The sequence below is a fragment of the Lissotriton vulgaris genome, chromosome 2_1 (assembly GCF_964263255.1).
Source record: "Lissotriton vulgaris chromosome 2_1, aLisVul1.2, whole genome shotgun sequence".
Taxonomy (NCBI): domain Eukaryota; kingdom Metazoa; phylum Chordata; class Amphibia; order Caudata; family Salamandridae; genus Lissotriton; species Lissotriton vulgaris.
The window spans coordinates 706,390,906-706,679,263 of record NC_141687.1 but is presented as its reverse complement, the minus strand read 5'-3'; the positions used below and the strand labels follow the sequence as shown (position 1 = coordinate 706,679,263).

The 288,358-nt window shown below is 46.1% G+C and overlaps 1 protein-coding gene across 2 annotated transcripts; it reads right to left on the bottom strand.

The window, feature by feature from the left end:
* Positions 1–48,619: 48,619 nt before the first annotated feature.
* EIF4G2 (eukaryotic translation initiation factor 4 gamma 2) lies at positions 48,620–189,865 on the bottom strand. Of its 2 annotated transcripts, XM_086955950.1 has the most exons (23): positions 189,636–189,865; positions 186,046–186,110; positions 171,065–171,179; positions 149,671–149,736; positions 146,677–146,838; positions 142,031–142,133; positions 134,169–134,297; positions 134,010–134,076; positions 133,781–133,932; positions 131,719–131,829; positions 121,518–121,601; positions 121,345–121,443; positions 114,020–114,164; positions 111,412–111,572; positions 102,560–102,664; positions 101,144–101,263; positions 100,888–100,992; positions 100,580–100,795; positions 87,343–87,601; positions 85,236–85,440; positions 74,547–74,755; positions 71,383–71,504; positions 48,620–49,433 (listed from the first exon to the last, which is right to left on the bottom strand). In XM_086955950.1, exons 2-23 carry the CDS (start codon positions 186,053–186,055, stop codon positions 49,368–49,370), a joined length of 2,811 nt encoding a protein of 936 aa, XP_086812076.1. In that variant the 5' UTR covers positions 186,056–186,110; positions 189,636–189,865; the 3' UTR covers positions 48,620–49,367. The 2 variants fall into 2 exon arrangements, with proteins under 2 accessions (XP_086812076.1, XP_086812077.1); XM_086955951.1 differs by lacking the exon at positions 149,671–149,736 and having other exon boundaries at positions 189,636–189,844.
* Positions 189,866–288,358: the final 98,493 nt, after the last annotated feature.

The following is a 288,358-nucleotide window of genomic DNA, read 5'->3' as shown; positions in this document are numbered from 1 at the left end:
AGTTACGGCGGGAGCCGGTGAGTGTAACTGGCTCGGAGTCACGCATGTACAAGAGGGAGGGGGGGGTTGGAGTAGATCATACCGGGCAGGCAGAGCACTGAGTGTTGGTAGTCGGGCATACTGTTCCCTCGAATCCCTGCACGTTTATGCACAGTGTTCCTTCACCAAGTCCCTGCACGTGAATGCACATCATTTACCTATCTGACTTAGTCACCTAAAAAAAGGGCAAAATCCTGACAACCCTATCACTGTAGAAAGCTCAGTTCTTGAATCCCACTGGTCAATACAGAGAAAGCACAACGGGTTGGTGATGGGAAGAAAGTCTTAGCACATGGGTACTCACAAACTTTCTCTAAGGGGCCAAATTTACAGTGTAGTTTGTGGCCGAGGGCCACACCGGTGGGGGCGTGGTCAGTGAGAGCGGGGGCGGGGCTAGAGACAAAAAAAAAACTGTGACCATGAGGTTGAACACAGGCCCTGGCAGCGGATGTCTGCGTCCACTGAGCCACCAGACCGAGCATACACACATATCTCTCTCTCTGTCTCCCTCCCTCTCTCTCTTTCTCTTCCTCCCACCCTCTCTCTATTTCTCTACCTCCCTCTCACTCTCTCTCTCCGTCCCTCCCTCTCTCGTCTCCCTCACTCCCTCACTCTCTCTGTCTCCCTCACTCTCTCTGTCTCCCTCACTCTCTCTGTCTCCCGCCCTCCCTCTGTCTCCCTCCCTCCCTGTCTCCCTCCCTCTCTCTGTCTCCCTCCTTCTCTCTGTTTCCTTCCCTCTCTCGGTCTTCCTCCCTCCCTCTGTCTCCCTCCCTCTCTGTCTCCCTCCCTCTCTCTGTCTCCCTCCCTCTCTCTGTCTCCCTCCCTATCTCTGTCTCCCTCCCTCCCTCTCTCTTTCTCTACCTCCCCTCTCTGTCTCCATCCCTCTCTTTCTCTCCATCCCTCTCTTTCTCTCCATCCCTCTCTTTCTCTCCATCCCTCTTTTTCTCCCTTCCTCTCTTTTTCTCTCCCTCTGTCTCCCTCACTCCCTCCCACTTCCTCCCTCCCTCCCTCCCTCCATCTCCCTCTCTCTGTCTCCCTCCCTCTCTCTGTATCCCTCCCTCTCTTGGTCTCCCTCCCTTTCTTTGTCTCCCTCCCTCTCTCCGTCTCCCTTTCTCTCCCTTTCTCTGTCTCCCTCCCTTTCTCTAACTGTCTCCCTCCCTCTCTCTGTCTTCCTCTCTCTCTCCCTCTCACCCTCTTTCTCCCTCCCTCTCTTTGTCTCCCTCCCTCCTTATGCCTCTGCCTCCCTCCCCTCCCCTGTCTCTCCCTCCCCGACTCTTTCCCTCCCTCGCCTTCCCCTGACTCACCCTCTCTCCCTCGCCCTCACCTGACTCTCTCTCTCCCTCCCTCTCCCTCCCCTGACTCTCTTCCTCCCTCCCCTCACACTCCTTCCCTCCCCTCACACTCCTTCCCTCCCCTCACACTCCCTCCCTCTGTCTCTCCCTCCCTCGCCCTCCCCTCACACTCCCTCCCTCTGTCTCTCCCTCCCTCGCCCTCCCCTCACTCTCCCTCCCTCTGTCTCTCCCTCCCTCGCCCTCCCCTGACTCTCACTCTCCCTCTCCCTCACCTTGCCCTGGCTCTCCCTCCCTCCCTCTCCCCTGACTCTCCCTCTCTCTCCCTCCCCTGACTCTCCCTCTCTCTACCTCCCTCCCCTCACTCTCCCTCCCTCTCCTCACACTCCCTCCCTGTCTCTCCCTCTCCCTCCCTCCGTCCGTCTCTCCCTCCCTCGCCCTCCCCTCACTCTCCCTCCCTCTGTCTCTCCCTCCCTCGCCCTCCTCTGACTCTCACTCTCCCTCTCCCTCACCCTGCCCTGGCTCTCCCTCCCTCCCTCTCCCCGACTCTCCCTCTCTCTCCCTCCCCTGACTCTCCCTCTCTCTACCTCCTTTCCCTCACTCTCCCTCCCCTCACACTGCCTCACTCTGTCTCTCCCTCTCTCGCCCTCCCCTGACTCTCACTCTCCCTCTCCCTCACCCTGCCCTGGCTCTCCCTCCCTCCCTCCCTCTCCTGTGACTCTCCCTCTCTCTCTCCCTCCCCTGACTCTCCCTCTCTCTACCTCCCTCACCCCCCTGGCTCTCCCTCTGTCTCCCTTCCCTGACTCTTCCTCTCTCGCCCTCACTCTCCCTTCCTCAACCTCCCCTGACTCTCCCTCCCTCTGTCTCTCCCTCCCTGTCTCACCCTCCCCTGACTCTCCCCCTTCCTCTCTCACTCCCTCCCTCGCCCTCCCCTAACTCTCTCACTCCCTCAACCTCCCCTGACTCTCCCCCTTCCTCTCTCACTCCCTCCCTCGCCCTCCCCTAACTCTCTCACTCCCTCAACCTCCCCTGTCTCTCCCTCCCTCTGTCTCTCCCTCCCTCTGTCTCTCCCTCGCCCTCTCTCTCCATCTCTGTCTCCCTATCTCTGTCTAGGCAAGGTGTATTAATTCTATTAGAAATATCACGAAAAGCAAGAGCTATTTGCTGCACACATCAAACCACCTTCCCCAACCTTCCCAAAATCTGCAGCACATTATTAGTGACTCCCTAATGTAGAGGGTGCACGAGAGCTGGCTGGACCACTGCAGCAGAGATCAGGTGTAATCCGGAGGGCAGAGATTCCAAATAAGGCTGGGCTGATTCAGACTTTCATCCCTTCAGTGTCGATAAAACAAATGCTACTCGAGGCTGCGCAGAGTGATCTCCAAGTGGCTCGGTTCAATCAGTCACGGGGTTTGTCCTGATCACTGTAATTGTCCAACAATCCACCCCCCTCCCCCCCCCCCTCCTCCTCCTCTGTGGCAGCCCGGGATGAGTCAGCTTGCCTGGCGCGCACACAGCCGGAGCACTTCACAGGTCTTTAAAAGACCATTAAATCATTAATGAGGCTTTGTTCTGTTTCACCTCTTCTGAGGCCCCTGCAGCTCCACTCTATGGCTGGAATTTCCCAGCCCCCCTAGAGCAGAGCCTCTCCGAGTCAGGCTGCATCAACCGCTGGTGTTTACTAAAACTCTTGATTTTTTTTTTTTTAAATTGGTACATGTCTGCAAGGTCCGGCGGGCCGCCAAGGAAGGCTTGCCGGGCCGCCGCGGGCCGTACTATGAGTACCCCTGTCTTAGCATAACAAAACCTCATTCTGACGGTTCCCCTATTGTTTCTTTCGTTCTTTTTTGAGCCTCCGGAGAGACCATTCCAGTCCGGAAGAGCAAGCGGGAAAGCAAACATCTTTACCAAACCCTGCTTCCAGCTCATCCCAAGAATCATCAGAGGAAGAGGAAGAACAAACCCTTGACCAACCTGTTCCATCCCATTCTGTTATCAATAAACCCCTTTCTAAACCATTATTGCAGCCTCCACGCCTGTTTATCAAGCCTGCGCTTCCACAGTTACCAAATAGAGGTACTGATGAACAAATCTGATACAGGAAACTGGAAACAGTGTGCCATCTGGGCTTGTATCTTAATATCATCAATCCAGAAACAGCCTATCTATTTAACATGAAAAACTAGTGGCAAGTAAATCACTGGATAACTAGCTGTATTTATTTGCATGCAGCAGACAAGTAGTCAGCACTGAACAGCACAGTAAAAAACAATACCAAACAAGCATTAACAATAAAAATGCAATAGGTCTTGCTTTTCATTAAGTTAAAGCCATTTGTTTTGCTATACAACACCATTAGCAAAGCAAATGGCTTTAACTTAATCAAAGGCGCAATCTATTGCATTTTCAATGCTTGTTCAGTTCTGGCTGGCTGGCTGGAAAGCAGATTTACAGCAATCCACAAAGTCCTCAGTGAAGCTCTTTTTTTCTTTCCAGGTGGCGTCAAGAGCGGCACCACCAAAGTATTCTGATGGTCACAGTGGGGGCAGGCATTGTCCTCACTCAATGAGGTGTGAATCACGGGCTCACAGCAGCAAGCAGGGCCATCAGAGGCAGCCGCTTTCGCGCCAATGCTAAGACTGATGGCCCGTTCAGTGTCACTTTGCAGGCCCCAAGACACAGAGGGGAAGGGGAGGAGGTCAGGCACACTGGAGAGGCCTTCTTCGATGTGCACGGTGCACCACACAGGCTGAAAAATAAAGTTGTACTTTTAAAGAAGGGCTAATCCTGCAGTCCCGGTACGCTTTTTTAAAACAAAGAAGTAGGGGAACAGACTAACAATTTTTAAAAGTAGGGGCACGCTGTGCCCTTCCGATCCCGCTCACTTCTAACACTGGGTATAACTCTTGATGCGTTTCTGTCACGCAGAGTCCTTTTAGAAAACTACTGGCAATGATGACACTGGTCAGGGTTGAGTGAAGAAGGAAGACAATACACACCGAGTGTGGATCTGACAGTGCCATTTTCTTGCCACAGGAAGGGCATTTCCTAAATAAAGCAAGCATTCCGACCAGAAAAAAAGATGGTAAAAGTCAGAAAACCAGTAGAAAATACTTCTAGGAATTAAGAAATGTCGATTTTTTGAAGAAAAACTTGTAAAGAACCAAATTCAGTCAAACAAAACTGAAGAGCTCAAACTCCAGGATCCTCATAGAAGGAGCCGGAAAAAAGAACTGACGTAACTGTCACCTGTAGTGCATGATGGGAGCAGAGGGTCTCCTTGCATGTCTTTCTTAAAGGCAGGGTACCCTAACCCTTGGAAGCCTTAAAGGCAAGGTTTCAGTTTCTCTATTGCTCTGCTATGCAGCCTACAGGCAACTGCCTGCAATTACAAGTTTTTCCTTGTGATAATAAAGGATTGTTGTATGACAACCTTTCAGTGAATCTCCTCTTTTCCTTATGTTTAGGAGGTTTTTTTTTCTTTCAATGCAAACCTATGTAATTTCTGCATTGTTTGCCATGTTGGAAACATTTTAGGCTGCATGTATATGTTTTAATATACAGGACACACAAGTACTAACAAACAGGAATCAAAGAGTTTTACCCCATTAAATGATCTTCGTGAAGTTGATCAGAAATCGTTAAAATTATCAAAATATTCTACAACATCAAGTATCTTGGCTATTAGTAACGTAGATTCCACTGAGAAAATTATATTGCAACACGTGGATCCAGGCAATATGCCAAGCCTTAAACGTACTAACAGGCAGAAGAAACGTGCTAGGAAGGCCAGGGAAAATCAGCAACATCAAGGAAATGTGACTCAAATGGCAAATAGATTCTACCCAATGTTTGCACCAAAGGTCAAGGAGCTAACCGTAATCAAACAGGAGCTTATTATGGATGAACGAAAATGCCCTCTGGTGAATGCCATGCAAAAGGAACAACCATTTACAGAAATTAGAGCTGTGAAAGAGGTTTATGAATCACCCGTCAATCTTACAAAACCTACAACAAAGAGCTTGTCAGTAGGAACGAAGATAGACCTTGATAAATGGACGTAGACCCTCACAATAAAAGGTAACATCGAAGATAGTAATCAGCTCATAACCCTTGCAGACCCACCTGCAATTGGTCAACAGACAGTGCCTGCAGTTGTTGAAGTCAAGAAAGAGGAAAACAATTGGACGTAGCCCCAATCCATAAATCAAATAATAAATGTTATGTACAACATCGAGAAGTAGAATTATATAATGCACCACAATCAAGTTGGGATTCAAACGAACAGATACTAGTCAAATTAAATCCATCCAATAGTATCGGGTTGCAGCAATCATCAGGACTACACCAAATGAATATGGATCAGTCCATACATCATGCACCGCACTTAAGCAATCAGGAGCAAATACAGAATGTAAATGATCATATTCACTCCACAATGCATATCACAAGGTCCTCAGGATTGCTTAAACAGAGGCAATAGTTTGAGCTTAATGGCAGCCATTCCATCATTAAATCACCATAATACAACCGATCTTTTTTCTATTGAGTTAATCAACCAGGGAATAATTAACCAAACTGAACAAACTATCTCCACATGGAAGTCATCAGAGTCAGTCTCATTAATCTTGAAAGTAGAACAGCAGTTTAAGGACTGGGGCGTAATACTCTCCAAACCTCCTAAGAAATGCTACCCTTTACCTCTTATGTGCACCTAATAATCGTGTACATACACAAAGTGTAACCTCAGTTTATTCTATATTAAAAAATGCAAGAAGCGACTCGAGAGGCAATGCAATAGAAACACAAAGGAAAATTGATGTGGCAAATGAAGGCTCTAGAATGGCTAGGCGAAGAGAATGTCATTATAATGACTGCAATTATGAATTCCAGCCAGGTCTAAAACTTCGGTCTTGAAATATTGCAGGAGCAAAGCAAAAAACGTTATCATAACGCGGTACCTAAAGACTGGGAAGGATTAGTTACTTACCTGTAATCCTAGTCCCCTTCCAGGGGTATCCTCATCAAAGTCATAAGCATTAGAAAATTCCCGCCCATGCGCGTGACCCCGGAAACATTACATGTGCCCCACATATATATATATATATACATATATATATATATATATATATATATATATAAATAAACAATTGCTGCATAATAAACACCAGAGCTGAATTATGCTGTAAAGAATTTCCATAAACCATGAACAAACATGCATTATAAACATGAGACAACAACAGTTTTGTTTTAGAACTGTTTTATTGCTCAGAAAGCAGTGGAAATTCTCATGAAACACTGAAAGTATAAAAAGACTGAAAAGCTAACCTGCATCAACATGCAGTAAACTGACACTGTGCCTTTAAGGCACCCATGACCCCCAGCTTCCCATCATGCCTCAGGGGTGACAGTTAGGTCAGTTGTTCTTTGCGGAGACAGAAGAAGAAAACATGAAACATTTAGGTTAACCATATCTCCAACTTAAAATTATCCTTTGTCCGGGGAGGCTGGAGGGTTGCTTATGACTTTGAGGAGGATACCCCTGGAAGAGAACTAGGATTACAGGTAAGTAACTAATCCTTCTCTTCCAGGGGATCCTCGTCAATAGTCATAAGCATTAGAATAGAATAGCAAGCCTCACCTCATCTACCTGCGGGTAAAGGAGTAATGAAAACGGTATATCAATACTAAGCCTAGAACAACTACGTTTGTATAGGCCGCAGGCTACCCAAATAGATTCCTCAAAGAGGCTTGTCCTACTTGAGTATCAGTCCTGGAATCAGATTTGTAGGAGAGTAGGGTCTGCAATCCTATGGTCACCCCAGATTTTTGCTTTTTGCTTCACTGGTTTACGACTTTCCCTGGCTGTGGGCCTGCTAATCAGACTCACAGCATAGCTGTTCTCTCTCTAGATGGGCATCCATGTACTTTAGGTGCATTTACCAATTGGTATTGGGTCACTCTTGTAAGTCCTTATACAGTGTACCATAGGTACCCAGGGCATAAGTGCACCCAAGGCCTACCAGGGGCTGCAGCATGTATTGTGCCACCCCTGGCTGGCCATCTAAACAGACACAACTGGCTGGTAACACAGCTGGGGCAAGGTGGTGTATTCACCCTTTGCTGTAGATATAGTATACCTATATCTAACCCTAAAATGGACACATATACTCCTATAAGTCACTCCTATGGCAGGCCTTAACAATCCTGGAGGCAGAGTGCTTGGAATTATGTGAGATGGTGCTCTAGCATGAGCTGAGCCTGTCTGCAGCTTTCGGAACCAAGTCCTTTAGCTGTTTCCATGATAACGCTATACCATATACTCATAAGTGCATTATAATCCTCGTGGTTGTTGTTAACTTTGGCATAGCATTATCAAAACATGTCGAGTAAGGTGTCATACGAATTGGAGTACTACCCCCTAGCGAGTTCTGGTGATGGGGGTAGCATTCCACCCTTTTAGAGGGACACGACATCTATGTAACTGTGAACCCCGGTTAAAGTTAACTCAAGCCTCAGCATCACAAAATGGATGCTGCCACCACAGACACAAGTCTGTCCTCCTGCTGCTGGGGGTCCTTCCAGCAAGGGAGGCCTGGACAAAGGGTTCCCTGCCATGGGAGGTGCTAGCACCACCCCAGACAGGATTTTGTGTATTGAGGTAGGACAGGCTGAAAGGAATGAGACGGGCCTGGGGCACACAAGGTGTCCCTCTGCATACCCCGGTTCAAACCAGTTGCTGGGGCACTCCAGCCCCAGCGCAAAACCGGACAAAGGATAGGGGGTGTAACCACCCCCATTTACTTCAGAGGCATCCTGAAGAAAGTGCTTTGGGGATTGAGAAGCCCCAGCCCTGAGCAGCTCCTACACAGAAGATCAGCCCTCCAGCATCTACGAGATCTGCGTGGGGCCCTTTTGCTTGATTGCTGCTCAACGCGTTGTCTGGTCACTTGCCGGCTGGCTAGTGACCTCCTAGACGATGATCCACGAAATCTACATCACTGGTCTGGTTGCTTCAGACTGGCCCTTGCTTCCCTGCAAAGGAGAAGCACCCCGGACCCTCCTGGACTGCACCAGACGCCTTTTCCACTCACCGCGTGGGGTGCCTTTGCCAAGGCCTGTTGACGCCGAATCCGGAACCAACACCACCGACAGCAAGAGCCTGCGTGGGACAGCTCGTGCCTCCATGCTGGTCATCGAAGACACCTCCTGGTCCACGTGGCTGCAGAGTCAAGCGTCCGCTCTTCACCTGATCGCGACAACAGCCCTTGGTTCCACTCCAGTCACTGGCTAGTGACTTTGAACATTGTCCCCTCTGCTTTCAGGTCTTCATCTTCCTTGATCCACCCTTGGATCGCTCCGGACATCTTCCTCCTGGTCACCTGCAGCATCTTTCTTCAAGGCTCCATAGACTTCGAAGCGGAAACCCGACACTTTCACACCTATGCACCCGCAGCCCATGGGTGAGGTAACGAGAGCATTTCGGTGCTCAAGGGTAGATTGACTCTCCTAGTGTCCAGGTATCCAGTCGTTTTAGTCCTAACTAGTCGGAACAGTCTTTTACGTACCTTTTCGTAATTTATAGTGTCCATTGACTTTGTCCTCCATCTCGCGTGTGAGTACACACTCTGCACACGCGTCCCGTGGGCCTCCTGCTCCTTACCCAAGGTTGTTTTAAACCCTATTTAATAAAAGTATTTTTTCTACATCACTTGGACTCCTGATTCTGATTACAAAAGCAAGGATTCGGCCTAAGGATATTCACAATTTGATCAAACGCACTCATCACCCCCTTCAAAGATTTATTTGTTATAAAACTCAAGCGGTCCAGAGTTTTTTGAGTGCGTTTTCCCCAATACATGAAACGTGAAAACCGGTATAGACTTGGCATTTCCTGTGGACCACTCCCTTTTCCTAGAAACGCAAGGTTAGGGTAGTGTAGTCCCAGCGATCCTACAGCCTCTGGACATCTTCATTTCCTTTATCGATTTCCTTATACAATTTACGGAGTATATGGTTTGTCGTGCCCCTAGGGCACCATTGTAATTTGTGCAACTTAACGTATTTTTCTTAAGAGTCTTGTCATGTGCTTAGCCCTATAATCTCAAAGAGTTCAGAGGCGTTTTGTTAGTAATAAATATCTTGTTTATTTACTAACAACCTGTGTGGTGCCCTTTCATTTGGTATTCAAGGGGTTATATGTGGTAAAACAGCTGGCTTCACATGCCAAAAGAGTTTATCCTAAGACTGCTTTGTCCATGCTACCATTAGGATAGCTGTTCTATAAGGTTGACTTACAACCAATCACCATAAGGGTTATTTGGACTGATACAAGGTGATCACTAGAACTAGTGAGCATCATATATCAGGCCAACTTCACACAAGATTCAAGACAGTAATGCCTTGTAAAGGTATGAACTGATCTCCAGGTTGCAGCCTTGCAAATCTTAGACATAGGGACATCATGCAAGAAAGCTACTGTGGCCGCTTTCCCCCTAGTAGAGTGTGCTTTAGGTGACAACAGTAATGGCTTGCCCGCCAGCTGATAAGCCAATTTAATACAGGAAACAATCCATCTGGAGATGGATCTTTTGGCAGCTGGCAAGCCTGTTCTCGTTGAACCATAGTTGACAAAGATCTGATCCGTTTTCCTAATACTCTTGGTATTTTCCAAATAAAACTTAAGCGCTCTCTTGAGATCTAAAGAGTGCAGAGACCGCTCAGCAGGGGTCGTAGGGTTTGGAAAAAAGGATGGAAGAGAAATGGACTGATTAATATGAATTACAGAGACCACTTTAGGTAAAAAAGATGGATGTGCTCTTAAGACTTCTCTGTTGTGGTGAAAAACAGTGTAGGGTTCTTTTGTACACAGCGCTTGTATCACACTTACTCTTCACGCTGATGTAATTGCCACCAAGAACTCAACCTTCCAAGAGAGGTGTTGCAACGAGGCCTTGTGGATGGGCTCAAAAGGAGGCCCCATCAACTTGGATAGAACCAGGTTCAACTCCCAAGGAGGAGAAGGATTTCGCACAGGGGGATAGACTTTCTTCAACCCCTGAAGGAAATCCTTGACCACTGGAACTTGAAAGAAAGAAGTTTGGCTTGGTGATTTAATATACACTACACTGGCTGACAGATGTACTCTAATGGAAGCATACTTCAACCCAGATGTTGCTAAGGAAAGTAGGTATGGTACAACAACCTCCTCCTGCCTCGTAGTAGGGTCAAGATGACGCTCCCTGCACCACATATAAAACCTCTTCCACTTGAACGCATAAGACGCTCTTGTGGAAGGCCTCTTAGCTTCTCTTAAAATGTGAATACATCCAGGAGGTAGCCTCAGATGTCTGTACTGCAGGACTTCAGGAGCCATGCTGTCAGGTTCAGTGACGGAAGGTTGGGATGCAGAATCCTCCCGTTCATCTTGCTCAACAGGTCTGGCCTGCAAGGCAGCAGTTTGTGTGGACACGCAGACAGATGAAGAAGGTCCGGGTACCACCACTGCCGTGGCCAGTCCGGAGCGATTAGAATCCTTTCCATGTTCAACGTGAGGAGCTTGGAAACCACCTTTGGGATCAGCGATGGGGGAGAAAATGCGTAAGCAAATGTCTCTGACCAATCCATCAAGCGAGCATTCCCCTGCGTCCCTGGCAGGTGGAATCTGGACGCGAAGGCATGACATTTTTTGTTTTCGTCGTCTGCAAACAAGTCTATAGTTGGATGACCCCAACAACGAAAACGTTTGTCTACTACCTTGTCGTTTAGCACCCAGTCTGGCTGATCTTCGAAGAGCCTGCTGAGTGAGTCTACGTTGATGTTTAACTCGCCTGGAAGGTGCACTGCTACCACTGAGATTCCGAGCGAGAAGCCAGTGCCAGATCGCCTGTGACTCCAGGGAGAGAGGGCGTGACCGTGCGCCTCCTTTGTTCAAATAGAACATGGTGGTTTTATTGTCTGTCTGAACCAGGACTGAGGTGGTCTTGATCGCTGGAAGAAAAGCTTTGAGAGCAAGATGCACCGCTCTGAGCTCCAGCATGTTGATATGGTAGGTCTGCTCTTGCGCCGACCATCGGCCTTGAATCTGAAGGCACCCCATGTGTGCCCCCCAGCCTTGTAGAGAAGCGTCTGTCACTAGTGACTGCGTTGGGAGAGGTTGGTGAAAAGGTACTCCCACCAGAACATTCTGCGGTAGAGTCCACCATTTGATGGAAGTCTTCGCTACTTGGGGTAGACTGATCTGGTCCTCCCAACGTCCTGTCGCTTGGTCCCATTGGTCCTCCAGGGCCTGCTGTAAAGGCCGCATTCTCAACCTGCCGTTCGGTATGATGCAGGACGCCATGGAACCTAGCAGGGAGGCAACCTGTCGGACTGTTGGGTTTCGAGACTCTAGCAGAACTCTGTATTTCTGTCGCATAGAAAAAACTCTCCTCCGCAGGAAACGCTTTTCCCAATTTTGTGTCCTGAACGGAGCCTAGGTAGTGGATGAACTGTGTTGGCCATTGGACTGGTTTCTCCATGTTGACGTGGAGCCCGAGCTTGTGCAACTGGTGCAGGTAAAGCTGGAAATCGTTTGCTACCTGTACAGGAGATGGACCTGTTAGAAGCCAGTCGTCCAGGATACGGATAGATGAAAAGCCCCTTTGTGAAGGAAAGCCGCCACCACTTCCATGCATTTGGTGAAGACTCGTGGTGCGGACTTGAGCCCGAAGGGCAGCACTTTGTACTGGTAATGTTTGTTGCCGATCACAAACCTCAAGTACTTTCGGTGACGCAGTGCAATCAGGATGTGAAAGTATGCATCTTGCAGATCCACCAAACATCCAATCCCAGACTTGCAGATGTGGACATATTTGGTGAAGAGCTAACATGCAGAACTTTTCCTAGACTATGACCTTGTTTAGAAGACTAAGGTCTAGGATGGGTCTGAACTTGTCCTCCTGATCTTTTTTGGGAACAAGAAAATATCTGGAGTAGACTCCTTTTCCCCTTTGAGAGGGAGGTACTTCTATAGCTCTTTTTTGCAGAAGAATTCTCACCTCTCTCCGGAGCAGGTCCAGCTGGTGGGGAAGAGATTTCTCCGGAGGAATGTTCTTTGGGAACGCACGGAAACGTAGCGTGTATCCATTGCGCAGTATATTCAGCACCCAACAATCTTTTGTGATGCTGACCCACTCTGCCAGATGTTGTGAAGCACTTCCTCCCATTGGAGTGGGCAACGGCGCCAGAGGAAGCCACTGCTCAAGCCTTTCCTCCCCTCGCCGTGTTAGAGGACTGCTGGTGACCTCTACTTCTGCCCGATTTGCCTCCTCGAAATTGGGTCTTGCCTTGACTCTTGTTTTGAGACCACTGAGGGGTTTGAAACCTCTGTTGAGCCCCTTTGCCCTAGTTGGTCTTAAAGCAGCGCTTGAACTCCTTTTTCTTCTCTAGACCGACCACTTTCACAGTGTCCAGCTCAGTCTTCATTCGACTCCTCTCCTAGTCAGCGTGTTCACCGAAGAGAGAGGAACCAGAAAAAGGAAGGTTTAAGATGCGTTGTTGTGCATCGGGCTTGAGGCCTGTCAGGCGCAACCAAGAAGACCTCCTGGCACAAACTCCATGGGAATAAGAATGAGCCGCTAGTACTGCGCCGTCCGCCGCTGTGCTAATTATTTGGTTAGACACTAGGCAGCCTTCTGTCAACGTTTCCTCAAAGTCCTTCTGGTCCTCTTTTGGCAGTTTGGACTTGAACCGATCCATGGAATCCCATAGAGCTCTATCATATCTACCCAATAGGGCGGCCACACTGGAGATCTTCAGAGAAGAGGCAGAATTGCATACTTTGACCCCACAAGTCCTGTGATTTGCTGTCTTTATCTGGTAGAACCGAGGAGGAGGCAGCCACTGCATGTGTCTTCCGAGCCGCTGCTACAATCACTGAGTCTGCTGGAGGGTCAGCTTTTACAAATACTGGGTTGGAGTCAGCTGGCTTGTATTTTTTCTGGATGCGAGCCGGCACCGCCTTAATAGTCGCTGGAGTTGGAAAAATGCCTTTGACAGGTGCCATAATTCCCGGGACCAAGGGTAGTAATGGACGAGAAACAGATTTTTGATGCAGCGTTTCAAAAATCACTGTCGTAGCCACTTGGGGGACAGACATTTCAATGTTCAGTTTCTTAGCCCCTCTCTGCAGGACATCTAGATAAGTGTTGATGTCGTCCACTGGAGAAACTTTGGAGATGGGGCTATCTGCAAGCGTGGGAGAATAATTTCTCTTGGAAGATCGGGTTGAGGAAGAAGAAGACGATGGAGTTCTTCGACTCCTGCGATGATCACCGTGCCTCCTTTCCGGTGATCTTCTTGGATGCTCCTCCCTTCTGAGAGAGCGAGACCTGGCCTGCTCTTCCCTTCTGGGAGAACGAGATCTGGATGGCCTCCTGTAAGAACTGGGACCGCCAGTTCCCCAGGGGGTAGCTTGGCTCGAGCAGGTAGGCAACCAGGGGCTTACGTGTAAAGTAGCTACATAACACTCATCCACTGAGACAAGAAGTGTGCGCAATAATGGAGACCACACCAGTACTTGTGATTGAAAATCAAGGTCTTTTATATAGATTTCAGATCAAGGCAATCAATGCATTAATATTTCATTAGCATTTCATTAAAGTACTTCATCAAAGCATTTCATTAGGCCTTTCGATCAGGTGAGCAAAACATCAAATAACACAGCCTGTCGCACTATACTCTTCGGCAGGCTAAGGGGGTACTTTCATAAACTCTGGGCTAGCATTTCAAGAAGCAGTTATGAACATTTCCTCTTGTAAATACTAACAGTTCAATACCAGAAATCATATCAAAATAGTAATGGAGTAAATCAATAAGTATCATATCAAGCCCATCAGGATTCGTAGAAGCCCGCCCCTGCAAGAAATTCAGTACAGGGAAATATTACCACTTCATCAGCAGGCTTAAAGGTAAATAGGCGTGATCAGTTAATGCAGCATGAGACTGTCATCATGCACCAACAGCCAATGGGGTGGCCGATCTAGTCATCAATTTGGCCTGACAGTTAATTCACGATCAGACTGCTCTCCAGGCATGCACAGTTATTTGGCCCCAGGCACCCCTGATGCTTAAACGAGGTCACACAGTCTCCCGGGGCCAACGGGGCCCAGCGTCAATTTCCCCAGGGGAGGGGCGAACTCGGGGCCTTTCCCGGCCTTCCGCCCTCCTCCGGGGGTTACCTGGTGTTTTCGGCCCTCCGGGGCACTTGCGTCAACTCAAGGAAGGGGGGCGGGGCTTCCGCCCTACGGGGGTCCTCACTCAGCCCGGCGCGGTGCAGGGAGCAGATGCGGGGCACCGGCGCCGGGAACGAGTAAATTCACTCGAGGGGCAAATCGGAGGGGGCTCTCCTGCTTCACGGCCCCCTCCACAACAAGTCCGGGCTTTCTCCGGGGCTCCAGGCACAGCTGCAGCCCGGGTACCAATCAGGGCAGGGGCCGGGGCTGTTACCACCAATCACAAAGCCCGCCTCGAGGGTGCGCCAGCCAGGACCAATGGCTGCGCGGCGCTCGGAGGGGCGGGGCGGAGGAGCTCCCCTGTCACGTGGGGCGGGAGCTGGCTTCAGGCCTGCCACGGCCTGACTGGATTCCGCGCTGACAGGATTTGACTAGGCCCGGGGACAGGGGCTTCCAGTCATGACCCAGCCGGGTCAATGTTCACGGCGGCGGCCTCCTCAGAGCTCCGGAGGCCGGCGCAAGGATGGCGGAGTCTGGGGTCGGGCGCGGCCCACGAGCACACAGCGGCTGCCCTCTCCTGGCGCCAGGGGCCGCCCGGGGGCGCTCTACGGGGATCAGGGCGCCTGGCGATGATCGCGCCTGGGGGTCTCACAGTGCTCCTTAAGAGGCACAGCAGAGAGGCGCTAGAGAGTGCTCGGGCCAGCGCCAGCAGGGTCTCTAACTAGGGCAGATTACAGCGCTACTGAGGGGAGCAAGACAGCGCTAGGTACGCACGATGTGGGGCACTCCCAGCAGCTTAGCAGGGCCCAGGGTAGGCGCGCTAGGCAGGGCAGGCAGTCTATGATCCAGAGCTTTGCAGGGGGGGTCAGAGTACAGCGCTTTCCAGGCGTTTCAGTCAGGAATGCAGGTCGTTCATTCAGGACAGCACTGGGGGCACAGAGGGGAAGACAGCACCAGTACCTGGTTGATCCCCCAGCAGTCTCTGGTCAAAGGCAAGTAGTCTTCTTTGGCGCTTGGATGGTTCTGCGCCCTTAGGTGTTGGTTTCTTGAAGATGGGGTGGGGTGGGGTGGGGGGTCTGAGTTTGAGGCTGGATGAGTTTCCTCAGGTCACTGCTGATGGACCCTGGGATTCCCTACCGCTGGGCCAGATCAGGGGGCTTGTCTAGGATATCTCACTCAACTTAAGAGGCAGCACCTAAATCCTGTCACTCCCAGTAGCATAAGTTCCCGACTAGGCCCTCCCGCCTAAATCTCCTGCGTGGGTTCCCCAGGTCAGTGATGCCCCAACTGAAAAAGTTCCCTCCCTTAGTTATATATGCCCAGGTCAGTTAACTACTCTCTAAGGCGGCAAAAATAGGCTCGCCTTTCTTCTGGAAAGTTCCAGGAGCTTTCCCACTCTACCTATGGACAGGGGATGGCAGGCTGGTATTGAAACAATGTATGGGGTCCCATCCAGCTCCTGGACACTAGGGTGCTACACTAAAAGACCACGCTGCAGTAGCAGGGGCCAGTGGCAGCCATGTTTGAAGTAGAGCACCTGCACCCTAACATGGATTTGCCATGAAAAGGTGCCCGAAGATCTAAGGGCCAACAAAAAGAAGTTGGGAAAAATTAGGCAAGGGCGAAAAAAATAGGGAAAGACCACCCTAGGGCTGACCGGTCTAACACTTCCTCACAGGCGATCTTTCTTCTTGGCGCCTGGGAGGGCTGCGTCTGTCCACTTCTGCCCCCAATCTTTGGAGTGGAGATCTGCGCTCAGGACCGGCATACTCTCGCATCCGCTTGGCAGCCCCTGATTCTTGCCAACGATCCAACGGTTGGTACCATCTAGGAGACAACCTTACCACCTCCGAAGAAGGATCTGTCTGTCGTAAAGGTGATCTATTGACCGGACTTGTGGACCTTGAGGGTGATTTTGAATAGCCAGAAGAAGAGTGGCGCGAAGCAGATTCAGTCACCAAAATCACAGAGTCCCTTGCCGTCGAATCAGCCCTTTCATGAGGCCTCGACGTCGGGTGTTCCGACGTTGAATGCCTCGACGGTGACAACCGTTGGTCTCTCTGCGTCGAACAGCGCTGCACTGCCGACGATGGAACCCTCTCTCGACGTCGAAAACCTCTGGGGCGTCAACGGAGCAAGTAATCTCGGCGTCCAATATCGCGACGGCGAGCGATGCGCGGAATGATGGTCTCTCGACGCCGAACGGCGATGACCAGCCGACGACTGAGCTTCCTCTCAATGACGAACGTATGCGAGGACGGCAGAGGGGTATTGGCCACCCTAGACGCAGACGATCGCCTCCTCGATGCCGATCGACGTCTGGTAGTCAACGGCGGAGGGATCTAGGGCCTCGACGCCGATCTTCGCCCCGTTGACGACGGCGGAGGGGTCTTCGTCCTAGACGCCGATCGGCGCCGAGTTGACGATGGCGGAGAGGTGATGGTCCCCCGACGCCGATCGTCGCCTGGTTGACGACGGCGGAGGAGTAACCGATCGTCGCCCTATTGACGATGGCAGAGGTGTGACCTCCCTCGACGCCGATAGTCGCCTGGTTGACGACAGAGCTGGAATCCTAGACGTCGGCGACGAACCTGATCTTTTTGACGGCGAGCTCGCCGTCGACTGTCGTTTTTTCGATAAATGACCCACCGGTAGCTGTTTCTTCAGCGCCGAGCCAGACGCTGAAGCTGAAGGACGTGAAGACTTGTCCCTTGAAGGTGATCTAGCCCTCTTGGAGCCCTTCTTTCCGGAGATCTTCCTCTAGATGACCTTTGGGCTAGGCCAAAAATGAGATTCCTCTCCCTGTCCTTAAGAGTTCTTTCTGACAGGCGCTCGCAGTGAGGGCAGTCTTTGAGTCAAGATGATCAGGCAAACAAAGTATACAGACATCATGACTGTTTTAGCCTTCTTGTTGCCACAAGAAGGGCAGTTATCAAAGAGTGAAGGCATTTTGAGTGAAAATGCCTAAAAAAAAAACTCAATAAAAGAAAGATACTTACTTGACTTGATGTAAAATGGCAAAGTAAGCCAAAAAAACAGAATAATGAAGGAATTTTCTGACAGAAAGCCAGAAAAGAGTGGAGCTGTGTTACCAGGGTCCTTCCTGACGGAGCCGGAAAGAACAACTGGCCTAACTGTCACCCCTGAGGCATGATGGGAAGCTGGGGGTCATGGGTGCCTTAAAGGCATAGTGTCAGTTTACTGCATGTTGATGCAGGGTAGCTTTTCAGTCTTTTTAGACGGTAGTTTTGCAATGCAGCCTGGGAGCTTCCTATGCTTTCAGTGTTTCATGAGAATTTCCACTGCTTTGAGCATTAAAATAGTTCTAAAACAAAACTGTCTATGTTTATAATGCATGTTTGTTAATGGAAATTATTGACAGCACAATTCAGCTCTCGTGTTTATTAGGCTATATATATATATATTTTCTTTCTGTTAACAACGAGAGAAACTCTGAGGTGGAATATATATATATATATATATATATATATATATATATATATATATATATATATATATATATATGGGGCACATATAGTATAATGTTTTCGGGGTCCCGCGCATGGTGGGGCACATATAATATAATGTTTCCGGGGTCCCACGCATGGGCGGGAATATTCTAATGCTTATGACTATTGATGAGGATTCCCAGGAAGAGAACATTTTGATCTAATTGCCCTTCAAGAAACCTGGCTGATCGCCTCGGTACAGGTAGCAGGTTATACCCTACATCATGTAGAGGCAACAAGATCTCAACGATAGTGCAGGCCAAAGGGTGGCCTAGCCGTTTACATATCTACTGCACTAAACACCGGGTCAGTGCAATTTTCAGCAACAACATCTGACAGGCAGCTGATCAGCATTGGGTTGAGGCAGTGCAATGTAGTAAGTACCATCATTCTTATCAACGTGTATGTACACCCAAGCAATAAGAGGAAAAAGAAACTATTCAGCAAATGAGTTAGGGTAATATCTGAAATAAGGTTCAAGAACCCTACGTGGGAAATAATCATTACAGGTGACCAACTCCAAATTAATATTTACCCCAAATACAGATGTTCATTTAGATGCAGAAAATGAAATCTGGGTTGTGAAAACACAAGCTGCACCATACCTTGGGAGAATCGATCGGCAAGGGCAGAAGCTGGTGACAAACTTGGAACACCTTGGTTTGAGAGTAATTAATGGAAGAACTTGGAGTGATACACCTCCAAACTTTACATACTATGGGGTGAAGGCTCGATCCACTATAGACTTTACAATACTTACCCTGCCACTCCTTGCATTAGTAAAGGATTTTTCCATCAAATATACCGTCAAAAGTGATCATTCACATCAGCGACTTGAATTATTAATTTCCCCACAAAGGCTTATGGAAGCATTGCCATGGGGGGCGTGGCTAAGCGCACACGTGAATGGACGCCTCGGGGTAGAGCTCCGCTCTGAGCTCCCCTTCCCGGTGTAATTATCCGGTCAAACACATCCGAAACCAGCCGAAGACAGACGGCGCAGCAGTGGGACGCCATCCTCCGACCATCTGCCGACTTTGAAGGCGATCGGCGCACGCATGCCGCACCGAGAGCTACGACCCGCCGGAGCCGCCCAAGCTACATCCGGCTCCGGCCCGAGAAATACGCCAGGCCGAGGCTTCGCCACGTGTTGCAGGCCTTACTCTGCGGCCTACCCGTGACTCCCTTGTACGCAGCTGGCGCACTCGTAGCTTGCCTGGGTCACGGCCAGGCGCGAGATCACTGCTGGGAGTGACCCAGTGACAAGCCCCCGCGGCCCCGCCGGCCAGTTGAGAGTCCACCAAGGCCTACCACAGAGACGCAACCAGGTTGGGAACAGACCGCGCGGGGCGGGCCCGGGCCTCCTCCCATTGTCTGACCGAGCTGCAGTGGCGGACTACGACTGATGTCTACTGGGCCCAGAACTCGGACCGGAGCTGGGGCAGGCAGCCCCAATTCAAAGGGCAAAATGGACAAATCGGGGAAAGGCCCAGACTCGGATCAGACGGCGGCAAAACTGGACACCATGTTGGCGGCCATGGAGAGACTAGAGGAGTCCATACAACTGACCCGCACGTCCCTAGCTACAAAGATAGACAGCGTGGCCATAGACTTAACTCATTTGAGGGCGGATCATAAGAAACTGTCGGAGCGGACCACAACCCTAGATGGCGATCTACAAACGCTCAAGCCTCAGGCGGACCAGTCCCACAAACAGATACAGGATCTGCTTAACAGGGTGGAATTTCTCGAGGACAGGGCGGAGGATGCGGAAGGCAGGGCACGGCGGAACAACGTGCGCCTAGTGGGGGTCCCGGAGAAATGGGAAGGACATACCCCTGAGGTGCACATGGAACAGTGGCTGAGAGACCTGTTGCCGGAGGGATCGTTGTCCCCACACTTTGTGATCGAACGGGCGCACAGAGTCCCCACCAAGCCGTTGGCGACTGGGTCCAATCCCAGACCCATGCTGATCCGCATCCTGAACTACCGGGACAGGGACACGATTCTGAGAGAAACACGCAAACTTCATGAGATCCGCATCGACAACGCGACCGTGATGTTCTTCCCGGACTACACGATACAGGTACAACGTCACCGCCATTCATTTCTGGACGTGAAAAAGCGCCTGAGACAGCTGGGGCTGCAGTATTCCCTATTGTTCCCGGCGAAGCTACGAGGGGTGGCGGGAGAACGCACTCACTTCTTCACTGAACCCACGGACGTGGAGGCTTGGTTGGACAGTGGTGTAGACAGTCCCCAGGACCCGTACAGGACCCGCGCCCCGCCGCCAACCTGGGGGTAACAGAAGACGGCGCAGGCCTCGCCAACAGTCACGGCCTGATGCCACGGGCACACCACAAACCTCCCCCCCGGCGGACGCCTCGAGGAAGGAGAAACAGGACGCCCTCCGCCTTGTTATGGAGCTCAGTGGATCCCCTACACGCAGCGAGACTGCAAGCGGCAGTGTGCGAGACCTCCAAAGCGACGATGAAGCCATTTACGGAATATCTGACTCACAAACTTCGGGGAATAGGCCGGATGTCACTCCACAAACTTCGGACTACATTGGCTAGTGTAGCCGTCACCAGCCACGCTGCCGCGGAACTCTGTGTGTAACACTAACGACGGCCCTTGCTCGCTGAAGTGCCTCGCACCGACCACGACACCTGGCGACGAACCATTGCACGGCCCGTGAATGGCTCCACTGGTCGGGGAAGACGACGGACACGTAATGTATGCAGATTGCTATGTAACCTAATGGGGTCCCCTGCCTAGCCGGGCGGTACAGACTGGTATATCACCCCGGGGACTGGGGCGATCCCACTCACGAAAGTACTATAGACTCTTTGTCGAGAGACACTGTGCACATAGCAATTCCACCCCCCTGAAGGTTTAAAACTTTGTTGCTCTCCTAGAGAGTATGGACGGGAGCACGTTTTGCATCTGACCTTTTGGCATTTTGATAGTTCGAGTTGTTAAATGGCTACATGTTCTGTTGGCCGAGTTTCCCCCTCTTCCCCCATTTGTATTACAGTGGTCAACTATTATTTGCCTCAGCAAGCCGGTGGGTGGAGACTGCCGAGTGGTGGATGTGGCCTACATGGGGGTGGTCGGAGGGGCCTAGAAGGGGGAGCTTGCTCTTCAATGTAATGTCTACGGTTAGATTGTGCACGTGGAACGTGCGAGGCATTCACACACCTGCACGCCGCTTTCAAATTCACTCTTACTTGAAGCGCCACCGCGTCCAAATAGCTCTCCTTCAAGAGACACACCTGAGCAGCGCGGAGGTGCTTACACTGAGACGCAGGTGGCGAGGACAACTACACGCCACGGGCTTCTCGTCCTATGCCAGGGGTACACTGTTGTGGGAACGACCGGGCCTGCCCTGGACGACACTGGGGACACATAGACACTGAGGGGCGGTATGTCGCAGTCCATGGCAAACTCGACGGCAACCCGCTGGTCCTGGTCTCGGTGTACGCACCCAACACTGGGTTGGCAGATTTCCTGGCGAAGCTTTCAGATGCTCTGGCCCCCTGGCATGGCGTCCCCTGGGTCCTGGGAGGAGAGTACAATGGCACATTAGACACAGCCCTGGACCGTTCACACCCTCCACCCCCCAACTCATCAGCTCAGCACACTGCGAGCTCGCTCCAGACATGGGCCGCCGAATTGGATATACACGATGCATGGCGCACCCGCAACCCAAACATTCGACACTACTCGTACTACTCGAGCGCACATGCACTGTACGTTAGACTGGACAGGTTCATGGTGTCTAGTGAACTCCTACCACACGTAACTGACGTTTGTTACATGGGCCGCACACACTCTGATCATAAAACAAAACAGGTGATGGAACGAATGTGGATCAATGTCACACATTCATCCCAGTCCAAAGATCTGGGCCCAAATCCATCGTTTTTTTGCACTCCACACCACCCTGGGTTAGACAATGGCGATATGCAAATCAGCTCTGACCCTGTGCCCATTGGGAACAGTTCAGTCCGAACTACAAAAGCCATGTCCTTCCCAGAACGGAATCAAGCATCCGAGGACCGGACCGGTTTCGAGGTAACACCTCTCATCAGCCCGGCTAGCTTGACTCCAGTGGTGTAGAGTGCCTGGGACCCACGTCTGAGCATCCCCAGCGCACTTATGGCGGAATTTGCAAACAAAACAGGTGATGGACCGAATGTGGATCAATGTCACACACTCATCCCAGTCCAAAGATCTGGGACCAAATCCATCGTTTTTTTGCACTCCACACCACCCTGGGTTAGACAATGGCGATATGCAAATCAGCTCCGACCATGTGCCCCATGGGAACAGTTCAGTCCGAACTACAAAAGCCATGTCCTTCCCAGAACGGAATCAAGCATCCGAGGACCGGACCGGTTTCGAGGTAACACATCTCATCAGCCCGGCTAGCTTGACTCCAGTGGTGAGGCCTCCGATTCCGACATGGAGGTTGCAACCCGATGTCCTACTGGACGGTCAGTTCCGGGACTCAATAGCTGCTCAAACAGCGCAATATTTCGAGGAAAACACTGGCACTGCATCGTCGCCCCAGGTAGAATGGGACGCATTCAAGGTGGTCCTCCGGGGATATTGTCTGGGCACACAGGCCCGCTCCCAGCGCCAACTGGAATCAGAACTCACACCTAGAGTCCACCCTGCACCGACTAGAACAATCTGCGACCAATGACGACAGCACTGCCTTACTGGAAGCGCAAGTGAAACACGACAAATTGATAGACCGATTGAAACACATTAATTATGCGGCCCACTCAGCACGCACACACCACAGGGGGGATAAGCCCGGCAAGTTGTTAACTTGGCTAATACAGCGTGAGAAGCGCTCGCCGCCAGTGACTGCAATCCGACTGGCCAATGACCAGGTGATACACACACAGGCACAAATACACGGAGCATTTGTGGCGCACTACAATGACCTATATCAATCTCGCCTACTAGTCACACGGGAGACCATCGATTCCTACCTAGAGGACGTAACACTGCCCACCATAACTGACGACCAACGCGACGACCTAGGTGCCCCGTTGGTAGCTGATGAGTTACGGGAGGCCATCTTCGCCCTCTCCAACGGCAAAGCCCCTGGCCCGGATGGGCTGCCAGCGGAATATTACAAGGCCTACTCTGACATCCTCATCCCAGAACTCCTCAGGGTGTACTCTGCGGCGCTCGATGACTCAGCGCTGCCTCGGTCACTGAACGAGGCGACACTGGTGTCCCTTCCCAAGCCAGACCGTGATGGCATGCTCCTGGGGTCGTACAGGCCGCTGGCGCTGCTCAACACGGATTATAAGATATTCGCGTCAACCTTAGCCAGATGTCTGGCGGCTTCTGTGCCAGCTCTGGTACACGCTGACCAGAATGGTTTTGTGCCCACCAGATGCACCTCCCAGAACATAAGGAGGCTATTCCATGTCCAGGCCTACGCAGTTCTGGAATGGCCACGTTCAGGCTGCCTGGTTCTTGACCTGGAAAAGGCGTTAGACTCAGTCGAATGCCCTACCTACTGGCAGTCCTGCACAAGTTGGATTTAGGTGACGACTTCATAGCATTGGTTGGGTTGTTATATAAACAACCAGAGGTGCGTGTCCGCACAGGCAAACTGATGTCTGATCCCATCAGGATTAGAAGTGTGGCTCAGGGGTTAGAGGCGGCAGACCTGGAAGCTGAGATCGGTCCTGGACCAGGGTTCAATTCCCCGCCTCGGTGGGTCTTGGGCTCAAAAATTCCACGGACTAGATAATTCTCGTTCCGGTGCCTACTCGACTCACGGGTTCACACTCTGCGACTCTGGGCAATAGCTTACTTAATCTCCATTACGGCCCCTCGCGGCGGGATGCCTGGCTTTCACCTTGTGGATACCCTGCTGGGGTTATCTCACAGGGGAATACCAGGACGGGTTCCCAAGGCAAGCGCCTTGATGCCTTTGGGTGATATGTGCGCTATATAAATCGCAACACATTTACATTTACGTGGTACCAGACAGGGCTGCCCATTATCCCCCTGCTGTTCTCGCTAGCGATAGAACCCCTAGCCGAGGTGTTGCGAAACAGAGGCACCCGTTGGGGTATCCCCCTAGCGGACGGACTACACATAGCTTCACTGTACACCGACTTGCTTTTATACGCCAGGGACCTCACATGCATACCGCCGGAACTGACAGAAATCTTCCAGTCCTTTGGCGAGATGTCGGGCCTTAAAGTTAATTGGGCGAAGTCGGGGGTGTACGCATTCGATCAAACTGCCCCAGATACTGAGATAGTGATCCAGGGAGAACGGCTACCGTGGCATCACACCATGTTTAAGTAACTAGGCATATACATCCATAGGACACCCCAGGACATACTAGATGGCAACCTCACACGCGCGATCACATCCATTAGGTCCCAGATTTCCTTCTGGAAGACGCTCCCGCTTAATGTACCCAGCAGGGTGACACTCACGAAGATGATTGTCTTACCCAGGCTCCTGTATTATTTTGCCAATATCCCAACATGCGTCCCAACCCGCACGTTCCGGGATCTGGAAACCATGCTTCGAGATCTGATATGGAATACCGGGAGACCCAGAGTGGCCCTGAAGAAACTCTACACTCCTGTAACTGATGGGGGTCTCGCAGTCCCAAATCTAGAACTCTACTACCTGGCGGCGCAGTGGCAGACGGCCTGGCTAGCGGGCAGGCACTTGCCTGACACGGCCACGGCCGATATGTTGACACACGCCCATATCCACTCCCTCTTCTACCCCTTGGTGTCCACCAGGAGAGCGACCCAGCTACACACAACAGTCGCTGTCAAATGCTACAATAGGAGCCTGAAGCTCACTAAACCCGTTAAACCATACGCCCCAGCCTTGCCACTCCTAGGCACACCCACGGCCTCCACCACCATCTCAGACGCAGCGCTAGAACATTGGTCACGCACGGGTATAGACACTACGGCAGATCTGTATGTCGACGGCGCACTGCTTCCTTTTGCAACACTGGCGGAGGATACCGGCGGGGCAATTCTTGTTGCACGCCTCCATAGTGCTGACCTACTCACGAAAGTGGGGATCAATAGCAGAGGAACCACCCACACACCAACTAATACAACACCTACATGTTATGGGGAACGGCACACATGTGGTACATTGGTTGACATACGCGTTGCTATCGCACACACACCAAAGCCTACAGTCATTGAGAGATAAGTGGGTGACAGACAGGGGACTGGACGGAGAAGGAGTGGGAAATGGTGCTAGCGGGCCCGAAGAACGTTCCACGTAATGCACGATTTAAACTCATACAATTCTACATTCTACACCGCGCGTACCTATCCCCGGACAAAATCAACTCATATTTCCCGGGGGCTACAGCTAGTTGCCCACGATGCACCCTGGAGGGTGCAGATATCCTACACATGATCTGGGGTTGTCCACACCTCCGTACATACTGGCAGGCACTGATACAAACACTGGAACACTGCACGGGCCTGAACATACCACACACGTGGGAGGCATGCATACTGGGTGTTTACAAGAGAACCAAACACAACAAAGTCCCCTCACGTTTCTGGGACCTGGGCCTCATAACAGCTAAACGGTTGATTACGAAACACTGGAAGCGGTCCACCCCCCTCTGACGACGCACTGGCGAGCCTCCCTGGACAACTGGGCGAAAGCCGAAAGCACCATTTTACACAATGAGGAGACTGCGGGTCTGCGGAAATTCCCGATCGCAGACCTATGGGACGCGATGCTGGGCTCCCTGCACAGAGACACCCAGGCGGACCCTACTGCATCACCGACTGCACACTGCGCCATTGCCCCTTCTGGCGGCAGCCCACCCACCCAGCCTACGAGTGTCTCAGTGGCACCCACTGGCGCAGACACACTACAACTGACGCGGGACGAGCCCGCCTGACACCTCATGCACCCTCCGCACCACATGCCGCAGGCTCCCTCCGGACCCCCCCCCCCCCCCCGTTGCTGGGTGAGAACCCATCACCAACACTCCGAGACACCCGAGCGGCGCGCGTGCGGGCCCCAACCCGCGGCCACACACCCAATACAAGTAAAGTTGACGACCACGCTTATACCCTGACCCCCAGCCCTCTAAAATCATTTTTTTTCTTTCTTCTCTCTTTTCTACGTTTGCACCCCTGTTTCGCAATGTTCACTCGTTATTTTTTAATTGTGCAAAATCGTGTACTGTACTTGGCAGATGGGAATGGTCATTCCACGCAATCGTTGAACTGCATGTAACATCGTCCAATTGCGGAATGTGATGCACCTGCAACTATGACAGACATCCTCAGGATGTGATCGAAACCATGATGTACTAATGACATTGTCTTTTATCCTGTGATTTCAATAAAAGATATATTAAAAAAAAAAAAAAAAAGGAAGCATTGCCATCAATCGGAGAAATATCAACAATTAACCTGAAGCGCATAAGAAGGACGACCAATTCCCTCCCCTGATATAGCTATCAAAGCAAAGGAGTTGGTGACAACACACCATCCCAGGGCACACTGGGAAACTTTTCAAAGAAACTTGCTAAAAGATGCTCCTACAAGAAATTGTGGCAAGAAAGCGCAGCAGATGCCTCTTAAATGTATGGGGAATAAAGCTTGGAATACAAGGAAAGAATTGAGAGCATTGGTAAAATCTACAAAGGCAAAAACTGTCTCTAACAGTATCTGGGGAAAAATAAAATCTCTTATAAAAACAGTATAAAAAGGAAATTTGGGAGAACAGAAAGATACAAACAGATAAGTTGCTTTTTAATGCAAAACAGTCAAATGTAAAAGCATTCTGGGAACAGGTCAATTGCCTTGTGAGACCTTAAAAAATACTTCATACTCCTTGCCTCTCAGAGCAGGTTTGGATGCAACATATAATAAGTACCTTTGGGAAGGTAGACACAATGAGAACAGAAGCTACAAACATCCTTAGACATCTGCCAACAAAGGAGGACAACGTAATTTTAGAATTCATGCCAAGGGACACTATCCAATCAAATTTACATAGTCAAACTGTGCTGATTAAATTATCTTATATTGCTGGTAAGACATCGGGAATATTCTAGGATGTAAACGCAACAGCAGACAGCATGATTGAAAACTCCATTTTGCAATTCACAAAAGATTACGTTCTTAAAACAATAAGGGCAGTCAGAATGGATGGTACCCCAGGACCTGATGGCATCCCACAGGCAATCCTCAAATTGGACCCGTATTTTTGGGCTGCACCTATGATGCATTTGTTCAATGAGGTGAGCAGCTCTGGTATTTTACCTGAAAGCTGGAGGGGCACAATAATTAACCATGTACATAAAGGAGGTAATTTGGAAGAGCCAGCAAATTACAGATTGATTGCTCTAATGGACTCAGAAGTTAAATATTATGCCTCTCTAATTCTCAGTGATTTGGTATATTGGTCGGAAACAAATGATATAATCCCCATAAATCAGTCTGGATTTTGTAAGGGTTCGGGCACAATTACAAACATCCTATCCCTAGGCTTAATAGCAGATAAGATCAAACAGCGGAAAAGCCTACATGTATCCTTTGTAGACTTCAAAGCTGCATTCGATCGTGTAGATAGAGGTATTCTATGGAACAAATTGAGGCAGTGGGGGCTTCCAACCCACATCCTCAGAGCCATAATGCAGTTGTAAACAAACACCTGGATGCAAGTTAAATCAGCAGATGGCTCCAGACTTACGAGGAAAATACAAACAGAAAATGGCCTGATACAAGGTTGTGTTTTAGCCCACATCTGTTTAACTTATTTATGGCTGATCTTTCCCCGAAGCGGGACCAGGCAAACTTGCATCCGCCAAGGCTAGGTCTCCTGCAAATAACACATCTATCCTATGCGGACGATATAGTGTTCCTAAGTCATACGAAAGTAGGGCTTCAAAGAGGGATTGACATATTGAACAATTTTGCAAAGGATAACCTATTAGAAATAAACATAGCGAAAACCAAGGTCATGACAATAAGTAATCGCATGCAGGCACGACAACAATTCAAACTAGGCAAAGTGAATTTGGAGGGAGTCCCAAATTATAAATTCCTTGGCCTAAGTATTGATAGCAGATTTAACTTTAAAACACAGTGATTGTTTAATGAAGAAAGGAAATGGATTGATATATGCTTTTTGCTCTATAACGAAGACTTTAAGCGGTCCATCGTTCAAACCATTACTCGCTGTTATAACAAAGCTATTGCCGACTTTAGCCTATGCTACTGAAGTTCGATTCAGAAAAGGGGGTGGTGATGAACAGAGTGTCTGAATTAAGCAGACCAGTCTTACCCAGTCCAAAGATCAGGGCTTGATCCATCACCGTTTTTAGCTCACTGCACCATCCCAGCTCAGAACCTGGCTACATGCAAATTAGTCTGTCCCTGGGCAGTGCATCATGGGAACAGGGCAGAGGAAGTAGCAGTTCTTGAAGGAATGCAAATTAAGGCATATAGAACAGTATTTGCTCTACCGAGAAATTCTTCCCCTGCGCAGATTCGTCTAGAGTTTGGCCTACTGAAGCAACATCTATCAAGAATGTATGCGGCAATAAAACTGGTATAAAATTCGGTCAAGCTGTCAGTCTGCTTAATAGCGCCATTTGGGAAGCTCAAGAGAGTAATCCACGATCACCTTATCACAAATATTTGCAGCTATCAATCAAGTTAACAAAGGTGTCAGTTATGGAACTTGAATTTACCATTCACAACATTTCGGAGAATAATAAACAAAGCAGCAAAAAGACTAGTTAACGGAGGACACATTTATATTTAGTAAGCGCTCCCATGCTTGGATGGTACTGCAATCCTATACGATTTTACAACCAGCGGCTTATTTGGACATAACATTATGTTCATCTAAAATGGAAATTGCTAGCAATACGACTTGGGGCACTACCAACTAATGCTGATCAACCCCCCTGGAAATATAGTGGTCCGCCGTCATATGCATTATGTGGTGCTTTGAAGCCGGACTTTGTGCACCTGGTCTGCATATGTCCCGTTTTAGAACTAAATAGTCTTTTATTGTTAAAAAAATCCTTTTAAAGATAGGGGCATACGCACCTGCAGATCTGCTATATTAAAGTGTCTTGATCCACATGACCAGCAACTTAACTGTAGATTGGTAAAGTTTTTACTCTTATATGAAAAACTTGATTTGACCTAGTATTTTAAATGGTCCTTTACTAAAGAGATGAAACTTGATACATGGCTCAATTATTGTTTTATACAACTGGAACTGGTTTCTGCAGCGGACAACCAGTAAGTGTAATAGGTATATATACTAGTGCTAACACGGTCTTGATACGGTATCATCAAAAGCTGTAAATTTTATTAATGGTAATTATTGGTTTTAATATGTACAGTATATGTTCCCCTGCAGACTGATTAATTTTATTGGAATTTTTATGGTTTTAATTAACTTAAACAATAAAGGTTTTTCTCTCTCTAAGTTTTAATAAATATATATATACACGCCTTAGTTGGTATTGGTGGCTCAATGTCCGTGTCTGGGAGGACCACATCTTAGTCATCCAACAGGTCTGGGCTGCTTTGCTTATCGAGTCGAGTCGATTTGTAATCTACATGTTCATGCTCGGGGCTATCATCACCTCCCTCATAATCCAGAGTTGGTGAGGGTGATCTTGGATGAATTAACAGAGGCTAACTGATAGGTATGGGGCTTGTGGCCTTATTACCAGGTGCCACCTGTGTGGGTAGTGGCCGTGGCACACCCACTCTTGACCCAGTCTTTTGGATGTTTGTTTCTTTTGCATGATTTAGTACTCTGACAAACATGGCCTTTTTACTCTTGAGGGAGTTTGAATGGTCTTTGCCTGCCTCTCTGCCACGTTTGTTGATGTTCGAGGAAGGATTCTGTTTTAGATGTAGGTGGCCGCAAGGTTTTCTCCGGCTAGGAGAACAGTGCTCCTTTGTTAAATAAGGGGAAAGTGGAATGAATATAGAGGGAGTATCTGTGCGCCTCCGCGGTTGGAGCAACGCCACATTACGCTACATAGTGAGTAATACCAGACAGGTACTCATTCAAAAGATAGAACATGATAGACTGGAATATGATAAAGCATGACTTTTAAAAGTACTGCACAGTGTACTGATTTTCAAAAGGTTTTTAAAGTGTTCGAAGCGGTCATCAATAAAAATAATTTTAAAAACAACCACAAGGTGTGGGGAGGGGGATGGCTGAGGCACTACAACATACATCTCCCATTAGATGCTGCAACCCCTTTGACATGAACAATCATTACAGTTTGCACTGGGGTGCTGTCTTCTCAATCAAGTATTTCACCCTATCCAGTATTAAACCTTATCACGGAATGCTCTACCTGCATGAACTGGTGTGGTTGTGCCTCATCCACTGTTCAAGTGCATTTGTGCCCTCATTTATTGTTCTATGGTATTGCGTATACAATGACAGAAAACCAATAGTTAACCTGTCAGTGTAGTTTTGCAGGTTGAAGATCTTTCTGGATTCACTATGCTGTGCATTATTCTGCGGTCTAGTGTTTAGGTCTGCAATCGTAGTCTTTTCTTTCTTTTCCCGTAGCCCTGGTGGGCGTCTACATCCTACCTTCTGGTGTACTTCCTGTGACGTCGGCACGCTTCCTGCGGAAGCTCCCACCTTTGGGCGCCATCTTCGGATTCTTTTTTTTACTGTTTTTGTGTTCTGTTCGCTAATCCATGGAAATGTTTTCAAGTTCTCCCTTAACCTCATTGGTGCTGCTGACGAGCTGAGCTCGTCATGAGGCACAGTGGAGCTGCATTCATGACGAGCGGAGCTAGTCACGGCCGTTGGAACGTTTGCACGCGGGGGTAATTACCCCGCTGTGCTGAACGTTCTAAAATCGGGTGTGGCCGTGACTAGCTCAGCTAGTTATGAGTGCAGCTCCGCTGTGCCTCATGACGAGCTGAGCTCGTCACCAGCACGGCGGCGCCGCGTGCGGCCCCCCTCCATCCCTGCACAGGAGGGGGGGGATGGGAGGAGGGGGTGGGGACACCCCGCAGCGAAGGGGTTAAAGTAAATGATTTTTCTCTGTCTCTTAAAGTGTGTTTGCATTTTAATCCTTGTATTTCCACCTGCTTCTGCATAATCGTTCTGGTGGAGGTGGGTGGGTTCGCTAGTGAATCCAGAAAGATAGTCAAGCTGCAAAACTACACCAACAGGTAAGAAACTATTTGTTTTGCAGCGTGAATCTTTCTGGATTCACTATGCTGTGAATAGCCGTTGTAGCGGTTTGTTACGTTTGTGGCGGCTGAGTGGAAAATGAGCGTTGGTTGTTGAATATATTTTGAAGCATTTTCTGTCCTACTTGTGCTTCTTTGTTCATCTGTATATCCACGCAGTAGTGATTAGTGAACATGTGCACTGAAACCCATTTTGCCGCCAGGCATATGTCTTGAATAGGTGTGAGCCAGGAAGGCTATTGTTGCTCCCTTTTTCCTGGTAGAGTGGTCGTGTGCCCCCTGTTAGTTCTTGACCTGCCTGCGTGTGGCAGAATTGTTTGTGCGATCCATCGTGCAATGGTGCCCTTTGTTACTGGTCTACCCAGGAAACTGCTTGCGAAGGACACAAAGAACGGTTTTGTTATCCTGTGCTCTATGGTTCTTTCCATGTAGTGCAATACTGCCCTTCTAGCGTCCAGAGTGTGCAGTGCCCCCTCTGCGCTTGTGGATGGTTTCTGAAAGAAGCTTGGTATTTGTATTGTCTGGTTCATGTGAAACCTTGACACCACCTTTGGCATAAAGTGTGGGTCAGTTCTCATTACCACCTTATCATTGTGTATTTGAATGTAGGGTTCTTGCAGTGTTCGTGCTTGCAGTACGCCTACCCGGGTAGCGAGGTGATTGCCACTAGAAAGGCTGTCTTCATTGTGAGCATGTGTAGTGATACCTAATGGGTTCAAAGGGTGCCTTCATAAGCTCAGTTAGGACTAAATTAAGGTTCCATGCCGGTGGTGGCATCCTTTTGGGGGGGTGCTAGCCTTTTAGCCCCTTCAAGGAATCTTTTCACTACTTATGATGTAAAGAAGCTCTTTCCGGTCTCTCCCCTTGTGTAGGCTACTACCCTCAATGAGGTGGAACTTAGGTTTGATTTGAGTAGGTGCCATTAATAGGTTAGCACCTCCGATTCCCTTGTCATCTTGTGCAGTTTCTCCTGGATACACCAGTGTGAATCTTTTCCATTTTACCACATAGCACCTCCGTGTGGTAGGCCTTCTTGCCTCTCGTAGTACCCGCAGTGTGCTCTCCGGCAGTTTCAGATGTGCAAACTATGCCTTCAGGAGCCATGCCGTTAGGCAGAGGCTCACTGGCTCTGGGTGGAATACCTCTCCGTTTTGCATGGAGAGTAAGTCCTTTCTTTTCCCGAATTTGTGAGGCAGTCCCTGCGCCATCTCCACTATTTGCGAGAACCACGACTGCCTAGCCCACTCTGGTGCCACCAGAATCAGCGTACTGTTGCTGGTTCTGCATTTACAGAGTACCCCGTGCATCAGTGGTATCGGGGGAAAAGCGTAGGCAGATGTTTTCGACCAGCTTATCCATAGGGCATTCCCTAGTGATTGTGTTCCCCTGGTTGCGAAGTATCAGCATTTTGCATTCTGGTGTGTTGCAAATAGGTCTATTGTCGGAGTCTTCCACTTCTTGAATATCGTTTGTGTCTCTTGTGTATTGAGCTCACACTCATGAGATGCTGATGTCTGTCTGCTGAGCCAGTCTGCCTCCACGTTGTCCTTCCCTGGTAGGTGTATTGCTAGGAGGTCTATTTTGAGTGGGATGGCCCATCTCCATATATCCTGCGCTAGGTTGGATAGTGCGACTGATTGTGTTTCTCCATTTGTTGATTTAGAACATCTTTGTGGTGTTGTCGGTCTGCATCAACACTCTTTGCCCTTACAATTGTTTCTGGATGCTTTTAGGGCGAGGAACACGGTCTTTAGTTCCAGGTAGTGGATGTGCTTGATCGCATCTGTTGGAGTCCACAGGCCCTGCACCTTGAGTTGGTTCATGTGTGCTCCCCATCTATTCTGGGATGAGTCTGTGGTGATGATCACTGTTGGGTTTCGTGGCGTCAAAGGCTTCCCCTCTGTTATGTTCTCCTTGTTCCACCACGCTATCTCCTCTTGCACTGCGTGCGTTACAACCACTAGATCTTCCCAACTCCCTGTAGCTTGTGACCATTGTTGCAGCCTTTCCTGGAATGGTCTCATGTGTAGCCATATATTGGAGACTAGGCGTATGCAGGACGCCATCACCTCCATGATCTTGCTCGCTGTCCTCACTGTCAGAGCTCGCCCCTTCTGGTACGGACGTGTCTCCTTCAGCAGGGCAAGTGTTCCCTGGTCGCTGAGGAACACTGCTCTGTATGGTGTTTATCTGGGCGCCTAGGAAGATCTTCACTTGCTCTGGTTCCATTTCCCCCAGTGCATGGAGAATCCCAGTTCCATTAGCGACCCGTTGTGCATGTTCCGTGCATTGTTTGTAGGAACTTGCTTTTATGAGCCAGTCATCGAGGTAGGGGTATACATGGATCCCTTCCCTCCTTAGGTGCGCTGCCACAGCAGCGAGGCACTTGGTGAAGACCCTTGGTGCGGATTTTAGTCCGAAGGCCAGGGCGGTGAACTGGTAGTGTACTTTATCGATGGCAAATCTCAGTAGATGTTTGTGCTGCCATGGAAATGTGTAGGTAGGCGTCTTTTGGGTCTATGGTGGACATAAAGTCTCTGTCCCTTATCTAAGGGATGACTTCTTGAAGAGATGTCATCTTGAATTTTTGCGTTTATGTATTGGTTCAGGAACCGTAGGTCCAGGATGGGCCTTAACGTTTCCTCCACCTTTGGTACGAGGAAGTAGTTAGAGTAGACCCCCTTGTTTCTTTCTTTGAATGGTACTGTTTCTATTGCCTCCTTGTGGAGGAGTTCTTTTGCTTACTCTACGAGTAGCACTAGGTTCTTTTTCTGAAGGGGTTTTCTTTTTTGGTTTCCTGTTTGGTGGTTTCTTTCCCAATTCTATGCAGTATCCGAACTGTATGATGTTCAGTATCCATTTGTCTTATTTTCTTCCATTCCTGGAAGTGTTTTAGTCTGCCTATCACTGGTGTTACATGTTCGTTGACATTTTGCCCATGTAACCCTTTCTTGGCTTTGTTGTGCCACTCCCATATAGGTGTTGTGGGGGTGGGCACGCTTGGTGGTGCGGAATCACTGAGGTGGGTTGCTGGCCCCTTCTTGTTTGCCCTCATCCATTTGCCCTCCCAAGAAAGGACTGGCCAGAGGTTTGTATTGCCAGGTTTGCTTCTGCTGGCCTTGCTGTGCTTGGTTGTCGCCCTGGTAGCCCTGCTGGGATGTCTGATGCGACTGTCCCGGCTGGTTTCCCCCTCTTCTGTTTGGCCTCCATGTCAGTGTGCCTCTCATTCCTCTGAAATGCAAGGCCCTCATGGTCCTTGCATTTTCATTTTCTTTTTTGAGTTTGGTGAGTTTCTCATCCACTGGTGCTCCAAACAGGGTTTCACCATTGAAGGGGGTGTTCAGTATGTTATTCTGTACTTCCAGCTTGAAGCCTGATCTTCTCAGCCAGGGATGCCTTCTCTGTGGCCCCCTTCATCATGAGCCTGCTGGATGGGTCTCCCGCAACCAGGTCGGACTTTATGCATGAGTTGGCTATATTCTTGCCTTCCTTCAACAGGTGTGTTGCCCTTTTGGTATTGCTCAGGGAGGTGTTTGAGCAGTTGTCCAACCTCGTCCCAATGCTGGTACGTATGCCTGTTGAGTAGGGCATTAGAGTTGGCAATGTGCCAGTGTACTGCTGCATTCCTCTATCTTCCTTCCAGTGAGGTCTATCCTCTTACTCGGTCAGGTGGTGGGACTGAGTTTGTGGGAACATTGGCCCTTTTTCTGGCTGTTGCTGCAATGATGGAGTCAGCTGTGACGGATCCCCGGATGTAGGGAGGATCCTTGGAAGAGTGTATTTTTTCTCTTTCCTGTATGCGACAGACCTACAGCTTGCTGGTTCTTTGAATGCCTCTCACCTGTTCCAGGACATTTGGTAGCGTGGGGAGGAATTGACTCTTAGTTTGAGAGGGGAGCAGGGTCTCTAGGAGGAAGCAGGCTTTTGTTCTTTCTTCCTCCAGTTTCACTCCATAAGCTTTTGTCACGTTCCTGATGACCATGTTGTAGATCAGTTGCAAAGTCATCCTGTGCCCTGGGCACCCCCCAACTTTTTGCTGACTGGAACTGGTGGTAACTGACTGACTGGCCCTGGGCTCTGTTTAACCAGGCCCAGTGCAAAGCTAAAAATGAATACAGTTAAGACACCCAACATACACTAGGGTACACTATGGTATGGTGGGGTGGGGTACCCCTGTAATTGGCATGACCTACCCCATAAGCCCCTAGTATGTAATAGGGCAGGGGATTGAAACTACCTGGAAGTCTCCAGTATCCTGGGGCATGGCCGTTTAGAGGCCAACAGATTTTCTGCACTAGCATGTGTGCAGTGCTGAAGCCTGAGGTCAGTTTAAAAGCATCCCTGGTGGCCAGGACAGCCTTTAAACCTTAAATAGTGCCCAAACTCGACTTTGGGGGTAGGGGCCCTTAAAAATGAAAAACCTACCATGTTTCTGCATATTAGTGACCCTCAGGGTCACCCCTAGGTATCCCAAGGGAGGGGGATCAGTTCTCTATAAGGAGCACCCTTATAAAATGAGTTTTTATATGCCTGGGTAAAGCGATTTCACTCCCCACATTGTATTAAAGAGCTGCTCAAATTCGACTTTAATGCTAGAAGAATTGGGTAAGGATGATCTGCAATATTTCTGCAGATTCAGAACCCCTGAAGTCTACCCTAGTTGCACAGGGGGTGGGGGTCCTGTAGAAACAAATAGTTTACCTGTCGGTGTAGTTTTGCAGCTTGATGATCTTTCTGGATTCACTATGCTGTGCATATTCCGCGGTCTCGTGGTTGGGTCCGGATTCGTAGTCTTTTTTTTTCGTCGGCGTCACCCCTCCTTGGGTGTATTCCCGGTGACGTCGGCATGCTTCCTGCGGAAGCTCCCACCCTTGGGCGCCATCTTCGGTTTCTTTTTTCCGTGTTTCTTTCGTCTCCGAAGTGATGGCAATGTTCTATGTAGGTGAAACTTTTTTTAACCGCTTTGTATATAAAGTCATTTCTGCTTTTTTTTTTTTTTTTTGACCACCTCTTTCCTCTCCAGCCTCATCTTTCTGGCGGAGGTGGGTGGGTTCGCTAGTGAATCCAGAAAGATCATCAAGTTGCAAAACTACACCGACAGGTAAGAAACTATTCGTTTTGCAGCGTGAATCTTTCTGGATTCACTATGCTGTGCATAGATTTTGTAGCGGTTTCTCATTTCTGTGGCGGCTGGGTGGAAGATGAGCTTTGGTTTTTGAATATGTGCTGGAGCACCTTTTGTCCGACTTGTGCTTCTCTGTTCATCTGAACATCCACGCAGTAGTGCTTCGTGAATGTGTGCACCGAAGCCCATGTTGCCACCAGGCATATGTCTTGTATGGGTGTATTAGCCAGGAAGGCTATTGTAGCACCTTTTTTCCTAGTGGAGTGGGCACGTGGCCCCTCTGCTAGTTCTTGCCCTGCCCGTTTGTGGCAGAGTTGGATTGTTTGCGCGATCCATCATGCAATAGTGTTCTTGGTTACAGCCTTTCCCATGAAACTGTTGGCAAATGACACGAAGAACTGCTTTGTCTTCCTGTGTCCCTTGGTCCTCTCGATATAGTGCATGATCGCCCTTCTGGCGTCTAGGGTGTGTAGGGCTCGCTCTGCGCTATTTGTTGGTTTTTGGAAAAAACTCGGTATCTGTATGGACTGGTTCATGTGGAATTTGGACACCACCTTTGGCAAGAAGTGTGGGTCGGTCCTCATCACAACCCTGTCATTGTGTATTTGTATGTATGGTTCCTGCAGCGTTAGCGCTTGAAGCTCGCTTACTCGGCGTAAGGACGTTATTGCAACCAAGAAAGCCGTCTTCATGGTCAGCATTTCTAGTGAGGCCTTGTGGAGTGGTTCAAAGGGTTCCTTCATGAGTTCCGTCAGGACTATGTTCAAGTTCCATGCCGGTGGCGGCACACACTTGGTTGGTGCGATCCTCTTCGCTCCTTCCAGGAATCTCTTCACAACCTGTGACGTGAAGAAACTCCTGCCCATCTCACCTCTGGTGCAAGCGACTATCGCTGCCAAGTGGACTCTTAAGGAGGACGAGCTGAGTTTTTTCTCCAGTAAGTGCGTGAGGTATTTTAGCACTGTGGAGTCCATTTTATTGTGAAGTCTTTCCTTCCTGCACCATATTGTGAATCTCTTCCACTTTGCCACGTAGCACTTCTGTGTGCTGGGCCTTTGTGCCTCCTGAAGAACCCAGAGGGTGCTCTCTGGCAGCCTCAAGTGTGCGAATTCTATGTCCTCAGGAGCCACGCCACTAGGCTCAGGCTCTCTGGCTCTGGGTGCAGTACCTCTCCGTTGTGCATGGAGAGCAGGTCTTTTTCTTCTGCAGAATCTGTGGGGTGCACTCTGTGCCATCTCCATGATCTGCGAGTACCATGTCTGTCTGGCCCACTGTGGTGCGACCAGTATCAGGGTCATGTTGCTCGCTCTGCACTTGCTCAGTACTCTGTGCATCAGTGGTATCGGGGAAAAAGCGTAAGCAAATGTCCCGCACCAATCTATCCATAGGGCATTCCCAAGGGACCCCTTTTCGGGTTGTCTGGATGCGAAGCTTTGGCATGTTGCAAACAGATCCACTGATGGCGTTCCCCACTTGTTGAACAACCACTTCGTCTCCTGAGCATTGAGCTCCCACTCGTGGGATGCCGATGTCTGTCTGCTGAGCCAGTCTGCCTGAATGTTCTCCTTCCCTGGTAGGTGTATGGCCAGTAGGTCTATCCTGAGGGGGATGGCCCATCTCCAGATCTCCTGCGCCAGTGTCGAAAGCATTGTTGACTGTGTTCCACCCTGCTTGTTGATGTAGAACATCGCTGTGGTGTTGTCTGTCTGCAGCAACACCCTGTGCTTGTACAGTCTTGTTTGGAAGGTTTTCAGTGCAAGGAAGATTGTTTTCAATTCTAGGTAATTGATGTGCTTTGTCGCATCTGTTGGTGTCCACAGACCCCTCACTTTGAGCTCCTCCATGCGAGGCCCCATCCCTTCAGGGATGCGTCTGTGGTGATGGTCACTGTTGGTGGTGGGGGTGTTAGAAGGTTTCCCTTTTGTTATGTTCTCCATGGTCCACCATGCCATTTCCTTCTGCACTGCGTGCGTCACAACGACTAGATCCTCCCAACTTCCTGAAGCTTGTGACCATTGTTCCTGGAGCCATTCTTGGATGGGTCTCATGTGAAGTCGTACATTTGGTACCAGGTGGATGCATGATGCCATCATCCAAGATCTTGCTCGCAGTCCTCACTGTCCGAGCTTGTCCCTTCCAGTAGAGGAGAGTTTCCCTCACCAGGGCCCTTGCTCTCTTGTCGCTGGGGAACACCCTGCCCTGTAAGGTGTTGATCTGTGCCCCCAGGAAGATCTTTACTTGTTCCGGCTCCATTGACGATTTTTTCCAATGGATGGAGAACCCCAGGTTTATCAGCGTGCTCGTCATTGTATGTGCGTCTTTCCTACATTTCTGGTACGAGTTTGCTTTCACTAACCAGTCGTCCAGGTAAGGGTATACGTGTATTCCCTCCCTTCGTAGGTGTGCTGCGACTGCAGCGAGGAACTTTGTGAAGACCCTCGGTGCTGATTTTAGGCCGAAGGCGTGTGTTGTGAACTGGTAGTGGCTTTCTCCGACCGTGAACCTGAGCATATGTTTGTGCTTTACGTTCATTGGTATGTGCAGGTAGGCGTCCTTGAGGTCTATCGTGACCATGAAGTCTCCAATCTGCAATTGCGGTAGCACCTCCTGCAGGGAGGTCATTTTGAATTTTTTGTGTTCTTATGAATGTGTTCAGGAACCTGAGGTCCAGAATGGGTCTCATTGTCTCGTCAACCTTTGGCACGAGGAAATACGTTTAGTATATTCCCTGGTTTCTTTCTTTGAAGGGAACCCGTTCTATGGCCTTTTGTAGGAGCTCTTTTGCTTCTTCCTGAAGCCGCTGTAGCTGTTAGTTTGCTAGTGGCTTTCTCTTTGGTCTCCTGCTTGTTGGCCTCCCTTCCAATTCTAACCAGTACCCGAATTGGATGATGTTTAGTATCCATTTGTCTGATGTGATCTCTCTCCATTCCTGGAGTTAGAATCCTAATCTTCCACCCACTGGTGTTATGTGGTGGTAGTTGTCCATTTTGTCCTGACCCCTTTGTACGTGCTGCCCCCCTGGGATCTTTTCTGTGGGCGGGCACACGGATGTCTGAAGTCATTTAGAGGCGGGCTGCTGGCCCCCTTTTATGCTGTCATCGTCCATTTCCTCTCCCTCAAAAGGACTGGCCCCTTGACTGGTACTGCCAGGACTGCTCCTGCTGACTGTTGCGCCTGCGAGTCCGCCTGGTGCGTCTGTTGGAAATCCAGGTATGAAGCACCTGGCTGGTTTCCACCTCTTCCGCCGGGCCTCCGTGACTGGGTGCCCCTCTTGTTGCCTCTGAACTGCAAAGCTCCCATGGATTGTGCGGTTTCATTGTCTTTCTTTAGTTGACTGAGTTGGTCGTCAACTGCTGTGCCGAACAGCGTCTCGCCGTTGAACGGAGTGTTCAAGATGCTGTGTTGCACCTCTGGCTTGAAGCCCGAGATTCTGAGCCATGCGTGTCTTCTTTCCGTGACACCCATCATCATGAGCCTGCTGGAGGTGTCTGCTCCATCTAGGGCCGTCTTGAGGCAACAATTGCCGCTTTCTTCCCGTCTTCCACCAGTTTCTCGGACTGCTGCCTGGCCTCCTGGGGCAGGTCTTTCACCAGTTTTCCTAGCTCCTCCATGATCTGGTACATGTGCCTGTTTATGAGGGCAGCCATGCGCCATTGGGTCACGGCATTCCGTTAGTTCCTTCTGCCCACTAAGTCCATCCTTTTGCTCTCCTTATCAGGAGGTGGTCCAGAAGTAGTGGCCGCTGTTAGCACTCTTCCTTGCTGTGGCCGTGATGGAGTCAGCTGAGACCACGCCTCGAATGTAGGCTGGGTCCTTTGATGAATGCTTGTACTTCTTTTCCGTTCTGAGAGTGACTGCCTTGCATGTTGCGTGCTCCCTGAATGCTTCCATCCCCTGCGCCAAGACGCTGTCGAGCATAGGTAGATATTGGCTCCTTGTTTGCGTGGGGTGTAATGTCTCGAGAAGAAAGTCCGCTTTCTGCTTCTCCTCGTCGAGTTTGAGTTTGAAAGCTGCTGCCGCAGACCTTATCACCGAGTTGTAAGCCCTGATGTCGTCCGGCGGCGATGGCCTCGAGGGGTATGTGTGGACCGCCTCTTCCGGGCTCTCGGTGTAGACATCCAGGTAATCCTCCTCCTGCGGGTCAGAGGTGGCCGACTCGGCGTCCAACCTGCTACCTCTTCCTCCTCATAGCTGTAAGTCTCGTAGGGATTCTCGGCCCCTTCCTGGTCGACCATTTCGGCGCCAGGCTCATGTTCCTCGACATGTTTGTCTTCCTCCTCGACCAGTTATAGCACGGGTGGCTTGGTCTTGTGGGGAATCGTGAAGGCTCTCATCTTGGCGTCGAAATCTTTTTTCAGCTGCAAGAGGTTTTCCATTTCGGCTTCTAGTCGCAGTCTTTTCTTTTCCATCTCGGCCGCGTTGTCCGCGCCCGATTGTTCGGCCCAGCTCTTCGGCGCCTGGCTCGGCTGTGAGATTTTCGGTGCCGAGGACTTGGACGTCGAACTGGGTTTCGGGTCCCTGGACGGCGTCTGGGCTTTAGGGTCTTTCTCCCTCGACGTCGATCGGTCCTTTTCGGGGACGATCTTCGACGACTTCTGCTGTTCAACAGCTCTCGGCGCCAGGGACTCCTCAGAGGATCCGCTGGGCCTGTAGGTAGCCGCGGACGCCAGGTGTCTCTGCGTTGGCGCTTTCGGGGTCTTGCCCTTGTTTTTTCGAAACTCAGTCTCTCGTGTTCTTGGGGAACGACGAGTCTCCTACCTTATCAGATGTCTTCGTGTAATCGGTCTCTACGACCGTGTAAGCTGTCTTCTTCGGCGGCAGCGTTGTCCTCTTCCTCAGAGGACATCCCCAGCTCGTACAGCGATGGCGTCGGGGCTTTTCCTTGGAGGGTGGAGTGCGCTACCCTCTGGCTCTTCCTCACACGAAGGGTCTTCGGGGCGAAGGCGGAGCAGGCGTTGCAGTCCTCGCTTCTGTGGTCTACCGGTAGGCAAAGGTTGCAAACCGGGTGTTGGTCTTTCTGCGCGTACTTGTGGTGGCAGTTAGGGCAGAACTTGAACGGCGTGTTGTCCATCGAGTGTTCAGGCCTCCCTGGCCACGTCGACGATCGTCGAAGTCCTCGATGATTTCTCCTTCCTTTCGCTGGTCAGTGGTCAGCGAAGTCTTCTTTCGATATCTTCTCCAATTTCAATCTTTTCCTAGTACTTTCTCCAAAAATGTCTGGAGCCCAGCGGGAACAATCCAGACCCGACCGCGGAAAAAAGAATCTGAAGATGGCGCCCAAGGGTGGGAGCTTCCGCAGGAAGCATGCCGACGTCACTGGAAATACACCCAAGGAGGGGTGACGCCGACGCCCACCTGGGCGACGAAAAAAAAAAAAACACACAAAGAAAAGACTACGAATCCGGACCCAACCACAGGACCGCGGAATATGCACAGCATAGTGAATCAAGAAAGATTCATGCTGCAAAATTAGGGAAATACTTATTAAATATGGTTTTATAAGCCCTGGTTCTTGAAAGGTGGCCCAGTCATTTCCCCCATTGCAATCCCAATGGCCCATAGGTTAACATGGTAGGAAGTGATCGATTCATAAATAATGATAGGGGAGGACTAGCCGGACTGTGAGAAGTTGGCCTGATATATGATGCTCACTAGTTCTAGTGATCACCTTGTATCAGTCCAAACAACCCTTACGGTGATTGGTTGTAAGTCAACCTTATAGATCAGCTATCCTAATGGTAGCATGGACAAAGCAGTCTTAGGCCAAACTCTTTTGGCATGTAAAGCCAGCTGTTTTACCACATATAACCCCTTGAATACCAAATGAAGACACCACACAGGTAGTTATGAAAAGAAACAAGATATTTATTAACTAACAAACACCTCTGAACTCTTTATGGGATCAGAGGGCTAAGCACATGACAAGACTTAAGAAAAATACGTTAAGTTGTACAAGTTACAAAGTTGCCCTAGGGGCGCAACAAACCATACACTAAGTAAATGGTATAAGGAAGTTGATTAAGGAAATGGAGCTGTCCAGAGGCTGTAGGATCGCTGAGACTACACTATCCTAACTTTAGGTAAGTAATAGGAGGCCCACGGAACGCGTGTGCAGAGTGTGAACTCACACGCGAGATGCGCAACAACGTCTATGGACAGTACAGTTCAAGAAAAAGGTGAGTACTAGATAGGACTAAAACGACTGTGGAACTGGACACTAGGAGAGTCAATCTACCCTTGAGCACCAAAATGCTCTTGTTACCTCACCCACAGGCTGCGGGTGCATAGGTGCGAAGTAGTGTCGGGTTTCTGCGTTGAAGTCTATGGAGCCTGAAAGAAAAGATGCTGCAGGCGGCCAGGAGGAAGATGTCCGGTGCAACCCAAGTGTGGATCGAGGAAGAGAAGGACCTGAAAGCAGAGGGGATAATGTTCAGAGTCACTAGCCAGTGACTCGAGTGGAACCAGGAAGGAACCAGAGGATGTCGTCGCGATCAGGTGAAGAGTGGACGCTTGACTCTGCAGCCACGTGGACCAGGTGGTGACTTTGACGACCAGGATGGAGGCACAAGCTGTCCCACGCAGGCTCTCGCGGTCGGCGGTGTCGGATCCGGAGTCAACAGGCCTGGGCAAAGGCAACCCACGCGATGAGTGGACAAGACGTCTGGTGCAGACCGGAAGGGCCCGGGATGCCTCTCTTTTGGAAGGAAGCAAGGGCCAGTCTGGAGCAACCAGACCAGCAGTGATGTCGTGGATCGTAGTCTAGGAGGCCACTAGCCAGCCGGCAAGTGACCAGACAACGAGTCGAGCAGCAGACAAGCAGAAGGGCCCCACGCTGATCTCGTGGATGCTGGAGGGCTGGTCTTCGGTGCAGGAGCTGCTCGGGCTGGGGCTTCAGTCCCCAAAGCACTTGGTCGAGGTTACCTCAGAAGTTGTGCTGAAAGCGAAGTGTAGTTTCTCCAAGATGGCCGGTCCCACGTGTCTCGTCGCACCCACGGATCTCAGCTGTGACACAGATGTAGAGGTTGGAGAGGTCTGGGAATCCGGGTCTCGTCGGGCTCTGAAGTCTGGATCCTCGAGGGAAGACGACAAAGTGAAGCCGCTGGACGCTGATGGTGCCTGCTTGTGCAGGGTGGACACTCCTTGCCCACAAGGGAGATTTCTTCAGTCTTCTGTGTAGCAAGTCGAAGTCCAGAATTTCTTCTTGTAGACTTTCAGTTCAGGATTATTCTGATTTGGAATGGGACCAGCTCCTACCTTTATCCTGCTAAAGGGGGCTGTACTATCACTAGGTCCCTCCTATGGGTGGGACTAGGAAGGGGGTTGTTACACCCCCTATCCTTTGTCCGGTCATGCGCCAGACCCGGGGCTGGAGTGCCCCAGCAACTGGTTTAAACCGGTATATGCACAGGGCACCTTGTGTGCCCCAGGCATGTCTCATTCCCTTCAGCCCTGTCCAACCTAATACACAAAATCCTGTCTGGGGTGGTGCTAGCACCTCCCAAGCCAGGAAACGCTTTGTCCAAGCCTCCCTCGCTGCAAGGATTCCCAGCAGCAGGAGGTCAGACTTGTGTCTGCGGTGGCAGCATCCATTTTGTGATGCTGAGGCTCGAGTTAATTTTAACCGGGGTTCACAGTTAGGTACATTTCGTGTACCTCTAGAAGGGTGGAATGCTACCCCCATCACCAGAATTGGCAAAGGGGTAGTATTCCAATTCGTATGACACCTTACTCGACATTTTTTGATAATGCTATGCCAAAGTTAGCAATAACCGCGAGGATTATAATGCACTTATGAGTATATGGTATAGCGTTATCATGGAAACAGCTAAAGGACTTGGTTCCGAAAGCTGTAGACAGGCTCAGCTCATGCCAGAGCACAATCTCACATAATTCCAAGCATTCTGCCTCCAGGATTGTTGAGGCCTGCCATAGGAGTGACATATAGGAGTATATGTGTCCATTTTAGGTTTAGATATAGGTATACTATATCTAAAGCAAAGGGTGATTACACCACCTTGCCCCAGCTGATTGATCAGCCAGTTGTGTCAGATTTGGATGGCCAGCCAGGGGTGGCATAATACATGCTGCAGCCCCTGGTAGGCCTTGGGTTCACCTATGCCCTGGGTACCTATGGTACACTGTACAAGGACTTACAAGGGGGACCCAATACCAATTGGTAAATGCTCCTAAAGTACATGGATGTCAATTTAGAGAGAGAACAGCTAGGCTGTGGGTCTGATTAGCAGGCCCACAGCCAGGGAAAGTCGTAAACCAGTGAAGCAAAAAGCAAAAATATGGGGTGACCATAGGATTGCAGACCCTACTCTCCTACACGGACCATTCAAAGACTTCCTAGAATGGTAGTAGTAAATCCAATATTATATTGTTGAATTTCTCATAAAGTGTACATACAAGAAGTTCAGACTTTCTTGTTTGTAAGTCCAAATTTAACCTTTCAGTGGTCTGCCCTGATTGGTCAGAGTTAAGTGGATTAGCCAGGCTGCTGGGAGGGCAGTGTGCTGGTCTATAGGAATGCCAGGCCAGGTGGTGGTGTAAACTATTCTCTTCAAAGGCAGAGGGGAGGCCTGGGTTTTAGTCCACTCTGACAATCTTGACCCAGAGTCAGGGCTAGGCTTAAGGAAGGTGTGTGCAGATGGCAGGGGGAGAGTCCATGGAAATAAGCAATCCCAGGGGGTGCGTTTAGCCAGCTCTTACCTCCATGCTGGAACATCAGCCATTATGGATTTGGAAGAATGATGCACTCTGGGACAAACTAATGCCACACTCTACAGGATGTGGTCATAACTATGAGGAGTTGCCCTGCTCCTATTGGTCAGCAGTGACCTGGTGCTTGACCCAGAGAATTTTGAAAAAGTATCTGAGAGGGGCAGAGCCCTCCAAATCTGCTGCTTGAAACAATGAAGCAAGAAGTGCATTTTGCTGTGCAAGGAACTCTAAGGCCTGACCTCTGGAGACTGCACCAAGTGAAACTGCAGCCCTGTGGATTACCTTACTGCCAAAGGACTCTAGAGTGGAACTCCCTGCAACCTACAGGTTAACAGAGCTCACCTGGACAGCCCCACACATAATTCAAAGCATGGATTACTAGTGGATTTGTAAGGGTTTTGTTAAAGTGGATTGCGGAATTGAAGTTTCACACTTTCAAGGACCCTCTTGGAGATTCCAGAACCTTTGATTGTGTGTTGGATACTTTGGGACCTGCAAGCAGAACACCAGGAAGGTGTTCTAACTGGACCCCGCTTGCTGAAGGCCACTACAGAGGTGAGAATTCTTCAGATTAATTTATAAAGGTGTCCCTGACAGAAACCAACAGCGCCCCTTTAAGTCATTTTGTTTTCTCTAAGCACTAGAAAGTGACTAATCTTTAAAAATTCATATCTCTGGTTCCCTACAGTGGATTTTCGTTTTGGTGTCATTTAAAAGATAACAATATTACCTATTTTTATAATTTGGGTGATGGATTTTTTTTGTGTTGTGTCAATTATTTATTGAAATGGTGTTTTTGAATGCTTTACATACTTGTCTTTGAAGTTAAGCCTGTCTGCTCGCAACCACGTTACCAAAGGTTGAACAAAGAAATAATTTTCTAAGACCTATGCCGATTCATGTGTTAGTGGCAGACCTACATTTGCTCCTACCAATAACCCACTTTCCAACAAGATACCAATGTCATTTGGCGGCGAAGGCCTCGAAGGGTACGCTTCCACAGCCTCTTCCGGGCTTTCCGCATTGAGGTCCTGCCAATCCAGGTCCTGCGCCACCGAGGATGCCGAGTTGAAACTCGTGCGCTGATCTTTAGACTTCCTCGAAATAGTATAGGCCCTCTTCCTCTTGGTGTACTCCTAGTCTTCGACTATGGTCGTCGCCCTCGACGGGATGGTGAACGTAGTCATCTGCTCGTCAAATTCTCTTTTCCTTTGCAGGAGGTTATCCATTGCGGCCTCGAGCCTTCTTTTTTTCCTTTCCATCTCGGCGGCCTGTTCGGCGCAGTGTTTCGGCCGATCTTAGACGTAGATTTCGAAGAAGCCTTGGGGTCCTTTTCCTTCGGCGTAGAGAGCTCTTATACGGGGGCGTGCTTAGACTACCTAGGCTTTGTGTGTTTTCGCCGCCTGGGAGTCCTTTTCGAAGAATCCGCTGGGCTGTTTGTCCCTGGATGTCGATGCGGCTGTCAAAACTTTCGGCACCTGTGCTCCTTTCGAGCACAGACTTTTTCGAGAGTCTGACTCAGGCTTTCGAATGTTGGGGCTTTAGGGGGGTGTCTACATCACCTACCTCTTTTGTAGTTCTCATCGGTCTCTACGACCGTGAAGTCATCTGGTCCCTCAGCGATGTGGTCTCTTCGTCACTGGAAAGGCCCAAGTCCCGAAGCAGAGGTTGGCCTTTTCCTTGCATGCTGTGGTTGGCTATCCTCTGCCTCTAATTCGGAGAGTCTTCGGTGTGAAGACTGAGCAGGTGTTGCAATCCTTGCTTTCGTGGCCGACCGGCAGGCAGAGGTTGCAAACTGGGTGCTGGTCCTTCTGCGTGTACTTGTGGCAATTGCGGCAGAATTTGAACGGGGTCTTGTCCATTCCTGCGCTCAGGGGTGTGCGCATTCTCCGTTGGACATTGAAGTATTCGAAGTTCTTTTTCTTAGGTGTGTCTGCGGTCTTGTTCCTGGATCGATTCTACAAACTTTTTCGGTAGGATTTCAGCTTTCCTTCTTTTCTCCAAAAACTCTGGAACCTCTCGGTGACGATCCAACGGCGGAAAAAAAGAATCTGAAGATGGTGCCCAAAGGTGGGAGCTTCCGCAGGAAGCGTGCAGACGTCACAGGAAGTACACCAGAAGGCGGGACGCCGACACCCACCTGAGCTACGAAAAAAAAAAAGAAGAAAGAAAAGACTACGATTCCGGACCCAACCACTAGACCGCGAAATAATGAACAGCATAGTGAATCCAGAAAGATTCACGCAGCAAAACTATATACAGAAAATTCAGGAAAAAGTACTCATTTGTTGGTCTGGGTTTAGTGATTGAATGGGTCGACAGAGCATTTAGTCGGTTACCATTCTTGCATGTGTTTTGCCTTCAAGTGTGTCCAAGTCGATTGATATTTTGGCACCGCTGCGGGCCTAGTGCCAGCACTAGCCCTCTGCAGGCCTTGCTGCCAGATTGGCATAGAGAATTTGCTAGTCCCTTCTTGGCTCAAGATCGCTCTTTGAGTCAGCCAGAGGGCTTTGGCACAATGTGGTAGGGAGGGGGAGGCCTATGTAAAATCTTCATCTGGGGTGGCACTTCGTGTCTTCATTCTGGGTTCAACCCTGGTACCTGGTAAGATTCGGCTTTGCATAATCTCCTGACTGCACATACGACTGCTCCAAAAATGGATTCATCTGAGGTGACCTAGTGGATGCTGGCAATGGCATACACCCCTCCAACTGGCATCTCAGCTTCACACACTTGCTGTGGCACTCGTCATGGGAGAAGTCCACCTCCGCTGCCATCTTCATACTATATGCTAGGCGTCCATCTAGTCTGCTTCGCAATGTAGTCATGTTTTTGAAAAGATTGCATGCTGTGCAGTACTACTGCTTGTGCTCTGGCTACATGCACAGGTTAGACTTGGTGAGGGGCCAAATACGCCTTTTCAGACACCCACAGAGTGCATCTACTGAATTAACTTGTCTTAAGCTTCTACTACCGGGGACGAACATTCGATGGGTGTAGATTTAGACTATGGGATGTCATGTGCTTTCACTTGATTAGTACACAGTTTCTGCTTTGCTGGAGAAGTGTGTCAGTCTGTCAAACCGCTGGATCCTTTAGACGTCCATAGGCAGCAATTGCGTAGAAACAGAGCTCCGATGCAGTGTGTGAGCCAGATGGTGGAAATAAGAAATTAGCAAAGCAGACGCTGAATGTCGACCGTTAAAAGAAGTCAGAACGTGCAGTGTCCAAACCAAACACTAGATGGCAGGAGTGTGCACAGTATGTGCATCTGAAGCAAACACTACGAATATTATCTTTACAAGTAAAACTTAATTTTACGTGAGCTGCTATAATGAAGACAAACTACAAAGCATAGAGGCAACGACCTAGAACTTGATCTACTGAGTTTGAAAGACTCTGCCAAGACCTTGGCATAGAAAGTTTAAAAGAGCTGTTCAAAAATGGAAAATCTGACAAATCAGGTATCAATGTTTATTGATAGATACAAGTATATAAAATCAGGGCATGAACAGGACTTGATAAATTATACTTAATTTCAATACTATAATAGAGGGTCCAATTAAGCTTCTCACCATTTTGTTTCACACCCACAAAAACCACTTTCAAGGGCATTTATCCATCTCAAAACTGATTTTTTTGTGCAAGTAAACCATAGTTTTTGAAGATTTGTGCACTTGCCCAGGCTCATGGATATTAAAATCTAGCACATAAAGCCCATTACTAGAGGTAGAAATACAGGCAATATACTATTACAGCAACAACCATCGATTACAGTTAAGGAGTTTCTGTAACAACCAAATGGATAATCAAATATTGCAACAACTCAAGTATTACACTGAGCAAAGTGCATTTCTACAGTATTCAGTGTTGCTATTCAGTTTTCAACTTAAAACAGCCTATGCTAACTTGCAGGAAAGAATGTCCTTGCAATAGACTGCCTCAGTTTGAGAACTTTGATGTAATTATTGCATGCTGCTAATACACCGTTACCTAAACATTAAAGATACTCTAAAATATTTGATGGTAGACTATGATTAAGACATTACACTAAAAAAACCATATGCAGAAGAAAATCCTACTGACATGCTTCTGCTTTAAATATTGCGAAAACTTTACAGCGGAATGAATTTTCGCAGTGGTTAGGTCAAATGCAGTTACATCATAGCAACAGTATGTTTGCACAATTTAAGGCTTTGGCTGGTGCTTTAGTCAGCTTCTTCCTCGGATTCTTCTTCTTCAGCAGTTTCCAGCCAGGTTAGCCATTGGTTGACCTGCAAGTAAACAAAGTACAATTACCACAGATGATAAAAACAAAGGCTATAATACACATTTTTTTATTTAAAATTAACAAACGAATGTTGGGTAAAAATAACAGAACACAATATCCTTTACTCAGTCTGTCAACCCTGATTTCAAGTTCACTCCTCATGCTGAGGAGCAGCACATTAGTCACTATGCAATATATACCCGAAAGTTGTAGCAACGGCAAGGTAATATGCCGTGCATAATTCTTCCCTAACGAGCTTGGAATAGATTGTTTTGCTAAAAAGCGGGCTGTCTCCCATAAAGGACTCTGCAAACTTATCATATGGATGCATTTCTCTTCCTACATAAGTGTGCAGAAACTCTTCAGCTGGTAGCAATTTGGAAAACTAAAATGTTCCTTATGTAATAAACTTACACACTAGTGTAGTAAATGTACGTGCTGTACACACCTGTGAAGGATTGACTTTAGAATATTCAATATATATATAACCAAGTGGCTTCAAACCACCATCCACGTTCATTCCATCTATGCCCAAGGATGCCATAGACACTTATGCAGAACTACTAACCAATGGCCTAAAGAAATTACATATCCAGGTTAGTAGACAGAAAAACACCATCAACCCGAGAACTAAACCTTATAATGATCTAATCAAGAAATTACAATCAAATAACACTATCATTATAAACCAATCTGATAAAGGTGGCAACGTGGTACTTTGGAGCAGATCTGAATATATGGATGAAGCATATCACCACCTAAATGACACAGCATGTTACGAACTATGTGATCTGAGAACAGTAAAGAATATCCAAGCAGCATACTGGAAAGAATTAAATGGATGGAAAAGGGATGGCCTTTTAACCAAGGACGAAATGAAATATCTGTATAATGAACATCCTGTTATACCGAACATATATTTCATCCCAAAGGTCCACAAAGGGGTCAGACCGGTACCTGGAAGACCCATAGTATCAGCTATCCATAGCTTGTTTGAAAACACCTCGAAATACATTGATCATTACCTGCAAGACTTTGTGACCACCCTACCAGCATATATCAGGGATAGCACAGATTTTTTAAGAAATTTGGAACAGTGTAAGTGGTCGCCAGATTTCCTGTTGATCACCATGGATATTGCAAGCCTTTACACTAGCATATCACATCAAGATGGACTCAAGGCTTTGAAATATTTTTTAGGAAAGACCAGTTGAACTACATAAACACAATGCAATGCTTTTGTCTATGGTTGAACGATGCCTCAACAACAATATTTTCTTGTTTGATGACAAAATGTTCAAACAATTACGAGGTGTGGCTATGGGGGCATGTTTCTCTCCTACCTACGCGGGGCTCCACGTGGGGTGGTGGGAGGAGCATGTCCTCAGAACACAACACTCTACTATTTGGCAAGAAAATATTGTAAAGTACATGAGGTACATTGATGATATTTTTATCATTTGGAGAGGGAGCAAAGAGGCGGAGAGTTTTGTCAATATTATCAATGTTAATGATTCCAACCTTATTTTTAGTGCTGACATTAGTAACACCAACATCAGTTTTTTAGATGTGCAAGTGAGTATAGTCAAAGGTAATATAACAACAAGCCTGTACAGAAAAAGCACAGCGGGCAATACTATACTGCACGCTCATAGCTTTCACCCGGGTCATACTATCAGATCCATCCCCTATGGGGAGTTCATTAGAATACATAGGACGTGTAGTTCATTAGAACAAAGGGATTTCCACCAAAAGGAAGCTATGATAAGGTTGGAAGCTAGGGGTTACAAGTCCAGTGCCCTCAGAATAGCGATGAATAATGCCAACAAACTTGACAGAACAAGTCTCCTGCAGGCCCCGTCCAATGTTGTGTCAACAACTGAAAACTGTAAAGACACCAGCAATGCTTTAAGATTGATAGCTGGTTTCAGTCGACAGGCCAGTCAGATTTCCAAATTAATCAGAGGTCAGTGGTCGGTTATACTCACTGATCCTATACTGAAAGAGATTATGCCCAAGAAACCTGAAGTGACCTACAGGCGAGCGTACAGCATGAGAAATGCTTTAGTCTCCAGTTCACCCGAAGCAACTAATAAAGATGATTGGTTGTCACCTCGGAAGGGTTTCTTCCGATGTATATCGTGTAGAGCGTGCAAATTTGGCACCAACACAAGATCATACACGACACCATTTGTTAGCAAACCCGTCAATATAAAAGCCCACTATACTTGCAAAACTGAGTTAGCAGTATATGTACTCACGTGCTCGTGTAATCTCAGATACGTTGGTAGCACGAAACTACCTGTGCACCAACGTATCCTACAGCACCGGAGGGCGATAGTGAACTGCGACAAGACCTATCCAGTAGCCCGCCATTTTGATCAATTTCACAATAGAAATCTATCCCATCTGAGCTATTTTGTAATAGATGCGGTTAGAACTAACAAGAAAGGTGGGGACTATGAGAAACAATTAAGACAAATGGAGTCCCTGTACATAGTTCGCCTCAATACCAAGATCCCGGGAGGTTTGAACATGGAGGAAGACCTGAGCACCTTTCTTTGAAATGTGAAAGTTGTTGTACAGTGTAGGTCATCAGGGCTAATCAACATATATATTCCGGCTGCCCCTTGTATATAGCCTTAGATAACTTTTGCTGAACGCTATTTTGTGTATACCATCCTGTTTTCACATGAGGGTACAATTGGTACTTTATGTGTTAACATTTTAATGTAACTGAAACGGTTTAGTTAATTAATCATTTTTTGTTTCCCATACCCATTGATGTCTTCCTGTCTATCTAAGTAGGACATCTCAGCACTCCCTCACCTTTACTAATTTTTCTTAGAACTGTTTAAAGCGGTATGATAATACGTTACTCTTAAGATGTTCAATATTCATTAAGTCGCAGCATTTATCTCCAATCTCAATTCCACGGGTCAAGTGAAATGATTGCAATAATAAGTCTTAATATGTCGAGTATTGCTAAAATGTGATAACCAATGGAATCTCTCTTTTGTCCAAAAATTGTAATAACTATCAACAAGGGTATTAGCAGTATATTGGAAGGAATTGATTTTAAAATTGTGTACATAAATGAAATTACAATAATTGTTTATAACCGTATTTGTACAGATATGTTGCGTATTTGCACAGAAAAAAAACCTTGCGTATTTGCACATATAATATTTGCACAGTTACAGTCTTATGCATTTGCACTTTAGATCAGATATTTCCTTGTAAATATACCCTTGTCTTCAATAGCATTTTTGTGATTCTTATGAATTGTTATCACATTAAGCGCTGAACAGCAAACGACATGTTTTGATTATATATTTGGTTACCATTCCAAAATGGCCGAACTAATTGCAAGGGGCATTAGCACTCAGTCCACATTGTAGTCCTCTGTCTAGGTCACTTGACCTCATGAGATGATTTTGGCGCGAAGAAACAAGTAATGTATTATTTAAATGGATTGTAAACCGCTTACCCGCTGACAGTGAGCAAGGGCGTTCACGCCCGAAACGCGTCTGTTTGGCAGTGTGTTGTGTAGGAAGGTACATCCTGACTATGGTTGCCCCCAACTTTTTGCCCTGTGTTTTAGCTGGTTTTGGACATAGTCGACCTGGGACCCTGCCAATCAGGACCCCAGGCCTACTGCTCTCTCTTTAAAATGGATTCCATGTACCCTAGGTACATTTCCAATTGGTACTGGGCCACCTTATCAGACCCTGTAACTCAGGGCATAGGTGTACCCAGGGCTGCCAGGGGCTGCAGCACGTATTGTGCCACCCCTGGCTGGCCTCCTAAATTTGACACAACTGGCTGCATGACAGCTGGGGCAAAGTCGTGTAATCACCCTTTGCTGTAGGTGTAGTATACCTATACCTAACCCTAAAATGGACACACAGATTCCTATCAGTCACTCCTATGGCAGGCCTTGACAATCCTGAAGGCAGAGTGCTTGGAATCGTGTGAGATGGTGCTCTGGCATGAGCTGAGCCTGTCTGCAGCTTGCGGAATCAAGTCCTAATAGCTGTTTCATGATATCGCATACCATATACTCTTAAGTGCATTATAATCCTCGCGGTTAAATGCTATCTTTGGTATTGCTTTATCAAAACATGTCGAGTAAGGTGTCATACGAATTGGAATACTAACCCCTCGCCAATTCTGGCGACGGGGTTAGCATTCCACCCTTCTAGAGGGACACGACATGTATGTAACTGTGAACCCCGGTTAAAGTTAACTGAAGCCTCAGCTCCACAAAATGGATGCTGCCACCACAGACACGAGTCTGACCCCCTGCAGCTGGGAGTCCTTCCAGCGAGGGGAGCCTGGACAAAGGGTTTCCTGTCAGGGGCGGTGCTAGCACCGTCCCAGACATGGTTTTGTGTATCCTGGGTAGGCAGGGCTTTACAGGAAGGTGACTGCTGAGTGGCACCCCGGTGCTCACTACGCATAGGCCGGTCTGAACCAGTTCCAGGGGCACACCAGCCCCTGGCCTGGGGAAGTCCGGCATGGCTGAGGGGTGTAACCACCCCCCACCTAGTCCCACCCATAGGCAGGACCTAGTCACCGGGTCAGCCCCCTTTTTTAGTATAAAGATAGGAGCGGGCCCCCTGTTAAAATTAGATCATCTTTGGAATCAAGATACCACTTTCTTCGAAAGGACTTCACGATTTCTTCTTCAAGATTCTCCCTTGTGGCTAAGGAGTAGTCACCCTGCATCCGCAGGCACCATCCTAAAGAACACTGCGGTCTGCTGCAAGTCCTTCATCACGAATCCGACGACCCAGCTCGACGAGACCCGGCTTCCCTGGCACCTCTGACCTCTACTCACCTCTACAGCCCAGCTGAGAACCGTGAGTGCGACGAGACCTCAAGGGACCGACGATCGCCAAGACTGCACGACATCTTTACTGCAAGCCCACCGTGTCCTCCACTGGTGAGTGCTTTGGGGTCCGAGAAGCCCCGACCCTGCGCAGCTCCAGCACCCAAGATCAGCCCCCCTGCATCTCCACGATCTGCGTGGGGCCCTTCTGCTGTTTGCTGTGCACCGCGTTGTTTGGCTACTAGCCGGCTGGCTTGTGGCCCTCTGAACGACGCCCAACGACTTCACGACTGCTGGTCTGGTTGCTCCAGGCTGGCCTTTGCTTCCTTCTTCAAGAGAGGCACCCCGGACCCTCCTGGTCCACTCCAGACGCCATTTTAGGTCCACCGCGTGGGCTTGAATTTGCCAAGGCTTTGTTGCCCAATCCTGGGTCCAGCGACGCCGACAGCTTCTATCTTCGTGGGACAGCTCGATCCTCCATCCTGGTCGCCGACAACGCCTCCTGGTCCGTGAGATCTTCGAGTCAAGCGTCACCCACTCACCTAGTCGAGGTGGCTACCATCCGGTGCCCTCCTGGTGCCCACTGACTACTGGCTAGTAGTCTCGAACTTGGTCCCCTCTGCTTTCAGGTGTCATCTATCTTCAAGATCCAGGCTTGGATCCGACTGAACTTTCTTCACTGGTCACCGGCCAGCATCTTTTCTTCCGGCTCCTGGTCCGTCTACGAGGATTCCCGACGTCTTTTCAGACCTATGCAGCTGCAGCCCCTGGGCTAGGTAACTTCGGCATTTCGGTGCCCCAGCATAGCCTCACTATCCAAGGGTCAGAATCTACTTTCGTTTTCTCCCTACCAGGTCGGGTTCGCCCGAGAACACTAACTTTCTAATTCCTAGCTACCATAGACTTTTGTCCCGCATCTCGCGTGAGAGTGCACACACTGCACCCGAGTCCCCTAGGCCTCCTAGACATAATCTAACGATTCCCTAGTCAAGTCCTAGCGATTCCAAAAGCTATTAGTACTGTACTTACCTGCTAGGAATTTCGCATTCCACTTTCAGAGTATATGGTTTTCCGTGCCCCTCGGGCATTTGTATATACTGTGCTAACTTAAGTATTTTTGTAAGAGTTTTGGTTTGTGCTTAGTACCCTGTCCTCATAAAGAGTACAGGGCTGTTGTGATCTTTAAATAAATAACTGTTTATTTTCATAACACTTGTGTGGTGTCCTTTCACTTGGTATTCAAGGGGTATATGTGTGGTAAACAGCTGGCTTAACGCGCCCTCTCGAGTCTTTAGCCTTAGACTGCTCGTATCCACGCTACTAGGATAGCTGGTCTATAAGGTTGACTTACAACCAATCATCAATAAGGGTTGCTGGACTGATACATAGTGTTCACTAGAATAGTGAGCACTGCATATCAGGCCACCTTCTCACATTGGTGAGCAGCGGTTGGGATTTGAGCTTGCTGTTGTTTTACCACACGTATCCTAAGAATATCTTGTTGAAAGATCACATAAGTACTGTTAGGTACACATAACTAAAGCTTAGAATACTCTGAGTTCTACTGAACCAGCTGTTGTAGCTCCTCAAGGCTTAGCACACCTTGGCTGCAACTCTTAGCAAGGGATCAGTAGGTAAACACATAGTGTAGGTAGGTGCATCACTTACACCACACTAGAAACAGTATGTCGGACAAAGGAGGAAACACTGAGGTTCCCCTTGTGTCAGTTGACCCTCCACAGGTCATCCCTTCAAGATATACTGCGCTTAGCTTCCATGAGTTACGACAAGTGTGTACCTCTAGGAAGATTAAGCAGGGGTCTAACCCCACAACTGCCTTTCTGATTGGTCTCTTAGAGACTCATGATGCAGGGAGGGCTGGTAACCCAGACCCTTCTAATTCAGATGGCAACATGCCCTCCTTACAGGGTCCCTTTGATGCCCAGGACCATCCTCTTCAGGAAGCAGATGATGCTGATGATGAGGATGATGATTTGGTATCAGGGGATGAGGCAGAAAAGGAACAGGTAGAAGTCAGCAGACTAACCAGGTCCAACTTAAGCAGACATGAGATGGGCACTAGGGGACCCTTGGGGCCACTCTCAGGTCAGCTTAACATTGGGAATGGACGAGATAGATCTCTGTCAAGAGGCTCTATCAGATCCCTTCATACCAATGGCTCTCAACGTTCCTCTCAAAGGGGAATGACATCTCCCCAGAGGAGAATGTATGAAGCTAAGGAAAAGGCAGCCAATCTGAGGATTGAAAGGGAAGAACTTGCCCTGGCCAAAGAGAGGCTTGCCTTTGCTAGAGAGCAACAATTGAGTGGGACAGTCCCCACTGGTGGCAGCATTGTACCTAGCAATAGGGAAAGGAGTTTTGATACAAAACACCTTGGTAAGATAGTGCCCCCCTTTAAACAAGGGGATGACATCCACAAATGGATTACTGCTTTGGAGAGAGCCTGCACTGTGCAGGGTGTTCCCCAAAGTAAGTGGGCAGCTATCTTGTGGCTCTCCTTTGATGGTAAAGGTAGAGATAAGCTCCTCACCACAAGGGTGGAGGATGCTAACAATTACCAAGTCTTGAAAAATGTACTGGTTGATGGGTTTGGTTTAACCACTGAACAATACAGGATGCTGTTCAGAGACACCCAGAAAACTCAGTCTCAAGATTGGGCTGACTTTGTTGATTGTGCCACTAAGGCTTTTGAAGGCTGGCTACTGGGTAGTAAGGTTACTGATTTTAAAGGATTGTATAATCTAATTATGAGGGAGCAAATCTTAAATAATTGTCAGAACCAGCTATTACATCAGCACCTGGTAGACTCTGAGTTGACCTCTCCACAGGAATTGGGTAAGAGGGCAGACAAATGGGTCAGAACCAGGGTTAGGCCTAAAAACCAGGGTGGTGACCAGAAAAAGGAATCAACCAAGCCTCAAGAGAAGGGTGGGGATAAATCCACAGAGAAGACTTCCCAAGGGCCCCAAAATTCCAACAAGGGTGGTGGGTCCCAGAACACTCCTTCAGAACAGAAGAAACCTTATTGCCATACCTGTAAACAGGTGGGTCATTACAAAAGTGATGCCAGTTGCCCTAAAAATGGTAATAAGGGAAATATACCCCCAGGTAATACTCCTAAACCTCCTGTTACCACTAGTGGTAATCCCCCAGGTGGTGGGAGTGCCCCCAAGAATGTGGTGGGCATTACTTTGGGCAATCAGGAGGACTATGGCTTAGCCAGGTTCCCTGACCACACTCTTGTCTGTGAGACTGGCATGGGGTTTGCCAACTTCACTACTGGACCCCACATTTTGGGCAAGTATAGACAAGAAGTTTTAGTGAATGGTCAGAAAGTTGAGGCATTCAGAGACACAGGGGCCAGCCTCACCATGGTGAGTGACCATCTGGTCCCCTCTGCTCAACTGACCCCTGGTTTTACTTATCAGGTGACAGACATTCATGGAATGAAAAGAAGGCATCCCATGGCAGTAGTCAAGCTCAGCTGGGGTAATGTCACAGGGCCCATGAGAGTGGCAGTGACAGATAATCTACCTGTAGATTGCTTACTGGGGAATGACCTGGAACTCTCAGCATGGGCTGAGGTGGAACAAGAAACACATTCCAGAATGATAGGCCTATCCAGACAGGTTAGTGGGGCAGTAATAGCTACAGCCCCAGTCCAAGCACCATTCCTCCCTGAAAAGGTTGGAAGGGCAGTGGTAGCCACTGCCCAGGCTCAGACAGACTTTTCAGAACAGGATAGGAGGGCTGTGACAGTCACAGCCCAAACACAGACTGAGTGCCCTCCTGGAAAGGTTGGCAAGGTTGAAATGGTCTCAGCCTCTACTCAGACAGATAGTGAGGTTGTGAAGCCTGAAACAATGGATCACTCCACTCAAACAGAGAGCATTGAGGAGGAAGAAGAGTCTTCCCCCTCCCAGACACTAGGTGAGAGCCAGCCTCCTCAGGGAACTGACTCTACCCCTGTTGAAGGAACTGCCCCAGAGGTAGTCAGGCCTAGCCTGGCAGAGCCCCTGATGGCAGGGGACCCTTCCCAGGTGGGACCCAGTCTGGAGCAGGTAACCTGCACCTCTCTACCCTGCCTCAGTCAGCCCAGGGCTGAAGAGATCAGGGAGGCCAGTGGTGGACCCCAAAGGGCCCCCTGTCCAAAAGAACCCCTTAATCAACAGATTAGGATCACTGAAGCTAGTAAACCTAGCCAAGTGAAAATAAGTCAGACTCCTGAGGGATCCCCCTTAAAAATAGTTAGGGAACTCCCACAGCTGGACACTGTTGGGCACAGCCAAACATGGGGGCTAAAAACCCCAGACCTGACCTGTCCCTCCAGTAAGCCAAACAGAGGGACTCAGCCTCCAGCTTTAGGTAGCCAGAGGCTGACCCTGAGAGCTCAGTGCATCTCAGCTAAAGAAAGAAAGGCACACATGATGAATGGTGATGGGAGGAAGTTGAGCCCAAAGGTAGAGGAGCCTCACTTCAGCACTCCATCCCAGCATCAGCCTTCTTCTTTCCCAAGACACACCAGAGACAGAGATTCCCTATGGTGGAGACCCTCAGATACCCTTAGGGTGAGGGGTTGCCTAGTGGACCATGACACAGGGGGAAACCAAGCCAGAGCTGGTACTTCCTTATATGGCCACTTAGGTAATAGAGGCTTACCTGGACAAGGATAGCCTTATCTCCTTTCGTTTGGGGGGGGGTTGTGTAGGAAGGTACATCCTGACTATGGTTGCCCCCAACTTTTTGCCCTGTGTTTTAGCTGGTTTTGGACATAGTCGACCTGGGACCCTGCCAATCAGGACCCCAGGCCTACTGCTCTCTCTTTAAAATGGATTCCATGTACCCTAGGTACATTTCCAATTGGTACTGGGCCACCTTATCAGACCCTGTAACTCAGGGCATAGGTGTACCCAGGGCTGCCAGGGGCTGCAGCACGTATTGTGCCACCCCTGGCTGGCCTCCTAAATTTGACACAACTGGCTGCATGACAGCTGGGGCAAAGTCGTGTAATCACCCTTTGCTGTAGGTGTAGTATACCTATACCTAACCCTAAAATGGACACACAGATTCCTATCAGTCACTCCTATGGCAGGCCTTGACAATCCTGAAGGCAGAGTGCTTGGAATCGTGTGAGATGGTGCTCTGGCATGAGCTGAGCCTGTCTGCAGCTTGCGGAATCAAGTCCTAATAGCTGTTTCATGATATCGCATACCATATACTCTTAAGTGCATTATAATCCTCGCGGTTAAATGCTATCTTTGGTATTGCTTTATCAAAACATGTCGAGTAAGGTGTCATACGAATTGGAATACTAACCCCTCGCCAATTCTGGCGACGGGGTTAGCATTCCACCCTTCTAGAGGGACACGACATGTATGTAACTGTGAACCCCGGTTAAAGTTAACTGAAGCCTCAGCTCCACAAAATGGATGCTGCCACCACAGACACGAGTCTGACCCCCTGCAGCTGGGAGTCCTTCCAGCGAGGGGAGCCTGGACAAAGGGTTTCCTGTCAGGGGCGGTGCTAGCACCGTCCCAGACATGGTTTTGTGTATCCTGGGTAGGCAGGGCTTTACAGGAAGGTGACTGCTGAGTGGCACCCCGGTGCTCACTACGCATAGGCCGGTCTGAACCAGTTCCAGGGGCACACCAGCCCCTGGCCTGGGGAAGTCCGGCATGGCTGAGGGGTGTAACCACCCCCCACCTAGTCCCACCCATAGGCAGGACCTAGTCACCGGGTCAGCCCCCTTTTTTAGTATAAAGATAGGAGCGGGCCCCCTGTTAAAATTAGATCATCTTTGGAATCAAGATACCACTTTCTTCGAAAGGACTTCACGATTTCTTCTTCAAGATTCTCCCTTGTGGCTAAGGAGTAGTCACCCTGCATCCGCAGGCACCATCCTAAAGAACACTGCGGTCTGCTGCAAGTCCTTCATCACGAATCCGACGACCCAGCTCGACGAGACCCGGCTTCCCTGGCACCTCTGACCTCTACTCACCTCTACAGCCCAGCTGAGAACCGTGAGTGCGACGAGACCTCAAGGGACCGACGATCGCCAAGACTGCACGACATCTTTACTGCAAGCCCACCGTGTCCTCCACTGGTGAGTGCTTTGGGGTCCGAGAAGCCCCGACCCTGCGCAGCTCCAGCACCCAAGATCAGCCCCCCTGCATCTCCACGATCTGCGTGGGGCCCTTCTGCTGTTTGCTGTGCACCGCGTTGTTTGGCTACTAGCCGGCTGGCTTGTGGCCCTCTGAACGACGCCCAACGACTTCACGACTGCTGGTCTGGTTGCTCCAGGCTGGCCTTTGCTTCCTTCTTCAAGAGAGGCACCCCGGACCCTCCTGGTCCACTCCAGACGCCATTTTAGGTCCACCGCGTGGGCTTGAATTTGCCAAGGCTTTGTTGCCCAATCCTGGGTCCAGCGACGCCGACAGCTTCTATCTTCGTGGGACAGCTCGATCCTCCATCCTGGTCGCCGACAACGCCTCCTGGTCCGTGAGATCTTCGAGTCAAGCGTCACCCACTCACCTAGTCGAGGTGGCTACCATCCGGTGCCCTCCTGGTGCCCACTGACTACTGGCTAGTAGTCTCGAACTTGGTCCCCTCTGCTTTCAGGTGTCATCTATCTTCAAGATCCAGGCTTGGATCCGACTGAACTTTCTTCACTGGTCACCGGCCAGCATCTTTTCTTCCGGCTCCTGGTCCGTCTACGAGGATTCCCGACGTCTTTTCAGACCTATGCAGCTGCAGCCCCTGGGCTAGGTAACTTCGGCATTTCGGTGCCCCAGCATAGCCTCACTATCCAAGGGTCAGAATCTACTTTCGTTTTCTCCCTACCAGGTCGGGTTCGCCCGAGAACACTAACTTTCTAATTCCTAGCTACCATAGACTTTTGTCCCGCATCTCGCGTGAGAGTGCACACACTGCACCCGAGTCCCCTAGGCCTCCTAGACATAATCTAACGATTCCCTAGTCAAGTCCTAGCGATTCCAAAAGCTATTAGTACTGTACTTACCTGCTAGGAATTTCGCATTCCACTTTCAGAGTATATGGTTTTCCGTGCCCCTCGGGCATTTGTATATACTGTGCTAACTTAAGTATTTTTGTAAGAGTTTTGGTTTGTGCTTAGTACCCTGTCCTCATAAAGAGTACAGGGCTGTTGTGATCTTTAAATAAATAACTGTTTATTTTCATAACACTTGTGTGGTGTCCTTTCACTTGGTATTCAAGGGGTATATGTGTGGTAAACAGCTGGCTTAACGCGCCCTCTCGAGTCTTTAGCCTTAGACTGCTCGTATCCACGCTACTAGGATAGCTGGTCTATAAGGTTGACTTACAACCAATCATCAATAAGGGTTGCTGGACTGATACATAGTGTTCACTAGAATAGTGAGCACTGCATATCAGGCCACCTTCTCACATGTTGCACCTCTGCACTTTAAATGCAATAAAGGAAGAAGAATATCCTAAGTAAGTCTGGCTGTGGATTCATTCACCTGTGTCTGCGCACTGGGTTTTGTGTGAAGGCGTTGCACAAACTTTCCGGTTGGAATAGATATAGATATATATAGCGTGAGGTAAGGAAAATTGGGTATTCGGTATGGTTCAACATCTAATCCTCTAATACTTACAAACCTCTCTAGGACCCTTAGGTTTTGTTAGTCAACCCTGGAGCTCAGCCCTGGGTAGCTATGGCTTAGCAGCAAGGTTTACAAAAAGGAACAAGGGTAATGCATTTGAAGGAATCAGACAGCAATTTATAAAAATACACTATTTAGACATCTTCACTCAACAGCAAACAAGCATTGGCAAGGTCAATGAATGACACCTAGAAACTTTGCCTAAACAGTTTAGATTAGTTGGAATGCTGCCACTTAGTCACCCTAGGCGCCAACTCCAGTAGGGAGCAAGGCAAAGGGAGAGTGGGCTGCAAAGGCCTCAGAAACAGTTACAATAGCAGGTGCAGTATTGAGTCAGTTAGAGGCACTTTTATCCTTTGAATAGCTTTCCTACGGAGTGGTCCTGATGAAAGGGATTAAGGATTCCGAAGATGCTTAAAGAATGCTGTGGATGTGAATGTGATGCATGAAGATTTTGGTCAACTAACTGGACCCAGAAGGCTTTAGCGGTTGCCCCAGTGCTGGGAAAAGGAATTCTCTAGTTCTTCCTCAGGTCCTACGGCATTACCGGTCTCTTTAAAATCTTCTCCAGAGGTCCAGAATGGAACCGGTGTTCTGGCTCTGCAAGTCGCGACTAGCCAGACGGTCGTGGAGCGTTTTCTTCGATCGGAAAGGCTTACAGGCGTCGCAGTCCTGTTCATTGTGCGCCAGAGATTAGCACAAGTTGCACACTGCATGCAAGTCAGTGAGCAGAAACTTCATGCAGCAGAGAGGATAGAATTTGTATAGAGTCTTTCCATTGACCGAGGCGGATCGATGCAGGTAGGCCCGACTGCCTTCCACGAGCTACCCGTTCAAAAAAAGTTTTTGCACTATCACCGAAAGAAGAAGTCACCTAACTTGCAAACATCCGGACACCACACTAGATGGCAGGAATATGCTAAGCATGTGGTCTACAGCTCAAATGCTTCAAAAGAAAAATGCTACTTACCATTATGCATCTTTTTGTGTGTGGGTTTAATGTGCTGGGAAGTAAGATTCCAAACTTCCAAGACTTCTGTAAAGCAATCAGAGCTGTTTGCGTTGACAAACTCCTAGCTATTGTACTCAAAATGGCTCCACTGCAATTACATTGTCTGAATGGGCACTGCAGGAGCATATTCTTGCTGTACCCTGCATTTAGGACTGTAAAGGCCAACTAGAGGGGACTTACCCATACCCTATGCAGTGTTGGGCATGGCGAAGAATTACTGAAAGTTCATAAGTGATCTGGGTAATAACAAGTATCTACTTGCACCTACATAGGTGAACCACTTATGAACTTTCAGTAATTCTTCGAACTTCAGGCCCTTCACATACCAGAGTGCTTAGGGGCGACCCGGAGGAGGGGCTAGCGGTGTGCTGTCCATTGCTGTTTTTTCTACATAAGGGCTCCCATGAGCCTCCAAAGTTGACAAGCTTCTTGATGACGCGCCTACGTGCTGGGCAACGAGGCCAGTGACTGTTACGAGGCTGCCTACTCTTCCACCCCTATTAACTTTCTCTACTGATGAGGGAAGATATCCCGAAACCCGGGCCATGTCCAGGGTCTAGAGATCAGGGTAATAACAAGTATGGAGTAGTTTCTGTCCTGTAACTCCAGTTCTGTAGTAAGGGTATCTCAGTTATAGCCATAATCTAGTGAATAGTCCCGCTCATGTGCGTGGACCCCGGAGCAATCAAAAATAATCTCTTAGAGTGTCGAAAAATGCAGAACTGCACAGACACTTAAGAGAATTAAAGACAGATAATGCAGCCTATAAAACAGGCTACACTGTCCAGTACTTCAACTAGAATTCCACCAGAAAATCCACCAACAGCAAAGCTTGTCCAGATTTCCCTCGCCTCAGCAGCAAAAAAAAAAAAAAACCCCTGGAATGATAGAGAGGAAGACCTTGACAGACAAGCCCATAGGCTGCCATTATGTGGCTCAGAACAGGATACTGTGCCTTTAAGAGAACTTTCCAGAACTTCACAGTATCCCAGAATGCACTGCAGGTCCCTTTTACTTTCAGTTCTTTTTGAAGGCGTAACGCCAGACCTGTAGCATTCCTTACATGAATAGCTCTCTCCACCGGGAAGAGGGCGGGCGCTTATGACTATAACAGAGCTACCCCTACTACAGAACTGGAGTTACAGGCCAGAAACTAGTCCTTCTGTATAGGGGGATCTCTGTGTATAGTCATAATCTAGTGAATAGAATGGCAAGCCCATCCCCACACCAAAGTGGCGGTGGAGAACGAGAATTAACACCACTATTGTGCGAACAGATTTCACAGCGAAGCCTGCCCAACCTGAGCGTCTGCCCGCCCAACCAGAGTGTCTGCCCTGGCATCAGTGTCCAGGCAGTAATGCTTAGCAAAGATATGGACCGACTGCCAAGTGGCCGCCTTGCAGATTTCTGCAATTGGAACATTACCGAGCAAAGCAGTCGTGGCCGCTTTGCCACTGGTGGAATGAGCCTTCGGTTTATCACCCCCCCCCCCCCCCCCCCAAGGTCTTATTAGCTTTTTGGTATCACCGCTGTATGCAGGACACAATCCACCTAGAGATGGACTGCTTAGAGGTAAGCAAGACCCGTCCTGACCGATCCATAACTGATAAACAATTGGTCTGACCTACGAATATCTTTGGTCTTATACAGATACAATTTCAACACCCTCCTAACATCCAGGGAATGTAAAGACCTTTCCGCTGGAGATGAAGGAATCTGAAAAAACGTAGGCAAAGTTATGGTCTGGTTGACATGAAAATCAGAAATAACTTTGGGAAGAAATGTAGGGCGAGTACGCATAACAACCGTAGCAGCATGAAATACAGTATAAGGTTCTTGGCAACACAACGCCTGAATTTCACTTGCCCTGCGGGCCGATGTAATGGCCAAGAGGAACGCCGCCTTCCAGGACAGGTGCTGCCACGAAGCCTTATGAATAGGCTCAAAAGGCTCCTTCATCAATCTGGACAGCACTACATTCAATTCCCATGAAGGCGAAGGAAGCCTGACAGGAGGGAACACTCTTCAAGCCTTCCAAAAAATCTTCGATCACAGGGATCTGGAAGAAGGAAGTCTGTGAAGGGCATTTCCTGTAGGCAGTCAATGCAGCAAGATGAACCTTAATGGAATGAACATTAAGGCCAGACTGTGCCAAATGTAGAAGGTAAGGAAGGATGAAGTCTTCCTTGCACGTCGTCGGGTCATAGTTCTTAGACTGGCACCAGATACAGAAACTCTTCCACTTGTAAGCATAGGAAGTCCTGAGTGGAAGGTCTTAGACTCCTTCAGTATGTCCATGCAATCTTCGGGCAGATTTAGATGGCCATATTGCACTCTCTCAGGAGCCATGCTGCCAAACTCTAAGACGAGAGGTTGGGGAGCAACATCTGTGCCCCCCGAACTTCGTGAGAAGGTCCGGCCTGCACGGCAGCTGAATGTGAGGAAGGAGAAACCGGTGAAGCAGGTCCGTGAACTACCACTGTCTGGGCCATTCCGAGTACCGCCGGAATCAGGGGAATGGGTGGAAAAGCGTACAGAAAGCTGTTCGACCAGTTGATCCATAACGCATTCCCCAGCGTCCCCTGCTGGTAGTACCTGGAGGCGAAGTCTCGGCATTTGCTGTTTTCGGCGGTGGCGAACAGATCTACGTCTGGAGTCCCCCACCTTGCGAAGACTTCTAGTACTTCGTCGTTTGACCCATTAGTGGTTTTCCTGAATCAGTCTGCTCAGTGCTTCCGCCTGAACTTTCTGCACACCTGGCAGATGGGTAGCTGTTATAGTCAGTCCTCTGTCCAGAAGCCAATGCCAGATAGTCTGCGCCTCCTGCGACCGAGTGCGTGATCTCGAGCCCCCCTGCTTGTTGAGGTAATACATCGTGGTGGTATTGTCCGTCTGTACAAGCAGAGAGTTGGTCTGAAAGGACGGAAGAAAGGCCTTCAGTGCCAAGTGAACAGCTCTGAGTTCCAGGAAATTGATGTGATACGTGGCCTCCATCGGTGACCACGTTCCTTGAATCTGTAGGGTCCCGGAGTGCGCCCCCCATCCCAGGAGAGAAGCATCCGTCATGACAGTCTGCGAGGGAATGTCCTTGTGGAAGGGAACCCCTCTGAGGAGATTCTCCGATGAACACCACCACTTCAGAGACTGAAGAGCATGCAGAGACAGTCGTATCTTGTCGTCCCAAGATCCTTTCCTCTGATCCCACTGTTCCACCAAGCACTCCTGCAGCGGTCTCATGTGCAGCCTTGCGTGTGGCGTCAGGAAGATACAAGAGGCCATCGATCCCAGTAGAGAAGACACCGCCCTCACTGTTGTAGATAGAGTGGTCATAAGAGCCTGAGCCTTTGAAAGGAGTGATAATCGTCGCTCTTCCGAAGGAGACACGCTTGCTGACGGCGTATTAATGGAGGCTCCCAAGAACTGTATGCATTTGACCGGAGTCTGGATAGACTTGGACATGTTGATGTGCAACCCAAGCTTGTTCAAGAGAACGCACGTCTTCTGGAAGTGTGCTCGAGCGTACGAGAAGGATGCCTTGATCAACCAATCGCCCAGGTACGGGTAGACAAACACCTTGTTCTTCCTCCGGTGTGCTGCTACCACCGCCATGCACTTCGAGAATGTTCTCGGCGAAGACTTTAGTCCGAATGGGAGTACTGTGTATTGATAATGATTGGCGCCGACTTGGAACCGCAGGAACTTCCTGTGTTTGTGTGCAATGGGCACATGGAAGTACGCATCCTGTAGGTCTATAGCACATAGCCAGTCTCCCTGTTGCAACTGAGGATACATCTGATGCAACAACAGCATGTGAAACTTTTCCCTGCGAATCCATCTGTTTGCCTGTCGCAAGTCCAGAATGGGCCTGAACTAGTTCTTGTCCTTGTTGCGAACCAGGAAGAACCGGGAGTACAGACCTCTTCCTCTCTGAGACAGAGGTACGTCTTCTATCGCCCTTTTCCTTAACAGGTTATCTGCCTCCGCCTGGAGCTCGCGCAGCTGAAACTGCGAGCTGACCGGTGGAATTGCAGGAGGCGGGCTAGTGAACCGAAGACTATCCATTGCAAACAATATTCAGCACCCACTTGACCGGAGTAATTTTTCTCCACTCTGCCAGATAAAATTGAATGCTTCCCCCTACCGGAGTGGGTAACAGATCCGTGGGAAGTAAGCGCTCGGGGCCTAGTCCCGGCCGGGCCTTTGTTCGCTGGTGCAGACTGTTGGCCTCCTCTGCCCTTCGGGCTTACGGAACTGTTGTTGCTGCGACTGTCCCGAAGCGTGGCCGCGTCCTCTGCCCTGCCCACCGAACCGCAGTTGGAACGGGCAGTACAATTTCTTCGCTTCTTTGGGCTTCTCTAGACCCACAGCCGTGAGTGTTTCCACCTCCGCCTTCATGCGGGCCATTTAGTCATCCGCATGTTTCCCCAATAGTCTTTTACTGGTAGAGGCAAGTTTCTCTATGGTAGAAACTGGGCAGGCTGTGTTGTGTGTGGTGTTTGGTGGAATTTCTAGTTGAAGTACTGGACAGTGTAGCCTGTGGATATAGGCTGCATTATTGGTCTTTAAATTCTCTCCTTAAGTGTCTTTGCAATTTTTGCATGATTTGACAACTTAAAAGATTATTTTTGATTGCCGGGGTCCACGCACATGGGCGGGACTATTAACTAGATTATGACTATACACAGAGATCCCCTACTACAGAACTTCTGGTCCAGAGACTATCAATGCAGGCACAGCTGTGCCCGCGCAGCGGGCGCGCCACAGGCAAGCCCGTCTGCGCCGCCGGGACCCCTGCTTCTGCAACTGTAAAGTTGATCAGGTATTCACTGTAAGAGCTAGTTTCCCTTAGTTCTAATTGTCCCTTCTCTTCCTGGGCTTTTAATGAGCCCTCCTTCCATTGTCAACTCTGCCCTTTTCAGCTGCTCTCTTTGGAGAGGGCCTTATGCCTCTCGACATAGGTTTTTGAGCCTGAATTGCCGCTCGCTGGCAAAACATCATGCAGAGGTGTTCGATCTCCTAGTCAAGAGTCTCCAGACGCCCTCTTACGGAGACGTGGCTTACACAAGATTAGGTGGCAGAGTCTTGGCTAGCGCTGCCGCAGGGGTATGCACTTGCGACAATCAGAGAGGGGGGGGGGCAGAGGGGGAGGTATTGCAGTAATTACCAAAGAAGCCTTCTCTCTCAGCCTGTTTAAGGAAATTGCGGGCTGTGAAAGCGCCTTATTTAAAATCGATTGCCCTTTTTTGCAGCATGACGAGGACCTCCTGCTGCAATAAGTGCAAGTGCTCAGCGGACATAGGACGGTGTCTTGGGGGTATGTTGGGTGGAGTGGATGTTAACTCCAGACAATAACCGTGCTGTGTGACCCACCTGTCTGTGGTGATGGATTTCCAGACTGGCCGGAACTGTTGAAGTCTCCCCCCGACCGGTGTTGCGTGGTCAGGGGGCAGTAACAAGGCGTCACTGTTAGTGGCAGAGGATCTGGAGTTGTTGTTTCCACAACCTCTGCCTTTGGCGCTGTTTCCACGATAACCACCTCGACTTTGTTTGGTGTATGTGGTCTGCGTGTTGCCTTTATAGTACTGTGTGGTTTGGGAGAGCTGGCCTCTGGAAACTCCTCTTGTGCTTGAGCGACGAAAAGAACCACCCCATAATTGCTGGGACTGCAGGGCCCCCATGGACTTCGCAGTTTGTGTCCTTTTTGATCTTCTCCAAGGTGGTGTCCACCTCTGGGCCAAATAGATGATCAGGGTTTACTGTGATTAAGAATGGTGGTCTGTATCTCTGGCTTAAATCCCGAGATTCTGGGCCAGGCATGTCGTCTCAGCATGACACTAGTGTTGATAGCTCTGGTCGCGGTGTCAGCCGCGTCCAGTGCACATTTAATAGAAGCATTAGATATCAGCTTCCCCTCTTGGATGAGCATCTCAGCTGCCTCTTTGTATTAGTCTGGCAGGTGCTGCAACAGGGTCTCTAGTGTGTCATAGTGTGCCCTGTCATACCTTGCTAGAAGTGCTTGTGTATTTGAAATGCGCCAGATATTGGCCGCTTGAGCTGCCACCCTTTTCCCCGATGCCTCAAACACCTTAGATTCCTTATCTGGGGGAGGAGCATCACCCGTTGTTTGTGAATTAGCCTTCTTCCGGGCATTAGAAACAACAAGAGAGTCCAAAGGCAACTGTTCCTTGATGTAAGTAGGGTCAGTAGGTGCTGGTTTATACTTCTCAATTCTAGGGTTTATCACACTGGCAGGCTCCTTAAAGATCTCCCCAGCATGTTTCAAGAAGCCCTTCAACATAGGCAGAGTCTTGACAGTTCTCTCTGAGACGGAAAAGGTGTCAAAAAGAAAGTCCACTTCAATCAATCAATCAGTGACACTTATAGAGCGCGCTACATACCCGTAGGGTCTCAAGGCGCTGGATGGGGTCAGCATGGAGCTGGATGTCATGATTTTTAGCCGCCCTTTCAATGAGGGCATTAAACGCTGCCGAATCCTCCGTATGAGACGTTTTCACAGCATACAGTTGAGTGTCTGGGGTAGAGTGAGGATCACCTGGGTCAGCACCAGCTGCCCAGGGTTCGTTGGTATCATCTGGGTCAGTGTAGACAGGATAGCTGTACTCATCACCTTCCCCAGCATCCACGTCTGCATAAGTGGGTGAGACATCATTGCCATGTGGAGAAAGTGGTTCCACAAGCACAGGAGTCGAAGTGGAATCCTTTTTCTTCAAAGGAATTTTATAGGACTCCATTGGCTGTTCTGGGGCAATTTTCCGCTTATGAAGGGACAGCCTGCCCGTTACGGCATCGTTAAAATGTTCTTGATGCGCTTTAGGGAGTCAGTCACCTGCTTGCCGAGTCGACTGAATCCTTCGAGGCACCACTAGGCATGGACTCGTGGGTTGTGCGCTCTTGGCCTCGTCGTGTGACGCGGAGTCTCGAGAACCTTCGGATCACAGAGTCCTTTGTTAGTGTCGACCGTCTTTGGCGCCGATTTACTCAGCTCGACTGCCTTGACCTTAGTCTTGAGCGTGGCAGACTTCGTATCGACGCCTTTGACCTGTTTCTTCGGATCGACAACACCCTTTTGCTTAGTCGGTGCCGACAGGTCCTAGGCCTTCGATCCGACCAACGCAATACGCACTTTCGGTTTCGAGGGGGGCACCAGTGCTTCCACTTGCGTCAAGACCGTTGTCTTCACTTTCGGTTTTCAGGGTGCGGCTCAATAGCAATGTCCGTAGCCGAGAGCGGGGCCGTAGAACCCATTGGAAGATCTTGGGTAAGGCCTAGTGGCGATCCCTCGACCTGAGCCCTTTGAAGCCTTTCGGCCCCAATGTCAGTCTGAGTTAGCTCTTCGCTCGAGCTATCCTCCATGGCCCCAACGGCCCCATCGTCTTCTCCTATCTCGTCGACGACTTCTTCCGCTTCGAGCATTTCAACGTCGTAGTTTTAGACGACCTCCGACGCGGGATTCGACAGGTTCTCACTAACTTCCCGGTCAGCTCCATCATCATCCTCGGCATCAAATATGTTCACAAGCGCCGGTGCAGTCTGCTGGGCCTCCTGGCGTGCAGCGCGACGATGCATAAGAGTCTTCTTGGCTCGAAAATCGAGAACAAGCCATGCAGCTGGCTTCATCATGATCCGGCGACAGACACTTGTTGCACACCGGGTGGACATCGATGTGGGGATACTTTGAGTTGCACACAGGACATCTCTTGAACGGGCTCCGTTCCATGATGATCAGTCGATAAGGTCTGTGGCGTCGACTGGGCCTTCTGCGTCGAAAGCACGCGGCTCTCTGGAATCTGGCTCGGAACCGAGCTGGAAGAATCAGGCACCGAACGCAAGACTATACCGACGAAAAAACTAAAGGCCTTTTGGCCTTAAGTTTATATCGATTCAGACTAGAGTGAACCAATATACATCCGAACCCAATGGCGGAAAAAAACAATGAGGATGGAGTTGCTCATGCGCACTGTAGTCCAGGGGAGGAGCCACCTATCTCGTGATACTTCGAAGACTCTTCCAGGACAACAATGTGCGATCATCCGGAACCAAAACTAGGCGGCGATCTATGCACAGATATGAATTCAGCAGCCCACATGCCTCGAACATATATAAAATTTAAAAGAAAACCCAAAATGAATACTCCAGTGTCAAACAGTAAGTATAGGAGAAGTTTTTAGAATGCAGCCCTAACAAAACCAAGCACTATATAGCAGAATTATGCAAAGCATGGGAATCTAGAAAAGATTTCATTCTGCAAAGCTTTTGTTACTTTAATGATCTTCAAGTTTGTGTCCAGGATGCTTGCAACCGGCATACAGTGCTGCCAACTATTTAGTCCAAATATACAACCTCACCCCAATGAGGCTTCTGGGGTACAAGAAAACGAGGTATGGCTCAACATTTGTAACACAAGTCAGCAAGAATATTGTACCTGGAATAATGCTTTGCCCTTCCCTGGAAACTCTTGGGAAATGTCTTCCTTCCATGCCAAGAATGCTTCTTCTTCGAGGATTTCCATATCATAGAAATGAACAAAAAAGCGTAGTAGCATCCCTGAATAGGAATACACAAATGCAAATCAATAAAGTCAGTGTGAAAAACTAATACAAGCGTTTCTCAGATTTAAACTAATTTCTCTCTATAGTCCCCTTAGTAGTTTAAATAAAATTGCAGACTCAAAAGTATCATACTAAAAATATCTGGTATCTTAACTATCTGGTATAGTTAACTAGTCCAGTCTTTAACAAGCAGAACAGTGTCAGAAATATCAGGTTTGTATTGGAAAAAGCAAGTCACCAATATATAAAGCGGACTCTTAATAGAGAATGCCATGGAGTCTATAACCTTGTATTTTCCAGGGTGGTACTAAATGGTTACTTATCAGAGGGAGTAGTTTTGCAGCTTGAAGAGTTTTCTGGATTGACATGCTGTGCATTATTCCGTCGTTTAGTAACTGGGCCCGGAATCATCTTGTTAGTCCTCTTCCCGCTTTTTTGTTGGGCATATCTACAGCAATTTGGTGCTGTGCACGCCCCACACTTGTCAAGGGTTCACTTGGCAAACAGGTGGTTTTGGTCTTCGACTGGTGTCTAGCCCGAGGCCGTGGCATCTGAATCAGTCTTTAGGTGCAGATATGGCCTGAAGACAGTAGTGGACTAGGAGCCTTGTGTTTGTTAAGAAACAAATGTCTTATGTTGTAGGACAGGGGCTTCCGTACTCGGTCATTTGAGCCATAGTCAAAGTTGGAGTTGCTCTTAATGGAGAACACCTCTTCATCCGACATGGAGGCCCCAGGGAGTTATTCCTCCTCTCAACATTTTAAAGGCAAAAGATGTCGGGAGTGTCTTCTATATTCCTCCAATGCGTTTGTCTTTGATGTGCAAAAAAGTCTCGGAAAGCTTTTTTCAAGAGGAAAGTGACAGGCCTTGCAGTCCTACTCCCTGTGTTCCGGAGACAAACACTGTTAAAGAGCGGACGGAGCTTGATCTTGGGGTATTCGGCGTGGCAGCTCAGTGACATGGAAGTATCCGTTCAATCCCCAGCAGAGCATTCTCTGGTAACCCTGGAGGGGAATCTGAATGTATGCCCTGAAGGGCAAGGAACTTGAGGGATTTGGGTAAAGCTCATCGATTTTACGAGCGAGGACGTTTGCTATACTTCAAAAAGCAAGCTGGAGTACGCAATCTAAAACGCTACGGATGAGGGTGGTGCACAATGTTTAAAGAACAACTTAACAGTCTCAACCCAGACTGCAGGCACACATGTCAAAACCAGATGGCATAAAGAAAACAATTTATCAATGGAGTTGATGCCCATGCACATTATCACCAAGAGGAAGTCAGTACCACTTTCATGCATCCAGACCCAAACCTACAAGGTAGGCATCCGGGATGTAAATTAGAAATGGCATTAAATGGTCGACAAGGTCCAAAAGAAAACTAAAAATTCAAATTCCAGACTGAATAACGCACAGCATAGGACTCCAGAAAATATTTATGCCACTAAAGAGGGTTTCTATACATTTAGACCTGTACCTGGAGGAGAACCGTTGAAGTGACCACATGATAGGCAACAGATGCCTTTTCAGGATACGGTTCCAAAGAGCCACTAATCTTGCTATGCATAATGCGGAGATACAAAGCTTGGCTCCTCGTGACATGTTAATATAGATCTAATGGCTCTTCATCAGTCCCAGTTAATGGACTGAACAAAGTGGAGGAGAGATTTATGGGGAATCGCTGAATACCCACCGTCCCTTTTCTTAGAATGCCCTGTCGTCTTCGGAAATGCTTTCCTCAAGCCTTTTGTGGATACTTGCAAACCCTGTGGTGGTCTAATCATAAAGTGTCCATTGTACGGGTCCATGTAAATAGGTATATCCATCTAGCTGCTATGGTGGGAGCATTTTGCAATCTAACTTTATTCAGTGTTGGTCATCTTTGTTTAAAAGGTGTTTCTCAAGCTAGAGGTGTCTTCTCTCCTCGGTTTGCTTAGTTCGCCCAGAGTTGGCAGGGTATGCCCAGACATGGGCCCCTTGCTCACTTTGCCACTGGATTCAAGCTAGCCTGGCTGAGGGGTGTTTCTCAGGATGCTCGTTTCCGGTCCAGGGAGAACCTGCCTGGTAGTTCAGGCTGGGTTGTTCCCTTGAGGCACAGGGTCAAGACTGATTTGCAAATAGCTGGGTCAAAACTGGGGTGGAGAAGTGAGCTAAATAAAGGACGATGGATTCAACCCAGATCTACGACTGGAGAAGGGAAGGGGGGGGGGGGGGGGGGGGGGAGGGGGATAGGAGGGGGGGGGCTAAGAGTGTCCGAAAAGTTTCAGCACTCCATCCATCATCTCCTTGTGTTTGTTTTTCAATGCCAAATAGCCTCTACAAAAATAACCCATACAGAGGCTTTTTTGGAGGTGGCTTTTCGGAGGTCCTGGGGCCATCAGTCAGGTTCAAATCGCCTGCATGAGGTAGATCGCTGGAGAGAAGGCACCTATAAAATATTCTTCTAAAGTCGGGGCTCTTCTGTGTCTGGCCTTAAATTCTCAAGGAGTCTTTGCCCTGGGTGTGGACTTCAATAGGACAGAAGAACTATTTGTCTAGTCATAACAAATAAATAGGACTCCCCTCCTTGGACCTAAGCAGTTATGAGAAGAGACGTATCTGCACTTCTATGTAGTAAACCCACTCTGTTGTGTTTGCTCCAAACAGTCTTTTTGGAGTGGAAAGCACTATATGCTACGGATACACTAATGTGAGGTTTTAGTAAAGGCAGGCTTCAGATCTGGTGTTGGTCAGTGTACAAAAACTTGCTGCTGTAAGCAGGCACAATTTATATGTAGTACCCTCCATAACCTTCTCAAAAACAAGTCCGAGATCAAGCAGATTTCCGGAGATAGGAATGGGAGCCCAAAATAAAGGGGGGAAATACTAGTATGGATAGTAGGAAACCAAGACGGGAGAGAACAAATTCGTCAAAATAACTACATCAGACAATTAAGGTTAACTTTTCATGTAAACATGCCATCCAGATTACACACCTCTCTGCCTTCCTCCCCAAAAGCAACCAGGTGTGCAGCAGATACCAAGGAATGTCAACATACCTTTTGGAAAGCTTTTGTTGTAGCAGTGCACCTGAAGGGCATAAAGAGCACTGACTTGCAAATCAACATGGTCATGTAAAAACTTTTGCATTACTGGCTTGAAGGAGAGAAGCAATGTTTTTTCTTGATCCAACTGTTCTTTGGAAGGAGCAGCTGAAAGATCACCATCCTCTGGTGAGCATACTTCATTTGATATATACTGTAAAAAGCTGAAAATTTGCATAAGAATTAATTTGAGACTAAACACTGAATTTACATTTTAGAAGATTGCATCTAAGGCATACTTAGCTGTAATATGTTATTTTTAACTTTAGCTGTGCAACACAAAATCAGTTGTCCCTCAGTAGGACATCCTGAGATAGTTTCAATATAGTCCTATATAATGGCATGAAAAATAAAATACTGTAACCTGCTTAAGTGTACACATTAGTTTGCTTTAAAATGTATCAAACTATGACCAGGTGCCCTGTACAGTTACTGTTAGTGCCTGAATGCATCCATGAGTATTTTTCAGTATCTGGATGGAAATGGGCTTCGAAATGGAGACTGACCATTAATTATGCCATGCTGTAAGGTTTCTTGGGATAGAAGAATTAGATTTACCAAGAAGATCCACTTTCAAATCCACTGATCTACTAGTTGTAGTGGGTATTGTACAACTTAGCATTCAGAATTGCTAATATGTATGAAACTACAGAATGCATCATTAAAAAGACCACTTTGCCCCTAGACTTCATTATTTGAGCTAGCTACACCAGATTTGTAGAGCTGGAAGCAAATAGGTTCCTTATGTAACCATTTTTTGTACTCTGAATTTTAGTAGAACCAAGCAGCTGGGCCCTAGACGACTGCAATACCAAGACTGGTCACAGCTATTGGTACATTATATTGCCCACCTCAAATGGCCTGCTGCTAGTAGACCACAGAATTATCACAAGCTACTTTGGATGAGAGGCAACATATAAAGAAACAGAAAAAAGTATAAGCATTTAATGACCCCTTCAAATGTTTTTCATCTTTTATTTTCTGCTATGCACAGTATGCAGATGACGAAACCCGCCAACGCGAGAACTGTTATTTCTGATTAGAGAAAAGAAAAGCTCGAGTAGATGGGGGATTCTCAGAGTTCCACTGCCTGAAAGACTGCCTCCGGACACGGCCCCACGGACACCTTGCGGTTGTTATGGAATTCGGGTTCACTCTGAGAATCCCCCATCTACGAGAGCTTTTTTCTCTAATCAGAAATAACAGTTCTCACCGCCTCTTTACCTACACACCGCAGATTTTTTCATCGCCAATTATTTCTTTGCCCTGAAGAAGCCCTTTTTTGGGTGAAACGCGTTGGCTGGTTTCGTCATCTGCATACTGTGCATAGCAGAAAATAGATGAAAAACATTTGAAAATGTCGAGTCATTAAATGCTTATACTTTTTTTTGTTTCTTTATATGTTGCCTCATCCAAAGTAGCTTGTGATCTTTTGTACTCTATAATGCTGTAAGCTCACATGCTTTGCAACAACCTGCCATCATGTGTTGGGTGCATTCATTGAAAGAGGTTTCTCTTTGAAATAAAAGGACTTGTGATCCCTCCCTAAAACTCTGCACCAGGACAAATACTCAACCTCAGACTTTATATACCCTTTCTGCAAGCTCAAAGGGTGCTCAAAGGTGGGGTGAATTACATTACAACAGTAAATGACAATAAGAGCATTGTGAAAATAGTAATGTAAGCCACCTGAGGCATAGGATCACAACTGGGAGGCAGCAGGGTGCATGTGAATGTACAGTCCTACAGATAGTTAAGTTGAATGCAATTTTTCTGTTTATAAATGTGTAGTTTTAGATCACATACTTTGCATAGACTCGTGGCTTGTAAGTGGACAAAGCATGTTTGGAACAATGCTGTATCTTTTTAATCTAAGTCTGCACAATAATGCTTTGAGAAAGAGGTGTAGACCCTATAGCAGATATACAGATGTTGGCTGGGGTGCATTTCCCTTCTTGAAAGAATGTGCTCCAGGGACAGTATCAAGAGTAGGTTTTGCTCTAACATAGCTGTCTGCTTAAACTGCAGTATCTATCATGCAAGCACCAGACTTGAAACAGTTTTCCTGAGTGGAATTTTGAAAAGGCAACAAAGTAGTATTGTTTGGATAATACATTTAGTAAGTCAATCTGATACATTAGAGATTTTTCACATACAATGTAAATGATGCTATATGACAATGTAAATGATGCTATATGACAAACAGATTGATGCGGGGGGGGGGGCGGAGAACATTTAGTTGGAAAGGCAGTTTTGCAGTCAGGACTACTCACTACTGATGTACCTGCAAGAAATGCCCCTCTGGTGTTAAAGCCTACAATTCACTAACCCTGTGCAAGGAAGCAACCGCTACTAGAAAAAGCTACTTTCCATGAGCGGCACTACATCTGGCTAGAGTACTGGGGTAGTCCAATGAGTAGAGAACTACATTAAAGTACAGCCACATGAACTAATGGGGTGCTTGAAGAACTAACATATAAGGCCTTCCAAAAATGCTGCAAGTTCTGGGATTTTAATAAGGATCTAGTTTGCCTGTTCTGCATGCAAGTAGCTATTGTTGCTAAATGGAGCCCAATCGATGTTTGCTAACCAGATAGACCATTCCTGGAATCGATCCCTATAGAGGTTGTGTATTCCTATTAACCAGTACCACTAAAATTACATGGCAGGAGAGGGTCAAATTATGTGGCAGGGTTGAGTAAATTTTGCATTAAGAAAAGCTAAATTATCCAACATAACGCAAATTGTAATATTACTTCCTTATTCCATCATTTTTAAACTTGAACACTGGGCATTAGTACCAGCTTATCAACATATAGCAATAGGCAACAGAAAGGTGTGCAGTCCAGCTTTGCAAAAGGCCTTCCACTGCACGGCATAGTCATCGGATTTAGTAACTTTCGAACCATTTAAGCTAGAAACAATGTAGTCATCGGATTTAGTAACTTTCGAACCATTTAAGCTAGAAACAATGTTTAAATCTGTATATTCTGCAGCAGGTGATTAATTATAGGGAAAAATTAAAATTATGCGAAAATAGCCACAAACGCATTACACATGGACAGTGGCCCTGCTAATAATGATGTACCACTTTCCATTTTGTGACATAGCAAGCTTGTGCGATAGGTCTGAACGCTTGTGAAATGTTTATAAACTGACCTGGGAGTTGCAGTTAACCAAACTAAGGCATCAGGTGCCACATGCTATATTAAGGTCCTTGAGATTGGGAAGTCTTTAGCTACTCGTGCAGGGATTATATTAGCAAAATTTCCCGCCGAGCATTCAAATGACAATTATCCTTATTTTAGAATTCATTCAAGTATAGTTGAAGTTGAAGATACAAGTCCATTTGCTATCCAATTCCAAATCAGACACCAAAGTCAGACACCAAAGAATCGGATAGCAAATGGACTTGTATCTTCAACTATACTTGAATGAATTGTAAAACAAGGATAATTGTCATTTGAATGCTCGGCGGGAAATTTTGCTAATTTGAACACCCTGAGCCTTTGTTCAGGGAATATTGGGGGAGTGAGGTGACCTTCCCTGTCTTGCTTTGAGCACCTGTTGTGATTTGTGCATCTTTACTTAAGCCAAACTTTTTGCAGTGCGCCCTCTTTACCCTGTTACCTGTCTTCTTGTATTGCAGGGATTATATCTGCTCTGAGGGGTAACATCCTGTGCGGACAAGCAGACATTGCCATTAACATGGCAGTCTCTTCCATGACGGAGCGATAAATATCATGGACATTGGCCTTATTTTCCTCACTAAATAGAAAATAAATTAAAATACCGCTTTATTTGTATAAGTGACATGGCTCTGTTTTGCTTACAAGCCCGCAACTTCGATGGTCAGGGTGACAAATACCAAGGATGCGTACTCCTGATTCCACCTCATGCCTTTTAATTTACCACAAACTCGCTCCTCCTTTATGCAACTCAGAAGTTCTTATTTTCTCCTTTTCTCTGGTTCCTTTTGCGTTTTTCACTCTTGCTCCGAATCAAAGTCCATTGAGGAACAAGAAGTGGCAGTGGGCCCCACTAGCTCAATTTGAGCACTAAATTAGAGCCAGAGGAGGAGAAACATAGGCAAGTATATCAAGTTTGCTCAGCCATAGAGCATAGCTCATGGACTCTAGATGTGGGTACCTGAAGAAAAGCGCAGGCTCTTAATTTTCTGCAGAGGTGAATATACCACATTTTGAAAGCACCAATTAGGTGCTTGCAGATTCAGCTTAACGATGCATTAGTTAAATGTCTTGGTTAACCGCTTCGCAAAGTCAACTTCCATTGATCGATGGTATGCTCAGAGCAGTTCTTGGGGATAGACCATATCAATATAGATTGTGATGATGCTGCCAGCGGAGGAGAGAGCACTTCCTTGCAGTGCTTTAAGGGCACAAGAACAGTTGTGAGAATTAGTGCATAAAACAGTCAACTGCATCAGCACCAAGCTCCAACATTTTCTGTTTTTTCATCCAGGTAACATGAACAGTCCGGTTGAGATGCAATTTCCACTCCACTATTCAGGTGTAGGATAATAGTCACCTGCAGCTGAAGGACAACCTGCCAAATACAAAATTCCTCTTGTTCTATTAGATTCACATGCACCCTCCCACCTCCCTGGCACCTGTAGCTGTTGCAGTTCATTATTTACTTCATGTACGCATGGACATCTCTGTACTACACTTCATTTTCACCCTCTTGTGGGAAATCAGTCTAACAATGAAGTTGATGCCTATGCGCACCAAAAGGAGGAGTCCCCTTACCTCGTAACTGGGAAACTTGCAAACATCAAGACCCAAATCTAGATGGCAGGAGTACGCAAAGCATGTGAATCTACAGCTCTACATGCCAATAACAGATGTTTACTATGTAAATAGCCTAAGCCTTTCAATGGAAAGTCTAGTGTTAGTAGAGCCTAGAGTTCAGCACACTAATAGAACAAAAGGAATTTTGTATTTGGCAGTTGAGCCTTGCAATATGGCTCCTGAGGTCATAGAGTTTAGCTACCTGAACCTGCCCCCTGACTGTATGATTATTATCAAGGAGGCAAGAAGACCTACAACCAGGGCGTGCTATGCGGCAAAATGGAAGCGATTTGTCATTTATTGTTCCAATAATGACAAATCCGCTAGATGCATCAACGCAAAACATATGTTATTTGTTACATCTACACAGATGCAATCTGGCATATAGTTCCATCAGGATACATTTAGCTGCAATGGCAGCTTATCTTCAAAACAGGCAGCACCTTTCCCTTTTCAGAGTGCCAGCCATTAAAGCTTTTATGGAGGGACTCAAAAGAGTAATTCCTCCCAGACACCCGCCTTCACTTGTCTGGAATCTAAACATAGTTCTCACCAGACTGATGGGACCACCTTTTGAACCTCTTCACTCTTGTGAGATACAATTTCTGACATGGAAAGTGGCCTTTCTAGTAGCGATCACATCGCGAAGAGGTTAGTGAGCTTCAAGCCCTAACTATTCAAGAGCCTTTCATACAGATTCATGCTAATAGGGTAGTGCTACGTACCAACCCTAAATTTATGCCTAAGGTGGTATCACAGTTCCACATTAACCAAACAATAGAAGTGCCAGTATTCTTCCCAAATCCAGATTCAGTGGCAGACCGAGCACTGCACACACTAGATGTTAAAAGAGCTCTCCTGTATTACATAGACAGGACAAAAGAATTCAGAAAAACTAAGCAACTGTTTGTCTTCTCTCCACAGCACAAAGGCAACCCCATTGCCAAATCGGGTATAGCCAGATGGATTGTTAAGTGCATACAGATCTGTTATCAAAAGGCTAAACGCACATTAACAGTTCCCCCAAGAGCGCCTTCCACACGTAAGTTAGGGGCATTCATGGCTTTCCTAGGTAACATTCCTCTATAGGATATATGTAGAGCAGCCACATGGTCCACCATACATACATTTACCAAACACTATTGCGTGGATGTACACTCCAAACAGCAAGCTGCTGTAGGACAGGCTGTTCTCAGGACTCTTTTTCAGACTGCTGCAGCTGGCACAGGCAACCACCGCTAAGGAGGAAACTGCTATTTATTCTATGCACAGATATGAATTCAGCAGCCCACATGCCTCGAACGGAATATGCTACTTACCAGTATGCATCTGTTCTTGACATGTAGGGCTGCTGACATTCATATCGCCCGCCCTCCTCCCCGGTGCCTGTCGCAGCTGTAGCACTCAGAATTAATCTCAGGCATGGTCATCACTCACTGTATCATACTCCATCTCTGCCACAATGGCGAAAAACAATCTGAGGATGGAGAGGATGCCCATGCGCACTGTAGTCCAGGGGAGGAGCCACCTATCTTGTGATACTTCGAAGACTCTTCCAGGACAACAATGTGCAATCATCCGGACCCAACACTAGGCGGCGATCTATGCACAGATATGAATTCAGCAGCCCACATGCCTCGAACTAATATTTTTCTTTTTAATAAAGACTTTTATTGACAGGTCGAGGGCACCAGCATGGGAGCCACCTGTGCTCCTAGCTTGGCCTGTTTATATACGGCACAATTCGAAGACATCCACATCTTTAACTCTATGTCTCCATTTTATGAAAACATCAAGAGTGGTCAAGGTATATGGACGACGTTTTTATTTGGACCGGAACCTTGTAAACTCTTAATGAGTTCATACAATGGCTAAACTTAGGAGACACCAATCTCAACTTCACATCTCACTGTGATAGAGAAAGATGTGAATTCCTAGATATGATAAAACATGTCAATAGAGCACTCAATGTAGAACTTTTCACGAAATTAACAGATAGAAATACGATGCTTCATTACATGAGTTACCACCCACCATGTCAGAAGGATAATATTCCGTTTGGTAAATTTTTAAGAAACATGCCAATACCTTGACTCAAAAAATTTTAAATAGAGGATAACCAAAATTCAAGGTTAAACATGCATACAAAAGAGCCAAATATTTCAATAGGGAAAATTTACTTTAAAACAAAACCAGGATACTGCAACTGTACAACCCTTGATTTGTCACCAACTACAGTACAGTCCGCAACAAAATTAAGAATAATAGAAATTGGCACTTGATTACTAATAAAAATAAAGAGAAAATCCCAAAACCAATCATGTCGTTTAGACGAAACCAGACAATTAGAAATAATTTGGTTCACACATATAGAGAAACTAAGGAGAGTACCCAACCATGCATTAATGCTCTGCTACCTGCTGGGACCTTTCATTGTGGTGGTTCAAACTGTGAGAACATTCTTAAAGGCTCATGCATTAACCACAAGGGTGTCTCGCAGAATATTAAGAATTTTATTAACTGCCGGACAAGAAATTTGGTTCATTTAATAAAATGCCCCTGTAACTTCGCTTACATTGGCGAAACCGAGAGAAATTCGCCTCGGAATATATGAACATAAATCAGCCCTCCATAAAGGCTTTAATTATTGGAACTTTGAACAAAGATAGAGGTTGTCCGTTTTGCAAATATATAGCTACTGCTGCAAGATGCAATCAACATGAAGTGTAGGCTAGACCAGCACGCTCTAAGTGCAGAAGGTACAAATATTTTGAATTGAGGCATCTAGTGGATCAATACTGTTGGTGCAATATATAACAAATCTGGTAGTAGCTTTACGAACAGTCACACACTGTGGTAGCAAGTTGAGATGGCCAAACAATGACTTCAGGAGCCAAATCACTAGATTGAGCTCCTTGGTGTTTGGGTGTCTGACTTCTCCATGGTTCTGCATGAGAAGGCTGGAATGGAGATGCAGCTTTTGATGTGGTTCCAAGAGTTAATGGTTAATGGGCCCGAGTGGGAACCACTAATATCCAGGTGAGGGATGTTTGCCTAAGCTTCCGAGCCATAAATTGGAAGCAGAGGGCGAGGTGGGAAAGTTTAGGCAAATATCCCTGACCAATTCATCCCTAGGGCATTGCCTTTGGATAGAGTGTGTTGGAACCTGGAGGCGAAGTTTGGGCATTTTGAGTTGTCCACTGTGGCAAACAGATCCATGTGTGGGAATCCCAATTCTTGAAAGTATGGAAGGAGAACTTGGGGATGAAGTTCACACTTGTGTATTTGTTACCGCGTTCTGCTGAGGAGGTCGGCAAGCAATTCACTTCTGAGATGTGCTCTGCTAGAAGATGGACTATGAATTGCCCAACACCAAAAGGTCTGAAAGAGGTGTGACAGTTACAGAAAATATCCCCCCTCCACCCCCGTTTCTGTACATAGCTGTCATTGTCCATAGGGACTTGGACCCCTTTCCCCATGAGGTGAGACTGAAAAGCTTTCAGTGCTAGATACACAGCTAGAAGCTCTACATAGTTGATGTGAAGAGTTTTGTACTTGTTTTCACATAGACCTTGAATCGTCAAATTGTGAAGATAGGCACCCAACCTGCGAGGTAAGAGTCTGCTGTTAGCACGATCTGTAGAACAGGGTTGATGAAGGGCCGCCCTTTTGATAAGTTGTGTGCTCCAACACTGCAGAGAGCGATGGGTGAGGCTGTCTACCAACACTAGATCTGTTAATTGACCCGGGGACTGATTCCTAGGATGTGCTGAACACTTGTAGAGGACACATGGGTAACCTTGCATGAGGCACTATTGCAATGCAGGATGCAATCCTCCCTAACAATTGCATGAAAGTCCTGACTGATCAGTATTGATTGGTCTGAAACTGTAGTAACAGAGTTTGAATATTTCTAATCTGACTGCATTGGGGAGGCTACAGCTGTGCAGATAGGACTGCATTTGTTAAGGCTGAAGATGAGACTTCTGTGCATTGACTGTGAAACCCAATTGACAGAGCAGGTCTAATACAGTCTGGGTGTATTTTAAACACTTTGGTTTGTGCTGGCTTTGATGAGCTAGTCATCTAGGTATGGGAAGACATGAATCTGTTGCCTTCTGAGATGTGCTGCCTCTACTGCTAGACATTCTATGAACACTCTGGGAGTAGGGGTTACTCCGAACTGGAGTTCGAATTGATAGTGTTTTTTTGCTATCACAAATCTGAAATATTTGCGATGTGCTGGATGAACCGGTATGTCAAGGTAGGAGTCTTTAGTCCAGTGTGGACATAAAATCACCTTCTTGTACCAGTGGAAGCACTTGAAGGGTGCCGACGTGGAAATGTTCTGATAGTATGTACAGATTTAATGTCTGTAGATCCAAAATTTGTCTTACGGAGCTGCCCTTTTTGGGGGAATCTGAGTACACACCCCTCAACCTTGGTACTGTAACGGAACCTATTCTATAGCTCTTTTTGTTGGAAGCTTGTACCTCTTGTTTGAGGAGCAGCAGGTGCGGTTTGTGAGTGAGGTGGAATTTTGGGAGGATTGCTGGTGAGCGCCAGGCAACCATGTCGGATAGTGTCTAGCACCCATTAGTCCGATGTTCTGGATTGCCAAATGGGGAGAAATTGTTTACGTTTTCCCACCCAACAGGTTTTAAATGATCTGGGGAAAGTGTAGGCAAGTAATTGTTTATTGGGGAAAGGGGAGTTATGCGTTGGCTTGCTCTTTCCCCTACCTTTAAAATAGTTTCCTTTGTAGAAGCCTCTAGAGGGAGAGTCGCGTGTTGGATTTATATGAGGAAGTGTTTGGGTCTGTGGATGTAATTTTGGACCCTTCCCTATAAAAGGGGTGGCAAAAGAGCCTCTGCTTGATGGAGACTGAAGTGCTGCCATGAATTTCGCCATGTCTGTCTTCATCTTTTCTAGAGCCTCATCAACTTGGGTTCCGAAAAGATGTTGCTTGTCAAAGGGGGTATTTAAAACCTGAAATCCTAAGCCAGATTGGTCTTAACTTCCCTCGCTTCAGTGTCAGCATCATCCAAAGCACATTAATAGAAGATGCAAGTTTTCCTTCTTGGACTAGGTTCTGGTGCCTTTTTCATGTGCTCTTCTGGAAGGTATTGGAGTAGGCCTTCCATATCGTCCCAATGTGCCCTGTCATACCTAGCTAGGAGGCATAAAATGCTTCAAAATACTAAGATTCGTGGAAAGGCTTTAAGAAGTTATAAGAAAAAGCAATTTTCTAAACATTGACAAAATATGGACAAGCTACGCCACCAAGAAAAGCGCCTTACATGTTGCTCCTATGAATCAAAAATTCTGCTGGGAAAATAAGCACACCAAAAAGACTGAAAAGGTGAACAGTCTTTCCACAGGACTGCGCTTGAGGAGAGAGCCTGTATGAATTACTCTGGAAGGGCAGCTTTTCCTGAGGCTATGCTACCTCATCTGCTAAAAATGTAGTTTGCTTCAACTAGCAGCAGTAAGCTGATGCAGCAAATTGCTTCCTTTAACCGCAGTGCAAATTCTCTCCCAGTGCGGGAGAATTAATGAGTGGGCGGGGCTGCGTCGTCCAACGGACATGCGCAGCACCAGTGAGGTAGTGCTCGTGATGGTCGTTGGCAGACACGAGCACAGAATGGGTTAAACAAAAGAAAAGGCACCTTCAAATTGGTAAACAAAAACGCACAAGGGTTGTAGGACCCTCCCAATTTAAGCCGATCTAAAACGTTTGGATTCTGATTGTGTAGTGATCATGACCAAATTTCACAACCAAAGGTTGCACATTAAATTCTTAACTAGTGAAAGGGTTAACAGAAATGCTCACCTGGTAATCAAAATATTCACAAATCCCTTATCTAAATGAAGTTTTGGTGAAATGTTGTCTTTTATCCATTTGTAGATAACTTGAGGGGATGGATCCAATTCTATTTGCTTCAACAGCTCCTTCTCAAGTTTCATGAGCGGAAACAAGAAACTTAGTCCCTTTCCTTCCAAAATCTCCAGCATACGGTCTTTATTCTGGTCAATTTCTGTGAGGAAAATTCACATTTAGAAATCAAATCAGTATCACTTTCAGAAAGTCAGAATTTGCTTTTTATAAAAAAAAAATATATATATATAAAGACTTGGTAATAAAGACTTAGGGTACTGGGCATCTTAAATAAGATTACATAGCAAATGCAAAAACACTACAAGAAATTATTTATTTGCCTGGATCTCAAGTTCTCCAGCTCTGGCATCTTTCAAACATTCACATACTTGAATCAATCCCCACAAGGCTGAGAATTCGGATGCACTTTGACTGGATATGCCCTGGGTCCCTGCCAATCAGGTTCCCATGGCCTTTGTTCTTTCCCAAAACTACACCCCCAGTTGGCACACCTCTGGGCAAAGGAAGTAGTTTGTAAAGGGTACCATGGGCACTGTGACCAAGGAAGGCCTCTAAGGGCTGCAGCACATTGTGCAACCCTTAGAGCTGTGTTCTTCAATCTGTGGGGTGCGCCACCCTGGGAGAGCGCGACACCATACCAGGGGATGTGACAAGTAAGCAATGGAAGGACTGAAGTAATGAGGCATGTTCTAATGGGGAAGGAAAGCCCTCACAAGCTAACAAATAAAAGGCAAGCAGATTGTGACAAATTCAACCAAAAAGGTAAGTGATGACAGACTACAAGGCCACTGTAAGTTGACAATAGCTCATTTCGCAAGCAGATCACGTGTGCGGTCTGGTAGGTGAACCAATTAAACCACCTGCAAGTAGGAAATGAAAGCACAAGAGAACCACCAAGCAGGCTCACAGATTTAATGTGTTGGCGATGGAGTTATCACCACACCAGTTTGGACTGCAGGTCACAAGACTTTACCTTCACTAAGGACGCCAGCCACAGAGAAAACCAAAGACCCACTGAGGCGTGTGTAGCATAAGGTGTGTGCAAGGCCAAGATATGGTTGTCAGAAGCCTGGCTAAATGCTATATTGTTTGTAATTCCAGTATTAAGCCCCGCCGCCCCCCCCCCCCCCCCATCTCACCTCCTGGTTTTATTGAGATACTTTGCAAAACTGCCTCAGTCGTCTAACACACCTGGTGCACTCCCACCTGCCATGGTTGCCTGTTCCTAGTGACTATCAGGCACTCTACAGAAAGAAGGCCACTCTAAGGTTTCACTTTGCTACATATTTTTAACAAAACCAAAAAATATGAACTCGACTCAAGTCTAAAGACTAGGCTTGTTACTTTAGAGAGCATTTCATTGGTAGGGGCACCCATTTCCTGAAAGTTTAATAACGCTTTAGATTTTTCTTGCCTCAGGATATCCAAGTGAAGACAGTAACGGTTAAGGATTCTGTTCCCGTGGCCCTATTCCAGCAAGAAAAGACCAGAAGTTATACCCTCACCTAGACCAGCGTTTTATTTTCTAAAACTCATCTAGCTTTTCTGTATAATCTACAGGCATTCCCACTCAAACTACATTGCTGGCTTGCCTCGCTGCAAGTGAATCCATAGGGGTCTGAACTTCTAACATGGCGGTTTATAGTATAGTCAATTGTCTGGCTTGTATGGCTGCAAAAAAGGCTGGAGTGACACCTTGTAGCTTAATATTGCACTACTTTGACTTAACTATAGCAATGAGTATTGAAATGAAACTTTACTGCATCAGCTTTTGGAAGCAGAGTTCCAGTTCTGCTGCGTTGTATGCTCGGTCTGCAAGACTACTCAATTTTGCATTCTACTTTGTGCAAGACTGCACAAAGTCTTGCACATTCGCTGGGTCTCACTCTGTCGCATTTTAAGTATGTGGCATTGTGGGATTAGGGCCATCACCACAAGCTTACGGTCTATGACCAGAATCATGTTAATCGAATGTTCATGCGGCAAACACAAAAGTACAAGGTTTATTTGATTTGTGTACAGCAAGATTCACATGCCTTACCTGGCAACATCTTCTGCATGTTAACTTTGCTTTGCTGGAAAAGTTCTGTAAGCCATTCTCGATCTTTCAACTTGGCCAATTGCTGAAGGCAAAGCAAGAAAAGTGGAAAATGGGTGCCACTTTCCAGGGGTTGTGCCAGTTCAGAAATGCTAACAAGCTCAGCTATTATGGCACGAGCTGCAAATTGGGCCAAATAGGATTTCACCAGTGGTATGTCAACCTCCAATTTAGGACACTGTTCCAATACATTAAGGAAAGCCTGTATTAAAATAAAAAAAAAGTTTAAACAGATAAATCCTTCATTTTAATAAAACTTTAAATTACACTACAGAATGAAAGTTTATAATAGTAGCACCCATAGCTTTCCTATAAGGAAAATGTTACTTACCAGTATGCATCTGTTCTTGGCATGTAGAGCTGCACTTTAATACACTATGTATAGATCACCATCTGGTGTTGGGTCCGGATGTTTGCAGTTTGTTATGGTCTTGGAACAATTCTTTGGAAGTCACGAAATAGGAGACTCCTCCTTTGGACAATAGTGCACATGGGCCTCGACTTAATCGTCAGATTGTTTATTCCTTCATCGGGCTCGGAGGTGTTCTACACATTCCAGTCCGGTGTCATTACCGAGCTAACTCTCGCCGCGCAATCCTTCTTCGGTATTGTTTTCGATCGAGTTTCTTTGACGCATATCTCTACAAACTTCTACTTCGGTTCCGGTCGTCAAAGCAGGCCTTCAGGCCAATCTGCACCATCAGGGCTTTTGGCTCATGGAAAGGACTTTAAAAAGTTTCCTTAATGTGGATCCAAGTTTCCACACGCCGATCTTCATGAGGTGTGTTCCAAGACAAACTGCAAACATCTGAGCCCAACACCAGATGGCGATCTATGCATAGTGTGTGATCTGCAGCTCATATGCCTCGAACACAGTTTAAAACAAGGAATACATTCCTAGGCTTAGGAGTGTTACTTCTAATCCCAATTTACCTTGATTGTCAAAAATATAAACAATTCCATAACAGACCTACCTGAACCACTCAGTTATTTTTCATGAATTTGCAGGCTCTGGTGCAGCTTGTGCAAGTTTGCAGGTTTGTACTCACGATTTCAGGGCACAGTTCCTAGTGTTAACGCGAGCACATTGTGGGTCACAAAGCAGCACCAGTCCAATCAGCAGCACAGAGGTAGCCTGGTGTAGATTGCAAAGCAGCGACAGGCGCCTAATGCAAGTAAAGGGTGATCAGTAGCACAAAAAAGCTCTAGGCTCTGACCAGGAGGTTGGACGATGGTGACCAACAGCTGGGTAGGTAAGCTATGGAGCCAAGTCAACCGAACCCGGGAATCCATTTAACTCCTTAAAGTCAGGGGGTTGAGTATGCAGGGATGCCTTTGGGTGTTACTTAATTTCTTTACCAGAGCCAGTCGTGGTAAAGAGAACCCTTTGCGAAGAGACCGCAGGAGTCCTTGTGGATTTCCAGGAGGTCAGCCACCGACTGATTGCTGGAGAGACTTCACTCGACAGGTGAGCCACTCCGACTCGGGCAGTGGGCGTCTGGTGAAGTGGGCAGAAATCGCAGTTCCAGCTGAAACCAGATTCCAGGTAGTTGATTCCTCTGGACAGGGCAGCTGTCCTCAGGAGATCTGGTATTTATTGAAGCTTGGGCTGTCTTCCTCAGGTTCTGGAAGTAGCTCGCCACAGGACAGGAGTCTTTGCAGGTTCTTTAAGCTGGAGACAGGCTGGCGCCAAGTCGGTTGTCTTTGTGCTTTGCTGCATGGTGTCTTAGTCATTCGAAGGTTGCAGGGGAGGTGGGAATCAAGGTTCAGGAGTGCCCCAAAATACTGAATGTAGGCGAGTTAAGTACAGGCAGGTAGTCTCCAATTGGTTACTTTTAGGGTGACTACACCATTAGTATGACCCCCTCCCTTAAGGTAGGGGTATTCTGTAATCCTATTGGCTAAAATCCTTCCAACCAACATGGAATATTTTTTAAGGAGGGGGTCACTCCAGCTAAGGACACCTTATGGGTGGTCCTGGCTAATCGGGGAGACATCTGGCTACTAATTTTCCTGCCTACCTTGCCGTCAAAAGTGGAACTTGGTCAAGGGGGCGGGCATCTCCACTGGCATAAACTCTTCGCCATGAATGCCGTCCCTGCTTGGGGGTGGGTGTGACGCACCTCCAGCCCAAGCAGGATTTGTTCCTGACCCACAAGAGCACCAGGGTTCCCACCTCAGGGAAGGTATACAGAGGGTGTAGACACCCTAAAGGCACCCCATTGGTTACTAACTGCCAGTACCTGTGTCCCTAAATTTAGTATTTAGGGCATCCCTGAGCCTGGATCAAATATGCTACTTACAAGTATGCATCTGTTCTTGGCATGTAGGGCTGCTGACATTCACATCTGTGCATAGATTATATAGCAGTCCCTCCCATTAGCGGCGGCTGCCCGTGCCAGCTGCAGCAGTCTGAAAAAGAGTTTTGAGAACAGCCTGTCCTACAGCTACCTGCTGTCTTGAATGTACACCTACGCAGTAGTGTTTTGTAAATGTATGTGTAGTGGACCATGTGGCTGCTTTACATATCTCTTCTAAAGGAATATTCCCCAGGAAAGCCATGGAGGCTCTTAACTTACGTGTGGAGTGTGCTCTTGGAGGAAATGTTAGTGTGCATTTAGCCTTTGCGTAGCAAATCTGTATACACTTAACTATCCATCTGGCTAATCCTGCTTTGGAAATGGGGTTGCCTTTGTGCTGTGGAGAAAAGGCAACAAACAGTTTTGTTTTTATGAAATCCTCTTGACGTCTAATGTGTGTAGAGAGCTCTGCGACATTTGCTGGATTAGGAAAGAAAACAGGCAGTTCTATGGTTTGGTTCATGTGGAACTGCGAAATCACCTTAGGCATGAATATAGGGTTGGTGCATAGTACAACTCTATTTGCGTGGACCTGTATGAATGGCTCTTGAATGGTTAGTGCCTAGAGTTCACTAACTCTTCTTAGTGAGGTAATGGCTACTAGGAAAGCAACTTTCCAGGTAAGAAATTGAATCTCACAAGAGTGTATATGTTCAAAAGGTGGTCCCATCAGTCTGGTGAGGACCACATTCAGGTTCCATACAGGTGAAGGTGGGTGTCTTTTGAGTCCCTCCAGAAAAGCTTTAATAGCAGGCACTCCGAATAGTGAGAGGTGCTGCCTGTTTTGAAGATAAGCTGCTATTGCGGATATATGTATACGAATGGAACTGTACGCCAGATTATATCTGTATAAGTGCAACAAATAACAATGTTTTGAATAGATGCATCCAGTGGGTTAATTTCATTGTTACAATATATGACAAACCTCTTCCATTTAGCCGCATAACATGCTCTGGTTGTGGGTCTTCTTGCCTCCTTGATGAGGTTCATGAATTCTGGTGGCAAGTTGAGGTAGCCAAATTCTAAGACTTCAGGAGCCAGATCGCCAGGGATCTGGGTGCTGAATTTAGTCATGGCTCTGCGTTAAAAGTCTGGGTGTTAGCCGCAGTCTTAGATGCAGTACCACGGAAAGTTCTACTAGCGTGGTGTACCATGGCTGGCGTGCCCACGTTGGAGCAACCAGGATGAGTGTCATCGAGCGTTGCTTCAGCTTGCTTGCCACCAGCGGTATTAGAGGTGCTGGGGGAAAAGCGTACGCACATCTGCCTGACCAGTTCATCCATATCGCATTGCCTTGTGACTGCGGATGTGGGAACCTGGCGGCGAAGCTCTGGCATTTTGCGTTTTCCCTTGTGGCGAATAGGTCGGTCTCTGGATGACCCCACTGCTGGAAGTACAGTTGGAGTACTGACGGATGTATTTCCCACTCGTGCATCTGGTGGCTGTGTCTGCTGAGCAGCTCCGCCATCTGGTTGTCTTTGCTCGGGAGGTGTTCCGCCAAGAGGAAGATGTTCCTCTGAATGGCCCACTTCCACATGCTCTGAGCCAGATGAGACAACTGTGGCGAGTGTCCCTCCCTGCTTCTGTATGTAGTACATGGCAGTCATGTTATCCGTCCGGATCAACACGACTGTTGCACAAGTGTACTTTGAAAGCCTAGAAGATTGCCATTTATTCCAGAAGGTTGATGTGCGTCTTCTTGTGCTGTCCATAGTCCCTGCACTGTTTAGTGGAGTACATGAGCTCCCCATCCCTGGAGAGAAGCGTCCGTCAGTATGATCTGTGGCACAGGCTCCTGGAACGGTCGGCCCTTGCAAAGGTTTTGTGGGTTCCACCAATGCAGAGAGTTGTATGCCCGACCGCTTACCAACACTAGGTCTTTCAATTGTTCTTGAGCCTGATTCCACTGACTTGCCAAGCACTCCTGAAGCGGACGCATATGTAGTCTCGCGTGCGGGACTATGAAGATGCAGGAGGCCATCATGCCTATCAACTGCATGAACACTTTTGCTGGAAGAGAGTGTTGAGGTCTGAATTTTTGTATCAGCAATTGCATGCTGTTTATCCTCGCTGAATTTGGCTGAGCTTTGGCTGCCAGAGTGTTTGTCGCGCCCAGGTACTGTCGCACGTGGGCGGGTTGAAGATGTGACTTTGAATAATACAGCGAGAATCCCAGATTGTGAAGATGAATGATGTGGGACATGTGGCTGGCACACTGCTGGGCCAGTGTTTGCTTGAACAAGCCAGTCGTCCAGATAAGGGTAGACATGTATGTGCTGTCTCCTTAGGTGTGCTGCTACTGTCGCCAGGCACTTTGTGAACACCCTGGGTGCCGTTGTTACTCCTAAAGGGAGCACTTTGAACTGATAATGTTGATTCTGAATAGTGAACCTGAGATACTGTCTGTGTGATGGGTGTATGGGTATATGGAAATACGCATCTTTTAGATCCAGTGTTGCGAGAAAGTCTCCCTGACTGGGTAACGTTAGAACCTGTTGTAAGGTGAGCATATGAAAATGCTCTGACAGAATGTATCTGTTCAGAGGCCTAGTATAGGTCTGAGAGACCCGTCCTTTTTGGGTATTAAGAAATACAGAGAGTACACCCCTGAGCCTTGTTCTTCTACAGGCACGAGCTCTATGGCTCCTTTTTGCAGCATGCCGACGACCTCCTCCTGCAATAAGTGTAAGTGCTCTGCGGACATAGGACGATGTCTTGGTGGTATGTTGGGTAGAGTGGATGTTAATTCCAGACAATACCCGTACTGGACAATGTCTCTCACCCACCTGTCTGTGGTGATGGATTTCCAGACCGGCAGGAACTGTTGTAGTCTCCCCCCAACAGGTGTTATATGGTCAGGGGGAAGTGACAGGGCGTCACTGTTTGGTATTGGCAGAGGATCTGGAATTGTTGTTTCCTCTGCCCTTGATGTTGTTTCCACGATATCCACCCCTGTTTTTATTGTAGGTGGATTGTGTACCTCCTTTATTGTACTATGCTGTGTGGATTGGCCTCTTGAAGGTCCTCTAGTATTGGAGCGACGAAAGGAGCCACCCCGAAACTGCTGAGACTGCAGAGCCCCCATAGACTTTGCGGTCTGTCTTTTTTAATTTTTTCAAGGGTGGTGTCAATCTCAGGTCCAAATAAGTAGTCCGGGTTAACTGGCTGATTGAGGATAGAAGTTTGTATTTCTGTTTTGAATCCCGAGATTCTTAACCAGGCATGTCTCCTTAACATGACGCTAGTGTTAATGGCCCTGGCTGCAGGGTCAGCTGAGTCTAGCGCGCACTTGATGGAAGCATTGGTGATAAGCTTTCCTTCTTGGATTAGTAGTTCTGCACCCTCCTTGTACTGATCTGGTAGGCGTTTCAACAGTGTCTCAAGGGTATCATAATGGGACCTGTCATATCTGGCTAAAAGCGCCAGATGTTAGCTGCCTGCGCTGCCACCCTTTTTCCTGAAGTTTCCAGTACTTTCGACTCTGTCAGGAGGAGGAGCATCACTTGTAGTCTGGGAGTTTGCTCTCTTACGTGCATTAGAAACAACTAATGAGTCCAATGGCAACTGTCCCCTTATACAAGTAGGGTCCACAGGTGCCGGTCTATATTTCTTTTCAATTCTTGGGTTTAATACCCTGGCGGTTTCCTTAAAAATGTCACCAGCATGCTTAAGGACCCCTTTTAGCATGGGCAGGGTCTTGACTGTTCTTTCTGAAGTGGAAAAGGTGTCGCCCAGAGAGTATTCCTCCACAGGGTCAGCATGTAGTTGCACATCATGGTTACTTGCCGCTCTTTCAATAAGGGCGTTAAAGGCAGTAGGGGATGTTTTCACACTTTATACATGTGTGTCCGGGGCAGACTGCGGATCTTTTGGGTCAGCTGGGTCTGCCCATGGTTGGTTTTGATCGGGATCAGTGTCCACATGATAAGTGACATCCTCATTTGTCATCCCCTGCATCCACATCTGAGTATGTGGGTGAAAAAGTCTGAGGTTCTTGTCCATAGGACTGGAGAGGTTCTACAAGAACTGGCAATTTTGTCGAATCCCTCTTCTTTAAGGGAATCCTATAGGACTCCATGGGTGTTTCTGGTATTATCTTCCTTTTATATATGGACAGTCAGTCTACCAGTTTCCGAGTCGATGAACTGCCTCGACTCCTGTTCTTCAGGCTCCTCTGTAGCCTCCACTTCCATCGACACTATTTTAATGGCTCCGATACCTTTCTTTGGTTCGAACATCTTCAGACGCACTTCAGTGGCAACCCGAATTTGATCGGTGTCGATGCGGTCTGAACGGGCCTTGTTGGGGCCTTCTTCGGCCCGACCGCCGTAGACTTATCTTTGATGCGTTGGAGTGACTCCGACACCTCTTTGGCTATGAATGGGCTCGGCTGCGTTGACTCGACGGGGACCTTGGAGCCAGTCTTTGCCTTGTCCGCAGGCCTTGACCGAGGATCGAACCCTTCTTTTGGTTCGGGCCTTTTGTGTGTGTCGACTCCCTTCGGTGTCTGCTTCGTCGGTTCGACAGCCTTGACTTTGGTCTTCGGTGCCCCAACCTTCGGCTCGATTACCTTTTTGAGCTTCTCGGTATCGACGGCCTTTTTCTGTTTCTTCGGCTCCGAGGGGTTTGAGGCCTTGGAGCAGACCAGAGCCAGCTGCACTTTTGGTTTCGGTTTTGGCAGTGATGGTTTCGATTTCTTTGGATCGACCGATGGCGGTTTTGATACTGATGGCTCTTAATATATGTTCGAAGCCGGGGCTTTATGCGGGGCTGTAGATTGAGTCTATAGATCTCTGGTAAGGCCTTATGGCGATCCCTCGACCTGAGCCTTATTGAGCGCTTAGTCAGCCCCCGTATAGCCGGTTGGGCTTAGCTCCTCGCCTGAGCTATCTTCTACGGCCCCAAGGGCCTCTGTGTAGTCTCCTACCTCCTCGACGACGTTTTAGTCTTCTTCTAATACTTCTTCGTCTTCGGCGCCATACTTTGAGTCATGGCCGGAAACCGGATCAGAGTGTCCTTCCCGATCCTCCAGATCAACGACCTCTTAGTCTTCGGTCCCGAAGATGTTTTCTGGAACAGGCGCTGATCTCTGCGACTCCAATCGAGCCGCGCGTCGAATCCGAAGAGTTTTCTTTGACCTGAACCGGGCACAGGCCATACAGTTGGCTTCGTTGTGATCCGGGGACAGGCACTTGTTGTACATCGGGTGGACATCAATGTGCGGGTATTTTGCATTACAAAGTGGACATTTTTTGAATGGGCTTCTTTCCATCGTAGATCGAAGATCGGGTAGAGTGTGAGAAAAAAAAAAAAAAAAAAAGGCTAATTCTTCGATGTCCTCTCGCAGTAAAGTTATCGGTACCGAACGAAACAATACCGACAGTGTCAAAAGCTTTTTGGCTTTGTAGAAAGTTTTCCTAACTTGAGCTAAGATAGTAACATCCGAACCCAATGGCGGAAAAAAACAATCTGAGGATGGAGAGGATGCCCATGCGCACTGTAGTCCAGGGGAGGAGCCACCTATCTCGTGATACTTCAAAGACTCTTCCAGGACAACAATGTGCAATCATCCGGACCCAACACTAGGCGGCGATCTATGCACAGATATGAATTCAGCAGCCCACAAGCCTCGAACACTCAGATCCCTGGTGACCTAAAGAAGAAAACCAGAAGAGCTGTGCAGCAGTTAAGACGTCCAGACAATTGACTTCGCTCCAGCTCCACTGGCCTGTCTACAACCCTTGAAGAGACCGGCTCTAAAAAGCGACCTGTCGAGCTGGCCCAGGGACCTCCACAACCGTGGGAGGATTGCCTGCCTTCCCTTAAGACGAACTCATGACAGCGGCCTTGTCCACAAACAAACTACAGAGAAGAGCTTCAGTGCCCTGCTTAACAGCCCAACCAGACCTACTTTTGCACCAGACGCCTCTGGCCAGAGTTCAAGTGGTCCACCAGTTCCAAGATGGTTTCCCAGCAGTCCGCAGCTTGAGTCAATTAGAGTGACCTTTCCTGCTCGACACCGCCTGCAGCCTCAACACGAAGGGTTCCCCAACTGGTACCTACTCGGGTTAGACTTCTCAGACGTTCAAAGACACCCCTTCAACCAAGAGCCCCTCTCCGTTAATGTTATTTTGCACTGGATGCCCGATGCTATATTGGCACTCTGCCTCTGTGGCAATGAGGGTGTAGGTTTGGTCCTGCCTTGTGCCCCCGTCCCACAACTCAATGCTGGTCCTAACCCTCAAGATTTACATACTTAACTGCACCTCTAAGCGTGCCTCTAGTCTCCATTGACCAACATTGGGCCCAGTGACCAGATTGGACCTTTGCATTTACCCGACCCTTGCCCAGGGCTGGTTCTATAACCCAAAGACTGGATATGTAAGTTGTGAAATTGCATGTGAAATTACAACATTTTCTTTACTCCATAGGTGAACATTGAACGGTTTGAGAAATGCACCAAGTCCCCACTTGTGCTACTTAAGTAATATTTTTACAATTGGTCTGGGATTAAGTCATTGATTGTGTGGAATCAAATCTTGCCCGACTCTGTACAACAAATGATTAACAGAGCCCTCCGATAAGCCTAACTGCTCGACCACACTACCACTAGAGCATTAGTATTGTATGAATCTGGCTCTGTATATACTAAAGGAAAACAAGGAATCATGTGCACAGAGTCCAGTGGATCCCCAAAGGTTTAGAGGTCAAAGTAAGCAACACCTTAACCCCTTTACTGCTAAGGCATTATTTTTATTGCCATTTACTTTCCATTGAAATCAATGGAAAGTCCATGACGAGTTACCCTTGTCATTAGCGGCGAAGAGGTTAATCACGATTTGTGGTAGTGTGGGCTAGCAGTATGGATTTATCAGAGGGTAGTGTTAAGCATTATTATTGTACACACAAGCAAGAAATTCCAACCACTCAAAGACTGAACTCAGACCATTTTTTTTTTTTTTTAGATCCAAGCAGAAATAAATACAGGTAAGTAAAGTTGGGCTTTTCAAAACAAGTTATGTTAGCCAAAGTAGCTGGGGGGCCTTCAGTTGGTAACTGCTCTCGAACAAGCGAGTGGGTTGTGGCAGCAAAGTTTCTAGGGTTAAGCTCAGGGAAAAGGGTGATTTGAGTTAGCACACAAGGTGCACCCACAGCAGCACAGGCACACCCAAACGCAGGGTGCTAGTTGGCATTGGGTGCCCTGTTTGCAATGGGAGATCTCTGGTAAGAACAGACAGCAGGCCCAAGCAGGGAGGCTTTCTGGAGGCAACCACCGGCTGGAGAGGTAAGTTGAGATGCAAGGGGGTGCCTGGACACAATCGTTCTGGCCACCAAAGGCCAAGGGGTGTCCGGTGCAGGGGTGTCTTTAAGAGTCTGGTCTACTTTCTAGCTCCAGTTGCGGGGAACCTGCGGGTAGAGGATGCAGGAGGCTTGAGGCAAGTCGGAGGATCGTCAAATAATAGCTCAGGTTTGCTGGAGGGACTCTTTGGTGTTGGGCCATTTTAACTCTGGTTGTGGGTATCGGATGCAGACTCGCGGTTTTAGACAGTATTTCTTGAGCAAGTCTAGTGCTCAAGAGAGTCTTTACAGGGAAGGCAGGCATGTTCTCCAGATTCTTGGGGGGTTGCTGACAGTGTTTTTGCTACAGCAGGTCGTGACAGGCTGGTAGGGCTGGGACCAGGGCAGTTTGTATCCTTCCTTCAGCACGGCTCTTCAGTCCTTATCTGATGAGGCACGGTTCGGGGTCGCCCCTAAATACTAAATTTAGTGGCGTTTCAGGTCAAAACCAATAGGTCCCTTCCTTGTGTGGATACAACCCTATGATGCCACCTTCCAGTGGGAGGGGGGGCATAAGCCTCTAGTTGGCTGGGTTCCCCATCTTCAAGATGGCGGTGACTGAAATGTGAGGTGAGCCTCGCCTAGTTTACTTGAGGGGTGGAGTTGAAAAGGTGGGCACATCTCTTCTATCTTTAATTTCCCCAAGGCTTCTCCCTCCTTTATAGATGCTGCCCATCCTGGGGGAGGACGCTTGGCACCTCTACCTAGGATGTGCTTTGTTTCAGGACTTCAAGAGCGGGAGACTCAACCAAGGGATCCAGAAACATGTCTGGTGGTGGCAGCTGGCGAGCAGCCACTCAGCCAAGACACTAGTTGGGTCATTTTTCAGGGGGGGGGGGGGCATCTTTAAAAAGCCCTCAGAGTGCATTTTTCATTAAATCCATCATTGGCATCAATGTGTGTTTAGTGAGCGGAGAAGTTTTACACCAAACTTCCCAGAATTCAGTAGAGCGATTATGGTGCTGTGGAGTTCGTAATGACAAACTCTTGAGGACTTTACCGCACTTATGTCTCAGAATGAACATTAACACTGTAGAGGTACATGGCTCATGCACCTGTACCCTCACCACTGGACTGCAACAAAACACACACTGGCATTGCAGGCTGCGTTTTAAGTTAGAGCCCCTATGGGTAGCACAATAAGCACTAAAGGCCCTTAGAGGACTTCCTTGTAAAAAGATACCCTAGGTACCAAGGGCACTGTGACCAGGGAACTTGCATGTGGCCAGAGTTGCCAACTGGGATTTGCACCAGTACAGTTTAGGGAAAGAACAAAGGTCCTGGGTACCTGGTTGTCAGGAACCCAGGGAACACTCAATGTGCACAAACATTAGGCAAAAGGTGGGGGAGGCAACCATGCAAAAAAGGGGCACTTTCCTACAGCCCATACCTGTGGTATAGTGAGCCTTGCCGTAGGACTGTAAGGCCTGCTTGAGGGGTGACTGGCCTATGCCACAGTCCGTGTTTTGGTGGGCATGGCACACAGGCATGTGTGCCATGTCAACTTGTAGTTTTAGGGTCTCCCCTCGCACACAGAGTGCACTGGCAGTGTGTATGGGTCAGGGGAGGAGTCTGAGGGTGGCCTATTGAATGCTTCTGCCCTTATACTCTCTGGCTAGGCTACGAGGCCCTAGGTACTCCGGTACCTTTTACATGGGACTTCTACATAGGCAGAGGAGTGACAATGTGGGAGCAAAGGTACAGTTTTGGGGAACGAGCACAGTCCCTGTGTACCTGATTAGCAGGAACCCAGGGCACACTTCAAGGAGCATCAAACATCAGGAAAAAAGTGGGGGCAAACATGCAAAAAGTGGCACTTTTCTACAAGTTTCATCTACTTTTAGCCTCTATTCAGAGCCAAAGTCTAGTGGATCCCCAGAAGCTTGACAAACTATACCGAAGTAATGTACTGTGTACACAGCTTCCTACAGATCACCTTTGCCATGAATTGCGGGTCAGTGTGCATGTCAATTTGGTCTTTGTAAACTTTAAAATAGCAAGGCGAGTGCTTGTAATTCACTAACTCTGCGCAGTGATATGGCCACTAAAGTGGCAGGCTTTAGTGTGAGCATCTAATGTAGCCTCGTGTAACGGTTCAAATGATGCCTTCATCTTGTGTTAGCACAATATTTAGATTCCATGTTGGTATCTTTTTTGGCGGTGCAATTCTTTGGTCCTTCTAGGAACCCCTTAATGACTGGTGACGAGAAGAATCTTCAACATGACCTTGTGTACCCCGCTATTAAGGTTTTATCTTTAGTGATATTTTTTAATAATCCATCCTTAAGGCACCGTAGTGAGCATGGTTTCCATTTAGCTAAAATTCTTGAAACCGGTCTTCTTGCTTCTCTTAAGATACCCAATTTTATTTTCAGGTAACTTTTGGTGTCCAAATTTTAAGCTGCTTGGTAATTTGTACATTTTCCCCAGAGCTAGTTCTACAAGTTCTGAGTACCAGGTTAGTCTCTCACCCATATGGTGCACTTCGTATCAGTCATGCTGCGGATTTTGCATTTGTTGATCACCTTGTGAAGTAGTGGTATAGGGAGGGGGTTTGGAGAGTACACAAATCTGCCTAACTAATCAATCCACAGTGCATTCCCAATTGAATGTTGGCAATATTGTCTGGAGACGAAGCATTAACATTTTGCGTTCCAATGTTTTGCACACAGATCTCTGGTGTTTCCCATTTCTGAAGCAAGTTCATGAGTACTGATTTGATTTAGTTTAGTAAGAAAACAGGTTTGTTGCAGTAACCCCCCAGTCAAGATTTTCTGATGCACCTTCAGGGCCAGTATTCTTTCCGTAAACGACTCCTTGCTTCCACAATTGGCTCAACTCCGGCCTACCTGTAAGTCCCTTGTAATGGTTAATTATGGTATCATGGGCATGCTAGCATGGGAAAATATTCAAGGAAAAACTCGTCCAACCTTTGTAGCGAGCTACGGATCCATGTACAAAGACGCGGAAAGAAAGGAACCTGAACAGACTGCGCTTATATGCAGCTCAATCACCAACTCTGGGGTGCCATGAAGTGAACGTGGAGCAGTACGTTGACACCTACCAGTGGAAGAGGGATATGCTGTGGAAATCCTAGATCCAGTCTGAAGTTTAGGGATATTCACAAGATGAGAAATCTACAGTTAGAATTATCTATCAGAAATGCCAGGTATAAATAGCAAACAGACTCACCATGTGCTTTAGAACAAAACAAAAAAAATGAATACCATGACCTTTGTGGAGCCATTTAACTCCCTTAAAGGTTCTTTGAGTCCAGTATGATTCAAATTATTACAGTATCCTAAAAGACAATTAGGGTAACAATTTAAAAATAAAACAAAATACCAATTAAAGTACAATAAAAAAAACTTTTGGCCAGTACTTAACTTTCTTATTTCTAAAGTGTATTACGAAATTTAGAATTTTCAGTTTAAAGATTAACAAAGGCAATGTCTCAAAGATAGAAATGAAAACCGTTTTACCTGCATGAAATTGTCACTAGTGGCTATTCCTTCCTGTCGTAATACACCAATTAAAGAACTAGCTTTCTCTTTATCCTCATCGGATCGGTCCAGTGAATGAAGGATTATTTGACTCAACATGTCTGGAATGAAGTGTTTCGGAGCTCTCATTTCCTTTACACTGTTGAGAACATCATTTGCATTCTCATTTTTTAAGAATGCAGTCACAATAGCATCCTAAAAACATTAAATTAAAAAAAATATAAGTAATTTAAAAACTGAAGGAAACAAAGATGAGCTGAGAAAGCACTTGTATACATACAACTTACAGTCATTTTGACTAGCTCTTCCTTTGATGGGGGAGGTTTTTTGATGCTCTTTGCAGGTTTCTCCTGAATAGGTGGGGGGTTGGTTTTGAGACCAAGCTGAGGAGTCTAAGAAAAGAATTTCATTATAATATTTCACAAATCCAAACCAGTCAAAAATGAATTCTCCAATACTAGATTATGGCTCAAGTTTCTAAACTTCAATTTAGAATGGCTCCGTATTTACTCTTTAAATGATCAATACATTAAAGATTCTTACCTGCCCCAAAGGTGGAGTCTGTGTGCGTGGTGGCTGTGCACTTGGTGGAATCATGGTCAGCTGGGGTTTTGGCACTTGGTTTTTACTTATCAGGAAAGACTGTGCAGGTCGCAGGCTTATCTGTAACCAAGAAAAGTTTAGAAATAGTTTATGGACATCCAGGCACTGAAGACTACTCTACCCATCAGCAACTAAATTTAACCCGGGAACACTAGGATTTAGGTACGAAATTCCCTTTGGGTAAAGCTATGACCAAATTAGTCTGGATAAAGCGGTTTAACAAACTTTCTTCCAGACTGAGGCAAAGAACAAGTATTAGTGTTGCAGGCAACAGATCAAAATCAGGTGTTTTGTTGGAGGGTTTCCGGGGTGGGGGAGATTGGAGCATTTAGCTTTTTGATGCATGCAGAAAAATCATATCAGGAGTAAAACCTGAAACCAGTTTGGTGGATTGCCAGGTTTTTTTTTATATTAAGAGATTTTACTATTGGCGGGGAGGAGGGCAGACATTTAGTCAGCCCTGTGCACCATGCTCAGAGAAAGACTACTTGCACTATTCACAGATCACACAAGGTACTCAGATTAAAGAGGGGCTGGGATGACTAGATATACCATCATAAAGGAAAACTAGTAGGAATACTCTGGTATAGGTTAAAAAGCTTGGGGCCTCAAATATGCTCTACCATATCTGCCAGCCTCATGTGAAGTCAAGAGTACAGCAGAGGCGCCAGGCAAGTGGGGAAGGAGCTTTTATTTTTTCTTGCCCACTCAATAGACATGCCGAGCTAACAGTGCAGCAAAAATGCATGCCATACCTCCATTGAATCCCAAATCTGTAGAGCCCACCAGGGCAATGTAGGGTAGCTGCACCTCCCACCCTCCCCAAAATGTAATAAAAAAATTAAAAAACGACATGTCAGGGCAGCACCACTACAATTTGTAGGCTCTTGTAGCAGATTTTCTGATCCATAGTATGACCTCCCAGGTCAGACTAGTCTAGGTACTCCGTCTGAAGACCCCTACATTTAGGATAGCTTTCCAGAGGGGGGAAAACATCTGTATTCTCATTGCTGAAGTGCTCCTGCCCTGTGCGTCACTTTGCTGAAGCACAGTAAGATTGGTCAGAGATTAAACAAATCAGGACTGCTGCCTTCACTCCATCCACAAGGTTGGCAGGATTTGTGGAAGGGGCCTTAAGCAAAGTCCTGGCAGACTGCCATTTCCACACTGAACAATGAACCTCGCACACAGCAGTAATCTCCTCTGGGGAAAGCAAAAGAACCCTAGTTCAAATTTTCACTACCACCATATGGGCCGAGTGGACAGTATTAACCCTCTATTAGAACGTGTGCTCAATGATGGCCGATCCGAATTACTATAATAAAGTGACAATAAGTCAGTAGCAAATTAAAGTACCTCATCCGCATTTAGCTGTCCCTTCTTGATAAAACGAGGTGGCATATCCTTTGACTGTCCTTGCTGGGATAAAAGCCCCTGATTTTGGAATAGCTGGCTTTGCCCCTGTTTGAAAAGTATCAAATTACACAAAATGAAATTTTAATTTAAGCTTCTGGTTTCGTTCACAGGTCAGGTCATAACTTAATGATTATTCAGCATGGCTTACATGGTTCGCACTAACATAGTTTACCTGTCTGTAGTTCTGCAGCTTGAAGACTGTGGATGATGTGCATTATTCTGTCATCTAGTGGTTGGATCCGGAATTTATTATTTTCTTTTTTATTTTTCTTTGTGTCCCAGGGGGGGCGTCGACATACCACCATTTGGTGTACTTCGTGACATTGAAGTGCATCTGCGGATTCTTTTTTCTGGTCTTGTTCTTATTTCCTCATATTTTCTTAAGTCTTGTTTATTTTTAATTTCTTTCTTCCGGTCATCATCTTGGCGGAGGAGGATGGGTTCGCTAGTGAATCCAGAAAGTCTTCAGGCTGCGAAACTACACAGTCATGTAAGAAACGAAGTTTTGCAGCGTGAATCTTTCTGGATTCACTATTCTGTGCATAACTTCGTAGCGGTTGGTGGAAGAGGAGCACTGGTTACTGAATATGTGTTGCAAGACCTTCTGTCCCACTTGAGCGTCTTTGTTCATTTGGATATCCACACAGTAGTGCTTAGTGAACTACCTTGGGTAATGATTTATCTGGGAGAGACTATTCTAGCCGCAGATTCCTTCGAGTAGTATTATCCCCAGGCATCAGACTGGATCAGGAAACTTTTTTGCCACAGTAAACCTGCGTGCCGGGGGGAAGGGGGCGGCGTGAAATCAGGTGACTTCGCCCAGGCGGCGTTGGCGTACGTGACATTACCGAGGTCACATAAGACCAGCTCCGGCGCGCCTATGTCAGTTTTCTTCTGAGCTCTTTCCCAAACCACAACCCAGAACCACCAGATAAACTATGGGAGCATGGCAACAGTGTACGAAGAGCAGAAAATTTGGAAAGAAACCGTGACTAACACCACAAGAGTAGTGACAACACCGCAGCATCTAAAGGCAGGGAAAGAGCAAGCAGAGCCCTGCGCCGCCACCCTACCAGCATAAGACAGCCTCCCACCCTGTGCCCCAGAGACATGGAAGATGCGTAGAAGTCATGGCACACAAAGTAAACTACCACCCTCAATCTGAGCAAGGAAGGGGACCAGTTCCAAGACAGACAGGGACAACAACCTCCAAGCCACCCCAATGTAGAGGGCAACACCCCCAAGGGACAAGGGCAAAACATGGCCACGTGACCCATATCGGAGGATAGCTAGGAAGGAAAGAAGGGAGGGGAGAGAAGGACAGGTATAGAAGCAAGCGCCCCTAAACCCGGAAGAGCCAGAGTAGAAGGGCACCAAGGCACCGGAGAACCGGAACCCCATCCTCTAAAGAACCAAGGATGAATGAACCGCCCCAGACGGAGCCACCTGTCCAAAACAGGGAAGGCATTCACAGGAGACACCGCCTCCTTACCAGGAGGCGAGTACCGAAGTCCAACCCAAGGGTCCTCGCAGAACAGGAGAGGAAGGGTGGGCCTAGAAGCAATCTGCAGCTAGAATCGTCTCTATCAGATACATCATTACCGAAGGTAAGTAACTCGTACACCTGATCGAGACTACTGCGCTAAGGAATCTGCAGCTAGAAGGATATACTAGCAATACCCCCTGGGAAGGAGGGTCTGTGAAAGGAACCCGCCAGCCAATATAGACCAGGGGCCCCACAGGGGACCAGAGCTGTGGGCCCGCAGGGCAGCGCTGGTCTAGGCAAAAAAGTTGCACCCCCAAGAATCCAGCCAGCGGGACACACTCCGGGTCACGCAGCGCTGGTAGCTGCTGGTGCAGAAGATGCTGAGGCACCGGGTCCCCTGAGGCAGGACGCCTCCAAGCTCCCGTCCAAGAAGAAAGGAGGGAACCTTCAAAGGGAAGTAAGACCTCCCTCCCACCAGAGCCCTGGTGGAGGACCTTAAAGAGGTGGTGCACTGGAAGGTGAACTACCATCTCACCCATGCGCAGGACACCCACAGCCGTGGACACCACGTGAGTGAAGGAGGCACCTGCCTCCATAGGGCCCTGCGGCGGAGAAAGCTTCTCCGGGAGCGACGGCTGCAAACTAAGGTGGCCGTCCCCAAGGCCAAGCGGGACAGGCAGAGGACAGACCTGGAAGCCAGAGGGAGCAGAAGAATGAGGGACTTGCTGCTCTTTAATCAAACACCTTGGTCTCAGGAAGGGCGGGGAAAGGACACCACACGTCGGCCAGTCTCCGGAGAGGAAGACCCCAAAATACATTCTGCCTCCGGGGAAGAGGGAGCGTCCGAAGACGAATCGGCAGTACGATCCCTGCGCGATCTGTAGAGTCAGCCGCCTGAGGCAAAACACCGGAACCATCTGGCATCACTGGACAAGAGTCCACTAAGTCATCCAGCACCATAGACCTGAGTGGAGCTGGAGGCGACCCGCAGGACGACGCCCACCCGACGACGCCGACCCGACCCCCTCCAAGGTAGAGACCTGCGTGGGGAAAAGACACAGCCCAGGGGAATGACATGAAGCCCTCCACGAGCCGTGGCCCAGAAGGAGGCGGAGATCGCTCAGCAATCCATGTGGTAGCGCCAGAGAAGATTCAGCTACCGACTCTCCCTCAGAGGCAGCCGCCTGCGGGAAGGAACGAGGGGGGCTCGGAGAGGGACGAGGGGTCCTCATCCGGCCTCAACCCGAAGCGGGACGAGGAGGAGCCGCCGACCCCTGTGGCTCCACACAGGCCAGCTGCTGCCAGCGCCGTAGCGGTATCACCTCGGCCTTAGACAGGACCACCATGTCAAAGGACAGAGAGGGGCTAAGAGATGTGACCCGAGCCCCGGCGACCTCCTGCAACGCCACAGGGACTCCTGCAGGAGGGTCGCAGTGGCGTGAAGGAGGTGCCCCAGAGAAGCTGCAACCAAACATCACCACATCCTCCAAGTCTGGATCCGAACCAGTCTGCGCCAGAGCAGGCACGGACGACCCCGCGCAAGGCAGGGGATCTGCCAACAGCCCAGAAGGAGGAGGAGACGCCACAAGGCGTGCAGAGCCGCCGCGTATGTCTATTTGGACTCTCAACGCCCCAACACTGGGAAACTGGTTAGACGGCACGCGGGCTGCATCACCTACGGAGAATCCACGCCCCTGGCAGGCCGGAAACCAGCCCCTGGGGACAAACTGCGACACTTATCCATCAAAGAGCAACGCTCACGCGACAACGAAGATGGAGGGCAACGACCACAGCCGTATCTGAAGCAGTCTGCCCGAAGTAGACCGCGGGGAGGACGCCGACCTGCATAGACAAGTTTAATCCGGCGATCCCGCAGCGACTTCGGCTTCAACTGTCGACACTCTGGGGGAGAATCGCTGCGCCGCTGATTGTCTAAACACCACATACAAATGAGGTGAGGGTCGGTAGCCGAGATAAGATGCCTACAAAAAGAGCACGTTTTTAAGCCTGATGGCATTCGCACACTGTTCCACCAAAAAGAAATGGGGGGAAAAAGGGGGTCCCCCAAACAGGCCCACATCCGCACTGCACGCGGAAAAGGAAAAAACTGACGTAGGTCCGCCAGGGCCTTGCTGACGCCACGTACACGGACACCTGGGCGGAGTCACGTGATGTCACCCCGCCCCACGCAGGGTTGCTGGGGCACGAAAAGTTTCCAGATCCAGTCTCACGCCTGGGGATAATTCTACCCAAAGGAATCTGCGGCTAGTAGTCTATCAGATTTGGTGTGTTGGCCAGAAACGCAATTGTGGCTCCTTTCTTCCTGTTGAGTGAGCATGAGCTGCTTCTTGTAACAGTTGCCTTGCTTGTTTGTATCAGTTATTTGTTTGTGCAATCCACCGTGCAATGGTATTTTTGGTAACTGGCCGTCCCAAAAAGACTGCTTGCGAAGGAAACAGTTGGTCTTCTGCACTCTTTGTGCTTGTGGTTTTTTGGAAAAAACTAGGTATTTGGATTGTTTGGTTGATGTGGAAGAGAGTCACCACCTTTGGCATGAAGTGTGGTTCTGTTCATTACAATTCGATCACTGTGTAGCTGCAGGTAAGGCTTTGAGTGTTAGCGTCTAACTTAGTTACTCTTCATAGTGATGTGTTAGCCACTAAGGTAGTCTTTAGCGTGAGCATGTGCAGTGTAGCCTTGTTAATCTGTTCAAATGGTGCCTTAATCCATCGAGTCAGCACTAGGTTGAGGTTCCGTGCTGGCATTCTGTTTGGAGGTGCAATTCTCTGTGCTCCTTCTAGAAATCTTTACACTACTTGGGCCGATTCGTGTACCCTCGGGGCTGTATAGCTTAGTTTACTCTGTAGTAGATGCGGTAAGTATTTTAGTACTGTTGACTCCCTTGTGATTTTCCTTTGCAGTTTCTCTCTAATGCACAATTCTGAGAATTGTTTCCATTTTGCTATGTAGCATTTCCTTGCAGTAGGGCTTCTTGCCTCCCTGAGCACTGCCATTGTGCTAGTCGGTAGTTTGAGGTGTGCAAACTCTAGGTCCTCAGGAGCCATGCCGCCAGGCTGAAGCTCCGACTATGGGTGCAGCACCCTTCCGTTCTGCATGGTTAATAAGTTTCCGTTCTGGGAATCTGTGCGCTGGTTCCTGCGCCATCTCCACTATTTGTGGGAACCAGAACTGTCTGGGCCACTGAGGTGCTATTGGTGTCAGTGACATGTTGCTGATCCTGCATTTGCTGAGTACTCTATCGGTGGTATCGGGGGGAAAAGCGTATGCAAATGTCTTTGACCAACTTATCCATAGCGCACTCCCTTCTGACCGATAGTCAGGTTGTCTGGATGCAAAGTGTTGAGCTTGTTCATGTGCATTTTGGTGGGTTGCAAATAGGTCTATTTGCAGTGTACCCACCTTCCAGAATACTTTCTGCAATTGCTGTTGGTTGATCTCCCATTCGTGGGATGCGGACGTCTGCCTGCTGAGTCTGTCTGCTTCCACATTGTCCTTCCCTGGGAGATGTATTGCTAAGTCTATCCTTAGTGGAATGGCCTATGTCCATATCTCTTGCGCTAGACCTGCTAGTGCGGACTGCATTTCTCCTGGTTTGTTGATGTAGAACATGGTTGTGGTGTTGTCTGTTTGGATCAACACCCTTTTTCAGAACAGCTCCTTCTGAAAGGCTTTAAAGGCTAGGAACACTGTCTTCAGTTCCAGGTAATGGATATGCTTGACCGCATCTTGTTGCGACCATAGGCCCCTCACCTTGAGCTTGTTCATGTGCATGCCCCAACCGAGCTGGGAGGTGTCCGTTGTGATGGTCACTGTGGAGTTGGTTGTGCGAATGGCTTCCCCTGGGATAGGTTCTTTGTTCCACCACGCTATTTCCCGATGCAGTGTGTGTGACAACCACTAGGTCGTCCTAACTCCCAGTTACCTGGGACATTGCTGCTGTATCCATTACTGGAATTGTTGCATGTAGAGTCTAGTATTTCGGACTAGGTGAATGCAGGACGCCATCATTCCCATCAGCTTGCTCAACATCCTCACTGTCAGAACTTGCCCCGTCTGGTAATGAATTGTTTCCGTCAGTATCTCCAATGTTCTCTTCCTGCTGGGGAACACTTTGGCCTGTATAGTGTTTATCTCTGCCCCTAAGAATATATTGATTTGCGCTGGTTCTGTTGAAGATTTTTCCCAATGGATCGAGAAACCCAGTAGTGTCAGCGTTCGGATCACCTGCTGGATGTGTTTGCATTGGCTTTATGAACTTGCATTTACAAGCCAGTCCTAGAGATAGGGGTATACATGTATTCCTTGCAATCGTACGCATGCTGCACACTTAGTGCAATTTCAGGCTGAATGACAGTACTGTGGTCTGGTAGTGGCTTTGGTGGATCACAAACCTTAGTAGGCGTTTGTGGTTGATGGGGATGTGTTAAGAATGCATCCTTTAACTAAATCTATAGTGGTCATGCAATCCTTTTTGTAATTGTGGTATTACCTCTTGTAGGTAAGTCATCTTGAATCTGAGTTTATGAATTAGTTCAGGAACCTTAGATCTAGGTTAGGTCTTAGTGTTTCGTCCACCGTTGGCACCAGGAAGTAAGTTGAGTAAACCCTTTTTCCTTTGGTTCTGTGGCACCACCTCAATTGCCTCCTTGCGGAGCACTTCTTAAGCCTCTAGTCACGAAAACTCCTTTGCAGAGTATTCCTTTCTTCTTGGTTTTCTGTTCGGATGTAGTTTCTCTAGCTATACAGTATCCTTATTGTCTGATGTGACCATCCTCCATTCCTGGATGAAGTCCTTTTTCTGCCCCCTACTGGTGTGTGTTCGAGGTACTGTTTGGCGTTGAACGTTCGGTTGCAGATTAGGTCTCTGCAAACCCAGGTGTTCGTATGGTGGGGGTCTGTTTTCTGGTGAAGTCACTTGGATGAAGGCTGTTGGCCTCCTCTTAGTCTTGGTCCTCGGCCGTTTGCGCGCCCTCAAAATGACTGCCAGTTCGGCTGCAGCTGCCCTTGGTTGTTCACTTGGCAGCCTTGCTGGAACGTCTGGTGCAATGTTGTAGGCACGATGCGTTCCCTACCACCTGGCCTTCTTGTGGGTGTACCCCCTTCTCATTCCTCTCAACTGCAACGCTCCCATGGACTTTGCGGTCTCGTTCTTATTGAACTGCGTTAACTGGTCCTCAACTGGTGCGCCAAAAAGTTGCTCTCCGTTAAAAGGTGTATTCAGGATGTTGCTTTGCACCTCTGGCTTGACCCCAGAAATTGAGCCAAGCGTGTTCTCTCAGTCACTCCTAGCATCATCAGTCTGCTAGATGTTTCTGCAGCATCCAATGCAGATTTTAGGCAAGTGTTAACCATGCTTTTGCCCTCTTCTACCAGGTGAGCTGCTCTTGGTTGGTGATGGTCTGGTAGATGCTTTAGGAGTTGCCCCACTTCTTCCCAGTGTTGGTATGCGTGCCTGTTAATCAGGGCGTTCTAGTTTGCGATGCACCAATGGATTGCTGCATTTCTCTCCATTTTTCTTTGTGAGATCCATCCTCCTACTCCTTGTCGGGAGGTGGTCCGGCATTAGTGGGCACATTGGCCCTCTTCCTAGCCGTTGCTGCCATTATGGAGTCTGCTGGTAATGACCCTTGGATGTATGCAGGGTCTTTAGATGAAGGATTATTCTTCATCTCTGTTCTTGGAGTCCCAGCCTTGCATACTGTTGGCTCCTTACAGGCCTCTCTTCCTTGATCCAGCACACTAAGGAGCATGGGCAGGAATTGGCTCCTAGTTTGATGAGGCAGTAGAATTTCCAGGAGAAAACATGCCTTGGGCTTCCCTTCCATTTTCACTCCATACGCCTGTGAAGCCTTTTGAACAACCATATTGTAGATCCATATGTCGTCTGGCAGCGACGGCCTAGAAGGGTAAGTGTCTAACCCTTCTGGGGTCAGAGATCTTGCCATTCCAAGTCTTGTGCCTCGGACGACAGAGTCCCGGTAGGATTGCTAATTTTGGTCGCCCTCGAAATAGACTTAGTCCTCCTGTTCCTCGACTGGTTCGGATGTTTTCAGCGTCCTAGTCCCTTTTGACTTCGAGAGCAGGATGGCGTATTGGCTCATCTTCTCGAAGTCCCTTTTCCGCTGCAGGATGCTCGCCATTTCGGCCTCGAGCCTCCTGTTCCTCTCCATCTCTGTTTCAAGGGTTGGAGCACCTCTGAGGCAGTAGACTTCTATGTAGGCCCTTCTTTTCTCGGCGCAGAGGTGTCCTTCGAGGGCAACCTTTGACGAACTTGGTTTTTCGAGGGCTTTCGCTGATTGGGAGTCCTTTTCGAAGGATCTACTCTGCTGACTATCCTTGGTTGCTGTTGCCTGCGTAGTGTTTCGGCAGCAATGCTCCCTTTGAGGACTTCGCTAAGAGTGTCGCTCTGGGTTTTAGCTTCACCCTTTAGAGTGTCGCTCAAGTGTTTAGGGTTCAATGACTCCCTTACCTCCTGCAAAGTCTTGTATGGACCTAGACTACAGTGGAGTCCTCCAGTGATGTTGTCCTCCTCGCCCAAGTCACAGAGCGATAGAGGTGACCCCTGCATTTTGTGGTTCGCCCTTCTCTGCCTCTCCCTTACTCCAAGGGTCTTGGGTGTGAATGCCAAGCACGTGTTGCAGTCTTTGCTGCTGTGGTTTAGCAGCAGGCATAGGTTGCAGACTGGATGCTGGTCCTGGGCGTATTTGGGGTGGCAATTTGTGCAAAACTCGAACTGTGTTTTGTTCATCCCAATGCTCAGGGAGCCCCATGTGAATCTTGGTTGAAAACCTCCCTTGTCGTTCCGGTTACCTGTCCTGTAGTCCGGGGTCGCTGAAAATTTGATTTGTCGAATTTATGATTTTCCTTGATTCCTCGTCCAAAACTCGAACTAGTCGGCAACAATCTAGACCCAATGGCAGAAAAAAAGAATCTGAAGATGGCGACCAAAGGTAGGAGCTTCCTGAGGAAGCGTGTCGACGTCACAAAGGACACCAAATGGTGGTATGTAGACGCCCACATGGGACACAAAAACAAAAACAAAAAAACGACTATTACGGACACAACCACTAGATGGCGGAATAATGCACAGCATAGTGAATCCAGAAGGACTCACGCTGCAAAATTACAATATATTAAGGCTCCTAGGACAGGATACAATTACACTGTAATGATCAGCAAGCACCGATTTAATCAGTCATATGGTTTAGTGTTTTACAATTCAAACAACAAAAGTATGCATACATTAAGCGTATTAAGAAACTAACCTAGATAACACTTAATTTACCTGATTTTTCATAAAAGACTTCAGTCCCATTTCTCCAAACTGAGATTGAGCAGGAGGAATATGCCCTCCGTGGCCATTGAAAAGTTGACTTGAACGATGACGTCCCATAGTGGGTGAAAATCTATCTTGAATAACCCCTGGACCAGTACCAATTCCACTACCTAGAATTGTATGAAAGGTAAAAAAAAATGAGAAAGTTAGGTCATGTACAGTGTTATCACAATCTTTTTGGAGTTAACTTATGGGGTACATATCAGCCGCAACATTTCTTTTTTTAAGTGTCTGCCAGACACTATGGCTATACATGTAGGAGGAGGGAGCGTAAAATGCACTCATGACAAAGTTAACTAATGTCAGTGAGCATTACTCAATATAATCAAGCTTACTAACAGCTATGGGTTTTAATATTGTAGAGACTCCCTGTATATCTAGACCAGATAAGGATGTTACATACCCTATAAGCATCTGTACTTGGCATGTAGTGTTGTAGATTCAAATGCTGTGCACAAGTCTGCCTTCTAGTGTTGAGCTCAGATGTTTAAGTGTTTCTTCTAAGAAGTTGTTGGAGTCACAAGGTTGTGCAACTCCTGTTGCTCACAGGCACAGACTCCACTGTTCGACTGCTTTGCCGCAGGTGAGAATAGAGTTGTGGTAAGCATTAGTAATGTGATGTCCATGCAAGTAATGTGAATTAATGTAAATAAACTGACCTACCCAGGCTTCAGGGAGGCCACATGAAAATAGAAAGCACTGCATGTCAAGAACAGACGCTTACAGAGTAAGTAATTCGTTCACAGCCTGTGAGGTAGATACACATGCTGTGCATAGACTGTAAAGCAATCCCTCTCCTGAAGCGGAGGCCAGCATGTGAGGGTTGCAGTTGTTTGAAAGAGTCCGTAGTATCGCTCGCCTGCAAGTCAGCAAGGAGAATATTGCCTAAAAAGGTCATAGAAGCCCCTGTTTCACAAGGAGGAGCTTCAGGGCTAACAGGTGACGTTGGCTTTAGCGTAAAAAGTTTAGATACATTTTACAATATTTAGGAAGCTGGGTTTCTGTTGCAGTAAGCCCCTCCCCAGACTACTGATGCACTTTGACTATGTGCCCTGGGATTTTTTTGTTGCCATATTTATTAGGGTGGGGCAGCTGCCCAATATGGGCATGCCAATGTGCTCCCACTCCCAAAATTCTAGTCCCCCCCCCCCCTTTCTCCCGGGGGGAATATAGGGGCACTTAGCAAAAAAAAGGGTAATTTTTCACTAGGCCTACCCACACAAGTGGGGTACCATTTTTCTCAGACGACTTTGGGGAAAGCAGGGTGGGTGGAATTTTGGGGATCCACAGATTCCAAAACCTTCCACCACAGAAATTAGGAAAAATTGTTTTTGGGGACACATTAAGGTTTGCAAGGGATTATGGGTAACAGAACCTGGTGAGAGCCAGTCAAGTCACCCCATCCTGGATGCCCCTGGGTATCTAGTTTTTGAAATGTATAGGTTTGGTAGGTTTTCCTAGGTGCAGGCAGAGCTAGGGTTGCTAGGGTTCAAAAACTACAGCTAGACAATTGTCCCTTTGCATTGTGAAAATGTGGTGTCCACGTTGCGTTTTGAGCCGTTTCCGGTCGTGGGCACAAGGCCTACTCACACAAGTGAGGTACCATTTTTATTGGGAGACAGTAACAAAATTGTAGAGCAACTGTTATTACCTATTGATCGATGAATTTCTGCCTTCCAAATGTCCCAGAAAAATGGCAAAACTTCAAAACTCCACAAACCCTGGGTACCTTTACAATCTCCATGATGTTGGAAAAAAATAAAAAAGACGCAAATTTGGCGTGGGTATCTTATGTGGTCAAAGAGTTACACGGGCCTAAGTGCAAACTACCCCAAATAGCCATAAAAAGGCTTAGTACAGGAGGGACGGGGGGGGGGGGGGGGGGTTGTCTAGCAGCGAAGGGGTTAAAACATCGTACCACTGATGTAAACAAAATTGCAAAAATGCGCCACTAGTGCTGTATTTTAAAACATCACACCACTGTTTAACCAAAAGAATGCAGCTTTGCTGCTATTGCTACTAAAAGTATATGTGAAACAGGAAAACATGGCACACCCAGCAAAATCTCGTCTGAGTGGGCGAGGAAAAACAGACAGGGAGGGAAAAAAGAAACCTCACTTCCAGTAAGAATGCGAGCGTTTATGATGCATGCCAATAAAATGCATAGGAAAGCATGGTTGGAGCTTCCACCTCACTTCCAAAGAAGCCCGACAGAAAACCAACAACAATAGATCGCTAGTGAACAGCGCATGCGCTGCAACGCTCGGCGAGACCTAAAAAACAAACTGTAATCATCCAATCCAAACACTAGATGGACGTAAGCACAAAATGTGCATCTAGAGCCCATGCCTCGAACAGATAGTTCTCTTCCAGAGCAAGGGTTTACTTAGTTAGGCTTCATGCTACTACCTATCTGCTCAACAACTCAAATTTGCTCCCTCACACTTGTTAGTAATTTGTAATATTTGCCACTACGTCATAACATTCTGCCACAGTTTGACAAATATTAACCATCTTTACTTTGCTACAGCAGAGCAAGAGCCCCTGCAAGCTTTACCTGGCATTTGTCCAAACATATCAGCAAGTCCTCCAAGTGGATCCCTGTCAAGTTTCAACCTTGGTGGCATGAACGGTCCTCCCTCCAGAAAGAAGTCACTTCGCATCCCTTGACTCATAGGAGCAGGAATAAAGACTCCAAGATCCTGAAAACAATAGGTCTTGTGTTTACAAGGCATCAAGAAAGGTAGGAAAAATCTACAAGAGCTCAATTCAAAGAGTAGAAGGCTGGCAAATAAAGGAATAGGAGAATAGACCTGTGGTACAGAGAAAAACAAATCTTAGGCTTTTTTCAGCATTTTTTTTTACCCCAATGCCCAACATTTTAAATCTTGGGATTTAATTATACTAGTCCGTTTATTAGGGAAAATTTAAAGTTTAACATTTTTGCATTTAGGATTGCAGTTCCAAAGCTTTGGTTTATGAAGAAAGGCTTGCGTTTATGCCCACTGGTGTCCTCAAACGCTAAATACAATACATTGGTTACAGAAAGTATGTTCTAATCTGCGTGAATGGCCTTCAAGGGCATCACACTCATCTCACAGAAAAAGATCCAAGCTCTTAATCAAGTAGATGAGTGCACTGAAATCTACCCTCTGAGGACCCCCATCACTCAAATTGCTTTTGAGGGCAGAATTACATCGCATAGAGCTTAAAGCCGAACTGCACAGAGTAAAATTATGTAGTCTATTCCTCAATATGTGCCCCAGCCTCTGTGAGAGATGGGGAGACACTGCATATTGAATGGACCCTACCAGACAGGACTGTGCAACTGCAGCATAGGTATAAGAGGATGTGTCCTCAGAGTCTAGGGATGCAGCCTTCTAGCTGCAAGAACCTGAAATAGGGAAAACATCTTGAACTTCTCCTTGCAAAGATTAAAGGTAAATAAACGCTCAAGGGCTAGGATCAGACAATGGTCATAGTCCTTGCGGGACCATAAGTACACATTGTAGCATCCCAGCAATTCCTTCTCTGGATCAAACTACTACTTTCTGCAGCATGATCTGCTGAAGATGGTCTTCTGAAGGATAGGGCAGATTATCCATCTACAATCTTACAGATCCATTGCTCCGATGATATAGGCTTAAAGGACTGTCCTCCCACAGGCCACTTCTAGAGCATGGGAGTCGAGCAAGCATTCAGGAGTTACTTTTAGCAAACTAGCACCCTCAAAGTTGCTCTGAGGTGAAGCTAAACTCCCAGTGCCACATTCATGCAGTTTGAATACCAACGGCGGCAGGGGCTCATAACGGTCAAGCAAAGAGGTTTGCCACATGAACATCTGGATCCACTGTCAATCTAGGTCACAGGGACACTGGCCCAGCTGTAGGCCCTGACAGTATGTGTTAATGGGCATAAAAGTGCATACAGTAGCCAGTGCTGACCCACTGTGGCACTACAGGACCCAGGTGAGCTAGTTGGGTGCACGATCCACCCAAAGCAGGAGAGGCGCTTATGGTTCCAGAGCAGAGACAATTAGCCCAATTAGCATTTATCTGTGCATGTATGGCACACGTGTGCATGCATGAGTTTTCCTCCCTGGAAGCAAAGCCTGGTTCCAAGGACCATCAAAAGTATTTGCTACCACTCATAATTGGTGTCTGACAATTGTGCCAGTGGCAAAATGGTCACTAATGAAATTTCTTTTTGTATAGTCACCAAGTTAGACGGATGCTGCTAGTTTTGCCACCCATGAACGGAGGCCTGCTAACTAGACCTCAGTATCCGCGCCGAACCCAAAACGTGATTGTATAAACAAAGAAGAACACTGGGTATGAGGCAATAACGACTGCACCTATCAGTAATATGGTTTGAGTGATACCAAAATCAGGGTGCTAGGGACCTGAAGCTCAATACCCTTAAGCTTCCAAGGGAAAATCCCACAGTTTAAAATAAAATACAATAATCCAGCACTCCACCCAAACAAAGGTTATTAATGAGCAAAATATCACAAATTATAATCCATTCAGCAGGTCTCTATATAAATGTTCTTTATCCAAATTCTTCTTGAGAATCACACGGCCGTAGCCAACGTGTTTCGTCCATAAGGACTTCTTCAGGGCGAAAAAAGTATTTGGTATCACAGGGGCGGGGGTTGGCGCGACGGGGGTCCACGCGCGGCGCTAAGGACATGCTCGGTTCGTCATGCATCACGGTGGCCGTGGGCTGATGCCGAGCTAGTCAAGGCCTCGCCCGCTCAATGGAAGGCCCAGCATGAGCTAGTCATCAGCATGCAAGGTGTTAACCTCTTCTCATAGCGTATCATTTCCTTTGTTATGTAGCTACCTATAAAAAATTGCCTATTGGTTTCAAAATTGTCCTCCCTGTTTACTACCAGTCTAGACTTGGTAGACGCTCACAATAATCGTATTCTAACCGATCCTCCAGTCTTTTACTCAAAGTGGCCCGTCGACAGTTCTTTGAAAAGGAGATGCGACGTGAGAATACGGCATCCAGTATATAAAGTGAGATGGGCTAACGCCCAATATACTTTATTGGGAGCGCACATATTTTAAATTCCCAGAATACAGGGAGAAGAATTTTTAGAAAATACTGAGGTTATAAGTGGCCACTTTGAGTAAAAGACCGGAGGATCGGTTAGAATACTATTATTGTGAGCGTCTACCAAGTCTAGAATGCCAGTAAGCAGGGAGGACAATTTTGAAACCGATACGCACTGTTTTATAGGTTGCTACATAACAAAGAAAATTGTACGCTATGAGAAGGTTAAAGGACCAGTCAGTAATACCGAATACTTTAGTTCACCCGGAAGAAGTACTTCTGGGCGAAACACGTTGGCTACGGTTGTGTGATTCTCAAGAAGACTTTGAATAAAGAACATTTATATGAAGACCTGCTGAATGGATTATGATTTCTGTGATATTTTGCTCATTAAGAACCTTTGTTGGAGTGGAGTGCTGGATTATTGTATTTTATTCCTAAACGTGTATGCTACAATGGCTAAACACAATTGGCTTAGGCTAACAAAGCTCCTAGTATATGGTATCCAGGGCATGCAAGTTAGTCACTCCAGGTATTGCAGAACTGGTTTTGCCACCCTTGGTTTGACACAGGGAAACAAATCTTCCAGTCTGCCACTCATACTGGAAGTGCAGTTTTAAACAGATTGCCAATTGAAGCACAGTCACAGCCAAGCCTCTACGTTAATATGTGCAACCGAACGCTACAGAACCCCAAGGAAAGCTAGAGCATATTTTACAGGCTGAACATGCATTTTAGTTATTCTAGCAGTAAAAACGCAAATCTTATTTTACTGTGAAATGACTTTGTTGCCCCTTTGGCAGCACAGGGTGACAGACTCCTCAGCTTCACTTGGGAGAGGGACAGCACCACTGTTTAGGCGGACTAGCCGCCATCCAGGGAGGGGAAACTTGCGGTTTAACTTTTTGCATGGGCATGTAAACCTGCCTGGTAGCAATCAGTCTAGTCTATGGAGCTCTGAACACAGAGGTGTTACAGCATGTTGGGCGTGGGTTGAATAGTGCATCTTCGGCTAGCCATATGCCACACTTCCCAGGAAGTGGTCATCAGGGAGGGATACCTGGCATCCAGAACTCATACCTCGACTGGATTGGAAGAACCAAAGAGACTGTCGTGCAGCATCCAGTAACTGGCAAAGAAGTTGCACCAGTGTTTACTGCACCTGCTGAACCTGGGGGCTAGAAAGCAGGGAGCCTCCCTGCTGTTTCCTGCTCTTGGAGAAATCTCCAGAGTCTAGAAAAAGCCAAGAGACTCAAAGGGTCAGGTTGCTGACTACCTGTTCACAGCACAGGACCACAACCGCTGAGAAGCCTGCTGGGCAAAATGAATACCACAGAAGCTTAAAGATTGCCTCTGTGCAGCACCAGGGGCCAGGACCCAATTCTCAAAGTTGAACCAGAGTTCGCGGAGCCTGGGAGTGAGAGTGCAGACTGATACCCCAGAAACCACCCAGGGAAGGATTTGGCTGTGACAACGATACCGCGGAACTGTTAGCATAGAGGCGACTGGGATTCTGCCAGCATGGAGAGTGCTTTGAAGGGACATCTAACCTGTGACCAGAACCACCTCATCCAGTTTATGGACCTAGGAGTAGTCGCAGCAAGAACCCTTTCGAACACATCATAGCCACAGCATCCTTTGAGCATAATCAGACCCCTTCATCCCTGGCACCAGGACCACTTCCATAAGAAAGCGCTGCATAGGACAAAAGTGCCTGGAACAGACTGCTTTGCTGTTTTAACTTAACGAGGACCTTGCTCCCTACTGGAGATGGTCACCTAGAGTGATCTGAAGTGACTGCATTCCAACTTGCCCAATGGTTTTGGTGAAAAAGTTGATAAGTGCCAAATTTGTCAAATTTGGCCATGCTATTACTGGATTTTCTGCTCCTTGTAAATTCTACATTACCAGAACACCACTGGAAGTTTCACAAACAAACCAAAGCGTTTGTAAGGATTTGGCCATTATTACACAATCACATCATACAATGCACCCCATTACCACAGTCGCTCATCGCAGTGCAGCCTGGGAGACAGAATAGATGCTCAAAAGTTGCACAAGTGTGCAGGACCCTTGAGTCGTCTGAGAGCAGTTTGGTTGCCCAAAATAAGTTCTGACCAGAAGGGTGACTGCTGGTTTAGGTGTGCTCTTTGACCAGTAGTCCAGTGGTGACTCGACTTTCACTGGACCAAAGAGGACTTTGAGGTACGTCGACCCCTGTGGTCAGAGTCACACCATCAGGACCATGCAGTAACCCGTAGGAAGTCACCTGTTAACTGCACAGCATATTCAGCATTCTGTATCCCTTGCATCAGGACTACACCATAGAAGTCAATAGCACAGGACCACTCTGGAAATGGAATACAGACCGCTTTTCTTGCAGATGTAACAGTTTCTTCAAAACTTGTTGGTCGCTGGATTGGCTCCCCCCTAGAGTTTGTTGCCCAAAGTGCTTCTAAACTGCATCATCCGTACTGTAGCTTGGTGATAAAAAAAGGGGGGCCAAATCTGTTGAATTTGCCAATGCTTGTTTGTATTTAAGTAAGAGGTCTTGATTTAGTTTTTTAATAAGGCACGGGTCAAAATATAAAGGAATAGTATTCCAAGAATTTCCTGTAAAAAAAATCAGGAGGCGTAGGGAGAAGGGCGGACTCGCTGCCCCGGACCTTCAGGCTTATCAGCTATCTCATGCCAGGATGTTATTAAAAAACCCAGTTAACCATAGAGTGGGGTCTATTTATTTAATGTTGTTGAAGGCAGAAGGTGTGGGCCAGTCAAGCTTTCTCTTTAAATTCAGGGACCCCAAGTTTTCAAAAAAAATTAAGCTGAAAATCTTACGAGGTATGGCAAGAACCTGGGCCCAGATATCCAAGGCTATTAAAATAGGGTACTATGGAAGTAGGACACCTCTGTGGGACCTTCCAGAAAACCCTGCCTGGTTGGGGGGGGGGGGGGGGGCGTACTTGCCGTACCGATAAGAGAGGCGGGGTTGGAGGTTTGGGGTGATCTATTCGTTGAAGGGGACTTGCTTCCTTGGGACAGTTTAATAAAATTGGTCCAAATTTTTCCAGGCTTAAATATTTGCAAATTTCCAGCTGGTCTCGTGCATACTCTGTTACACTTCCGCGAGGAGGTAAATGTCCCTTGGGTGTGTATAGTTACCTTATAACCCTTCTAGCTGACAAACCTCCCGCCAAAAAGGAGATTTCAGTCTGGTATAATTTAATCTTGGAAGAAATGGATGGAGAATTCTTATTGCCGGATACGCTTTGGTCCTTGTTTGTCTCCAACCCTAATTTGCAAGATCTTTGGAGTGCATCATGTAGAATGATGTGTGACATCGTGAAACCTGCATGGTTATGCAGGAACCATATTTTTACCATCCACCGAGCGTATTAGTCACCACTTAGGCTTTCTAAATTCACACAGGGAAATGCGGTGGCCTGCGCGAGATGTGGGCTGTTGGCCGCTTCTGACATTCATATGTTTTATGAGTGCCCTCACTTATCCCGTTTTTGGGATGACATAAGTAAGACTTTCAGGATCTCTCGGCTCCAATATTGTCTTGAATCTTGCCTCAGTAATTTTTGGTCTTTTTGAAGGGGTTCCTTCTTCTGAGAGGAAGCTAATTTTTTATTCTATTCTGCTCGCCAGGAGGGAGATATGCAGGAAATGGAAAGCCTCTCTTCCTCCCTCTATTAATGATTGGTATGCTTCGGCCTTGCAGGTTTTTAAGTTGGACTTGGCCAGAGCAGGGAACCCAGAAAAAACATCTTTCTGGCATTTGCTGAAATGAGACCATCGAGTATCTTTTTTTTTCATCCAGGTCCAATAATTAAGCCATCGGTCCCATTATTGGGCAGAGCCACGTCTATATGCTCTCACCAGCATCTTGGCTGTACTCTAGTGACCTCCGTATGGTTTTATTCCAGCGATCGTTGTGGTTGAAGTTTAGTTGCTGAGGGACGAGGCCCACGCTCCATTACAGTTCCCACCAGTTGAAACAACTGAGGCAGCACAATGCTTGTAAACCTATAGATTGCTTATTTAGAACCTAGGTGGCAAATGAGGACAAAAAAAAAAAAGAAGTCTTGATTTATTGTACCTTGTAGAATACACATATCCAGAACCCTCAGGAGAATGTTTTCAGTTGTGTGTCAAATTCATTAAAAGCGAGCCCATGTTTATAAATGTATGTGCGATTTGAGTCCGGTTTTCTTCATTCAATTGTTTTGGTGTTTTTCCAATGTTTTGTACTAGTTCCTTTGTCGAAGTCTGACTGCTCGGAGCCACTGCTACCCAGGGGTGAGCTAAGGTTTGACAAACTAAGCTTAACTGGTCCCAAGGAGGTTTAGGAGTGCATTATACGGAAAGGCCTCGAACACACCATATAATACACTCCATTTCCTCCCATAAACCAATATGAGGAATAAGAAATGGCCTAAATTCCAAAAACATTTCAGTAGACAGTTGAATGAGGGCACATAATGCTTTGGCTGTTATTTCATTATTTAGGTGAAGGTACTTCATACATATGACCTTTTAAATTGCATTGCTGCCGGTACCCTACCCAAAATGCCTGATTGATCAGCTGTGGCAATTCAGCTTAGGGTTGTTATAATGCAACTTTTACTTGAATGAACAAACACCAGGAATAAAAGGAAACCCAGATGCTGCACTACCAAGTACAGGAAGAGTAACTAATTATGGCAACAGTTACAATAGGATATAAACGTTTGGAGTATCATTACTACAAAATACATGGTGGCTGCACTGGACTATTTACCCACATAATGTGGTAGTTTTTAAAACAAGACTCACTTTTGAAGCCTCTTGACGGACTTGATTGATAGTCTTTGGTCCATTGTCTATGAAAGCTTTTCGAGGAGTCCAACGATTTCCCCGCAACTCCACAGTATCCTGAAAAGAGTGTACATTGAATATCCATTTGCTGCCTTTCAAGTAAAGGGTTAAACATTGACAAACTAGCTTACCTGCAGCAGAAAGCGAATTCTTGCTGGCAATTCCTTACTGGACATCAAGGCGCGCATACGTGCAAAGTACTGATCCATTAAGGACTAGAAATGAGAAATCGTTGTTAATTCCAAGAACTTAATGTAGGCTAAAAGCATAAAATGAACATATGCAAAAAAAGCTGATCTGCAACGCATTCTGCAACAGTTTTAGCATTTGGTTAGTAGATTCTCAAATCGTTCAAAGCCACAGGTATTGCTATGAGCATGTGCTTTTAACAGACCAGAGAGCACTGCAATCGCAAAGGATAAGCATACGTAATGCGGCTCCGTAACTTTCTATATTCACTTTAAATCTATCAGTAGTACGTACCTTAGTTGAGCCTTCAGAGAACATAAGTCCACTTTTTACACAACCATAACGCCCTTCAAACTATGGAGATGTGAATTTCTCCGTGAGCAACGATTACAGTAAGAACAAATCAAAGTCTATTTTTAAAGTAGCTAAGGCTTGGTGGTGAAAAAAGTGCTTTACAAAGCCAGTGAAAGAAAATATTACTTAACCTAGAAGCATCTGTTCATAACTAATAGTTTACCGGTCTGTGTAGTTTTGCAGTTTAATGATCTTTCTGGATTCACTATGCTGTGCATTATGCCGCAGTCTTGTGGTTGGATCCGGATTCGTAGTCTTTTTTGGTGTTTTTTTTCGTAGCCCAGGTGGGAGTCAACGTCCCACCTTTGGTGTATTTCCGGCGACGTCGGCACGCTTCCTGCGGAAGCTCCCACTCCTGGGCGCCATCTTCGGATTCTTTTTTCTCTCGTGTTAGTCTTGTTACCGAAGCTATGGCAATGTTAAACTAAAGTTTTCACTGCATTAACCTTTAAGGCTTCTTTTCCAAGTATTGTCTTTGTTTCAACCACCTTATCTCTCCAGCCTCATCTTTCTGGCAGTGGTGGTTGGGTTCTCTAGTGAATCCAAAAAGATAAAGCTGCAAAACTACACCGACAGGTAAGAAACGATTAGTTTTGCAGCGTGAATCTTTCTGGATTCACTATGCTGTGCATAGACTTTGTAGAAGTTTCTCATGTTTGTGGCGGCTGGGTGGAAGATGAGCGTTGGTTATTGAATATGTGTTGAAGCACCCTTTGTCCGACTTGTGCTTCCTTGTTCATCTGTATATCCACACAGTAGTGCTTTGTGAACATGTGCCCATGTTGCCGCCAGGCATATGTCCTGAATTGGTGTGTTAGCTAGGAAAGCTATTGTAGCTCCTTTTTTCCTGGTAGAGTGGGCATGTGTCCCTTCTGTTTGTTCCTTGCCTGCCTGCTTGTGGCAGAACTGTATTGTTTGGGCGATCCATCGCACAATTGTTCCTTTAGTTACTGGTTTCCCCATAAAACTTAGCGAAGGACACAAAACTGCTTTGTTTTCCTGTGTTCCTTCATTCTCTCAATGTAGTGCATGACTGCCCTTCTGACGTTCAGAGTGTGCAGTGCCCTTTCAGCTCTTGTTGCTGGTTTTTGGAAGAAACTATCTGTATAGTTTAATTCAAGTGGAACCTTGACACCACCTTTGGCATGAAGTGTCGGTCCGTTCTCATCACCACCCCATCGCTGTGTATCTGTATGTAGGGTTCCTGTAGTGTTAGTGCCAGCAGTGCGCTCACTCAGTGAAGTGATTGCTACCAGGAAAGCTGTTTTCATGGTCAGCATTTCTAGGGAGGCCTTGTGAATCTGTTCGAAAGGTTTCTTCATGAGTTCCGTTAGTACTAGGTTAAGGTTCCATGCAGGTGGTGGCACCCTCTTCGGCGGTGCGATCCTCTTTGCTCCCTCCAGGAATCTCTTAACGACCTGTGACGTGAAGAAACTCTTGCACGTTTCTCCTCTCGTGTAAGTGACTATCGCTGCCAAGTGTAGCCTCAGTGAGGATGAGCACGGATTTTTGTTGAGCAGGTGCGCGAGGTACTTAAGCACTGTTGAGTCCTTTTTCATCTTATTGTGTAGCTTTTCCCTCCTGCATCACAGTGTAAATCTCTTCCATTTCGCTACGTAGCACTTCCGTGTGCTGGGTCTTCGTGCCTCCCCGAGTACCCTTAGGGTGCTTTCTGGCAGTTTCAAATGCGCAAACTATGTCCTCAGGAGCCACGCTACTAGGCTCAGGCTCTCTGGCTCCGGGTGCAGCACTTCTCAGTTTTGGATGGAGTAGGTCCTTTCTCCCAAATCTGTGGAGTGCACTCTGCGTCACCTACATGAACTGCGAGTACCATGTCTGCCTGGCCCACTGTGGTGCCACCAGTATCAGGGTCCTGTTGCTTGCTCTGCACTTGCTGAGTACCTTGTGTATCAGCGGTATCTGGGGAAAAGCGTAAGTAAATGTCCAGGACCAGTCTATCCATAGGGCATTCCCCAGGGAGCCCTCCCCGGGCTGTCTGGATGCAAAGTTTTAGCATTTTGCATTCTGCCGTGTTGCAAATAGGTCTACTGACGGTGTCCCCCACCTGTCGAAGAGCCTTCTCGTCTCTTGTGCATGGAGTTCCCACTCGTGGGATGCCGATGTCTTGTCTGCTGAGCCAGTCTGCTTCTACATAGACCTGCTAGCCATACATCTACCAGGAAAGGACAATCTTGTGTGGGATGGCCCATCTAAATATCTTCTGCGTTAGCTTCGAAAGTGGGGCCGATTGTGTCCCCCCCCTGCTTGTTGATGTAAAACATCGCTGTTGTGTTGTCTGGATCAACACACTCTGGTTGTACAGTTTTGTTTGGAAGGCCTTTATGGCTAAGAAAACGGTTCTCAACTTCAGGTAATTGATGTGTCGGGCCGCCTCTGCTTGTGTCCACAGGCCTCTTGGAGTTTCTCCATGTGAGCCCCCCATCCCCTCTGGGACGCGTCTGTGGTAATGGTCACTGTTGGCGTTGGTTGCGTCCGAGGCTTCCTCCTGGTTATGTTCCCCATGTTCCACTATGCCATCTCTTTCTGCACTGCGTGAGTTACAACCACTAGATCCTCCCAACAACCTGTAGCTTGTGACAATTGCTCCTGTAGCCATTCCTGGAAAGGTCTCATGTGGAGCCGCATGTTTGGAACTAGATTTATGCATGATGCCATCATGCCCATGATTTTGTTCGCTGTCCTCACTGTCCGAGCTTGCCCCTTCTGGTAGAGCCGAGTCTCCCTCACGAGCGCCATTGTTCTCTTCTCGCTGGGGAACACCTTGCTCTTTAAGGTGTCGATCTGTGCTCCCAGGAAGATTTTTATTTGTTCTGGTTCCAGGGAGGATTTTCCCTAGTGGATGGAGAATCCTAGGTTCATCAGTGTGCTGGTCACTTGCACGTTTTGTATGAGCTTGCTTTGATCAGCCAGTCGTCCAGGTAAGGGTACACTTGTATCCCTTCCCTTTGTAGGTGTGCTGCGACTGTTGCGAGGCACTTTGTGAATACCCTTGGTGCAGATTTGAGCCCGAAACGACAGGGTTGTGAACTGAGGTGTTTGTGGCCCCTGTTCATTGGGATGTGCAGGTAGGCATCTTTTAGGTCTATGGTGACCATGAAGTCTCCGCCTTGCAATTGAGGAAGTACCTCTTGTAGGGAGGTCATCTTGAACCTCTGCGTTCTTACCAACTTGTTTAAGACTCTTAGGTCCAGGATGAGTCTCATAGTTTCGTCCACCTTTGGATCCAGGAAGTATGTGTAGTATACGCCCTTGTTCCTTTCCCTGTAAGGTACTGGCTCTATGGCTTGTTTTTGCAGGAGCTCCTTTGCTTCCTCCTGAAGGAGCTCTAGGTCTTTCCTTGCTAGTGGCCTTTTTGGTTTCCTGTCCGTTGGCTTTCCCTCCAACTATGCAGTACCCTTACTGTATGATGTTGAGTACCCATTTGTCTGATGTTCCACTCTTCCACTCCCTGAAGAAGTGTTTCAGTCTTCCTCCCACTGGTCTTACATGTACGGAGGTGTCTAGTTCGTGTAACTCCTGTCCGATTAGTTTCTGCTCCACCCTGGGAGTTTTTGCTCGGGTGGACACATGGAGTTTTATTTAGTCACTTAGAGGCGGGCAGCTGTCCCCATTTTATGTCCACGTCCATTCTCTCTCCCGGGAAAGGACTGGCCTCTTGGTTGGTACTGCCAGGACTGTTTTTGCTGCCCCTGCTGTGTCTGGGTGTCTGCTTGGTGGGCTTGTTGGAACGCCTGGTGTGGTGTTCCTGGCTGGTTTCCTCCCCTCCAGTTAGGTCTTCGTGACGGGGTGCCCCTTTCAGTACCTCTGAACTGCAATGCCACCATGGATCTTGCAGTCTCGTTATCCTTCAGTTGGCTGAGTTTCTCGTCAACTGTGGCCCGAACAGTGTTTCTCCGTTGAACGGTGTGTTGAGGATGCTGTGCTGGACTTCTAGCTTGAAGCCCAAAATTCTGAGCCAGGCTTGTCTTCTCTCTGATGCCCATCATTAGCCTGCTGGAGGCGTCTGCTCTGTCCAGGGCAGTCTTGAGGCAAGAATTGGCTACATTCTTCTCCTCTTCGACAAGGTTTTCAGCTCTTTGCTTGAAATCCTGTGGCATGTTCTTTACTAACTCGCCCTGTTCTTCCAGGATCTGGTATTGGTGCCTGTTGAGCAGAGCATTGGAATTCGCCATGCGCCAGTGCATTGCGGCATTCCGTTCAATTCTTCTCCCCACCAGGACCATCCTCTTGCTTTCTTCGTCTGGAGGTGGCCCAGAAATGGTAGGCACATTGGCCCTCTTTCTTGCCGTGGCTGCGATGATTGAGTCTGCTGAGACCGGTCCCTGAATGTAGTGTGGGTCCTTGGAGGAATGTTTATACTTTTCTCCGACCTGGGCGTGATGGCTTTGCATGAAGCTGGTTCTTTGAAAGCCTCTTTTCCCTGTGCCATTACACTGTCGAGCATGGCCAGGAACTGGCTCCTTGTTGGTGTAGGGAGCAGTGTCTCGAGAAGGAAGTCTGCTTTCTGCTTTTCTTGGTCGAGTTTTACTTTGACAACTGCAGCTGCATTCCTGATGATTGTTGTAGACCCCGATGTCATCTGGCGGCGAGGGCCTCGAGGGGTACGTGTCGACTGCTTCCTCTGGGCCCTCGGTGTAGACGTCCTGCCAATCTATATCCTGAGTCTCCGAGGATGCAGACCAGAGGAGTGTCCTGCGATCGTCGTCTCCTTCCTGCTCGTAGTAGGAGGCGTCCTCTTCTTGGTCGAAGGTCTCAGCGCCCACCGACTGTCCTTCGATGTCGTAGTCCTCCTCCTCAGTTTCCTCGACCACCTGTAGCCTAGGTTTAGTCAGGATTGTGGATTCTTTCATCCTGGCGTCAAAGTCTTTTTCCGCTGCAGGATGTTTACCATCTCGGCCTCGAGACTGCTTTACTTTTTCTCCATTTTGGCCGCGTGGTCTGCGTCGAATGGATCGGCCGCTCTGTTCGGCGCAGAGTAGACTTTCATCGAAGGTTTCGGTGCCGAGCTGGCTCTCTGGTCCTTTGGTGGCACTGAAGGGCCCTTTGGGTCCTTTTCCCTCTGCGACGAACACTCCTTCTCGGGGGCGATTTTCGACGTCTTCTGTTGTTCTCCAGCTCTCGGCACCTGGGAGTCCTTCTCAGAGGATCAGCTGTGCCTTGGTCTAGCCGCGGACGCCTAACTTTTCGGCGTCGGCGCTTGAGGTCTTGCCCTCAATTTTGAGAGACTCTAGTCTCTTGGTGCCCTAGGGCAGGGGTTTCCAAACCAGTCCTGGAGGGCCGGATCCGTGCCAGATTTTTTGGATATCCCCATTGAGATACATGTAGTTATTTAAAAAAAATCTGGCATGGATCCGGCCCTCCAGAACCGGTTTGGAGACCTCTGCCCTATGGGCCGGAGAGTCTCCTACCTGCTTTGGAGTCTTCATAATATTGGTCTCTACGACCGTGTAGCCGTAGTGTTCGGCGGCGGTGTTGTCTTCGTTTGAGGATAGCCCCACGTCTCGAAGGGACGGTGGCTGTCCCTTGCCCTGCATGGTGGCGTTGGCTATCCATTGTCTCTCTCACTCTAAGAGTCTTCGGCGTGAAGGCGGAGCAGGCGTTGCAGTCCTCGCTCTCGTGGTCGACCGGTAGGCAAAGGTTGCAGACTGGGGGCTGGTCCTTCTGCGCGTACTTGTGGTGGTAGTTATGGCAGAATTTGAAAGGAGTGTTTTCCATCAGGGGGACCCCTGAGCTTGCATTCTCCGATGGACGTCAAAGTTCTTAAAGTTTTTCTTCTCCCTTGTCGTCCTCTTCGATGAAGTAGTCTACTGTAGTCTTCTCAATCTCTTTTCTTGCAAAAGTGCGTATTTTCTTTCTTCTTTCTCCAAAAATGTCTGGAGCCCTTTCGGGAACGATGCAGACCTAACCGCGGAAAAAAGAATCTGAAGATGGCGCCCAGGAGTGGGAGCTTCAGCAGGAAGCGTGCCGACGTCACCGGAAATACACCAAAGGTGGGACGTAGTCGCCCAGCTGGGCTAAGGGAAAAAAATAATAATAAATACTACGAATCCGGACCCAACAGCATAGTGAATCCAGAAAGATTCACACTGCAAAACGTGTACTGCTGTAGATTCAAAAGCTGTGTATTCCTGCTATCTAGTGTTCAGTTTAGAAGTGTGCAAGGTGATTTATTTGTAAAAAATGTAAAGTCACAGGATGCACTGCATCTCCTTCCTTAGCTAGCAAGGTTCCATCGGGTGAGTTCTATGGAGTGTCAAGCGAAGGTATTTTAGTGCACCTGTACACTGTAAAAATCGTATTAATAATAAGGTCTATAACTAAAGCCAGATGCTCGAGGAGGGTGGGCTCATGAAACTATAGCACAATATGCTACAACAGTTCCTGTAGATATGCATGCTCTGGACAGACAGAAAGCAGCACCTCCTACAAGCTGTGACTAGCGAGTGGATGATGTACATGTCTGAAATAAGGTCTTTAAGACTGGCCAACCTTGGATTGCTGTTTGGCTATTATCAAGGACAAGGGATTTGAGAGTTTGCAGCATTTACAGTATAATTAAGGATTGGTCTCGTAAATCGACCTGCTGCATAATCTGCAGATTTTAGCTAAAAAAAAAAAAAAGTTCCCTGCACAATAGGGTCAAAAGTTACAAAAAATGTGGAAACGGTGAAAGGCCTCTTAGTCATTTTTGGTCTTTATTGTATTTGGTTGTTAAACTGGTAGTAAGGAGGTTAATTTGCCCAAACTGACCATTTGTAAAAAATGAAATCATGAAGCAACACCATCACAAAATGTGTCGCATTATTCCACCGACATAAGGCAAACCTGCAGCATAATTTGGTCCTCTCATGCCAGATAATTCCAGTGGGCCAGGCTATGATCCCTACAATAGTGCTTAGCAGAAGTGTGAGGAGCTGACCAAGTAGCTGCTACACATATCCGCTGGTGGGATTTTTGCATGTACTTAGCACGACCTCAGAGCAACAGGGGATGTTCTTGGCTTCAAAATAGCAAGTTCAGATGCACTGGAATATTCATTTAGCAATACAAGTCTTAGAAATAGGTTGGTTTCGCGCAAGAGCTTGGTCCTGGGTAATCAAGGTCAGTCATCTGTGAGCTCTGGTTGAGGTTGTACCTATAAAAGGGTCAGCTGGGCCAAAGGGCTGCCAGGCTAAAAGGGTCAGCTGGGCCAAAGGGCTGCCAGGCCCGTACAAAGAGTGTGGGGCTCTCCGGCAAGTGTGGAAGCAGTGGTGATCAATAAGGTATTACTGGATGAATAGTAAAGTGCAGGGGGATAAGGCTAGTGTTCCAGAACCTATGTTTCTGACACCTGGGTTTGCCTCTGTTTGCTTCCTCTCCCAAAGCAGTCAGAGGGTTCTGAGGAAGTCCATTTGATTTTGTAGAGAAGGCAAATACCTGTAGGTTTTCAAGTGCTGAGAGGAAAACTACCAAACACAAGAATTATTGGAAGTGGGTTTTTATATATTTTCACTAAGATTCGGTTTAGAGCTGATCTGAGCAAGGACCACACAACGCATGTACACCAATGAGAGATTTACAATACAAGGGGATAGAGACCAGGTATGAAGTTTAGCTTTTTTTGTTTTAAGGCAGTCTAGTCTAAATGTTTCCTGTCTGGGTGATGGGTAATTAGTCTTTCCTGCCTTTCATTGTTACTCTTCTACTCAAACCTTTGTAGAATGATACGCTCAGAGTCCGAACTGGCCATCAGTCTTTGGTACTGATGGCAGTTTGAGTCGAACGTTTGAATATATTGCCTCAGCCCCCAAATCACCTTCAGCGTTAAGGGGCATAGAGCCTTCTGGATCTTCAGACTTCCACTGTGCAGAGGCGATGCCTGCAGACCAAGGCCTCTAAGGCTTAGATGCCTTTGACCTGTGCTGACCAGAGTCCATGGTTGTAGACTTAAGTTTGTCTCTGAAGTATGTCACAGACGAAGGCACACAATGAAAATCTAGGAGCACCACTGGTACACATCCGACCCAGACAGCGGGGGAAACAAGCCGACATGAGTCTATTCACATGCAGTTCCCCCCTCCCCTCTCCTGGCCCACTGACCCGCAGAGGTAGGGTTCTTAGCGCTGGGATACCTCCGGGTGACTACGCGCTCTATAAAAATTAATAATAATAATAATAATAATAATAATAAAGTGCGAAGACAACTATAGCAACACATTTTACAAATATTGCTTTACTTTTGCCTCCTCCTGTCTAAGCAGATATGGTTAGCAAATTCATGCATTAAGCTTCTCAATCTTAAGATTGCAGCCATCTGAAGCTGAACTCTGACAAGACGGAGGTCCTCTTGCTCGGACCCACCCCCTCTGCCCGGGACGGCTCCTGGTGGCCGACCACACTAGCAACAGCACCAACACCCTCCAAACACGCACGCAACCTAGGATTCATCCTAGACTCCTCCCTCTCCATGTCAAAGCAGATCATCGCCATCTCCTCCTCCTGCTGCTACAACACCCTCCGCATGATCTACAAGTGGATCCTGACCGAAACCAGAAGAACTGTGACAAGCCCTTGTCAGCAGCAGGCTGGACTATGGCAACGCACTCTACGCAGGCATCCCAGCCAAACACCTGCGTCGACTACAAAGCATCCAAAACGCCTCCAACCGACTGAACCTTCAAGTCCCCAGCCACATCACCCCACACCTGAGAGACCTACACTGGCTCCCCGTCAACAAGAGGATCACTTTCAAGCTCCTCCCCCACGCATATAAAGCACTCCACTACACCGGACCGGCCTACACCGGACCGGCCTACCTGAACAGCAGACTCAGATTCTACACCCCCAGCCGCCAGCTCCGCCAACGAAAGACATCAGGTGGCAGATCTTTCTCCTACCTCGCCGCCAAGACCTGGAACTCCCCCGACCCACCTACAGCAGACCCAAGAACTACTCACCTTCAGAAGACTCCTCAAGACCTGGCTCTTCTAGCACTAAACCCCCCCCCCCCCCCCCCCCACCCCCAAACCACCCCCCCACCCCCCCCCCCCACCCACCCCCAAACCCCCCCCCCCTCCTCTACCCTCAGCACCTAGAGACCCTCACGGGTAAGTATTGCGCTTTACAAATTATTTGATTGAGTGAAGATTGGATAAGTGGCGTTGCCAAGTCTGCACATCTGGCCCAAGAATTAGGAGTGGAGAGAGCCTACCTACTGCATTAACTTTCACTGTTCAAAGTTATGCTTTAGATTCTAGTGTCAATATTCACTCCACAAGACATTTTAAATACATGCTTAGAAAGAGGAAAAACCTGTTGAGCATCAAGTCCAAGGTATACCCTGCCCCTGCAATACAGTGCACACTGAATTCTAAGGCATGTGAAGCTGTAGCGCCCACAGCAGCCGGTGATGTAGGCATAGGCAGTGACTTGTTCTGTGAACTTTGTGTATGAAACAAGGTGGAGTGGTAGCCATGTGGGGCTCTGTATTGCCTACAAATACCAAGATGAAAGCTTTAACTACTAACCCCTGTGGTGATAAACAAGCAGACAGTGTCACCTGACAGGACTAGAATGGTAGAGAAGGCTCATTCACCCACCCTCGTGAAATGCCTTCCCTTTACATTTAAGGCAAATGTTAAAGTTGGCGGCTCCACCATGTGAGTAATCACTGCACACCTGCACCCTTCTATACATACATATCTGACATCCACAAAGACAGGCAACTATACAGTAGAAGTCAATCAAGGCAACAGGAAGCCCAGTAATAAAAAGCAAAGAAACACATACCTTGGCTTTTGCATGGTCTAGTCTAGGACCCACAGTTCTCATTATCTGACAGAGACACTCCAAATCCTCTCCCATATCTTTAAGTTGAACTCTCTTCTTCTTTTCCAAAAGCTAAAATAGTAATTGCACCATGTGATTAAAAGTTAAGACTCATCTGAAGACACTTTAACAGGTTTTTTTCTTGTTCCAAATACATTTCTACTAGAATTTTTTTTTTTTAACAGACACTGCTCCCTTCTTGAACTGTAGTATGCTAGATTTTCCCATTCAATAATCAGTCATTGTGCATCTGAAGGCTGAGGTAAAATATTGTGAGGCACTTGGGAGGCAACACTAGTGCAAGAGTTGTTTTCTGGGAGGGTATAGCTCACTACTGATCCCACCTACACTATTGCATTCCGACCAGCAATTTCAAAGTGAGCAATTTGTTCTGATGAGGTTATGTTTATCACCACCATCATTCTGCATGTACATCTCTATATGATGCCCGGTCCTCATAACTAGTATACCGCCAGGAGTTTCTGGACCATCCACTTGTCCCCTGCAAATGCCCTGCTTGAGAAGGGGTGCAGAAAGGGGATTGGTTTCAAAGCCCTGGTGTCAGAAGGGGTGACTCGAAAAATTTTCAAAAGATATAGGCCAGCAGAGATGAGATCTACGAGACAATGGGGGATTCTGCCATTTCATCCATAAACATTGAAAGGTTAAGGAATAGCTGGGTCACTAACAGAATCCCTGGTTAAAGAGGTATCATTCCCAGACCATGGAAAAAGCAGGACTTTCAATAGACTATCAAATTCTGATGGCCGAACAACTCGGATTGCATATTGGGAGGCAACCTGTCCAGGAAGAAGAATGGAGGCACACTCTATTTCTTCATACACTATTCGGATGATTATCTGCAGATACAGGACAATCATGACATACAGAAGCATTGAAATTCCAGAAATAAAAATCTGCCTTTATGCAGATATCCTGCTCACACAGACTAAACCTGAATTATCCATATCACTGATGTCTATATACACATGTAAAGAGCAACTGTGCGAGTAACCTGCCGGAAGTTCTTCCACAGCAAAGAGACCAAAACTAGGCAGTCCAAAAGCGAAAAATCCAGGGGAATTAAGTGGACAGAACTTCTTTAGTTACAGACACGAACGAGTTTAACTGTACCGTACTGACCGTTTATAATCCTTTCACCTTCTGAAATAAGGTGAAGATACAAAAGCAAGCAATAAAGTCTTCAAAAGGAGTATCTTGGTTATTCAACAGAATTTTAAGCCACTCGAAAACTGTCCAAATTACTGCCCAAACCCTACAGGACCAAGCACTACATAAATGTACACTACACAGCCAGGGCCGCCCAACAACTCCAGAAAAACCCCTCCTGTTCCGCTCAACACAGACTTTGTGACTAGATATTCAGTGTTCATGTATCAAGGAAGACCCAAAATATTAATCACTGTAAACGTAAACAAATCTGAATGAGTTTGGTTAACTGCACTGCTACATGTATGCTTAAAGTGCATATAAATCTAGCAACAGGCTCCAGCCAACAAAACAGACGGCAAAAACTGCAATTTAAATATTAAAACAATCCACACGTTCAGTGTAAATTTTATGTCAGAAACTACTGCTTGCTTCTTTCCACTCAATACAACACAAGTGAATTTTGAGTTTATTTTGGCTTTACATACTACGCAATCGATCTTGGGCACTTTAACATGACTGATCTGCATGGTGCAAGACCGCTGTACAGGGTAAACTGATTTGCAACAGTCCGGGATCGCTCATCTTTCTGTTCATTCATCAGTAGGACCCCTAGCACCCGATACAGGAGTTACCCCAGCTGCAGGAAGCAACAACTATTTTGTTGCCACAAAAATGTTAACGAATACTGCACGCATCAAAAACGAATCATAATACCTACTAATACCAATGAAGTCACAACCTTATGATGGACCCTGAAGATTCTGCCACAAAATTTGATACGGAGCTGCTACGCATTTCAAAAGCCATGGCTGTGTGGAATGAAATAGTGAACGTGCCCTAAGAAACTTACTGTTTTGATGCACTTATGAAGGATAGATTCATGAATAAGATCAAGCTTCCCAAGTTCACCAATGAATTTGATGTTGCCCAGCATCTTGATTTTAGCAATGTTTCTTTGTTCCTCTTCCTCGGGAAGGAGAGGGGTGTCATTCTTGTCATAGACTATGGGTGAAACAAAACAACAGTTACATGGGAATATAAACAGATGGTAGAAATTCAAAATATAAATCTCATCTTACCGTCCACATTTCTGGAGCGGTTTTCAAATTCATCTTGTAGTTTTGAAATTAATAGGCGCCTGAATGTCTGTGGAAGGGTGTAGACAATATTGTTAGCATCACAAGCCAATAAATTGTGAATTTAAAATGGTTACTGGTAATGTGAACTACAAAACTTACTGTGCTTTGCTTCTGTGGCTGACCCTCTGGTGGTGGGCCATCAAAGTTCGGAGCATCTTCCGCTAACCTCAGACATAGTTGCGCATATATTGAGCTATACTTGGGCTCTTCAAGGGCTTTGTCTACAATCTAAAAAAAAAAAAAAAAAAAGGGACAGGATTTTGAAAATTCAACTTAAATTTTTTTGTAGAGCATAACAGCCAAATACACAACAGATAGGAAATGCAATTCCTCCACCTTACTTGGATGCTCGTATTTTCCAATTAATTAATTTTTACTGTCATTCAGGATTTGCACGCTTTTTGCAAAATCTTAACTTTTAGAGGAGGCAGCATGTCCACAGCAGTGTGGCAAGCAAACAAATGTAACTTTATGCTTTAGCAGGCATATATACACACACATTACATACATCCACATTCATAGCTACAAACCTATCTCTATATATGTTTTTATATTACCTAACTCGAAAAATGAAAAGGCTTTTCTGGCAAAAAAAGTACAAAGCCTACAACGTTAGTTAACTACTTGGTGTCTCGTCCACAAGAAAATATCACTTATTTGGAGTTATCCTGCCATTTGTATCTTTCACAGATTACATGCTTGAATTATATCAAGCCAGGAATCTTGGACAGAATGTCCATTCACTGGGGCAGCTATCAGTGCAGGGGATGCTTATTTAACTTTTCAGGATAGCTATAACCATTATTTTGATTTCCTCTGCGCTTTTTCCGAACACAAGAACAGTACTCTCGAGCTACATCAGCAGGTCATATCTGATGTAGGGAAATGCCTCTATGTATGGTCACTCCGCAAGTTTTTCAACTGATGTAGCTGGTTTTTCGCGTCAGAGTGTACAGAGGCTTGCTCGCCAGACCTCAGTGCCAGTACTCGGACCTTATGTCAAATTGGCCGTACCCAATGGGAAATGGCGGACTTAGCTTAAAGTCCATAGTAAATGGTACTCTGGTACCAGGGCATGTAGGTTAGAGACTGCATAGCACGGAGTATGCCACTGCAGACTGGCAGAGCAGTCCTGCACGAGAGGAGGGGCGGATGTTGTGTTTAAAGGCCCGGGGTTTTGAATGTCGAAGGAAATTCTTTGTCACGAAGTGAGTAGGACGGATGTCTTTTTAGCAGGTACGTGTGGGGGTTTGCAAGAAGATATGTAGGAGAGAGTAGATTAAAAGCAGGGTGCTGTAGATGTTTAGGCTGCTATGTTATGAAGTATTGGAATATAGACATAGGAGGTTCGAGCAGAAGGTTGCAATGTTAAGGAGAGATTGAGCAGTTAATAAGTATGTTTGGTGTATGCGTGGACATGTGTAGAGAGAGGTTGGGAAGTATGCATCTGATAATTGGGACGTGAGGAAGGCATATGAATGTTAGTTGTAAGGAGAGGGAGGTCGTGGCAGTGGGATGTTGGTAATGGGTACAAAGGGAGGGGTGAGTATAACAGATGGAACATAATAGCCTACAGGCGACTCTGATTATATAGGAATGTTAAAAAGATCTAAAAAGATTTATTTATTTATTGACATTTGTAGAGCGCGGCGAATACCCGTGGGCGTCTCGGCGCTAGTTAAGGGATGGATCAGCAACTGGGGTAAAGAAGATCAAAACAGAATTGCATCTATAAATGTGATTTAACTGGGAGGGAGCCAGTTTAGGACGTTTCCAGTCAGATTATATTGCATTATTGCATCATATGTATGTTTTGAGTGTGATGCAACTGATAATCATGTGATTTAGTATATATAGCGGTGCATTATATATTTAGCGGTGCATTATATATTTATGTTTAATTGATCTTTCAGTTACCCCTGACGAAGGGCCCTTGGAGGCCCGAAAGGCATTGGGTTCTCAAAACTGCTTTTGATTAACTTTGCTTTAGTACGTATTCTTGCACTAAGAGGTTCGGATGTCCCAGCTTGAATATGAGAAAACATAGGAAATGGCATTTCCTTGCATATGGATTAAAAATGTTTTAAAAAGTTAAAACATGGAGCAAAAAGGATTAAAATGGTTTAAAGCGGATGTTGTAAAGAGCAACAACAATTGCAAAGGCAGCAGCGACTGTGCCATGGGCTGGGGCCCTAACCAGTGTCCCAACACAATGCTATTTTAAGTCACCTCGATTGCATATGACACAGGCAGGACACGTTCTTTGTATTTCCTGTAGGAAGACTAGGTCTCCAAATTGGCAGGTACAGTGTTGCACGCTCAGCAGTGGTAACTTCGGAACTATGGGACCAAAGTAGGCATTCCAAGGTATCAAACAACTCATGACATTAAGCCAGACTTGTAGATCATGTCGAAATTAATGTAATGTGTGGCAATGTGCAGTTGTAGCACATGAGCCTGTTTCACAAGACCTCTTTTTGCCCTCCATAAGTGTGCCAAATTGTTTTCCTTCTGGAGAGTTTGAGGGATTGCAGGCGAGGAAAGGGTCACCTCCCTCCTACAGAAAGCCACTTGTGTGTTCACCCCAAATGGGAAGCTTCAAGGTAAAATTCGCCTAATGGCAGATGTGTAACTTTATAGCCTGCACTAGAAAATCATAGCAGCTCGAGTAAGGCGAACCGAAATCTGCTCTCCACATCAATGAGCTGAGAATCCTCCGGCTGAGGTGCAGAAACATTTGAACATGCATCTGAAAAATCCATTACTTTGAAATGAAGACTTTAAGCAGACCGGTCTTTTCGATGACATCTTGATGCAATGAGTCGGATGTTTTGCACTTTTACAGATAAAGATTCCCGTAAAATGGTTATGAGGCACAATACAAACAAGGACTGTCGAGGAAAAATATTTGGACTGGTAGCGAGGTGATCGCTACCAGAAAGGCCGCCTTCATGGTCAGCATTTGCAGTGATGCCTTGTGGATGGGTTCGAAAGGGGCTTTCATGAGCTGTCAGCACCACATTCAGGTTCCATGCTGGTGGCGGCATCCTTTTTGGTGGCACTATCCTCTTTGCCCCTTCCAGGAATCTTTTTACTACCTGCGATGTGAAGAAGCTTCTCCCAGTCTCTCCACTTGTGTATGCCACAATTGCTGCCAGGTGTACCCTCAGTGAGGAGGAGCTTAGTTTAGCTTTCAGTAGGTGTGTGAGGTATATTAGCACCGTTGATTCCTTGGTCAGCTTCCTCTGCAGATTTTTCTTGCTGCACTATTGAGTGAATCTTTTCCATTTTGCCCCATAGCATTTGCGTGTGCTGGGCCGCCTTGCCTCTCGCAACACCCGCAGGGTGCTCTCTGGGAGCTTTAGGTGTGTGAACTCCAAGTCCTCAGGAGCCAAGCTGCTAGGCTGAGGCCCCCTGGCTCAGGGTGTAGAATTTCTCCGTTCTGCATGGAGTGTAGGTCCTCTCTTTTTGCGAACTTGTGGGGTGGCCCCTGCGTCATCTCCAGAATCTGTGAATACCAGGTCTGCCTGGCCCATTGAGGTGTCACCAGGATCAGTGTCATGTTGCTTATCCTGCACCTGTTGAGCACCCTGGTGATCAATGGTATCAGGGGAAAAGCGTAGGCAAATGTTTGACCAGCTTATCCATAGGGCATTCCCCTGGGATTGTTCCTCTGGTTGTCTGGATGCAAAGTACTGGCATTTTGCATTCTGGCGTACTGCAAACAGGTCTATTGTTGAGGTGCCTAATCTCATGACTAGTCTGTTTCCTGATTGTTGAGTTCCCACTCGTGGGATGCTGAAGTCTGCCTGCAGGTCTATTTTGAGTGGTATTGCCCATCTCCATATTTCTTGCGCTAGGCTGGACAGAGGGAATGACTGAGTCCCTCCCTGCTTGTTGATGTAGAACATCGTTGTCGTGCTGTCCATTTGGATCAACACCTTCTGTTTGTACAGCTGTTTCTGAAAGGCCTTCAGGGCGAGTAACACGGTCTTTAGTTCCAGGTAATTGATGTGTCTGACCGCATCCGCTGGTGCGTCTGTGGTGATGGTCACTGTTGGGCTTGGTGTAGTTAGAGGCTTCCCTATTTTAATGTTCTCCTTGGTCCACCACCTCATCTCTTCCTGCACTTCGTGTGTTACAACCACTAGATCCTCCCAACTTCCTCTAGCTTGTGACCATTGTTGTTGCAGCCATTCTTGGAGTGGCCTCATGTGTAGGCGTACATTGGGACCAGGTGTATGCAGGACGCCATAATCTTGCTCGCTGCCCTCACGGTCAGAGCTTGCTCCTTCTCGTAGTGGCGTGTCTCTCTTAGTAGGCAGAGTGTCCTCTTTTCACTGGGTAACACCCTGCAATGAATTGTGTTGATATGAGCCCCCAGGAAGATCTTCACCTGCTCCGGCTCCATTGATGATTTACCTCAGTGTATGGAGAATCCCAGGTCCAGCAGCGTTTTTGTGACTCGCTGTGCATGTTCCTCGCATGTTTAGCGAGAGTTCGCCTTTATCAGCCAATCGTCGAGGTAGGGTTACACGTGGATCCACTCTCTTCGCAGATGTGCGGCCACTGCTGCGAGGCATTTTGTGAACACCCTTGGAGCGGACTTTATACCGAATGCCAAGGTTGTGAATTGGTAATGAACCTGGTTTACTGTGAATCTTAGCATGTGCTGGCTGTTCACTGGTATGTGCAGGTATGCATCTTTGAGGTCCACAGTGGACATGGAATCCCCGTCTCTTATTTGTGGGATGACCTCCTGTAGGGACGTCATCTTGAATTTGAGTCTTTAGGATTGTTTAGGAAGCGTAGGTTCAGGATGGGTCTTAGGCTTTCGTCCACTTTTGGTACCAGGAAGTAGTTGGAGTACACTCCCCTGTTCCTTTCTCTGAATGGGACCGGTTCGATGGCTTCCTTCAAGAGTTCCAGAGCTGCTTCTCGGAGCAGCGTTAGCTCCCTTCCAGAGTGCTCTTTTTTCTTTTGTCTTCTGCTTGGCGGCCTCTTTTCCAACTCGATGCAGTATCCGAACTGAATGATGTTTAGTATCCACTTGTCTGTGGTTATTTCTCTTCATTCCTGGAGGAAAAATCTTAGTCTGCCGCCCACTGGTGTTACATGTTCTTTTGTGTCTTGTCCGTGTAACCCTCTCCCCTTTGCTTTTTTGTGCTCTTCCCTCGGAGGGCTTGAGTGGGGGAGCACATCCTTCCGTGCAAAGTCACTTAGAGGTTGCTTACCGCCTCTCCTTCTCTGGCCTCGCCCGTTTCCTCTCCCGGGATAGGACTGGCCCCTGTTCTGGTAGTGCCAGTTCTGCTTCTGCTGGCCCTGCGGGCCCAGATTGTCACCTTGGTGGAACGCCTGGTGCGATGTTACGGTCTGGTTACCACCTCTTCCGTTTGGACTCCTTGCCGGAGTGACTCTTCTCATCCCTCTGAATTGCAGGGCCCCCATGGACCTTGCTGTCTCGTTATCCTTCTTCAGTTGGGTGAAGTTTCTCATCAACCGGGGCACCGAACAGCGATTCTCCGTTGAATGGAGTGTTCAGAATGTTATTCTGTCTTGAAGCCTGAGATCTTGAGCCAGGCTTGCCTTCTCGGTGATCCCTATAGCCATCAGTCTGCTGGAGGTTTCTGCTCCGTCCAAAGCGGTCTTCAGGCATGAGTTTGCGATTTTTTTCCCCTCTTCCACGAGGCGTGGCTCTCTGCTGGAATTGCTCTGGGAGGTGTTTGAGCAATTGCCCCACCTCGTCCCAATGTTGATATTGGTGCCTGTTCAGGAGGGCATTGGAGTTTGCCATCCGCCAGTGGATTGCAGCGTTTTTCGATTTTTCTACCCGTCGGGTCCATACTCCTGCTCTCCTCGTCAGGTGGTGGCCCAGATATTGTCGGGACGTTGGCCCTTCTCCTTGCCGTTGCAGCAATAATTGAGTCTGCTGTGACAGACCCTTTGATGTAGGGAGGGTCCTGGGAGGAGAACTTGTACTTTCTCTCCATCCTTGGCGTGACGGATCTGCAAGTCAATGGGTCCTTGAACGCTTCCTTCCCTTGGTCCATGACTCTTCAGCATGGGCAGGAACTAGCTTGTCTGCGTGGGGAGCAAGGTATCCAGCAAGAAAGCTCCTTTAGGCTTCTCTTCCTCCAATTTAACCCCATAAGCTACTGCTGCCTTCTTGATGACCTCATTGTAAGCCCCAATGTCATCTGGCGGCGAAGGCCTCGAGGGGTATGTCTCCACAGCCTCCTCCGGGTTTGCGGCATCGATGTCCTGCCAGTCCAGGTCTTGAGCCGTCGAGGATCCCGAGTCGTAGCTCGAACGCGGATCCCCATATTCCCCCTCTGTGTAATAGAGGTCTTCCTCTTCTCCCTGCTCTGAGTGCTCCGGAGTTTTTGGCGTCTCTTCGGCGTCAAACTCCTTGTGCTCCTCTACCTCTGCGACGGCCGTCGCAGGCTTCGAGGGGGATAGTGTAGCTTCTCATCTTTTCTTCGAAGCCTTTCTTCCTCTGAAGGATACTCTCCATCTCGGCCTCGAGCCTTCTTTTCTTCCTCTCCATCTGCACTGCATGCTCAGCGTCTAGCATTTTGGCCACACTCTTAGACTGCGTCGACGACGTGGTTTTCGGCTCCTTCTTCGAGGTTCCTCTTTCGGGGACCTGCTACGACGACCATGTCTTTTCGCCGGTCTTCGCTGTCTGGGAGTCCTTTTCGAAGGATCCGCTGGGCTGTTTCTCGGAGGATGCAGCTTCGGTAGTAGAGGTTTTCGGCGCCGTGCTCCCTTCGAGGCTCTAGACTGATTTTCGATGGTCTGACTCAGGCCTTCGAGGCCCTGTCGAAGGTTTCGGGGTCGTAGACTCTCCTACCTTGTCTGATGTTTTCTTATCGGTCTCTGCGACCGTGGAGACATCTGGACCTTCGGCGATGTCCTAGTAGTCGGTGGAGAGGCCCAGTTCGTACAGAGACTGCCTGGCCCCTGCCCTGCATCATGTGGAGCTATCCTCTGCTTCTCACGAATTCTGAGCGTCTTCGGTGTGAAGACTGAGCAGGCGTTGCAGTCCTTGCTCCTGTGGTCGACTGCCAGACAGAGGTTGCAAGCCGGGTGCTGGTCCTTCTGCGCGTGCTTGTGGTGGCAGTTACGGCAGAATTTAAAGGGTGTATTGTCCATTACTGCACTTAGGTGGCCCCCTGTGCGCGCTTTCCCCGTCGGACGTTGAAGATCTAGAGTTACTTCTCCTTAGTCGTCCCGGCTTTGATGGTCTTCTAGTCTTCTCAAGTCCTTTTCTGTAGAAAATTGGCTTTATCTTCTTTTCCCCTCCAAAACTTCTGGAGCTTCACGCAAAGATCCAGACCCAATGGCGGAAAAAAGAATCTGAAAAAAAGAATCTGAAGATGGCGCCCAAGGGTGGGAGCTTCCGCAGGAAGCATGCAGACGTCACAGAAGGTACACCAAATAGGGGGGGGGGGGGGGGGGGGGGTGTATGGGACGTAGACACCCAACTGGGCTACGAAAAAAAAGGAGAAAAAAAGACTCCGATTCCGGACCCAACCACCAGATTGCGGAATATGCACAACATAGTGAATCCAGAAAGATTCACGCTATAAAACTATAGCACCTGATGCTTAACACATTTGCCCCCCACGAATATTTCACTTTAGGCAAGTTTCCTGGAGAAAGGAGTCATTTTAGAACCTTATCTTACAAGGCCATCAAAGACATACATACAGTGTATAACACTTGCGTCGAGTCTTGATCCTGTTGAAGAATAGTGCAGCATAGAGGCCATAAAGGTGCTCAATTCCTACTCCAATCTTTTTCAACACTGTTCTAGCCCACAGATTACCACCACAAAATCCACCAAAAGTGGCACACACAAAACTTAATAGGGCAAGAGTCAGGACCTAAATATAGACTGCCTAAAATGAACACAATGTGAAAAACAGACAGCACCTGAAGAAATAAGATCAACTTACCAGAAGTATCACCCCTTTAAGGAGGAGCTTAGTATCTATGCCGACATTGAGGAGCTCAAGGCATAGCTTGTCGAACTTCTCAGGGACAAGCTTGTTTAGTATGCTGAAGAAAAAAAATAAATAGATCAGTTTGTTCTTCATTATATACTGGAGTGAAAAAAGAATTACCAAGTGTACAAAAATAGGTTACCTCAATGATGCAGCTTGCTTTGTTGATCCTTTAGATAAATTATTTTGCTGCTCCCCATGCAACAATCTCCCTTTATTTGAGCAGGAGTATACTCTTAAAAGTTGTCCTTTAAAGGGTTCATTGGTATATTCTCCCAGCACATTGATAGGAGTTGGTGAAGTAAGCCTTAGGCTATGTATGATAAAGAGTCGGTATAAAGCTATCTTTATCCTACAAGGATCCCCTATAGATAACACCATTTGGTTAGATTCGAATCTTTTTCGCAGCTCTGCGTGTGCAGGTAAGTTGAAGGGTACACACGACCTGCATGCAAATAGATACTGCATTTGATAGTTTCACAAATTGTTTTTTTACAGGAATTGGCTTTGTGGAGACGATACATAAACTCCCTCCTCCTCCTGTACATTCAAGCTCTACTCCTACATCAAGTAGCTTCAGACTTACAAAGCCTATTTACACATGTTAAAGAGTGGAGCATTACCTACGTGAAGGACAGCCACATTCCTCTTAAGGTGTTGGGCGGACTTCAGGTTCCCGTGAGACTGGTAGACTGAAAATCACCCGAGGTCTGATCCAGAGTCAAGGAATTGGGTCTGAGGAGGACAACAAACTAACTCCATCCTCCTCCTTTCCCTTAAACTACTGTTCTCACAAATGCACCCTCTCTTATTTCAGACAATTACAATAGCAGTTATGTACAGGAGTGTTAGAAGGTGGTTCTGACACTATGGGCGCCCGGATTTTTCACTTTTTGAGCACCTAATTGTTGAGATTTTACTGTGGGAGAGCCTCAATCTGGTCCTCACCCACAGTGAACTCCTAATGAAGGAGACTGCTTGGAGGTTTTACTGGTGTCCCCATGGTTCGAATAGGCCGCTGCCCAGCAGCTGGAGTATGGGGTACCGCGCTGGTTACATGCAGCCATGTGTACATGCTTGTGCACACGTGTAGGGGCTGCGCAGGGGAGATTCCTAGCGTGCGCAGTCCAGGAGCAGCTACAGAGTGAATGGTGTGGCAGGACTTATGCAGAATTAGGTAGTGACATGGAATAGGCTTTATACACTGGAAGGAAACATGCCAGGGAAAGTGTGTTTTACTGTGTTTTTCACTTCATTACTCCCTTATGGGGAGGTGGAACCCATGGCTAGAGTAACGTCCACAAGGCCTACAGATTCCAGACATGCACTAAAGCCCCTTGTAGCGAATGTGAAAAGAAGTATTCTGCAGAGTCTAAAGTCATATTTGTACTGCTTTTGGGTCGTCCAGGAAGTTTATATTTCTCAGAGTCCCTGGTTAGGGTCTGGTCCTGGCAGGTTAGATTAATGACCTTTCTTCCCAGAGGGAAGATCTTCCCTCCAAGGAGAAAAGATAGGTGGAGCTACAAGCCAATCCATCAACTGCTGTCGCTGGGTTCCAGGCACCAAGCTGAACAAAGGTGAAGGCAGCACTGAGGGAAGGGGGGGCCATGTGGCCAGAGACACTGGAGGACTCCAACTTGAACAACCCAGAGGCTGGACAAGAAGGAGGGAGCAGGGGCAGAGAAGTGATGTGTCGCTATTTGATAGGACACACCGAGACTCCCTGCCAGCCCACTAAACTTTTAAAAGTACTTGCACAGGAAGAGAAGCTCTCTCTGGGGTGTGGTCTGCTGAGGCGGAAGGTGCTGGAGCCTGGCAATGGGCAGTTGGAAAAAGAGAACCCCCCGCTTGACTGTCACCCAGACCCCTAACAGCACCAAGAAGCACCCAGGACTGGTGCGCAGAAGCAGGGGCCTCTGCGCAGGGAGAAGAGGCGCAGGGAGCCAGTGAAGACCGCTCCCTGCAGAATGCACCCTCTTGGAGACCCAGAGGGCGAAGGATTGCTCATATTGGCTGGGGGACGCCACTTGGAGCAAAATGAGGCAAAAAATGGGGCAGATCGGACCCACAGGGGTGGAGATATGGCCCCCAGAAGGTAGGCGACCGTTGACACCTAAGAAGACAGACGAAGCGCGTAGGGCTCTGCCACAGAATGCCCCCGGGGTGGGCAAGGTCCCAGGGGTTGCATAAAGTGGAAGTAAAGCTGGGGAGCGCAGTGGCACTCCCCGTAAAAGTGCCCTGCATGGGGGCCAGGAGCCCACCCTGGCCCCCACCGAAGATGGAGGCGGGGGAGCGCCGTCACCCCCCACCTGCGAGGAGGAAAGCCAGGGAGCGCAATAGCGGTCCCCGGGAAAATGCCCCCACAGGGGGCTAGGAGCCCACCCTGGCCCCCGACGTAAACTGATGGGGTGCGCCGTCTCGCAACCCCATTCAGAGGAGGGGCCCGGGACCCCATCTCTGGGCCCAGAGGTCGCAGAGTGAGGGGGGAGCGCTGTTGCCCCCCCCCCAAAGATGTTCAGGGGCCTGGGACTCCATCCCTGGGCCCCAAAGTGAGTTGGGGGGAGTGCCGCACTCCCGCGAAGGCCCGCAGAATCAGGAAGAGGCCTTGCATCTGCCCGCAGACCAGAAATTGACTGCCAGCTCCCCCGGCAGCACTCGTAGGTGCTGGCAGGGAGCCAGCGGGGGCAGCCAAGGGTGGGCTCCCTGGGTTGCCCTCCAGCACAGGCGACATGTGACCTACCCGCGGAACAGAGTCTGCGCAGGGGGCTCAGGTGGGACTGATCTCCCCCCCCCCCCTCCCCCAACAACTAACAGAGCCGCGGGGTAGGCATCTTTCTTACCTGGGGGTCCAGGTGGGACCGGGCCCGGGAGGCAGCGCGGAGCGCCATAAAGCGGATTGCAGCTCTCCCCGGCTCAGCGGGAGAGCTGCTACTTCCATATGCGGGCCTACCCATAATGCCTTGCAGGCCAGGACCGGCCTGCAGGGTCTAAACAGCATGTTCTTTGCTTGTGGTGGCCTCAAGAGGACGGGGTCACCACCACATGAATGTGCAGGTGCTGGGAAGCTGCTGGAGAAGCACAGTCTCCCCCTGCACAAAGTGAAGAGTCCCACCCTAAGTGTCCTGGGAATTGGAAAGAATGACCCCTCAACCTGCATTTTAACCCTTCTGGGCCGGAACTTTTGTTCTTAAGCTCAGGGTGAATTGAAAAGTGCTTCATGGAGTGAAGGGCTGAGTAGGGGATGTCTGGAGAAGGGCATCACCTGGAGTTGAAGAGGTGTAATTGCACCAGAACTGCATAAGCAGTTGTCATAAGCAATGAGTGGTTATGTTATCTGACACTCCAGCTAGGGTGTCTGGCTGTATATGGGTGCCTTGCTGTATATGGATTTTATCTGTGATGCCTTTAGGGGCTGTAATTGCAATGCATTGTAATGAGCCACAAATGTGCTGAGGTGCCAGTGCGCAAGGCCCACGCTTCAGGTTATGTTCAACTACCTGAATTTGGGGGTAAGATGATGTGCATACATGCGAGTGGTGGTACTAGACCCCACTCCCAGAGGGGTGGAGATGTGATGCAATGTCAAAGTAATTCCAACAGCTTATGTATATTTCTAAATTGGTGCATAGTATGGAGTAGTGGGTGTTGAATAAATGTACTTTCATAAAGCAAAGTACAGACTGGACAATCACTTATTTTTGCGCACCTGCAAATGGAGAGTACAAGCCCACACCACCTCCCTTGAGTAAGCCTCAGACTGTTCTGCAACGCTACCCTTGGAGTCAGGCGCTACAATTGGGTGGTTGGTTTCCAGTGAAGGACAAATGTAGTCATGTTATTTGTGAAGGCCTCACAGATGCTGCCTCGTTTTCCAACAAAATGTGTATCACAAAATCTGCTACATGTAAAAGTATGCAGGAGGACACTTATGGTTTGGGTGTCTGATGACAAATGAGGCCAGGGCAGGATAAAACAAAAGTAGGCCCTCATAAGGCAGTATGGACAAATGGAAACTGAACGTACCAAACTTTCATGTCCCCGTCAATACCTAAAAATGCAGCCCCCATTGGCAGGCCTAAGACCCCATCAGGAATGGCATTCTGCACCCAGAGAGTCCATAACTTCAAACACAAGGATCACTTCAGTCATATGAAGGTAGGTGTAAGACCCAATACTTTCAGGAGCCGCTTGCCTGCATGAAAACATCCTGGAGCCCGAGTGTAAGATCTTATCGAAATTATTGGCAAACAAAGTATGTTACCAATTAAGGTTCCAAAATTTAGTGGCCTCTTACACAAAAAAAAAAGCTAACAGACGCACATGTATTTCCATGGGAAATGCGACGAATGTTCTCATTTCTAAAACTGTAGAGCACAAAGCATTTCATTACCACATCCCAAGCTAAACCTAAAAAGTGCAATCTTTATTTACTTCAGCAAAAGAATACACGGATAAGGTCAATGATGTTTTACACTAATTTGCAGCCCAAAAAATAGCCCAGCACAGGAAGCAATTGAGGATCAGCGGTACATCAGTGCACATTAGAAAGCCCATTTTATAAACTCAAACTAAGTAGAAGCGTAGCTGGCACAACTTACCCTCGTACTTTCCTAAAAATTGCATCATGCCGTTCTTTCTCACTTGCGGAGTTGTTCGCAGGGTTAATTGCGGAGTTGTTAGTGGGATTGACATCTCGTCTAGTGCTTCGTGAAGGAATCCATTTCTGAACGCCAGGCCCTGGGGTTTTCCCCAGGTACTCGCTATGAAAATAAAAAAATATTCTAACAAAAGTAACAACTCAAGTCACATTGCACTGTAACGATTCAACACCACCAGTCATAAGAAGTTCATAACATATTCATGGCAACCGGTCTAAATTAATTATTCTTCGAATTAAACTTTAGATTTCACTGTGTACACAATTTTTAAAAAGCACTACTAAAATAAAGGCATGTGCATCACGTCAGCACCTGGCACGTGCACAGTCTACCAATGCTTAATTGTGTGTGCAAAGAGACCTCAAAATTGATGATCCAGTAAAGAGCAAACCTTGTCCTGCATCACTTATTCAGATGCGTGTCAGTTTTCGGTCCATACAATGCTACTAGGTAGTTTAACGACCGATTTCAGATATACAATAGTCCTTCATATATTTCAATGGTTGTGGAATACACAGCCAACGGAAAAACTATTAAACGAAAATGCTTGTGTGGATTGACCCAACAGGTGTTTACAGATATCTCAAGCCGAAGGCTCCGAATTTATTTATTTATTTTGCACATTTGTTAAGCGCACGGTTACCGAAACGGTGTCCTGGCGCTGAATGACCATTAGGGTGCGTGACGGAGTGAAATTAGTGTGTGAATAGCCAAGTTTTCAGCGCCCTTCTAAAGGGCAGCAGGTCGGAAATCTGCTTAAGGGCCAGCGGGAGATCATTCCAAAGCCCTTGCCGCTCCCAGGGAGAAACTCCTCCCTCCCCCCCCCCCAACGGGCCTTCCGACTTTAGGGACTAAGATCAGTCCTTGGTCCGAAGACCTGAGCGACCTGGTCAGTTTGTACCACTGAAAGAACGCAGTGAGGGCCCAAACCTTTCAAGGCTTTAAAAACTACACAAAGCGTCTTATAGGCGATTCTTTTTCGCACTGGTAGCCAACGGAGCTTTACCAGATCTTGTGCTACCGAAGAGAATTTGGAAGTTCCCGTAATCAAACGGGCAGCTGCGTTTTGTAAAATTTGTAGTTTATTTAACAGCCCCTGCTGGGCATTTAAAAGCAGGCTGTTACAGTAATCTAGGCGGGATATTACTAATCCCGTTACTACCTTCTTTCTGTGTACATCAGGGATAAAAAGGCAGCACTTTTTGTATAGTTTTTAGGATATAGTGGATGGATGAAGACAGGGCGTTGACTCAAGAGAAGCAGATGGACGAAGAAAGCCTACAAAAGGCTCCTTCAAGTGCAAAATAGATTCAATATGCTCAACATGAACAATGGCTATACGGGACACTAAATGGCACATCCAAGAGGTCATTGAACTGCTAATCGATATACAAGGCTTTGACCTCTTTATGGATATTCCAGTGGGGTTTTCAAAATAAACTTATTGCCAGGTGTCCATATTTAAAAAAGCCAAACCAGTGAAGGGCTGGTACACCTCACGCAGGAGACTAAAAACAGGGTGGGGGCGCAATGGGCATGCAAATACAATTAATGTTTAAATATTGGAATTCACAGGTTCTGTAAGCTGCTCTTTCTAAAGGCAATTTATAGTTTTATATCAAAAGTCGGCAATGTATAACAAACACAGTAACTAAAGTTTTGAAAAATACAGTCAGCGAGTAGCGAAATTGTATGGTCGACATGCACAACTCGCAATTTACTCGCCCTAGCGCACGCCGCATGCAACTGCACAAACTGCGGAGTTTACAAAATACACCCGTTTGTTAAGTAAAAAGCTAATGGGGAGTTTGGGGCAGTTCAAACTTCTAGCAAAAACTACTGATTAAACCTTTCAAGCAGCCTATGCGCAAATGCTGGACAACGAGCCAAAATGAGAAGGGAAGCTTAAAATCACGTTGAGTGAATCATTCACGTTTCAACATGCTGTTATCAGACAAACTACAGATAACAGTCGTCTTAACGACGACGACAGTAATGCAAGTCCTAAGCAGATGCTGTGCTGCTTCACTGAAGTATTATTTAAATAAAGCGATTGGAACGGCTGTGACCTCAATTTACACCAAGTCCCATGTAGCTCCCTAATATTTGCACTTGGGGATCAGGTTAATGCAGTCTGCATAGTTAACATGAATATATTATATGCAACTTACTTCTAAATTGTAAAACGTTCTTTGTATAGGTAATGACTACTGACCCGTGATATTGTTTAGGGAAGTTGGCTTTGGCGACTGCTTCAAAGTTACATTGTACATGAAACAATGAAGCTCCATAAAGCACAATGTCCCAACACATCATCTGCTACATGCAACGACTAAAGAAAAAGTTATATTGCACGAATATGTGCTATTCAATCCGGAAAGGGGGCAATGCAATTGCTGGAAATCTGGCTGTCACGTGATACAATTGATATCAAGTCCGTAAAAAACAAAATAAGCACTGCGATAAAACATTCCTAGAGCAAAAGGATGGCTTTCAGCACTGTGATTCAGCTTTGGAGGAGGTTTGATGTACAGACATAAGTCACTGCCTTTCACACCCCATGGAGGCAAATTATGAAACCCACCAGCTCAGACTGCATTCACAGGATCCCCAGCACCATCCGTACTGAATGCTACTGGGACAAGTGCAAAATGAAACTGTTCACTTCACTTTTTAATTAAATTTTTAGGCACGCACGGCTTTTCTTTCAGCAATGATAGCCAAATTATAAATTGTATGGTGCCAAGCATAATTACTGGCATCACGAAAGCAGCATGTATGTTAGTCTTAGTGGTAAACAACAAACCAACTTAAGCTTTGGTTACCAAGAAATTAATGGCTACAATGTAACTAGAGCTGGGATCTGCCACCACTTCTACATGATAGCCTATTAAAATACTACCACAATGTTTAAGTAAAACAAAGTATTGATACCTGTTGCAGACAGTCTTGGGATAGTGCTGAGGTGCACCCCTACCTCCTCCTCCGCCCGAAGAAGCACTGTTATCAGAAATAATGAAATTAAAGCAATATCTCAAGCCTATTTCATATCAATTCAATTTGACCTGACCATTGTTACAAAGTAAAAGACTACCATTTAGCAAGAAGTATATTGTAATGAGTTAGCAATGTGGTACCTCAAAGTCTATAAGATTACCATTCATTCATTGAGTACTTACGTTCTTAATATTCATAATAGTTAATGCCACTCGCATTGCAAAGGTTACAGTAACTACAGGAAAACAAGGACAGGTAAGCCAGCTTTCCAAGTGACAATGAACCAAATAAACAAGGATTGCAAAACAGAATATTCTGTAGTGGAATTTCCTCAATGGAATATAGCCAATTTTCAGATTTGGTAGCGATACCAAGAAAAAATTGTTGCATCAAGTAACCTCTCAAATTCACTGCCCTTTTAAACTGCTGGTATTTTTCAAGGACCCACTCTTTAGTGTGCCCCCCCCCCCCCCCCCCCATACGCAAGAACAGATGTGAAAGTTAAGCACAAGTGTGTGCCAATGCCTGCCCCTAAATCAAGCAGCCCAGTAATGCCAAACCTAAACTAGAATCCCTTTTTAATTGGGAGTTTATGGACGAAAGTGGCAACACCACAAGAAACTAAACCAGCTTCGAGGTCATTTGAACTGCTTTTTCTGAAGGTCAGCGATATGTTAAGAACCGGGTGAATTTGACTGCGCGCAGAGGTTTCTGCTGCTGGATCAGCCAGCTTACGTTATTCGTCTCTTCACAGTTAACCTTTCACCAACCCCAAAATTAAGGAGACCAATGCACGTTAGAACTAACCTTATGGAATCAAACTGCACGGAAAGTTGATCTTAAAACAATTAGTGTCAGGACAGTTTAGTCGGGCATGAGGGCAAGGAGGGAGGTGTTGTGGCTTAGTGTGCAACGTAAATTGAAACCCAATCACGGAGTTGGACTTGGGAAGGTGTACACATGACTGTTAGAAATAAGTTTTAGAAAGAAGGTCACGTGCAGTCAAGACTCCTATCCCGCAAAACAGCATGTGCCCCCTCCAAATAGCAAGACCAATGTACTTCACGCCATCCGCTTTTTTATTTTAACAGTGTTACAACTAATAGAAACCCTGACAGTTTCACTTGCATGAACATTCAAAAATGGATTTTGTCCGTATTTAAAGGAAAAACCGTGAATGTGATCAAAAATCTAGTTTTTCCCTTAACATGTCTCTCAAAAGTCTAAGTGGAGCCTTTTCCCCAGAATATAGGCCTAAGGGAAAACAATTATTAACTGATTGCTCGCACAAATATAGAAAGCTGTTCTCTGTGCAGTCATGCTGGAGCACGGGGTAGTTCTTTTGGGACAGAGGCTAGCTCAGTGGTTACAGGGCTGCATACGGAGTTTTTAATCAATCCAAACCCACTCAATACTACTGCACTCCAGGTACATAATCCATTTGCTCCCTTCAGGCATTTCACTGTCCATGGCTTACTCTAGGTATGAGTTATAAAGTCAGATCACACAACAGTACACTCCACATCAAGTTCATGTTTGGATCTCCATAGTAGGATCAGACGTTCTTAAAGGAAAGTTAAAAAAAGCCAGTAACTAGGTTAGACGCAGGTCAGTCAGAACCAGTTATGCAGTCCACGAGGAAATCAAGCTTTAGGAGCAGTCTCTCAAATAGCTAGTCACAACTATATTTAGGTTTGCTGGTGACCCATGACCAAAGGTCATGGACCAGTTACATGACATTTTCAATATGATGAAGCAGACTTGCAGCCATTAAGATGTGCAGTCCATACAGCTACCACCTGGACAAATGAGCATTGGTGTTATGACATAGGTCACATTTGTCCCCACACGAAGATGTTCAAGGTGGCTGTGGGCGAGACGGGGGAGAAAAGGATGTGAAAGGGGATAGGAGGAGCGTTGTCACGTTACACCATACCCAATTTTCATGTATTAAGTTATGGGTTGTTCCTGTAGTAATACCAAGCTTCTTATCAAGTAGAATTGGATGCAATGGTTTGATATTTGCCAGTTGAGGAGGAGTGCCATTCTTAGTTTATTTCCCTGAGCGGGACACCAAAGGATCAGCCAGCTTGAATTAGTCAATGTGCAACTAACTGTAGCTTAAACGGAATCTCCGTCCCCAACAACCTCAGAAAAGTCCCCCTATCTCTAGAACACTCGACCACCCTTCTTCTGTGGGACACCCCCGCGCCGCACGGCCACCAGCTGCTGCGTGTGTTCCCCTCTGCCTGCCTTCTGCCTCGCTGACGCCGTGGTCGCTCCCCTCTGGTTTCCCAGTTGTTTTGCCCTAAATTTGTGCTTGTCTGTTTCTGCCGTCTGCTCGCGTATTTTGCTGTTTTTCCTCGTTTTGCCCGTAATTTGTGCTTGTCTGTTTCTGCCGTCTGCTCGCGTATTTTGCCGTTTTTATTTGTTTTGCCCTAAATTTGTGCCTGTTAATTTCTTTGTATCCCCTGTGCCGTGTCCAGTTTCCTTCCTGATTGGCCGCCTACCTCGCCGCCCTCCGCTCTCGCTTCCCGCCACCGACATTGGCCCCGCCCCTTTTTCTCTTCTGTTCCCTCCCCGCTCCCGCCTCCCAGCTGCTCCGCCCACCCGGCCTTAAATGGCGACCGTGCAGCGCAGGTGAGTGTGACCCACTTGTGGGACACCCCCGCGCCGCACGGCCACCAGCTGCTGCGTGTGTTCCCCTCTGCCTGCCTTCTGCCTCGCTGACGCCGTGGTCGCTCCCCTCTGGTTTCCCAGTTGTTTTGCCCTAAATTTGTGCTTGTCTGTTTCTGCCGTCTGCTCGCGTATTTTGCCGTTTTTCCTTGTTTTGCCCTAAATTTGTGCTTGTCTGTTTCTGCCGTCTGCTCGCGTATTTTGCTGTTTTTCCTCGTTTTGCCCGTAATTTGTGCTTGTCTGTTTCTGCCGTCTGCTCGCGTATTTTGCCGTTTTTAGGTTTTGCCTAGCGGAAGCTGCGCTCTGCGCAGCTTTTCCGCGCAGGCGAAATCCTGTTGAGAACCGTAGGGTGCTTTGGTTCGGCCCTCGTCGTTGATTGGCTGGCTCCGTAAACGGAGCCTTGCCATTGGACGAGGGGCCTGTCCGTCAATGCCGGACCAGACACGGGGGCGTTCCCGACATTCTTTGGCTTTTGCCGACATCACGCGACGCCGGGAACGCCCCCGTGTCTGGTCCGGCATTGCCGGCACTTCTACGTCTCTCCTGCCCCGTGTCGCATCTGTCCCCGGAGAAAAGCCGCCACCGAGACTATCATCGGGCTCGGGGCCCGCAACGTTTGTTTCCCCCCTTGGTTTTGGGGTTGCCAGCCTGCCTGCAAGTGCCAAGGTATTGTTGATATCCCCCGCGGTGCGAGCCGCCCCTTCCCGCTGACTCGCACCGCTCTGTCTCTCTGCCTGCCTGCAGCTCCGCGCTGCGAGAGCGCTCCAGCCCCTCCCGCTGGAATCCTTTAGCGGTCGGGTCCAGCAGGCTGCAAACGAAGCCCCCGCCCGCGTGACTGAGGCGGCGCTGGGTCCTTGGGCCTTCCCTCCCCCTGGATAGCCCTGAGGTCGGTGGTTCCCCCCCGAGTGGGTCCTGTAGACCAGGGGGGCCATCCGCTCTACAAGACCCGACCGGGCCGATCGCGTCTCACGCGGGAAGCGTGAGACTTGGCAGGGAGTCGGGATTCAGAGCGCTCCAGCCCCTCCCGCTGGAATCCTTTAGCGGTCGGGTCCAGCAGGCTGCAAACGAAGCCCCCGCCCGCGTGACTGAGGCGGCGCTGGGTCCTTGGGCCTTCCCTCCCCCTGGATAGCCCTGAGGTCGGTGGTTCCCCCCCGAGTGGGTCCTGTAGACCAGGGGGGCCATCCGCTCTACAAGTGCCTCAGAGCCGGCCCCAGCACGAAATTGTTCCTCTGCAGCTCCGCCGGGGAGTTGAAATTCAGCAGCGGCCACAGGGCAGGGTTCGAGAAGACGTCCAGGAGGTCCCGGCAGGTGCGCGCCAGGCTCCGCCGGCTGTCCTTGTCCAGGAAGGAGAACACGTGCAGGAGGCACTCCCGGTTCAGCTGAGTGACAAGCATGGCCCGGGAGAAGGGCCCGGAGCGGGGCCGGGCCGGGCCGAGAGAAGATGCCGGGACGAGGATGGGGCCGAGTCTCTCTCTCGAGACGGACCAGGCCTGGGTGTGAGGCGGGAATTATGAGACCCGGCCTGTGGAGAACCCCCACGATGGGGGAAGACCTATAATGAGATGGGATAGGCCTGACCCCGTGACCCGAACACTACTGTGTTGAACAATCTGCGAACTGAGAATGGTGCGGGCCCCGGCCGGGGCCCGTGAGTGACTCTGGCTGGCACTGGCAGCAGCAGCTGCAGCACAGCACTGCAGGAATGGTGCGGGCGGGGCCCCGGCCGGGGCTCGTGAGTGCTGGCAGCACTAGTTACTGCTGCAGGAATGGTGCGAGCGGGGCTCCGGCCGGGGCCCGTGAGTGCTGGCAGCACTAGTTACTGCTGCAGGAATGGTGCGAGCGGGGCTCCGGCCGGGGCCCGTGAGTGCTGGCAGCACTAGTTACTGATGCAGGAATGGTGCGGGGCCCGTGAGTGGCGTGCACTGACTGGCAGCACTGCAGGTCAGGAGGCTGGCAGCAGCTGCAGCACTGCACTGGCTGCAGGAAATGAATGGTACGGGCTGGGGCCCTGGCCGGGCGTGGTGGGGTGGCTAGCACACTGAGGGGCCCCGGCCGGGGCCCGTGAGTGAGGCAGGTGGCACTGGCAGCAGCAGCTGGAGCACAGCACTGTAGGAATGGTGCGGGCAGGGCCCTGGCCGGGGCCCGTGAGTGAGGCTGGCTGGCACTGCCACTGACTGGCAGCACTACTGCTGCAGGAATGGTGCGGGGCCCCGGCCGGGGCCCGTGAGTGGCGGACACTGACTGGCAGCACTGCAGGTGAGGTCAGGAATGGTGGGCCGTGGCTGGCAGCAGCATCTACAGCACTGCACTCACTGGCTGCAGGAAATGAATGGTGCGGGGGGGGGGGGCCTGACGTGAGGCTGGCAGAGGCTTAGCGGCGGGCGGGCTCTGCTCTCTGCCTCAGTCAGTGTCTGAGCACGAATGGTGCGGGGCCCCAGCCGGGCCCAGAGTGTGAGACTGGATGCCTGCCTGGTCTGGATAGATTATTTGCAGGAATGGTGCGGGGCCCCGGCCGGGGCCAGCCGCCCGTGAGGCTCGGCTCTCTACCTCTTGTCCTTGAAGTGTTGTTGAGCCACTGGCACTGCAGCCTACCCGAGGATGATGAATGGTGCGTGCGGGGTCCCTGCCGGGGCCACTGAAATTGATACAAATGGGTAGGCGGGCCCCGGTCGGGTGACACGGTTTGTGACTACTGTAGTAGTAGTCTTAATGGTGGTGGGTGGATCAATGGCAGTGGGACAGGGTTGTTCACTCCTCACATTCTGCAGTGTTTTTAAATCAAAGTTTATTTTAACATGCATGGCCTCGCGTTTTACCATCTCTACACCTACGCCAAAGATCTTTCAAGATCTGACGCCCTACAATCTTTTCACTCCAATGTGAGATTCTCAGCATGTAAATGATTCTCTAAAACTGCAGTTTAAACCAATGCCTGCAGCTCTACCCCTTTTCTCTTCTGACCAGACCTGGTTGCTAGTGGAACGAGTTATCACGCGCTGCAGGCGGCATGAAAACACCCAAGTGCGATTGGTCTTTTGGCCCTTAGGTTCGTCTCTGTTAATGGGAACTATGCTGGCCTTTTTAGAAGGTTAAGTGGGCGTTTTGTTTAGGTTTATTTGCAGTTGGACTATTTAGTCTGACTGCCGGGTGCAGGAGAGTGGGGCGGCAGTATACCTTTTGCGGGTACCCCACCGACGTCTGAATCTTAATACGCGCAACCGGCTACTTAGCATTCTTTGGCATTTTACTACTTTGGAGGCCTGTCTTTCGTCAGGGCGTGTCTGGAATATGACAGTTACTGCAGAGCTCGTGAGGTAGTGGGCGCACTTGTTTCGGTTTCACGTTAAAAACTGATGTAGTACGAGCCTGCTTTACTTGGGGACAGCAATTCCACAATTGGTGCAGCTGCCTGTTTCAATAGGCTGGGCCATATTGCTGACAAAATCGTATGTTTTTTTTAGATGCACAGTTTTACTCGCGGTGTTACTTTAAGCTCCTTTATAAGTGCATGCGAGTGTCGTGGAATCAAAGATGGATTAAGAGTCCTTTTCTAAACCTCCGCTGGCCTTTTTTACCGTTGGTCACTGGAGCCTGTTTCACGTATGGGTTGCTTAGCCTTCAAAGCATTTGCCTTCTGAGCTGCAGCTAAGCCGAGGAGAAGATGCCTTTCTTGCTTATGTTACTTCGACCCGCCGTGGATTGGTCTGGGTAATGGGGTTATAAAATGCAAACCTTTCCCTCTTCTATCCCTGACAGCAGGGACGTCAGAGGAAGAGAAGCGGCCGTAACACAGCTGCGAGAAGAGGGAAGAAAAGAGAGAAGTGTTGGCACTTGCACCTCTCACCATGAAGTGCATCCTGGGGCGCGCCCTGGCCTTCCAGCTGGCCCTCTGCGTGTGCCTGGCCCAACAACAGCGTGAGTTTGTCTACTGTGTGCTCTCACTCCAGGGGGGGGGGGGGGCACTCATTCAGGGGCGCACCTAGGGTGCCAGGGACCCTAAAGCAAGTAAGGGGGGATGGGGTCCCGTCCTCTGGTTTGGTAGTTATAAAAAACACTTTAATTGGGATTAAGTGGGGCAGTCACGCCCATGGGCCTCGGTGTCACTGCACCTGCTGCTCTCAGTGATAGCAACGCCAGTTTGGCGACCCCCTGCTCACTTAATATCGTCTCTGCTGCCCGGATGCCCACCGGAAGGAACAGGAGACCCTGCTGTTTGGGTAGTAAAATATAAATAATCAGGGTTCAGTGGCCCCTCGCGACTCTGGCCCTGGTGTCACTGCACCTGCTGCACCATCAATATCTACGCCTCTGCCTATCCAACCCCGGGGCTGTCGCTCCTCTGCTCAGTCACTGTAGGCGCTACTGTCATAGGGTGTCCGCCTCATTCCATGTCATGGCAGTCACTGTTTACATTCATCTGCTGTCATGACATCGTAATGTATTCTGGGAGTTACAGTCCAGATTTGCTTCAATTGAAGAAATGAGTTGTTCAGAACTGATGCCTGGTATTTGAGGGTGAAAAGTTCATGACTGGAAACCGTGTCCGTGATGACGTAGAGTGAGGTGGTCTCCCTGACGGTCATATCACAGGGGTCGTCACAACTCTGTCAATCAGGGATGTCACTGCTTGAGCTGGCACCAGTCTCTGCTGTCACTAGAGCTTGTGTGTTTTCTCTATGCTGAATCTTGGTACTTGACGTGCTCACCCATGGGCCGTCACTGCTGTTTGTCTGCCCACAGGTGCCATCACTGCTTGGTGCCGTCTCAGTTCTTTCAAGGGTGTCTACTCTGACTCGGCTCTCACCACAGTCACTGTTCTGCCCACACAATGGAAATTGCCTTCTTTCTACTTACACCCATGACATCTTTTTACTTTCTTTCCACCCCAGGGCTGTCACCGGCTGCCTCTACGGTCCCCTCACACTCAGGGTTGTCACTGCTGTTCGTTCACACCCAAAGCTGCGTGTGTTTTCCACTGACACTCACTGTTAAGTTCAGTCACTGCACTCTGCTCACTGCGGGGTTTTGCCGGTCTTGTTCGTGTGGTTGACTCTGCTTTCCTTATCTCGGCGTTGTCACTAGTGTCCGTTCACACGTGGGCAGTGGCTGCTGTGTTTCACACTCAGGTCAGGCGGTTGACTCATATTGTATTGCAGCATTTATATAGCGCTTATATGGGGCGCTGAAACGCTTCCCTCATGGGTCGCATGCTACACGGTGCAGGTTGTGTGGTTGGGAGGATTTTGTCCAACTCATAACTTTGCCCCCTTTAACCCTGTTTATTTTCTCTTTTCCTTCCTTCCTTCATTGACCCCCCCCCCCCCTCCCCTTTTTGTCCGTCCCATGGTTCGGCCCAATGCGTTCCTGAGGTGCATCGACTTGAAATAATGAAGATTGATTTACTTTATTTAAAATTTCAGAGGCTGCTTTACAACAGTTGTGATCCGCTGTGGTTAGTGTTTCCAATGTCCATGTTGTGTATGGAGACCACCGAGCTGCAGTTAATGTGGGAGAGGATGTGGCATAACTGCCAGAGCTGCTGACTTTGGAGCCAGGGAACCAGGTTCGAGTCTCAGCGCTGGCTCAACATCCTGTGATTCTGGGCAAATCACTTATTCTCCCCGTGCCTAACAAAAATGAATGTATCCTTGTGTAACATAACTGGTGCTCGTGTAAAGCCTCGAATACCCTCAGGTGGAGTTTGTGCTATATAAAACGGCCCCCTCAAAAAACGTGTTATGGAATGCAGCGCCTAGCAGTGTGTTGGAAGATGAGGCATGCAGGCTGTATTCTCATTTTTGTTGTTATTTTCCTTGTTCTGGACCCTAGTGGTGTGCTCATTTTCGTATGAATTACTGTATTACTCGAAGGAGTGTATTTTATTCTATTGTAGATAATGAATTCTGAGAGGAGCGGGACTACGAAGATTAATAAATGTTTTATATTTTTTTACTTTCTATGTCTGTCTGTTACATGGTTACAAGACGGGGGATCTTAAATGATTTTATATCTATGTATTTTATGGTCCCTGCCCTTTCCCAGCCTGTCCTCTCCCAGCCTGTCCACTTCCAGCCTGTCCTTTCCCAGCCTGTCCTTTCCCAGCCTTTAAACTTCCAGCCTGTCCACTTCCAGCCTGCCCTCTCCCAACCTGCCCTCTCCCAACCTGCCCTCTCCCAGACTGTCCCCTCCCTGCCCTCTCCCAGCCTGCCCTCTCCCAGCCTGTCCCCTCCCTGCCCTCTCCCAGCCTGTCCCCTCCCTGCTCTCTCCTAGCCTGTCCTCTCCCTGCCTGTTGTCGTGTCCCGGCGGCAGCAGGCAGCAGCGTGCACTGCGTCCCCGAAGTAACAGCCCTAAAGCAAGCAAGAAGTACGCCCCCCTCCCACCAATCCCTGTTAGGTAGTGGAAACTGTCCAAACTGGGGTGCAGACAGCCCCTCTCACCTTTCGGCCTGGTACCACTGCACCAGCCGCACTACTTCCCAAACTGACCGTTCTCCACTTCAGCCCCGTCTAAATTACAATTCATGCTTGTGACCCTTTTGCCTGCTTGTGCTTGTTTTCATGACCCTGTTGCCTGCTTGTGCCTCCGTGTGCCCCTGTTGCCTGCTTGTGCCTCCGTGTGCCCCTGTTGCCTGCTTGTGCCTCAGTGTGCCCCTGTTGCCTGCTTGTGCCTCCGTGTGCCCCTGTCGCCTGCTTGTGCCTCAGTTTTCGTGCCCCTGTTGCCTGCTTGTGCCTCTGTGTGCCCCTGTTGCATGCTTGTGCCTCCGTGTGCCCCTGTTGCCTGCTTGTGCCTCCGTGTGCCCCTGTTGCCTGCTTGTGCCTCCGTGTGCCCCTGTTGCCTGCTTGTGCCTCTGTGTGCCCCTGTTGCCTGCTTGTGCCTCTGTGTGCCCCTGTTGCCTGCTTGTGCCTCCGTGTGCCCCTGTTGCCTGCTTGTGCCTCCGTGTGCCCCTGTTGCCTGCTTGTGCCTCCGTTTTCGTGCCCCTGTTGCCTGCTTGTGCCTCCGTGTGCCCCTGTTGCCTGCTTGTGCCTCCGTGTGCGCCTGTTGCCTGCTTGTGCCTCCGTGTGCCCCCGTTGCCTGCTTGTGCCTCCGTGTGCCCCCGTTGCCTGCTTGTGCCTCCGTGTGCCCCCGTTGCCTGCTTGTGCCTCCGTGTGCCCCTGTTGCCTGCTTGTGCCTCCGTGTGCCCCTGTTGCCTGCTTGTGCCTCCGTGTGCCCCTGTGTGCCCCGGTTGCCTGCTTGTGCCTCCATGTGCCCCTGTTGCCTGCTTGTGCTGTGTGGGTGTGTGTGGAGGGCTCTGTGTGGCTGTGTGTGTAGGAAGCTTTGTGTGGCTGTGTGTGTGGGGGACTTTGTGTGGCTGTGTGTGTGGGGGGCTCTGTGTGGCTGTGTGTGTGGGGGGATCTGTGTGGGTGTGTGTGTGGGGGGGGCTCTGTGTGTGTTTGTGTGTGTCATTTGCGAGAGATAAAGCTAGTGGCATTGTAAATGACAATGCCATTATTTATGTTAAAAAAACATAAATAAAAATAATGTCAAGAGCAATGCCAATAGCTCTAACTTTAACAAAGGCAAAACCATTGCATTGTAAATGCTTGTTATTTGTTTTGCCCTAAATTTGTGCCTGTTAATTTCTTTGTATCCCCTGTGCCGTGTCCAGTTTCCTTCCTGATTGGCCGCCTACCTCGCCGCCCTCCGCTCTCGCTTCCCGCCACCGACATTGGCCCCGCCCCTTTTTCTCTTCTGTTCCCTCCCCGCTCCCGCCTCCCAGCTGCTCCGCCCACCCGCGCACTTCGCCTTAAATGGCGACCGTGCGGACGCGCAGCGGTCACGCGCAGCGGGCGCGCCGATTGTGCGCCGAAGGCGCGCCAAAGGTAAGCCCGTCTACGCCCGTCCGCGACCAGCGCCAGGACCCCTGGCCCACGAAGACCCCGACCGACCCGCCTGACGTACTCCGCCGCCACCCTCACCGCTCTCAACACCGGCCGACTCCCAGAATGCCATCAAGCCTCTCCACGACGTACCCACGGACCCTTCAGCTGCCACGCCTGCAAGTTCACCTGCATCCGGACCTGCCTCGCACCAGCACCCACCAAGCCGAACACCAGCAGTACCCACCTCAAGTGCATCCTGCTCAACACCCGCTCCATCCACAGACATGCCATCGAACTCTGGAACCTCCTCGACACCACAGCTCCAGACGTTGCCTTCCTCACGGAGACCTGGATGAACGCCTCTTCAGCTCCCGACATCGCCATCGCCATCCCAGAGGGCTACAAGATCGTCCGGAGGGACCGAAACGCCAACCAGATGGGAGGAGGCATCGCCATCATCCACAGGAGCACCATCCGTCTCACGACCAGCACCGACAACACCCCTCCCTCCGCCGAACACCTGCATTTCCAGATCCACACCGACCCAAAGACCACCCTCAGAGGCACCCTGATCTACCGACCCCCTGGACCACGCACACAATTCAGCGAGGACATCGCCGACTTCGTCAGCCCACATGCCCTCCCCTCCGCTGACTACATCCTCCTGGGAGACCTCAACTTCCATCTGGAGAACAACAACGACCGCAACACCAGCACCCTGCTCGACAACCTCACCAACCTGGGACTCAAGCAACTGGTGTCCACCCCCACCCACCTCGCCGGACACACACTCGACGCTGTCTTCTCATCCAGCAAGGACATCAACTTCAGCCACACCACAGAGCTTCAATGGACGGACCACAGCTGCGTCCACTTCACCTTCAAGAAAACAACGACCCACCACCACCAGCAACAGACCGCCCGCAGAAGCTGGAACAAGATCACAGCAGACCAGCTCGCCACCTCCCTGAGCCAGCACCCTCCTGCCAGCTCAGCGAACCCCAGCCAGGCCGCCGACAACCTCACGAAGTGGATCAGCAACTGCGCGGACGAACTCGCCCCACTGAGGACCCCGCCCAGCAGACCCGGCAGCAAGAAAGCTCCATGGTTCACCGACGAACTCAAGAGCTCCAAGAAGAACTGCCGAGCCCTCGAGAAAGTCTGGAGAAGGGAACCGACACCGGACAACAGGACCTCCTTCAAACTTGCCACCCGGAAACACCACCAGCTGATCCGCGCCGCCAAGAAAACAGCATTCAAGGACCGGTTGGACAACAACGCACACAACTGCAAGGAACTCTTCAACATCGTCAAAGAGCTTTCCAACCCCAGCGCAGGAAACAACGACATCACCCCATCGCAAGACCTCTGCAACTCCCTGGCTTCATACTTCCACAACAAGATCGCGGACATACACAACAGCTTCAACAACCAACCAACGCACACCATGACCGAACAACCACCCCCCACCACCACCCTCCGCGCCTGGACCCCGATCAGCACCGAAGACACCATCCGCACGATGAACTCCATCCACTCCGGATCACCGACCGACCCCTGCCCTCACCACGTCTTCAACAAAGCCGACGCTGTCATCGCACCCCACCTGCGAGACATCATCAACACATCCCTCGACACCACCATCTTCCCCGAGAGCTGGAAACACGCCGAACTCAGCGCCCTACTCAAGAAACCAACAGCGGACCCCACCGACCTCAAAAATTACCGCCCCATCTCGCTCCTCCCGTTTCCAGCCAAAGTCATCGAGAAGACCGTCAACAAGCAGATGGCCGCTTTCCTCGAGACGAACGGATCCCTCGACCCCTCACAGTCCGGCTTCCGAGCCAACCACAGCACCGAGACCGCCCTCATCGCCGCCACCGACGACATCCGAGCCCTGATGGACAATGGAGAAACAGCGGCCCTCATCCTCCTAGACCTCTCCGCGGCATTCGACACGGTCTGCCACCGCACCCTAGTACGGCGCCTCAGCAACGTCGGAATCCAGGACAAGGCGCTGGAGTGGATCACCTCCTTCCTCGACGGGAGAACACAGAGTCCGCCTACCACCGTACAAGTCAGAGGCCACCGAAGTCATCTGCGGCGTCCCCCAAGGATCATCTCTGAGCCCCACCCTCTTCAACGTCTACATGAGCCCCCTCGCGGCCATCGTACGCAAACACAACCTCAGCATAATCTCCTACGCCGACGACACCCAGCTGATCCTCTCCCTGACCAACGACCCCGCCGCCGCCAGAGCCAACCTGCACGAAGGGATGAAAGAGGTAGCCGAGTGGATGACGACCAGCCGCCTGAAACTGAACTCGGACAAGACGGAGGTCCTCATCCTGGGCTCCTCTCCCTCCGCCTGGGACGACTCCTGGTGGCCTCCCGCCCTGGGCACCGCACCCAAACCGACAGACCATGCACGCAACCTGGGCTTCATCCTGGACTCCTCCCTCTCCATGACCAGGCAAGTCAACAACGTCTCCTCGGCATGCTTCAACATCCTACGCATGCTACGGAAGATCTTCTGGTGGATCCCCACCGAGACCAGGAAGACCGTCACCCAGGCCCTCGTCACCAGCCGACTGGACTACGGCAACGCCCTCTACGCCGGGACCACCGCCAAGCTCCAGAAGAGACTCCAGCGGATCCAGAACGCCTCAGCCAGACTCATCCTCGACATCCCACGAACCAGCCACATCTCCGGACATCTGCGAGACCTTCACTGGCTCCCCGTCAACAAAAGAATCACCTTCCGCCTCCTCACCCACGCACACAAAGCCCTACACGACCAAGGCCCGAGCTACCTCAACAGCCGAGTCAACTTCTACGCTCCCAAACGCCACCTCCGATCAGCCAACCACGCCCTCGCCGCCGCCCCCCGCATCCGAAGAGCGACTACAGGAGGAAGGTCCTTCTCCCACCTGGCCGCCAAGACCTGGAACTCCCTCCCGACCGACCTGCGCCTGACCCAAGACCACCTCTCCTTCAGGAAGAAGCTGAAGACCTGGCTGTTCGAGCAGTAGCGGCTCCCCCCCCCCCCAGCGCCTTGAGACCCCACGGGTATGTAGCGCGCTTTATAAGTGTCACTGATTGATTGATTGATTGATTCTCACCCCCAGACTCAAATGCATCCTACTCAACTGCAGATCAGCCCAGAGACATTCCTCTGACATTGCAGATCTCGTCACATCAATGGATCTTGACCTAACCATCTTGACGGAAACGTGGCTAACTGAAGCTTCCACGCCGTTTATGGACATACTCGTTCCCCCCCAATTACCACATCATTAGACTCGACAGGACCGGCAAGACGGGCGGGGCAATCGCATGCATTTTCAGGAACAACCTCTCCGTTACCAAAGTCACCTCCCCCTCCCTCACTTCCTGTGAAGTCTTCAGCCTCGATATCTCCAGCGAGGGGAAACCAGTATGTGCCTTACATCTCATCTATCACCCGCCGGGGGACAACCTCATCTTCACCCAACAACTCATGGACACAATCACATCCAATGCTGGTCGACAGATCACTCAAATCTACCTGGGTGACTTTAATCTCCATTGGAACGACCAGAAAGACGCAGTGGTGAATAGTCTCAAAACTTTCCTCAATGCGCTTGACCTCACCCAAATATGCAACAGCCCGACACACGATAAAGGTTCGATACTCGATCTGATCGCCAAAGAGGACTCTACCCAACTGGGGGCAATCCAACCTCGTGACTGGTCAGACCACCACATTATCACCTTTATCAATGAAAAAGTCAAACCTACCCCGGCTCAACACCAAATCCAAGATCTGGAAAAGGGACATGAAGAATCTTAACCCCAACTCCCTACCTCCCCACACCTACAGTCTCCTCCTTCCCCCTACTGGCGCCTCTGATGCTCAATCACTGACCGACCACTACCTCGACTCTATGTACTCAATCAACGAAGCCGCCCCACTGCAACTAAAGAAAGCTTCCACTAAGAATTCGAACCCTTGGTATGACGGCAGACTCAATGAAGACAGGCATATTATGCGAATGGCAGAGCGCACTTGGAGAGCGGACCCCTCTTCACTGCATCGCAAAACGCTGAAGAATAAGAGTAATGCCTACTTTAGGAAAATAAAGCGTGCGAAAGCTGACTTTTAGCCTCCAGCTTGACCAAGCAAAAAACCGACCAAGAAAACTGTTTGAACTAGTCAAAACTCAAACCAAGTCGCAACCCTTACAATTAAAAGACACAGCAAGCGATATCCCACACAGTGAAGACTTTTCTGCCTTCTTTAAGCTAAAGACCGACAACATAAGAACTGACCTCAATGATGTAAGCCGATACCCTAGCCACATCAGAATGCCTAACACTCAACCTAAAAATAGCACATCATGGACATCCTTCGACACCTACTCTGAAGAAGCAATACACAAACTGCTCGGCACCTTGAAGCCCTCTAATCACCACACTGACCCCCTACCGGCTGATGCTGTAAAGGACTTTACCCCCATGCTACTCCCACTCTGGACCAAAATCATTAACAGTTCCCTTCAACAAGGTTTCATATCCGACTCCCTCAAGGTGGGGCAAGTAACGCCCATACTCAAGAAACCTACAGCTGACCCGTCGGACCTAAACAATTACCGCCCTATCACCAATATCCCCACCTTGGCCAAACTGCTGGAAAAATGTGTACAACTTCAACTAACAAAACACATTGACCAGTTTGACCTCCTCAACCCTCAATCAGGCTTCAGAGCGAAACACAGTACGGAAACGGCCATGACGCACATAATTGATGACGCCCTCCAAATTCTTGATCGCAATGACTCATGCCTCCTCATGCTTCTTGACCTCTCATCAGCTTTTGGCACGGTCAAACATGAGAACCTACTGGAGCTGCTAAACACCAGAATGGGTTTATCCGGGACTGTTCTCAAATGGTTCACCTCCTTCCTTCATAACCGGTCTCAGAAGTTCAAGATTAACAATGTGCTATCCTCATCTGTGCCAGTAGACTTAGGCGTTCCACAAGGATCCTCCCTTTCACCCACACTGTTCAACCTCATAATGGAACCACTGGCCACCTTGCTCCAAGAATCCAATGTACACTTCCATATGTATGCTGATGACACTCAACTTTACCTAAAGGTACAATCCCCGGAGGATCAAACTCCTGAACCACACATTGAGAAACACCCAATCGTGGCTGGCCGATAATCACCTTAAACTGAATGCTCTGAAAACTGAGTTCCTCCTGATATCACCCCCTGCGAAATCTACCACCACCCAAATCTGGCTCAATCACCTAACAGCACTCAATGTCCGACCGACCATCGTGGGCTCTGCGAAATCCTTAGGCATCACACTCGACGCAAAGCTCAGCATGCAACAGCACATTAGCAAAGCAACGAAAGGAGCTAACTTCCAAATCAATACATTAAGGAAACTTAAACCCTCCATCCCTGTCAAAGACTTCCAAACTGCTGTACAAGCCCTAGTCATCCCACGCATTGACTATGGAATTGTGGCCCTCAGCGGACTCCCTCTAGCAACAACTGCACCCCTAAGAGCCTCCTTGAACACTGCCGCGAGACTTATCACTGGCTCAAGAAAACACTCTCATATAACCCCCGATTTGATATCCCTGAATTGGTTGCCCTTTGAAGCCAGAATACAGTTGAAAATTGCTGTAATGACACACTCGGCCGTACACCACAAGGCACCCAACTACCTCACTCAAAAGTTGACTATATCAGAAGGGTCGAGATCCAATAGAAGTACAAAAAATCTACTCCTGAAACCTCGCAGATTCCGGAAGGAAAAAACGTATAAACGCTCCTTCTCAGGAATGGCACCCAGGATTTGGAACGCACTCCCTCCTGAAACCAGGCTTATCACCTACACTGCCTTCTTCAAGAAAGAGGTGAAAGCCTTCCTTATGGCCAAGTTCTCCTGAACCTTGTCGTTGTTGGACCAGAGACTTTGCACTGACTTGGCACCACTGGCTACCTCATTGTCTAATGATATTATATCCTTACGAGGAGTACGAGCCTATTATACTACTCTCTCACTACCTATTAGTTTAATGTTCATGTTAGTTTGCTAAACTGGATGTTCCCTACCCCTTCTCTTCCTGCAACTCTTAGAAAGTGGTATAAGCCAACCTTATAGCCTAGCTCTCCTGATCTCTATTGTAGCCGAACCAAAGGCTCTGCACCGTTCTTATATTATCGTCTATTTGAGTGTTTATTGTTATTCCAACAGCATATGACTATTATCCGATCATGCTATTGAATATTATAATTAAGGCTCCCGGTTTTCCGTTTAAACGGAATTTTACATATAAATGCAGACGGAAAAAGTTTCTTCCTTCGTCTGTATTTATAAATTTAAACGGAAAAATACTGACAAACCAGAGAAAGTGCTTGAGCTCAGGGTTGCCTCATCTGATGCATAGAGGAATGCAGGCCGCTCTCTGCACATCCAAGGCACCCTGCTAACAGGGCGGACTCTTCGTGCCGCATTTAACACTCTCCCTTCACAGGTCATTCATCAATCATCAGGCCCCGTGGGGGGGGCGTGGGGAGTCATCAACGTCCAGCATGCTCTCCCCATATCACTTATGGGTGTGTGAAGCGTTTCATTGTCTGAGAGTGCTTCGCTGTATTAAGGTGAGCTCGGGCTTCTGCCTGCGGGCGCCTTCCCCCTTTGTAATGTGCAGCCCTTTACTTTGGTCCGCGCTTCCAGTGGCCTCTTGCCTGCAGGAACTACTCCCCTCCCAGTTAGTAAACTTGGACTACTAGGAAGGTGAAATAGGGGCCTTGAATACGAGAACAGCAAAGAAACAACTCATTGCCTGTCATAATCTTCAATACAACACGGTAATCTTCATGATAGCCCTGCTGAACCCGCTGCCACTGAACAGAACCAGGGGAGGGGCGAGCGGGGGTGTGGCATGCCCCTGCTCCAAAAAAACATGTTTGGTCCCATCGGTGGCTGAACGGGTCGTTCGCATCCATTGGTGCCACTGCACCTGCTGCTTTCCTGATAGTAATACGCCTGGTAGCGAGAGAAAAGAGATACTTGGTTTAATATGAAGCATAATGCAAAATGAAAGGTTTGGGGGAGGGGAAGGGGGAGGCACCATATATTCTCCTAAGTGAAAGATATTCCCAACTAGGTTCCTGGAGGGCCTCATCATTTATGCAAAGTCCCCCCCTTCTGGTCATTCGCAATGTTCGGGAAGAATCCCCTACCCTTGTGACCTGCCTCTTCCCATCTTCATAAGGGAGAGAGCTCCTCGGCTCCAGGAATGCAGTGGCCATGCATGTTGAGGAAGATCTCACGGTACCCTGCCCTGGCTGCTTTCGGGGCTGAATAGACGGAAGGGGCTCTCGGGGTACAGGGCACCAAAGGCTGCCTCGGGAGGAAGGAGCCAAGGCATACGAAGAGATAAGATGGAAGTGGCGCTCGGGTAAAGCTCTCCACTACCTCCGGGCCCAGTTCCATCGTACTTTGGGTTGGCTCTGGGTGAAGAATGTTTCCGATGTTGAAACAAAGCATTTCGCACACTCCTCCCCTCAAAAATATGTACACTCACCTTGCGTTTTAGTAAGTTATAAATAGCTATTTATCATAGTATACGTTGGAAAGTTATCTCCTCCGTTTAAAAAAGTGGAATAAAAATCTGTCAAAATAATTCCTATGTTGGTCTAAATAATCCCCAGAAAGTTGTTCTGCAATGAGAAAAAATCATGGGTTGCTCCCTGAAAGATACAGCTTGACCTTTGACATCTGTCTTTGAATGCACAACCCTAGGCTAGACAGCCCCACAGTAAAGGTTTCCTCATGCAAGTTACTCAGGGTCTGTTCAGGCCCATGTTCTCTTGAAATTATTTTGGCAAAGTTTTCAGATGAATGTATGGTGTTTACTTAATTTGATGTATATATAAATATATCTCAACCATAACAGCTGAGTGCAAGTGTGCAGCGCCTACTTAAATAAATATGGAAAAATACTAGCTGCAGCGCTTTTTCCGCTTGCAACAAAAATAAATGTGGATAAATACAGAAAAAATTACCCAAAAATAAATATGGATAAATACAGACGGAAATGTAAAAAAAATAAATACCATAAAAGCGGGAGCCCTAATTATAATGTACCCAATATTATGTTTAGTCACCCTCTTGTTCCCTCACCCCCTGCTTCTGTGAAGCGCTCTGATATCTGCAAAGATCTTGCTCGCACTATCTAAAACTCTGAATAAATAAATAAAACCCAGAAAGGAAGAGGGGGTTTGGGGGATGAAAAGGCTGCTTTCAATGAGGCATGGGAACGTAATATTTAACAACGAAAGGTGACTGGGACCCGCACTTAATAAGCAAGTGGATATCAAGTATAGGGATATGTTAGCTAGAAACAAAAACATGCTGTAAAGATACCATGTGCGCCGAACGCTGCTTTCCAAATAGGCACTTTCACCATTACAAAGAAAAACTGCCTTTCCAACAATTCAATTATGGGGATGAGGGGGGGGGAAGGGGGGGGGACCATGCGGAGAAGGCAGTCCCTCAGTTTAAATAAGGCCCCATTCAAAACAGACCGCTTAGTTGGTCTGCTAATGAAAAGTAACCTACCAAGATCCCGTCAGAAATATTGTACTAAAAATATCCTTCAAGAAAAGTGGAATGTTCAAGTCAAACTAGAACTGTCTTCAGATAAAAGCGTTTCTCACACTTTCATCAAAATGGAACAGAATGACCCTTTTATTGTTGAAAACTTAAATTTCCTTGCTACAAAAAAAAAATGCACTTCACACTTGCATTTTAAAATGTAACAAAAAAAATCCCAAACTTTGCGCCCTGCTGGCCGTAGGGGATTACGGTGCGTCCAATTGCCATAACGAAGACTGCCTTTTGATTGGCTCATGCACGTGGCGCTTCTTTTCCAATGTTTCCAACATGTCAGAAGAGCGTTGCACCATAAGACCAATGCCATTTTTTGTTGCAGTTCAGCTTGCCAGACTGTAGTGCTGAAAAGGATAAGCCAGATCATTCTAATTTGCAAACCTGGAAATTGGCTGACATATGGTGCAATATGTGTCTCCTGCCGTCTCACGAGCGCCCCCATGCCTAAAATGTACAGCTCTTCCTAACATCTGCAAGATACTTCTTACTATACAGACAAAGCCATTCTGTCTCGCAATCAGTCTATTCCCATAAGTATTGTCAGGCAGATCTAGAAATGTACTTAGGTTTGCTAGTTCACTGTACACGAACTGAAATTCTGTTCTGAAAAGAAAAAACGGAATTGGGAAAATCTGAGGATAACACTTCCCAACATGCTTCCGAGGCACGCTCATGGGATGCCTTTGGAACAGCTCAAAAGAATACTGCAACGACGGTCCTAACTCAGGAATATTTATCAATGTGCAAACCAATAAGTCTTAAAAAAAATTAAGTAAGAGCTGGAGAAGACCAGACATTAGCATTGATCCAGAATACTTCAGCACCACAAATATCTTTACTGGTGGTACTGCAAAGCAGGATAATAGGGCAAATTGGATAATGTAGCAACATTAGGTTTCATAGTCTAAATATTTTATGGGCCTTGATAAGGAAACGCACCCTCTTATTCAGAAGCTACAACTCTTTCTATGGCTAGGGGGGAAAGTACAACGCTTTTAAAATGGTTCTGACAAATCCAATGCAGCACAGGTCTGTAAAAGAGACAATGAACAATATTAAAAATGTTATTCTGTTAACCTAGATCATACTGCAATGGATGATAACAGCTCATTTAGATGCATTTGCCAGGCAGGCAGAAAAGATGATTTACGTTGAGCCATGTCCATACCAATTCCCTATCCAGATTTTAAAAAAACATAAGTAATCTACAACTGCAAGGGCCCTCAAGGCAAACGAAAACAAATTGGGTGCTGCCTGTGACCACTGCTCTTCTTGGACTATGGTTTTCTAGGCAAAGTATGGCTGTAATTCACGAAGCAGCTGAACATTCATTGTCAGGGGACCTGGAATATTCTCAACTTTAAAACCGTAGAATGTGGGGAGACCGACGCCATGCAACAGCCAATTAAAATTGGTCACCTAAAGCAGAAAGAGGCAAATAAGATAACGGACACTCAATATTTTGACTGAAATTCTTTGGCCACTGTCAAGCCTCATTTCCATCAGTCCTTCAGCTTTCGCTTAGTACGATCATCGGTATTTCTGGCAAGCATTTAACTCGCAAGAGCTCAAAAAGGAAAAACCTTCTTGACAAGACTGATTAAGCAGGTTGGGATATGTGATTTGGCCAGCTGCTTTAGCCACTTTCCTTAGGGACCAAGATACTTTCAGTTTTTAGAAAGATACCTCCAAATACAGTTTCCGAGTCTAACCCTTTATAAATAAAGAGCTAGAGCAGATTTAGCAAACTTATTTTTCCAGGCTATCATTCGCCCCGTGTCACTTTTTATATATACGCACTGAACAAGTACATATAAACATCCAAACCAAACGTGGCGTACGTACCCCATAAAACTTATCCAAGTGGCCACTCTTAAAATAACATGAGCATTTTAGGCTTTAGGATCCTATATGAAACCCTTATATCAAAGTTGTGGAAAAGGAACAATAGCCAATTAAAACCAGTGATCTGCTTTGACAACTAATCTTACAATTGCAACATTTAACTAGCCGGATCTTAGTTTACACATCAACATTTTTTAAAACCTCTAGACAACTATTATTTTGACATCCGATTCGATCATTTTAAGTTGTAAATGAAAAGAAATTTAGCTTACCCGAAACGAGAAGCACCCCCTTCTGCAATCGCACTCTCCACTTTGGCGGCTTGACAACTAAGAATCTTCAAAAGAATATTGTTCAATGGAAGGTCGGGGTGGGGAGAAACAAAACCTACAAAAAACAAACAACATTTTTAGACTTTAGGTTACAATGCCCAATGTTTCTTCACTATATTCAGCTTTCCTAATAGTTTACTACATTAAACCATAAACATTTTTCGGTATCAGTCCACTACCTCTACTTGGGAGGAGAGATGCAGGATGGATATTAAACAATACAACTGATTGAACCCAACAATTCTCTTACAAACTAGTCATCTATATTATGAAATTAACACTTCACACATTGATAATGTTCATGTCAGTTTTTAATGACTTTGAATCTACATTGTTTGACCCTCTAATGGGCCAAAAACCAAGTATGAAAAATCAGATGCAAGTTAACTGGTCATTTTAGTACAAACAGAAGCAATGTTCGTGAATACTGAAGTATTAGGTTATTAATCTTAATAAAGAGGAAAAAATACCCCAAGTGTATTTTATACCACTATTAGAATGATGGTGGAGTTTGGGTTGTGAGTGATGAGGTTTTGAATGAGGAGTATGTAAAACCTGCAATCAATTTGCAAGCTGACCGTAAATAGCCAGCTCTCAAATACTTTATGCCAGTGTTTCCCAAACTGTGGTTCGCGGACCCCCAGGGGTCCCTGACATTCCCAGGGGGGTCCACAGGCAGCAGTTAAAAGCACTGCAAAGTATAATGTTTAATTAACAGATTTAAAAGAACAATAAAAGTGTCAAGAAGATAACGTCAGTGATTAATGTCTCTGCTGGAGAGAGATGAGTGTTGTTCAGTGGCAGCTTTGCCTTATCTAATGTAGCACATGCAACGATGCAGAAGGGTGTGCCCGGTCCTGAGAAAGCACTGGAGACAAGCTTCATTTCTTAGCGCCGCGCCTAGGGCTTCTGTGGTAAACAATATGAAGTTTATTTCAACCAGAAATGTTATTTTTAATGATGTTGTCTTGAAAATGTGCTTCTGATCAGTTTTATTTTTGGATCAACATCTCCCCCTTTTTTGCCCTGCTCCTGGTGCCAAGGAGAGGATGTGGGGTAAGGGCCAGAGATGCCAACATGGGAGCAGGGAAAAAGGTTTGAGCCTCGGCTGAACATCCTGTGATTCTGGGCAAATCACTTAACTTCCCAGTGCCAACCAAAAATGAATGTGTCATTGTGTAACATAAGTGGCGCTCATGTAAAGCGCTCCGATAGCTTTGGGTCGATGTTGCCTTTAAAAACTTCAAAAAAGTAAACTTGCATTGGGTACAAATCTGGCCTCGCTTTAGGCCCTTCCACGTGACTCCGAAGGTGCTCAGAAAATAACAGTAGGGCTCACTAATCAATTCAAGCACACTTTATTCGATTTTGAAAAAAAAATCATAGATGACCATAATTATTGGACATTTGGCTCATAAAATTAAGATCCATTAGAGTGATACCATATTTACAATAAAAAATTCAGTGGAGCCCGTTTATTCCCAACTCTAAAAGCTTCCGCTAGAAAACTGGCAACACTGAAAGTAATGTAAACATTGCCCAACATCTGAAGGTAAATTAACGCAGGTCTGACTTGAATAAAGCCAGCCTCCCTCAAGACAGGTAACAGGTATTTTTTCCTAGCGGCAGTATAAAGCCCACAAAACATCATAAAATGCATGGTATCTTGTTTTGAGAGATTGTCACACTCAGAAGGAGGGGCATCTGCTAGGTTATCCCATGATAGATAGCGGCCTAAAGAAAAGTGAATCAAATGAAACTTAAATCTGACTAATAGCATTTTATGAAGAGGTCTTGTGACTTATTTCAAATATGGTTCCAGAGAGGGCGTAGTAATTAACATGGTGTATTCTTACAGATGGTTTCATTAATTCTTTCTCCTCTCTATTAAGACGGGCTCTCTCTATAAAATGGACCTTGATCCACTTTACATCTTCTCTCCTAATGTTAGATGGAGTTGAGAAAAGTTCCGGTCTGCCCAGGTCAAAAAATGTATTTTTTTTTAAAAAATACTTCGGCCAGGGTATTTTCATGGCATGGTCCAAAGAAATTACGTCCTCCAGAATAAGATGATTCAAAGTAAACTCTGGATTTAGCCAGGTCTTTGCCCAAGATAGGAGGGGTGCCAAGTTCAGCTTGTCTGCAATGTAGGGCAGACCCACTTCCTCATGAATAGAGAAGGTAGGGGTCGATTTGGGAACTGAGAGCAATTGTCTGATTATTCCATGTTCTACCCTTTGGATTTTATCTTGGGTAGCGTAGCCCCACAAGGCGGCCCCATAGGTGGCAATAGGAATACACTTAGTTTTATAAACCTTTAACAAAGCTTCCATCGGCCTAGCCCCCAACCTTTTTGTAAAACCCAACAGTGCAGCTGTCGAACGGGCCAAGGATAAACTCTTCGCCTTTATCCGAGGGACCCAGGACCCCCTTTCATCGAAAAGGACCCCCAGATAAGGGAAGACCGGAACCCTTGAAACTACCTCGCCCTTACATATAAATGTTTTAGTTCTAGGCTTTCCTCTCAGTTTACCCACTACCATAGAATGAGATTTTTTAGCATTAACCTTCAGATGAAGGTTTTCCATAAAGGAACCAAAACGGTCCAATAGTCTCTGTAGGCCAATCCCCGTGCGGGCAATCAATACGGCGTCACCCGCGTATAGGAGGGCCGGAACCTGTAGTCCTCCCACACGCGGAGCGTCTACCCCCCCCCCTCCTCCTCTAGATGTTTTTCCAGCCCGTTTATATAAATAGTAAAAAAGGAGAGGGGCCAGGATACACCCTTGGCGGACCCCTTTCTCAGACCTAAACGTGTCCGTGCACCTCCCCTCATTTGTGACCCTAACCTTGGCAAATAAATCCTGGTGTAAAGAGGTCATAAACGTGACCAAGGAAGGGTCTATCCCCATCTCAAAGAGGATTAACCACAATTTGGACCTATTAACCAAATTGAAGGCCGAGGAGAGGTCCATGAAAGCCAGATAAAGAGACCCCTCCCCGGCCACCGCATATTTGGCGATCAATAGGTGCAAATTCAAACATTGGGCCAGGGTACCTAGTTTTTCTCTGAACCCGTATTGTAGGTTTGAGAGCCCTCCACAGACCTCCAAATTTCCACTGAGTTTGGAGAATAAGACTCTGTGAACAGTTTGCGTCAAACCACTTTAAGGTACTAGGCACTCTCTTGGTGGATTTAACTGTCAGATCCCTCGCTATTTGGACACATATCGATTCAAACGCCTGTATGATTTTTCGATTAGGGGCCTCTTGATTTAAGCATGTTTCTATGTCTCCCTCGATTTTAGGCAATACATTTGCCATAAAATCTGGGATTACCTTGCCCCATTTGAGCCGCCTCCCCTGATCTGTAGGGACAGGTACCGCCTGCCCATGGCGGCGGCCCCAGCCCTCGCGTTCAAGGTCTCCCCAGCAGATTACCAATAGCACAGGATTGGGATCACTGTAGGCTGAGGGGATTGTCCTATAGGTTTTCACCTTGGTGTTTAGCCCAGGAGTGGTGAATATGTAATCAATTATGGAGCCTTGAGGTGTTCTTTTATAGGTGGGGACTCTTCCCCCCTCCTGTATTAAAAGAGTCATAAAGATTAAAAGTAGTCCATAATGCTTCCAGCGCTACACCTGATTTTGTGTGTTCAAAATGGGGTAATAGATACCCCTAAAAGTCCCACGTGTTCATCTATATTACATGGGAGGGTTCACTGTACTTTAATGTTTGTATAGCGCACTACTCACCCGCAAGGGTCTCAAGGCGCTTGTACGAATTCCGCTGTGGAACCCATCCTGGCTTTCCCTGTGATGCGTCCACTCCTGGGCACCCCCAAGGTGGAGGCCAGGCATTCTTAGCGTTGTGGGGGCAGTTGTGGAGATTAAACAAGCTATTGCCCAGAGTTTGAGTGGAACTCCATGATTGGAACAGGCACCGAGGCGAGAATGATCAGGTCCGTTGAATTTTGAGCCCAAGACCCGCCGAGGCAGGGAATTGAACCCTGGTCCCGGGATAGACCTCTGCATCATTGAGCCACACTTCTCTCCCACCCTTGCACAGGCAGCTCAAAGCTGTAATCCTCACGGGCACTATTTTGGAGTGGGGGCCAGCTGAAGTGGACAGATCTACAAAATGCACCTGCCGGATCCAGAGGAAGCAGACATACCTAATCTGATTTCGGTCCCCAGCTAGGACTTCTGTATGAAACAATTTGGAGTTAATGTCAGTTAGATAAAGTTTATATTTGATGGTCCTTCATTTGTGTTTAACAAGTGTTTCGGAGAATTTGGTACATATTTAGGTCAACTTCACCCCCTCCAAGCCATGTAGTGTTTCTTAGCCCTGGGGCTCCACTTGGTAAACATGTGTCTTGGGTTCAAATTGCAGCTGTTTTGTACACAAATCCCTGACCAGAGTATAGCGCAAGAACAGGATGTGCCCAGGGAGGCAAATCCTGTGACTTTTCCCCAGACTTGTAGCAATACTGTTCTGTGCTTTGCTACAACTTTAAAAGCATAAAATCCTGGACACGGGAGGGGGCGGCATTTTTCAATTCTCGCCTAGGGCGGCAAAAAACCTAGAAACGGCCTGGCACAGAGGGTTAATATGCCTACTGCAAAAAACGTGTACCATGCATTAATAAAACAGTATTTTTTTATACATAGGTCAGTGTGTTACTGATTTTGTCAGATTATTTTGTTACTGTGCCATTCATAAGTGAGAATCGTAATCTAGCACAGTGACTATAAACGGTCATCAAATAGCTGCTTGCAAACTGCAAGGTACAAGTTAGTGACTACATGTGACAAAGGGGCTATGGAGAGATGAGAGGCACTGTTGCAGGGTGATAGTGAGGAAATCATTGAAGAACCCCAACAAAGATTGTCGTATTCTGGTGCATAGTCAGGTCTTCATTTACTGTTCTTTATGAAGCTAATGAAGCTAATAAAACTCAATATATAATGATAAATGTGTTGCAGACTGCACCTTTGTTTCCTATTTGGGGGGGGGGGGGGTTCCCAAAACCTCCTTTGTAGTGGTCAAGCCCACTCACTGCACTTGATGTGCAGTGTATGGGGACTAGTATGAAAACATTTGCCAGTGCTGCTTTTGGTTTCCACTCTGGCCCTGGCAGGAGCAGAAGCCTCGTACTGCAAAATAAAACCAACCATTGAAAAGTTAGTCACGGAAATGCACCACCAACCTTCCCATTAACTTTTTTCGTTTCCTTGCAAATTCTTTCAATATAAAATACAACAGAAGTGGTGGAGAGTGTCGTTAGCCTCCTTGGCTTTACACGCTCCGCCATTTCAGAAACGCAGGATTTCACCATATTTACAAGAATATAGTGCAAGCCTGAGTTTCCCCTGCGCTGGCACTAAACTTAACAGGGGAAGATTGTTTATGTGCAGGAAGGGGGACCTTCCTGTACATAAACAATCTTGAAATGTCATTTTGTCATTTCTATGTGTGCTGCTTAATGCAGTACACATGGAGGTTACAAAATGTCTTTTTTTCAAGATTGGCGATGTGCAGGAATGGTCACCTTCCTGAACATAAACAAACCAATGCGTTTTGCAAAATTAATGAGAAATAAAGCATTTCTGCTTGTTTCACCAAGTTAAGACCAGGTTTTCCCTGGTCTTAATTTTGGAGCTGCCTCCAATTTACGCTGCCCTTGTAAATAGGGGGCAGCGCAAAAATCTATGGGTGTTGCAGGGGAAACTCCCACTGCAACACCCACTGCGCACCCCTTTCACGTCAAGCATTGGGTGAAAGGGGGTCTTATTTACAAGGCACCGTTAAGCCATGTTAAGTGGCTTAATGCTGCCTTGTAAATAAGGCCAGGTCCCTATCACCATGGGAACGTCGCAAAAAGTGATGTTCTCATGGTATAGGGGCTTCTAAATATGCACTTAAAAACATTAGTAATTCGAGTATTTGTTGTGTGCACAAGTGTTATTTTTTTCGTATTACTGTTTTCATGTTTGAAATTTAAATCCTACAAATTGCTTGGGGGTCCCTGGCTTCGATGGTGACTCAGTGGGGGGTCCTCTGGAGTCAAAAGTTTGGGAAACACTGCTCTATGCCACGGTGTCTTTGTTTGAAGACTTTCACGGGGGCTACATCTTGGTACATAAAGGTCCAAACAGTTCTCTGATCTGCTCATTTTATAGCCACCTTAGCCTTGAAAATTGCACATTCCTAGGATGGGTTTAGCTGCTAGGGAGCTCCTTACAAGTTCCCCAGATTTAGTCACAGGGATACAGTAAGGCCGTAAACTTGTATCCTTGCTCAAAAATCCAAGGTTCAAATTACTCCCCTGGATAGGGAAGAATACACAGACCTAGGGCTACCAGGCAAAATTCTGTATACACTAAATTGGTTCTATCCGTTACAGATTTTTAAATTCTGTACTGAACTGTCTTTTTGGAATGATTTTAATTAACTAGCAAATACAGATTACTTACTTGCATACACTTCATCTTCTGAGAGACATAACTGGGCCAAGCTCACACCAACCACTTCCATACATGCTAAGAGGTGGTAAATAGAGATGGTGGCTATGTTCAACACGCTGTGGTGGGTGCAGTTGAACAGGAAATACAGTGGGTGATGGGTGGACGTTTGCTCCTCCAACCTTGGTTCTCAGTGATGCGCCAGGCTACTCGTAATGACTAAGTGGGCACTGATCAAGCTTATTTGGGAGAGACCCGATTTAGCCAGATGTCTGCTGGCAGGTGTTTTTCTGGGTCGTCTGAAATGAGTTGCTTAGCCATCAGCATGTTTCACTTCAACATTTGTCAGAGGTTTACCTGCTGACGAATGAGCAGCATTTGCTGATTTGGATTCTTTGGAGTACTTACACAGACCATGACAGAGGCCTTGTCGCAGTCAACAAAGTGTCCTCGTCTGTCAGACTTCATATGACCTGAGATTAGCATTTGCAGATCAAGCAGTGGCAAAGTCAACAAGACTTGGATTAATGTGCCAACACATGCAGTGTTAGCACACTGGAGAAAGGGGGCCAGCAGGAGCCTAAAGAGGGTTATATCTGTACAGCAGTCCCTCTTGAAGAACAATGTAGCCAGACAGAAGCAGAAGGGAAGAGCATTCGATTAGATTAACACTCCACTGGGCTGAGCTAATACGTAATTAACAATCTTAAGCTAATGGCTGAAACCAGCTGGCAGAAGAAAGCCAGAAGTGAAATGGGCAGACCCAAAGTTCACTCTGTATAGTGCTAGCAACAAGTCAGGTTGAAATCTGTGCTGCCAAATGATTCCCAGACCGAACACTTAAGGCATCGCCAACAACATTTTTCAGTTACCCAGCCTTACTTTTGTAGCTTATATAGCTAACTGAATAAACAAACAACCCTATTTTGAAGGTGCCCCTCTGTTGCAAGGCTCCTTTGGACCTGCCAGTCATTGTCCTTCCATTTGTTGTAGGGATTCATCTACCTCACTTCCAAACAGGGAGTCTCATGTGAAGAGTTTGCCAACTATGGAGGTTTGGACTTCTTGCTTGAAGCTTGAAATTGGCTGCATCAGCTGTGTCTAGAGCAGATTTCAGACATGTTCGCTAGGTTCCTTCCCCTTCTGTATGGTTGATTTTGCCCTTTTCTAATACTCTTCTGGGAACTTGTTCATCAGTTCTTAGATGTCGTCCCATTGTTGGTGACCATACCTTCTGAGGAGGGCATTAGTGTTTGCAAAGCGCCACTGCATTGCTGCCTCCTTCTCCCCACATGTCCATTCTTTTACTTCTCTCTGGAGGTGGGCTCCTCCTTGCTGGGGTGATAAGAGTCTGCAACTGTGTTCCCCTGGATGTATTTAGGGCCCTTTGTGGAGGGTTTTATTTCTCAAACCGTGGGGTTACCCACTTTGCTAAGGCAGGCCCCTCCTTGAATGCCTCCTTGCCTTAGTCTAGAATGCTTGGCAGCATTGGATGGTAGTGTCCCCTTGGTGGATGGTTCTAAAGTTTCTAGAGGGGGCCCCAAAGATATCAGCTGCTCTTTGATGAGGCTGTTGTAAGAAGACTCATCTGGTGAAGAAGCCTTCAAGGGATGTCTACAGACCTCTTGTTCTGGATTAGAGTCGAGGTCGTTCCATACTTCCTCGAAAGTTAGATTATTCCTCCTCTTCTGGAGCAGAGTTCTTCAATGTCCTCTTTGTTATGTTCTGGTGTTGCCGTAGCTTCAAAGGTATCCTCCTCAGCATCTGCGGTAGCTGAGGGTTTTACCAGGATTCAGAATGCCTCAAGCGCCTCAAACTTTTGTTGGAGGGCCACCATTTCTACCTCCAGACGTCTTTCTCTAACTAAAGGGTCCTTTCGGCACTGAAGCCAAGGAGATAATCTTGGGTGTGGTGGATTCTGCCTCCAAAAAAGGTATGGTTTTCCCATTCACGGCCTCCTGTTTAGCACCAGTCTTCGCAGATCTTCCATAGTCTGTATCCCTGGGGTGGGATCTGTGGGTTTCTTTCGGTCACGGCTGACCCTCAGTATCAGACAGGTGAGGGGTTTTCACCATGTCAGTTTCCTTCTCCATGTCCATTTTTCACACCACACCTCTCTGCGTCCCCTTTGAGGATAGACGTCCCAGTGTCGATTCTGCAGCCAGCCCCCTGGTCATCCTTGTCACTTGAGAGGCCTAAGTCCCTCAGCAATGTCTATTGTTTCCGACCTTGCAGCATGGCTGCGTAATGGACCTCCCTATGCTTTTAACGGGCCTTGAGAGTCCGATATGAAAACTGCGCAGGTCTTGCAGTCCTGATCCTTCAGCAGACAGAGGTTACAACCGTTGTGTGGATCGCGTTTGGAAAACATGTGGCGGCAATTTGGGCAAAACTTGAAAGGGGTATTTCCATGGCCCCTACCTAACCTTATTTAGATCCATCTGTGTTGTTGCTCTGCCTGTATCCCTGAAGAGGAAAGGTGTCCAGTACCAAATAATGGTCGACAACACCCCGGGAAGAGGGGGACGGACAACAATTCCAAACCCAACCCACTAGATGGCAGAATAATGCATAGCAGTTGGTTCCAGAAAAGGATTCATGCTGCAAAACTGGCTTTCCTGGTCTGTGTGATGCAATGTCCTGGGTGAGGTGAGATTTAATATAGGTCAGGAAAGGTTGTCAAATGTGTACCAAAAATTCATTCATAACAGTACTTATGTAATTATGGGAAATGCAGGAAATAACTTAGACATCCCCAATTATGAAGACAGTTTTATGTAACGTACTGCAAGTTACTAGATTTCAATGGCAGACTAATCTGGGGCGAAGAGGGTCAGAAGGCACACATTTTAACCTGAGAACCAGGACAATCACTCTTTTATTAAGTTATGTCTAGAAACGCTGCTTCATATGTCCAATGAAGATCTTAATTCGGGAATCGCACTCGCTTCCCCTAGCCTTACATGGAGATTTCCATCCAAGCCACTGCTTGATGTGTCATATCGGTCTGATATTGCAACTGCTATAAGAGATTACTTTAACAATGTTGGATCAAAAACCCAGTTCAAAACTGCATGGAAGTACTTTATGGTATATACAAGGGACATAAGTATAGCCAAACGTGCAGAAGTGTTGATGTCCCTTTGGCAAAGTTGGCACAGTAAATCCTCGAGAAGTGGAGGTCAAAGCTTTGAACACCGGCTTGGTAGAATTGGATATGAAATACAAGGAAGTTAACCATTCTGACAAATATGCACTAGCTAAAAAATGAGGAGAGGGAGAGCTTGCTGGGCAGCGGGTTGCCACCTGGGAGAGGCCTGGTTGACTCTGGGATTTATCCTTACCGGCAATCCACAGCCTGCTTGTGCAGAGGATCCAGCCTGCCAGGACCCATTCATTACAGGTAACTATAGCAAAGGCCTGTATGCTCCTCATTCTTCGCCTGTCCCAAGGGCCCTGTTCTACACCCTACTGCTACCGCTGGTCGGCCAACCCCGTAGTGGGGGCTACTACAGAGTCCAGGAACTACAGTCCTGGACCAATCACTTGCTTCTAGAGGTGGAGTCCCTTTCCTTTGAGGGCCAACTTCTCCCTTTCGATCAGCTGGCGTAAGGTTTGCGGACATCACCCCCATGACAGAGCATGCAACCCATTCAGTGCTTTAAAGTACTGACCATGGTCCCCGGCCGACACCCCACTTGGGACGTACACGGACATCTGGGAACTGACCCATGCCCCACTTATTCAAATGAACAACAAATGGAGGAGCTTGGGAGGCCACAACAATGAATGGGAGCGCACTAATTCCCCAAAGGTGTTATCCCATACTACAGCTGCAAAAATATACAATTTATACTGCCCGGGCATATCTGACGGCATCGCGGTTTCAGCATCACTACCCAGAGTCAGTTTGCTTTCCCCCGCTGCCAGGCCCCTAGTGCAACCGCCCTACATATGTTCTGGGCCTATCCAACCCTGCAGCACTATTGGAGCAGCATTCATGCCATACTGCACGAGGTTACAGACCTGCCGGACATCCCCTCCTGGGAAGCCTGCTCGTTAGGAATATTATGACGCAGGCAACACCACAATGTCCAATCGTGGTTTACAGACCTCCCCACCACCCCTTTGGTGGTCTGGATAAGGACAGTAATTAAGTGGGGCACTGCAGAGGAGGATGTGCTTCGACAAGAGGAGCTTCGCAGTGCAAGTCGCTGCCTCATTTCCCCTGAATGGGCAGTTTGCTCCGGTGCTTCCATCGAGCTATCGACCATGACACTACACACAAAAGTCACAGGGCTCACCTGAGGTGTCTCACTGAGCGACCTCCCTAAGGGCTAGGTAGGCCGGCTTTCTCAAGACCCCCCTCCACCCTTTCTGCACACAAATACATTGTCGCCGCCACACTGAGTCACTATGCACTCTTCCTAGGTCTAGTTCCGGCTATTCAAACACACCCAACTACCCCCTAATCACTCATTCTAGTTTAGTACCCCAGTAGCACCTTCTCCCCTTATTGTTCTTCTCTTGGGTACACACACACGAAGACACTTTCCATGGGAGCAATTCGCCCCAACACGCTTCATTGGCATTCCACAAAATGTGCTTTTGATTATTCCATGTAATGCTGCCTCAGTACCAGTCATGTACCCATTATGTTATGTCTGCACTTCCGTAGGGTACATATATGTAATGTTTATCTTTCTTTTTTGTGTGCGCATCGAAAACCCAATAAAATGGTTTAACAAAAAAAACAAGATTCGACTTTTAGGGTCATTAAATAAGTGAAAAGTAGTAATTAAAATTAGAGCTATCTGATGGGCCAGCGCGGTTTTTCTACCATCAAAAGGTTCATTGAACTAGATTTCTGAAGGGGAGGGGATTTTTTTTTTTTTTTTTTAAGAGAAAAGAACGTCTTCATGACCGAGCTAGCAACAGCAAAGGCGGTGGAAGGATATGACCAACAGCCAGGCACAGGTCATTAGTTTTGCATGCTTCCGTTGTGGAAGTACTATACAACGCCAATCTTGACAAATACCCAGTGAAAAAGGATGAATGCGGAATTTAGGGCTATTTCAAAAGAACAAAAAAGTATTGGCATAGCCAATAGGTCTTGCCTTTGGGACCTTTTAAGTGCTTAGCTATGCAGCATATAATCCTGGGTGGTGTATAGCTATACAATTACTATGATTGCCATTCACAAAGCCAGTTTAAAAAGTAGGATTTTCCTTGCAACACATCTGTATGGGGGGTACTGTGGAACATATCATTGGCAATCTCAAGAAGCCAACTCAGATAGGCAAACTTCAATCTCCAAACATACTGATTTACAGAGGAAAGGTGAGGACTTGGCCCCACAAAATAAAAAGTCTTCCTCGTACTTGCATTGTCAGATGCCAAAATCTTGACAGTCTATGCTGGCCGAAGGAGGACAACATCCAATACATACGGCTGACTTAATTTGTCTCACAATATAAAACTTAGTAATAAATCTGAGTCCTCGAGACCTTGGTGTAACATGTGATCTTAATAACAGATTAATCACTCAGATTGATCTTCCACTTGGTATTCTAAAAGGGAGCTCCCAAGTGTGGAGGGGTCTTTGGGAGAACTAATTAGCATATTTGTTTAAATCACATATCACACGCGTGCAGCAAGGACAACATGAAAGGTTTAGAGAGGAGTTAGCTCGCTTGCTTATACTGAGAGTCTAGGGCTGTTTTTATTCTTATATGAGCAGGTACGGCGTACCCGCGCTTCCTTAAATTTGAAAGGGCACAATAGTCCCACCTTCTCAGCAGAGGTGGGACTATTGTGATTGGGGAGTACTGGCATTTCTCATTTTTACAAATGTACTATGAGCCAGTATCAGCGCTTAAATTTCTGTTTCAAGTACGGTCTAGACAAACCTGCCAAAAAAGTGAAAGAGCCCCATTAGTATTCAGAATCTCGACCTGTTTATAGATTGATTTCACGATTAATTGTTGCATGCCTGTGTCGTCTAAAACCATACATGCTCCTGGCCATACTTGGGTGGCGCAAACTAATATCGAGAGATCATTACGAGCCAGAAGGACAGAATGGTCTAAAAACAGGTGCAGGACTAAATTGAGCAGTACGCTGAAATCGCTGCAACAGTAAACGAACTACAGACTAATCCGGCTCAAAATGTTGAGAAGCAGCCCTGTGCACAGGTTGCCGTTCAAAATAATGAAACTGCCCAAAATGTGTCCTTAAAAAATTAATTGCAGAGGAGAAATAATTTTCCACATCATACGTTGGACAACTACTGAAAACAGATAAAGCGTTTATATTATGTGTCAAAGAGGACAAATCGATATGAGAAACCAAATACACATACGCGTAGACATGCACGGGTGCAAAGGCCAATGGAATGCATGAGAGGAGTCCGACCCACACAGAGGAGTCTCTTGGAAGTCTGGAGTGATTCCAAGAGGACCTCTCCTAGAGCGGTGCATGCACGCGGTGCTAGGCTCAACCTAAAAAAAGGCAGCTTGCCTCAAAGAAAGGGGTTCAGATTCATCTAGAAACACGTCAGATGACGTGGAAGACCGAACTTACATTTATTGTGCATTATTGGTCCTTATTTAGAAGCCACGGATATGAATCCTATGCAAAAACAGTTATGTTGAGATTTAGACTATTTGTGTTTTAAGTTAAACACAGAAAACCACATTTAAGTTATATGTGGCAGCTGACGGCCCTCCTGTTTTAGGATAGAAAGACAAAAAAGGCATTACTATAAGGCATGCAATATACCCAGGGTTGTGAGAGATTAGGTTAAGAGGGCGTAGGAAATTTCAAGATGTTAGAGTCCTTGAGCTAACTGAGGCCTCTGACTGGGTTTCACTAATTATCGTTGCTAGACAGGCCAAAGGCAACATTCGGCTATGTGTGAATCTTAGGTGTTTGAATGACAACGTAGTGATGGACTAATTTCCACACCCAGAATTCATGAGATGCTTTTCTTAACTAGGAATGTCAAATGGTTCTCCATGATGGATATTTCTTCTTCATATCAACAAATTTCTCTACACCCCTATAGGAGTGTAACAGCATTTTGTACCCCATGTGGGTGCTTCCAGTTCTGCTGTGGACCCTTTGGCCCTACTTCTGCAGCAGCAGTGTTAAAGAGACTTATGACTGAACTATTTGGAGATATGCTGGGGAGGGTTTTCAAGACTACATCCTGATTGTTAGTGGGAGAAAGAACACGAAGGATTTAGAAAGTTGCTGAGTGCACTGCTTAAAGGGTTAACAGCGAAATTCTCAAAACTTAAATTTGCTGAGAAAAAAAAGTCACCTACACAGGGCATGAGGTCTGTTGTAGTGGAATAAGACGTAAGGAAAAACTGCTGAGGTCTATCGTTAACGTGCATTCTCCCACATGCAAGGATGACCTCGGGTAATACTTGGATTTGGCAGAGTTTTATTTAAAATTGGAGGACAAACTTTCAGAAAAGACCAATATCATGAGAACTCTGCTAAAGAAGAATGTGCCTTTCCAATGTTAGCCAACTATGTTTTGATGAGATTCAGAATGCAGTTGGCAAAGCTCCTATAGCAAATAACTGTTACAACAGATGCAAGCGGCAAAGGTTTAGGTAGTGTCTCACCCAAGTTGATGGGAGTGGCAATGAGGTTGCAATTGCTTTTGTGTCACACTCATTCACCCCTACAGAAGAAAGGTACTCAGTTAATGACTCTTACACACAAAAGTAGGTAGTAAAGTGTACACTGGCGGTGGCATAGGCTATGTGTGTAAAAATAGACCTCACTCACAATATTGTGAAATGCTTCATCATCTGGCCTGCTAACTAACACCCCTGCGCAGACCAATGCCTGGGGTGGAGCAAGAGGGAGGGCAAGACAATACAAAACTTACATTTGTGGGATCACCAAAGGAAAGTGAAGGTTAAAACTAGCTCTGATGTGTCCCGGATTCCAATTTTTTTTACTGGGCCACCAAGATAGGGTAAAAACGTAAATGATGGTGGTGATAGGAGAAGATTAGGATGCCTTCACCTCTCCTTACAGTAAAGGTGATGACATGCTCCTGCCGATGTAATTGCGCCCACAGTGTTGATCACTGCGGCATTCACCAGGACCTTCCAGATCCCAGAACACCACCCTCTGACCCTCATTTAGGCATTCCTGGGTCCAAACAGATTTTCAGTAGATTACCGTACTCTATGTATAAGAAACAAATGCCCCTTTTCATAAGAGCGCGTACCCCCATCTCACTCAGCATCTGTACACATTCACACTGCCTACAGCACCAAGTTGGCACGCTTGTTAGCTCATAGTCCAAATCGGAAAATTCATTAAGGAACAATGTCCAATTCGTACAACACGCAGGGGTCCGTTCCATCCATAGCCAAAGAGCGTCACTGCAACGCGTCCACTCAGGCAGAACACGGGCTATCACTCACCGAGTTCCATAGAGCGAATCGCTTGAATGAGCGAGGTTTTGGGAGCAGCGCCCTGTAGTCACACTCTACATGGAGACAAAATATGTACATGTAGATGTTATTGATAAGCAGCCGCCCTACAGCTATTACAAGGGGTCATATAACTTTGGTAGTGGTTAGTTGTCACACACCACTGTCTCCGTGATGAATGCCCTACGATGTTAAGGCCAGTGTGGTAGACCGGCTGGCCCCCACCACCAGCTACCTTAATATAATCTTCGTTTGTTACATGCCCTAGTGTGGTGAAAGTCTAGGACTCTATAGAACTTGAACCGTCGTAATATGGAGGTGCCTTCAAAAGGAGTCTAGCTTATCAGAGGTTAGGGTGTCTCATTTGTACTTGCGTTCCCGTATCCCCAGAGCCATCATTGTAGCGCTAAACCCGCTGGGAACTACGTCCAATGGGGCCCACCCCCCAGCAGTTAAAGCAATCCAGTGGAAGGTCATGCCTGTACCTTCTCAAGATGCATTCTGGAGCACACCAGGACAGGGACTAGAATACAACAGCACTCTGACATGAGCAGAAACGAGGCTGTGGCTTAGGATGCATACTGTCGAGAAGCCTAGGAAAGGGGCAAGAAATGACTGGCTGGAACAATCAAAACCTATAATCCGAATCCAAAATAAGCCCATTCAAGCACAAAACAAGGACAGAGATGCATTACATGTTAAACATTCAACAAGGCTGAGCTTACGTTTTGCCAACATGGGACTGACACACATATAGACAGTGGGAAAACTGTGGGTACTCGCTTGTTGGCAACAGACCTGCCCAATACACCCCACCCCAGACTTGATCACTGGCAAACACTAGTACTGATTGGAGAGCAGTTTAAGTTGCCCTACATGGTTACCATCATGTAAACCATATATTCTACACAGGAACTGGATCTTAAGAGGACCACGAATGTTAAATCACCAAGGTTCCTTAGCAAGAAAGCTAGATCGTTAACTTGATTTATACCAAGAACCAAGTGATAGACTGAACCCTAAATGAAACCATGCAGCCTGTGACTCAGAGTGAACCCTAAATTAAACCATGTAGCCTGTGACTCATAGTGGAAGGTTTTGTCTAGGAAAGGATTTTCACCTCAATATTGCTGCACTCCAATGGGTGATCAAGTTATTCCTCTTAAGGAAGGTTGGAGGTAAATTAGTTATGCAAGCAGTAACGTTTAGCTACATAGTCTGAGACCGATATAGAAACTGAATTCATATATTTCGGATGTACTCACTACACCTAACCTCAGCCCAATCAGCCAAAATGACTGAATCTTGAGCAAATTTTCATAAAGCATTGGGATGCAAAGGACGCAAAATACAAAAGAATATGAGTGTCACACAGACGGAATAACCTATAAAGGAATGGTCTGGTGATGCTCCCACACCGTGTTCCGGGCAAGCTCACCATGCAAGGTACTAAGATTGCAAACCTACACAACTAAAATCACTATACTACACACAATCAACCAACCCTTGCGACACACTGAAAGCAAGTTACTCTCGATTATGGGGAGTGAGACTTTTGGTGATTCATAAAGGAAGAGCTTTTCAGCAGAAAAAAGACAAACAAAATACCTTTAATAATTTTGTCTTTTGGTGCAGTTTATTCAATCAAGCAACACAATTTCGTACACAGCTGGTGCACACGTCCAACAGACAGTTGTTTTAAAGCAAGATAAAGTGTCTGCTATTATGAGAGAATTATGATAGAAAATCTAATTCTAAACCAATGAGCCCTCCACACAACATTATCGTGTAGTGTTCCAAGGTTCGACCCTTTCTCGGCAAGTCCTTTGGCACAGGTATGTGCTATAGCTAGTAAACTTCCAAACGGTCAGATTAAACTCAAACCCATCTCCAACTAGACACCACCACAAACATTGGTTCCACAATGTAAAGCAACGGTCAAAGGGAAGAATCTCCAGCGCTCCTTACTCAAAATACTCTTTACCAAGTGCTGACCTTCTGGTGTAACTGTCAAGAGCCCTGGTCCTATCCAGCCTTAACTTATGTAACACTGAATCGGAGATCCAAAATAAACGTTTTGGCTGGCTACAAGGCCTACATAAAGCCCCAATGAGCCTTTACCTGCATAAGAGTCAGGCCACAACTAGCCATAGTTAAACGCAGTCCACTGAGACCATAGTCAAGACTAGCTATAACAATCTTAAAGCCCAATGAGACACCCTCACATACACAAAACTTAGCACACTAGACAAGCCAGAAACCTTCCCGACATCTAGAGATAACCCCGTTGCCCATTATATGCAACAATGAATAGTTTGTTTTCACGGGGGAATAGTTACATTTGTAGAAAAATAATATTGAAACACGAAAAACTAGATTCTAGGGAAGGGGTGAAAAAAAAAAAAAAAGAAGAAGAGGAGGAGCAAGTACTTCCGGGGTATTCTTGAGACAGCCTCCTCATGCACGCTTCGTATTGCATGCCTAAATGGTTTTAATGAAAACGTCACTGATCGATAAGAGCTTCCCTGTGCAAGACGGATTATACATTGGAGCGTGACCAGTTAGGATAGGAAATTTGAGGGGGGAGGGGGGCAATTGGCAACCAGATTGTGTACGACTGTCTAGTAACCAGCAACGTTTGGGTATGCTCTCGGGTAGATACCAAACCATAATACCGTGAATCCACAATTTCTATCACGAAGCCTTTTGAGAAATGCGGCTTTCAACGCTCGCTGACTTCACAACCCGGCACGACCCGATGATCTCATTATGCCGTGGCCACGCCTAGTGAACCACCCGATGAGTTCCTGTATGTCCCAGGTTGAAATGCCCACTGACCGAGCCCACCCCCGTCTGTAAACCCAGGAGCAGTGACACGCTGATGCCAAGAGATCCCAAAATAAGCGAGAGTTTCGCTGCCTTTGACATACAAAGGAAAGCACTGTCGTAAAAACGCACAGATGTCTTTGTTCTCCAGGTCCTTACAGCGCCCACGCATTGTGGGCCAGAACCGATCTGAACTGAAAACAGAGGTGGAACCGAGTACCTCCGGCAACCTACCCTCTTCAGTACAATAAAAAGCTAACGCAACTTCCGATTCCCAGAGAAACCGTGAGCTAAACGCACAAAAGGACTGTCTGTGGGTGGCGTTACCGGCATAAATTGCGTACTATAGCCTAAGACCACTCATATGGCCGTAGTCGAAGGAAAAACCCAGTCAACACATAACGTAATACGGAATTGCCACATTAAGACATGCCCTCGATAGACAATTTCTGTGCAATTGGGCTTTACGCCGTAGTCATTGATTTTCTACTAAATGGGGGGGGGGGGGCAGAGTGTATCTCCACACATTACAAGCCTCCTGACGATGCCTCCATCTTTAGCCCCAAACCGGAACATTAGCACACATAAGGCTTAACATTTCTATAGGAATGAAACGTAAAATATCATCGACATTAGCTAAATCTACACCCTCCCAACATGCACCGCCTGACGCCATTTTCTACATAAGAGCCATGGCGGCCATTTTGAGACGACGCTGTCGCGCCATGCATCGCGCAGGGAAACAATCTCCTTACTTGTCTCACGGCTTCTTCAGCTTCTCAGGTTTTAGTGACACCGACAGGAGAGAAAAAATAAAAATAAAAAGGGGTGATGGGGGGGGAGAGCGTGGGGGCGGCAGCGCGGATGCGGGGCGAGCGACTGCAGCAGCTACTCTTCCTCCATGGAGCTCGCCCAGTACTCGGCTGTTACTGCGTCGGCTCAGACGCTAAACTTTCTGTCTCACAAACCCGTGTCAACTAAACCTAGCCAGCTATACGAGGCGACAATTAGTAGTCGGAAAGTAGACCAATTGGCGTCCGAGTTTCTGTTAGTGACGCGTTCTTTCGTGAGACATGGCCAATGGAACGTTTTGGGGGTGGGATAGGGCGTTGCCAAGGTAGGCGGAAGGTTGGTTGCACCGCAGCACAGCCGCAGTGCACCAGCCGTATTCGCGACTGCGATAAGTCAAACGAAATTGCGTAAGAACAGCGTACGTATTGTGGTTGCGGGTGGTTGCGTAGCTACAATTTTTTGGGCACGGAATGAACTATTATTATTAAAAATGTTGTCTTTTCACACGCTTTGTGTTAGGTTTCTCAACTACCTAACACGATTTCCTGTTCGAAGCTTTTTGTTATACGGGAAAGGCTCACCTTACGACACATTTGGCTCCTGCCATTGTGTGTGCTGTGGAAGCTCCACTTATGGACACCATATTAATTCCTGTTGGTGAAGATCCTTTGTGTAGCAGCAGCTGGTTGCAATATAACTAGCATTCACCCTAAAAACACTTATAACTGTCAACGATTTAATTACCTATAAAAGGAGCGTATTTCTTCATATTTTCCAATTTTCACTCTCGGGAAAGATTTAAACGCTAGGCAGGTCTAATAGCACAATTGCACCGTTTCTATTTCAGTAATTTTTTATTGAAAATAAAGAGCATATTTACATGGTACAGGGTGAATCACATGGGGAAAAGGAAAGGAAAAAGATAGGGAACAAGCTTTGCTTTTAAATGTGTGCCCTTGTCTGGCTTTAAAGGACCTGGGGTGTTTTTAGACTCTGTTACTACAGATTCCGAGAACGGCCCATTGCTACAGGTTAGCAGCCCGGTTTTTTATTTTATTTTCTACTAGTCACGCAGAATATAGTGCTAACAGTCTATCTGACTGTTTTTATCACACAGTTTTACCCTGACCTTTTTGTTTTGGCTGCATAGATACCTCCTAAACTCATACTGAGTCAAACTTGTGATTTTGAATCCGATTCCTAACTGATAGCAGTTGGAATGAGGACAAATATGAGAGACCTGGTTAGCATCAGTACCAATAAGAAGAGTAAGACCACTTTAAATCTGGAATTCTATCAAAAGACCAGGTTCTCGATTATGTCAACGCTTCTGTAGTGTATCATGAGAGACTCATAACGAAGTGATAAGTAAAGATTAATACCCTTTCTTCTTTAACCAACTATAGACAGTGCTTTAAATGGGCCGGTACTGAGTACCGGCACTTCCACATTTTTTTGCCGTCAGTACCGGCACTTCTCTGGAGCCAGGGAGAATACCAGTACTCTGATCGACAGCAGGGCAGGTTCAGGTTAGGTTTCTCCTCCAGGGCAGAGGCCACTCTGCTTCCGAGGAGCTGGTAATTAACACAGCTGAAGCAGCCTTTTGCAGAATTATGTATGATCATATTTTGCCCTTAGCCCCGCCCACTTGTCACACCTCTATTTTAATGAGTACCTGCACATATTTTTACCCATTTAAAGCACTGGCTGTAGAGGCAGAGTTGCAAAAGCTTGACAATTTAGGGGTCATCAAGAAGGTTTTTTGTCCTGCCCCTTGCTCATCCTCATGGTGGTCAACGGTATACCTAAGCAACCAAAAAACCTCAGAATTTGCATTGACATGCGACTAGCACATGCCGCTTTAAAGAGAGAGCAGCTCATCACTCAACCAATAGATGATCACATCAACTAACTTAGCAGAGCCTGTTGTTTTTCTAAACTAGATCTGAACTCTGGATGCCACCAGCTTGAGCTTAGTGAAGAGTGCAGTCATCTAACAACTTCTTCCACCCATGACGACATCAGTGATACAGCTGCCTGAATTTTAGCATCTCTTCAGCAGCAGAAGTATTCCAAAATGCAATCAGAGAAGTTCCATCAAGGCTTTTAGGGTCTCCTAAATATCAGTGACCAAATCCTAATGTATACCCCACCCTCTCGGACCACCAGCAGAAACTGAAGGCTGCCCTACAAAGGATTGCTAAACTGGAACTAACTTTTAACCAAAACTAGTGTGATATCTACAGTTGGAGTTGGAATTTGATGGATCTATCTGCTCTAGAGAGTGTATAAGGATGGACCCTTGAAAAGGGGCCACCATCAGAGAGACTGAGGTCCTGAAAGTCTCTGTCGGACATTCAGAGCTTCCTAGGCCTAGCCACGTACTATGGGCATTTCATTCCTAACCTTGCAACTTTAACTGGCCCACCAAGAGAATTTACTAAAACAACAGCCCCTTGGGTCAGAGGAAAGACGAAACGAGGCACATATTACTACAGTACATAAGCCCTTCTATAGGACACTATCATGGTTGAAGGAAGTGACCCAATTAGGGCCACCGGGTCACTCGCTACCACCTCTCAGCCTTCCATACAAATGAAGAGTCGGTCGGACAGTAGAGAATATAAACCAAAGTTATTGTATTAGTATTTGCTCATGCGGAGTCTGGTCCGACCAACCTCCTTAGATAGCTACCCAGAGACTGACCCCCGTCCACACGGTAACACAAAATACACATTTCCAACACCTCTAAAGTCCCACCCAGCCTGGAATTTTCCACTAACGAACAAAGGGAGCACAGAAAAGCAAGCTACCATCTTGCGAACAGGTACCTGCTATCGTAGTTTCAAAGTTACTCTGCCCGTGTTCGTCTCTCTGAGGTGGGAGCAGGGCTTACTCTAGAGGGAAGGCATGCAGAGACAGAAGGATCTATTCATTAGTGTATTGGAGTTCAACCTTGAATAAAGCTAAAGAGAAACAATCAAGGCTGCTTTTCTGCTGAGGTAAACATCATGAGACAGGACCTTATTTTCAATCATGGTACAAAATGGAGGCTGAATACAAAATGGTGCCACAAATGCTAACTTAACTAGCGTAATGCTAGAAGGAGTCGGCTAGACACATTCTCAGTCCAACAGACCCTCCTTTTAGCATTTGCTAACAATTTTGTCTTTGACTAGAAGGCATATTGTTACTCACATAATAATAGAATCATTAGTAATACATGATGATTCGCACATTGTTAATATTCAAAGATGCCCTCATCAATGGACATCAAATCATGTTTAGCCTGCATCATCTTGGACGAGGACTTAGCATCATGTATTGGGGTCTTTGGTGTGCGGGTCACCAGGCACAATCTCCTCGCGCCGCCACTCCGGGACTACATATCCCGGCAGGCCAAGCGGCGGCGCGCACCACAGACGACAGCACAGCGCCAGGAGGCGCATTTAAACAGCGCGCCACCCGGCAGGAGCGGGGGCTTACCGGCAATTTGTATTCTCCAGCGGACACTGCCTGGGACGAGAGGCAGTAGGGGAGAGGGTTGCATCGCCGCCACCGCCAAGAGTCACCAGGCACAATCTCCTCGCGTCGCCGCTCCGGGACTACATATCCGGGCAGGCCAAGCGGCGGCGCGCACCACAGACGACAGCACAGCGCCAGGAGGCGCATTTTAACAGCGCGCCACCTGGCAGGAGCGGGGGCTTACCGGCAATTTGTATCCTCAAGCGGACACTGCCTGAGACGAGAGGCAGTAGGGGAGAGGGTTGCATCGCCGCCACCGCCAAGAGTCACCAGGCACAATCTCCTCGCGTCGCCGCTCCGGGACTACATATCCCGGCAGGCCAAGTGGCGGCGCGCACCACAGATGACAGCACAGCGCCAGGAGGCGCATTTAAACAGCGCGCCACCCACGTCGCGGGACGCGAGCGGGACTCCGGGCGGAGCCCGGGCCAAGGGCGGGCCCGTTCAAGAACGTGCAAGGACGGGACGGGCCACCCCCTTTACATCTGGCACACGGACCTGTTTTGTGAGTACGTTGCAATTTGACTGTTACACTGACTTGTTGGCCCCTTAAGGAACCCAAAGGAAGAGTGATTACTGCTCATTGCTGAGCCTACTAAAGGGCTCCCTTAATATCAACCCATCGCCCATACTGTTTTAACAATGAGGGTGGCTTTCTGGAAAAAATTGAAACCCTGGTAAAATCACTGATCTTGCCTCTCTTAGAGAGAACAAGGATGATCAATACGCATTTAGCACTGATCGATAAAAAAGTAGAAGGGAACACACTTTTATTATCTGACCTGGCAAATGGACTGACCAGTATAAATGCCGGAGTAAATTCTGTAAATATTATGCCACCAACGAAACAACACCCTCCTTGTCCTACTCTCCCTATAAAACCAAACCATGTAGGGAAAAAGCCAACTTGTAATCCCCCCAAAAAAGCACAGACATCCTCTTCATTAGAGAATAACGCTGCACCTAAAGTACCTTCTGATAGGGGTGGGTAACCCAATATACCCTTGCGGGCTTGGGCAGTCAAAGTGTTTAAAGGAAAATTTGCCGGCAAGGGATTTGTTTGGTGCTCTGAGTTTCACAGTATCATGAAATCTATATGACTTGAATCAATGAGCTGAATAAAGCAGCAACTGTGCAATATTTTGTAAATGTTTGAGAGAGATCAATAGAAACTACCACACTAGCTCTATGATCTGTGTAAGGACTTAAACTAATTGGTGATCACTTTTGTAATTATGTACAACACAAGGTGTGTTAAATGAAAGAACAAAAGTAAGGCAACACGGGAAGGTTTGTTCTTGAAAAAGGTTTGAGTTTATATTTGTATAGAAATGAATTATCAACAAATGAAGGGTACACAATTAGTAGCGATTGTATATATATATCTTAAGTAAATGGAACTGAAAAAACAATCCATTAATACAAAAGAAGACAATCCAGTCTAAACCAACATAGATAAAAATGACTTCTTTTAAAAGATCATAAATAGAAAGTCAACAACAAACAGAAGACTTGGATTGATGTGTCGACGTTTCGGTCTCAATGGTGTAATCCAGAGACCATCATCAGGACAAGAAGATAAGGCAATGAAGATGACCCTTATAATGTATTGTATTAAAGACCCAACTATTAATGAACTCAGGCGAAAAGTCAAGGTTCAAAACCTTAAGGGAATTGTGATTTAAACCCCTTGGTTGTATCCATAAATCCAGGTTGGGCCAAAATAGAATCTTTAGTGGTAAGGTGAAACCGTGACATCAATGTCAGGAACCACGAAATTTTGCCAAAGGTAGCAAACGTCTCCTCTGTTGTAAGTCAAGTGACTTACAACAGAGGAGACGTTTGCTACCTTTGGCAAAATTTCGTGGTTCCTGACATTGATGTCACGGTTTCACCTTACCACTAAAGATTCTATTTTGGCCCAACCTGGATTTATGGATACAACCAAGGGGTTTAAATCACAATTCCCTTAAGGTTTTGAACCTTGACTTTTCGCCTGAGTTCATTGACTCTTGACTCTTGACTTACAACAGAGGAGACGTTTGCTACCTTTGGCAAAATTTCGTGGTTCCTGACATTGATGTCACGGTTTCACCTTACCACTAAAGATTCTATTTTGGCCCAACCTGGATTTATGGATACAACCAAGGGGTTTAAATCACAATTCCCTTAAGGTTTTGAACCTTGACTTTTCGCCTGAGTTCATTAATAGTTGGGTCTTTAATACAATACATTATAAGGGTCATCTTCATTGCCTTATCTTCTTGTCCTGATGATGGTCTCTGGATTACACCATTGAGACCGAAACGTCGACACATCAATCCAAGTCTTCTGTTTGTTGTTGACTTTCTATTTATGATCTTTTAAAAGAAGTCATTTTTATCTATGTTGGTTTAGACTGGATTGTCTTCTTTTGTATTAATGGATTGTTTTTTCAGTTCCATTTACTTAAGATATATATATACAATCGCTACTAATTGTGTACCCTTCATTTGTTGATAATTCATTTCTATACAAATATAAACTCAAACCTTTTTCAAGAACAAACCTTCCCGTGTTGCCTTACTTTTGTTCTTTCATTTAACACACCTTGTGTTGTACATAATTACAAAAGTGATCACCAATTAGTTTAAGTCCTTACACAGATCATAGAGCTAGTGTGGTAGTTTCTATTGATCTCTCTCAAACATTTACAAAATATTGCACAGTTGCTGCTTTATTCAGCTCATTGATTCAAGTCATATAGATTTCATGATACTGTGAAACTCAGAGCACCAAACAAATCCCTTGCCGGCAAATTTTCCTTTAAGCACCTAAAGTACCAGCAGAATGCAAGGAAGACGATCAAAGGGGGGACAAAATGAATTCGGGGAAAAAAGTAGAACTCCCACAAAGTACTATTGTTACTCACATAATAAGAGAATCATTAGTAATACATGATAATTCGCACATTGTTAATATTCAAAGATGCCCTCATCAATGGACATCAAATCATGGATAGCCTGCATCATCTTGGACGAGGACTTAGCATCATGTATTGGGGCCTTTGGTGTGGGGTTCACCAGGCACAATCTCCTCGCGTCGCCGCTCCAGGACTACATATCCGGGTAGGCTAAGCGGCGGCGCGCACCACAGACGACAGCACCGCGCCAGGAGGCGCATTTAAACAGCGCGCCACCTGGCAGGAGCAGGGGCTTACCGGCAATTTGTATTCTCCAGCAGACACTGTCTGAGACGAGAGGCAGTAGGGGAGAGGGTTGCATCGCCGCCACCGCCAAGAGTCACCAGGCACAATCTCCTCGCGTTGCCGCTCCGGGACTACATTTCCCGGCAGGCCAAGCAGCGGCACGCACCACAGACGACAGCACAGCGCCAGGAGGCGCATTTAAACAGCGCGTCACCCGCGTCGCGGGACACGAGCGGGACTCCGGGCCAAGGGTGGGCCCGTTTAAGCCCGTTCAAGAACGTGCAAGGACGGGACGGGCCACCCCCTTTACATCTGGCACACAGACCTGTTTTGTGAGTACATTGCAATTTGACTATTACACTGACTTGTTGGCCCCTTAAGGAACCCAAAGGAAGAGTGGTTACTGCTCATTGCTGAGCCTACTAAAGGGATTCTTTATTGTTGTTTTTGCCCCACGCTCGAGAATCCGCTCTCCCGACGCCGCCGTACCTTGAAGTAATTGAGTGTTGCCATTGAGCGCGGGAGAGCGAGACTGCTACTGAATATGTCCTCACAGGCCGGAAAAAATCATAATATCACGCTTGCCACTTCTAATGGGGTGGTGACTGGAACCATCGATCAGTTCTTTAAGAGAGTCTCTAATGTGCTGGAAAAGAAAATCGTTGACGTGGAGAGGCGTCTTTCTTTGGACTTAATAACGGGGAAGCAATCTTCTTTGGGGCAAATAGGGACTGTGGCTTCGCCATTACCTATAAATCACATAGTTGAAAAAACTAGGCAGGCAGAAATAGAGGATGCAGAGGATATAAGAGAAGAGTTGGGCAGTTCTAGTAGTGTTTTATCTCTGCTGAGTCTGTCCACCAGTACTGATAATGATGGTCTATCAAATTCTCCTAGATTATCTATTACATCTCCCACCAACACGAGTCAGAGGACACCGCCTAAGATTAAAATAACTAAAAAAAGAGTAGGTGGTCCTTTAAAGACTCGCCAAGCCAAAATGCAAAAGAGGAGTATGACCTCGATAGTGTCAGATGCTGTTCAGCCTCCAACCCCCCCCGGGCTCCCTTAATATCAACCCATCGCCCATATTGTTTTAACGATGAGGGTGGTTTTCTAGAAAAAATTGAAACCCTGGTAAAATCACTGATCTTGCCTCTCTTAGAGAGAACAAGGATGATCAATACGCATTTAGCCCTGATCGATAAAAAAGTAGAAGGGAACACACTTTTATTATCTGACCTGGCAAAGGGACTGACCAGTATAAATGCCGGAGTAAATTCTGTAAATATTATGCCACCAACAAAACAACACCCTCCTTGTCCTACTCTCCCTATAAAACCAAACCATGTAGGGAAAAAGCCAACTTGTAATCCCCCCAAAAAAGCACAGACATCTTCTTCATTAGAGAATAAGCCTGCACCTAAAGTACCAGCAGAATGCAAGGAAGACGATCAAAGGGGGGACAAAACGAATCCGGGGAAAAAAGTAGAACTCCCACAAAGTAAGGTTGATAAGGATTATGGGACGAAGGACGTTGCATAACATAAATCGTCAATCACACAGAAGAGTAGACCTACCGCTGTTGCGTGTTTATCTAGGTTCCTGATCGATACTGCGACCTTATGCTCCTATTCGGCTATAAATCCATTTATTCCCTATATTGGCATAACCGTTCAAGTGCGATATTCAGAAAGTCATCTCTGGCCTCACACGAACAGAGCCACATTCCAGAATAGTTTTCTGCCACTTCCTTTGCAACCAATTAGTGCAATGACAGAGCAGAAGTCACTATCTGATATTCCTAGATTAACACTCCGAGTTCTTCAACAAGATAAAAACTCAGCAAACCTGGAAATCCCCGCTTGCTGTGTTTTGATTAGTAATGGAACTCTAATGAGCAACTGATAGCTATCACTTCCTAGTGACATCTTTAATTGACGTCTTATGTCCAGCAAACTTGCGTCAAACCCGGCACCTGTCAGGTATAAATACTACCAACGTTGCCTTAAGCAATTGCTGTCGTGCACCCTGTTGTGCATCCCATTGCTGTTGTATGCTGCATGCAGTACGCTGCTGCTGCTGTCCCCTTGGTGGTGAAGCTACTGATACCATTATCTCTGCTAAAGCACGAACGATGGTGTGGTAAGCTTAGGAGCTGAACAGCCGTACCTCTGCGAAGAGCCCAGCAGATTCCAGCTGCCGCGGACGCTGTCCCCCGCCTCCTCCTCCCGACGCGCTGAGAAGAGAGCCGCTGCCTTTCTCCTGCAGAGAAATCCAGCTCCAGCGTTTCCGGTCTGCCCTCACGGGTGACTGGGATATTGAGTGCCCCCTGAAGGAAATACCAGACTTCCATCATTCTATTCAGAGGTATGGTGTTGACTAAACCCTTAGATGAGAATTCTTGAAGCAAACCTTGGCAAAACCAACTTAACTTAAAGCTACTTACTTACTCCCCTTCCACGTGTTAGGCTTAGGTCAGGCACACTGGGGTAGGCGTAGTTAGAAGCACCAGTTGAGTATTTTAGCCTAATGTATATATGACTGTATATATGTTTTATTACTTTTAATCATTGTATGGCTAAGAAACCATATCAATGCTTTTACAGTTCTATTTCGCAATCCTTATCTTACTGTACGTACTTTTTATAATAACAAGTCTTGCAATTGTGGCAATACATTTCTCTTGTACGAGAAGAAAGACTGTTCAATAAATGTTAACCCTTTATTGACAAACGCCCGTCTCTCTATTCTCTACATCTCGTGAAAGTAAACTGCACTAACCTGACTGAGTGAAATACATGTCTATTGTTTCACACGACCCTAGAGATTGACTCTTGATCTGAGGAGCAAAGTTGTCATGTTGCACGGTTGTTGGAAAGCTGAATCCCTTCTTGTCTGTGCCAGGGAAGCTGATCACTTCCCATGCAGAGAAGAAAGTTTCCAGTGACCTCTGAGCTAGTTGGTAACAAACCCAATTAAGTTTAGCATAGTCAGTGGAGGCCTGGAATATCCGCAGTTCCACGTCGATACTACTGTTTATGTTATTCCAATGCGCAGGGCCTAGTGGGAAACTAGGAACTACACTACATGGCGCCCAACGTTTGGTAAGGCGATAAACTAACGCAAGACGTTAGAGTAACTCAGTCGTGCATATTTCACACAGACCCCTTTCTCCCGTAAATACTCCAATAGACGTCTGGAGTGGGTGAAAGGTTAAAATCCGCCCGACCTTAGTAGGAAGAGATTCCTATGTAAAGCTCTGGTTTATTCAACGTTGAACGATACAGTGTTCCAAAATATTGTGCACCTAATCTTTGTCTCCTTGGAGACCAACTCTGCCAAGCCTGCATTTATAAAAAATGACAGACAGTGAAGAAGAGAGGGAAGCAGCTAGACTGGCAACCCTACTAATAGAGGAAGACTCGAGTCTCCTACAGACAGACCCGGATGCTATTATCATCCCGGTCCACTTAAGAAAATCTATAACTTTAAAACTTATAGAAAACGGACTGACACCTCAAGGTGGTACAGTAATTTTCGTGATAGAGGCTCACGAATATCGGCAGACAGAGGTATTCTATTCATGGATAAACTTTCCAGCGGCAAACGCTACAACAAAAGAATTTCACTATTACAAAATAGAGGAACCTCCGGAAGAGTACGCTCCTTTCGAGGAGATCGAAATTCCACTTAAATTTCAAGAGCACCTGCTCTGGTTCAATGGCGCCCTAAAACATAATGATCACATTACCAGGCTCGGTCCACTAGGTAGACCAGGAGCAACGTGGCCGGTTCTAGCCAGCTACACACCACATCCTGACATTGCAAAAATGTCTAAAGAAGAACTCTAAGTTAACATAGGAGAATTAACAAAAGCATATAGAGAGTTAGTAAAATTATTTAAAAATAATTTAAACACTCCTAAAAAGAGCTGGGATGGAAATAAACAATCCACTCCCAAGGAAAAAGTTTTCCAGTCCAGAGGAAGGTCTCCTCGACGGAGGGAAAGAACTCCGACTCGAGAACGCCAGTCTCCCCAGAGGGAGCCCTCTGAGAAAAGATATAACCTTAGAAATAGGGATAATCTGAAAAAACCTGATAGATATCAAAGTATTGATACACGTCCCTCTCGATCTTTTCCACAGAATTCGGAAAGAAGAGGACGGTCAGACCCAGGAGAGCACACCAAGTCCAAAGACAAGGAACTTGCTCAGAGTAAAAAATTTCAATTTCAGAAAAAGAAGGTAGCCAGTATTAGAGTAATCAACCATGCCGAGAATACTGAGGACACAGTTGAAAAACGGGGAGTGGGCATTGACAATGTTGGACAGTGCAGCAGAAATCAGTATAGCGCGCAAGATCTTGATGAGTCATCTGGAGACAGTGGACACGAATGAATACATTCAGGTTGAAACTGCCGACACCAGACTTAGCGAGCCCCATAAAATATACGAAATAACATTGCGTATAGAGGGTGATAAGACTAGGAAAATAAGAGGTCTATTTTGGGATAAGCTCTCAAAAGGCTACGATATTCTGTTAGCTGAAAAAGATTGGCCCCCAGAGTTTGTCAGGGAGTGCCCTCGTGGCGAAGAAGTGATTATGCCTGCCTTCTCGAATCACATTCCGATTCACAAAAAATATACTTATGCAAGGAAATGGGCAGTAGCCCAGGCACCTGCATTATATAAAAATCATGTAGGATGGGATGAGGACTCTCCTCCTCACAAAATCCAGTTAAAAAGTGAACCAACTGCCCAACGGCAGTATCCCATTAAGCAAGAAGCTAAAAAACAGGTCAGGGAGATCTTAGATCAACTTGAATACCGGGGGGTGATTGAAACATGCACCTCTCAAATGAACAATCCTTTGTTTCCTGTCTCCAAGCCAGACAATTCATATCGTCTAGTTTTGGACTTCAGACACCTTAATACATGTTGCAAAACTTTTGCAGTACAAAACTCGCATAGTGCAGCCCTAATGAATAACATAGTTAGGAAAAAATATAAAACGACATTAGACATATCTAATGGTTTCTTTTTTCAAAACATTGCACCAGAAAGCAGATATTTGACCGCTTTCTCAGCATTTGGGTCGCAGAAAAAATTCTGTCGACTCCCACAGGGGTTCAAGAACAGCCCAGGACTATTCTCAGCTAGGGTAACAGAGTTACTACAAATATATGATGATGAGGCATTATCTTACGTAGATGATATCTATCTCACAGACGACGACTTGGATACTCACTTGAAAAGAGTGAACACCATTATACTTGGGTTCGCAGCAGAGGGTTACAAATTCAACTTTAAAAAGTCTCGAATTGCCCATCTGACAGTACTATTTTTAGGGTACGAATTATCAAGTGAAGGGAAAAGCCTAGCGGACAACTTCTTAGAGAAGTGCGCTGTACTCCAAGCTCCAAAAACGCTGAAGAATTTACAATCCATTCTAGGTTTTCTGAATTTCGGAAGAACATACATTCTAAATTACGCAGAGAGGGTTAAACCTCTCTAGGAACTAATTAAACCTGATTTTAAACAAATCAATTGGACTCAAAAACACACAGAAATTTTGAGATCACGGCAAACAGACATGTTAGCAAAAACTAAATTAGATACACGTGACAACACACGTAATCTTGTAATCCGAGTCATCCCAGGAAGATGCGGATTCACGTACCTAACCTCTAATGAGGGAGAAAAAGTACCAATAGCATACAAATCACATTTGTACACAAAGGCTGAAATAAAATTCAGTTCAACTGAGAAAATTCTAACTGCGGTTCAGACTGCTGTAGCAAAAGAAAGACCCCTAGCACAAGGTAAACGAATAATAATCGCAACACCTATACCAGCTCTAGAAGCGGTAACTAAAGCAAGCATTCCCAATGCTAAGGCTTTGCATCCGAGATGGATCCAGTGGGTTAATTCTCTTGCTGCAACAGACGTAGTTTATGAATTTGATCCTAACTTAAAAACACAGGAATTTTCACAATATGAATATGAATGTCCTCTGCCAATTGAAATCCTGCCTCTCGAAGAATACGGAAGTATTATATATACTGACGGATCAGCACAACCCGCAGTTGGGGGTAAGCAAGCTTACAGTGCTGCGTGCGCGATTGTAAAAGGTCGCTGGCACAAAGGTAAATTTAGACCAATGGTCACCAAAACACAATCTCTAGGAGATTGCTCGGCTCAACGAGCTGAATTGGTAGCATTTAAGATGGCGCTAGAAAATACCGATCGCGAATTCCCCGCACTAATGGTGTGCGATTCTTTTTATTGCGTACAATCTTATAATGAATACTTGCAGAATTGGGTGGAAAATGGTTTCAAAGATGCAAAAGGTGGCACAATAAAGCATAAAATGCTTTGGGAACAGGTAGTTCTTTTGCAAAAAGAACTACAAAAGACTCACGTGATACACACTCTGAGTCATCAACGTGATGGCGTTCACGTTGCAGGGAATTCATTGGCTGATGAAGCTGCGAAGGCAGCTGTGCAAACGGCTTCCGTAGCTGCGATAACTCGGTCACAAACAAAAATAGACAGCGATATTCTACAAGCTGTCAGTGCGTCAGTAAAAAATGATAAGAAAACACTCCCAAAAGGCTTTCCTGAAAAGTACTTGTACTTGACAGATACGAATAATGTTCCTTTTGCTTGAATCCCTGGAGTGGGGGATAGAGTAATTCCAAACAGGGAACACAGGTTAGGACTAATCAAAGCGGCACACGAAGGGCTTGCTTCTGCACACGCTGGCGTTTCCGCAACAATATCACTATTAAAACAGAGATATTGGTGGCCTCGCTTGGGAATACAAACTAAAAAGTATGTATTAGAATGCGACATATGCCAAAGGATAAAAGTATCAACAGTAAAACGTCCAGCGCAGACACCCCTTCTTATCTCGGATAAACCATTTGCATGTGTTTACCTGGACCACTGTGGTCCCCTACAAAGGGACGGCAACTATAGATATATCATGGTAGCAGTGGATTCCTGTACGAGGTTCATATGGATGTGGCCCCAGCGCTCGGCTGACGCTAGAACGGTTATAAAAGATTTGCGAGTCTTTATCGGCACATACGCAATTACCACGTTCCATTCTGACCAGGGTCCTGCTTTCAGCTCTCGAGCCTATAAGGAGGCCCTGGCCGGCATGGGAATTGGGTTGCGGTATTCTTGTCCGTCGCACCCCGAAGGGAATAGTGTGGTAGAAAGAAAAAACCGGGACATAAAGCGATCTATAACAGCGAAGGTATTAGGTTCAGGCGCTGGGTGGGTCAAACATTTAATAAGTGTCCAGACTAGTCTTAATAATTTGCCAAGAAATTCTCTAAAAGGTTTCAGCCCATACGAACTATTGTTCGGAATTAGAATGCGTATTCAGGACCTCGATAGTCAGATGTCAGTGGTACAAGAAAGAACAACAGACTTTGATGTAAAGGATCGTTTGGCTGTCTTACAGGAACTGAATGAAACCAGAAAATCCTTAAGCAACATAAAGTTAAAGCAACAGCCAGATACCACTGACGAGGCACCACAAGCAACAGCCCCAGCAAGGCCTGTCTGGATTCCAAAGATTGGGGATCTAGTCAGAGAAAAGATCGAGGTTAAGAAGGAATTTGGGCCTTCTTACAGAAAAGCAGTACCTGTCTTGGCAATCACCGGAACAAGATCAGTTGTGCTACCGCCCCTTGCTGGTAAAAAGGAGAACAGAGTTGTGTCTATCGATCTGGTAAAACCACAAGCATGTGGCCTATAATCAACAGTAGGCCCAGTGGACTCCCAAGAAACAACAGAATACCCAAACTTGCAACAATCCAAGAGGTTCAAACTAAAAGACTAATCACATTCGATCAGCCTGCAGTGCACAATGAAGGACTATGCAATAATGCCATGGACCTCGTGCCTCTTGAGACACAGGTTGAAACAGTTCGTCAAGAAACAACACCAGTCTACACTAATGTGGCATCAGAAAATGCTACCGAAAGACAGATTGAAAGAACAATCCCATCAATTGACAGAACTGCCTCTGGTTATTTCATCAACTTCGACAACTTCTCTGAAGATCAAAACGACCCCGAAGTGATGCCAGAAACAAAAAAGACTTTTAAAGAAAAAGCAACGGAACTCTTTCATCAACTAAAGGAAATATACCTTATTTCACCTTGGTTAGAGTTCTGGTTCGGTCTAGGTGTATTTTTCCTCCTGCTTTGGCTCATCATGTTACTTTGTCTGGGAAAATTCATTGAGGGAAAATATATTACAATGGACACAGCAAGTCAGAACATCAACCTAGTCCTGAAACCACACAGATCATCCCATGTGAAGAAAAGAGAACTGTCATCAGTAAATGTCACAGCAATTCCAATACCTGGTGGGGTAGTATGGGAGAAAACAGACTATGAAATATATGGTCCGGTCGAAATCCTGAAGTATCCTCATCAACTGAAGGTTTCCTTAAGTGACTTTGTAACACCTAGTACATTCTCTGATGATTGGGACTTTAACAGTATTAATGACATGATGTCTGATTTAGTAATGTCAGCTAGATTCACAGATCATGATTATTTACAAGGTTCATCTAGTTATGAGCAGTTATTCTGTTACACACACTATGGTGATCATTACTTGCATAAATCTGCACAGCCTAGAAATGTTTTTATGTATAATCAATGGGAACATTGTGCTACACCACCTAAAAGCAGTTCTAAAGCATTTTTTGAGAAATTCAAATACTTCTCAGGGTTTAACACCAGTAATGCAGAAACGTTTTATTACAAACTGTTAGATAAAACAGGAATGAAAACAATGCTGACAAATTCTAAATTGATATATTCAGAAGCATTTTATGACAAAATGATGACATTTGGTTTTGATTATTGGAAAGATAACATTGAAACGAAAACCATTTGGGGTACAAAAGATTGGCAGGTACAAGGCCTTGAAGCACTATTCAGAACCTGCATGATACCAGAACAAATGTTGTTTTTAAATGACACAATACACCAAACATCCTGTCTTGGCCTAGCTAAGATCAAAGACCTTAAAACACCGTCTATACCAAAGCCAATACCTGAAAATAAAACCGCAGATATTGAGTTAGACGTGTCGCAAATTTTACATTTTAACAGATCACATCCTGATTGGAAAAAGTGGTTAATCTGGCCTACTGACACAAACAGCTGTCAAGATAGATTCCTGAATAAAACACAGGGGTTAAAAATGACCAGATTAGACCCAAGATATTCCCAGAGACAACATCCAGGGATAATAACAACATACAGTGCAAGGAAACTCTGCCTTGAATGGCTAACATCATCCACACTGGCTGAAATTAAGCAACACTTGTCTTTCCTAAAAGATGGTGCTGATTTGCGCGATTTCATACTTGGACCACGCAAACAGCGTCAAAAGCGTTTCATAGCGACCAGTATCTATGCTGCGTACAACGAGGCTTGGAAAGTCAAACAAATTGAAACAGCAGAAAAAATACGAGAAATTGATCGTATTAATTTGGAGAAATCACTTTCTGTAGTAGACAATGGGTTAATGACTCTGTCTTCCAGAATATATTCGTTGGACAATATTGTATCCTCTGCCTTTGATGTGATAGATAGAGACTTGCTAATGTTACAACATGGCCAATCTCAATTACGTTCTATTATAGAATTAGGCTGGACGCTGCAAAATCTTCGTTCAGGCTATGTGCCTTGGCGTTTAATCAACACAACGTCATTATTTTCCATTATTTTTTTTTTTTTAAATTTTTGAAAACCTTTATTGTGCATGAAGTAGATAACAAATACGGGACCACAACCATCCGGCCGGCCACGAACTCTCATTTAGCACTATAGCTTGCAGTATGGCGACACAGTAATGCAGCAGAACCGCGGATATTCAGCAGAAGTTAAACTGGAAAACGTCGCAATACCGTGGCACAGGAGGAATGAAGGTTAAATTTTAAGTTTTTTATGCAACTATTGAGTTCAGGTCGTGGTGTTCCGTACTAATAAAATAGGAAAATAAGAACAAGGTCCATGCAGGTGGGACACGACATTGGCTACAGTGTCAAATCAATTCACATATCGATAATCAAGTCCCAGCCAGGCAGGATGGCCCCACAATATCCACGCTACAAGGTAGCACCCTACATCCCAATCGTATCTCCACGGCCACCCATCACCCAGCGTGCCTGAACATGGGCCAGGAGAAGGTAAAATCATAGAAGAAGCAAAAAACAGGTCCCATAGAAACGAACAAAAATGAAATATAACCCCCCACCCTACACACATGCAGAGGCTATGGCCTACCCCCCCCCCTAGCAGCGTGCCTGTCGCCCTATAAACCCGAAATATAGTAAGAAAAGAGAAGCCGGAAGAAAGGGGAAGAGACAGCAAGAGAATGTAGAAAGAAGGAAAAAGAAGACAATAAGAAATGAAAAATTATCACTCTTGAATATAGGGAGGAAGAAAAGAACAAGCTGATCTACCACTCCCAAAAGAAGGAGGAGGGGAGGAGCCCACACTGTCGTAATTGGCCCGGCCGCATTAGCGATTAGCTGAACCTACACGTTGTCCTCCTTAACTTGGCTATATACGATAACGCCATTTTGAATGTTGTGGCGGCCATCTTAGACCATGAGCGGCCTCGTGGCCGGCGTGCCCTTTAGTCCGTTGTCCGTTCCACTGACCACTCTTGTCTGCCCAGCAACAGGCTATTTTTAGTACTGGTCAAGCCACGCATGCGCAGTTCCCACTGACCCGTAGACCTTCAGGAATGTGCACCAAACTGACCAGCGGAGTTGTGCCCCCTCCAATGAGCTGGCAGTATTCCAAAATATGACCATATATGTCTCGAAAATGTGTCTTAACTTGTGCCGCCTATCTTTTATTGCCCCAAAACTGTATATAAACGGGGTCACACCGATGTTCGGTGTGATACCTCTTGCATTGCCGAAGGGTGCTGTTTGAGTGTACCACCACCCCATGGGGTCTTAATAAACTTGTTCTTTGCCTTTTACAGTTTCCGTGCCAACAGTTCTTGAGTGTAAGTGGGTTATCTCCGGAGCGTGTAGGCCTTGGGAACCCCGAATTACTTCAATTGGCGACTCTGATGGGACTCATCGGCGACTCGGATGCCCGAAGGAGAGGTCGTGACGAAGGCTTGGAAACCCGCCATGGGCGCGCGCTGCCACGAGTGACCCGAGTCTTGGCTGCCACGGTGTTTTTTCCTTTCCTTCCGATCTGACCTTCCAGGTGGCGCCGGTCTCCGACTGAGTCCTCGAAGTGTTTGCATCGCTGAGAAAGTGCCGTTTGGCTGATTTGGCTTACAAGACCTTGGCAGTTGGAACCTGGACATTTGGGAATTTGGTAAGCTTTGTGATTGGTAAGGTAGTCTTCGGACGCTTACTGAGGTTCTATGATTTGTGTTCGGTAAGGTAGTCTTCGGACGCTTACTGAAAATCTGTGCTTTGTGATCGGTAAGGTAGTCCTCGGACGCTTGCCGAAGTCCTACGATCTTTGATTTGAGTTAGCTAACATTGTGAATTTGTGATCTTTGAACTTATATGTGTAGTGCACTTCACATAGGCAGGCATGTAGAGATGTTTCTCTAACTTTGTTTTTTTCCCTTGAGCGGCACAATTGTGTGAAGAACTGTAAGTGCCATTTTGTTTGGTGTCACGCTTTCGTGATACTTTTTGAACATGCCTGTTTTCAGCACACTCCGAGGAATGTGTTGTCTTGGAGAAGGTACCTCAATTAGGTTAGCGGAATCACAGCCGGCTCCCCCAGAGGGAACACCAAATAGGGAGATGTACATAAAATTTGGCCTTCCCCCTATTATGTACAGTAAATTATGGCATAAATACACTAAGGCCGATCCTGAATTGCAGTGGCCTCTACACGGGTCCTATGATTTGAGTAAAATACAATTTGTAGAGCAATGTCTGTTTCAACGCAGGTCTAGACAAAATATGTTTGATTGCGTGCGAATGTGGGAGAAAGCGGCGCGTGAGCGAATGAAGCGTGAGGTTGCCTTGGCGGACAAAGAGCAGCGCAAGGCTGCTCGGGATAAGGCTTTACAGCTTGAGGAAAAGGAGGCTCAGGAGAAGAAAGAAAGGGAGGAACGGGAACGTAAATTGCAAACGACTGGTCAATTTCCTATTCGCCGACCACTTTATCCTGTCCTTAATAATGAAATTGATGATTTTTCTTTGTTAGATCGGTCACCGCCTCCGTACGTTTCGCCGACGGCTCCGGCTGCGGATTCCGAGGATGATGGACAGGATCAGTTGAACCAGAAGGGGGTATCGGCTCTCAGGTTTACTGCGGAGAGGTCCGCTCATTTACGCAGTTGGGCTCGTAAAGTGAATAAGCATTGTGTTACTCAGGAGCAGTTGTTAACAGAAAAGAAAGGGTGGTCGGATCTTGAATTAATGTATTTTCTATCCAGTCTGGCAGATGAAGTTGTAAACGCATATCGTGAACTTTCTGATACGCTAGAGCCTAAAGTGTTGTCAGTGTATCGTGAGAATTTAGCTAAAGGTGATTTTGATCTTTCAGATGTTGACGACCTGTTCAAGCAATTGATCAAGCTGCGGGATGAGACAACCCAATTGCGGGAGGAACGGAAACGGAGGCAAAAGGAGTCCGAATCGGAGAATAACGGGCGGGCTAAGGAGTGTTCTCTCCGTGGTTCAGATAAGAGTTCTGCGTTGCATGTTATGCCTATGCGTGAAGCCGCGCCTTTGTATGTTCCACCAAAAGGGGAAGGTACGGATGATGATAAATTGTCGAAGGATGCGAAAGGGTATTTTGTGTATAATTGGGTATACACGCCATGGAATAGAGCAGATGTCATGGCATTGAAAAATTCTTTACCTGATCTTCGGAAGAATCCGGCGGCATTTTATGAGGGGGTGGAGGGGGCTATATCGTCTTGTGTGATGACTCTCGTAGACATAGATTTGTTTTTTGGGCTGATATTACCACCTGATATGTGGCGGCAAATTCGTAAAAATAATGACGAAACGATATTGGGAGCAACATGGAAAGAAATAAATGCTGCAGACTTAGATAGAGAACCAGCATGTAAGCCCTGTCAGCTAATTCTAGATCTGCCGGCAGCTATCTTAAATAAATTAAAAACGCTCGTTCCCTCCAAAAAGATTGATTGGGCCATGTTAAAGTCGTGCAAGCAGAAACCCGATGAAACGGTCTCAGATTTCTTTACACGCTTCGAGGAGGCGTTTCATGATTACAGTGGTCAATCTTTAACTGACGATACGGGTCGGCATTTGTTTGTAGATAAGTATGTAGCTAATCTCCTACCAGAGATTGCAAAGCGATTGAAGTCGAGTGAGAGTTCCTGGGCCACGGCGACCCCTGCGTCCTTGTTAACTATGGCTCAGTATTATGAGCGGCAGGAAGTGGAGGCTAAAGAAAGTGTAGAGAAAAAGGCGAAGGAATTGAAAACGAAGGTGATGTTGGCGCAGGTTCGGGGAACACAGGGTAGAGGGAATGATAGAGGTAGACGAGGTGGAGGAAACGCATCGTATGGTCGTACGGACATTGCGGAGGATCAGTGTGCTTATTGTAAGGAGTTCGGGCATTGGGCCGAAGATTGTCCGGTACTTCGTGAACAGCGTAGTCAGCGTGGTCGAGGAAGTGGAAGGTCAAGAGGAGGTTATACTGGAACGAGAGGTGGCGGAGGTGATCGTAGACAGGTTGAGGAGAGGGGCCGTGGCCAGGACGAACGAAATACGTTTGATAGACGGAATCAATATCAGATTTCGGAAGGAGAGAATGTGGAACATCAGGATTATGTGCATGCATAGGATTGCGTAGGATGGGGTAAGGAATCAGTTGAAGTGCCGGTAGATCAGCAAGGTCCATATGTAACAGCGGGTATTTTGGGTTCTACCGATCAATTTCTAGTCGACACAGGGGCTACTCGTAGCGCTCTGTCGAAAAACTTGGTTCCGAGGGCTCCCCTGTCTGGCGAAATGATTACGTGTGTAGGGTTTGATGGCACACCCTCCCCCAGCCCGTTGTCCAAGCCCCTTGCACTATGCATTGACAAATACTTTAGTTTTGGCCAATTTTTGTTATCACCCCATACCCCAGACAATATCCTGGGCATTGATTTGCTTAAATATTTTCGAGCGACAATACGTTGCGCTCCAGAAGGAGTGCGGGTTATTCTGAATGACAATTACCCTGACCCTGACGATTGCCCTGACCCTGACAGATTTTATGCCATTTTAGACATCCCTGCTTTGGCCTCTCTGCCGCACACGTTGTGGGCGACCTCAGATACGGATGTGGGAGAGATGCGTATTCCACCAATACACAGTACTGTTAAGGAGGGGGCCCCTCTACCACGAGTGCCACAGTATAAGATTTCGAAAGAAGGTGAAATTGCACTGACACATATTGTTCAGGACTTGATTTCTGCAGGGGTGGTGGAGGAGGTCCCTTATAATGTTTGTAACAGCCCTATTCTACCGATTCTTAAGAGAGACTCAGATGGCAAGATCTATCGATTTATTATTGATTTGCGTGAGATAAACAAAATTGTCATTCCCCAATACCCGGTGGTGTCTGATATCACGACTTTGCTTACTTTGGTTCCACCGACGGCCACCACCTTTAGCGTTATTGACTTAAAGAATGCGTTCTTTTCCATCCCTGTTCACCCAGATAGCAGATATCTGTTTGGTTTTACACTCAATAATAAATCGTATAGATTTTGTCGTGTTCCCCAAGGATATACTGAAAGTCCTAGCATCTACAGCCAGGCTTTGAAAAGACAACTAGATTCCTTTAAATTGCAGTCTGGCGTTGCGCTCATCCAGTACGTGGATAACCTTCTGCTCGCCGCTGACTCCTATGCGCAATGTGAACAGAGTACGCTTGCGTTGCTTTCCTTTTTGGCACAAAACAATCACAAGGTTTCCAAGAAAAAGCTCCAATATTGCAGACCCCAGGTGACCTACCTTGGTCACCTGTTGTCTAAGGAGGGGCGTGCATTAACATCTGATCGAATTCAAGCAATTTTAGACACACCAGTCGCCCGCACGCAGAGAGATGTGCGTGCCTTCATAGGGTTAACGTCCTTTTGTAGACAATGGATCATGGGTTTTTCACATATCATAAAACCCTTGCTAGCATTACTGTCCAAAGCTACACCGATGCCTCTTGAGTGGACAGATGAATGTCAGAAAGCTTTTGAGCAGTTGAGGCAGGCCCTTTGCTCCGCACCCGTGTTAGGTACACCAGACTACACGAAACTTTTCACATTGTACGTGCACGAGAATGATGGGTGCGCGTTGTCAGTGTTAGTGCAATTACACGGGGATAAGCAGAGACCATGTGCATACTTCTCTGCCATTTTGGATCCTGTAGCACGAGGGTTGCCTGGGTGTTTTCGAGCGGTAGCAGCAACAGCAGTAGCCATACGGCAGAGTGAGGGCATAGTGTTATCACACAAATTGTTGGTGTTAGTCCCTCACGCAGTAGATGCCCTGTTAAACCAAACAAAGACTCAATACCTTACGAGTGCATGGCTAACAGGATATGAGCTAACACTCTTAGCGCCACATATTACACTGAAAAGATGCGCTACTTTGAACCCCGCCACTTTATTGCCCTATCCGGCCGAGGAGGGTCAGGAAGAAAAACATCATGACTGTGTTTTCCTGACCGAGGAACAGACAAAGGGTCGTGTCGATTTACAGGATGTGCCACTTCCAGATGTGGATGGGGAACTGTGGGTTGATGGATCATGTTTAAGGCTGCCAGATGGTACGACTTCCGCAGCATATGCGATCACGACGCTTAAGACAGTGGTAGAAACAGCTAGGATACCACAAAAATCCGCTCAGGCAGCAGAGTTGATAGCTTTAACAAGAGCCTGCGAATTGAGTGCCGGATTATGTGTGAACATATACACGGACAGCCGGTATGCCTTTGGAGTGGCCCATGACTTCGGGCTTCTTTGGAGGGAACGCGGATTTCTGACATCACACGGAGAGCACATTATGCACGGAGAGCTAGTGCGTGATCTCCTAAATGCGTTGCTTGGCTCTAAGAAAGTAGCGATAGTAAAGTGCAGTGCCCATAAGAAGATTACGGATAAAGTGGGTCAAGGAAATGCCTTTGCAGACAGCATAGCAAGGCAAACGGCTATGTCCCGAACTAGCTCCCCCATGTACGTGGTACAATCACAGGCTGAGCGATGGAGTGATGCTAGAGCAGAAATACGGGATATTCAAAAATCAGCCACAGAATCTGAACTTGCGGCTTGGGCAGCAGATGGGGTACTAGATGACGAGTGTTGTTGGAGAAGCAAAGATATGGAGAAGTGGAAATTGCCTGCGGCTTACTTACAGGCGATGGTCCAGATGACACATGGACTGGCTCATGTCGGAGCTCTTGCAATCACTCGGCTTTTAACACGAGTTTGGGAACATCCCGAGATTGCGAATACTGCAAAGAGAGTAGTGCAGACCTGCCTGGTATGTTTGCAACACAATCCTGGAAAGGGGACCCATACTCCGAAAGGAGGGTTCGTTCCACCTTCTGCACCGTTTGAGGTGCTTCAAATGGATTACATCCAACTTGAGCGCTGCAATAACCTGAAGTACGTACTAGTGGTGGTGTGTGCTTTTAGCAAATGGGTTGAGGCCTACCCCACGAAAGACAATACGGCTTTGACAACAGCTAAGGTGTTGCTTAAGGAATTCTTTCCTCGCTTTGGAGTTTGCAAATTTTTGTGGAGCGATAATGGGCCCCATTTTGTTGGAAAGATTGTGGAATATGTACTGAGGGGGTTAGGGATTCAGCAAAAGTTCCACGCTGTATTCCACCCTCAGTCAGCAGGTTTGGTCGAGCGGTACAATGCCACGTTGAAGCTTAAGCTGGCCAAAATTGTGGCGTCTACATCATTGAAGTGGCCAGATGCGTTGCCGCTAGCGCTACTATCTCTTAGATCAGTACCCCACTCACGAACTGGCCTTACGCCCTATGAGGTGGTGTTTGGCCGCCCTATGAATATCTGGGGGGTGCCCAAGCCGCGATTAATACATGATGTGCCTTGTGTTATGATGAATGATTATTTGGCACGATTAACAAATGATTTGCTCTCTATTCATCAACAGGTTCGAGAAGCGCTCCCTGACAACTCTACTGGAGAGGGCCATGATCTTCGTCCTGGTGACCATGTAATGGTCCGCTCGTTTGAGAGAGCAAGCAGTCTGGAGCCCAGGTGGAAGGGCCCCGAGCAGGTCCTCCTTGCGACCCGTACCGCAGTTCGAGTGACAAACAGGAAGCGGTGGGTGCATTCGGCACATTGTCGCCGTGTCTCCCCGGATCTGGTGACTCCTGCTGTGTTGACTGATTATAAGGAGATCTTGGAGAAAGAAAAGAGCCCAGCTGTGACGTCGGCCGAAGTGGAGGGAGCCTTCCCGGACCAATCTGCTGCCGGAAGAGAGCGCTACGACCTGCGTCCACGATAAGAAGATTTTTGCGCCTTTTTAATGACTGGTTGGTTACCGCTCCAGGTTTGTGAAACGGAAACCGGGAATTCCAAGGGGGGGGATCAGTTCTGCCAGAGTAGCGACACCCGTCTTGGCCCGGAGAAGAAAACAACGGCTACCTCGGAGTTCAGCACCGCATTTTTCTTTTTTTAGGTATACACGTACGTGTATCTGAGACTTTGTGAACAATTTGTGAACAATTTGTGCCATCTGAGACTTTGCACGAACATTCTTGAACTATGGCATCAACGGCATCTCGTGATAAGAAAATATTGGGTGCCTTTCTCTTTGTTTTGACTATTGTGGTGATAGCTGTTATAGCCTGGGTAGTCGAACTTGTGGTGCCTGTACGTGAACATTTGCTGCCGACTACCCCGGCACCGTCTGAACATTTTCATTTTACACTGCCTTTCCATGAAGAGCGCCATCGCCAAACGTACTTAAATAACAGCTTCATTCAGATCCTTCACCACACACATAACATGACCAATACCTCGAATTGCTGGGTGTGTGGGATGTTGCCTGGGCACCAGAAGAGAGGGGGCACCCCACTTATTCCACTCCCGTTTTCACATAATGGGTCATGCAACGCCTGGTACACCCTCCTTTTTACTCTGAGATGGCCAACTAAAGGGGGGGTGCTTTTCCGTTTGAACAGAGTATGTTCCCATGACAAGGATGGGTTTCCCCGGGCTGAGGGCACCCGTTTCGAATGGGAGGAGTATAGGCCTGACAATGTATCTGCCCCACGTGTATACAGCAATCAGCGGAACGTTAATGTATCTAGTGCTCATGTCATAAATGTCATTGCTACAAAAGCCGATTTATGTATCAGAAATAAGGGCTCGATTGCAGTGGGAAAAAGCGAATGTAACATTACTCTCACGTTTGATAGCCCGAATGGCATTTCATTTGTTGCATCACGAAATACATACTTTATTTGTGGAACGAAGGGATACCATCAGCTTCCAGTGGGGTGGTTGGGCACGTGCTACGTATCGTTTGTGCTACCCCCTGTATTCATTGCTCCCCCGATGTACCACAACGATTATACACTGTATCATGATTTCGTTTTGAATAGGGTTAAACGAACTGTTGCCCTGGAGGACATTGACCAAACGGACACTGCATTACAACAGTATGTGGATTTTAATCTGGGACTATTCTCCTTTGTGGGGGCCGCACTGAACAGCCGGAAAATCAGACGACTGACACGTGTTGTCGAGGCTGTTGCGAATGACACTGCTATTGCTCTGGCGAATATTACAGAGGAACTACAGATTTCCAGAATTGTCACCCTCCAAAATCGAATGGTATTGGACGTTGTTTTGGCTGATCGTGGGGGGGCATGTAGAATTATCGGAAGCAGCTGTTGCGTATACGTTCCGGACAATTCTCCATCTGTGTATGATGCTATTTCCAAGCTTCATAAAATAGCTGCTGAAATACACCCGGACAATGGAACTTGGACACTTTCAGGATGGTTCTGGTCTATGATTGCAACTTGGGGCTGGAAACTGTTGACAATTCTCTGTATACTTGTGGGAACAATGTTTTTTATATGCTTATGTATTCAATGTGGCCCAGCCTTATGTTCAATGTGTTTATCAGCTTGCTTACCATCGAGGCGAGCTCTTGCCCACGACAAAATGATGCTGCACAAAGAGGTGACACAAATTATGTCAATAGACATCGAGGACGAACATCCTGATTATGTTCATTATGAGGTGGAATCAGCTAAACGCTAAAAGGGTCGTCTGTCATAATTGGCCCGGCCGCATTAGCGATTAGCTGAACCTACACGTTGTCCTCCTTAACTTGGCTATATACGATAATGCCATTTTGAATGTTGTGGCGGCCATCTTAGACCATGAGCGGCCTCGTGGCCGGCGTGCCCTTTAGTCCGTTGTCCGTTCCACTGACCACTCTTGTCTGCCCAGCAACAGGCTATTTTTAGTACTGGTCAAGCCACGCATGCGCAGTTCCCACTGACCCGTAGACCTTCAGGAATGTGCACCAAACTGACCAGCGGAGTTGTGCCCCCTCCAATGAGCTGGCAGTATTCCAAAATATGACCATATATGTCTCGAAAATGTGTCTTAACTTGTGCCGCCTATCTTTTATTGCCCCAAAACTGTATATAAACGGGGTCACACCGATGTTCGGTGTGATACCTCTTGCATTGCCGAAGGGTGCTGTTTGAGTGTACCACCACCCCATGGGGTCTTAATAAACTTGTTCTTTGCCTTTTACAGTTTCCGTGCCAACAGTTCTTGAGTGTAAGTGGGTTATCTCCGGAGCGTGTAGGCCTTGGGAACCCCGAATTACTTCAACACAGTAACCGATCTCCCGGACTCCCAGCCACCTGCAACCCCAACGCCTTGTGAAACAAATGGTCAGCGTCATGCGGAAGGGGAGGAACAATTCTGATGGAACAGGCAAAGGAAGCCAGGAACAGTCCCAACCCGATCCCCGCCCGCCTATGCATCCATCACACTAAGTAAAGCCTAGCCCTGGCCCGATCTGGGACGTCCCTCTGCCCCCGCCCACCCTGAGAAGCCTGAAACTGCGAGAAGAAGGGGAGAGCCCGCCCCCACAAGAACAAAGGGACAAAATGGCCACACTCGGCAATAGAGAAAAGTCCGAGGACTGAGTAAAATTCGCCAGTCCCAACCAAAGTCAATACTGGAATAAAGCAGCATGATGAAAGCCACAATACCACACATCACGGAAGATAATGATGTCCCCAAAAGATAAGCACAGTCAGGCAGGATAGGCAGACATCGTAGCAGCAGCCCCTGGAACTCCGTGGGAGAGGTTGCTCTTCGTGTTGGGGAGGGAGATACTGTAGCAATATACAGGCGGGAATATTGTAGCTCGTTCTCCTGAACACCGCGAAGCTGCTGATCAGTTCCACACGTCCCCGGCAACAATGTTTCACTGACCGGGATCAGCGGAGGCTGTTTAGCGGAGCAGGGAGAGAGGATGGGCAGGATGTATTCCGATCCAGACAGGCAGCCATCGACCTTCTCCTCCAGCTGTAGCAAGTACGTGCGCCATTCACCCCGCAGTTCAGTTAGGGCCAGAAAAACAGAGGCGAGGGTAACTTGAGAGTGCTCCTCCATTACCTCCGTGGTATGAGCCTCGTCAGTCAAGTCAGCTCCCCAACTAGATGCAAGCCGGAACTGTCGGGCAGAAGCCAGGGCGCCACCCGCCATTACCACAGAGGAGCCGGCCATCATGGTCCCACCATCGAGCAAACAGTGATTACAGGCAGAGCCGGCGCCAGGAGAGAATGATCCGCTCCCCCGAGACAGGACAGGTCCGCAGTCGCAGGCTGCAGACAGTGGGGGGGGGGCTCTTTGCCGACCGGCACAGGAGAGGCGAGGCAGTGAAGGAGTTATGGCTGCTGAGGCGCCCCCGGCATGCAATAAGCAATGAGTAGGTATCCTACCGCTTTTCGCCGTGGGAAGGAGCAAGTCAGGTTTACCAACGGCCAGCAGTCCCAGTCACCAGAGCGCCTAACGTAAAAGCCAATTCTCCAGTCGGCCAGCCCAGGATATTTGCGCTGCTCCAAGGTATCGGCCCCTGTAGCCACGGCAGTCGCAGGCGGCGCTGTGTGGAGCAGGTCCCGGGTCCAGGGCTAGGGTCGTCCCCTGCGCGGCTCTCGACGTTTCTCAGGCTGCTGGGCGGGTAGAAACACCGGAGGGACACCTCCGGGATCAGGAAACTTCCCCAGTCAATCCGCCGGTACACAGGTACAGGATAGGGAACAGGATTGTTGTGCGGGAAACAAGGGCTCGGGGAGCCGGGAGATCACACGTCCGTCTCCGCGGCCATCTTGGCTCCTCCCCTATTATTTTCCATTTTTAACCTTACTGATAAACAAATCAGTTTGGCACAGAAAGGAGCAGACTATACAATCCTGAGCATCGAAAAACTTGAGAGATTACCATTGACAATGTCAGAGAGTCCTGTCATTGAATGGATAATACACGGAATTATCACTATTCCAATAACAACTTTCCGATTTAAAAAGTGCCTTGAGTACATACCTGCTGGCCAGTATGAACAATTGGGTAAAGGATATGTAAAATCTGAATGGAAAGTACCATACACACATTCTTGCTATAGTGACAGCGACAAAAATGTATTTCTTAATGGTGAAAATTGTAAACATTCACTAAGCGGTATACTTTTGTTTCAGGGTATTAATTTACACGGAGCATGTGATGGAAATTCTAACAACCTTTCATGCCACCAGCTAGTCACACCTGCAACTCAGATAGAGCCCTTCTTTATGCAACTCGCAAACAGGAGTTACATTCTTAGAACGGATCACAGATGTTGTGGCCTTGTGCCAGGGAAAAGTTATCTAGTAAGAGTATCATCCATGGTCAAATGCTGTATGCAAGCATTGTTCCAGAGTGGGCCTGCAGACACAGTGACTCCCATCTGGCCTCGTCTGAATCTCTATTCTATACGAATTGATACTTTAAGCAAAATGAAATCTGTACTTTTACAGACAACAGTGCCTATAACGTCATCAAAAGAGACGTATGATCTTCTAGTTGCAAGGACAGCTACTGAAGTTCATGACCTTTTATCAACAAATTGCCCCGTGCATTTCGTAGAAATGCTCAGCCAACTCCTTAACATGTCTAGTGCCACAAGCATCCCAGGCATATTTAAGACAGTCTTTACAGGACTGCTAACACCTTTTCAGGCAATTTTGGGAATCGTTCCTAATTTTGTTCACTCTGTTTTTGGCGGCATACCATTATTTTTGGGACTCGTCGCAGGGATTTTATTTTTTACCCTCCTGCTTCGTTATGGCAAGCCGAAACTCAGACATAGCTCCCATGGGAATGGAAGAGACAATCCTAGCAATGCGCTACCGGGACAGGATAACTAACGTCCTCGGATTGGCCAGGCTGAGAGATCTAAACATGACCAGGTTCCTTTCATTCAGACCTATATGGCAGAACTGTATCTTACCGGTACTACGATGTATGCTTTGCGGCGATGAATGCGTGTTGGACATCTGTCTTTCACTTCCATCAGCAGTACCAATGGACGTCAATACTTTGCTCAGTCCAATAACGGCTCACACATTGTGTTGTCCCCAGTGGCTACCAATCCTGATGACGGCATTCGTGGAGACACCTGTACTACGACTAGGTGGTAACAGTGGAGCGAGTGACAAAAGCAGCATCACCCAGGTACGGCCTTCTGTGAGCATTGCTGCTCCTGACTATGATGACAGCAATCATTCTCACACCTGCCAAGTTACAGCGCTATCGAATTTGGTTGAACTGTCACCTGATTTTGTAGACCGATTCTTTGAGAGCCTGTCTGATACGATGTTCTCACCCGTACAGAAACAATAACTTTGGAGAAGCTTTCCGACACACAGCGTTCTCATGAACTCTGAATTCGGCCTTCAGTTTTGATCAACAAAAACTGCTAAAAGCGTTGGAACTCTATTTCCCCGTTCAAGCAATAATTCTTTTGAATTGAACACTTTTTTAATATTGACCCTTTTTTGGCACGAACAATTCTTTGCTTAAGGTAAAAACTATTCTTAGAGAACAGAAGCTTCACACTTCTATTTCTAAACACATCTAGAGACATAACAAGCTTACATCAGCCTCTAGCACATTTATTGCAATGCATTTATATGTGATGATTTATCTCGCCCTTCTTCTGTTAAGAGATATTTCATGTGTAATTCCTTTTGCATAATCGTTCATTGATTTCATATGCAATAATTTTTGAATGATTTCTATGCTTCAAAAACGTACAGTACATAAATGTCACGTATTGCAAATACGCCTATTTCGAATGCATTTATGTATTTTGGGGTGGGCAATGTTACACATGCATCTAATTGCTCTAGTTTTAGTAATTTGATGGACATGAAAACGTGGAGTGGGTGTTGCGTGTTTATCTAGGTTCCTGATCGATACTGCGACCTTATGCCCCTATTCGGCTATAAATCCATTTATTCCCTATATTGGCATAACCGTTCAAGTGCGATATTCAGAAAGTCATCTCTGGCCTCACACGAACAGAGCCACATTCCAGAATAGTTTTCTGCCACTTCCTTTGCAACCAATTAGTGCAATGACAGAGCAGAAGTCACTATCTGATATTCCTAGATTAACACTCCGAGTTCTTCAACAAGATAAAAACTCAGCAAACCTGGAAATCCCTGCTTGCTGTGTTTTGATTAGTAATGGAACTCTAATGAGCAACTGATAGCTATCACTTCCTAGTGACATCTTTAATTGACGTCTTATGTCCAGCAAACTTGTGTCAAACCCGGCACCTGTCAGGTATAAATACTACCAACGTTGCCTTAAGCAATTGCTATTGTGCACCCTGTTGTGCATCCCATTGCTGTTGTATGCTGCATGCAGTACGCTGCTGCTGCTGTCCCCTTGGTGGTGAAGCTACTGATACTATTATCGCTGCTAAAGCGCGAACGATGGTGTGGTAAGCTTAGGAGCTGAACAGCCGTCCCTCTGCGAAGAGCCCAGCAGATTCCAGCTGCCGCGGACGCTGTCCCCCGCCTCCTCCTCCCGACGCGCTGAGAAGAGAGCCGCTGCCTTTCTCCTGCAGAGAAATCCAGCTCCAGCGTTTCCGGTCTGCCCTCGCGGGTGACTGGGATATTGAGTGCCCCCTGAAGGAAATACCAGACTTCCATCATTCTATTCAGAGGTATGGTGTTGACTAAACCCTTAGATGAGAATTCTTGAAGCAAACCTTGGCAAAACCAACTTAACTTAAAGCTACTTACTTACTCCCCTTCCACGTGTTAGGCCTAGGTCAGGCACACTGGGGTAGGCATAGTTAGAAGCACCAGTTGAGTATTTTAGCCTAATGTATATATGACTGTATATATGTTTTATTACTTTTAATCATTGTATGGCTAAGAAACCATATCAATGCTTTTACAGTTCTATTTCGCAATCCTTATCTTACTGTACGTACTTTTTATAATAACAAGTCTTGCAATTGTGGCAATACATTTCTCTTGTACGAGAAGAAAGACTGTTCAATAAATGTTAACCCTTTATTGACAAACGCCCTTCTCTCTATTCTCTACATCATGTGAAAGTAAACTGCACTAACCTGACTGAGTGAAATGCATGTCTATTGTTTCACACGACCCTAGAGATTGACTCTTGATCTGAGGAGCAAAGTTGTCATGTTGCACAGTTGTTGGAAAGCTGAATCCCTTCTTGTCTGTGCCAGGGAAGCTGATCACTTCCCATGCAGAGAAGAAAGTTTCCAGTGACCTCTGAGCTAGTTGGTAACAAACCCAATTAAGTTTAGCATAGTCAGTGGAGGCCTGGAATATCCGCAGTTCCACGTCGATACTACTGTTTATGTTATTCCAATGCGCAGGGCCTAGTGGGAAACTAGGAACTACACTACACCGCCAGAAGCTGCCCCTTAAGCTATTATTTATGGCAGGAGTCCCTGAGCTTCCATTAGGCGTTAACGAAAACCATCGAGCCTTAAGAAATAAAGTTGTATATTGGTTGTGTAACAATAGACCTTTGCCTGCCCACATTCATGGAGAAATTTTAAATGTTAGACGTGCAATTTGGGTTGGTTCATGACCAAAAGAGAGGAAGGGGGATGTAATCATTGTAAATTTTAAAGATCATAGAGTGCTGAGGCATATTGGGGACTGGTATGATGCGAGAGGCAGTGATTCCATCTCCACACATTACCTTAGTTATTTCTATCCGCAGATACCAGCCCCTTATTTAAAAGAATGTTCATTAGGAAGGCACTCCGTAAAAAGGTCAGGATTTGAACACTATGGACGTAATAAAAAGTTTTTTTTCCAACCACAGAGATTTACTGACTTCTACCCTAGGCTTACTCATCCTCCAATTGAAGGTCCGAACTATGAAAACACTTATCTGTTGGGAAACAGAGGTAATGCATTAACTGCCTATAACATACCAACCCACAATCGGTTGGATTTACTTTTGTGCCTTGAATTCGTGGATTGACGCAAAAAGGATACTCCGCCCAATAATACTCTGGGAATACAGGAGAATCCTAATAAAATTAAGGGGAACTTAGAAGACCAAAGGCTGTGGGAGGGTAATGTAGACATTAACCTAATTGAAATTACCTCTGTAGAGACCAATGGCCCCAACAATGAGGAAGGCTGTAAGATCAATAGCAACCTTGAACAAAAGAAGGGGGAAAAATGTGGGGAAGTTAGTTCCCCGACACGTAGAAAGGATTCGGGTAATGCGTCCTTGTGTGAGTATGCAGTGTCTGAGAATAGGAAATCTTGCACTCTTTTGTTTTGGAACGTGGCAGGTTTGAGGCAGAACATTAAAAACCCCTCTTAGGAAAGTATTATAAATGGGCTTGATATTCTGGCCTTGCAAGAAACTTGGTCAATTGACCCAGTGCATATAAATGGTTATAGAAGTTTATTTACTCCGGCAGTGGGGGGCGCACATGGGAGAGCAAAGGGCGGGCTAATCATGTACCTCTCAAACCAGCTCAAGTATGAGCAGGTACGCGTCTCGTCAAAGTCCAGCTACTATCAGGTAGTAATGATAGATTGCAGGAAGGGAACTCATTTTATTGTCATAAATCTTTATAATAATATCCCGAAAAATGAAACTCTAACCACTTTAAAGATGCTGAGTGAGGATATACAACATGACATAGATAAAAATGAAGGGGAAGTAATACTTTTTTGGGGGGGTGATTTTAATTGTCCACTTTGTAAAAAGGGCAAACAAGGCATATGTGGTTTAATGTTAGAGCAGGACATTAACCTTACACACTTTGACCACTCCATGATCGGGGATTTACTAAATGAAATACTGTTCACTTATGACTTGGGATATGTAAATGAAATTGCCCAAAAACCAACTCCCTTTGTCCCGACATTTATTGGCAGAGGAGCTCTGACCACTATTGACTTCATTATTTCTTCAAACACTTATGGCCATAAAATTAAGAAGCTTTGGACCGTAGAGTTGCCATTGAGTGACCATCAGCCGCAAATAATGGAGATCGAAAACCCATTTTGTGAGCAGCATAATGATGGGTCTACTACGCGTATAGCCGCTGATGTGATTCTTGGGAGGCAAAATGGGTATACTCTTAAATGGGGTAAGGTGGTCCCAGAGAAGTTTTTAGGCAAACTGTTGGAAAATTGTTCTGATAGTTTCACGATTTGCCTAGGGGAGCACTCTGACAGTGAGCAGATAATAGAACACTTTAACATCATAGCATCCTCAATTAGAAATAGTCTGTGGGTGGAGGCAAAGAAACGGGCAAAAGGTAATAGGAGATGGTTCGACAATGCATGCACAAGGGCACTGACCGACCTGAAACATGCTATTCACAGGACACCACGAGACCCTTTACAAATAAGAGGTCTAAGGAAAATATACAATGAGGCGTTAAAAAATAGGAAAAATGTTATAAAAAAGGGAGGCCTGGGAAGTCCTATGCGCAGCGTCACAGTCCAAAGATGCATCTGTATTTTGGAATGCCGTAAACGCCCCTTTTCTTTATGATAACACCAAGGCGCGCATAGAGATTGCGATCGCTGAGGACGACTGGGTTAAACATTTTTCCAACCTTTACAGATCCCAAGATCAAAGATCTACTATAGATCCTAGTACATCGTCCGATATAGGGGTAGGGGCTCAGAAGCTTGTGGTAACTCTGGAAGAAGTTATGATGGCTCTGAAAGCAACAAAGGGGGGAAAGGCTGCAGGTCCTGATGGGATCCCAGCAGACTTGTACAAAGCAAACATTGAGATCTGGGGCCCCATGCTGGTACCGCTTTTTAATGCTACGTTAGCGAGGGGATTAAATCCTTCATGGTTTACCTCGGTCATTGTCCCAATATATAAGAAGGAAGATAGACAAAATTGTGCATGTTATTGACCAATCTCCCTTTTAGACTCCTCTATAAAAATCCTTGGAAGAATCATCCTAGCCAGACTTCAAAATTGGGCAGAGGATAACGGGATAATAAGTGACTTGCAATTTGGATTTCAGAAGGGCATCGGAACAGTCGAACAGGGTTCAAATGTATTTATTGTTCACCAAAAATACACCAGGGTAAAGGGTGAACGCTTGTACCTCACGTTTGTCGACCTTACGTCGGCATTCAACTGTGTCCCATGGCAAATTATGGGCAATTTTAAAAAGGTTGAGCGTGGAAGATCCAAATATTTGATTTCTAAGAGAACTATATTCAGGGGCCACAGCAACGGTTCGCTATGGAAAGGGGGGTGAATGTACCAGACCATTTGGGGTAGGACGTGGGGTATACCAGGGCTGTGTCCTGGCTCCATTTTTATTTCTGGTCTATATAAATGGACTTGAGCTTCATCTGTTGCAAGAGTGCAGGGATATGCCCAGCGTTGGCAAAAGATGTATCCCCGCACTCTTGTATGCGGATGACGCAGTCCTAATGGCCCGGACCCCCTTGGCCCTAAAGAATTTGATAACATCCTTTGATATGTTCATGTTGAGCTTGGATTTAAAAATCAACTGCAGTAAAACCTTCTCCATGAACTGTGGTACACGAACTAGGAAGCAAGTGAAAAGAATGTTCATAAATGATATTCCCCTGGAAAACACCTCCACTTTCCCCTACCTTGGTATTTTGTTCCATGACACTGGGTCCTGGACAAGTGCTGTAAAGGCTAGAACTCTTTTGTTCACAAAAACAATAATGGCCTTAAAGAATTTTATAAAAAAGTAGGGTAAGAAACCAATAAGAGAAATCCTAACTATTTATAATGCCACATGTTCATCAGTAGCTTTGTATGGCTCGGGTCTTTGGGGCTATACCAACATAAATTCAATTCAAATAGCCGAAAATAAATTCATGAGGCATATTCTGACAATACCAGAAAGTGTTGCAACTTATATCTGCCATACTGAACTTGGACAACCGCATATTTCAGATATAATTAGAACGCAGCCCATTCTTTTGTGGCATAGGGTATGGACAACAAAAGAGTGTGCCGTGAACCGGGCTATGTTGCGTGATGTCTTAAAATTGGAAAATGTGAGTAGATTCAAATGGCTAAATTATGTTAAAGGTTTCCTTATAGAAATCAATTGCCAACATTATTATGATGATCCACTCACAATGGTTGACATACCCAAAAAATTGTTGAAAAAATTGTGTATGGAATACCTCGAGGAGAAAAGAATGCGAGAGGAAGTGAAGAAAAACCTCGCATTTACTGTTATTAACTGGTGATAAATTACAGCCGTATTTAATATACACAAAACCAAGGAGTATCACATAGTTTAAAAAAAAACATATTTTCAAAAAAGTCACCTTCTTTTAATTAGCTCCAATTTGTCCCAAGAGACCTGGCACCCCCAATAGCAAATGCCAATGTTTTTTAAGGATCCTGAAAATGTTGTTTTTGTCTGTGTTATATGTTGTTACAAATGCCACAGGACTCTTTATCTCCTTATCTTTAGGTTTGGGTATTAAAGTTGCATGCCTATCTATTTGACTTACTTTCTTGCACGCAGAATCTAGAGGTTTTTTGGAGTAGCCCCGATTTTTTAGCCTATTCCTGAGCTTGTTGATTTCAATTTTAAAATCTCCATCATCACTACAATTTCTCCTAATTCTGACCATTTCGCCATATGGTATGCCCTTAATAACTGATACTGGATGTGAGCTGTCTGCCCTCAAAACGGAATTGGTTGCGGTCTCTTTTCTGAAAAGTTTGCTTTTAACAGTATCTCCCACTACAAAGAGTTCCACGTCCAGATATTCAATCATTTCATGTTGAAAGTTCATGGTTAGTGTCACATTGAACAAATTATTGTTCAAAAAGGCCAAATACTCTTCCATCTGTTTCTCAGTACCTCTCCAAAGAATTAAAATGTTGTCTATGAAACAACCCCAGAAAAGTATATGGTCGTCCAATTGGCGGCTCTTCGGCTCCAGGCATGCTCCCTCTCATACCAACCCATGAATAGGTTGGCATAAGAAGGAGCAAACCTGGATCCCATCGCCGTCCCCCTGATTTGATGGTACCATTCGTTTTGGAAAAGAAAATAATTATTGTTGAGTATGAGAGAGCTCATGGCCACGAGCATTTCAGAATGTTCTACCAAACTAGCACTTCTCTTTCCTAGAAAATGTTTTAGTGCTGCTTCCCCTGTGTCATGGTTAATGCATGTTTATAAACCCACCACATCCAGGGTTACAAAGCTCATTCCGTCTTCCCAAACCACCTTTTCCAGCTTATTTAGTATATCCATTGTATCCCTCACATAGGAGGGTAAGTTAAGTACTAAAGGTTTCAGAAATCCGTCAACAAATTCAGACAGATGTTCTGTTAGACTTCCTATGCTTGAGACAATAGGTCTTTCTGGTGGATCAATTATTGATTTGTGTATTTTAGGCAGGGTATAAATAAAGGGGTAGGTAGGATTCAATATCCGTAAATACTTATACTCTGCTTCATCTAATAAACCAGCTTCCTTCCATGAAAAAAGACGTTCCGCTATTTTTTGCCCAGCGTCTGGAATAGGATTCTGATGTAACTTATGATAACAGGTCTGGTCTGATAACTGTTTGGCTATTTCATCACAATACTTAGTTTTATCCAGTACCACTATGTTTCCACCTTTATCTGCCTCCCTTATTACAATTGATTCATCATTCCTCAAATTCTTAATGGCAAATCGCTCTTCCATAGTCAAATTGTCAGGAGCTTTTACCCGATTTTTTTGTGGTACTTTCTCCCTGTCCTGTATATGATGTAAGTCATCTAATGTTTTTTGAATGAATATATCGATTGCCGCAAATTGAATCCCCTGTGGCGTGAATTTTGATGCCATACGCAAACCACTTGGTAAATTATAATTAGTTTCTACTCCCAATAAACATGCAACATCATTTATACTTAATTCTTCTGCTTCTGTAATTGACAATAATAATTGTACTTCACGTAGATGTTCAATTGTCATATCAGATTCTTTAATCACAATTTTGGGATCAACATTCTTGTTACACATGGAAAAAAAACTCTTCAATTTTAACAAGCGAGAAAATTTGAACAAATGGATTTCAATTTCTGTAAAATCACAATGCTTTTGTGGACAGAAAGAAAGGCCCTTTTTTAATACCATAGTTTCTACATCAGTTAGCTCTCTATGTGAAAGGTTAATGACTTCTAGTTCTAAACTAGGAATATCCTCAGTCAAAGTATAATCTACTTCTTTAGTAGGTTTTGGCTCCTGGTGCCCATTCTGGTACCGCCTGTGCTTCCTCCTCCCTCCTGTTGTGCTGGAGGAAATTTCCTCTTCCCTTTTTTTATCTTGTCTAACTCGTCTAAAAAAGAAGACGAGCAAGTAGCGCCCACTGTTCCACTTCCAGTTGCTCCGGATTCCTCAGTAGAGGAAATGCTCAAGCTGCTGACATTTATTGAGCTTACATCTGAGCTAGCCTCTTCACTACGCATTTCTTTAGGCTTACTAAGGTCATCAAACCCCTTGGCGAAGGTGAAAATACGTCCTTGTTTGTAATCGCGCTCGTCCCTCCTTATCTTGTTCAGTTTTTTATCTTTAATTTGAATCTGGTGGCGATTAATCACCTCCTTTAAAATGACATAATTCTTTTCAGTTGCATCTTTCATGTACATATCTGCTATTTCCTTTTCAATTTCTGCAATTTGTAATTTCAATTTCTCAACTTTACGTTCAGAGTTTTTGATCAGAATATTCATCATAGTGAAGGAAGAAGCGTAAAGATTCTCCTCCCAATCCTTTAACAAATCTGGATCTAGGTCATCGAATGTAGGGAAGATTAAAATTCTTAATCCCCTAGGGATGCGTCTCTGATCTAAATAGTTCCTTAGAGTCATCCCATCCCACCACTTTGAGAGTTCTGTCTTTCTCAGTTTTTTTAATTTTAGGAATAAATTCTTCAAACCATCTTTTGCCACTGGCTTACTGGTGGTGGTTGACCCATCCTGACTTCCTTTATTTTGAAATACCCCAGCGGCCCACTTTTCTCGATCATCTACCATAATGATTCACAATCTCACGTGCAATAGGCGCCCTTAAATTGAAACTATACTAAACAATGCGGCAAGAGTCACCTACTTACCTGCACTTTAAGATATTAATCTATTAGTATTTGCAATAGTGAAATTTTTTTAGATACTCAACTTGGAGTGGTCCACCGCAAAGGCCACTACAACAATACTGTATATACACAAAACCAAGGAGTATCACATATTTTTAAAAAAAACATATTTTCAAAAAAGTCCTTTGTAGACAAAGTTCATATAAAGAAAACTCTGTAAAGCAGGCTTCACTTCTTCTTCTCAATTTTTATTTGTTCTTTTTCACTTCACTTGTGATTGTTCAAAGATGTTTCAAAATCATAGATGTTTCAAATACAGCCACTTCAATTGATGATCACATGTATTATCTTACAGCCTACGCATTTCGTCCTCACAGGGACATCATCAGGGCTGTAAAAAGTAAAAAAGAAAAACAATATTTTGTAATGTAAATCTATGACTGACTATAAATCAGAGAATACAAATCACATTTCCTCATAGTATCATTTCTCTGTACAACCTCAAAAGAAAAGAGGGAATTTTGGTTTGTTATGGCCAGTTGCTGAACCCTCTAAACACTGTAACATGACTAGAATAATTATTTGGTTTAACAGTTTATTAACACTAGGTCTGCATGTTGCTACCTATTTAACATTCTAAGCTGATGCTCTGAGAAAGCCTGCCTATATGACATTCTAATTAACAACACCACCGTTAATCTGAGAAATTTTGACAGAACTGCTACTCACATATGTTATAAAAAGTATCTAAAAGACATTACTACCTGAGACCTTTTATCATGACGAAAAGTTGAATAATTACATTCCTATATGTTGAATGGGTGCCCCCTGTTTGGATGCTGTAAGAACGTTAGAAACTCATATACAAAGAAAATGATATGAGCTCACCTAGAGTATATGAGGATTATTAATGAGGAATATCTTCTTTAGAATCAAATTGTTGGAACGAATGCGGTAAAAAGAAGTCATCAGCACTAGTAGCATGAGATTAATAGCGTCCAGTAATCTAAACAAAGGAAAATATCTGTTTTGTAAATTCGTTGGTTAATATTAAATAAGTGCAATGACTAAGTTAATTTGGGTGATAGCATCACTAAGCTGTCTAGTACAGATATGACTGTGGTAAGTCATGGGACCCAAGATAAACTGCAAATCATTCCATTCAAACTTCATCCAACGCTGTGAATTCAGTCCCTTTGTCTTGAAAATAATCTTAGTAAGGATAGGGTTTCAAAAATTGTAATTTTATGAAAGAGAAAATGTAAAACAAAACTTAATTAAAGATCCCCTTGTTGTAAACCCAAAGGACGTCTATTTTGACAAGCAAGGAGACTCATCAAGAGAGTATCTAGTATACGCCTACCTCCGTCTGTGAAGTTCAGCTTTACCCGTATCCGCATCCTGCGATGACTCGCCTGGTAAGGAGTCGACAATTCCGCGTTGAAGATCAACGTTATTTAAATATATCTTGAACCAATCAAAAACTAACTTAATTCGCGCCAAAAAGTCTGCTCAATTAGGCGTCCTGAGTTCCCTACAACGTCCGCATATTAATTTGCGTTGTTGTAGTTTTAACCACAGTCCCGCTATGTTTAAAGCGGAAATTCACATAGCATTTCCGGTGTATTCTTCGACCAATAAGAATCTTGCCTAATGCTTGCCTGAGCGCTGGCTTGATAGTGTAACATGAGTTCCCTACAAGGTCCGCATGTTCAATTGCGTGTTTGTAGCTTTAATGTCGGTCCCGTTAGGCATTAGGCGGAAATCCAAGTAATGTTTCCGGTTTGTGAGGCAGTCACTGTGATTGGTGGCGCCAATCTAATGTGTATTTGTCCGTAAAATGAAAATAACGTAACACATGGATTGCGTCTTATACTGCTATTTATAAAGGGGGAATATGTATATTGATTACAGTATTATAAAATATACACGCAAATTCGGTGGGGCAATAACTAGTCAGTGTTGTATATCCTTCTCGCCTCGGCCGACTTAATTTGGGCGTTTACATTCCCTACTTCGTCTGCATATCTATATTTGAGTCCTAGTGACATCGTTTGTGCTGCTCTCATTGTGCTCGAAGTGGAAACCAGTGTAATGTTTCCGATAAATATTACTATTTAAGCGTTTAAAATCGCATCCAAACTGGGGGTGGCCAAACTAACAAATCTCCTCAAACATAGTAGTTTGTATGCATGTACCCAATCGCGCATATCCTATCACTATTTTCAGTCCTGATATAATTATTTTCAACATATAAAGTGTTCTAGTTTGACATATTATGAGTCACTATTAATCTATATCAACTGAATTACTATATTTGATAAGTATAATTAGAGAATACAATTAGACCATCTCTACACATAATGTGAGAACAATTGTCTACAAATACTATCTCTATTTAACATCTTGACAGAGTATATGAGCCAGATGCTATTTATAAATGTGTACTTCTATAGTAAACGAAAGTATTCTTCTTATGAATTTCGTTCATTTCTTCTATCTACTATTTTTACAGTAAAACCCATTTTAATTCTCAGTCAAATAAAGTTGGATACATGACCTAAATAAAGTCACATTGGTGAACATTCCACTAAACAGAAAACGCCGTTATGCTAATTTTTGCAGAATTATCTGTGGGGGTAATCTTACAAAAAGTAATGCATTTCCGAATCACTGTTTAACCCCTCTTTTACTGTTCTACATCCACTGATCCATCTCGCTTCCTCTTTCCTAATATATAGTTCCCAGTCTCCCCCTCTCACACCAGGTTCGATTTTTTGGAGACCGTGAAACTTGAAATCTTTTTGTCCTTCATGACATCTTTTAATGTGAACAAAGATGGGTGATTTGACATCTTTGTTGAGAATAGCCCTGCTATGTTCTTGCATGCGAATCTTGAGAGCTCTTTTAGTGCTCCCAATGTAAGTTTTATTGCATGCACAAATCAATGCATATACCACTCCTGTACTGTTACAGTTAATGAACTGTTTGATCTGGTACGTTCGTGTGCTGTTGTATTGAAATTCCTTGGTCTTGTTCATACCCCAAGGACACATATTACACCCCCCACATGTATAAAAACCATTAGGGGTGACAGGCATCCAGTTTGGTTTAAATGGTTTGGTTGGTTGAACATAATTTCTGGTAATGAGATTACTTATAGTCGGGCCACGCCTATACACTACTTTTGGTATAGCTCCAATTTGTCCGAAGAGACCTGGTACCCCCAATAGCAAATGCCAATGTTTTTAAGGATCCTAAAATTTTTGTCTTTCTCTGTGTTATATGTTGTTACAAATGCCACAGGCCTCTTTATCTCCTTATCTTTAGGTTTGGGTATTAAAGTTGCATGCCTATCTATTTGACTTACTTTCTTGCACGCAGAATCTAGAAGTTTTTTGGAGTAGCCCCGATTTTTTTAGCCTATTCCTGAGCTTGTTGATTTCAATTTTAAAATCTCCACCATCACTACAATTTCTCCTAATTCTGACCATTTCGCCATATGGTATGCCCTTAATAACTGATACTGGATGTGAGCTGTCTGCCCTCAAAACGGAATTGGTTGCGGTCTCTTTTCTGAAAAGTTTGCTTTTAACAGTATCTCCCACTACAAAGAGTTCCACTTCCAGATATTCAATCCTTTGATGTTGAAAGTTCATGGTTAGTGTCACATTGAACAAATTATTGTTCAAAAAGGCCAAATACTCTTCCATCTGTTTCTCAGTACCTCTCCAAAGAATTAAAATGTTGTCTATGAAACAACCCCGGAAAAGTATATGGTCGGTCCAATTGGCGGCTCTTCGGTTCCAGGCATGCTCCCTCTCATACCAACCCATGAATAGGTTGGCATAAGAAGGAGCAAACCTGTATCCCATCGCCGTCCCCCTGATTTGATGGTACCATTCATTTTGGAAAAGAAAATAATAATTGTTGAGTATGAGAGAGCTCATGGCCACGAGCATTTCAGAATGTTCTACCAAACTAGCACTTCTCTTTCCTAGAAAATGTTTTAGTGCTGCTTCCCCTGTGTCATGGTTAATGCATGTATATAAACCCACCACATCCAGGGTTACAAAGCTCATTCCTTCTTCCCAAACCACATTTTCCAGCTTATTTAGTATATCCATTGTATCCCTCACATAGGAGGGTAAGTTAAGTACTAAAGGTTTCAGAAATCCGTCAACAAATTCAGACAGATGTTCTGTTAGACTTCCTATGCTTGAGACAATAGGTCTTCCTGGTGGATCAATTATTGATTTGTGTATTTTAGGCAGGGTATAAATAAAGGGGTAGGTAGGATTCAATATTCGTAAATACTTATACTCTGCTTCATCTAATAAACCAGCTTCCTTCCATGAAAAAAGACGTTCCGCTATTTTTTGCCCAGCGTCTTGAATAGGATTCTGATGTAACTTATGATAACAGGTCTGGTCTGATAATTGTTTGGCTATTTCATCATAATGCTTAGTTTAAGAATTTGAGGAATGATGAATCAATTGTAATAAGGGAGGCAGATAAAGGTGGAAACATAGTGGTACTGGATAAAACTAAGTATTGAGATTGACGGATTTCTGAAAGCAATTGAACATGCGGACCTTGTAGGGAACTCATGTTACACTATCAAGCCAGCGCTCGGGCAAGCATTAGGCAAGATTCTAATTGGTCGAAGAATACACCGGAAATGCTATGTGAATTTCCGCTTTAAACATAGCGGGACTGTGGTTAAAACTACAACAACGCAAATTAATATGCGGACGTTGTAGGGAACTCAGGACGCCTAATTGAGCAGACTTTGTGGCGCGAATTAAGTTAGTTTTTCATTGGTTCAAGATATATTTAAATAACGTTGATCTTCAACACGGAATTGTCGACTCCTTACCAGGCGAGTCGTCGCAGGATGCGGATGCGGGTGAAGCTGAACTTCACAGACGGAGGTAGGCGTATACTAGATACTCTCTTGATGAGTCTCCTTGCTTGTCAAAATAGACGTCCTTTGGGTTTACAACAAGGGGATCTTTAATTAAGTTTTGTTTTACATTTTCTCTTTCATAGAATTACAATTTTTGAAACCCTATCCTTACTAAGATTATTTTCAAGACAAAGGGACTGATTTCACAGCGTTGGATGAAGTTTGAATGGTATGATTTGCAGTTTATCTTGGGTCCCATGACTTACCACAGTCATATCTATACTAGACAGCTTAGTGATGCTATCACCCAAATTAACTTAGTCATTGTACTTATTTAATATTAACCAACAAATTTACAAAACAGATATTTTCCTTTGTTTAGATTACTGGAAGCTATTAATCTCATGCTACTAGTGCTGAAGACTTCTTTTTACCGCATTTGTTCCAACAATTTGATTCTAAAGGAAGATATTCCTCATTAATAATCCTCATATACTCTAGGTGAGCTCATATCATTTTCTTTTTATATGAGTTTCTAACGTTCTTACAGCATCCAAACAGGGGGCACCCATTCAACATATAGGAATGTAATTATTCAACTTTTCGTCATGATAAAAGGTCTCAGGTATTAATGTCTTTTAGATACTTTTTTATAACATATGTGAGTAGCAGTTCTGTCAAAATTTCTCAGATTAATGGTGGTGTTGTTAATTAGAATGTCATATAGGGAGGCTTTCTCAGAGCATCAGCTTAGATTGTTAAATAGGTAGCAACATGCAGACCTAGTGTTAATAAACTGTTAAACCAAATAATTTTTCTAGTCATGTTACAGTGTTTAGAGGGTTCAGCAACTGGCCATAACAAACCAAAATCCCCTCTTTTCTTTTGAGGTTGTACAGAGAAATGATACTATGAGGAAATTTGATTTGTATTCTCTGATTTATAGTCAGTCATAGATTTACATTACAAAATATTGTTTTTCTTTTTTACTTTTTACAGCCCTGATGATGTCCCTGTGAGGACGAAATGCGTAGGCTGTAAGATAATACATGTGATCATCAATTGAAGTGGCTGTATTTGAAACATCTTTGATTTTGAAACATCTTTGAACAATCACAAGTGAAGTGAAAAAGAACAAATAAAAATTGAGAAGAAGAAGTGAAGCCTGCTTTACAGAGTTTTCTTTATATGAACTTTGTCTACAATGGACTTTTTTGAAAATATGTTTTTTTTAAAAATATGTGATACTCCTTGGTTTTGTGTATATACAGTATTGTTGTAGTGGCCTTTGCGGTGGACCACTCCAAGTTGAGTATCTAAAAAAATTTCACTATTGCAAATACTAATAGATTAATCTCTTAAAGTGCAGGTTAGTAGGTGACCCTGCCGATGTCCAACTATGATCGATTTCTCTTGACCCGTTTTAGATTAAACATTGTTTTTAAACTTTTGTCCTTCCCAGAAATGAATTCATGGTCGCGTGATTTGCCTATGTGCCCATGTGATGAATCTTCGTCTCAATCTGACATCCATGTTTTATTTTTTTGTAAATTTTATATTTTACCACGTAGGAAATTTATTCTCCCAATCCTCAAAGAAATTAATTTAAACAGATGTCGCCCAGCGGTTTTAGAGCTACAAAGAATGGACACTGTTTTAACTGTTGTAGTACTTTTAGTTTTTTTTAAATATGTTTTTAAATTGCGGAAATCAATTGGTTTGGATGAATTTTAATTGTTTTCTTTTAAATATTCCTGTGTAATTTGAAATTTCATGTTGTTGCTTTTATGGCTATTGTCTATTAACCGAATAAAGTACTTTTTGAACTTTGAACTTTGTGTGGGGGTCAACTTTCCAACAGAGTAGGCACAGCAAGCTTGGAGGCAATGTACGCATAGACAACATGTAAACACAACACCCGCTATGGCTATGAGAAAGAGAAGAATTTTCCATCCCAAGGATGTTATTAAACCCCAGAACCAACCAGAGAAACTCCACGTACCATGATGAATGTCGGATGCAATCCTGAGCAACTTCTGTGTTGCAGCATATACATTAGGGGCGTGGTCCAATATGTATACACAGCAACTATTGCCGATGACACGCCAGGACCCACCCCGATCAGCAAGGATGACGTCTAACACCATCCTGTTCTGAAGAGCAACGAGCCTCATAGCCTGGAGCTCAGCTGTAATCTTAGTCAGAATTCCAGCCGTGGTATTAATGACTCCTTCCACCACCCTGGCGAGGCAACGAATATGAAGGCTATTGGACGGTACACATCAATCACAACGCGGTCAAAACACTGCGGTCCTATTACGACGCATCTTTCACAACGCAAGTCGTGACCACGACTTGCGCTGGAGGGCGCTCTAGAGTAAGGAATAGTAGATTTACTATTCCAACACCTTCCCTACTGTACGTAGGCTGGAATTGGAATAGTAAATCTTGCTATTCCTAAGTCCAGCACCCTAGAGCGCAAGTCGTGGTAACGACTTGCGTTGTAAAAGATGCGTTGTGATGTACCGCAATCATTTTGATTGCGTTGTAACATCATACAACCTCAATGTCTTCTGCATTGATGACCCTTCTAACACGGGATAGATGGATACCCCTACGCCACAATCAGTGATCCATTTGGTAGTTAGACGGTGCTATATACACCGGGGGAAGGAGGAAAGAGACATCACATATGCCAGATGACCCCCTAGGAAGCCACACATGAGCCTGGGACCCACAAACAAAATAAACATTATGGGGTGGAAGTAAAGGTGGGCTATTGGTCGTGCTCAACACATAAGTACAATTGCAATTAATCCTTCCCACATTAAGATTCCCAAAGCCTTGAACACAAAACTGTCGTGTTAACTACTGGCACCGGTATTGCTTTATCCTGAGTAATATTGCACATCTGGAAAGACTTTAAATATTCAGTGACAAAAAGGCCTGAAAATCCATCATTTCATTTCGAAGCCATGTTACATTTTTTTCATTCTCATACACGTTCATGCAAGTTGTCGGAGACAAAGTATAAGGGGCCCCATGCACTCCTAGAGTAAAACCTTGGTGAACACGTATATATTCTAACACATTGTCGTAATCAGCATATGTCACATTCATGGCGTCAGAATGGTAATGAGTATACACCATAGTAAACAGTTGAAACCAGGACTCACAACTCCAGAGATAAAAAAATGGCATGGACAGTAATATGTTGTTCTTATGGGTCACAGAAGGGAGCAGTCCACAAATCCAACAATTAGTAACATTCAATGTATTATGGTCCTGGTGAAGCATCTGTAAAAAGACATTATCAACATATGTTTTCCTGTGCTCACCCTTATGAGGCGCCAAAGTAACGAACATGTGCTCAGGGGGAGCGAGTGTTGTACCAATCAAAGACTGCACAGGATATTTCTCCTCAAGGAACCACACTATTCCAAGTACTGTTATCAAAAAGATCAGGATAATTACTACAAAAACTATCTAACTCTTCATACACCAGCTAGATCAACCAAAACGACCCTGCCTAAAACGTGGGGTCTTTCTCCATAATGGTGCAACCAAATGGGTACATTTTTAAATCAGAGGAAAGGACATGCAATGGAGCCAACGATTGAGAAAGCAAGAAAAAGGCAATGTTCCCAGCATCCATCAGAGCCTCACTGGTAGCCTCCTATTGTTCATCAAGTACTGGCTCTATTGATCATCAGCGGTGGAGCTAGGCGATCCTTACTCTTTGAAGAAATCCCACGCCGCACAGGATGAGGAACTGCCTTTCCCAAGGGAGCACCTCGCACACAGCAATCCGGTTCATTGTTCAAACAATGCACCAATGTCACCTCTACCTATTGTACTGTGGTCTAATTTATCGCGTCCATCCCTGCTAATCTGACTTTTCCTTTGGTGCACTGTTCCTCCATCTGGGACGCAAATTGTACCTAACTGCTCCAAGGACAGAGGGGTCTGCAAAAAGGGACTCAGACACAGGGGGGCCAAGGGTCCGGGGCTCAAGCACAGATGGGCCAACAGGTTGGGGCTTCTGGATGGCCTGGATCTCAGGTGGTACTGCCTCGTTCAAACACTGCGTTGCTCTCCTCCTCTGTGGGCGCCCACGTCAGTCGTACATCTGAGAAGGGAACATAACAAGGTACTAGCACTGTTTCAATTTCACTGATCCCATCAAGTACCCATTGATCGTAGGTCAACCGAAGGGACTCTCTCCGGAAGTTGTTAGAGTGATGGAGCAAGGATTTGCATGTGAAGCGACTTGCTCGTATTCCTGAACCTCGAATACCAAAAACGAATTAACCAACATGTTTGTCTAATTAATTCTGTCGCTTTTACATCGACATCGGGTGTCCGAGCGAAGCTTGCGTATGTGTTTTACTAATCTTTATACGCTTGCATAGAAAATGGCTGCTGCTACGTGGGATTTTCTACTGCGCATGCGTCTGTCATACTCACGTGACATGACGTACTCTCAGCTTTGGAGGGAAACTGTCGATTCTGCGCACTCGTGGTAATACGGCTGCTCTATGTTCTCACATAAGAGAAGCTTGCACTGCTGCTTTTGCTAAGCTGCAGTATGGGAAGGGGTCCCAGTAAGCATGAAATAATAACCAAAAATGTGTGAACAATCAAACAGACAAATCTTAAAGACACATTGTTTTATTCACAATGTGCCGATATCTTGCATATACTTCACTATTTCACATACATTAGTCAGTGACTATTTACAGTGCCCCAAAAGTTTGGGAAAAAGGGGGGAGGGGGTGTGGTATGTGTGGGTAATGAGTGAAGGAAAAGGGTTTTAGGTGAGAGTAAAATCGACGAATAAGACAGATTCAACAGAGTTACATATTCATGTACACAAAAACCGGACCAATAGGTTCATATGTATTGTTTTACAAAAGTCATACTCCAAATGTACAGCAAATGAGAACAATGGGGTGTGGAGTTGACAGCAGAGAACAATATGTTGTCGACGTTTCGACCCTCGTACTCGCAGATATGAGTATTAATCTTGCCGTGGGGTCTTCCTCAGGACTGGGGAGTTGGGGACACGTGACCACAAAAGTGGTGTGCACCGGACCCGTTGACGCCCTTTCGGACCCTTGACTATCAATATACACGGCGCTTCCGAGTGAGATCTCGATTCATTCTTTTACTAACCCTCCACGAAACGGGTCCGGTGCACACCACTTTTGTGGTCACATATTGTTCTCTGCTGTCAACTCCACACCCCATTGTTCTCATTTGCTGTACATTTGGAGTATGACTTTTGTAAAACAATACATATGAACCTATTGGTCCGGTTTTTGTGTACATGAATATGTAACTCTGTTGAATCTGTCTTATTCGTCGATTTTACTGTCACCTAAAACCCTTTTCCATCACTCATTACCCACACATACCACACCCCCTCCCCCCTTTTTCCCAAACTTTTGGGGCACTGTAAATAGTCACTGACTAATGTATGTGAAATAGTGAAGTATATGCAAGATATCGGCACATTGTGAATAAAACAATGTGTCTTTAAGATTTGTCTGTTTGATTGTTCACACATTTTTGGTTATTATTTCATGCTTACTGGGACCCCTTCCCATACTGCAATTGATAACCCAGGTCCCCGTAACTCTGTCTGGGTATAACCCCCCTACTTATAGCTTTTGCTAAGCTGTTCGTTCTGCCTAATCCTAATGCTATAGTTAAAATTACGATAATGGGTATAGAGTAGAAGTTCATGGTATACAGTGTATTCATTTTATTCTGTGTTCTAAAACTGTTTCTTTTTACTTTTTCATGTATCGTAATCTTTGGGTTTGGGAGGTGCTATTACTCCATTTTGAAAGTCCTTCTGCGCATGACCCAGACTGGCCAGGAACTGAAATCGTTGACATTGAAATCAAGCCAGAAGACAGTCACAGCCAAGATGCGCCTGGGAAGATAACATCTGACCCGGCTAGAAGAAGCTAAATTGCATACAATGTATTTGTCAATAGAACAACCAATGTTAGGTGAAATGCAGTCGTCATGTGAAAAAAGAAATTGATGGGGTGGGAACGAAAAATTAATATTTAACACTGAAGTAGCAGAATTTGAGGTGGTGTGACGACCTCTCCTCCTCTTTTGTCCAATCGAAATTGGGCATCCTTACACTTGCAACATTGGGGGGTGGTACACTGACCTGGAAAATAGTATAACTAGAGTAGGTTTAGCTAGTTAATTTGTCCGACTTGTCTGAATAGCTGACCTGTCACTGACCCAACGCACTCAATGGGTGATTAAGAGTAGTGGTGCTGCGGAGCACTCTGCCAGAAGATTTGCTGACCCAATCGGGGTTCTGGGAAGCTGAAGTGCTGGTGAAGCACTTTGCTGGTGAATGCTGTAACTCAATCGGGGTTTTGGCTGATTCCTTGCAGAGAGGGAGTAGCGCAGGCGTTGCAACTGAACTGCGGGTGCTGGTCTTAACTTTTGGTGGTCCGGTCCTGATCCAAATCTGGTTTATCATGTCCTGATTTCCAATTTGCACCTGCTGGCCTACTGGCAACTGCATTCTTTGCGGTTTTTCCTGTCCTTTCAACTGACCCGTGGCCAGGGTTGGTCTTCACACCATTCTATGTCAATATAAATCTGTGTGGGGAAGAGGTGTGGTGCAGCGGCCAGGGCGACTGATGCCGGACGTTGGTGATCTCGGTTCGATCCCCGGCACCGGCGGCAGGAGTCTGCCCAGCACCATGTGACTCTGGGAAATAGCTTGCTTAATCTTCCCAACAGCCACCAGCGGCGGGACACCCATGGGTATCTGTGCGCTTTACAAATACTGGATTTACATTTAATCGTCATTATAATTTGAGTCCTTTTCTTCACCCTCCCTAATTTGCTAAAGCTTTGATTGCATATGTTCCTTTTCTTACCCTTCGCTTGGTAAATGATAAATTCGTATTTTTCTTTTTTGATAGCATGCTCCATTTTCTTACCCTCCTTATAGATGAATGCTAAACATTTTTTATAATTGCCTAAGTGTTCCCTTTTTCACCCTCCCTTTAAAGCGATTAAAACTTGGTTATTCGATTTAATAGTGTGTTCCAATTCTTACCTCCCTTTAGTTATATGCTAAAATTGTTTTCGAAGTTATATATTATGTCCCTTCTTTTTACCCACCCTTTGATAATTGCGTAAAGATGTGTTATTTAGTATGTTCCTTTCTTTCCCTACCCTTAGAAGATTGTACAAAGTCTGTTTAAATATAATAGCATGTTCCTTGTTCTTACCTTCCCTTTATCTCATTTGCTAAATGATTGGCATAATATATCTTTTGCAAATTTATACACTATTTCTAATCTTGGTTATTGATAGTCTTATTGCTTTTAATCTTTGGATCATGACTTATGATGAGATGTAGATAAAGAGTTTAAAACCCTTCCAGAGTCTGTGGTTATTATATGAGTGCAAATGTTATTTTGTTATTGACTGCCTACCTTAAAACTAACTCCCTGATCCAAGAGGTTATAGGTACCAGTGACAAGGATTGGTAAGTCAATGGCATAGGACCTAGTACTTTAAATATCTGGTAGTAGAGCGCGGGTTACTGGATTAAATAAATGTGTAAATTGAATTAAGGGCCCAGGTGAGTATTGGTACATTTATTGTCGGGTGACCTGTGTGCTCTATCAGTATATTCCTTTGGTAGCAATAGTATGGTTAGGGATTAGTTAAGATAGGTAGTTAGTTAAGCTATGTACTGAATATTGATCGATCAAATGTGATATTATTGAAATATTATTGACATTTTACTGACTTCATTGCTGCTATATTGATTTTATGTATTAACCAAAGTTGTTCGTACCTGTTATATGTTTGTCTGGAATCCCGGGGGCAGAATAGCGGGTGGTAAATGGAAGCCACATCGCAGTGAGGTCACTTACTCGCAGGAAGTTAGTGCATGGTTAGGTACAACTGGAAGCACTATTTAGGGTTTCTGTATGAATGCGTGAACAAATGATAGCAAATAGTTCGCTAGCAAAACTTTTGTTGTGATATCACCTAGAAAGGGTCACATAGAAGGAGTAGCAGGTTCCTCTGAGCTTGATTGATTGATAGCAAAGGGGTTCGCTGGTGAAACTTTCGCCTTAGTATATATCCCGGAGTGGATTAGTCCAGAGGAGTAGCAGGTTGTCTAAAGCTTGTATGAAGGGTAGGCGGAAGAGATCTACTCGTAGTATATGAAAAGTAAATGGAAGGTATTTACTTGCAGTGAAATATTTCTTTCCTTTCTAGTCACTGTTTTTATGTCGTTGAATAATAAATCTGCACTTTAAAAGTAAAAGAAATTGAGTTTTTGCATTACCTTGTGAAGGAGGGAGTCAGGTGCGGAGCTGCACTGACGTCACTCAGAGCCGCGCTGGTATTGGTCGAGACAGCACGCGTGTAGGTGAGATAGTATTGTAAAGGAGGGGTGAGTGCAGGAGCGTGAGAACTCGTCTCGCGGGAGAAGCAGCGCAATCATTGGTTAAGACTATTTGAAATCGCATTGTTGATTGGTTAAAGAAAAATAAAAGACGAACGTGTATTGGGAGTAATTTGTAAACTAAGTGGAGTGCTATTGTACGATTTGAATTTTGCAAAATATATGTGGCATCTAACTAATCCAGAAACTCAACCTTACAAAATGTACGGAAGTGAGAGAAAAAAATCACTTGTAAGCAGAGTTAAACATTTCTTTAAAAAAGATAAACCAATTCAAACTAGAGGAGTTAATAATCCACCACCGAATACCCCCGCATCATTTATGATGTTTGACCGGGGTTACCACACTTGTGTATGGTTAGAGAATTGGGTGGAATACACAAAAAATGACAGAATTTTGGCATTTCCTTTAGATGGCACATTTAATGGCAGAATTTTGTTTAATTTAAGGACTCGAATGAATGATTTACATCCTAGACCTAGACTAACGCAATATGAAGCACTAGAAGAATGGGAGATTGAGGCTTTTGAACGAGACAGACCTGGAACTGACAAGGGATTGAGTAAATTCTACCCTAAAGGTACACGAGATTCCAGGGATAAACAGATGAAATAATGGAGACAGAGCATGCTAGTGGAAGGATTATATCCTGTATTAACGTTAGAAGAGCCCACAGGAAGTAAAAGGACTGAGAAAACCAAACATTTAATGACTAGTGGTGATTCAGACGATGATTATATGGAGGATTTATTAATGAAAAATCAACCACTTTATAATGAGGAACCAAGTACAGTAAATCCGAACGTCCCGTTTTTAAAACCTCCTTTAATTCCACAAGTGATACATGAGACCTCCATTGAAAGGGTATTACAAGAAAGAGAAAGAGAAAGAGAAGCTTTAAATAAACAGAGAAGCAAATTGATTCAGAAAATTTCTCAATTAAACACAAGCCCCGAAGCTCTGACAATCCCAGTAACTATTGGCCCAGTTGTTCCTTTGTACGGAAATAAGCAAGCTGGTCCAAAAGCTCCAGTTATAACTACATCGGTAGTACAGCCAAGAAAAGAACCATTGATAATAGATGATCAGGCAAGCGAATGTGAGTCAGTAATATCCTTAATGGATTTACCAATAAGAGAACCAGAAGGTAGTTCAATAAGGAAAACCCCTCCTTTAAATTCGAGAGAAGTACAGATGGAGACATCCTCAGGAACGAGAAGTGCCACTGTAGTAACTACTGAAGAAATAGACAGATGGACACGAGAAATAGAGAAACCAAAGCCAAAGCCATTAGATATATATAAACTGAGAATTGAATTAGAGGAAATTAGAGGAAATGATGGCTGGGAATGTAGGATTGGAAAGATTAAATACACTTAGTGAAGATGAATTATTATTCATTTGTAAAAGCATTACTAGAAATACTAAGGTGTTTTATGAGAAGTTAATGGACACCGCAGCTAGCATGGGAATTGACATTGGTAAATCTAAGGTATTGCAGAAACCCTATCGAGTAGACTTTTCTGACAAGGATTTAGAAAACATGAATGTGTCAGGAAGAAAGGTGCAGATAAGAGAACTAATGACATTATTGCAAAAATGGGGAGAACTAGTGAAATGGAAAGCCAGGTGGGCAAAGAAAAAGGAGGAGGTTCGATCAAAACAAATGACTTCAGAGTATGTTTTAAAAGAAGCAGAAAAAGTGGAAAAATTATGTCCCATGCGAGAAGTACTAGGTGGAGGCTATGTGCCATGGTCCCAACAGGATATTTTGTCCTTTACGAATGATTTCCCAAAACTTCGTGAAAAACCTGTAGAATGGTACAGACAAGTCGAGAGATTTGTAAAAGTTTCAAAGTGCCTTTTGAAAGATTGAGATGGATTATTTGACATTGTAGTCCCCGTAGATTTGTGGACGGAATGCAAAATTGCTGTTGATTGCCCTAGTGATGAGTACCCTAGAGACCCAAAGATAGGGGCACCTTCCGAAGATGTCATGAAGAAGTACAATCAGGTAATACTTTACCTTAAAGGAAAGGTGCCTGCAAAAGAAACAGACTGGATGAAAATAGATAGAACCACACAGAATAAAGCCAAGTCAGTGCATGCATATTATATACGTTTATTACAAATATTCAAACAGTACAGTGTATTGGATTACATAGACATGAAGGATATGACGCATTTCATTTATTGATTTGTGTTAGGATTAGGACCAGAAATTTTGCAATGGATTAAAGATAATAAAATTTGTTGGCAGGCTAAGCCCATAGACGAAGTCCTTAAATATGCTAAATATTGTGAAGATAAGCTAGAAAATAAACAAAAAGAGTTAAAGGAAAAAGTCATGTGGGCACAAGTAAAACTAGCAGAGCAACAAGAACAACAGTTAAACCAGATAAATAGTAACCAGAATCAGGGTGATGGAGAAAAACCAAGGGGAAAATTCAGTAGAGAAGATGCGAAAAGGAAATTCCCATGTCACAGGTGCGGCAAGTTGGGGCACTGGAAGAACGAGTGTAAGGCTGTGCAGAATGGTAATGTGCCAAATAATGATTTGAATCCACAGACGCAGAATGAGGTGCCACGGAAGACCCAGCAGCAGGTAATACAAAATCAGTTACCCCCTGCACCTATGCCAAATTACAGGAGCAAAGCACAACAGAGTGTAGATTCCACAAATTGGGAAGGAAGGGAAAGAAGAGATACAGCAGCTTCACAATTTCTTCTGAGTGATACATTCTTTTGTGAAGAACCTTACTGACGGTGCCTGAGGGGGGAGGACGAGGAGTGCCTGCTTGGCGCCTCCTTACCGGTAGACCAGTCAGGGCCATACATTGAAGGAAAGGTTGAAGGAAATGATGTCACCTTATTGTTGGACACTGGTGCTCAGGCATGGCCCGTGCTGGGCGTTATACTGGGGCGGTGACGTCAGGCAGGGGAGGGTCAGGGTGGGGCTTGTAAAATGCGGGATATAGACCATTGGAGGTAAGTACTGATAAAAATAAATACAACAAATTTTGTTGCCCACGCTGCATCGCCAAATGTGATGCAGCATGGGCAGCGAAATTCGTTTTATTTATTTTTATTGGTACTTACCTCTAATGGTCCATATCCCGCATTTTACAACCCCCCACCCTGTCCCTCCCCTGCCTGACGTCACTGCCCCAGTATAATGCCGGGCACGGGCCGTGCCTTCTGGTGCTACCTGTTCTACTGTGAGAACAGCAGACGTTCCAAACCTACCCATCTCGGGAGAAGCGATCCAAACGGTGGCCGTTTCTATTAAACAAATTAGTACCCCTGTTACAGAACCAATGGAAGTTAGAATAGGGAATTTTAAAGAAATGCAAAGATTTGTTGTCTGTGATTCAAGTCCTGTAAACCTGTTAGGTCGAGACTTACTGTGCAAGATGAATTGCACCATTTTCTGTACTCCAAATGGTTTTGAAATTCAAACCCCAGACGAAGACGGAATTCAGACCCCCCCAGGAAATTGCGGCATTGATTAGCAAATTTAGCGGCACAAATATGGAAATTTAGCGGCACAAATATGGAAATTTAGCGGCATTTTTGCGGCACTTTATTTTACTCATAATCATTCATTTTCAGCCTGAAATCAATGGAAGTTGTTTTAGCAGAGTAATCCACTTTGAAATAGGCATGTTTAAAGTGTCTGCAGCTCTACGGAAGCACAGTTCCAGTCCTAACCTCGTGGGAGGGAGCTGCATTTATCCCTGGGATGTTCTAGTGCTATGTATGCACCCCTGTTGGGGCACAGCTGCCTAGGGATCCGGGAGGCAAAACACCTCTTCCTTAGGCACCCTCTTTTGCCAATTGAGGGTGCCACTGATGCCCTGCAAGAATGGTTGCAACATAATATTTCTTTTTTAAAATTAGCTGTAAAGATATTGGTTACAGATGACAAATGTGACAGTAAATCTGTTCTAGGTTACTCAATTGGTTACATAGAAGCTGCATTTTAAAATATCTTACAGAGTTAGGATACCTGTTGTAGAGACCATTGTGTGCCCTGCAATTTCGAGGGGACAAAGAAAAACTTTATTACAATGCTAAGAAGGTACTACACATGTTTTAATAAAACAATTTTCAGGGCTTGAGTAACAGTTCTGTGCGTGCTGGTGGGGGTTGACGACCCTCTTTGGCCTCCTCCTGGTGTTGAAGCAAGTAAACCTCTGACCCTGTCTCGTGCGCAGTCGCTGGATGAAGGGAAACTCTCTAAAACTAATTTCAGATAAAATAGAGGTGGTGTACGGGCCATTTGGTATTTCAGAGCCCTCTAAATTATTCCGGGCTGCTTAGTACGATAATAAGGCAAATAGAGGCATCAATTCCATGGACAAAAGGAATACAGAGGATTTTACATACATATGTTTTAGGTGCCCGCTCCTGCCCTTCCAGAACCTCCAGATAGGATCAAATGGCTGCTTTATTTCTCGAGAAGCCTGCTAGTGAAGGCAGCCGCATTTTCTTGGACACTGCACGAGGCAAACCTGGATTTTAAAACCACAATCACTGCTAAAAGGAGAATTGTGTCAAGGTAAGCGTGCACATATTGACAACAAACTGAAACTGATGCACGTCTGATCTTGCACATCATAGCTCACTGAATGTAGAGATCATTGCGTTATGACGCAGTCTTTCGAATGTAGCACTTGTTATGCTAAACCTTGTAGAGTGGCGAATTACCTTTCTGTTCCCAAATACACGTTGCTGCATCATTTTGTGGCACATAATGGTTCGGGCCTCTGTCTAGGCGCCCCTCCCCCCCACACCTCCTTCGCCTGCTCCCCAACAGGATGCTCAGGCTGTCTGAAATCTCGCTTTTCCGGCATCTAGCATATATTCACCAGAGCGGGGCGGGAGGGTTGGCGGGGGTTACTTCTAGGAGTGAAGTCGCCCTCCCCGTTCGCCACAAGGGCGACGTGCAGGAATAGACACGTGGGGGCCGACATTCCAGCAGGTCAGGCGAGTTTGAGTTCTGCTAAAAAGATCCCTCCCCCTAGCTCCTGAAAGATTGATACAGAAGCATGTACTTCTTCACAGCCACTAGAGCTGGGCTGTACTTTCAATCAACACAGACCTAAAAGGGGCCTCCTTCCAAGAGCTGACCGACCGTCCAAATTTCGCGGGCAGTTTTGTAAAAATTGTGGCATTTTTACAAAACCGCCGATTTTGCGATTTTTTTGCAAATTGCGAAATCCTGGAGGGTCTGGGAATTTACAAATTAATGTTAGCAAGACCAGAGACAGAAATTAAAACACTGACAATAAAAGACTTACCAGAAGAACTGCAACTGACGGTAAAACTAGAGTTATGGGACTTTACTGGAAAGGATGTAGGACTAATGGCAAATGTTGACCCAATAAAAGTGACCATAAGAGAAGATGCAGTTTACCCAAATTCTCGACAGTATAAAATGAGTTCAGAAATAAAAGCAGGTGTTGCAGTGGCAATAAAAAGTTTTGTTGAAGCAGGCATTTTACAAGAACTAATGAGCAGTCCATGTAACTCTCCCATAATTGGTATAAAGAAACCGAGTGGCAAGTACAGGGTCATACAAGACCTCCGAAAGGTTAATAAAATTGTTGTTCCCTGCTGTCCAGTCGTGCCAAACCCTGCAGTGATTCTGTATCAGAGACCGTGGGAGGCTGGATGGTTTACTGTCATTGACCTATGTCACACATTTTTCTCGATTCAATTACACCCAGATAGCAAATTCCTTTTCTCATTTGAATTCGACAGCCATGTTTAAATTTGGAATCGTGTCCCTCAGGGGAACACAGAAAGTCCCTCGATTTTTAATCAGATTTTGAAAAAGTGCCGTGAGTCTTTGGCACTGCCTGGACAATCAGTCCTGGTCCAGTATATGGATGACCTATTGGTGGCATCTAAAACTTGAAATGACTGTGTTGTCGATACCATTGCTTTACTGAATCATTTAGGTGAAGGAGGACATAAAGTGTCACCAGAGAAATTTTCAATTTTGTGCCACGTCAGTGAAATATCTGGGGCACCAAATAGAAAAGGGTGTCAGAAAAGTTACCTCAGAAAGAATTAGAATAATTAGAAACATGAATTTGCCACAAACTGAAAAAGAGATCAGGATGTTTCTTGGAGTTGTAGGATACTGCAGGTAATGGATTGTGGGATTTGTAGTCCTAGTAAAGCCTCTGATACAAATGACAAGAAAAGAGCCAAAGACCCAGTAGAGTGGGATGACGAAAGCATGACTGCTTTTGTAAAATTACGAGAATGTCTATGTACAGCTTCAGCATTGGGAATGCCTGACTATTCAAAGGATTTTGCACTCTTCTGTGACACACAAGATAATTTTGCACTTTCAGTTTTGACTCAGATTCATGGATTAGTTCGACGTCCAGTGGCCTATTTTTCTTCCACACTAGACCCAGTGGCAGCTTCATTGACTGCAACTTGCATCAGTCTTGAGCAGAGTGAATCCATTCTTATGGGACATCCTGTGACTGTGTATGTTCCACATGCAGTCGTAATTTTGCTACCTAGGACTAAGACCCAGTATCTCACACCTAGTCAGCTGACTAAGTACGAGAGAATCCTTGTAGGTGCAGGAAATGTAACCATTGCTAGATGTAATATTTTGAACCCAGCATTCCTGTTACCTAATTCACATACTGCACCGCTGAAGGGAGAAGTTGAACATGACTGTATTGACCTGACTGAATATAGCACCAAACCACGACCAGATATAAGAGAAGAGCCCTTAATTGATTCAGATTATGAGCTATTTGTGGATGGCTCATTTATGAGACATGAGGAAGGAGGTCTGAGCGCTGCTTATGCAGTGTGTACCTTGGGGGGGGTCCAGTGGAAGCATCCCATTTGCCTGGAGTCAAGTCTGCACAAGTAGCCGAATTGGTTGCCCTGGCAAAGGCCTGCAAATTTGGGAAAAATTGGAAAGTAACCATATACACTGACAGCCAGTATGGTTATGGGGTTGTGCATGACTATGGCCAATTGTGGATGCAAAGAGAGTTTCTGACTTCTTCAGGTACTCCAATTAGAAATGGTCAATATGTGAAAGATTTACTGGAAGCAATCCAGCCAAAAAGAAGTGGCTGTGGTCAAGTGCGCTGCTCACAAATCTGGCAACGACAAAGTGACAGCTGGTAATCGATATGCTGACCAGTTAGCCCAACATTGTGCAAAATATAAAATGCCTGTTAATAAGAAAGTTGAGGTGGGCGGAAACAGCTGCCAACCTATGTTGCTGGAAGGTGTGAATACTTGGGAAGAAGTGAGAGATTTGCAAATTACTGCAGAACCAAAAAAAGGAAGAATGGAGGAAATCAGGTTGTCAGCGAAGGGCTGAGGATGGTGTCATTGTTTATCTAGATGAAATGCCAGTGTTACCAGACTGTCTGCTTGCTCCTATGGCTAGGATGATACATAGAGATTCTCATTTGGGAAGAGATGCTATGATGCGTCTATTCAGACCGTCATGGTTTAATACAAAATTCGGGAACGTAGCACAGGCACTCTGCCACAGGTGTTTGGTTTGTCAGCAAATGAACCCAGGAAAGAAAACAATAGTGTTACCAGGAAAGATTGGGAAGGCAGAGGGTCCCTTCATACGATTGCAGATTGATTTCATTCAGTTACCCCCTTGTCGAGGATTAAAATATGTACTTGTCATTGTCTGCCTGTTTTCAAAATGGGTGGAAGCTTACCCCACACGTAAGAATGATAGCATCACTGAAGCCAAACTACTACTACTTAGAGAGCTGATACCACGTTTCGGTTTTACAGTAACAATTGAATCAGATAGAGGAAAACATTTTAATAGTGAAATAATGGGTCTAATTTGTGAAGCATTCAAAATTAAGCAAAAACTACACTGTGCATATCGCCCAGAGGCTTCTGGAGTGGTAGAACAATTGAATGGCACAATCAAGTCAAGTTTGGGAAAGATGTATGAATCTACTCGATTGGAGTGGCCAGATGCTTTGCCGCTTATTCTGATGAGACTTAGAAGTATTCCAGACCGGAACACAGGCTTGAGTCCCCATGAGATACTAATGGGAAGAGCAATGAGGCAAGCATGGGTGCCAGGACACAAGCTGCCGAATATGTCTGATGATTTAGTACTGGAGAACTGCAAAGAACTGGCTGACCAAATGCGTTCTATCTCTCACCAGGTTGGGGAAGACGCTGTCGCCAGACCAGCAACTCCAGCACATGACCTGAACCCAGGTGATTGGGTGGTGCTGAAGAAACATACTCGAAAATCTTGTCTTGCACCAAGGTGGGAAAAACCACGACAAGTAATTTTGGGTACCACCATAGCTGTAAAGTGTGCAGGAGTTCCACACTGGATTCATGCCAGTCCCACGAAAAAGGTGACTGAACCTGATGAAACTGAAGCTGAAGGTTGTGCAGCTGAGGGGTTTCAAGAAATCGATCCTGAAGTAGCTGAAGACGAACAACCGAGCACCAGTCAGGATGATTGGATTCCAGTAGTCAACATACCTGCCGAATATGTGAGAACCAGAAGTCAAACCTATCAAGATAGACAGAGTGATAGTGAGGATGAGACAGGTGTAGAAGAGGGTACTCAGATCACAGAAATCCAATTCAAAAGTGATTCTGAGGAGGAACAGATAGGGAAAGATCCAGTAATCGACACTTCACCAAGAACTCCTGAGCCTAAAAAGGGACAGATAGTAATTAGGGCTAAAGCTCAAGCGGAAGAAAATCAAGGTTTGAAGAGCTTGAGCAGGACCAGACAGGAGTAGAAAACTGTGTTCAGGACGAAGAAGGTGAAGCAAACAAAAGCCAAATCCAGCAAATACCTAAACAAGGCCAGATTAGTGACCAGGCAGAAGAAACTGAAATAAGACCTGAATCAAATCAGATAGAGAGGGAAACAGAAGACAGCATTGAAATAGATGTGCCAAACTGAATAAAAATAAAAGAGCATTTTGAGAGGGCCAAAGCACAGTGCCATTAAAAAGACTCAGAAAAGGTGACAAGTGGCCTAGGTATGTCAAAAGACTGAGACTGCGTTTAAAGAAAATTGATGAAGAACCTGAACAAGTAGATGAAATAACAAGTCAAACTGATCAACCTGTGATACAGCCAAGAAGGAGAAGTCCACGATTAAAGAGACTGAATAATAAATACAAAGGACCTGAGTGGACCTACATTATTTTGGAAGATTTTGAAAACCTGGAAATAAGTGGCGAAAGTTATGAAAAATTAATTACTGATCAAACTGACGAAGAAGTGAGACCAACCTGAAATTCGCACAGGGTAAAAAGCTGTGTAAAAGTTACAAAGAGGGATTGAATCTCCTGTAGTCAGAAATGGCTGATCATACTGTTAATGGAAGACCGAAAATAAATAGTTTTAAAACATGTTGTAAAGTATGTTTATGTAGTATAGCAATAGTACTTGTAGTTTGGATAGGACTAACAATAGCTATTCCTTATATGATGAGTAAAGACACAAAATTGTACCCGAATGAGCAATTGCCAAAAGACACAGAAGAGCTACAAACACAAGATACACCAAAAAGAATAGATACACAAGAGAAAGCACTTAGCATTAGACAAACGAAAGTAGACTTAGAAGCACCAGATGAGGAAGGACTGCATTATAATAGAATCAAAAATAGACCCCACTTAAATGTATTTGCAAATTTACTAGTACACTATGTAGAAGCTATGGAAATAGAAGACTGTTATGTCTGTATGAAGTTACCTACTTCGGTAGCGGAAGGTGTAACATATCACCATTTGCCACTAACACATGGAATTTCCTGTAGTGTTTTAGCTAGTTTATTTTACAAGAGAGGACCTTTACAGTATTATTACTCTAATTTAGACGTGATATTTTCTGAACTTCCTGTACGTAGAAACCTGAATCCTGTACATACTACCAGAAATGTAGCACGTTACATGAGTGAATACTTTCTAACTAGAGGTACAATAGATATAGCTGACACACACAAGAATAATCTAACATATTTATTGCAAGAAAAGGAAAACATATTTTTTAATATGGTTGAGAAAAGGAGAGAGAATTTCCAAAGAAAGGCAAATGATAAGAACCATAAAATTCCTAAATGGGCTGAAAGCATAGCGAACACCTCAAATGGTGGGGCGAATGCTCCTATATTGCTGGATTTCGAAAAGAAGGGGAAACTCTGTCTCCATAGAGAAAGAACTAGTTAATATAAAAATGTATTCATTGGATCAAGTGAGTGTAAACACAATTATAGGGTAATTGGGGGTTGGGGTTTCAAATATGGAACTGAACCTGTGTTTCACAGAGTTTTTTATATAAACACGTGGAAACAAAGCTTATTACAAATTACCAGATCACTGGTATGGGAGTTGTTATTTGGAATAGTTTTCCTAAAGATATATCATGTAGACAAAATCACTGGAAGCAATGAAGAAACTAATGGAGTAGTACGTAGTAAGAGAGCTAGTTTAGGTGAAATAGTAGGTGATATATTTAGTGCATTGATACCTACAGTGGGAGTGGCCCTGAATACACACAGAATCTGCAAACTGTCAACAGTAGTGGATAGGTTATCAACTGACACTGCTGGAGGGTTCTTGATGGTCAATACCAAACTGGTTGCGATCAGATCAATGGTTTTACAAAATCGATTTGCTCTTGATACATTATTGGCAAAAGAGGGCAGAGTCTGTAGAATGTTGAAGGCCCAACATTGTTTCACTTACATACCAGACAAAAGTGTTGAAATTAAGAGGCGTGTGAGAAATATTACTAATTTGGAAAAAGAGCTTAAACCACTGGAGGTTGATAGTGCATGGAAGAGGCTTACTGATGGTCTCTCCTCAATAGGTAGTTGGTTTTCTAATTTAGGTAAAAGTCTTGTGAGTAGAATACTGATGCCAATGGCGGGAATAGACTTACTAGTTTTAGGAATAATAATCTGTTGCAAATGTCGAAAACATAAAAAGAAATGCTCCATAAATAAGCGAGGAGTAAAAAGAAATATTGATGAACTCGAATTAGAAGAAATTAATAGCTAAATATATAAGAAAATGAAAAATTCTCATGGTAATAAAGAAAAGAAGCAGAATAGAAAGTTTGAAGAAATTGCGTTGGGTGAAATGTGATAAGTAGGCATCTGTTTCATTAATTTGTGATGATATAAAATATCATCAAAGAGGGGATTGATGGAGCAAGGATTTACATGTGAAGCGACTTGCTCGTATTCATGAACCTCAAATAACGATAACGAATTAACCAACATGTTTGTCTAATTAATTCTGCCACTTTTACATCGACATCGGGTGTCCGAGCGAAGCTTGCTTATGTGTTTTACTAATCTTTATACGCTTGCATATAAAATGGCTGCTGCTACGCGGGATTTTCTACTGCGCATGCGTCTGTCATGCTCACTTGACATGATGTACTCTCAGCGCACTAGTGGTAATATGGCTGCTCTATGTTCTCACATGCGAGAAGCTTGCACTGCTGCTTTTGCTATGCTATTCGTTCTGCCTAATCCTAATGCTATAGTTACAATTACGATAATGAGTATAGAGTAGAAGTTCATGGTATACAGTGTATTCATTTTATTCTGTGTTCTAAAACTGTTTCCTTTTACTTTTTCATGTATCGTAATCTTTGGGCCTGGGAGGTGCTATTACTCCATTTTGAAAGTCCTTCTGTGCATGAACCAGACTGGCCAGGAACTGAAATCGTTGACATTGAAATCGAGCCAGAAGACAGTCACAGCCAAGATGCGCCTGGGAAGAGGACATCTGACCCGGCTAGAAGAAGCTAAATTGCATACGATGTATTTGTCAATAGGACAACCATTGTTAGGTGAAATGCAGTCGTCATGTGAAAAAGAAATTGATGGGCGGGAACGAAAAATTAATATTCAACACTGAAGTAACATAATTTGAGGTGGTGTGACGACCTCTCCTCCTCTTTTGTCCAATCGAAATTGGGGATCCTTACACTTGCAACATTGGGGGGTGGTACACTGACCTGGAAAATAGTATAACTAGAGTAGGTTTAGCTAGTTAATTTGTCCGACTTGTCTGAATAGCTGATCTGTCACTGACCCAACGCACTCAATAGGTGATTAAGAACTGTCCTTTCAACTGACCCGTGGTCGGGGTTGGTCTTCGCACCATTCTAGGTAAATATAAATCTGTGTGGGTAATCGTCATTATAATTTGCGTCCTTTTCTTCACCCTCCCTAATTTGCTAAAGCTTTGATTGCATATGTTCCTTTTCTTACCCTTCCCTTGGTAAATGATAAATTCGTATTTTGCTGTTTTGATAGCATGTTCCATTTTCTTACCCTCCTTATAGATGAATGCTAAACGTTTTTTATAATTGCCTAAGTGTTCCCTTTTTCACCCTCCCTTTAAAGCGATTAAAACTTGGTTATTCGATTTAATAGTGTGTTCCAATTCTTACCTCCCTTTAGTTATATGCTAAAATTGTTTTCGAAGTTACATATTATGTCCCTTCTTTTTACCCTTAGAAGATTGTACGAAGTCTGTTTAAATATAATAGCATGTCCGTGTTCTTACCTTCTCTTTATCTCATTTGCTAAATGATTGGCATAAGATATCTTTTGCAGTCCCAACACGTATAGGTTCGTGTAAACACTCGCCAGCCGCCGCCTCTGCAGGCTTTACAGGCTCCTCCCCCAAACACATTAAGAGCCGGCGTATGGTGGAGAAACGCCACCGCTTGAAAGAAAACCACTAAAACCACTAATCCGCTTAATCTGCTTAAACTCTTTTGTGGCTCGAAAACTGCTGCGAAGTGTCAAAAAGTCATGCTGAGTTTAAAGATATGCAAAATTTCCGCTGAGAAAAGTCCCGATATCGGCAATTGTGGGAGCCCAAATCAGAGCACCACTGCAGCTCAACCTGCCGCCGCCATGTTTCCCCCAGCTAACCTTTCGACACAGGAGCCCCTCCTTTTCCCGGCAGGGGGGTGGATTTGGTCATTGGCCGCCCTGGAGCTAAGATGGGGTCGCCGTATCCGGGGAGCCCTGCTCGAACGGCGCTGTCTGGCTGCTCCCACACCTATTGCTGCCACTGCACGGGAGGTGCTGGGTGAGGAGGGAGAAGCCCTGGAGGAAGAGAAGCTGCATCATTATCAGAGCGATATCTGTGGTAACGGGGTCAAAGTCGGACGCTTGGAAGGTGAAGGTGTGGTGAAAGCAGTTGATAAACCAGTGGTAACTGGGGGTGCCCCTAGGAGGGGTAGAGGAAAAGGGAGAGGGGGCGCCAGAGGAACAGGGAAATGCATGGGTGTTACTCCTGATGAAAGCATCAAAGACATTGATTTTTCAAAAGAGGGGGAATCGTCTTTAAAGTCACCTGCAGGCGTTAATACCAGCATTAGCGCGGATAGTAAGAAATTGTCAACTTATTTAACTGGGCAAGTTAAAGCGAAGCGTGCATATACCCCTAAGCTAGCAAAAAAGAGTAAAGGGAAGAATTCTGCCTCTGTATCAAAAATTACTCCCTCATTGCGATCATATTTCAAGGTGGTGCCTCAATTGATAGTGTTAGGTGACAACACCCCCTCAGGTTCATAGGGTCAAGTAGTAGGAGATCCTGCACCGAAAGCACGGATGGCCACTAATGAAATCGAAAAATCATCTATGGAGAACATGGAGGGTCCGGATGATTCCCTACCTAATTTCCCACGAGAAGGTGGGGAGAGGCCCAAAGATAATGATAACAGCAATAACATTAATGCCACTGTTAGTAGTGAAAAATCTGGCAAGTACGCTATTAATGACAGTCAAGACAATAACAGCACTTTGGATCATGAGATCTCCCCAAGGTCAGAAGAGACTTGCCAAACTGAGTTCGTGGATTGTCATGTTCCGAGTGATTTGACATTGTCAACACCTTTTTCTCTGGTTTTGACTCCTCCATTAGCTCCTCCACTCCCGTTTGCCCCTCCTATCATCGCGTTTGGATCGAGTTTGCAGTCTGTCATTCAAGGAGTTGGTGCAACAGCAGGTTTAATGGCTGGGGGAGGTGCAGGCTCTGCGTATGAGCGCATCCTGTGCCTCAAATACGGATTTGGTCACCACACTTCAGGCTTCCTTTCAGGCAATGTTTTCAACTTTGGCCACAGATATTAAAAAGGGCTTTGAGACCTCTGCATCAAACCAAGCGGATATCCGCTGCTTTTGCGAATCTCTTGACAATAAGCTTGGCACCCTTACCACTAGGACAGAAGTCCTCGAGGATAAGGTTACAGAAGTCACCATTAATATGGACGCGACAAAGTCGGAAATAGCGGGCCTTAGACAAGAGAATCAGAGTCTGTCTGATAGGATGGAAACGTTAGAAAATAATGCCCGGAGGAACAATTTGCGTATTCTGAATATTCCAGAGGAGAAAGAGGGATCGGACATCAAGCAATTTGTGGTCTCTCTGTTAAAAGAAGCATTGCGACTAGACATGACCGAACAGGAAATAGCCCTGGATATTCAGCGTATTCATAGAGAGCCTAAGGAACCCCCAAAGGCTAAAACCTAGAAAGGTTCTGGTTAACTTTCTTACCTACTCTCTCAAAGAATCTATTTTGAGTATTGCGTTGAAATAGAAGGTCGTAAACGCTAAAGGGTTCAATTTTCAGATCAGATCAGATTTATCTAGAACCACACTCGATAAACAATGGGAGTTAGGCAAGAGATTGGAGGCCTTTAGAAACCATGGAGCTGTTGCTCAGTTAGTATTTCCAGCAGCATTAAGAGTTATGTACAAGAACACTATGCACAATATAAGATCAGTGCAGGCTGCAGACGAGTTGCTGCTAACCATGGGTAGGGGGCCTGGACCTGCTAAGTAGTTTGAGCTTCTTCATATTTACCTTGTGGGGTTTTTTGCAGTATTTTCTCTCTCTCACTAATACCTATTCTATGATAGAGGGGGAGCTTGTGAAAATAAAACGGTGATAGATAAAATTGTAAAAAAAAACAGAGATAACATACTTATAGGAGAGAGGGGGAAGTAAGGAGGTTAAGAAAAAAAAAAAAGGTTGAGGGGCAGTAATAAAAAAAAAAAAAATTAAAAATAATAATTCCTTTTCTTTCTGGCCCTAGTATTGGTCATCACATTCTGGTTCGTTTAGTGTTAGGCTTGGTGGTCGCTTTAACTTAAGGATCACATTGGGGGGGGGGGGGTAATTTCATTGATTATAGAATATTATGTTGTAGGGCTCTAAAATCTTGGTTTTGTCGAGTCCTTTTATGTCCCTGGAGTTTGTGGTAGGTGTTAGTGGGAGTCCACAGTAGAGTGCTATCTCTCTGGTTTCCCAGATAGATAGATTGGGGGTTTCCCGAGGGAGGGGGGTTTGGAGCGGGAGGGGGATTAGGGGGGGTGGAAAGAGTAAAAAATGTCCTCTAAATCATGCTCAAAAATATTTCCGAGAGGTAAAAGACAGATGTAAGCTTTTACATAACTTATATATGGGAGTATGGCAATATTGGTTACTGGTTCGTATGATTTTGTTGCTCGGGCGGGAATATCAACATAATGAATAAACTCCGTATTTTGTCCTGGAATATTAATGGTCTTAGAACTTGTCCGAGAAGAAATAATATAATGCAATACTTACGAGACTCGACAGCGCAAATAATAGTGCTCCAGGAGACACATTTGGCAGAAGTCGAAATTTTAAATCTGCTGGGTAAGAATAGGTGGATAGATTTTGGGGTTGTTTCATCACAATCATCACATATTAGGGGTGTGGCCATTCTCTTTAAAAAATCTATTAGGGCTAGGTTGGTTTCTAAGCAGGTAGACCCTTACGGCCGATGGGCCATAGCCTCAGTTATTATCTCTGGTTCACCATTTACTATAGTAGGATATTATGGCCCGAATCAGGACGATCCTTCAGCTCTATCCACACTTTTTTCACAACTATATTTATTCCCAGAGCCGGTTATCCTGGCAGGTGATTATAATGTAGTCCTTGACCCTGTGCTGGATAAATCACCTTCCAATAGGGCCAAAACTTTATCTAAAACTAGGATTTTTTTGTTAGATAAAATGAAAGCATTAAAATACATTGATATATGGCGGACACTTCATGGGTCTCAAAGGGGGGTCACTTTCAGGAATTATAGATTTCACCACCAGTCTCGTATTGATTTTATGTTGATTAGCCATATACTGGTTAAACAGGTTAAATGAGTGTGTCATTTACCCTTTCATCTTTCTGATCATACAGCCATCCTTTTTGAGTTAGAGGTCATGTCCAGGGCCTCTCTGAGAAACTGGTCCTTCGATAGATCAATTCTTGCCTCATCTGATATTATAGATGCACTAAATCAGGAAGTTAAGTTTTTTTGGGAGATTAATCAGGGTTCAGCCCCACCTGGCATCACATGGGATGCGTTTAAATCCACATTAAGGGGGTATTTAAGTAACAAAACTGCATATAAAAACAAAATATACAGGGAATCAGTAGCCTCGCTTGAATTGGAGATTGAGGGAGTTCAAGCAGATATCGATAGGTACTCAGTAGCATCTGGAGCCACATTAGAAGATTTGCAGGATAAGTTAACAGTTTTAAAAGGAGATCTTTCCTCAGTCTTGAATGTGCGGGTAATGGAGAGATGGGAGGCCAGTAAATTGGCACACTTTGAATATGGGGAAGGGGCGGGTAAGCTCCTGGCCTGGAAGGCGAAGACAGATAGGGTCCGAAATAACATTAGTGCCATTAGTAAGGATGGTGTAATTCACTCTACTGATGAGGGAATTAGTGGGGCCTTTAGGAGCTTTTTCAGTGAGATATATCGTGAAGATAAGAATGTACAACCCAATCAAGCAATGGAATGGCTGTCAGGAATTTCCCTTCCTGCCTTATCGCCAGAACAAAGAAATGCTTTGGAATGCCCTTTTTCATTGGAGGAAGTACGGTCGGCTGTTCTCAATAGCAAAAAAGGTAGGGCTTCAGGACCCGATGGGTTACCATCTGAAATCTACAAAGTAATTTGTTCAACAATCCTTCCCTATTTAACAGATCTATTTAATAACATTCTGTTGGAAGGGGTCTTGCCCCCCACGTCCTGGAATAACGCCTCCATAACTTTGATCCTAAAGCCGGGCAAGACAGCAACTAACTGCGGGTCATATAGACCGATCTCAATTCTTAATACGGATTATAAAATCTTTGCATCTGTGTTAGCAAATAGACTCGGAGCGGTGGCAAATAACATCTTACATTTGGACCAGAAGGGATTTGTAAAGGACCGGCAGCTATATCAGCTGACTTATGACCTTATCGGTGCAATAGACATGGCTACGTCTACATCTCTTCCTCTGGCAGTTCTCATGCTTGATGCCACCAAGGCCTTCGATAGGGTAAATTGGGTGTACCTATCGGAGGTCTTGGGAAAGTTTAACCTAGGGGATAATTTTAGGCGAGCTGTAAAACTCTTATATAGAAACCCTACCGCCTCACTATTGGTTAACGGGGAACTAACAGAGCCATTTAGTATTACGCGTGGAACCCGTCAAGGGTGTTCCCTTTCCCCTCTTTTGTTTGATTTATATATAGAACCTTTTGCCCACTTAATTCGTGATAACCATAATACTTTTATTTTTGAAGGGTGGGAACGGAAGGTCCCACTATATGCGGATGATGTTCTCATTTTCTCATCTGAGTTGAGTTCAGCGTTTCCAACAGTGATAGCCATTTCAGAAGAGTTTGGGGCAGTATCTGGCTATGAAGTCAACGCTTCTAAAACCAATATCATGGTTTGGAATCATCCTGTGCCGGTGGCAGGGGCACAGCCTAGTACTATTCTGAGGTATCTGGGTTTAAATATCTATGCGGATATTAATAAGATTGTCCCCTAAAATTTTGCCATTGTGGCTAAGGAGTGCCGTAGGTTGATGAAAACATGGTCAGCTCTCCCTATCTCCTTGTTAGGCAGGTCTAACCTGGTTAAAATGACTATTTTACCCAAGATTATGTTTTTGTTTAGCACTGTTCCTCTTTTTTTTGATCCATCCATGATTGCAAAATTCCAATCTGAAATAAACACATTTATATGGAACCGTCATACACCCAGACTGGCCTGGAAGAAGATAAGACGTCGCAGAGAAAAAGGGGGCTTGGCGGCACCAAACCTGCAGTATTATGGATGGGCCTTTCAACTCTCCCATGTCAGGATGCTTTTAAAGACCCCTAGTTGCACTGGGTGTGGGAGACTATTTTTAGCTCTTCTTAAAGGGGAAAAAGTTAGGCCCGCAAATTTTTTGTTAAAGTTTGGTGATCCCAAATATTTGAAAAAAGTCAAGCTTAAGGTACCGAGGGATCTAGCTAGAACATGGAGTAACTTTAGACGTGCACTCAGACTTGACTACTACCACAGCAGAGCTCCACTTAGGGATTCCCCGGGCTCTCCCTCTTGGCTCTTGGATAGTCTAGCTCTACCTGTTAGAGAGGCGGGTCTTGCATTCTGGGGGGACCTGTTTGTCGATGGCACGTTACTTTAATGGGAGGCTTTGAGTTTAAGAATAGGAACGCGGGGGGGGGAGGAGCCAAGCAGGCATTCGAAATGGCCGCATAGTCGCTCGGCTCCGTGAGCCCTTTCGCCCCACGCGTCTATCCTGAAGTCTATCCTGAGCCGTGAAGGCATACTTTGCTAGGAGTAGGAAAACGAACACCTACCGTTTGATCCCGGAGTTCCGGTGTGCAGCGGATCCTGAGAACTGTCCCCGTCTGCTCCACGGCCTATGAGGTGATGGGACCGGGGCGTTGCCTCGGCAGGGCCTCCGACCGCGGCGCTAACATCAACGGCCGTTGCTGTCGTTAAGGGGCCTGCCGGTGGGTGCCATTGACGTAAAAGACCGCTTCTGGCGGCGAAGACCCGGTCCGCTTGCGGCGACCTTGAGGAGCAGTGGGGTGGCACTGTGTCGGAGGGGGCGCTTGACTTCTGCCCCCCTCCCCAAACTTTGTTGACCGGACATACCCAAGGTCTGCCCCCGATATTGGCGGGCGACTCCCGGGGCCCGGCAGGGACTTTAGCCTTTTGGTGACTTTCCTTTCTGGGGCCCGCCCCACAGTTTTTTTGCCCTGGAGACGCATCCCGTGGCGCCCCCGTGGTGAGGCCTAGTCCCTGAGTGTGGAAGAGGGACGGGGCCTGCTGGATCAAGATGGCGGCTGGTACCCTCCATTACGACCTGAGTCCAAGTCGGACGGCTGATGTACGGATAGGGCCGGGAGGCTCGCCACACGCAAAGGAGGTCATTTCCCGAGACGTGATGGCTGCCTTAACAGTTTTGCATGAGACTATGCTTTGCCTTGCTCGAGACTTGGGCGGAAGAATGGACGCCATTGTTGTTTCACCGTACTTGGCGGCCACGCCCTGCTTCCACGAGACTGCCGGTGAACTGATGCTGAGCCCATGGAGGAAGTTTCGGTTCCGGGGGGGGGCACCGGGGGCCGCTTGAGGATCGGGCTCCCGTGCCCGAGCGGGCCGACCTGATTGCTCGTCTGGATGTCTCCTTGGGACATTTGTCCGGCTGGCAGCTGGGGGTGGAGTGCTGTTTCTCCTCTTGGACTGGCCTTGTCGTGTCGCAGTGGCGGCTGGACTGTGTGACTTTCCTCTCCTGGATGGCGTTGTTGTTTGTGAGCTTCGGGAGGTTCCCGGGACCGGCGTTGATATTGTCAGATCTTTGCTGTTTATACCTTGAAGGGCTTGGATTGTTGTACTCTTCCATGGCTGCATCCCTGCCGGACTCGCTCATACAGTCTGGACCCTCACGATTGTGCTCTAAATTGATTACCGAGAGGATTTCTGGCGGGGCCACTGCCAGACAGGGACAGGGATGACGTGTTAAGGGTCAATTGGTAATATTAATGACAGACGGCGCAGTGGATCGATTCGATCGATATCTCATCGTGCTTATGCTTGGGGTTTGTTATTCTCCAGTACAGTATTATTTCCATCCTGTGATTTCCGTTGTGTAGGGGTGAAGGGTGGGGCTGGGCGGCATGATGAGGGCCCTCCTCCGCTTACTTTCTTGCTTTCTTTCTCTATCTTTCTATATTTCGGGTCTCTATTAGGGCGACAGGCACGCTGCTGGGGGGGGTAGGCCATGGCCTTCTGCGGGTGTGCAGGGTGGGGGTTGTGGGGTGGGGTTTTGATCGATATTTGTTTCTATGGCCCTTTAGTCTTTTTTTCCTTTTCAGTGTCGTCGTCACTCATGCTCTTTCCGATCTGTCTGGTGTTGAGGGGCGGGGGTTAGACTTGTTACCCGATGGGGCTGTATTTACCTTTCTCCTGTTTTGTATATCGTGCCCCCCCGATGACTCCTTCATATCACTACTGTTTGCAGATATCCTGTTTTGCGCATTATTGGGGGACTGAGTACGATTGTGCGACGCTTCTTCAGTTTCCTATTTGAAAAATGAAACTCTCGAATTCTGACTTTCAACTATTGTGTATGATTGCAAGCTCCGTACTGTTATTTTTTTATCCCGGTTCTCGAACTGCTAGAACTACGTATAGTGCTGGCTTTACTCCAGCTATGCTTAGCGGCCGGCCGGGATGGTTGTAGGCCCATACCTGTAACTGCATGTGCTACCAATAAAGGTTCAAAAAAAAAAAAGAAAAAAAAAGAATAGGAACGCGGTTCTCAAGATTTAAATACCTCCAAATTCAGAGCTGGGCACACGTTCAAAATCAGGCTACCATTACGGTTATCAAAATTTCCAAATAATGCTCTGGCTGCTTGCCCCAGATGTGGTTTGGTAGCCACATCAGATTTCCATATGTTTCTCGAGTGCCCATCCCTAACATCATATTGGAATGAGATTTGTGTCTCCCTCTCCTTAGCTGTAGGGTCTCAAGTTAGTCCCTGCCCAATGGTAGTCTTTTTTGGTATTTCTCCAGAGCTTAGCGGCATGGGTAAAAAATTGGTCTTTTACTCTTGTCTGTTGGCCAGAAGAGAAATATGTAAACGATGGAAAGATAAGACACCACCACTTCTAACAGATTGGCGTGCTTCTATGTTGCAGACTTCAAAATTAGATATGATCAGATCTGGGAACACAAATAAGAGAAGATTTTGGTTTCTACTGAATTGGTGATCATGGAATGTAACAGCATGGGTTTCCCCCCTCCCCCCCCCATGTCCTATGATTACGCTGCTTGGAAGGATCTCCTTTGGCTATACATACCCTATAGGGTGATTTCGGTTACAAATTGGGTATCATATAGCAGCATGTTAGCCTAGATGGTACCTTGTGACGAATAAGAGGTTGACGCTATGCACTGTGGGGTACCCAGATAGAAATCGTTATTACCCCCCCCCCAGTATAACTGGGTCAGTGTTTCTGCCATCTCCTCTATTTTGTCTGTCACTATATGGTCACCAGGGGCGATTATGAGGACAAAAAAAAAGAAAGATATCTTTTGCATAGTTATACATTATTTCTAATCTTGATTATTCATAGTCTTATAGCTTTTAATCTTTGGATCATGACTTATGATGAGATTTAGATAAAGTGTTTAAAACCCTTCCTGAGTCTGTGGTTATTATGTGAGTGCAAATGTTATTTTGTTATTGACTGCTTACCTTAAAACCAACTCCCTGATCCAAGAGGTATAGATACCAGTGACAAGGATTGGTAAGTCAATGGTATAGGACCTAGTAGTTTAAATATCTGGTAGTAGAGTGTGGGTTACTGGATTAAATAAATGTGTAAATTGAATTATGGGCCCAGGTGAGTAGTGGTAAATTTATAGTCGGGTGACTTGCTCGCGCTATCAAGAGTGAATCCAGTTCTTCCAGCCGTCCACCTTTACTGCAATGCAAATGACGAGAAGGACCTGAACAGGCCCCTTCCAGCGCGGCTCCAAATTGCCTTTCCTCTGAAAGTTCTTCACTAGAACATAGTCACTGTGCCGGATATCATGGCATAGGCCCTCGGTAGCTGGTGTCAAGGCTTCATAAATCTGTTGGTGAATAGAGCGCAGGTTTTTAGTCAACTCATATAAATAATCCACAAGTAAAGGGTATTCTATTTCAGAGAACCGACGAAAGTGCAGGATGCCCCATACATTCGCCGGGAGCACAAATAGACCTCTTACGGTAACAATCCTGTCCTAGAGTGAGCTGTTGCTCTTGTAGACAAAAGAGCTAATGGTAAAGCATCTGGCCACTTTAATTCTGTGCTCTCTTTGATCTTTGCCAATTTTAGTTTGAGAGTACCATTGTACTTCTAAACCAACCCTGCTGACTGGGGGTGGTATGCAGCATGGAATTTCTGCTTGATGTGCAGACCATCGCACCCCAACTGAATAACCTTTGAATTGTAGTTACTTCCTTTGTCACTCCAAATCAAACGTGGCAAACCAAAACACGGGATAAACTCCTTCAGGAGTGCATTTGCTGTCACCATGGCTGTGTTCTCTTTAGTGAGGTAAGCCTCAATCCATTTACTGAAAGCACAAACAACTCTAAAACAGATTTCAGATTGTTGACTTGTTCCATTTCAATTAAATCGATCTGGAGAACCTTGAAAGGGAAGGAAGGCAGTGCAAAATTACCAGGAGGTGTAGGGGTGCCTTTCCCAAGGTCATACATATCATACAGTACTTTACTTTACTAAGTGAACAGCATCTTTGGGAATGTTGCCATACAGGATCTAACAATTTGTAGATGCCCTTTGCACTAATGTGGGATGGCCCGTGTGCCATCGTGACCACATGGAGGACATATGCATCTGGTAACATCCAACTCTCTTTTCCGGACTAATCTGTTCTTTCCTGCCATACTGCCAACTCCTCAATCATTGTCTCACTCTGTATCTCCTTCACATTGTCTAGAGTATCCTCAAACATGGTGGCCTAGGGTACCCACCTGGCAGGACCAGCTATAAACATCCTTTTCATCTTTGTTTGAGCTGTCTCCTCAGCTGTATGGTCTGCAAATGCATTTCCCTTTCCAACATCATCAGTAATTGCCTTGTGGGCACTGCACATGATTATGGCAAATTTCTTAGGGAGTGTCAGGGCAGACAAAAGCCTATGTATAAGGGGCCCATTCTGAATGCGTGTCCCATGGGATGTGAGAACCCCTCTCTATGCCCAGAGCCGCTCAAAATTATGGACAACCCCAAAGGCGTACTGGCTGTCAGTATAAATAACAGCCAATCCCTCACTCAACTCAGAAGCTCTAATAAGAGCGACTAGCTCTGCAGCTTGGGTCGACAGATAGGGCACTTGTGATGTCTCAACTACCATACACAGTTCAGTAAGGGGATATGCTGTTGTGGTAGTGCCATCCGGTAATTTGAAACGAAAGCCATCGACATATAGTTCCCCTTAGGGTCACATAAGGGAACATCAGTCAGGTCTACCCGTCCCTTCATCTCTTCTGCTGTCTCAAAAGGACAATCATGTATGTCTGTTTCCACACTCTCAGAAGGGAGGTGTAGTAACATGGCAGGGTTCAGAGTGGCACATCTTTTTATTGTAATATGCTGGGCAAAAAGAGTTAGCTCATAACAGGTCAGACTTGCACTGGTAAGGTGCTGCGTCTTGGTCTTATTTACAAGGGTGTCCACAGCATGCAGGACCATGACTGTGAGGTCAGTATCAAGTACGAGCCCAGCCGATTACCTTATAGAGATGGCCACAGCGGCATTCGCTCTTAGACAGCTCGGGACGTCTCTGTCCACTGGATCAAGCAAAGCAGAAAAATAAGCACACAGCCGTTGGTTACCTCCAAAGGCCTGTGTTAAAACAGAAAGCGTACAACCAGCCATGACGTGTACGTACAACACAAACAGCTCCGTCAGGCATGCCAAGCACAGGAGCAGAGCAAAGCACAACCTTTAATTGCTCAAAAGACTGCTGACATTCATGCGTCCACGACAGGGGCTCATGCACATCTTTAGTGGTTAGTGCTAGCAAACACTTTATTAGTAATGAGTAATTAGGGATCCAATGTCGACAGTAGGAAGTGATGCCTATGAAGGCACGTACATCCCTCTGGGTTTTAGGGATGGGCATTTTAACAATGGCACTAATGCGCTCACATGGCAATCTCCTACCCTCCCTTGACAGTAGGTGACCTAAATAGGTGACCTCCTGTCGACAATATTGAAATTTGGAAAGGGACACTTTATGTCCATGGTGAGTCTAATGGAGCAACAACTTAACCGTACTTTCCTTGCATCCCTGTTCAGTGTCAGAAGCAATCAGTATGTCATCCACGTACTGGAGCAATACATTACCTGGAGAAAGCGTGAAGGAATCCAATTGAGCTTTCAAGCTTGGCTATATATACTAGGGCTCTCTGTATAGCCATGAGGAGCTCGACAGAATCTAAAACTTCAGCCAGCTAGTGTAAAACCAAATAAATGATGGATATCGGGGTGAATTTGTATACTGAAGAGCACATCTTTCAAATCAATGGCAGAGAAGAATTTGGCAGAGGAAGGAATCTTTGTGAGAAGGGCAGTAATGTCAGGGACCCCAGGGAACTGAGGAACCACTATTTTGTTCACTGCACGCAAATCAATCACAAAACGATAAACATCTGCTGCAGTGTCATCGAGGGAGTCTTGGGATGCCTTTTTGAGAATAGAGAGAATAGGGCTGTTACACACGTTCGCTTGCTGTCTCCTCAACTACCACTGACTAATCAGGTATGGTATAACGTGTAGCACAGCTCGCTCCCCTGCCTGAGGAATTTTGTACTGGGGAATATGGGGCAAAACAGCGTTGTACTTAACTTTGATGGAAACTGGGGGAATTTACGAGAGTCCCACAGCCGTATCACCCTTCGCCCACAAAGTGGGGGGCACATCTTTAAACTCAGCAGGAAGGGGCGCATCTTTGGACAGACACTGCTTAGAACTGATCACATTTAGTCCCATCGTCATATAAACACCTTCGGAGAACAAAAAATGGTTGCATGCAACTTCTTCATTAAATCTAGGCCCATTACATTTTCTCCACTATTAGATGTCAATAGAAATTGAGAATCCACAGTTAAAGGACAGCAAGAGGTTCGGAAATGGGACTCACACCGGTACATCTGAAAAGCCTACCAATGCATTATTTTGGTCAGACAGAGCTGCCCCGGGGACCAGCGAACGAGAAACAGAGCTATTTATTGCACCTGTACCCACCAAGAATTTCTTAATCGAGCCTTGCAAATTCGTGGTGACATAAGGACCGCACTGATCTACAGGTATCTGAACTGGTCCCTCACCCTGTTCTAGCTGTGAGACTTCCCTGTCACCTCGTCCAGATCATATTCATTTTGATAACACTGCCTCCCTTGAGGGTCATCAAAATATTGTGGTCAGAGAAACCCTGTAGTGTCCCATCCTCCCGAACCCCAGCCTGATCACTTGCTCCACAGCCCCGTCCACGAGAACCTCATCCTCTGGGTGCCGCAACTTTCTGATATAACACCGGACACTCACTGCGCCAGTGCCCCTCCTCCTTACAGTATGCACACTGATTCGGCCCTACTGGCGCAGCATTCCTACTAGTACGAGGAAGCTGCTGGCTGGATCAGTAGCACGTCCCCTGCTTTTCCTCCCTAGACGCCTGCTGCAACAACACCTTCGTCTTCAATTCCTTATGCTTCTTTTCTACCTTTTCTTTCTCCTCATTCTCCCTATTGTCATAGTACTGTGCCATACTCAATATTACAGAAGGGGAGGAGGTAGTCCAAGTACTGCAACCGAGTCGCTATCTCAGGAAGCAGGTTCATACCAAATCTATTAACGAACAGTCGGACTCCCCCCTTTACTAACCAATCCCGTCCGCTAAAATCCCAAAACACACCCTCAAACTGAGTGAAAAAATCAGACACACTTTCATCCTTCTTCTGGTGACATGCTGTCAACTTGTCACAACATACCTTTCTCGGTGGAATAAGAGAATGCATATATGTAATAATTCGACCAGGTAAAGCTAGTATCTCAGCCTTAGGCATGTCCCCAGGTTTCCTGTCTTTGTCCCACTCTTTAATCTCATCCCAGGTACCACCCAACTCCACAACGTGATCCTGAGTGTGTACCTGCCTCCAAATTTCAAGGGGCACCAGCAGACCAAAGAACATTTCAATGTCTGCAGGCGTCATTACAGTAGAAGAAGCTGCTTCAGTCAATTCCTTATAATATTTTGTTGGATTTTTCCTAGGGTCGGGCAACTGAGTCTTAAGGGACAAAACCTCACTTCTCTTCCATAGAGTGTAAACCCATTGTTCCTGGAACTGAGCCTCTACCTTTGGTCTGATAACAATATCGTGCTGGTCTCGCTGCTCTGGTATTTCTGGGTGATATATGGGATGCACCTCCCTCCTCAGAAACTGAAACACCTTCTGCGGGCTCCTATCAAGTAGCCTACTCCCGTAGGCAACCATCGTCGCAACATTAGCAAACACCTGATTGGGCACCATGTCAGCTACATAGACAGGATCCTTAATATCATAGATAATCTGTGGCGCTGAGTCTTAAAAAATGTTTTCCCAAAGACCAATCAAGGTAGCCACATGTGCTAAAGTTCATGCTGCTGGACAAAAGGCTCATAGTCTTTCATCACCTCCCACACATCTTCCACACTGTAAATGGGGTTTGGAGCCCACTGAGCTGCTTTATTTGCTACCGCCTTTTTCTCCTCTTCTCCCACATCCGATCATATCAATGCCCGCCCCAGTCGCTCCCTAGTAGCCACCCAGTCACCTTCCCCCGCTCCCCGTACTTGTGTCCCGCTACCCAATACTGTCGGGGAATGAAGGATAAGGGAAAGAGTAGTGACGGACGCGACAGACACAAAGGTCGTCAATGGCTGTGTCATGGGAGTTAGGGTTGGGGAGAGGAGTGATGCTGATACAATAGGCGTGATTCAGAAAAGGGGGTGGTGATGAACAGAGTGTCTGAATTAAGCAGACCACTCTTACCCAGTCCAAAGATCAGGGCTTGATCCATCACCGTTTTTTAGCTCACTGCACCATCCCAGCTCAGGACTTGGCTATATGCAAATTAGTCTGACCCTGGCCCAGTGCATCATGGGAACAGGGCAGACCAAACTACCAAGCCAATTCTTGTACTGGGAAGGAAACAAGCTTCCAGGGACCGGTTTCTGGCATTTCAGCCGTCTTCGGCCCGGCTTGCTTGAATCCTGATGGTGCAATGAGCAAGGGACTCACATCTGAGTATACCCTTCCACACTTATGGTGGACAAAAATGATTCAGAAAAGGGGGTGGTGATGAACAGAGTGTCTGAATTAAGCAGACCACTCTTACCCAGTCCAAAGATCAGGGCTTGATCCATCACCGTTTTTTAGCTCACTGCACCATCCCAGCTCAGAACTTGGCTATATGCAAATTAGTCTGACCCTGGCCCAGTGCATCATGGGAACAGGGCAGACCAAACTACCAAGCCAATTCTTGTACTGGGAAGGAAACAAGCTTCCGGGGACCGGTTTCTGGCACTTCAGCCGTCTTCGGCCCGGCTTGCTTGAATCCTGATGGTGCAATGAGCAAGGGACTCACATCTGAGTATACCCTTCCACGCTTATTGTGGACAAAAATGATTCAGAAAAGGGGGTGGTGATGAACAGAGTGTCTGAATTAAGCAGACCACTCTTACCCAGTCCAAAGATCAGGGCTTGATCCATCACCGTTTTTTAGCTCACTGCACCATCCCAGCTCAGAACTTGGCTATATGCAAATTAGTGTGACCCTGACCCAGTGCATCATGGGAACAGGGCAGACCAAACTACCAAGCCAATTCTTGTGCTGGGAAGGAAACAAGCTTCCGGGGACCGGTTTCTGGCATTTCAGCCGTCTTCGGCCCGGCTTGCTTGAATCCTGATGGTGCAATGAGCAAGGGACTCACATCTGAGTATACCCTTCCACGCTTATGGTGGACAAAAATGATTCAGAAAAGGGGGTAAGAGTGGTCTGCTTAATTCAGACACTCTGTTCATCACCACCCCCTTTTCTGAATCGTTTTTAGCCACTATAGGTGTGGCAGGGTATACTCAGACATGAGTCCCTTGCTCACTGCACCATCAGGTTTCAAGCAAGCCGGGCCGACGACGGCTGAAATGCCAGAAACCGGTCCCCGAAAGCTTGTCTCCTTTCCAGTGAAGAATTGGCTTGGTAGTCTGGTCTGCCCTGTTCCCATGATGCACTGGGCCAGGGACAGACTAATTTGCATGTAGCCAGGTTCTGAGCTGGGATGGTGCAGTGAGCTAAAAAACGGTGATGGATCAAGCCCTGATCTTTGGACTGGGTAAGAGTGGTCTGCTTAATTCAGACACTCTGTTCATCACCACCCCCTTTTCTGAATCGTTTTTGGTCACTATAGGTGTGGCAGGGTATACTCAGACATGAGTCCCTTGCTCACTGCACCATCAGGTTTCAAGCAAGCCGGGCCGACGACGGCTGAAATGCCAGAAACGGGTCCCCGGAAGCTTGTCTCCTTTCCAGTGAAGAATTGGCTTGGTAGTCTGGTCTGCCCTGTTCCCATGATGCACTGGGCCAGGGACAGACTAATTTGCATGTAGCCAGGTTCTGAGCTGGGGTGGTGCAGTGAGCTAAAAAACGGTGATGGATCAAGCCCTGATCTTTGGACTGGGTAAGAGTGGTCTGCTTAATTCAGACACTCTGTTCATCACCACCTCCTTTTCTGAATCGTTTTTGGCCACTATAGGTGTGGCAGGGTATACTCAGACATGAGTCCCTTGCTCACTGCACCATCAGGTTTCAAGCAAGCCGGGCCGACGACGGCTGAAATGCCAGAAACCGGTCCCCGGAAGCTTGTCTCATTTCCAGTGAAGAATTGGCTTGGTAGTCTGGTCTGCCCTGTTCCCATGATGCACTGGGCCAGGGACAGACTAATTTGCATGTAGCCAGGTTCTGAGCTGGGATGGTGCAGTGAGCTAAAAAACGGTGATGGATCAAGCCCTGATCTTTGGACTGGGTAAGAGTGGTCTGCTTAATTCAGACACTCTGCTCATCACCACCCCCTTTTCTGAATCGATACAATAGGCGTAGCAGGGAGACTAACAGTTATCGCAGGCGTGGAAGGTGAAGCCACAAAAACTGCAGGAAGCACGGCAGCCAAAGCAGCTGCGTCAGTAGCAGAAGAGACAGAAACAACAGTAGAAGAAGAGACAGACAACTGGGCTGTGGCACCGCATGGTATATTCTCTGTGGGGCAAATGGAGGCAGAGGTCGGGCGGCCAACAACTCCTCCACAAACGTATCATTGTCCTCTCGAGCCACACAAGACTTTTCACATTGTAATCGAAATCTTATATCAGCTCACTTCATCCCCTTCTCAGTCCTATCTCTATCATGCGCCACAGCTTTCTGAGTCACCGGTTGCATCCTTCCTTTCCGGGCCTCATTTTCTGCTTTCATTTGTCTCTGTTAAGCTTCCTGTTGCTACATTCTAAGGTAATCAAACATAGACTGCCTACTTCTCCTCACAAACAATTTATCCTGCAGGAAATTATGCTTTTGTTCATCAAAAGTGCTCATCAACGACCACTGCAACTCGGCGTTGTACCTCATCTATTTGTGCCATAATCTACTGAACATAATAGGGCCAAGGCCATGCTTAACATACATTTCAAAGTTTGGGATGCCTTCTGGAGGCGCAGGCTGACTCTCTTCCAATCAAGCATAATTAGAACAACAACAACAGCTCACACAAAATAATCTATTAAAACATGGCATCTTAAAACGAACAATTGTTTTCTACCTATGCTAAGCTGATATTTGTAAATATCTTACTAAAATTGGCCTGCAGACCTCGCCAAATCCAGATCGGAACAATACCATGTTCACAATGAACTCAAACAAATTCAAGCGCTTGTCCAAAACGATCGTCAGACCACACCAAAAACAAACCAAAGTTGCGTCATTGCCACAAACAAAACCAAAACAAACTCACCTGGTGCACACAGGTCAAACGAAGTTAGTCTCCATGGCTGACTCTTCAGACCAAATGGTCAGACTCAAGGGTTTTGACATTCAGGACCCCAGCCGGGGTGACCACTGGGCGAGGCACCACCTGATAAGACAGGTGGGGCAGCTGCGAGTACTAGTCTCTATCGGGCAGGGATCCCCGGTCCACCCATCAGACCCGACGTGGACCCATCCTCCTCACCCGTCCGCAGGCAAGGAAGGGTCACTCGCCCGATGGAGTTCCTGTTTGGGCGCCAACTGAAGGAAGTGACCCGATTAGGGCCACCCAGGTCACTTGCGACCACCTCTCAGCCTTCCATACAAATGAAGAGTCAGTCAGACAATGGAGCACACAAACCAAAGTTACTTTATTAGTATTCGCTTGAGCGGAGTCCGGTCTGACCAGCCTCCTTAGAGAGCTGCTGAGGGACTGACCCCCATCCACATGGTACAACACAAAATATACATTTGCAATACCTCTAAAGTCCTGCCCAGACTGACATTTTCCAGTCTGTGCACTAACCAACAAAGAGAGTACAGAAAAGCAAGCTGCCATCTTGAGAAAGGGTACATGCTATTGTAGTTACAAGGTTTCTCTGCCTGTGTTCGTCTCTCTGAGGTGTGAGCAGGGCTTACCCTAGAGGAAAGGCATGCAGATACAGAACAATCTATTCATTTGTGTAGTAGAGCTGCCCCTTGAATAAAGCTAAAGCTAAAGAGAAACAATCAAGGCTGCTTTTCTGCTGAGGCAAACATTATGAGACAGGAGCTTATTTTCGATCATCAAACAAAATGGCGTCTGAATACAAAATGGTGCCCCAAATGCTAACTTAACTCGCATAATTCTACAAGGAGTCGGCTAGAAGTATTCTCAGTCCAACATGGCATATTTTGATCCAGTCAAGCAATTAGAACTCATTGTTGATGCACGCACTATTAGGCTCAGCACTGTTCTGATGTAGCACACACGGGTAGATGAATGAAAGCCGATTGCCTTCGCAAGTAGAGCACTGACAAGCATTGAGAGATGATATACACACATAAAAAAGGAAGCACTTGCCATCAATGGCATTGCACCCAGTTTCACCTCTTTTTTTATTTTTATTTTTTATTGAGTGGATTGCAAAAAAAAAAAGAAGCAACTCAATTGCATAATACAGCTTAGATCAATGAAACAATCAAATCAAATCCTACAAACATATAAAAGCAATAGTGCAATGGCAATAAAGTGCTAAAAGTGCCTCAGGAGATATTAAAAAAAAGACTCAGCAGCGTATGTCCAATCTAGTAATCAGTTCATAATATAATGATAAAGTGCAAGTGAAATCGGACTAAGATGCTATCCTTACCGGATCTAAAAATCAGAAAAGTGCTGATACAATATCAATGCAGTGTTAAAATTGAAATACCCGAAATATCGATGACATAAGGAGCGTCACAAAATATAATCAATAAAACCATCTGTACATCAATAAAGTGCTAATGCTTTAGAAATAAAGTGCTAACAGTACAAAGTCAGGCAATATATCGATAGCAGCAAGTTATTTATACTCTGAAATAAAGTGCAAATGATCAAATACCACATAGATGATAATCTACTTTCATGACACATTGAGGGTATAAATGACTATGAACATTTTAAAATGCATTATTGAAAAACTCTGACTAGATTGCTCTAAATCTTCTAAGAGACTCTATCCGCTTGGCATATGCTTCCTCCTATATATATATATATATATATATATATATATATATATATATATATATATATATATATATATATATATATATATATATATATATATATATATATATCCTAACCATCTTTTCTTGCCATTGCTGAATCAATGGTATCTTGTTAGACTTCCAATTTTGTAAAATTAGACACCTGGCCACTGCAATAGCTATTGAACAGAAATATTTTTGGTATTTAGACAAATGTTGGACCTCTATTGAACACCCAAAAAGAGCTAATTTAATAGTAGGAATAATGTGGATAATAAAGCTAGACATTGTCAAAGTCAAAAAGTACTTTATTAGGTTAAAAGACAATAACCATAAAAGTTCACAACATGATTTACAGTTTACACAGGGAAAATTTAAAGGAACAAATCTATTATATTTCATTAAAACCAATTGTTTTCCGCAATTTAAAAGCAAGTTAAAAAAATGCCTAAAACTACTGTAACAGTTAAGACAGTGTCCATTCTAAAAATACTGGGCGACATCTATTTAAATTAATTTCTTTGAGAATTGTGATAAGAAATTTTCTACGTGGTAAAATATAAAATTTACAGAAAAATAAAATATGATTTTCAGATTGGGACGAGGATTCATCACATGGACACATAGGCAAATTTCGAGACCATGAATTCATTTCTGGGAAGGACAAGAGTCTAAAAACAATATTTAATCTAAAACAGGTCAAGAGAAATCGATCATAATTGGACATCTGTAGGGTTAAATATGGCTGTATCTTGTCACCAGTTATTAGCAGGAGATGCGAGATAACTGTCTTTTTTTCATTTCATCTCGCCTTCTCCTCTCCTCGAGGTATTCCATACACAGTTTACTCAACAATGTCCTGGATATATTAACCATAGTGAGCGGATCATCATAATATTGTTGGCAACCAATTTCAATAAGAAAACGTTTGACATAATCTAGCCAGTCAAACCTACCCACATTTTCCAATTTTAACACATCCTGCAACATAGCCCGATTCACAACAAACTCATTCGTTGTCCACACCCTGTGCCACAAAAGGATGGGTTGTGTTCTAATCATGTCTGATATATGAGGTTGTCCAAGTTCAGTGTGGCAGATATAAGTCGCCACACTTTGTGGTACTGCTAACACATCCCTCATAAACTTATTTTCGGCTATTTGAATTGAATTTATGTTCGAATACCCCCAAAGACCCGAGCCATACAAAGCTACCGATGTACACGTGGCATTATATATAATTAGGATTTCTCTTATTGGTTTTTTGCCCAGCTTTTTTATAAAATTCTTTAAGGCCATTATTGTTTTTAGGAATAAAAGAGTTATGGCCTTTACTGCACTTGTCCAAACCCCCGATTCATGGAACAGAATGCCAAGATAAGGAAAAGAGGAGGTGTTTTCCAAGGGAACGTTATTTATAAACATTCTTCTCATCTGCTTTGCGGTTCTTTTGCCACAGTTCATGGAGAAGGTTTTACTACAATTAATTTTTAAATCTAAACTCAAATTTTGAAGGGCCAGGGGGGACCGTGCCATTAGGACTGCATCATCTGCATACAAGAGTGCAGGGATTGATCTTTTACCAACCCAAGGCATATCCCTGCACTCCTGCAGCAGATGTCGCTCAAGTCCATTTATGTAAAACAGAAAAAAAAGGAGCCAGGACACACCCCTGGCGTACTCCGCGTCCAACACCAAATTTTCTGGTACATTCACCCCCCATTCCATAACGAACCAATGCCGTGGCTCCCGCATATAATTCTCATAAAAAGCAAATGATTGGAAGTTCCACGCCCAACCCTTTTAAAATTTCCCACAATTTCACGTGTGACAAACAGTCGAACACCGACGTAAGGTCAACAAACGTAAGGTACAGGCGTTCTCCTTTTACCCTAGTATATTTTTGTTGAACAATCATTAAGTTTAAACATTGTTCGATTGTTCCTATGCCCTTCTGAAATTCAAACTGTAGGTCACTCATTATCTCATTCTCCTCGGCCCAACTGTGAAGTCTTGCCAAGATAACTCTGCCAAGGATTTTTATAGAAGAGTCCACGAGGGAGATTGGTCTATAGCAAGCGCAGTTTTGCCTGTCTCCCTTCTTGTATATCGGTACAATGACCGAGGTAAACCAAGACGGGTTCAATCCCCTTGCTAGTGCTGCATTAAAAAGTTTTAATAGCATCGGGCCCCAGATCTCGCTATTGGCTTTATACAGATCTGCTGGGATCCCATCAGGACCTGCGGCCTTGCCTCCTTTTGTTGCTTTCAAACCCGACATGACTTCCTCCAGAGTTATCACCAGTTTCTCATCCCCTGCCCCTATATTACCCATTAAAATAGGACCTATTGCAGGGCTTTCATCTTGGCACCTATAGAGGTTAGAAAAATGTTCCACACAATCCTCCTCAGCGATAGCAATCTCCATTTGTGCCTTGCAGTTGTCATAGAGGAGGGGGGCATTTACGGCCCTCCAAAAAGCAGATGCATCCTTGGACTGTGACGCTGCACATAAAGCTTGTAGGGCCTCCTTTTTTATTGCCTTTTTCCTATTCTTTAAGACCTCATTATATATTTTCCTGAAGGCTCTTATTTGTAAGGGATCTCGGGGTGTGCTGTGAATAGCGTGTTTCAAATCAATTAGCGCCCTTGTACATGCTTTATCAAACCAACTTTTATTACCCTTTGCCCATTTTTTTGCCTCCACCCACAAGCTGTTTCTGATTGTGGAAGCTATAATGTTAAAATGCTCTATAATCTGTTCGCTATTAGACTGCACGCCCAGGCAAATCGCGAAGCTATCCGAACAGACATTCAACAATTTCCCTTGGAACATTTCTGGGACCACCTTACCCCATTTTAGAGAATACCCATTCTGTCTCCCAAGGACCACATCAGGAACTGTACATAAGGGGAGCACATCATCATGCTGCTCAAAAAATGTTTTTTTTTGAGGCAGATGGTCACTTAATGGTACCTCCATAGTCTTTAGCCTCTTAATCTTGTGGCTATAGCTATTTGAGGAAATAATAAAATCAATTGTGGTAAATGCCCCTCTACCAATAAATGTGGGGGCAAAAGGGGTTGGTTTTTGGGCGATTTCATTAGCATATCCCAAATTGTACATAAACAATATTTCATTTAATGTATCCCCAATCAAAGAATGATCGAAATGTGTTAAGTTGATGTCCTGCTCTAACATTAGGCCACAGATGCCTTGTTTGCCCTTTTTGCAGAGTGGACAATTAAAATCCCCCCCATAAAATTATTACTTCCCTGTCATTTTTATCAATTTCATGTTGTATATTCTCCCTCAGCATTTTTAAGTTGCTAAGGATTTCATTTTTCGGGATATTATTATAAAAATGTATGAGAACAAAATTAATTCCCTTCTTGTTTAACATAATTACTTGATAATAGCTGGATTTTGACATAAAATGTACCTGCTCATACTTGAGCCGATTCGAGAGGAACGTAATTAGACCTCCCTTTGCTCTCCCATATTGACCCCCCACAGCCGGAGTAAAAAAACTTCTACACCCACTTAGAAACACTGGATCAGTTGACCAGGTTTCCTGCAAGGCCAGAATATCTGATCCATTTATAACACTTTCCCAGGATGGATTACTGATTTTCTGCCTCAGTCCTGTCACGTTCCAAAATAAAAGTGTGCAGGATTTTCTATTCTCAATTACTAAATGATCACCCAAAAAGTCATTACCCAGATCCTTTCCGCCTGTTGAGAGAAATACTGTTCTGCGTTTTCCCCCTTCTTTTAAATCAAGGTTACTATATATCTTACAGCCTTCCTCTTCATTATGACCATGAGTTACAGTGGGCACAGTTACAATTTGGATAATGTTCTCATCACCCTCCCATGACCACTGATCTCTTCTATTCTCCTTGATTTTATCATAGTTCTCCCCTAGTCCTGATGTTTTGATAAGAGAAGTATCCTGTTTTTGTCAATCCACAAAATCAAGGCCCGAAAATGCATCAAACCGATTGTGGACAGGTATATTATAAGCACGTAGAGCTATACCTCTGTTATCCCACAAATAATTGTTTCTAAAATTAAGGCCTGGGGTTGGTGGATAATTCTGCCTAGGATAGAAATTGGGAAATCTCTGTGGTTGGGAGAAGAAAGTCTGAGTATGTCCAAATTGATCAGAGCCGAACCTATTTGTAAACTGCCTTTCTACTTCACGGTTTTTAGGATATTGGGCTGATGCATATGAGTAGAAGTAGCTAAGATAATGTGTAGAGATAGAGTCACTACTTCTTGGATCATACCAATCCCCGATGTGCCTGACAGCACTATGATCTTTAAAAGTTATGATGATTACATCCCCTTTCCTATTTTTAGGTCGTGAGCCCACCCATGTTGAACGCCTAACATTTAAAATTTCCCCATTAATGTGGGCAGGCAAGGGTCTATTGTTACGTAACCAATAGGTAACTTTATTTCTTAAGGCTCGATGGTCTTCCTTAGTGCCTAAAGGGATCTCAGGGACACCCGCCATGACGATCACATAAGGGGCAGCTTCTGGCGGTAGATCTACTATTCTGCGTGATTGCCATTCTGTATTATGCGAATTCCTATCCCCATTATCCTTAATAACCTTACTTTGCGGAAGTTCTACCTTTTCGTTTGAAATCAAATTATTCCCCCTTTGATCACCCACTTTAGTTGGAAGTTGAGCTATAATTACAGGCTTCTTCATCGGCAAAAGGGGTGTCTGCACCTTTTTGGGGGGGTCACAGGATGGTTTTTTCCCACCAGGGCAAGATTTTGTAGAAAGGGTAGAATGTAATGGGACTTGTTTTGTTTCTGACATCGTTTTTCCAGGTTTTATATTAATCAGCTCCTTCGTCAAGTCTGTTAATAGGAGTGTGTTTCGTTCTACTTTTTTGTCAATCAAGTCTAGGTGCGTGTTAATCAACCTAGTCCTTTCTAAAAGAGGATGCATAAATGATTTTATCAGAATTTCAATTTTTTCCAGCAAGCCATCCTCTCCAATATGGCGATTAGTTGTCATTAAGGGGATCGTAGTTGGAATCAACGAATCGACCACATTCAACAATGTTGAAGTCGAGCCCTTCTTTTGTATTTTGGCTTCCCGTGTCTATAAAGGACCACCCCCTCTTTTTTTAGTTTTGACCTTAAGTGGTGAGATGTGACTGATGTTAGGAGGGGATGGGGATGGAGTAGAGGATCTAGGGGAGTTTGATAGGCCTTCATCATCAGTGCTATTATATAAACCAAGCATGGACAAGTCGGGAATGGTAGGCGAGCTCAACAGAGGAACATCAGTGGTAAAATTAGCCAGCATTTCTCCTTTATCCTCCGTATCTCCAGTATTCACCAACCCAGTATGTTCTACTATGTGGTTTGTGGAGTTTGGCGATAGCGCAGTCCCTATTTGCCCCAAGGATGATAGTTTTTCAGTCATTAAATTCAGAGCAGGTCCCCTGTTTAATTCAACTGTATCTACTCTTTTCTTGCAATGCTTCCCCCCACGTCTCACATGTGCTTTTCTGTATTTTCTCACCGGTTTTGGGGCTATCGGTGTATGCTCTAATTCTTCAATAACAGTATCTGGCCGATCTTCAGGCCTCTCAGCATGCACCTGGGCTACAATCGTCATAACTTTCCTTACACCAATATCGGGATTATTAGGCGCAACTGTATCCGCCACTAAGAGGGACATCTCTTCCTGTAACATGTTGGGACTCCCCCGGCCTAGCGATGCCCTTCTATCATGATTGATCTGATTTACCTTTTTAATTAGGTAATTGTCCATAGTACCTAGACCAGAAACAGTTTTATCATGTTTAACTCGAGACATCTAAATGCCTTATAACTACACTCAATCTATCTACTAGTATAGCAATACAGTCCCAGAACATGCAAATGCACTTTGCACGCACACCAAATGAAGAAAGGAATCTCACTTCATTACATATAGTCCTTCCCGGCAGAGTCAAAGTCCGTGGCCCAGTCCAGTCTCTTCAGGCCTCTGAGGGCCTAAGAGGGCCCGCCCTTTGCCCGGCGTCCCGCGATGCGGGGGGCGTTGCCAATTTCAAGCGCCTCCTGGCGCGAAAATCCCTGACGCGGCTTCCTGCCGCAAAGCAGCTTGGGGCTTGTGGTTCCGCCGCACCGCGACTGTGCTGAGGGCCTCTGTGGTAGCGGTGGCGGTCGGGAACCAGCGAAGAGAGCAGCAGAGTCGCAGCGTCCCGCCCGGCCAAGAGAGCACAGCCAGGTAGGGGATTGCGGGTTCGGCAGTTTATGGCTCCAGCGCTGTCACTTTCTTTCTTGGAGCCCGTCTTCTCCCCATTCCGGTAAATTGATGCTCAAGTCTCAAGTGTCCCTGATGAAATGAAGGTAACTGCAGCCAGTGCTCCCATTGACATTGATTAATCCTCGAAAAAACATCAGACCAGAATTGATATAGATCGGGACAGTAGAAAAAAATATGGTTCCAGGATCCTATCTTTGGGGTCCCACATCTAAAACAAAAAACTCAGAAGAGACCGGAAACATTTTATTCAGTCTTTTAGGTGTATAATGAGTTAGCACCTTGACAAATAGGCCATTCTTTTATGGTTTGTAGCTCTAAGTACTTTTTAGCCTACTTCACATAGAGACTGCCATTCCTTTTTGCTGACACTGCAGCTGGTTTCTTTCAATAGTTTAAGAAAAACGTTATCGAGCACTTTCTGCTGGAATACCAATTGCCTACTCCACATAGGCCCTGGCCATATAGTTGGTTTAATATATTTAAAGGTTCATTATTAGTCACAACAAAATTTGCTTTTGAGAAGCTCGCAATTTGATTAAAACTAAATGCCAAAGCTGGAAACCTAGGTCCCTGCTGCTGGGACAACATCTCACTGGTAATCAAAGTAGATGTACTAAAAAAGTCACCCAAATATTGAAGTAGTGTGGCTCACTGGTTAGAGGCGGCAGACCCGAGAGCAGAGGACGGCCCGGGACCAGGGTTCGATTCCCGGCGCGGCAGGTTTCTGGACCAGGGTCAGGGTCAGCGGACTCGATAATTCTCTCGCCTCGGTGCCCACTCTGATCAGCGATCACACTCGGCAACTCTGGGCATTAGCTTGCCTCATCTTCACTAATGGCCCCACCAGACCACCGGGGATGCCTGGTCTCACCCTGGAGATACCCACTAAGGGACCATCTCTCAGGGAAGCCAGGAAGGGTTTCGCAGCGGTCGAAGCGCCTTGGGACCCTCCGGGTAAGTAGTGCGCTATATAAATGCCTATACATTACATTACATTACAAAAAACCACCTCATGCCATAATGGCAAAGACTCATGCGAAAGCTGCAAACCAAAGGGCTGACACACACTCATTTTTTAATATAGATTGTATCTAGGAATTTAATGGCGATTAAAAAATACGTGTATGCGATAAGCAAGGTCAGCTAATGCCTAATATCTCGATTTTTTAGGGAGTTTCAGAAAAAGTAGAAAAGCGGATAATTGTATTGCACTCTCCTGCACCATACTTTTTAATAAAAAAATCTCAAATGATGCTGCCAATGGGAGTTGAACCAATAAAGTCAATAAAGCAGCCTGATAATAAAGCTCAAGATTGGGGAGGGCAAGCCCTACCCTCCCCCTTAGACATATCCAGTTGTAAAATTGCTAAGGAGGTTGTAGGCTGTTTCTATGCCCATATAACATTCCGAATTGTATCCAAGACCAGGTCTTTAATCCAAGGCATTGTATTTGGACTATTCAGAGTTTTTGTTAACCTGCCTGGATAGCGTCCTATATGTTGACTCGCTTCGTAAAGTTGTTGTTTATAGGCCTTGCTCCCCTTGATTACCTGAAGATAAAAAAAAATTCTGAGGTTATCTTTAGCCTCTGCTAGATCTTAAAGGATAACCATCTTTTGAGATTCAAAGCTAACCGTCTTTAAAATATCTTTAACATTTTCAACCTCCTCCTGTAGGGAAAGCATCTCCTGAGAGCGTTTTTTCTGCAGCGCCGATGTATATGCTATTACTCGTCCTCTAAAGGTTGCGTTAAAAGCTTGACACACAGAAAAGATAAACTTTGTGTTCTCATTGATTTTAAAAAAATGCTTAATAAAAGACTGCATTTCAGTAATATACTCCACATCTTCAAGAAGAGATTTATCGAAAGCACCAACGCCTAGTATTTCCAAGCTGTGTTCCCTTCATATGAATTTTATTGCAAATGGCTGAATGATCAGAAAAGACATTGGAGATAATCTCTGTCTCGTTTCTGGATAACAAATTATCAACCAAAAAAAAATCTATTCGAGATGCGGTCTTATATCTGAAAGAATGCAATGTATAATCTGAGTGCCCTGGATGGCTTTGACGCCATGGATCCAGCAAAGCAAAATCCTTTTTCATCATATTAATCAGCTGTTTGATTTGGGTTTTAGTTGTTCTTTACTTGTATTAGAAGTATCTAGGCGAATATCTTGAATGAAGTTAAAATCACCCCCCAAATTACAGAGCCCACAGAGAATGCTAATTCATCGAAAATTTACAGTAAAGCCGAGATGTCATCAAATATAGGACCATAATAGTTCAAGAGATCAAATACTACCCTTTTTAAGTTAACTTGCACATAAATACAGCGGCCTTGAACATCGCGACTAACTTTTAATATTTGACAGTCGCAGTTAGTAGAAAATATTATAGCCACCCTACGAACTGACAAGTTAGCCGAGGCAAAATAGGCTTGGTTCTGCCCCTTTGGAATAATCAATTTAGGTGTATCAGAAATAAAATGAGTCCCTTGGATAAACAGCACTTGTGGGGAGAAAGAAAGCAACCAAGTTAACATTTCACTTGCTTTTCTTAAATTCAACCAGCCATTCATATTGCATGGAATTATTTTGATGCTATCCATTCAAAATAGAAAAGACAGCTTTCATCACACCAAAAATACATAGAATTAGGAATTTGAAAAGAAAAAAGCTACCCATGTATGCAATCCAAAAACGATCCAGTCATTTTTTCTCTGGTGCCTCAACCCCACCCTAGCCACCCCAAACCCCCAAGCAACACGCCACACATAACCCCTAACTAATGGATGCCCAGGAATTGCATCCTCATCTGTCAGAATCGGGTCCCCACCCCACCCTCACCCTTCTTGAGAAAAACTAAAAAAGAAAGAGAAAATAACTAAAAATCAGGAATAATACCCGCCTATATATAAATCTAATTTTGAATTGTTTTTAAATAGTCCTGTGTTTCTGAAGAACATTACGGATCTTAAGTTGACCCAGTTTCACCTTAATCTGTAAGGGCAGTCATTTAAAGATTAGACAGACCAGAAACCCTTAATTCTCCTATTTACAGTACCGGCACGGTACACTAACCCGGAATAGAAAAGTGGGTCCACCTACTCCAAAAATATCAATTCACTCTTGGGTATAAACCCATATGCACCAATCTGGCTGTCTGCCTGTCGCGACATCCCCAGAAAGATACCAATGGATGCAGGTGCCGGAGCAGATTAATATGTAGAGTGGACTGCTACAGTGACTTTACCTAGAACCCTTGTAATGGATGTAGGAAGCTGGCTCTGTATATACTATACCAAAGTGAGGTATAGTGTGCACAGAGTCCAGTGGAACCCCAAAGGTTGGCAGAGGTAAAAGTAGAAAGCACCTTACTCTCTTTTTGTGGTAGTGTGAGCAAGCAGTAAGGCTTTATTAGAGGGTAGTGTTAAGCATTTGTTGTACACACTCAATCAGCAAATGATATCACAGATTTAAAGACTGAACTTGAGATCAATTGGTTTTGTAGAAAAATATTCTTTTAGTTATTTTATTTCCCAGAACCAAGCAAGCCTGGCACAGGTAAGTGATAAACAATTTGCAGTAATAATACCGTTTGTAAAGAGTTTGAATTATGAGGGTAAATATACTTTGAGTTGATTACAGTAGAGATACTAGTAATGCAATGCTTTGAAATAATGTACATATACTTTGTATTGGCTTTTTAGTAGAATGTCAAGTAGATTACTTTTCCAGATTACTTTTCTTACACAGTGCAGTATACCGGGATACTGCACTAGGACATTTCCTGTAAACAGGTAAGTAAAAGTGTTTTTGTTATTTAGTTACAATTTTAAAGGGTTTCATAGATTTTCCAACTCCACACTTAGAACTTCTTTTCACAGAAAAACAGCTAATGTTATCCTATGGTGGAAAATAGGGTTATCTGTTCAAAAGTAAGTATTCAGTTGTGGGAGTTGGTATTCTGGGGGTAGACTCAGGGGTCCCCCATGGTCAAGGATGCACTCTTGTTACACCCTCAGTAGCACTAGGGCGGACAGGTGCAGAGTGCTGAGGCCAATGTTATCCAATGGGGGACAGGGTGCCTCTGGTTGGTGGCTTCTTACGAGCAGGCCACATGGTTGTGGGAGCAAAGCTCCTGGACTTAAGCTCAGGGCAAATGGGGGTTCAAGCCAGCACAAAAGGTGCATCCTCAGCGGCACTGGGGCGGCCGGGTGCAGAGTGCTGTTTTGGAGTCGGGTGCTCTGTAGCTTTCAATGGGGTTTCTCCGGTTTGCAAAGACACTGCAGGCTCGGGGACGAAGGTCTTCTGGGAGTGACCACCACTGGGAGAGGTAATTTGGGGTGCTGTGGGTGGGTTACACACCGTCGGTTTGGCCAACGAAGGCCGTGGGGCGTCTTGTGCAGGGGTGTCTTTTAGGGTCGGATCTTCTTTCCAGCTCCTGGTCGCGGTTGGGGTGACCTTCCGGAATTAGGCTACAGGCGTCAGCTTGAGGCAGGTCAGGGATCACTGGATCACGGATCTGGATCGCTGGGGAGACCTACTCGTGGTGTTGGGCCACTCAGACTTTGGGCTTCGGGTGCAGAGTGGTGGAGACTCGCAGATTTTGCTGGAGCTGGAGTCTGTTGGTGAACAAATCCGGTGTTCACAGGAGACAAAGCCTTTGTTTGGGAGGGCAGTGCAGGTCATCTGGGTTCTTGAGGTTCCTGGTTGCAGGACATACCGGAGTTTCACTTCTACAGGTTTGAGGTAGGGACCGGCCGGTAGGGCTGGGGCCAAGTCAGTAGGCTTCCTCCTCTTGTTAGCTTCGGCACAGCTGTTCGGTCCTTCATCTTCTTTTCTTCTTGTAGTTTCTTGTCTGAGGAGTCAAGGTTCAGAGGTGCCCCTAAATACTAGATTTAGGGGTGTTACAGGTAGGTAAAAGGTTGGGCTCAATGGGTCCCTTCCTGGGTGTGGGTACACTCACTATTATGCCACCCTCCAGTGGGAGGAGGGCATATTCCTCACTCTGGTTGGCTGGGGCCCCCCATCTGGAAGATGGCATGGACTGAGAGTTGTGCTTCACCTCACCTCCCCAACCTGAGGGATGGAGTTAACAGAGGTGGGCACACTTCCCTTCCTCACTTGGTTTGTCCACCGGTTCTCCCACCCAAAGTCGGGGTCAGAACCAGTGGGAACCATTTGCTGGAAGCAGTAAGTGGCCTGAGGAAACTCACAAAGGCGGCAAGCATTTGAAGCTTCCCCTTCGTGGACCCTGCCCATCCTAGGGAAGGAGGCTTAACACCTCGTCCCAGGATGTGCATTGTTTCAGGCCCCTGAGAACAGCAGGCTCTCGACCCAGGGGTCCAGAAACATGTCTGGTGGTGACAGCTGAAAGAGCCACTCTGCTTGGACACTTGTGGTAGGTTTTTTTTCAGGGGGCATCTCTAAGATGCCCTCTGTGTACATTTTTCATTAAATCCCACACTGGCATCTGTGTGGGTTTAATGTGTTGCGAAGTTTGATACCATACTTCTCAGTTTTCAGTGCAGCCATTGTGGTATTGTGGAGTTCATAATGATAAACTTCCAGCACCATATACCTTAATGGCAGCACTGCAATTACAATGTATAAGAATTGACTTAGACACTGTAGGGGTACAGGGCTCATGTACCTGTATCCTCACCACTGGTATAGTGCACCCAGTTAGAGGTCTTCAGTGTAGCCATTATGGTGCTGTGGAGTTTGTAATGTCGACCTCCCAGCACCATATACTCTCAATGGCATCACTGCAATTACAGTGCCCAGGAATGGCCCTGGGTACTGTAGGGACACAGGGCTCATGCACCTGTGCCCACACCACTTCCATAGGGCACCCAGCTAGAGTGGTGACTGATGTATGCCAGGGCGGTGGTTTGTAGGCATGGCACACAGGGTGTGCCATGTCGCCTTTTCACTTTGTTCTGCACCAAAAACGCAGCCTGTAAAGGCAATGTGTGAGTGTAAAGGCAGAGGGCCTCTAAGGGTGGCACAATAAGTGCTGCAGTCCTTAGAGTCCTTCACTGGTCACAGTGCCTAGGGTACCTGTGGTACCATTTACCACCAGGGGCTGACCTGTGGCAAGAGAGTGCCAATTGCGTTTGGTCTCCAATGCAGTTTTAGGGAAAGAACATAGGCCCTGGGTACCTGATTGGCGGGAGCCAAGGGCACACTCAGCCAAAGTACATCAGCAGTTCAGAAAAAGTGGGGGCAACCATGCAGAAAGAGGGCACTTTCTCACAGTTATATTTTATTTTCTAGAACCAAGCCAGGCCTGGTGCAGGTAAGTGAAATAATACTTTGCAAGATTTATGCAGTGAATTACAGTTGAATGCAGGTTCAAATGCAGTTGGTTGATTTACAGGTAAGTCAATAATCAAATTTACTTTTCAGTTACTTTGAAGATTACAGTTCACTTTACTTCTTGGATTATTTTTTAAGTTACTTTTGCTACTCAGTGTGATATGCCTAGATATCGCACTGTGACATTATCCAGCATTCCGTCCATCAACTGTTTCTTTTGCATATGTCACACCCTAAGTGGGAAGGGTATGCCTAGACTTGGGTCCCGTGCTCACTACACCACTGGATTCAAGGTAGCCTGACTGATGAAGGGTGATGCCCTGAAACCGGTCCCAGGATGCTTGTTTCTGGTCCAGGGAGGACCTTGCTTGGCAGTTCGGGCTGGACTGTTCCCACAAGGAACAGGGTAAAGACTGATTTGCATATGGCTGGGCCCAAACTGGGGTTGTGTAGTGAGCAAAAGAATGAAGGATTTAACCCTGATCCTTGTGACTGGGGCTGAATGTTTGCATTGTCCAGCATTCCGTCCATCAACTGTTTCTTTTGCATAGATATCGCACTGTGACATTTCCTAGACTAAAGGTAAGTAATTCAGTTTTTGTATATTTGCAGATTTTCAAGGTTTCAAACAAACCAACTCCAGACTTAGAAGAATTTTGCAATCCTATGGGAAGAAATGAAGTTATCGGTTTACAGGTAAGTGCTTGGTTGTGGGAGTCTAATGTCACCATAGCCATGGCATGGGTAGTAGTAACACTGTCAGTGTTGGTGACTGGTTAAGATTTTCCAATCAGGTATTGCTCTCGGAAAACATATGTGTCTCTCATCATAGTGACACTGGCACCTGTATCTCTCAGGGCTTCTATTCTAGTCGTATTTATCTATGGGTTTTGCAAACACTTCTGTAAGTTGGGTGGCCACACAGCTAAAGTGGCAAACTCAACTTCACCCTCAGTGACTAGAACTGCTTCTGCATGAACCCTGATTTGCTCTGGGCACATTGTTGATCCCATCTGGAGACTGACTACACCAGTAATAACTGGAGAAGGGCTATGGGGGCTTCTTGCTAGGACAAGTAGCATCTTCAGTTAAGTGTCCCAACTTCCCACAGTTGAAACACAAGGATTTCTGGGTATCAAACGTCTTCCCTTTGTACCTACCATTGGACTGGGAAGAGTTTTTAGGACCCACCCCCCTGAGCAGGTTTTTGGGGCCCTTTAGAAGACTCTGTCTTTTTGTTATAGGGGATTCTCACCCCCTTTCCCCATGGTAGGTTTGGTAACCCATTTCTTTTGGTCAACACCAGTGTCTGTTTTGGTTCCGCTGTTCTTGACCCAGTGGTTTCCCTTCTTTCCCAATTCTTGGGGAGACATTAAACCTAGGTCTACCAAATGTTGATGTAACTTTTCATTAGTGCAATTGCTCAAAATATGTTCTTTCATAAAAAGATTGTAAAGTCTATTAAAATTATGCACATTATTGTCAGTTAACCATCCATCTAGTGTCTTAACTGAGTAGCTAACAAAGTCAATCCAGGACTGATTTGGGGTTTTGTGAGCTCCCCTGAATCTAATTCTATATTCTTCAGTTGTGAGTCCAAAGCCCTCAATGAGAGTGTTCTTCATGAGGTCATAAGACCCAGCACCTGCCTCTGTAAGGTTAAGGAGTTTGTCCATGCAGTTACCAGTGAACAGTTCCCAAAGGACTGCCCCCCAGTATGCCTTCCTCACTTTTCTCATTTCACAAGCTCTCTCAAAAGCTGTGAATCATTTGGTAATGTCATCACCTTCCTCAAATTAAGGGGACAATTCCTTTGGGGATTTTGGCATCATAGGATTGCTCTCTGTCCCTGTTTTGTATGTTGTTGCCACCATTGATGGGAGCTAAGCTCTTTCTTTTCCTAGGGCCAGCGGTCTGGTCTCTAGATCTAATTTCCTTGTCAACCTCACTAAGCGGTTGGTTTCCTCATTGAGGCTGTCCTCAATAGTCTCAGAAGCATCTGACCCACCTGTGTGGGATCTAGGTGCTGTGAGTTGTATTCTTGTAGTTAGGGGCACTGGGGCCCTTTTCTCCCTAAAAAGTGGGAGGGGGGTTGGAAGTTATCCTCATCCCCTCCATCTTCTTCCCCCTCTGAGAGATCTTCACTTTGCTCAGAGGGGTGGTCCTTAGCATACCAAGCCACCAGCTCCTGGAGCTTTTGTTTGGAGGGATGGGACCCCATGTTAACATGTTTAAGTTTACATAGAGACCTTAACTCCCGGAATACTAAGTGGAGATAAGGGGCGAGGTTGAGCTTTTCAACCAGGTTCTGTACGTCATTTTTGATATTGTCACTAATAGCTGGGTTCTTGTTAAATGACTCTTAAGTCAGGAAACCTTTTGCCTCCCGTGTGGAGTCCCACAGGGGTCAGCTTTGTCACTGACCCTGTTTAATATATATGTCGCCCCTCTCGCAAGATTAATTAAATATCTTGGTCTTACCTTAGTCTCATAAACTGATGATACCCAGATAGTGGTATCGGTTATGCAAAGAGTGGACGCCACTG

What these genes read in the sequence shown, in the direction of transcription:
- EIF4G2 (XM_086955950.1), bottom strand. An exon ending in TTAAAGGGGTGATACTTCTG is followed by an intron (nt 134,298 to 142,030) that starts GTAAGTTGATCT and finishes TTTTTTTTTTAG; the next exon opens with ATTGTAGACAAAGCCCTTGA. An exon ending in TATGTTTGGACAAATGCCAG is followed by an intron (nt 111,573 to 114,019) that starts GTAAAGCTTGCA and finishes ATACAATTCTAG; the next exon opens with GTAGTGGAATTGGTACTGGT.